The 230968-nt window shown below is 51.1% G+C and overlaps 3 protein-coding genes, 1 long non-coding RNA gene and 3 pseudogenes across 9 annotated transcripts; 3 read left to right on the top strand and 4 right to left on the bottom strand.

The window, feature by feature from the left end:
- Window positions 1-5835: 5835 nt before the first annotated feature.
- On the bottom strand, window positions 5836-7036 carry BHLHA9 (basic helix-loop-helix family member a9). The gene has a single exon (XM_087826553.1). It carries the CDS (start codon window positions 7005-7007, stop codon window positions 6339-6341), a length of 669 nt encoding a protein of 222 aa, XP_087682679.1. The 5' UTR covers window positions 7008-7036; the 3' UTR covers window positions 5836-6338.
- A 13050-nt stretch (window positions 7037-20086) lies between these two features.
- LOC107528748 (keratin, type I cytoskeletal 18 pseudogene) lies at window positions 20087-21308 on the bottom strand (annotated as a pseudogene).
- Window positions 21309-27608: 6300 nt separating this feature from the next.
- Window positions 27609-49429, top strand: LOC107528810 (uncharacterized). Of its 2 annotated transcripts, XR_015715917.1 has the most exons (4): window positions 27609-27658; window positions 40194-40491; window positions 46942-47063; window positions 47763-49429. It is a non-coding gene; the product is annotated as an uncharacterized LOC107528810 (long non-coding RNA). The 2 variants fall into 2 exon arrangements; XR_001602406.2 differs by lacking the exon at window positions 27609-27658 and having other exon boundaries at window positions 40105-40491.
- Window positions 49430-54838: 5409 nt separating this feature from the next.
- ABR (ABR activator of RhoGEF and GTPase) lies at window positions 54839-222372 on the top strand. 5 transcript variants are annotated; one of them, XM_087825987.1, is made up of 24 exons: window positions 54839-55303; window positions 55391-55817; window positions 130173-130357; window positions 153734-153832; window positions 160998-161183; window positions 164298-164405; window positions 167200-167260; window positions 172197-172249; window positions 172821-172961; window positions 174704-174825; window positions 176420-176585; window positions 179979-180101; window positions 180469-180544; window positions 181033-181137; window positions 182122-182196; window positions 184038-184135; window positions 184517-184648; window positions 213076-213135; window positions 213400-213509; window positions 214446-214585; window positions 215664-215798; window positions 216685-216790; window positions 218922-219069; window positions 219715-222372. In XM_087825987.1, exons 1-24 carry the CDS (start codon window positions 54839-54841, stop codon window positions 219802-219804), a joined length of 3411 nt encoding a protein of 1136 aa, XP_087682113.1. In that variant the 3' UTR covers window positions 219805-222372. The 5 variants fall into 5 exon arrangements, with proteins under 5 accessions (XP_087682113.1, XP_087682112.1, XP_087682114.1 ...); XM_087825986.1 differs by having other exon boundaries at window positions 54839-55817; XM_087825988.1 differs by lacking the exons at window positions 54839-55303; window positions 55391-55817 and adding an exon at window positions 94008-94083.
- Window positions 83364-88492, bottom strand: LOC107528812 (ATP synthase peripheral stalk subunit OSCP, mitochondrial-like; annotated as a pseudogene).
- A 1876-nt stretch (window positions 222373-224248) lies between the features above and the next one.
- Window positions 224249-230360, bottom strand: TIMM22 (translocase of inner mitochondrial membrane 22). The gene is made up of 4 exons (XM_016201984.2): window positions 230070-230360; window positions 226762-226958; window positions 226250-226322; window positions 224249-224835 (listed from the first exon to the last, which is right to left on the bottom strand). The coding sequence occupies exons 1-4, from the start codon at window positions 230305-230307 to the stop codon at window positions 224759-224761; spliced, it is 585 nt and encodes a 194-aa protein (XP_016057470.1). The 5' UTR covers window positions 230308-230360; the 3' UTR covers window positions 224249-224758.
- On the top strand, window positions 228054-229061 carry LOC107528732 (Y-box-binding protein 3 pseudogene; annotated as a pseudogene).
- Window positions 230361-230968: the final 608 nt, after the last annotated feature.

Below are 230968 nucleotides of genomic sequence, written 5' to 3'. Positions count from 1 at the left end.
CTTTTGCTATCACAGATTAGAACAGCAAGGCCTGGGAATGAAAAGAGATGCTCATCTCAAGCTGTATCCCAACCAGATAAAGTGCCTGGTCGGATCCTGTTCAGCGACTAGTTTGAAGCAGAAAGAAATGGCTTTGGGCCGTGTATCTAGCTGGCCCCAGAAATGCCGCTTCCAGCAAGGGTGGTACAGGCAGGGGGGATTGTGACGGGGAGGAGACCCTGAAGAACTGGCCACAGAGGGCGGGGAGGGGAGCGGAGCAGCGAGGAGCCGCATGCCAGGGGAGCCAAAAGGACTCCTGGAGGCAAATCGGTTTCAAAAATAGTTTGTGGGGCCCGGCTGGGCGTGGCTCAGCAGTTGAACCTTGGCCTAGGATCCAGGAGATCACAGTTCGATTCCTGTTCAGGGCACATGCCCAGGTTGCGGGCTCGATCCCCAGTCGGGGATGTGCAGGAGGCAGCCGATCAATGACTCTCTCATCATTGACGTTTCTCTCTCTCTCTCTCCCTCTCCCTTCCTCTCTCTGAAATCAATAAAGATATATTTTATATATATATATATTTAAAAAATAATAGTTTGTGTCTTTGAGGTAAATGTTCAGGTTTGATAAATATGATTACATTAAACTAAGAATTGTTGCTCAATAATGAAAATCCACTGTTATTTGCAAAATACAGACCTCCAGGGCAGTGAGATTGAGGCCCCCTGCCCTCCATGGGCAGGGGTGGGGGTGGGGGAGATTCTTCCTCACCTAGGTCCTCAGGGAGGCTCTCACCCACCTCAGGTGGGGACTGGGAGATAATGGGGGTGGAGGGGGCGTGAAATGAGTTTCCCTGCCCAGGAACTTCCAGAAATGAGCTAATACCTTTTTAAATATGCAACTTCCTGCAGAGGGTGGCAAGTTGGGTCCCTGACAGCCCTAGACTCTAAGTTAGTATTCATTTGCACAGAATTCCATGTTATAACCTGGGAGCTGGCCCTCAGGTGGCAGAACTCAGGCCCTCCACAGGGCCTATAGATGCCCAGACCAATTCCGTATCCTCTAGTCAAATGACTATCGAGCGCTTGAAACGTGGCTGGTCCCAATTGATGTGTGCTGTGAGTACAAAACACACACAAAATTTTGAACACTTAGCTCAAAAAAGGAATGCAAAATATCTCATTAATATTTTATACATTGATTACATATTGAAATAATATTTTGGATATACTGAGCTAAATAAAACTATTAAAATTAATGTCACCTGTGTCTTTTTACTTCTTTTTAACTTGCCTACTAGAAAATTGAAAACATAGCTTGCATTATATTTCCATTGGGCAATGCTGGCCTCGAGGACAGAATGAACCTAACATAAAGGGGACTTTTTGACTTAATGGAAACTCAAAGAGAAAATAAAAAACCAAGAAGTCCCCAAGGTAGCCCATGACTGTGATGTTGCTGGATGGGAGGGCAGTCAGGACTTGAGGTTTGTTCTGCCTCCGTGAGATGCTGTGCTCATGGTGCCACCTAGTGGCCTGGTGGTGCTGAGGGAAATGACCAGAGTGAGGGCTGGAGACCAGGGAGAGGGGCAGAGGCCGGGAGAGGTAGAGAGAGGGAGTATCAAGTTTAGGCTCTAGAGCTGCTGAGCCCAACCCAGCCGGCTGCTCCTGCGGCAGCCTGGTCCTGCTCCAGCCTCCCCAGTCCCTCAGACCCCAAATGAAGCCTCAAGTGGAAGCCCACAGGCCATATTCATTACACAAAGTGAGTTTGACCTGCACAATATTGACTCAACATGCTTTGTGGGGTTTTTTAATCTATTTTATACACACACAAAATAGGCATTTTAGACTTTTAACATGAGAACCTGGGAACTCTGGCCCCATTTTCAGCATAGTCGCAGGGTCAGCTGGAGCTTTTAGAAGGAAGAGCATAGAGCTCCACCTTCACCTGGCCTGCCTGCCTGGGGGTCTGAGCTGTGAGCCGCTGCCCAGCTAGACACATGGATGGCCCTCCTTCTGGTCCACAGCTGGCTGCTCCCTGGTGTGGGCACAGGAACTGCAGAAAGTCATTTCCTTCTCTGTCCCCCTTTCCCACTGGGCTGTGAGGTCACAGAGGGGCAGGCATGCACCCAGCTCCCTAGCCCAGTGCCTGGCTCATGGTTAAGGGCATTCAGATGAACTGGAGGAAGATGAAGTACCCAAGTATTCCAACCAAGTACCCAGGGTGTGGCCACACCAGCCCTCGTTCCAGCTCTGCCCGCTCCCAACCTTAGCTCCCCTGAGCACGAAGGATGCTGAGATGTAAACAGTGGAGGGGAAAGTGGACCTGCATGCTCGAGGGTGTCCTTTGGGCGATGGGGTGGACCGGGAGGCAAATCTCAGAAAGGTAGGTAAGTTGGAGCCTGATCCAAGGGGTAGAGGTAATACAGCCCCTCGTGTCTGTGCCCCACAGCCCTTTCTACCCTTGGCTCATTGGGTGGCAGGAAACCCTGTGGGGCTAATTAAGCAAATTCCTCTTCTGAGGACTTCCTGGGCCCAGCTCACCCTGCTCCAGGGGTAACAGCAGCCTTCTGGCATCTGCACACACACATGCACACATGCACACACACAGCAAGTGTGAGGAAGAGTTGATATGATCATGCTCCCAACACAAGCACCCCAGTTTCACACCTGTAAGGGGGGGTCCCTCCAAAGGAATCCACTTGGATACTCTATCCTTACTGTCCTTGCTCGAAACATTTCCCTACTCCTCTTTGGAAGGTTTTCTAAGGAGACAAATCTTTCACCTTTTAAAAACAATTATTAAAAGCCTAATGGATATTAACCCTGTTTACCTCCCTGCAAATTCTCTTGAGGCCCGTTCATGCCCCTACATGTCTATCTGCAGTTAGAATCAGTGGGCAGCCCATTTTATGACCTTTGTTCCTAACTCACCACCATCTTCATGCTGGTGGTCACCGGGTACTGGAGGGAGCTTGGCCGGCCTCTGGCTGGGCGTTCGCGTTGTTTCAGATCTTTCACCTTCAGGCACAGTGCTGCTGGGGCTGCCTGTCTGCAGATTTGGTTCCCTTTTGGCTCATTCCCTTGGAGGATTTTGGTTTTCATTTTGCCAAATTGTTCTTTACCAAAACAGGAACAGATACACAGTAACAACTAGAAATCTGTAAATGTACCCTTTTCTCCACACCCCTGACAGCACTGGGTCTTATCATTATTTATGTTTGCTGGGATGTCTCATTCGTGGCTAGAGGGGTGAGGTGCTGTTCCCTGCGACGGAGGCGGCGAAAGGAAGGGAAGGGTTTGGAAGGCACAGGTTTCCAAGGGAAGGCAAGAAACGGAGCTCCTTAGGGCCCTTTGTGAGCTGTAAAGTTGCTGAAAGTGCTATAATTTTTATTACTCTCTGCCCTTTCGAAGTTAAGGCGCTCTCCCCTCGGAACACTATTTGAGTGGGCCGCTGGTACTAGCCTTATAGATACATAATTTCTGTCTTTATGTACACCAATACTTCATATCTTTTGGCCGTAACTTTAGCAGCTCTGTCTTACATATATGTTGTCTTTCCAGTACTTTCTGTGTTATATTCATTTAATACCGATCCTTGTACTAAGTGTTTTTCTCTGTATTTGGACAAACCTATGTGGTGTCGGTTGATAGCTTCCATTTCTTTAACAGCCACAGGCTTATCTTCTCTCCACAGCAAATCAGCTATGTTGGAGAATGGATATGGACTTGGGAGCAGATAAAAAATCAAGCAAGCGTTCCAAAAAGCCTGGAAGGCACATGGTTAAAGGTATTCTGGCCTAGGATCCCCTTAAGCATCAGGGAGAGAAGGGGGTGCCTGTTAGATCAATACACACACTTATGCACACACAAATACACATCTGTATAAGCAGGAACATAATGTGTGCATGTCAGGCTGCTAGGCCAATACATATCAGCAGGCAAATATACAGGTGTGTGCGCTCAAACACACAGCCCTGATCCAACAATGATAGCAACCAATATGTTGTGGACTTTAGTTTATAAAATACCTTCCCATGCATTCTCTCCTTATAACAACCTTGTGAATAGAATATGTCTTAATAGCTTCCAGTCAGTGAGTGCTTGCCTGGGCCAGGCACTGTGCTAAGTGCGTTAAATGCATTACCCCATTTGGTCTGCACAGCAGCCTGTGATGTAAGTACTTATTACGTAAGTCCATTATATAGACGGGAGCACCAAGGAGCAGCATCATGAGGCATTTTGCCAAGATTATTCAGCTGAGAAATACCCTTGAAAAACTGGATTGGAACCGCGCAGGTTCTCTTACACTCAGGTTGTTCAAACCTGTGGTGTTCAAGGATCAACTGGTACTTTCACTGCCCTCCACTGACCTCACACTTCTGCTGTACACTCACCCTTCCACCTGCAGGGGGCATCCTCGCCACCCTTGTGCTGAAAGTACAACTGGGCAAGAGAACCCTCAGGTCTTTCCACCCTGGGATTTAGGAAAGTGGGACTTGCTAGTCATGCTATCATGCTAGCAGAGAATAAAAATCCCCAACTGAAGCAAGGTGGAAGCATTGTCCTGGCTGGTCTGCCGTAAGAGAATAATAACATATAAACAGTAACGATTTATGGGACACCTTCTGATTGCCAGAAATTGTGCACTTTGAAGGAATGTTAATCTTCACAGCTACCCTGAGGTGGAGTCATCTGGGACAGAGGGAGCAACAAGGGTGTAGAGAGGTTAAGTAATGCCATGGGCCACACATGTAGTAAGTGGAAGATAAGAGATTGGATCCCAGGTTCACTGTCAATTTTCTGTGTACTCTCAGATCATGGCACTGCCTCTCCGTGACAGGGAAGGCTCAGTGGGCAGGCCTGGGGCTAGAATCCCACATTTTGCTCCTTGCTGGGCCCCATGACGCTTATGACCCACAGTCAAAGCCTTCCTGTGATCTGTGCCATGGCCATCTGGCCTGTGAAATTGGGAGTCTGTGAGCCAAGTGTACCAGCCAGAAAGCAAAAACATCTTGAATGATGGTGGTGAGCCCCACCTCAACTGTTCTGGGGAACCCTCACTCCTCCAGGGCTAAGGGCACCTTTCCAGCTCCTGTGCCCACCCACCCCATTCTGAGCTGTGTAACTCTTCCCCCAGCTGACAAGAGCCCAGATCTCCAAGGAGACCAGAAAGCTCTCAGCCCTCCCCTGGTACATCTGGGTCCTCACCCAGCAAGCAGTACCTGCACCACCACCGAGGCCAGCCTGATTGAGGCCAGATACTAGCGCAGGAGTTTTCTTTTTAGATGAGAGCAGCTCTCCAGATAGCTCTGCAGAGAAGGGGGTTGGGTGTGCCTCCCACTTCCTCCGCAGCTTTGGCCTGAGGCCGCACTTCCCTTAAACTCCTCCCCATAATCTATCATGGATTCTAAGGCCACCCCTCATCATAGTGGCCCTGGCTACGCTGGTTTACTGGGAGCTCCATCTCATCACGCAGGGCACAGGCAAGACTCACTGACCCCCAATCCTTGGCCCTACCTGCAGCTTCCTTCTCTGAGACTGGCCTAGACTGTTTTCATTGCTGTCCTCACTGTGGCTGGCTGCAGATGGCAGATGTGCAGGCGTCCAGAGATGGGGCTGACCACATTCTTAGCCTCCCAGGCCTGGCTCCCCCTCTCCCAATAATGTCCTTTCCCACACTGCCCCTCACAGTGCTCAGCCACACCTAGGGTCTTGCCAGACTCAGTGCCCCCAAGTACCTACCTGGGCCTTCCAGCTGGGGCCCAACATTTCAGGGTGAGCTCCCAGGCCTCAAGTCCCTCAGTCCTTCCTGCCACCCTGGGCGACTAAGGACCAGTGGAGTGCTGGTAGCAGACAGAGATAATAGCTGCCTTTTTATTTGGCTGCTTCTGATAGCCTCTCCCAGATGACAGACTTGGGGCATCAACACAGGCAGGAGCAGGGGACCCCACACTGTGCCATCAGACTACACCAGGGGCCACCCACACTCCCACATACAAGTCCCCCTGTCCAAAAGCACCCATTCTCCCCCAAAAGCAGCAACAGACAATAGGCCTCAGAGGCACAGGGATACAAAAATCAGTTTGCAGGGAGAGTTCAAGTCCAAATGTAAGAGGGAGCCTGGCAGGATCCTGCTAGCTCTCCGAGTTGCCACCCCAGGTCCGAATGGTGGAGGGAGGGGTGTGCAGCCCCAGGCTCCAGAGTTCCTTGGCTGGCAAGGGCTCCTCCTTTCCCCCTCAGGCCCCAGCCCGCTCAGCGTTGCTCAGTCCTGTTAGGTTTTTGGTTTTTGCAGTCTTCCCTTTTGCAGTCACCCTGCCATTGGCTCCTCCCGCCACCGGCCCACGCGCTCAGCGCGCAGGTCAGGGGTGCTGGTAGCCGAGCCCAGAGCCCGCCCGCGGGTGGCCCAGCGGCCAGGCCAAAGGCGCCCCGGGACCCCGGCGCCAGCTAACAGCGGAGGCCGGCGCCACAACCTGCGCCTCGGCCACGGGCCTTCCCGGCGGCGTGTGCTGGGAGCACGAGGCGCAACGCGGTGCGAAGGGCCCGGCTGGCGGAGGCCCGGGCCGCGGGGGGCTGGAGCCCGCATACCCGGGGTCCCCGACGCGCTCGGCCCGGCTGTGGCACTCCAGGTGCCCGCAGGGCCAGCGGGGCGCGGGGCTGGCGCGCAGGACTAGGGAAAGCGCGGTGATGCGGTGGATGGCCCTGCGGAGCGTGGCGATCTTGGAGAGCCTCTTGCCACCCAGGTCGTGCCGCAGCGCCCGGCGCAGCGCGTTGAAAGCCTCGTTGTAGTCCAGGATGCGCTTGCGCTCCCGCACGTTGGCCGCCACGCGCCGCGCCTTGGACCGCGCCGGCCGCGCGCGCTTTCTGCTGCTCGGCGCCTCTTCTGCTTCGCCCAGGGTGCGGGGAGCGCCGTTCTCCTTCAGCACCCCAAAATCCCTCCCGGCCTCCAGGCAAGAGCCCCCCAAGTCCTTGGCAGAGCCCTCGGCCGCCTTCAGGCCCCTGAGGCCTGGTCCTGGCACGCCTCGGTGCATGGCCTTCCCCAGGGCTTGTTGCTCCGGCTCCGGCTCCCAAAGCACACAGACCCCCTTCTGAGCCTTGGCTCCTGCAGGCTGGACACTCCCAGGACGGGCCCTCTTTAGCTGGGCTTTATGGCACCACGTGGCTCTCCGCCCTCCGCACCCATCCATCTTCCTCCCCCTGCTTTATTACCTGCCTCCAGGTAGGTTGGTGAGGGAGGGACCGAGAGGAAGGAAGCCAGGAAGGGAAGGAGCGTGCAGATGCTTGTGTGAGGGGACCAGCCGGGCAGCCGGGCCACGCCCTGGACAGTGCGCCAGCCTCACTCCAGGGCCGCTCTGGGTGGCTGGGCTCCACACACCCTTCCCCCCCAATGGAGTGCCAAATGTGGCCTCCGGGCAGGAGGGCTGGTAGGTGCACACTGGTAGCTGAATGTGTTTCAAGAGCCTTGGAAGTTCTTGTCAAGTCCTGTGGGCAACCGCAGAGCTGTCATTGAGGAGAGGGCTCCGCAGGAGCAATAGGGAGGGGTAGGGTAGATGGGAGACAGCAGGGCCCTGCAGGTGAAATGCGCCTGGGATTCCTGGCTTTTTCAGCCAACAGTGAGGCTGGGATTCTGGGCCGGGGTTTTGATTAGGCCTTAGTCTTCCCCACTTCCCTCTGGCTCTCCTTTCTGCAGGCGGAACTGGACTGAGTGAGCAGCAGAGGGTGATGGAGGAGATTGCGGCCCTCGTGGAACCCATCAGGAGCATCTTTTGGGGTCCAGGGCCCTTGGGCAGCTCTGTCTCGTGACAGGGCACTGCCATGCTATGAACTCAGTGAACCCACTTGCAGCTCCCATCCCCCAGGGATTTGAATTTTAAACAGGGTCTCAGAGAAAGAATAAAGGTTAATCTTAGAGAAGGGCCCCCAATGGAATTTCAGACATCCCCAGGTGAGTTATTTGGAGCCCCAAGATCAGTCTCATTCCCAGCCGTGATCTGAATGCCTCCAAAATGCCACGGCCTGGTGGTGTCAGCTGGGACAGATTCCAGGTTCCCGTCCATCTTGCTAAAGGGTATATACCATTAACCCGTTATTTCAAACTGTGAATTACTCCATGGAGGAAAAGAACTGGGCACCGGGACACAAATACATGCATTTACTTGTGCGGCTGTTTTATTGCCTGCCTTGCCTACTGGACTGTAAGCATCCTAAGGATGTTTGTATTTCTGGAGCTGTATCCCCAAATATGAAATAGCTGTGGAATTAAAAAGTGAATGAAAGCAGCTAAAAGGGGATGTATTCTCCTCCCCACTCAGTCGTGTTTTCCACGATCCTCACAACACACACACAATCACAGGGCAATGCCGGCCTCGAGCAGAATTTTATACAGAGCATAGGCCCCAGGTGCCTGAGCACTCATGTCCACCCATCCAAATAATAGGTCAGTCTTGATAGGTCCCAGAGTGGGAGGCAGGGAATCAGGCCTTTTAAGTACTTTTTTAACCACCCCCATCACCCCACCAGCCAGTGGCCCTTTGGGGAACTTCCCCCTTCTAGGGCATAGCTGGACACGGGAGTGCTCCCAGAGAATTCTACTGGACGGGTGGTCAGGAGGGAGGCCTGTTCCAGCTCTGCCACCAACTTGCTTAATGACCTTGTTCCAGTCATTGTTATTTTCCTATGATGAGGAAAATACAGTAAAACCAAAGAAAATGCTCAGACGGCCCAAGGTGCCCAGCGCTGAGAGCAGGCCTACACTCCCACCCCTTCCCCAAACTGGTCTGGTTTTTCCCGGGGTGATTCTGGGGCCATGCTCTCCTGACCAGGGCTCCTAGAGAGAGGCGCCCCCCCCCCCCCCGCAGCACTGGGCCCCCTGCCCACGAACCCCGGGATCCAAGGGGACCCCCTGGCATCGCTGGCTGCGATCTGGAGAGGGGGGCTCCCCACAGGGCGGGGGGGGGGGGCGCGGGCCTACTTCAAAGTCCAGCAGCGGGGCAAGCATTTCCGCGGCACCTGCAGTGGGGGGCGGCGGGTCCCCCAAGCCTGGAGACTGGACCCCGCCCCTGCCCGGGAGCGCAGCTTGTGCGCGCCCCGCCGGGAGGCGGGCGGAGGGAGGAGGGCCCAGCCGTGATTTAGGGGCAGGCGGTTCCGCTGGCGGCCGAAGGTGCCTATTACCGGCTGGGCTCGGCCTGGATGTCAGAAATTCCTGCACATCCTCTGGAAATTCCGGCGTCACTCCCCCGAGGGAGACGCGAACTCCCACCTTGGAGAGGAAGCCCCGACGGGGCCTCTCTGGAGAAGCCGAGCCGTGCGTCCCCGGGAAGCAGCCTCCGCCAAGGCCAGCAGCCAGCCCCCCTTCTCTCTTAGGCCAGACCCTCAGCATTTCAACTCAGGGGCAGGCTCAGTGCTGGGGAAATTGATTTGGGCTCAGTTTCAGGCTCTGCCCATTCATTTATTCAACAAAAAATGTATTGACTGCCTCCTACTGTTCTAGCAGAGCTGTCAATAAAAAATCTGCCCTTCTGGAGGTCACATTGTAGCGTGCACAGCAAATAATGAGGAACATACATAATTTATGTAGTAAATAAGCACCATTAGAAGTATATTAGAAGGTGATAAATGCTACAGAAACTGGATGTCAAGGGATGAGTAGGAGTGTGCCGAGCAGACGAGGGGTGGAAAGGCATTGAAGACTGAGGGAACAGCATGTGCCAAGACCTGGAATTACAAGCCGTCATTGTATGATCAGGAAAATATAGTAAACTGATTTTGCTAAACCGTGGTGTGCAAGACCAGGGAGTGATGGGCGGTGAGGCCGGGGATCACTAGGCATCGTGCTACAAAGCTTGGTTTTTGTCCTGTAGGCACCTGGGTACCACAAAGGGATATTCAGCTGAGGAGTGACACAGTCCTATTGGGATTGGTGGTAGAGCTCCTGTGAACAGTGTGGAGAATGGCTGTGAAACAAACTTCAGTTAGGAGGCCGCAGTCAGGGCCCAGGTGAGAGAGGAGCCAGGGCTATGCAGGCAGCCGTAAGCGAGAGGGGCTGGAGTCAACGCCTGTTTGGAAAGTAGAATTGGCACACGGGGGTGATCAGCTGGATGCAGTAGATGACGAAAGGAAGGTATAGTCATCTCCACAGCCTCCATCAGGAACCTGAGGCCTGAGATTTCTGCGCAACCCCTAGTGATGGGCTCTGAACTAGGGTTCGCTATGGACATGGGAGAAGGCTCAGGAAGGGCAGAGAGCTGATGGCACAGTGGTCACCTCTTCCTGGGGGGCTGGGAGACCTGGGGCCCCTGGGGCCTGTGGTGAATGTTTTTGTCGTTGTTTGCTGTGCAGCATTTGAATAATCTTGCTGCCTGGAGGAAGGGCACCTCCATGGTGGGGCTCTGGGTGGGAGAGATTCCTGGCTCGGACAGACAGGAGTCTAGGTCCTTGACTTGAATGTGCAGCGGGCGTCCCAAAGAAACAGGCAACGGTGGAGAAGTCGCCCTGCCAGTCCCGAGGCCAGTGGTCTCCAGGGTCCTATGGCAGCATCCACAGGAGGTTACTGGCTAGGTTGTGGGTCCAGTCACCCAGTTTCCTGTAGTCCCCATAAGTTTCCCAAACTTAATTCCCCAGCCTTTCTTTCCAATAGATCTTGTGAGATACCTCAGAACTGCCCAGTAACTTCCTCTTTCTCTTACCTGGACCAAGTTAGGCTTTGCTGTTTACAGGCACGAATCCTGACAACAGAGCAGAGAGTGAGCAGCTGTCCTGTTTCTCCAGTCTTACTCCCAGGCCAATCCTTGTCCCTGCCACTGGCCAGCTTTGAGACCTGGGGCAGGCGACTTAACCTCTCTGAGCCTCGGTGTCCTCATCGGTAAGATGGGTTGGTAACTGTGTCCTCATGGAGTTGTGAGAATGAAATGACACCCTGCCCAGGAAGCCCTTAGCGCAGTGCCTGGCACACAGAAGGCGCTCAGTGCTGTTTCCTTGTTATTATTAGTCTCCTCTTTCTGGGGACTTATCACCCAGGCATATCCCCTCTCCCCTGCCCCTGCTCCCAGCCCACAGAGCAGCACCCCTCACCCAAGCGCCTCCTGACAGATTGTCCCTAGAATATTTCTTAACCCTCCCTTCACCTGTGCTCACCTCTGCCGTGCCCCTGACGCTGAGCAGCCGCGTGGTTGCTGGGGCTCTGGAATTAGACCATCATTTATTAGCTGCATAGCCTTGGGCAAGATGCTTAGTTAACCTCTTCGGGCCTGTTTCCTTGCTTGTGATTGGAGATATGTTATAGCACTGCGTCGTCAGATTTGTCATGAGGATTGAATAAAACAGGACGGTAGCTCTGGGCACAGGGCCGTGCTCCTCTAAGATGCTCTGTGAATATTAACTTTCTCCTCCTGCCCCTCGGCTCCTTCCCCAGCCAGCCTGGCCGCTGGGGCTGTAAATCACCCAGGTGGCCAAGAGCATCCTCCTTCCTCCCACCCAGTGCCGAACTCCCCATCGCCTGCACCCACTAATGACCTGGTGATTGGCTTCTCATTAAAGCAATGACAAAGGGGTCTGTGCTTTTAGCCAGGGTCTGATCAGCCATAGACCTGCCCCAGGGTCAGTCAGGGGCCAAGTAGGAATTCGGGGTCTAGGGCCTGACTGGGCGTAGAGGGCTCTGTCTCCCTGTCCCCCTGTCTCCCCGCAGAGGCCTCTGTCCCAGCCTGGAATTCTCAAGACAGGCTCCAGCTATTGCGAGGAGGGGAAATGGGGCCCTGTGACCAGTGATCAGCGGGCTGAGCCATGTGTGGTCTGAAGGCGCCATTTCTGCCCTTGTGAGGTTCAGTTTTCTTACCTGTCAAGTGGGAATAACAAGTGAGAATACCTTGTAGGATTGGTGTGAGGAGATAAATTAAATGTAAATTTCTAACACTTTGTAAATGTCAGTAAATGGTAGCCATTATTATTGAAGTTGCTTTCATTATTATTAGATTTTTATTTTTATTTTTTTTACCCTGGCCTCCCCTTTTCAGAATTGTCTTTGGGTACTCTTGGCCCTTTACACTTCTGTGGCAATTTAGAATCCCTTTGTTTTGTTTAATCATCCCTAGAATTATTCTCCTGTGATCCTTTCATAAGCTGTCTATGTACGTTTATCTCTCCAGGTGGCTTCCCTCGTGGTGGCAGAATGGCTGCAGGAATTCTAGGAGTCACACGCTTACTCCATCAATGCACAAAAGGGGAACAGAGCCATCCAGGTAAATCCTTCTGAAACCCTGACCCATGGAAACGGTGGAATAACAAATGTTCATTGTTATTTTAAGCCGGTAAGTTTTGAGGTGATTTGTTACACAGCAGCAGCCAGTGAATACAGTAGTCACACCATTTCCCAGTCCTTCCTTCAGGTGGCTGAGCTCTCCCGTGACTGATCAGAAGGGATGTGCGCCGCTTCCAGGACAGCCCAGAATAACTCCCCATGTGCAACCTCAGTTCCCCTTTCCCTTCCTCCTGGCTGAAGACCTGGGACAGCCATGGGAGCCACCAGCACAGATGGTGGGCCCCTCCTCATGCCTGGAGGAGAGCTGCCCAGGAAAACTGCCCGGCCAGGAACACCCACATTGAATGATTATGTACGTGAGAAGTAAATGTATATTTAAACCACTGAGATTTGGAGATTTATCTGCCACAGCATCTGATTTTACCTTAACTGTCATACAGAGCTTTACAGATAACTTTTTTTTTATACGATCAGTGTTTATTTAAATTTGCTCATATATTTACTAATTTCGTTGCTCTTTGTTACCTCCTGCATCTCAGACAGTCCGTCTAGGATCATTTTTTTTCTGCCAATTCCGTTCTTGAGAATTTCCCCTAGAGAAAGCCTGCCACTAATGATTCTCTCGCCTTTATTTATCCAATACAAGTCTTGGTCAATGGTTATGTTTCTCAATTGCTTTGAAGATATGATGTCTCCTTACTTTGATTGCTATTGATGAGACGTCAGCTTCCATAACTATTGCTCCTTTGAAGGGAATTTTTTTTCCCAGATTTGTTTTGCAATTTTTTCATTGCCTTTGGCTTTTGAATTTTCACTATGATGCATTGAAAAATTTTATCTTCTAGGATTTGTTGGGGTTCTTGAATCTGTGGTTGTCTCGGGTTGATAAAGTTCCTCACTTTATCTTGCTGAATATCACTTCTGTTGCACTTTTGCTTTCCTTTCTTCTGGTTCTCCAGTCACACAGGGAATGGGCTTTCTCACTGTCTCCTTCACATCTGTTGTGACCTTGACTTTACTCTACAGATCGTTTCAGAAAGTGTTTCCATAAGCTTGAGTTCAGTTTGACACTCCTGACTTCTTGGGAGCTGGTGGGGCAGAGGACCCCTTTTGCAAATGGGGACTGAAACTCAGCAAGGTAAAGACATCTGCCCAGGGTCACACAGCTCATAGGGGGAGCAGGAAGACAGGCGGGATAAACTACACAAAAAGGGACAGATAGCCAGGGGTATGAGTCCTGGATCCACTGCCCTCTCACATAGTGACCTTGGACCAAGTCACTTAATCTTTTCTTGCTCGGATTTCTCCGAGCGCAAAATGGGAACAATGATGACTCGCTTGCAGGGAATTTGGGGAAATTAATGGAATAATAATATATGCAAGATTCTTGGCACCCAACAGACATTCAATACATAGCTGAGGAATGAATTAATGAAGTGTTTAGCCTACTCGGTTAACGTTAGCTAGGGTTATTATTGTGTTTAAATGTTATTTATGTATAAATATATTACAGTTTATTACTATCAAGATTGTCATTTCAACAAGCCCCTCAGAATCTGGGGGCCTCTCAAGTCAACTGCCCTCCTCCCCGCCCCCCCCAGGCTCCCCAAGACGTGGCCAGCCCCGCGATAAATCAGGCCCCGAAGCACCCCTGTAATTAGCAGGCCGCGGGGGCGGGTCCGGGGGGGTCCGGGGGGGGTCCCCGCCCACCCGTCCCAGGGGCTTCCTGCGCCCCCTCCCCAGAAGCTGCCCCGGGCTTTCTGATTTATCGCCCTCTGTGTGAAGGAGATTTACGAGCCCGAGCCCGAGCCCGGGCTGGGTCGCGAGGCGCAGGGGCGCGGGCCTGGGGGAGGCGGGGGATCACCCCCCGTCCACGTCCTGCGGGCTGGCCTCGCGCGTCCCGCCCCACGTCCTGCCGCAAGCGGGGCGCGCCCGAGGGCCGGGCTCCTGGACCCCAGGGCCTGGCGGCTCCTCGCTCTGTCTCCCGGGGCCAGGCCCTGGGCTGGGGCCTGCTGACTGCATCCTGCAGGCTCTGGTACCTGGCGAGGCTCTGCTGTTCCATCTTCAGTCGCTTCTTGCAGGGAGATTATAGAGATAGAGATAGAGATAGAGATAGAGATAGAGATAGAGATAGAGATAGAGATAGAGATAGAGATAGAGATAGAGATAGAGATAGAGATAGAGATAGAGAGAATAGAGATAGAGATAGATATAGAGAGATAGAGATAGAGATAGAGAGAGATAGAGATAGAGAGAGACAGAGAATAGAGAATAGAGATAGATATAGAGAGATAGAGGTAGAGATAGAGATGATATAGATATAATATATATATTATATGGGGAGATTATATATATGTGTGTGTGTATGTGTATGTGTGTATATATATATATGCAAAAAGTTTATATATATATATATAAATGCAAGTAAATGCAAAACATTTATATATATATAAATTGGCAATATCATTCTCCCATAAGGCAAAGAGCCCAGGTCTGGCCAGGGTACCTGCTTGCAGGGGGAGGGTCAGGGAAGGGGAAGTGGAAATTCTCCAGGCACTGCAGAGGCCTCCTTAGCTTCAGGACAGCCCTTTGCCATGAGTATTGATTGTTAGGCCCATTTATTTCGTAGGTGTGGAAAGAGCGTCCCAGAGGTTTAGCAGCTCATGGGAGGGCAGGGATCTGGATAGTTTTTCATTGTGGGGTTGGAGGAGAGCCGATGGGAGCAGGGTACGTTCACCATCTTCATAGGGGTTCGTGGGGGCTTCAGTGAGGAAAGGGGCTTTCGCTCCAGGGGCCTGTCAGCAGATGGAAGAGACCACCCAGGCAGGTGTAACTGGATCGCCCTCTCTTGGGAATATTTCTGATAGCCAGTAGCATCAGCCACTCCTCCAGTGGGACATGAAGCCTCTCCTCAAATACCCGCCCCCCTACACACACCCCTTACCCACTGTGGTGTGTGGCAGCTCCTGAGAGGGGCTGGGTTTCTCCACCCAGGGCCCCAACACCCTCAGTACTTGCACTGGAAGAAGTAAGTGTAACCCTGACCTCCAGGCCATCAGGACATAGGAGAACGGCCTCTCAATGGATTTTGAGCCAGACAGATTCAGGCTCAAATGTTGGCTTCACTTGTGACCAGCTGAATAACCTTAGTTACTTAACCCCTTCAAGGGGTTCCATCACTTTAAAAAGTAGGAGAATTAGCCCAGCCGGGCGTGGCTCAGCAGTTGAGCATTGATCTGGGATCCAGGCGATCAGGGTTCGATTCCCGGTCAGGGCACATGCCCGGGTTGTGGGCTTGATCCCCAGTCAGGGGCGTGCAGGAGGCAGCTGATCAATGACTCTCTCATCATTGATGTTTCTATCTCTCTCTCTCCCCCTCCTTTCCTCTCTCTGAAATCAATAAAGACATAAATTTTTTTTAAAAAGTAGGAGAATTAAACTCTCCTCATTGGGTAGTGGGCAGGTGAACTAAGACAAAAATATGGAAAGCACTTAAGGCAGTGTCTGGCCCCCTGTCTAGCATGTACTGCCTCCGAGGGTACAGGCTGGAAATGTTGTTTGCTTTTGTTACAGTGAGCTACATAGTCTACATCAGGACGCAGAGTGGAATTTCGTAGACTCCAAGAATGCTGAGACAGGAAGAGATTGTCTTATGCCAGGATTCTGAACCTTGGCTAACTTCAGATCTGTTTGTGTTTTGTGTCTGTGTGTGGGTGGGGGGGGGTGTGTCTAAATGCCCCCAAATTCATTCACCAGTATCTATGGAACATCTACTTCGTGGCAGGCCCTGTTCTAGTCTATGGCAGTGAGCAAAACAGACAGCAAACCCTGTCCTCATGGAGCTTACATTCTAGTGGTAGAGAGAGACAGGTAGATAAAATATGTATTATGTATCTAAAATGTTACACCTACAGTCATGTGCTGCTCAATGACAAGGCTATGTTCTGAGAAATGCATTGTTAGGCAATTTTATGATTGTGCGAACATCACAGAGTGCACTTACACAAACCTGCTGTACATCTGTGCCAGCCTGTTGCTCCTAGGCTACAAGCCTGTACAGCATGTTACTGTACAAAACGACATGAGATCAGTCCAGCACAGGAAAAAATGATGCAGTCAGAGACGCAGCAAACAGATATTTGAGGCTGCTGGTGTAACACACCATGCTGTTTTACAGCAAACATTTTTTTATAAGTAGGAAGAGTATACACTCTAAAATAACAATAGGAGTATAGTATAGTAAATACATAAACCAGTAATATAGTTGTTTATTAGTATTATCAAGTATTATGTCCTGTACTAATTGCATATGCTGTACTTTCATACAGCTGGCGGTGCAGGTTTGTTTACACCAGCGTCACCACAAACCACGAGTAATGTACTGTGCTATGACCTTATCATGGCTATGACATCACTAGGCAATAGACATTTTTCAGCTTCAGCCCTAGCTGGTTTGGCTCAGTGGTTAGAGCGCCAGCCATCAGACTGAAGGGTTTCCGGGTTCGATTCCAGCCAAGGGCACGTACCTCGGTTACAGGCTCGATCCCCGGCCCCCGTCAGCGCACGTGCGGGAGGCAACCAGTTGATGTGTCTCATATCGATGTTTCTCTCTCTCCCTCCCTTCCACTCTCTCTGCAAAGCAATGGAAAAAATATCCTTGGGTAAAGATACAAAAAAATATATATTAAAAAAAAGGAATTTTTCAGCTTCATATTATGGGACCACTGTTGTATATGCTTTATCATAGGAATGCATATGTAGGAAGAAACATAGTATATATAAGGACTCAGTACTATCTGCAGTTTCAAGCGTCCACTGGGGGGCTTGGAATGTATGTCTGGCCAATAAGAGGGGACTACCGTGCTCAGCAACAGTGGTCATGTAATAGCTAAATTCTTCCACTTCAAAGGTGTTCCTTTGAGCTATTTCAAAGAGTTTGTCATCCTCAAACATGGATAACTCAGAAAATAGCTTTTTACTCCTAGCATTGAAGACTTTGGCACTTTAGAAAGAGAAAATTGGGAGAGCTAGGCCAGAGGGGTGGAAAGGGGAGAGAGGAGTGGAGTGGTGTCTCAGCGCCCTCTCCTGGTCAAGATGTGGAACTAGGCCTGAGACCTCAGAGCTCTTTCCCTGCCTGCCCCCAGCACAAATCTGTGGTGAAGGGAAATTGCTTTTCTATGTCCCAAGTGAGCCTCCTCCTACAGTCCCCTCACGGGCTCTCCAGATTTTCACCACTTGCAACCTACAGTCTTTCCACAGGCCCTCTCTCGGCAGGTAGCCCACCCTCGCCTCCTGCGTCATGGAGGAAACATTGAGGCCAGCAGATAGGAACCCTCAGCTTCCTGCCCTGGCCTGCAGCAGTGTCTGTCTGAGCCCAGCTGCGCCTCCTCTCCTCCTGCTGTCCAAAGCTAACCCTCCCGAGGAGCTGGGGAGCCCCTCCCCTCCCATCTCTTAAAACCTACATTTTGTTCCTCTCTCTCCTGTGTTTTTTTTCTTTTACTTTTTTCTTTATCTGACTATTTTTTCAAATGATTTTAGATTTACCAAAAAAATTGAGAGTGAAAGTACAGAGTTCTCATATACTCCGCACCTCACCTTACATTAGTCTAGTAAATTTGTTACAATTAATGAATCAATATTAATATGTTATTTTTTTAAGTAAAGTCCATAGTTTATTTAGATTTTCTTAGTTTTTGCCTGTCCTTTTTCTGTTCCAGGAGACCATATCACATTTGGAATTTCAAATTATTTGGAATTCTTCTGCATTAGAGTTTTGTCTCATCTCTCCCATTTATTTATTTATTCAATCATTTATTAAGTTGACTATAGATTCATGGATCTTCACCTAATACAAATTTAACATAATTTGGGCTATGTAATCCAATAATACTTTGTTTTGCTCAAATTGTCCTCTCGCTTATATTTTTAACTTCTTTCTTCTTTGGTGTTGGACACAAAGTAATGTAATCAAGGCTTGCTCGATGATATTTATTGCAGCACTGTTTCAAATAGCAATATTGGAAATAAACTAAATGTCCATGAATTGGGGAAATGATTAAATGAGTAGCTTCCTCCCTACTTCCTATCACTTTCTTTCAATGAAATTGATCTTCTTATACTTGCTTGGAAAGATGCAGTAATTAAGGCCACAGGCCCTTGAGACCAGCTGGGTTCAAATTTTGGTTCCATGACCTTGGGCAAGTTTCTTAACTTTCTGAGCCTGTTTCCTTACCTGCCAAATGGTGATTACAAGAGAAACTATATCATAGGATTGTTGTAAGAATTAAAAAATACACATAAAGTGCCCAGAATTGTGCCTGGCGCATGGGAAGCTTCAATAAACGTTCATTATTATTGGTATTATTATGGAAAGATCTCCAAGACATTGTGTTGAGTGAAAAGAGCAAGTTGCAGAAAAATACACAGAGCATATTACCATACATAATACATATGGTAATAATATGTAATACATAATAACATAATAATATGTAACACCGTATATGTACCAAATGTGAGACACGGTCAAGTCTCTTCCATCTGAGGGGAAAATCCCTCCCTCTGTCCTGCACCTCCTGCCCTGTTCCTAGAAGGAAAAGTTTCTGTCTTTATCCCAGGGACTGTGGGGTAGTGATAGTAATACAAATACCTACAGTTAGTACTCTTGGCTGTTTCCATAAACCAGACCTTGTGCTAATCTCTCTTCATGGAGTCTTTTATTTATTCATCCCAACAAACCTATGAAGTGGGTGCTACTACTAACTCCACTCTACAGATGGGAAAATTGAGGTTTAGAGAGGTTAAATTTAGAGCTACCTAGCAAGCACTGGAGCCAGGATTCAAACCCAGGCAGTTAGTCAGACTTTCCATAATCCTTTACCCAGATTCACCAAATTTTAGTATTTTGTCCCATTTACATTATTGCTCAATTGTTCTTTACACACACACACACATATAAAAATTTTTCTCCTGGAATAATTTGGAAGTTTGCAGACATTATGCTCCTTTATCCCTAAAGACAGCAGTGTGTGTTTCCCGTGAATAAAGACATTCTCTTACCTGAGCTCACTATAGCTGTCAAAATAACCAATACTAATTCACAGTCATATTCAAATTTCATCCGTTGCCCCAGCAATGTTCTTCACAGCTAGGTAAATATTCTTCCACCCGGTGCAGTCTAGGATCATGCACTGCACTGGGTTGTCCTGTCTCTTTAGTCTCCTTTAATCGGGGACAGCCTTTCTTTGTCACTCTCAAACTCCAAGTCAAGGTGGTGAAGCTGGCAGGGCAGGAATTGGTGCCTTCACTGTTTATTCAGGAAGAACTACAGGAATTTTCAAAGCAATGACTGTTTCAGTCATGCAAATAAAAATGAGTGACAGAGAGAAAGCTTGGCTCCTGTGCCGGAATGATACACAAATTAATCATAGCATCACACACATGTGAGAACGGTAACCCTGTGAGACTGTGAGATGCTATGTTAATTATCACCTGACTATAGTCATTTCACTTGTGTACTTATATCCAATCATCATGTTGTACTCCTTAAATATATGCAATTTTTATTGAAAATATAGAAATAAATGAAAAAAAAAGACAAGAAAACAAAAAAGCTATTGCCATAAAAAAGAGCAAAAGTGGACAAAATGCTATCAAGATACCCTCCCTCTCACTGAGGACACAAAATCATGTACACCAGCTGCCAGAATCCCTAAACGTTACAAACTGTTGCTCCTGTTCTTGTTTCTGGTGAATTCATAACAGTGAAAACTAAATGTTACCTTTTTAAAAAAAATCTCTGAACTTTTTATCGGCCTCCTGCCCGCCAAGGGGTGCCCCACACCTGCTACCTTTAACGCCTCAGAATTCGGTGTCGTTGACCTCAAACACCTCTCTGCCATCCACAATCCTGCAGGTGGTGGTCTTTTTGATGGATTATATGCAGTGGCTGTTGTCCAGGGTGTCACCAAGATCCAAGTCCTCCCCTTTTTCCAGCAGGTCGTGGTAGGTGGCAATCTGAGCCTCCAGCGTGACCTTGATGTTCAGCAGGGCCTGGTACCCCTGGGCCTGGCGCTGCCCCTCGGCCCGGGTCTGGGCCGGGCCTGATCGGGGTGCAGCAGGATCCCGCTGAGCTCTTCCATCTGCAGGGCATAGCGCGTCTCCACCTCCCTCAGGCTGTCCTGCAAACTGGCCGACCTCGGGTCTCGGCTCTGTGAGTGTCATCTCAGCAGCTCCTATCTCAGCGGTTTGAGAGGTGCCCGCTGTGGTGCTCTCCTCAGTCTGCTGGGACCAGTACTCATCTAGCTCCTCTCAGCTCTTCTGAGCCAGCTCTTCATACTGGGCCCAGATGTCCACCATGATCTCGCTGAGGTCCTGAGATTTGGGGGCATCCAACTCCACAGTCAGCCCAGAGTTGGTGACCTGGTTTTGTGGGCCATTTACTTCCTCCTCGTGGTTCTTCATGACTAGCAGCCTGAGAGCCTCGATCTCTGTTTCAGCAGCAGCCGAGTGATATTGGTGTCATCAGTGACCTTTCGGAGACCATTGATGTCGCTCCCCACAGACTGGCGCATGGCCAGCTCTATACTTGACTCTGAAGTCTTCCGCTGCAAGACAAGCATTGTCAACCTGCAGAACGATGCAAGCATTGTCCACGGAACTGCAAAGATCTGAGCCCTCCGGTCCTCGATGGTCTTGAAGCAATGCCCCAGTCTCTGACCTGGGGCCCTCTCTTCTCCGGGTGTTCGGATTTTGCTCTCCAGCCTCTGATTATCAGCCTCCAGGCTTCTGAGCCTCTCCAGGCAGGAGGCAGGCAGTCATTCAGGCATTGCATAGTCTCCTTCTTGCTCTGGATGCCCCCTACGGCCGCCAGACCCCTGGCCATCCCCGCAGCCAGGCTCCTGGACCCCCAGCTGCCCCGCGCGCTGGTAGAGTGGGACAGGGAGATCCGGGAGCCTGAGCTCCCGGTGCCTGCATAGACGCTGGCCACTCTGCTGGCCCGCCGGGCCCGGTGGCTGGGCGACTACACGGAGCCCAAGGTCCAGTAGTTTGTGGAGAAGCTGGAGTGGGTGCTGAAGCTCATGTTGTTCAGGGAGGAAGGCGAGAAGGCGAGACTCAGGTTCAAGCAACAGTCACCTTTTTTTCTTCTTAAAGGCAGCCTGTTACCTGGGATCAGATAAGACCCTGATTAGGAAAATAGGCCAAACCTAGGGAGGTGCTTTGTGTAAGTCAGCATCCTCCAGAGAAACCACCAATACGAGATTGTGATACTGTGACTTATAATGAGAAATGTATAGCTGCTCTTCGTCCCATTTCTGGCACAGAGCTCCTGAAACCCTTGGAATTTCCCAAGTGATGAGAATGATAAAGGTGTCATTGTGTTAATGAGGTGACTTTTGGAAGCACCTAAGGATGGGGGCTGGTTGCCAGGAGAACCAACCAAATGACTAGAGGATTGGAACTTTCAGTCCTGCCCCCTGATTTCCCGGGAGGGGAGAGGGGCTGTAGGTTGAACTAATTGCTCTTGGCCAATGATTTAACCAGCCATGCTTATGCAATAAAGCCTCCATAAAAACCTCAAAAGGACCGGGTTCAGAGAGCATCTGGGTTGGTGACTCTGTGGAGGTTTGGGGAGAGTGGGGTGCTGGGAGAGGGCGTGGGAGCTCCACACTCTATGCATCTCTTCCACCTGGCCGTCCCTGAGTGATGTAGAATTAACAGGTGATATGGAGTAAAATGTTTCACCGAGTTCTGTGAGTCACTCCAGCAAATAAATCGAACCCAAGGAGGGTCACTGGAACCTCCAAGCTATAGCCACTCACACAGAAGCACAGGTGACAGCTTGGACTTGCAATTGGCATCTGAAGACGGGAAGACCCCTTCAGTCTTGTAGGAACGAGCCCTTAGCCGATGGGATCTGACACTGCCTGGTAAGGGAAGGCTTTCCTCAGCCTGGAAGATTGAGGATGGCATCCCTGAGGAAGTGGCCTCCAGTGGAGACCTGAAGGATGCAGAGGTGAGGAAAAGCATTGCTGACAAAGGGAAGGACATGTACAAAATATTGCTGTAGAGGTTACACCAAGTGCTCTGGAGCGTCGAGCCTGGGAGCTCATGGAAGACTTTCTATGGAAGTGGCACCTAAAGCGAGTCTTTAAGGAAGAGCAGGCATCCGGCAGAGGGAGAGGGGCGAGGAGGGCATTCTGAACAGAGAAGAGCGTAATAAACGAAGGCATGCGGTTGTGGGGTAATGGTGTGCTGGGTGGAAAACCAGCGAGTCTGTGTCCTAGAGTGGAAAGGTCAAGGCTGGGAGGAGCAGGAGATGGGTGGCATAGGTCACATTCCAGGTGGAGGAGTATGACCTTTATGGCAAAGGATGGTGGCAGGGACCATTGACGACTGTTAAGCAGGGGTGTATGACCACGATCAGATATGCATTTTAGAAAGATCACCCTGAAAGCTGTGTTGGGCATGGTCTGAGAAGTGGAGGAGGCTGAGGCTGGGTCGGGCTGACCGGAGACAAAGGGACCAGTAAAGAGACTACTGCACCAGTCCAGGCAAAAGATAATGGAGGCCTGGATTAGAGGCGGAGTGGTGGTATGCATGAGGAAGACGGGGGTGGGTTTTTAAACAGACAAGTCTTGGTGCTTGGCTGGATTTAAGGGATGAGAAAAGGGGAAATGTCTCCAAGGTTTCTGGCTCAAGCAGCTTAAGCAGGAAAAGAATTCCCTGGAATCTGGTTACCCTGGAGGAACAGGAGTAAATCTTGAGATGATGAGGAGCTCAGTTTCGGAAAAGTTGAGTGTGGGATGATCGTGGGACATCTAAGCGGAAACGCTCAGGACGAGCAGAGGTTTATACGAGCATGAGGCTCAAGGGAAGGCTGGAGTAGAGACCTAGACTGGGGCGTCTGCGGCAGGCCCCGCGGGCTGTTGACACCAGGCCCAGGGGAACCGTGTAGCGTGAGAAAAGCAGTAGGTGTCAGGCAGATTACTAAGAACATCCGAGGAGTGGCTGATAAAGACGAAGGAAGCCGAAGGAGGACGTCAGCGAGGCAGGAGGGAAACCACGAGAGAAGATTCACGGAAACCAATGCATCGAACATTTGAGGAAGCCATGGTCACGAGCCGAGGGCTCTGGGAAGTCAAGACAGACGGTCAACCATCGCATACTGGCTGGACTATGAAGTCCTCTCAAGATCCAAGGACCCTGCCGGGCGGTTCAGTTGGCTGGAGCACCGTCCTGTAGCCAAAAGGCTGCGGGTTTGATTCCCGGGCAGGGCGCATACCCAGGTTCCAGGTTCGATCCCCGGTCGGGGTGTGTGTGGGAGTCAACTGATCTCTCTCTCTCTTTCTTAAATCAATAAAAACATATCCTTATGTAAGGATTAAAAAAAAAACAGCAAACACACAAGGAAGGGATTTATTCAATTTGTCTTAAGACACTGGTTCTCACCCATGAGCGCGCATCAGAATCACTCAGGGGGATAGTTTAAACATGGTTCTGGCCTGGCCGGGCGTGGCTCAGCGGTTAAGCGTTGACCTAGGATCCAGGCGATCAGGGTTCGATTCCCGGTCAGGGCACAGGCTCGGGTCGCCGGCTGCAGCCCATCAATGACTCTCTCATCATTGATGTTTCTATCTCTCTCTCCCTCTCCTTTCCTCTCTCTGAAATCAATAAAGATATATTTAAATAAAATAAAACATGGCTCTGGGAGTGGCTCCCAGAGTTTCTGGTTCAGTAGGTGTGGGGCAGGGCCTGAGAATGTGCATTTCCAGCGAGTTCCCAGGTGATGCCGCGGTCCTGGGATGGCTGTGTGAGAACCACTGCCTCGGGTGTTGCATCCTCAGGGAAGTGAGACAGCAGGGACGTGTTCCTGGCAGCCACGTGGTGACAGGGACACAGGCAGAACCAGAACGAGGGCTTGTTGACACTCCGGGCTGGGAGGCAGCTCCAGGAGAAGCTGCAGCCTAACAGAGGGAGAAGAGGACGGGCCCCTCTGCAGAGGACGTGGCTGCTGGAAGGGAGAATGGGCGCCATTCTTTTTTTTGTTAATCTTCACCTGAGGATATTTTTCCCATTGGTTTTTAGAGAGAGAGTGGGGGGGGGAGAGAAAGAGAAGCATCGATGTGAGAGAGACACATCGATTGGTTGCCTCCCAATCGAACCTGCAACCCAGGTACATGGCCGGGAGTCGAAGCCCTGGCCCTTTGGCCCAAGAGCCGACGCTCTAACCACTGAACACACCGGCCAGGGCAAGGCTTTTCATTGGTTGTTCAAATCTATATCCTTGTTACATTTTCCCCCCTCTCTGCAAGAACTTTTAAATTAATTCTATTTCCTGCAGAGCTCCCTTTTTAGGTTACTTCGTTTTTGCATTATGTAATGTGAGTTTGTGTTCCTAGATGCACACAGTTTTGGTATCTTTTTGTTGAATTAACTTTATCATTGCACAATATCCTTTATCTTTAATAGTATTTCTAAGCTACAGCAGCTTTCTTTTCATTAGTGTTTGTATTGTATGTATTTTCTGGAATAGAAAGAGTTTTAAATAATCCGGGAATTTACAATCTCTTTAGAAATTCATCTTCAGAAAATATTTAGAAATATATCTACTTTAAGATTTCTTTATAAATATACGTGTTAGCCCTGGCCGGTGTGGCTCAGCTGGCTGGAGCGTTGTCCAGTGCACTGAAGGGTCGCAGGGTCCATTCCCGGTCAAGTGCACGTACCTGGGTTGCAGGTTCGATCCCGGTGAGGTCGTGAGGGTGCGTGCAGGAGGTGACCAATCAAGTGTCCCTCTCACATGGATGTTTCTCTCTCTTTCTTTCTCTCTCTCCTCCCGATCCCTCATGGAAAAAATATCCTAGGGGGAGGATTAACAACAACAACACAAAAGTTAATCTCTTAATACCTATTCCTCAGATTTTTTCCCCCTGCGTCTGGGTTCTGGACATTTCACTTTAGTTTATGAACATGGTTATATTGCCCAAAACGACCCCATACAGCAGCAATATGCCGGTTTGTATTCAGTATAACTTCTCTGTAGTTAACAAAAGGTTCAATTCAGAATTACACTTTTGTCCTGGAGTTTAGATTAAAAACTTTTTGTGCTAGAAAGTCAATTTTTAAATTAGGAGAAAGCGGGGGGAAACATGTCTTTCTGGCATCTTAAACTCAAACCCACCACTGAAAATTTGTATTTAAACATATAATGCAGGCAGAATGTTTTATTTAAGTTATGCCTCTAGATTTAATGCCTGGGATTAGGAAAATATTAGTAGTAGATAAAACATTATTTCCATAACTAATTATAATTGCTTTGAAAATGTTTCCATGGACACAATAAAATTCTAACATCTATAAAATTGAACTATAAGAACTTATTGAATTTAACCTATTTCTTAACTTTCTGCTATAATGACATCTTAAAATACAGTGCTTTGCTTTAGTTCTGAATTATATTGCAAGAGAAATTCACTGGATAAGAAACTGTTTTTTTAAAAAAAGTTAATATGTTTATTTCTACAGTTTGTTTTTATTAAAAGTTTGTGAAAAAAAAGAATCCTATAAAATAGTAAAAAGGGGAAACAGTGCTCCATGGCTGAAGCAAATGGTGTCAATGTGTTTGTAAACAAGGCCAAGTTGTTCAGTCTATTAAAAAGACAAAAATAAAACTAGTCAGCCCAGCAGGCGTGGCTCGGGGGCTGAGCATGGACCTATCATCCAGGAGATCCAGCTTTGATTCCCGTCAGGAGTCAGGGCACATGCCCAGGTGCCGGGCTTGATCCCCAGTAGGGGGCTTGCAGGAAGCAGCAGATCAGTGACTCTCTCATCATTGATGTTTCTCTCGCTTTCTCTCCCTCTCCCTTTCTCTCTCTGAAATCAATAAAGCCATATTTAAAAATAATAATAATAATAAATTAAAAACTAAAAATAAAACTAGTCACAGATAGCACAAATGTTCAAGAACCTGGGAGTGGGAAGTGTTTTGCCCCAAGTTCTGGTGCCCTAAAATGGCCAGCAGTATAGTTAATTCTCAGATCATCAGTGCCTTCTCTCTCTTCCTGCAGAAAACCACCCTAGAGGAAGCACGCACTGGCTCTGTTCTGTTGGACCGAGAGGGTTCTGAGAACAGGGCCACCAACAACACAGCTGGAACCACCAGCCCTCTGGAACATTCGGCCTGAGAGAATTTGAAACAGTCATCAACTTTTTCTTCTACTTTTGCAGGAAAATACTGGAAGTAAGTAGGGACCTGGCACTCAACCGCTGGCTGGGGGTGTTTTACATTCACTTGTTTGGAAGCACACTGATTCTTCTGGATGCCTCTGAATCTTCTGGTTAGAAAATACAAATTACCCTATCACTTCCTATACTATGACATCAGTTGAAGATAATATCGTTTTTGCATTAAAGGTGAATCAACAAGTAAACTGCTCAACTCAGAAATCTAGTGACTCATGGGGAAGATAAGCTCCAGGTGACTGTTTGTCACTGAGATTCGCAGGTATGAATTTCTTAGTAGATGCTGCTGGAGTAAACTGGCTGTGGCTACTGGGCAAGGGGAGGCAAGAACATCTGGCCCTCTACATGCTTAGTTATGGTTTGGAGATGATCCCCCAAGTCTGAAATAATGATTTAATTTTCACAACGATTTAATCAGGCAGGGTAGCTCACTTTAAACAGCCGTTCATCTCTTTAAACCTAGCTCTTAACCAATGACTAGAACTCAAAACAATTCAAACCACAGGGTAATGCACAGTCAGTAAGTTAAAACTATAATAAATAAAGGGCATTAAGGGCATAAGTGGAAAATAAACCCTTTTTACCCAAAGTGGAGGCAAGAGAGGGAGAGGAAACCTTTCAGTGTACTTTGTATAGAATGGGGATATTTTCATTATAGCTTTAGAATGGAAGGAAGCACGTGATGTAGTCCACTGCTCCCCTCCCCTTCCCCCCAAATCAAAACCCTGGTGGCAGAGCCAGCCCCGCTCCCGTAACCGTGGCCCGCACGTCCCAAGTCCCCAGAGGGAGCAGCCACAGCGCACTGCAGCAGGTCCAGGCCCGGCGGCCTGGGGTCGGAGGACCGGGCCTGGGCGTCCGGGAAGGCGGCGGGCGCGGCCACAGCGTCCACCTGCTGCAGGTCGTCCCGCGCGCGTGAGGACGCAGGGGCCGCGGGGAACCGACACCGGAGCGCAGCACGGCGGTGGGACCCCCCCCGCCCTCGCCCCCGCGCGGCTCCGGCTCGTCCGGCTGCTGGAGCGCGCGGCGGGTCGAGCCCCTCGCGCGTGCCCCGTGTGCCCGGTGGGGGCGCCGCAGCAGCGACGCGCGCTCTGGAGCGGGCCGGACGCGCGCTCTGGACGGGGCCCGACGTGCGCTCTGGGGCGGGAACGCGCCGAGGCCGAGCCGTGCGCCTGACGGATGTGCCAGCAGGTAACGGGTGAGGGGGGGGGCAGGTTGGGCGGCAGCCGCTGCAGCGCGGCCCTGGGTGAGCAGGCTCTTCAGCTCGCTCGGGTTCCCCGGGAGGCCCCGGGCACGGGCGCTTCGGGGCCGGGAAGGTGTGGCACGCCTGGCTGGCGAGCCGTTGGCTCAGGGAGGCCATGTTGCCTCGGGCAAGCTCTGCGGTTCCTCCGACTGCCGAGGCCCGCCCCCTCCTTTCCTCGAGGCGGAGGCCCCGCAGCGACGGGCGCGTGGGGCGCGTGGGGCGCGTGGGGCGCGTGGGGCGCGTGGGGCGCGTGGGGCGCGTGGGGCGCGTGGGGCGCGTGGGGCGCGTGGGGCGCGCGCCCCGGCTGCCCCCGACCTCAGCGGCCTCCCCCGGAGCTGCGGGTCCTGGGTGCTGAGCTCCTGCGTCTGCCTCATCGATTTGGTCGGTTATGGCTTTTGTAGGCGCTGCAGTTAAACACGCTTGTTTCTTATTATTTTAAATGTGTTTTTGTTTTAGTTTCTAGTCATATACGTTCTAGGTCTTTATTTTACCTCATTTTTTTTTTTTTCCCCCTTTAAAAAAAATTCCCTTTTACCGTCAGGTGGAAAAGTTACTTTTTTCTCTTTGTAGTTTTTTTCCTTAGAATTTTGTGGGGTTTTTAGGCTTTGGTGTTTATATTCACAAGTTGAAGATCAAGGTCCATATATACTTGTGGTGTGTGAGGGATAACCACAACAATTGTCCTGTTCTTACTCAGAGTGTTTGTCGTGTCCAATGAAAATTGTGCTGTAAATACGAACAATAATTATGTGCCAGACACTGGGAGGGGCACAGGGGCACAAAAGTGAAACAAATCTGGCCTCTCACCTGGTAGTTTAATGGGAAAGATATGTAATACCTACACAGTCACTGAATGTGTACGAATTTAGGGGCAGGGAAGGAAAGTGGCATCGGAGAGAGCACATAACAGAAGGAAAAGAGAGCTCTTCAGGGGAGACAGATCGGAAAGGCGAGCAGCAGTTGGCTGGTACAGGAGAAGCTAAAAACGTTCCCAGCCCTCGGTGGTGTGGCTCAGTGCTTAGAGCGGCAGCCGGCCGACGGAAGGGTCCAGGGTTTGATTTCCAAGGGCTAGTACCTCGGTTGCAGGCCTGAACCCCGGTCCCTGGGGCACATCCAGGGGGCAACCAATCAATGTGTCTTTTTCACATCGATGGTTCTCTCTCCCTGAAAAGCAATTAAACATAACAAATAGTAAAGAAGAATTGTTTCAGAGTTTAAAACAGGAAAACGTATCTCAGAGCACCTTAGACCTTATTTCAGAACCACCACAACTTTTATATGACATGAAGTGTTGGTGGAATATATATACCTACCAACCTCTTCTCAGAATGGTCCTTCTAGAAGCGTTCTTTCAGCAAAGCACTTACTATACCCCACTCATGCACGCCACCATCAACCTTCCATGAATTGTCCATAACGGGTCACATTCTGCCTTTTGAATATGGGCAGACATCCTTTCCTACCCATTATATCAGCAGTTTTCAACCGATGTGCCGTGCAATACCTGACTGTTTGGTCAAGGGCACTCACCTCTTTTCCCTTAGATTGTCAAATATAAAAATGACAACAGCCAACACAGCCATAGCCGTCCGGTGTGAATGAATTAAAACTATACCTGGTGGTTGTTTTTTGGTCAGATCGTGTGCTGCAGAATTTTAGTAATTAGTTTATGTGTGCCACGAGATGAAAAAGGTTGAAAATCGCTGCATGAGATAATTAGACTGGTTCATTGTATATCACCTGATTCTATTCTAGAAATTGAATGTGAGAGAGGGTATCCCCTCCAGTCTTCATACCTAGGCAACCAAGCAGCATAAATGCGACAGACAAGCCAGACAGAATGCCCGCAGCTCGCGGTGAAATGCGCAGGGTCACAGCTGCCTTTGCGGACCAGCCCTTAAGAGTCTCTAACCGGTGATGAGGAGCCGGGCCCTGTTCTTGCGCATTGACCTCCACTGATGCGTCTCGGAAGTGGAACACTTTGCTCCTCTTCCCTTGGGCCCGTTGCTGGAGACTCCGAGTTCCCTTGTTGCAGCTGGTGTCCTTCGGAAAAGGACTGCAATCTCCTTTAACAGTTTACCAAACTTAGACTCCAGCGTACAGACAAACATGCAAGTGCAGTCCCAGCTTTCTCAGCCAGCAAGTCTTACTTTGTCCTAAAGGATCAAGTCCGCTTCCCATTTATGATAATGGCTTGCCGTACACGTGCGATTTAGACTCTGTAGGGACCCGTGAATGCAAAGATGTAAAGTGACTCGTTCTGTCAAACAGCGCATTTTTACCGAGTGCCTGCTGATTGCTAGGGAATGGGGAAGCGTAGGTGAATGTGACAGACAGGGACGCCCTACCCTCAGGAAGCGTATCATATACTGAGGGGAGCCTAGGGAGATGCCAAACAGAACCATCATTTTATCCCCGCACCTCTGATGTGGCTTATCCAAATGCATGTGCCTGCTTGCTTTCTTCTTTCTCTCTTTCTTTCTCTATTGATTTCAGAGAGAGGAAGGGAGAGAGAGAGAGAAACATCAGTGATGAGAGAGTCGTCATTGATCAGCTGCCTCCTGCACGCCCCGCACTGGGGATCAAGCCTGCAACCCGGGCATGTGCCCTGACCGGGAATTGAACCACGATCTCCTGGATCCTAGGTCGGTGCTCAACCGCTGAGCCACACCCGACCGGGTACATGTGCTTTCTTACAGGTAAAGTTTGTACACCAAACTTTATATGCATAACTTTTATGACCTTGTCTTTTACATTCCAATTTTCATACCTGAAAAAGCTTATACATTATTTGCAATTAAGGTTTTTCTTAATATCTAAAAATGACACGTTTCATTTTCTTAACTTGTGCCCTGGCTTAATGGAGGTTGCATTAGAAATGACAGATGTACAGATGTTACAGTTCTGTCTATACCAGTTCCCTGACCTTCCCGAATGAAAACTTTTATAGCAAATTCAAAGAGTGATAAGAATTTCTTGCTTTCAGTGAACATGATAGCATTGCTGAGGATGGTCTTTAGGAAACAGGTGTCCATGTGGAGTCAGTGGTTGCGTGTTAATCCATGCACCAAGAGGTCACGGATTCAATTCCTGGTCAGGGCACATGCCCGGCTTTCGGGCCCAATCCCAAGTAGGGGGTGTACAGGAGGCAATCTATTGATCGATGTTTCTCTCTCATCGATATTTCTATCTACCCCTCTCTCTCTGAAATCAATAAAAACTTTTTTTTTTAAAAAAGAAGCTATACTGAGGTAGAAGCTCTATTAACTCTAAAGTTAGTATTCTGAACAAATACAAATTATTTATAATAGTGAAGTATTCAGGAGGGTTCTGGGGATTAGGAGAATGTTCAGTGATAAAACTCCGCTAGAGCCTCAATCCCCTGACCAATCCCTTGGCACACACAGGCAACTGGTGACAGCTTGGGCTTGGTGGAGGTTCCAGAACATGAGGTTATTTTTAGCCTGGCACAGATGCCCAATTCCAAGCTTAGGGAGGGGGCGTGGTAGGTGGGAAACAATCTTGCTTTAATCGTTTATTATTTTATTAACCCCTTAGGATGCCATATGCAATAGGCATCACATGGTTTCATTCCTGGTTTTCCTTTTCAGAGTCCTTCCTGCTTATTACTTTAGAAACTGGTTCTTCCCCAGGGGCCAGAGAGGGGTCAGGGAGAAAATGAAATTGACCAAGTGACAATGAATGAGGGCAAGAAAAGAATAAATATTCCATTCCATTCCATCAGCAGAGGGATTGGGTCCAAAAAAACACTTAGCTTCACAAATTGCTCACTTATCTTCCTGTAGTGAGTTTGCTCCAAATGGTTTGGAAAACTATTGCTACTAATCAAGGGCGGCAGGCCCGTTGCTGGAAGGGGGCCAGCATGGGCCCAGCAGGAGTCTGAATTGCGCCTGGATTCATTATCTTTCTCTAGTCCAACATTTTAGTGGTAGGTTTTTGTTTGATTTCAAAGTGAGACAGTTAAGTCATTATTTGTTAAATTATAGCTTTTAATTAGCAGATCTATTGAAATGAAAAGCCTGAAAGAGGCTCACATGCCTCTAAGTTTTTGTTTGGAATTTATAATTATCGCTGTTTGGAAAAGATTAGTTGGGGGCGTTAAAGTCTTTCTTTTAAGAATATCCTCAAATTATATGCTGTTGGGGAAGGGAGATGCCAGTAAGCGAGATGTAGACCTTACAAGTGATGCTATCTGTATTATTACCCATGCCCAGGGTCCTTGTATTTGCAGAAAAAGAGGGGACATAATACTTTTTCCCCAGGGTGAGCCCAAGGCGGGAATTGAAACCCCAAGGAGGTAGTGAGTTAGCCGGGTGAGTGGGTAACCAAGGCCCTGATTACAGATGGAGTTTTGTTTACCACTTACCATTCCTAATTCCCCCAGAAGGTAGGAAGATGGGGGCCCTGGATCAGTAGATTTTTCCCCTTGAGGATTAGCTTTCTGCATTTGGGAGGAACATTGTCCAGACTTGGGGCCTGAGCTGCCTTCTTCCCGCCTGGCTCAGCCGATGCTCAGTTAGTTGCGGAACGGTCTTGTGTCCAGCAGGAGGCGCGCCGCCGCCTGATTTAGAGCCCTCGCCTCCATCCCAGGGGAAGCCACATCCCCACCATCTGCGCGGTGCGCTTTCCTTCCCTTCTCTGTGTTGGTTTTCCTCCCCCAACAACAGCAAGGATACAGATTACAGTTAATGCGCAGAGGACTTGGACTGGGAGCAGCTGTCAAGGCGGGCGCCCCGGTTTTCATGCCCAAGGAGAGCATCTCTTACTGCACAGGGGACAGGGGACGGAGGCCGTGAGAGGACCCCCAGACTCTAAGCCATTTCTCCCAAGACGCCTCCGTTTGGGCTCTGTAGGTCCCACTGACAGAGGGTGGGAGTCTGTCTAGAGCTCTGGGTGAACCCACAAGTACTGTCTCTCCTCCAACCCCCTCTGGAGTTTCACACCTTGTGCCACTGGGCCACCAACCCCATGAGGGCTGAGACTGCGCTTGTCCTCTGATCTGTTACCACCACCCAGCACAGGGCCTGACCCAGGTACACAGTAAATACTCAATGGATGAATAACAATTCATATAAACCATTATTTTAATTATTTCATTTTTTCGTGTACTGAGCATGTAACGAGTGCCCGGCACTGGGGAATCAGAGATTTCGTCAGAGAGATTACAATCTGGAGACAGAGACAGATGTGAACCTAGGCAACTAGAATTTCTGGCTTCCCCTAGTTAGTGGCTAACTAACTTCATTTAACCAGCAAAAATCACACCAGTCATATAGTAAGGGGGCATACTGGCTGGATGGGACAGTGTCCTTCTGAAATTCAACCACTTCTTATCTTGGCAGTGAACTTGACTCCCACCCTCTTCCCAGGGTTGTGGGGTCAGGGCTGGGTTCTGATTCCGATGCCCTCCATCTCCCATTACATTGAGGCCCAAAATTACACTCTACATCCTATGCTTCCTAGGAAACCAGGCCACCTTGCAAGGGTCGCTTTGACCCAAGGCCCTCTGGCTGTGCATCTGGGTCTCTCTCAGTGATTTTTCCCTCAGTAGGGGAGATAAGAAAACAGCCCGTTAATAAATAGTGCTTTACCTAAAGGATTTGTGGGCTTTTGCTGCTATTGGGGTTTTGTTTGTTTGCTTCGATTTTGCTTTAGATGTAGATGTGATGTTCTGCCTCCCCAACTTGCTTTCATCTTTATTATTAATGATCACATTTACTCCAATTACAGGAGCAATGAAAGAGATGAAACCCTCCCCATTTGGAGGAGAATGGTACACATGAGAAGCCTAGAAATAGGAATTGTTTTCTGGTGTGTGAAATGTCAAATTTTATAGAAGATGAGTTTGGGGGATTGTAGGGAGGGTTATCATTATGGCCTGAAGCGACTGGACACATCTCTAGAGCTCTGATGTCCGAGAAAGGCAGAATAAATGTGTGGGGAGTGGTTCAATGAACATATTTTGGTCTTTGAAAAAGTCTGGAGCATGAAATGAGTAAAAGAAAAGGTTTTAAAGCTTTTTGACTCTTGCAACAACAAAATACAAAAATTTAATCTTTATAATTTCATGGTATTGAAAATTTACCAGAATTAAATTTTTAAAAATCACACAATTACTACAGCTGCAGCTGTGTGCACTGGTGTGAATCACATACTGTCTGTCATTTCGATTGCAATTCTTCCCTCCAGAGCCCCCCAGCAAGCCAGCAAGGGTCCTGATGACTACAATTAAAACCACTGTACCACATGGTTTCACAGGGGAATTCTACCAAGCCTTTAAACAGAAGATAACCCCAGGGCTGTTTAAACCATTACATGTTACAGAAAAAGAAGGAAAACTTCCAAAATCTTTTTAAAATATGAGCACAAGACATACCAAATCAGTAAAGCCTTCACTAAATATAAAAATATAGAGTATCTCATTAATATAAATGCAAAAAGCCTAAATTAAAGCAGCAGGTAGCTCTAGCCAGTTTGGCTAAGTGGTTAGAACATCAGCCCGCAGACTGAAGGGTCTGGGGTTCAATTCCAGCCAAGGGCATGTACCTCAGTTGCAGGTTTGAGCCCTGGCCCCAGTCAGGGCACATGTGGGTGACGACAGCCAATCAATGTGTCTCTCTCACATTGAGGTTTCTCTCTTCTCTCTCTCCCCTTCCACTCTCTCTGAAAAGCAATGGAAAAAATATCCTCGGGTGAGGATTTAAAATAAATAAATAAGTAAATAAATAAATAAATGAAGCAGCAGGTAAATTATTTTTCTCAGCACCTGGAGGAGATTGCCCTGAATCAGACTCTCTTCTGGCCCAAGGGGCTGAGGAGTGTGAGACAGAATGGAGCCACCAGGCCCCTACTTAGATTTTGTCCCTAACTTTGACTTAATTTTTTTTGTCAATCCTCACCCAGGGATATTTTTCCATTGATTTTTAGAAAGAGTGGGGGGGAGAGAGAGGAAGAGAGGAAGAGGGGGAGAGAGAGAGCTAGCGAAACATCATTGTGAGAAAGACACATCAATTGGTTGCCTCTTGCACTCGCCCCAACCGGGGCAGGGACTGACCCTGCTACCCAGGTTTGTGCTCTTGACCGGGAATAGAAGCCCAGACCCTTTGGTGCCAGGGCTGACCCTCTATTCACTGAGCCACACCGACCAGGGCAACTTAATTTTTTTTATAGTGGGAAAATATACATAATACAAAACTTACCATTTTAACCATTTTTAAGTGTACAGTTCAGTGGCATTAAGTACATTCACATTGTTCTGAAACCATCAGCATCATCCAACTGCAGAATCTCCCATCTTCCCAAACAGAAACTCTGCGCCCATTACGCAGCACTCCTCCGTTCCTCCTCCTCCCTAGCCCCTGGGAACCTTTCCCTGCTTTCTGTCGCTATGAATCTACCTATTCCAGACACTTTGTAAAAGTGGAGCCATACACTGTTCTTTCATGTCAGGCTTATTTAGCATGGTATTTTTAAGGTTCATCCATGTTGTAGTACGTACCAGAATTCCTTTTCTTTTTTATGGCTGAATAATATTCCAGTGTGTGGATACACGTTTTATTTATTTACTTATCTGTCTCTGGATATTTGGCTGTTGTGCATAATGCTGCTATGAACATTAGTGTCCAGGTATCCTTTTGAGTCCCTGCCTTGGAGTGGAATTGCCCTAATTGGGACATTTAACCAACTGAGCTAACCAGAGCAACTCTCCTCAGAGCTTAAGGATGGGTAAGAACCTTGGCTGAGAAGAAAATCTGGACAAAAGTTAAAACACAAACCGTTAAACAGTGTAAGACAGTCAACCACCTTCTGTACGTAAATGTACCACAAGCAAAACAGGGAAATGGGTACGTGAGGCCACTAAATGGCCACAGTTTTTAATATCTCCCCTTTGTTTCCACAAATGATCCGTGGTTGTGTTTGTATCTCATGTCAGTCTTCATCCTAGGGTGGAAAGGATTTCAAAGGACTCCTGACACCCCTCCCTCCCCACTCCCCCCTCCTCACCCCCCACCAAAGGAAAGACAGATGGGTCTGCAGCTTCTACCTGATCATCCTAAATTGGAATCAGAGCAGTGCCTCTAACTATCACAGTTCTTTTGGCACTCAGTAAAGATGGCCTGTGGTGACACTAATGTATCACTTGCTAATGAGAACTCTGGAAAAGGCTGCAAGCACTTTAGTAATTTGCTGATTGCCTTCTGACCTCCTCTGAGAGGGCTCCTGGGCAGGGGCACCCGAAATAGCATTAAAACCGTGCCAAGGCATCACTGAATTAGTGAAACAAGCAATCAGCCCTGCTCACTTCTCTGGCATCAATTTTTACTCACCCTGGACAGTGGGTGAGTGGCTGTTTTCAAGGCCGCATCCTCTACTTACAACACCTCAGATCCTTCTGTGGTGGGTAATCTGGACCCTCCCACTTCCAGATGCACAGCTGGTCACCGGGAAGTGCCCGTTAGGAGCATAGCTGTCCCACATTCACCCTGGGCGCCATTCACAATTGACTTGTGTGCCAGGCAGATGGTAGACTGAGGCTCATCCTTAGCTCCAAGAAGAACAGGGAGGGTTAGTGTGTTCAGAACAACCTTCTCTGCCCAGAGGAGAAAAAGATAAAATGGGGTAGTGAGCTCTCAGGAACAGGAGAGTTCAACCCAGCGCAGACATTTTTGTTTGCCAGCCCCTCTTCTGACACCACCCCCCTGATTTGTCATGGGGGAACCAGCCCCTCCCTGGTTCTGAGCCATGTGGTTGAGGTACAGCTAGCCCCCCCCAGCTCCAGGGATGGGTCCTGACTGGCTTAATACAGAGTGTCCCAACTCCTGGATGCAGTGACTGATTTAAAATGGATAGTTAGCCTGGCAGGCGTGGCTCAGTGGTTGAGCATTGACCTAGGATCCAGGAGATTGTGGTTTGATTCCTGGTCAGGGCACATGCCTGGGTTGTGGGCTCGATCCCTAGTCGGGGGTGTGCAGGAGGCAGCCAATCAGTGACTCTCTCATCATTGATGTTTCTGTCTCTCTCCCTCTCCCTTCCTCTCTCTGAAATTAATAAAGACATAAAAAATAAAATAAAATGGATAGTTAACCCAAACCAGTAAGATCCAAGAAAATGTTTACTGGGGTTTCTGGCAAAGAAAAGCCCCCTTCTTTGGGGGAAAATATGTAAATAAGGAAGGGTGAGGCCTCGGGAGTTCCTGGCAGCCATTTCGCCACCATGAGGGAGAGCATGCCTGAGATTAAAGCCAGTGCTGAGGATGATAAACCAATAAAGTAGAGTGTAGTTCCCACACGCCAAGGTCGTGGGTTTGATCCCCAGTCAGGGCACATACAGGGGTCAACCAATGAATGCAGAAATAAGTGGAACAACCAATCTCTCTCTCTTTCCTCTTTCCTCCCTTCCTCCCTCTTTCCTCTTCTCTCTCTTCCTCTCTTTCTAAAATCAATAGATAAAAAATTTAGAAAAGAAACCAACAGAGAGAAGCTGAGTCCTGGGCACATTGTTAGAGCCTTGTATCAAGCCTTCACCTAAAGTTAGCCCCATCTGTGAACTGTTCAGTTATGTGAACCAATAAATGACCTTAATCTTTTAAGCCAATTTGAGTTGGAGTTTGTTATTTGCAATATAAAATTGCCCAGCTAACTCAAACCTCCGTACCCATTGCTACAATACATATAGACCTTCCAGTGAGAAAAAAATTGGTAGCTGTTTCTGTGACGAATTACTAGAGGTTCAGCAGAAGATAAGGGCAGAAAAATGGGAAGCATGTGAGGAGGCAGTTTGGAATCTGCCCTGAGAGGTTCTGCTGGAAAACCACCTATGCAGCAGGGGAGAGTCCATATCCCAGGGCTATCCCTGTATAAATTGGAGAAAGAAAGAAGACACGGTTGGTTGGTCTTGGCCTGATATCCCTCACAATTCCCACGTCCCCTCTATAAAGTGAAGAGAGTGAGTGTGGTGGGCTCCAAGGCCTTCTGGCTCCAGCATCCTACACATCATTTTTTTCTGTAGAATAAGCACAGACTTTGGAACTTCACATAGCTGAGTTCAGATCCTGCCAGCATCAGCTGAGCACCCTCAAGTTACTTAACCTCTCTGAGCCTAGGCTATAAAGTGGGGAGATTGATCACACCTCCCACACAGCGATTTCTGTGAGGTACTAAATGAAATAGCGTGTACCAAGGTGCCAGCACAGTGCCTGCCATGTGGCATACACCCTGTAAAATGTCGGCTCTCCATACCCCATCCCACCCACCGCCCTTCTCTGTAAATGTAGAACAAGGGATCGGCCACCTCCAGCCAGTAGGCCAAGTCTGGCTACTTGCTTTTAAAAAATAAAGCTTTATTGGAGCACAACTATGCTCTTCCATGTATATATTCTCTGTGGCTGCTTTCTAGCTACCAGAGGAGAGTTGAGAGGAAGGGATAGAGACCGTGTGGCCCACAGAGCCTGATATATTGACCATCTGACCCTACAGAACAAGCTTGTTGCCTCCTGATGTAGGACATAAGGTGTGAACTAGTTTAAGGATTTTCAGTCACCGGTCAGCAGGTAGGGGAAATATTGGGAAGGTAAAAGGGACTCCTTGACTCTTTCACGCTGTCTCTGGCATCATGTGAGTCTTCATCCTGAGGGTGGCAGCCCGTCTCTGAGAAGAATGCCCTGCAGCGGGAAAAACTCCCAGGGAAATGGCTGAAGGTTGTCCAGGAGTCAAACCCTCCCTAGCGTTTGAGGAAAGGGGCCAAAAGGAAGGTTCTTTCTCTAGACATCTCTCTCTCTTGCTCTCTCTCTTTCTCTGTCTCATACACACACACATTGCTTCAAGGAAACTACTAGTTTTTTGGGTTTGTTTTTTAAGTACAACAAAAAAGTAAATGTTGCACTAAGTGTCAGGATCTGTTCTGGTCCAAAGAAGAAACTACTTCCTTTGGGGGGAGCATTTTCAGCGGGCGAGGTGTTACCAGAACCCCAGTGATTTCCTGGAGTCCGCCTGCCTGCACACATTGGCCCAAAGAAATGCATGTGCAGGAGTTTGCAGCATAGAAAAAAACAAAACACCAGTTTGATATTAAATTGGCCAATCCTGAGATGGGGAGCTAATGCCCTACAGACCCGACTCTGATGGCGTGTAGGTTACAGACTATATAGGGCAAAATCACAAAACACCGTGGGCAAGGGGTTTGGAGTTGTGCTGGGAGCTAATTGGTCGGAGATGAGGTCAGGCAATGACTCATTTCTTCAGGTCTTGAGGACAGCTCTGAGGTCTTTTTTGGAGTCTCTCTGTGTGTAGCCAGGGGGCCATTCCACCTGAGGGCTCAGGAGCTGAAACATAATTTAGGTCAAGATGTTATCTTTAGTCTGTCAGAGGTTCTGATCATGTGCCATTAGGTCTGGGCTGTTATCTCCTGCTGCCTCGGGGGGTTGCTGTTTATCTGGGGGAAAGGCTAGGTCTCTGAGGGGTATATATGAGAGAGATGATTTCTAGAGCTAGGTGTTAAAACTAAATTGAATCAATGTCATAAGGACCTTCAATTTCAATGGCTCCTTTTCTTTTGATCAATTCTCCTACTTGAAGGAGAAGGGGTGGCCACCTCTCTAGCTGCTTCCTGCTGAGCAGGGATGCAGTTTGGGGGATAGAGGAATAAAACAGTTCTGCATGTGATTGGAAATAGCCTTGGGTCCCAGGCCGAGAGTCCGAGGTTTGAATGATCATCAGGTTGCTAGTTTTTGCTCCCCTCAGGCAGCAATAAAAGGCAGCAACACTTGACTGTCTCCCAATACCACAAAGGGGCAAAACTAATATGGGCATTCCCCGGTGGCTGGGAAGAAAAGTGAGCCAGTGGGTGACGCATCCCCGTCTGAAACGTTACCCACCTGGCCTGTGGCTGCAGTGCTGTGGGTTAACAGATTAGTAATATTGGCCTCATAAGTGAGGATATACGTACAGCATTCTTGTTGGGCCCACCACTTAGGTTCAAGTTGGTCATCACAATGTTTATTTTTCCAGGATTTTAAAAGTACCTAATCTGCAGGGTAGAAATGGTGTAACGGATGCCCTTCTTTAATCTTTAGGTCATCAACATTTCTAAGATTTTCTCTAAGACATAGGAAGGGCCTCCCATACTATTGCATAAGGACACAACTGAATCCAGCTTCTGGGGGCTACTCTCATCCTAAGCTGGGCAATAGGCAATACCTTATCCCATTTTAGGGTTGTCTCTTGGTTAAGTTTAACAATGTTTTGCCTTAAAGTATGAGTCATCTTCATTTTTCCAGTAGATTGTGGTCTCCAGGAAGCCTGACGTTTTCATTACATTCCTAGAAGTTGAGAAAATTCCTGGGTCACCTTGGCAATAAAGGAACTCCATTTATTGTCACTTCAAATAGGGGAGGCCAATCTAAACCTAGAAATAATTTCTTTCAGTAAGGCGTTTCTGACTTCAGAGGTCTTCTCTGATCTACAGGGGAATGCTTCAACCCATCCTCTGAGAGCATCTGCAAAGACCATCTGCAAAGAGCATCTGGACCCCTCTGACTTCTGGGTGAGGTCCTGTTTTAGGATTATTTCCGGCACAGATAATGCATTTCTGAGTTATCTTTTGAGCAGTTATTTGCATATGTGGCCCAGTAATAATTTCTGCATCCATTGGAGAGTGGCATCCCGTCCATAACGAGTGCTCTGGTAGAAGGACCTGTTTCCTCCATCAGGTGTTTTGGGATCAGAATGATCGCCTGTTCATTGCTAATCCATCCATCTTTCTGGTGAGTAGAATAGCCCCATTATTTCGCTTTTCCTGAGTCTTCTGAGGAATATTTGAGCTGAGCTAGCTTTAAGTCAATGTCAGCAACAAGGGTTGCTACCAGGGTACTGGGAGTTTAAAAAAATTGAATTAATTGGGGTGACATTGGTTAATAAAATTATATAGGTCTCAGATGTACAATTCTACAGTACTTCATGTATATTGTATTGTGTGTTCACCACCCCAAGTCAAGTCTCTTTCTATAACCATTTATCCCCCCTTTACCCTCTTCTACTTCCCCCACCCCCCTTTCCCTCTGGTAATCACCATACTGTTGTGTGTGTCTTTGAGGTGTTTTTTTCTTTGCTTAATCCTTTCATCTTTTTCCATCCAGCCCCCCAAACCCTTCCCCTCCCATAGTTACAAGTTTGTTCTCTGTATCTATGGGTCTGTTTCTATCTTGTTTGTTAGTTTATTTTGTTCATTAGATTCCACATGTAAGTGAAATAGTATTGTACTTATCTTTCTTTGACTGACTTATTTCACTGAGCATAATACCTTCCGGGCCCATCCATGCTGTCGAAAAAGGTGAGGTTTCCTTCTTTTTTACGGTCAAGTAGTGTTCCGTTGTGTAAATGTACTACTGCTTTTTAATCCACTCCTCTGCTGATGGGCACTTGGGCTGTTTCCAAATCCTGGCTGGTGTAAATAATGGTTCAGTGAACACTGGGAGCATATATTCTTTTTGAATCAGTGTTTTGGGTTTCCCAAAAGTGGAATTGCTGGGTCACAAAGCTGTTCCATTTTTAATTTTTTGAGGAAGCTCTGTATTGCTTTCCACAGTGGCTGCACCAGTCTGCAGTCCCACCAGCAGTGCACGAGGGGTCCCTTTTCTCCACATACTAGCCAGCGCTTGTATTTGTTGATTTATTGACGATAGCCATTCTGACAGGTGTGAGGTGATACCTCATCGTGGTTTTAGTTCGCATCTCTCTGATGATTAGTGATGTTGAGCATCTTTTCATATGTCTATTGACCAGATGTGTGTCCTCTTTGGAAAAGTGTCTATTCAGGTTCTTTGCCCATTTTTTAATTGGATTGTTTGGTTTTTTTGGTGCTAAGTTTTATAAGTTCTTTATCAATTTTGGATATTAGCCCCTTATCAAATATATCATTGGTGAATATGTTCTCCCATTCAGTGGGTTGTCTCTTCATTTTGTTGATGGTTTCCTTTGTTGTACAAACACTTTTTAGTTTGATGTAGTCCCATTTGTTTATTTTTTCTTTTGTTTCCTTTGCCTGAAGAGATATATCAGAAAAAAATATTGCTACGAGCAATAGCTGAGATTTTACTGCTTTTGTTTTCTTCCAGGATTTTTGTGATTTTGAGTGTAACATTTAAGTCTTTAATCCATTTTGAGATTTTGGGTTTAATCGTGTGTATGGTGTAAGAAGGTGGTCTAGTTTTATTTTTTTGCATGTGTCCAATTTTCCCATCACCATTTATTGAATAGACTATCTTTATCCCATCGTACAATGTCTATCTTTAGCCTTCTTTCTCAAATATTAATTGACCATAAAGATGTGGGTTTATTTCTGGGCTTTCTGTTCTGTGGCATTGGTCTATATGTCTGTTTTTATGCCAGTATCTTGCTGTTTTAATTACTGTGGCCTTGTAGTATAGTTTGATATCAGGTAGCATGATTCCTCCAACTTTACTCTTCTTTCTCAAGATGGCTGTGGCCATTTGGGGTCTTTTGTGGTTTCATATAAATTTTCAGAATATTTGTTCTAGTTCTGTGAAATATGCCATTGGTATCTTGATAGGAATTGCATTGAATCTATAGGTTGCTTTGAGTAGTATGGACATTTTAATGATGTTAATTCTTCCTATCCATGAACAAGGTATGTATGCTTCCACTTATTTCAATTTCCTTCTTCAGTGTCTTATAATTTTTTGAGTACAGATCTTTTACATCCTTGGTTAAATTTATTCCTAGGTATTTTATTTTTTTGATGCACTTGTAAATGGGATTGTTTTCTTGGTTTTCCTTTCTGATAGTTCATTATTGGTGTATAAAAATGCAACTGATTTCTGGATATTTATATTGTATTTTGCTACGTCACTGAATTTCTTTATCAATTGTATCCTTGTCTTTCATGTACAAATGACTTAAATCTTAAGTCTGGGAGGCTTAGGGCTGGGGCCCTCAGTATCTTTTCCTTAACAGTTTGGAAGGCCTTTTGGCATTCTCCAGTCCAAATCAAAGGCTCTTGACCTGTTCCTTTCAGTGCCTCATGTAATGGTTTTGCCATCAAGCCAAAGTTTGGAATCCAGATCCTACAAAAACCAGCCTTTCCTAAGAATCCCGTTAGCTGTCTTGGGGGGTGGGGGGTATTGCTACCCTAGCCAGAGCTTCCCTCCTGTCTGGGAGCAAGTTTCTTTCTCCTTGAGATAATTCAAATCTCAAATATTTCACAGAGAGCTTGGATGTTTGGACTTTCTTTTGGGAAACTTTATATCTCCGTTAAGCCAGGAAGTTCAAGTTTAGAGTGATGTTTTTGCCAGAAGCCTCTTTGCTGATACTGGCAATGAGAATATCACCAGCATATTGGAGCAGTGATCCGGCTGAAGTTCCCTTAAATCTCTAGCTAAAGCCTTTCCAAACAGGGTCGGGAAGTTTTTGAATCCCTGGAGGAGAACAGTCCAGCAGTACTATGTTTAACTTTGGGGTCTGGGTTCTCCCATTCAGATGCAAACCGTTCCTGAGATTTAGGGCTCAGAGGCATGCAAAAGAAGGCACCTTTTAAATCCAGCACAGTAGATCAACAGAATTCCCCAGACAAGGTGGTCAGCATGGTGTAAGGGGTTAGGGACCGCCAGGTGGATGTCTCCCACTATTTGCTTAAAGGCCTGCAAGCCCAGGACACTGCCACCAAAGCTTGGACTCCCTTCTTAGCTTGTTTTTTTAGATGGTACTGCTTTAGATGGGGGACGGTTGCCCCTGCCAGCAATAGTATTTGGATTGGGGCGATGGTTTTGCCTTTCCAGGTCTGCCCTTTGCCCATGCTTCTGAGTTTACTTCTTTTAGGATCTCCTTAGGGATCTCGGCCAGAATTTCTTTCAGCTGAGGTCAGCAGCTGCCTACAAGGCACAGGTTTCATTTGAAGGCACTTTAATGTCCATATGGCCAGGGGCCAAGGCTATTTTGGCATTCAGTTTAGTTAATAAGTCCCATCCTAAAAGTGGCACCGGGCATTCAGGCATGTAGAAGAAGCTATGCTTAAGGTTGGTTTTTCCCATTTCTCAGTCTAATGGCTAGAGGAACGTCTCCTGTAGTGGCTCCCCTGACACTCCAGTCACAAGCGTTTTTTTCAGAGGGGAGCTTAGTCAGTCTAGTATTTAGTACAGCAGATGTGGCTCCAGTGTTGATTAAAAAGCCAATTAATTTCTTTCCCACTGTTAGAGTAACCAGGGTTTCCATGTAGGTGATGGTGAAGGGGCCACCTGGGTTCAGCGGAGCCCCTAAACCCCATTACTCTTGGTCACTCTCAGAGAGCTGGGGCATCCATAATGCCCTTTGCCTGCTCCCATCTTGTCCCTGGTTTAGGTCTGGGCACTCTCTTTCCAGTGGCCCTCTTGTTTGCGGTGGGGGCACTGTCTAGGGCCTACCTTCAATATCCTCTAGGTGCTAAGCCCTCGTTCCCTGGGGCCCTTACCTTGTTCATTGTCTTAGGCCCTCAGGAGATCAGCACAGCAGCCAGCAGTTGGGCCTGCTGTTTAATTTCCCTTGTTCCTGTTTTCCGGAGGCCTGGTCTCCACTATTAAAGACCTTAAAAGCAATTTTTACTAACTGTGACAGGCTTTCCAAAGGCACCTTCCACCTTCTGAAGCTTCCTTTGAGTGTCAGAGGCACTTTGTATAATGAGAGTCCCATTCACGACCTTTAAATTCTCAGGGGCCTTGGTCCACATCGGTATCTTGGGGCGAGGCCTCAAAGATCTGTTCTGAGATATTCTAAAGGGTTCTCATAGGGTCGTTGCTTTAGCTGAGGGACTTTATTGAAACTCCTTTGTTTGGTGACTGCCTTCCTCAGTCTTGCTAGGATCCATTCTCGGTAATGTTCATATTTGGCCAGGTTCCCATTATTGACATGCCATCGTAGGTTGGTGGTGGGGATGGCCATAAAGGCCTCCGCTGGTACCAGGTTCCGGGGTGACTCATCGTGAAGGCGATTAGCTTCTTCTATGGCCTTCTTTAGGATAACCCTTAGTTGCAGGTATTCAACAAATGCTGGATGTCTATCCAATTAGGGTTATGGGAGGTAAAGATGAAATAAAAGAGACTGTCCATCGTTCTTGGATCCTCCCTGCAGGCAGGCATATTACTTTTCTATTAAAAAGGTCAGACACTTTGAAAAGGTCAGGGGCGTACATCCACACCATCCCTGCCCTTTGTCCATGGATGTCAAGTCCTGCTATTGGCACTTGTCTCAATGGGAATTGCCCTGCCTGCATTGGAGGAATCTCCTGACCAAATTTAATACCCCTTCGGGTGTGGGAGGGGGAGGCTGTTCCCAGGTTTGGTAGAGCCCCCTCTTCAAGTGGAGGTTGTGGGCCAGGGCTGGGGCTGCGTCCCCGCCGTAAGGTGGTGGCATTAAGCTGGAATAAGAATGAATCACCCCCATTCTCCTGACTCCTGCAAAACTGGCCTAATCTGCTTACCTGTCTGCTGTATGATCTTGCATTTCATTTGAACAGACTTATTCTGATATAAAAGCATAAATGCTCCTACAGAGGGTATTTCATCCCATTTTCCTTCTCTTTTACAAAATTAACTCAAGTTGCATGATGGTAGTGAAACTAAAGGACCCATTTTCTGGCCAGGGTTTGTCTGATCCTAAATTATACTGTGGCCATGCCGCCCAGCAAAGGAAGAGCAGTGGTTCACAGTTGAACACGGCTCAGTTTCGTAAGCTGCACCCCAGGAACTGCATCAGGAGAGCCAGTTAGAAACAAGGTTCCTTGTGACAGACCTTACATCTTTCTAAAGTCTAGCCGGCGACAAGTCAGACACAACAGACCAGACGGTAGGGAGGGTTGGGTGGCCCAAACTTCTTGCAGCGCCTCGAACCCTGAGTATCTTCCCCTCCAGCCGCTCAGCCTGGTTGTGATGAGGCAAACTGCCACCGTAGGCTGAGGCAAGCCTCCGCTGCCCACTCCGCGGCCTCCCGAAGTGCGGTTGGAATTGGCTCTCTTCCCACGCGACCAGGCACAGACTCAACAGAGGCAGTGTCAGTAATCAATCCTCGTTGCTAAGTGTAACCTCTCAGGGTCCCTTCCCTAATGCAGCCAATAAAGGGACACCCAAACCAACTCAAATGAGTCCTTCAAGGACCCAACCAAAAGTAATAGTGTGTGTGGGGGGGTGGTTGGAGTTACCACCCATGAGGTTCCTCACCAGTAGCCGTCTCCAAACAAAACCAAAGCGGATAGACATCCTGAGCTTTTTCATTTCTCCTACTGCAAACGAGAAGCGCTGCAGGTGGACAGCACCCTCTCACTAGGAGTTGTCCCTAGCTCCTGCCTCCAGACCAAATGGGTCTGAGCAGCTGCTAGGTGGGGGCCTAGGGACACCACGGGGGGGGGGGTCTGGAGAATACACAGGCAGAGGCCACCCCAAGTTGTCACCTGAACCCCAGTGTTTTCCCTTGAGGCTGCCTTCATACACCGACTGGCCCAAAGAAATAGGCGAGCAGGAATTTACAGGATAGAAAGAGAAATAGTTTACCATTGAATTGGACAATCCAGAGAAAGCTTCAGACTCCCTGATGGCATGTAGGTTACAGACTGTATAGGGCAAAATCATACGACACCATGGGATAGGGACTCATGGTTGGGCGGGGAGCTGATTGATAGGAGGTGAGGTAAGGTGATGAATCATTTCTTCGGGTTTGAAGACAGCGCTGAAGTCTTTTCTGGAGTCCCTCTTTTCATAGCCAGGGGATCATTCCACCTGAGGGCTCAGGACCTGAAGCATAATTTAAGTCTTGATGTTATCTTCAGCCTGCCAGAGGTCCCAACCAACTGACCATTAGTCAGGTCAGAGCTACTATCTTCTGCTGCCTCGGGGGTTGCTGTTTATCTGGGGGAAAGGCTAGTTCTCTGAGGACAGGATTTTAAACTAAGAGCTAGGATTTTAAACCAATTTAATCAAATCAGAGCTAGGATTTTAAACTAAATTTAGTCAAATCATAAGGACTCTAGGTTTCAATGGCATCTGGAAGGGATTATCAACGCTAAGGTCATGAGCATTGGTTGATCTTGGGATGCTTGCGTGGCCCCTGCACTGACCACTGGGAACCCCAAGCAGGTTGCCCGACCCACGGTCCAGAGCAATTTATGGGTTTCTCTGCACACAGAACAGTCTGAGCCAATGTCACGCTTGACAGATCTATCTATTGCTTTCTAGGTGATACAACCCAGCATAACTCCTGACTGTCCCTGCAAATTAAGTGCGATGTGCACCCCTCTGAGCTGCATGTCAGTCTCCATGGAAGATACCATCGCTGGTAACTGAACTCCTTCAAACAGGTAACAGGAGGCACCCATGCCACTGAACAGAGTGTTCCTTTACTTAGCAAAACACACCTTGTTGGGTGAGGCCAGGGCCTCCGTTCTGGGCCCTGAGTAACGAAATGCCTCTAGGCAGTTTTGTTTGTTTGTTTTGGGGCTTTCTTTTCAGCCTTTGCTCTGTGAGAAAAGCTCACCTCTGTGTACCCCATTTTCTTCTCAGAACTCAGGGCTGGAAATCATTCCCCCACTGTTATCACCCACCCCACTGGGTGAGCAGCTTTGATTAACCTGTCTTTTTCCTGCCCTCCTTTCCCTTCTTCCTCTCCTTAGACACACATGAGCGGATGCTTATGACCGCTCTGTTTTTCATGTGTTAACCCTTTTAATCTTTATCACTAGCTTATGAAGTCAGCAGTGCTGTAATCCTTATCTTACAGATAAGGACACTGAAGCACAAGTCTTCCAAGTGACTTGTCCAAGGCCACATAACTAGTAAGGAGCGAGGGTGATAGTCAAGCTCAGGCTGTCTGGTCCATAAGCACTGTGTTCTGTTTCTATAGAAACACACACACATACACACACACTCACTCACCCACTCACTCACTCACTCACTCCTGGTCCTCACCTAGCTGGACCCTGTCAGGAAGCAGGACATGAGCTGGGCTTTGGGGTTCAGTGAATTGCCTCTCCTGGACTTCACAGTGCCCTTTCCTGCAGGAGCCCAGGGCTGCCCGAGTTTACCTGAGGGAATTCTTCTTCTGAGGATCACACAGCCTTCACTGCCCTAACCTCAGCTCCTCCACCATCTGGGATCTGGACACAGGGCTTTAACTCTTCAGCTACCCTTTGGTGCTTCCTGTGCTTAGGGGCTGGTTAGCTGCTTGGGTATGAGTCCTCTGTCAGTGACACCAGAGAGAGGCTTGCTGGCATGGACTGGGACCACCCACCACCAGTCCTGAGCCAGGAACCCAGGTGGGAGAAAAGGAATGGCTATAAGGGACCACTGTTCTTACTGCTAAACCAGGAGCTCTCTGCATGAAGATGGAAGGATTACAAACGTTGCCTTCAAACTGGGACGGGACTTCAAGTCATTTACTCCAACTTCCCCATCTTACGGATGAGGAAACTGAGGGCTAGAGTGGTGACGTGGTTTTCCCAACTGGCTCACAGCAGCCTTGCAAATCGAGGCCCAGGTCCTCTTCTTCACACCAAGTAGTAAAAGCACATTGTTGGTTGGGTGTCATTCCGTGCACTGAAAGGTTGCTGGTTCGATTCCTGGTCAGGGCACATGCCTGAGTTGCCGGCTCGATCCCCAGTAGGAGGTGTGCAGGAGGCAGCCAATCAATGTTTTGCTCTCACATTGATGTTTTGTGCTCTCTTTCCTTTTTCCTTCCTCCCTCTAAATGGAGAAAGGTTGGTCAAAGGGTACAAATTTCTAGTGAAGTCTGGGGATCTAATATATAGCATGGTGACTGTAGTAACAATACTGTATTATAAACTTGAATTTGCTAAGAGAGTAGATCTTAAATGTTCTCACAATAAAAAAAAAATTGTAATTATGTAAAGTGATGGGTGTGTTAACAAACTCTATTGAGCTAATCATTTCACAATATTTACATGTATTAAACCATCATGCTGTATGACTTAAACTAATACAATGTTATATGTCAATTATATCTCAATAAATCTTCAGGGGGCGGGGAACCCGGGCCGGTTTGGCTCAGTGGTTAGAGTGTGGGCCTGCAGACCGAAACTGCCAGGTTTGATTCCGGCCAAGGGCACGTACCTCGGTTGCAGGCTCGATCCCATGTTCGAGAGGCAGCCAGTTGATGTCTCTCTCTCACATCGATGTTTCTTCTTCCCTCTCTCTCTCTCTCTTCCTTCCACTCTTTCTCAAAAGCAATGGAAAAAATATCCTCGGGTGAGGATTAAGAGAAAAAAAACTTAAGGATGGGAAAGAAAGAAGTTACTCATACATATGGAATATTATTCATATATGTGGAATATTACTCAGTCATAAGAAAGGAGGAAAGGAAATCTTAACATGTACAAAAATGAACTCAAAATGGATCAAGTACCTAAATACAAGGGCAGTTACCAAAATTTATCAAACTGCGTATTTAAAACAAGTTTATTGTATTTTACCTCAATAAAGTCAAAAATTAATAAAATACTGCTGTGAGGTCCCATTCCTGAGATTCTGAATGACTTGGTCGTTGGAGGAAATCCGAGACGGAACAGTCTTAACTCCCAGGTTATTCTGATTTGTAGTCAGGAGAACTTACATTCAAGGAAACAAGCCTGGTGGAAAAGGAACTCAGAGGGAGGGGCCTTTTTTCATGTCCACACCTTCAGCACTCAAAATCGCAGGTCCCACCCTTGCTCAGTCCTTTCCAGGTTACCCTCCTCCTCCTGTCTGCATTGTTTCCATTCTCCCTAGTCCAAACTCCCAGCCCTTTCATACTAACCTCAGATAACCCTGAGGAAAGCAAGGGTGAAGGCAGTTCACACTGCAGTGTGAATGACCGATAGACAAATTTTGTATTTCCATACAGGCTGCATGTGCGTCCAAAGGAATTTTTTAAAAAGCAGGCCCTGCCTATCCCTGGCTGGTGTGGCTCAGTGGTTAGAGCCTCGGCCTGTGCATCAAAGCGTCATGGGTTTGATTCCCGATCAAGGGCACCTACCTGAATTGCGGGTTCGATTCCCACCCCTGTTGCCAGGGTGTGTGCTGGAGGCAACCAGTCAGTGAGTCTCCCTCACATCGATCTCTCTCTCTCCCCCCACACTTCCTTCCCTCTCACTCTTTCTAAAAATCAATGGAAAAAATATCCTCAGGTGAGGATTACCCAAAAAAATAGGCCTTGGCTGGGTAGCGAAGTTACTTAGAGTGTCATCCTTATATGCGAAGGTTGAGGGTTCGATCCCCAGTCAGGGCACATACAAGAATCAACCAACAAATACATAAATAAGTGGAACAACAAATTGATGTTTCTCTCTCTCTCTCTCTCCCCCTTTCTCTTTCTAAAATCAATGAGAAAAAAACACACAAAACCCAGCAGAGTTCCTGGCAGCATGACCTCAGAGGTGTCGTCCCACTTTTCCTTTGGGTAAGGGTGGTCCTGCTTTCAGATGGTATGAAATTAAGGACTAAAGAGTCCACTCATGCACTCATTCATCTTTCAGTCATTCACTCAACAGACATGCACTAGACACTCATTATTTGGCACCGTGTTAGGGGCTGTGGCAATTGGAGGGATAAGAGATGCCAGCTGGCCAGAAGCAGGATTTCCTCAAAAAACCAAGGAATTACTTACAGTGTGGTATGACCGGTGCTGGAACCAAGGCAAATAAATCCCTCTGTAGAGAAAGCGCCTATCTGGACCTGGGGAGAGAGGGCTACCAAGAGAAAGTCACAGGTGAGCTGGACTTTTAACAGACAAAAAGGGGTCTCACCAGGGAAAGTAGGAAGAAATGTGGCAAAGGAAGACGAGAGACCAAGGAGTAACCGGGGGAAGGGTGAACTACCTTGTGTGTCGTATCAGAGAGGGGATGGAGAGGCTGGGAGGTGTCTTGGTGAGGGAGCCAGAGGGGGAAAGCAGGAACTGACACAAGGACCTGGTGGGTGTTATTTCAGTGGGGAGATTAGCCCAGGAAGCAGGAGTGAGGGAGACAGAGAGAAAGGGAAAGCTAACAGACAGCTCATTCTGGATTGGTTACCACTGTGAACAACTGGGCTCGTTCCTGTTGGAGACCACTGAGCAAACATGCAGAGTAAGCCTCAGAAATGCCTTCCAAAGCACCTGAGGCACTTATTAACCAACTCGTGATTCCACTGGCCAAGAAATGCCCCTGGGAATAGCTTCCCCTATAGAAGCTCCCATCTGGGATACCCTTAAGAGCTTTGTGCCTTTGAGGAAAACCCTGTGGCTATAAAATCGAGAGTCATAGGAGTGGGTGCTTGAAGTGAGACCCTCATAGCCCATGGGAACTGTCCACTGCAGCTGCAGGAGAAATCCGAGATGGGCCAAAGGGAGGTGGCTGGGACACAAAAGGCATCTGCTCAGAGGGTGACTCAGATTAGGGAGCTGAATGGGTTCAGCAAACAGAAGAAATTCAGGAAATGGGCTTGGAAAAGTAGGCCGGGGTCAGGGGATCCACTGTGAAGAGTCCGATATGCCAGGCTACGAAGTTTAAACTTTAAATGCCAGGTCCTTGCACCTAGTAGGTGCTCAACAAATATTATTTGAGTAAGTGAATGCTAACGACGGACATGCCTGGGCCAAGTCCTTGCAAAGCTACTGCACTTTAGAATCCAGCAGATTTGCCGTGTGACCTCTAACCTCTTTAATCTTCCATTTCTCTCTCCCTCTGAAGTGGCAGCAATAATATGTTGTTTACAGGGTTGTAGTGAGGAATTAGATGAGATCAAAGATATATGGCAACTAGAAGTGTGGACTCAATAAATGTCAGCCACTCTACTCCTGCCCCCACGATGACCCAAAGCCAAGTAATAAAGCTGAACTATCCACCAGCTAGAGACAATGAAGGTTGCTCCTGGGATCCGTTTACAGAAGATGTATGCTGGCATTTCCAGCTATATTGGTCCTCATGGAAAAAATTAGTGGTATTGGTAACAACTTCCTTGTACCAAAAGGGAATCATACTGCTGCTTTAATTAAAGGACAGAGTTGAAACTATCCTCCCAGGAAACCAACAAATTCAGAAATTGATGCTTGTAGTAACACAGTTCTTCTTTGTCATGCGTTTAAAATACATACTGAAACATCTTCCGATCAATATGCTGTTGACGGATCATCCATCCCTGCTGGGCTACCTTTCTCATTCTGAAATCTTAACGAAGGCCAAGATGCTTGTGGACTTAATAAAATGTTCCTACGCTGGCTGCTGTAGGCATTGGGAGCTCCTCTGTCCTTCCCGGTGGACAAAGGAGATGGTGGTGGCCTCTGGGGGGAGGTGAGGACAGTCTCTTCAAAATATGAAGCTAAGGTGGGAGAGACGCCTGAGGAACTAGGTAAAGAATTGAGAAATCGCCCTGGCCTGTTTGGCTCGGTGGTTAGAGCATCTGCTTGCAGACTGAAGGGTCCCAGCTTCGATTCTAGCCAAGGCCCACAGTCCTTTGCAGACTTGATCCCTGGCCCCGTTTGGGGTGCAAGTGGGAGGCAACCTGTCGGTAAGTGTCTCTCACATCGATGTTTCTGTCTCTTTCCCTTCCACTCTCTCTGAAAAGCAATGGAAAAAAATATCCTCAGGTGAGGATTAAAGAAAGAATTGAGAAATCACACAAACTGGGGAATCCTCAATTAACGTATTTTAAAACACATCCATTTCCCCATAGCAGTCAGGTACAAAGATAAACACGGCGATGAGTCATGCCAGTGGCACACCAAATTTTAAAAAAAGGAAGAAGGGAGTTAACACAGACTTCGTCATGGAAGGAAATTCCAGAGTTGAGAAGCCGCTGTGGGAGGCACAACTGCTCCTGGCCTGGAGTGATTCACAACCGGAGAAGCCAAGCAGGCACCGAAAGGTGGGTATTCCTTCATCTGCCTGTTCATTCATTTCATCCATCTCCATTCTGCAGTGATCGATTATCTGTCACACTCTACAGGAAGCAGCAGGGATACAAAAGTGGAAAAGACACGCTCCCTTCCCTTGAAGGGTTCTGAAAGTAGGGGAAACAAAAGATGTCACGAATTATTACAGTAAAGGGGAACAAGGGCAAAGATATAGACTTGTCCAAGATGGAGCGGAGACATGAAGAAGAAGGGGAGAGGCAAGAAAAGGCCTCTCCGAGGTGGGGCTCCTTTAGCTGGTCTTAAAGGAGGGTTGGAGTCCCCCAGGCAGCAGGGAGTTGTGCCCATGTGCAGGGACAGGAGTTCCAAGGGAGAGAGGAAAAGGCGCCATAAAGAGTGAGACGTCTTTTGAGTACAGCCTGGAGTGGGTACGGCTAAAGCACAGGAGGAGGGCAGAGAAGTGGGCAGAGGCCAAATGTGGGAGGACCTCCTGTGTCCTTTGGGGGAGTCTGGGCTCCATCCTGTGGGTGATGAGGGAGCACTGAAGGGTTCTGAGCAAAAAGCATGGCGCTATCTCACTTGTGGGTAAGAATTACCTTCTTGGTATCTCCCCAATACCAAGCCTTGAGGGGAGGGTTGAAAGGGATTGAACAGCAAAAGGGGGTGTGTGTGTGTGTGTGTGTGTGTGTGTGTGTGTGTGTGTGTGTGTGTGTGTGTGTGTGTGTGTGTGTGTGTGTGTGTGTGTGTGTGTGTGTGTGTGTGTGTGTGTGTGTGTGTGTCTGCGCGCGCGCGTGTGGTTCAGGTGAGAGGCGACTGGGGGGGCTGGAGAGAAGAGGTCTGGGAGTTTAGCTCCAGTCCCCAAGGGGCTTTGAGGACAGGAAGAATTTCTAGTTGCCAAGTTACTTAGTCTCTTTATTACAGTATCAGTTTCCTCATCCTTAAAATGAAGGAAATGTGAATCACAGATAAGATCCCCCCCTTCCTTCAAGCATGAGACAATTTATCAGGACATCTCTGCAGACGGGGAGGGACCCTGGAATAGTGTGGTGCAGCCAGGTGTGGAGGGAAAGGAAGCGAAAGTCACCCCGCCTCCAGTGCCAGTCCAGGTGCTTGTCCCAAGCTGCTCCTTTCTCTCCCTCCCCGGGGACTTGTGGAGGCCACAGAGAGGGGTGGAGGGTTCTCCTAGACGCCCAGGTGTCCAAGGCCCCTGCAGTCATGGCTTGACTCAGTCACCCGGGAGCACCCCCAGCTTTGAAGCCACAGGCCACACTAAGCAGGGCCCCTTGGAGCTGTCACCCTTGCCTGTCTCTTCCTCCCACAGCTCTAGTGAGCAGTGGAGAGAACGCTTCAGTGATTTTTTTTTTTTTTTTTTAAACCCACCGAAGTTTTATCCCAGCTTTGAATTAAATAGCCCTGTGATTTTGATCCAGTTCTTTCAAGGCGCTCAATAAATCCCGGCCAAGGACGTCTCCGCAGTCAGGAGACCGCTCCCTTCCACACCTGCCGCGCCACCTCGCCTCCCCCCCGCGCACCCCCCACCTCGCCCCCGCACCCCCCACCTTGCCTTCTCCTCCCCCACCCCCACCTTTTCTTTCCGGTCCAAGGCGCCACCCTGACCCTCGGCCGACTGGACAGCAGGGAGCCGGGTGGCGGACGGTGGGCTGGGGGCCCAGGCACCCCCACGAGCTCCCTCGCGGGGGCTCCCTCCTCCCCGGGCCGCGCGGTCCGGCGCACGAAGGCGGGAGCTGCGCCACCCGACTGGCGGGGGAGGTGCGGGCCCGGCCCGCGGCGCCCAGCTCCAGGGGTCGCCCGCGCCGCCGGGGCCCGCAGGGAAGGCGCGCCCCGCCCCGCCCGGCCTCGGGGCGCCGCCGCAGCTCCGAGGCGCGCCGCAGGGCCCGGCCCCGCGCCCCCGAGGCCCCGCCCCCGCCGCCCGAGCCCGCGGGCTCCCGGCGCGGCGCTGGGGCTGCACACTGCGGGCTGCGCGCGGCCGGCCCAGCGGGCGCAGGGCCCCCAGACGCCCGCCTCCGCCGCGGGTAGACGCTTACGTCAGGGAGGCGAAAACCAAAAGAAGGGAAAAAAAAAAAAACCCAGCACGAGGGCGGAAGGGGAAAAAACTTTATTTTCTCCTCGTGTTCTTCTGGGGCTGGAGGGAAGGGCAGGCGACTGCGCCAGCGCGGGCTTCCGGAGACAGCCGGGCGCGACCCCGGCCCGCCGCGCGCCGAGGAGCGGGGCCCCCGAGGCCCCGAGGGCGCCGGCATGGGGGACCCGCAGGACTTTGAGCGCCACTGGCAGGCCGAGTTCCCCGGGCAGGAGGCGCCGGCCATGCGGCTGGACTCGGTGCTGGACATGGAGCAGGAGCTGGAGCGCTGCAAACTCAACCTGAAGCGGCTGCAACAGGTGTTGGCAGAGGAGAAGTTTAAAGTCTCCTACCTGGAGTCGGCCCTGGCCGGGGAGAAGCGGGACCGGGGCGGCGGGGGCGCTCCGGCGGGGCAGGGGGCGCCGCAGCCGCGCGCGGAGCAGGAGGGCGGCGGCGATGCCCCGGGGCCCGCGCGCCCCGACCCCGAGGCGGCCGCCAGGACCGAGGCGCCTCCGTACGTGTCCCTGGACCTCCCCGCCTGGCCCGTGGCGGCGGGGCCCGGCGGCACGGTGCGCAGCTTGACCGCGGCCATCCACCAGCAGCTGCTGCAGCCTCGCCTCCTCTTCAGACCCCAGGAGGACTTGGCGTCCCCCGGCCACCAGGGCACCGTTCCCGGAGCCCCGGGAGAGGAGCCGTCTTCTGGGACCCGCGCGGGGAGGGGCTCGGAGGAGGGCGAGCCGGACGCCTCGGGCGCGGACGATGGGGGCGACAGCAGCGACCACGACTTCGAGATGGTGGATTTGAACGAGAAATTCGTCCTAGGCCACTTGCTCGTGGCCCCCTGCCGGCTCGGGCCCCTGGATGACGCCGAAAAGCCGGCGCGGGCGAGCAGCCCCCATCGCTGGATGCACCTGATCCCCGGGGGCCGGCGGCAGCAGCGCAGGAGCCGCGACCTGGAGCAGCTGGAGTCGGAGGCCAAGGACGGGCGGGGCTCGCCCACGGCTTCCGAGGAGGCCCCCCGGCGCGGGGCCCGGGAGCACCTCCCCCTGTGGCGGCGCAAGAGGTTCCTGAGGGTGCCCGAGCGGGACTCCCCCAGCCACAGCTCGCCCGAGAGGGGCAGCGACTGCAGCTCGGACCGCGAAGACTGCTCCTCTGCAGGTAGGTGCACCCCTGTCTAGATCCCCGCTTCGCGCACCCCTGGGTGCTGCTGGTCACCTCCTGCACCCCGTCACAGGCACACCTGGTGGGTCCTGTTTAACCTCAGGCCCTTGGGAAGAAGGGAGATAAGATTTACCTGTTTACCTTGAAGCCACTTGTGGAACTTTAAAAAATCAAACCACGTAGTGCCCTAGCGCAAGATCATGAAAATAAGCGTTATGGCGATGGCAGGGGGCGATGCAATTGCGCGCTTGGCCGGACCATGGGAGGAACGTCTCACCTAGGCCTCAGCCTTTCTGCTCTGACTATTGCAGCATCGCCCATTCGCGCCCCTTCCAGCTCACCACCCTCCCCAGGTCTGTCAGATTCCTTTGCGACACCCGGATGGCATCCTTCTCTGAACAAACTCAGATTCCTTGATGTGGAGGTCTAACTCTTCCACTTAATTTTCTGAACTTCTCTCTCCTCTTCTCCAGGCTGGCCGAATTGAAACAGGCTATCATATCACTCTGAGGAAGTTGCATAACCCTCACTGTCCCCTGCCTTTGCTGACTGGTCCCCTTCCTAGAGGCCTGCGCTTCACCTCTCATAGTCCTAGGAGCATGAGTGGGAAGGGAAGGGCTTAGAAAATCATAGAATCTTCAAGCTGGCCCGGTGCCCGGAGATCTTGTTTAGTGCAGTGTCTTCATTTGATAAAGGAGGAAACTGAAGCTCAGAAAGATCAAGTGCTTGGTCGGAGCGAGCTGATACTTCTACCTGGACCTCCTGTCGTTTGTTGTTTCCCCTCACATCTGCTGCCCTCTTCTCTGAGGACAGGACCGCACCTTAGTCATTTTGCGTCCCATTGTGACGGTCAGCATGGCACCTTGCACGTAGTAAGTGCTCAATAAATATTTTTTTGAATAAATGTCTCCTAGCCACCCAGCTCCTCCCTCATAGGTTAGAGAGGAGGAAAGAACTCAGATACCGTGTTGCCTGTGACGGCTCCTCTGCTGCCCCCTGGACGGTCAGGGCCTCCTCAGCCATAGGGAAAGTATAAATTGGTGTCTGGCTGGCTTAAGCTGTGACCAGGAACTTCAGATGCCTTCCTGCTAAGTGAAGGAAGAAAAAAATGACTGATGCTGGGATTGTTCCAAAATTTCCATTATTAGATTTTATCTGGGTAAGTTTGCATTTGAATGAAAAACTGTCTACTTTGCTAAAAGCACATTTGGAAGGTCCATCAAGTCATCTGTTGTGATCAATTACACTTATTCATTAGCAGAGATTGGCTGCTTTTCCCATAGGTCATGCTTTTGCCGCCCATGCTAGTAACAGTTTTTATGTGCCCCTTTAACTTAAAAGAAGAGTCTGAAGATTGCACTCTAGTGCCAAGTATCAAATGCTCTCAGTGGAGGCTACCCAAGTGGTCCAGCACTGCTTCAGAGCCACAGACCCACATCAATCACCCTGCCAGGTGTGCCCAATGCCCTGGATTTTCCCCAGGGAGTGACTTTTATTTCTGGGAGCTGTCTCCAGGCCACTCAAGCCCAGAGAGCACCTAGATGCAGATTAGGAACTAGCATTCCCTCTGGCTTTCCGCTACAAAAGGTGCCCCCTCCATGTGGATCAGTGATAAAATAAGATTCTCCTTCCTCTGGACTGAAGACTCCAGGGCACATGTCTGGCACTCACGGCTTGGGCTGGCGGTGCCTGGGCTGTATTTCAGGCCCATTCCAGGACCTCTCTTGAGGGCAAGCTTTGCAGGGACCCCTGCACGGCTGCATGTGGGGGCCATGCCTCCTGTCTCCAAAACCTCCCCAGTGAGGAAGTGAATGCATACATATACGCACATGCATACGTATATGCACACACATCCACACACTTCTATACATGTGTACGCGCATGCTCACAGTCACATACATGTTGCGCATTGGCACACAGTCTAGGAGGAGACTTTAGACATACACAGTGGCACTAGAGTGGAGGGCTTAAGGGCAGGGGTTTTCACACTGTGGGTGACAGCCCACTGAAATCATGTGATGAGGAATGAAAGCACTGCCAGGCCTGCCTTGGCCACCCTTGGCCACCCCTCGGCTCTCCCTGTTTTATTTTTCTCCATCTCACTCACCAAATTACCACCTCAGATGAAACCATTTTCCGTGTGGATCTTCTTCATCTTTCTCTGCAGCATAATGCAAACTCCAAGAGGGCAGGGTTTTTTCTCTTTTTCATTCACTGACATTGTCCCAAAGCCTAGAACAGTATCTAACACATATTAGGTGTTCCGTACATATTGGTTGAATGATATATATTTATTTTGAATGGGACAGAGTAGAAAAGAAAACATCAGAGTGCATTGCACATGGTAATGGTGAGTATTATTCTGTTAAAAACTTTGTCTCGATTATGTATGAATGTGTGGGTGTATACTGGGTCCTGCTGTAGAATGTACTTCTTGGTGTGGGTTGGACAAAAAGCTTTGGAAACGCTGATAATGACCGTGGGCTCTGAAGCTAGATTGCTTGTGTGACCTTGGGAGAAGTTATTTGAATTTTCTGTGTCTCAGTTTCCTCATCTGTAACATGAGGCTAATAACTGCTTACGTCATACCGTTGATATGAGGAATAAATGGGATATTATTTCTAACGGGCTTTGAACAGGTCCTGGAATATAGCACATTTACCCATAGCGTTCACTAACCATGGCTACAGGTTGTTTTCTTTGAGTCAATGCTTCCCACTTCCAGATCATCCTGAATCACAGATGGTTTGGCTTTCTATGATGCATGTGTTTTTCCTAGCAAGGCTCTGGCCCTTTCTAGTACCTTCCAGGCAGTGGGCAGGACCCAGGGCATAGTGGTCATCTTAGCTCATCATAAGGCTCCCTTGCTGGATTGGTCCTCAAGTTGCTTCTCCCTCTCCTCCAGCAATCATGCCCACTTTCTATATTCAGAGGTCCTTAAAGGAAGGTCAGGTTTATTGGGCAATTCAGGCTTTGCCTTCCTCTCAGGATCTCAAGGAGAGAGAGCACATGAGACCTCTTATAAAAAGGCCCAGAGGCAGTGGAGCTCCCCACCCTGGAAAGGGCCTGTTTTCTCTTAGATTAGGGGCCAATCCTCATACCAAGACACATATGGGTTTTGGTGTTTTTTTTACATATAGTAACTATATCAGAAATCAGTTAGAATGCCCTTTTTTTTTTTTTTAGCATCGTTCTTGTAGAGCCTTGTAGCCTTGCTTGGTACCAAGAAAGACTAGGCCACGTTGCCATGAATTGAGGGTGCTGATGTAAATGGGGTGGGGCATGGGGGAGCTACACAGTTAAAATCAGATCTGTTGGATCTTGTGTGCTGTGAAGTCATACCTGTGTCCATGCCCTGGTTCTGCCCCTCACTAGGTGTGAGACCGTGGGCAAGCCACTGACCTTTTTAATCCAACACTTACTAGGGGCTTACTTGGTGCCAGCTCTGCTATAAGCGTTTTACATGTATTAACTCATTTATACCACACAACAGCTTTATGAGATGGGCACTATGATTATTTTCATTTTACATATGAGAATCTTGAAGCGCAGAGAGCTTCAGTAACCCTACCGAAGGCCACCCAGCTTATAAGCGGCACTTAAGGATTTGAACCCAGGCAGTCTGACCCCTGAGCCTACCTCTTAGGATAGTTAAGATTAACTACAATAAAATATTTAAAGAGTTTAGCAAAGCATCTGGTACATAGTGCCCATTAAGTGCACAATGTGTAGTGTATCTGTGTGTGTGCATTATTATTATTTTCTTTATCAGTAAAGTCCCTAGAAGACCAGTCCATCTGCTGCTGAGGCCAACCATCAGGGCTGCTGCCCACTGTGAGGCTCCGGGGTGGATTTGGCCTCATAGGTGAGCAGACTACCTGCTGGATTTTAGACCTTCCCTCCTCAGCTGGGCACTCTTGGGCAGCCACAAATGCATGCCCACATGAGAAGGCCCTGGTATTCTACTTTTCATGCTGACATGCTTCTGGGCCACCTCTGCCATAGAGGTTGAATGACATGTCCTTCTGGGGGTTTAATCCTGCCTCTTTTGAGAAAGAGGAGAACCCTAGAGCACTAAAAGTAAACCGAAGGTCACATGCTCATGACTCTTAAGGTAGGGCCTGCCAGCCAGATCTGGGCTTTTCCTATTGTATCCTGTATCCTTTCCTGGGATTTTAAGCAGAGAACACTAATGATGTGAGTCCTGTCAGAGTCATAGTAAAAGGAGCAGCAGACCATCTCATTTAGCCTCACAGCCGTATCAGCGGGTGGAAATTATTGGTCCCATTTTATAGGTGAAGGTGCTGAGGCTTGGAGAGGTAAAGAAATTTACCCAGAATCAAACAGCTTGTGATGGAGTCAGTCTTGTCATTTGAACTTGGGTCAGTCTTACAAGGCTGAACTCTCTTAACTTCCAGCATGTCATGCTGTCCTGGGCCAGCTGTAAGAATTCTAGATTTCTCAACGTGGGAGGCCTTGCCACCAGATTCTGCCAATAAAGCTGCCGATGAAGACTTTTTATTTTTAATCTTCGTGGGAAACGCATTTCCTGCTAGGTACTCATATTGCTTAGTTCGTTTGTGACCTGGCAGGGTTTTTTCCCCTTCCCGTTAGTGACTAATGGGATTTTTGCTCCAGAAAAAATTCCTTGTGTTCAGTGGATGTGTTTGAATAACTTAATTCAGAGTCTTGACTTTCTAGCCTTAGCTGTAATAAAAAAAAAATTTCATTCCCTTTTGTGGAAAGACATTAAAAAACTACCTGAGACACCTGAGCTGGTGGCTGGCTGTGATTCATTTATACCTGGAGCTGATATTGCCTTACTGCTGGATTCTTCCCTGCTGGCCTCCCTCTCCTCGCCCCGCCCTCTGCATCTCGTGAACACTTTTACTAGTCAGTTAGAGGGTATGGGTGGGTTTAACAATTTCCTCCTTCTCTACAACCAATCCTTTTCTACTCCTCTAGTCTGTTTTTCTTCTTACTAAGAGACTGTTCACAAAGCAATTGACTCTATATTTGACTCTGGATCTTTATGTTTTAAAATCAGGATCTTCATACATTTTCCAGGCTTTGAAATAATGGCACGAACACTTTCTGCATCTAAACGTTGGGCTTGATGTTCCTCAGCTTGCAGGGTTGTGAGGCTTACATTGGACCAGTTGCTGACTTTCTCTAGGCCCCAGGTCCCTTGTCTGCCAAGTAGGGGTGATAATGATAGGACTATGTATGTCATAGACTTATGAAGCTTCAGTGCGATAATTATTAAAGTGCATAGCACACAGGTGGGCACATAAGTGTTTAATAAGTCTTAGATGGTATAATTGTTACTGATCTAAGTACAGAAACTTACAGTTTGGCTGAACCAAGACACGGTTCATATTCACATCTTTTCATATAATGAAGTTCCCCACCCAGGCCTCTTTCTCTGCCTCTTTCTCTTTTTTCTCACCTTCCTCCAGGTCCAGGGGTATTTTGCTCCTTTGTGGTCCCTCATCCTTCCCCAGTCAAGCCCTGTCTCCCCCTATATCTTCAAAACCATTATCTGGCTTCTTATTTCCTACTCTTTACCCACTTGCTTTCAGCCAGTGCTCCTTCCTGCCAGTGTCTTCTCCTGTGCTCTTTCTGGCATTTGAGGTGCCCTCCCACCTCCATTCGCCCAGTTGCAAAGCCAACCTTTCCTTTAAGGCCTAGCTTTTTTATGGAACCTTGTATTGTTTAAGATATGGTTTTGCCATATAAGACAAAACCCAAAAAAGGGTTTCCAGCAGGATAGAGGTTTATTTATCTCTCATATAAAAGAATTCCAGAAGTAAGCAGTCCAGGAAGAGTCGGGTGACTCCACCATCATCAGGAACTCAGGCTTCGTTTGCCTTTTTGCTTTTCTGTCTCAGGGTTACCTCATGGTCCAAAATAGCTGCTGGAAATCCAGTCATCACATTCATGTTTCAGACAAGCATTAGAAGAAAGGGAGTGAGGGACAGCTCTTGGTTTGCCTGTTAAGGCACTTTCCTGGAAGTCTCTCTTAACAATTTCTGTTTACATTTCATTAGTCACCTCTAGCTACAAGGGGGGCTGGGAAATGTAGTATTTTATCTGGGCATATGGCCACCTCATAGAAAATAGGGGCTCTGTTACAAGGAAAAATGGAAGAATTGATATCGAGTAGGCAACTAGCAGCCTCTGGCACAAGCCTTTTCCAGCCACTCCAACCCATCTTGTGGTTCTTAAAGTGAGCCTCACACTCGCACAATTGTCTTATTATAGTGCCGTCTATTAGTTCATTGGCCCAGTGAACAAATAACAACTGCACCACTGCTCTGTGCAAGGCACAATGCCTTTTATATATATACTGTGAAGTGCTGCTCTCAAACTGAGAGGTTAGCTGGCTCCTTGAGGGCGAGGAATGTGGCTTGTGCTTCTTTCACTCACAGCAATATCTTTCACAGGGCTGGGCACATGGTAGGCACTTGATAAGTACCGGTTGATTTTGGAGTAGTCATAGTGAGAAGGTCATTGAAAACACAAATTCCCTGACTTGGTACTGTACTAGACAGTTCTGGTTGTGTAAGGTTTCTTTCCGGTTCCTTCTGGTTTTGAGGAACCATAGTGGGAAGAGTGGGGCATGGAGTATCTCTAAACATCAGGGCTGCATTGTAGCCGCATAGACGTGTCCAGGCGTTGGGGATAGATTTGGCTATTTTGGATACTGGACTCTGTTTGTATAGCAAACTAGAATTATAAGCAGAAATCTCTGTGCGCACCTGACGTTCTTTTCCACTGCTGTGTCTGTAGCTGTATGAACATCACGTGAGTCTCTCTTGTTATTTCTGCTCTGCATAGCTGCAGAGTAAATCTGCAGTCTCTCTGTAGTGAGCGCCACATTCGGTTCCCGTTTCTGTCCTCCCATCTGATCCCCAGACAAGACTGTCTGACAGGAGGTTGCCTAGAGCTTGTGTCACATCTTGAAGCTGCTAAGAAAATGATTGTTTTAAAATTTTTATTGGCACTTAGGAGGAAAGAAACTAGAATATATTTAGCTTCTACTACCCGCAAGGCACTGTGTTACGTGTTTAACCTACGTTATCACATTCAATATTTAGAACAGTCTACTGTTCTGGTCTGACTATAAAGTACTACTTTTCTTATTTTGCAGATGAGGAAACTAAGGCTCTGACCAGTTAACTAACAAGCCCCAGTCAGCTTAGAGCTAAGTAGTGGGGTTATATTTTTCCTCCTATTTTAAAAATTAATTAGTTAATTTTATTGAGAGATATTCACATATTATACAATTCACGCTTTTTAAGTGTATGGTTGTGGTTTTTAGTGTATTCACAAAGTTGTGCAACCATCTCCACTCTCTAATTCCAGACCATTTTCATGGGGAGGCGGGGCTGTTTTTGAGTCTAGGCTTCTCCTACAACTGTGCCATTTCCTTTTCTAATTTGCCACATGCAGTGATTTAAAATAACTAGAACCAGATCTGGGGAAATATCAGGTGAGATATGTACATAAAAGGACCATCCACTTCTTCAGTTACTTTCCCATCAAGGCAGCGGTCCTGGTGCCCCTTTGAATTGCTGCAGGATGGGTCTGGCCTCAGTTCCTTTGGCCCCGTCTTCCCCTGTTTGTGTTTTCTGGACTTGAGGCAAGGGGCAGAACACCCCAAACTTGAGGTTCCATGAGCACCCCTCATTCCTGCCATGGGGTTATTGTTGGCATGGTGAGAGGGACCCTTGTACTGACCTGTGTCTTTTTTGTCTTTGTAACCCCAGAGTGTCATAGTGCCTGGGAGACAGAAAATGCTCAATAAACGTTCGTGAATATTTAGACATTCATTTCATTGCCTCTCATTTAAACCACTGCAATAACCAGTTGTTGTGCCTCTAACCTTTCTCCTCTAGCCCCCAGTCATCTTCGGAATTAAGACAAAGTGATCGCCCTGGCCCCTAAATCTCCTTAAATTATACTGAAATGATCATAGTGGCTCTGTCCCTTTAAAAAGCTTTCCTCCTAAGCTCTACCTAGCAACTGCGATTTCCATGCTATTGGCCAGCGGTGGGTCACATGGCCATTAGCTCGTGAATCAGAAATTTTAGCTCTTCAGCCTCCGGTGTAGAGAGTGTTCAGGGCGAAGGGCATTGTGAATGGCTTTTGGAAAACCGGCCCACAACCCTTCCCTGAACTTTGCACATTCATTTGAGCAATTAGAAAACGGTTGAAAGTGGTTTGCTTCTTTGTTTCCCCCACTGGATCCTAAGCCCTTAAAGTGTGTGTTAAAAGGGGACCACTTCTTTTTTAATCCCAGCATCCCTGCCCCTGGCACAATGCTGCTGGCATATTGTATTTACTGAGCGCGTAAAAGAATTATTGTACATTTTCAAGTAAGAATTGTATGGGATTAGAGCACCTGAGCAGACTCACATGCCTCAGGGACACGTTGCTGTGAGCCCTTCCAGCTCACTGCCGTGTCCAGCCCACCAGTGGAGAATTGGCCATTGTGTGCCCCTCTTCCTAATGGGCGTGTGTTGTTTCCTGAAGGTGGGCAATGCGGAGAAAGGCTGGTACTACAAACTTGGCCAACTAGGCCCTCCCCAACTAATGGAGACCTGTGCTAGTTATTAGGACTGTAAACTAAATATTTTGGTTCCCCCATTGCTTTCTGAGAACATGGTGGGTAGGATTACATTACTGGTTCCCTTGAAATCGGGTAGGACTATTTGCCTAGTTCTGTTCAATGCGTTTGAATGGAAGTGATGTGTGCAACTTCCAGACCAGAGCATTTAATGCTAATACGAGACCCTTCAGAGCTCACTTTTCCCTTTGCGATTGCAATGCAGTGTTCCAGATGGTGACTGCTCTGTCAGCCTGGGTCTTAGGGAGAGGGAAAAACAGCAGAGCTCCTAATCAACCCTCGATGGGCATGTACTTGAGTGAGAAATAAACCACTGTTAATTTAAGCCACTCAAGCGTTTGGTGCTTTTTGTTACTGCAGCATTACCTAGTTTATCCTCACTGATACAAATACCTGACTTATAGTCATACAGAAGAATGGCTTTTCTGAGCCTAAGAAATCAAAGTATTTTCCTCAGAACTTCTAAGTTCCCTTCTCACTAAGGCCAAGTGGCAACCATAGCTGTTTGTATGTGTACATAAAATGGTAAATCTCAAAAATGTAAAAGACAATGTTAGAAATGGCTAAATTGTTTCACCGTTGCTTCATTCAGTGATTTGCTGGAAGGATTTATAAGACTCGATAGCAGATTATACTCATGGCTAAGATTTTTTTTTTTTACAGTACCTGACATATAGTAAGCTCTGTGTAAATACAGTCGTTGGTATGACAGTGAAGAGCATGCTGTCTAGGACCACATTGTCTGGATTTGAACCCCAGCTCTGCCACTTAACTGCTTTGTGACCCTGGGCTAAGTTAAGTTTTTTGTGCCTCAGTTTCCCTATCTATAGACCGAGGGTGATAATAATATGATAACAATACCTAATTAAGTTGGTTTGAAGATAAAATTACTCAATATATAGAGCACTTAGCGGCTGACACACAATAAGTGTGTATTGGTTTATTTTTTTATTATCGCAGTCATTACGGGTTTGGCCATATCTGTTGCTGAGATAGACTGGAAAGGTAAAAAATGGTATCTTACTCATCTTGTCGCCTGAGCGTATCCTTAACTGAAACCCGAGGCTTCAGGAAATCCTGCAGCTTGAGTAATCCAAGAGCCAGAGCCGTGGAGCATCCAATTACGATGCCTCACAGCTGCAGCTGGGAGGAAGGTGAGGCCCCAGTTCTGTCTAGCTGAGGTTGTGGTCCTATTATGGAGAAAGCCTTGCTTTGTATGCAGCTGCCTTGCCTTGGTTCGGCTGCATAATTGCGCCTTTTTGTTTTATTTTAAAGCATCTTGAGGAATTCAGAGCCCTCTCCCGCTGACAGCAGCAAAGCCAAAGAGTGCCATGTCTCTAATGAGCCTTGCGGGCTCTCTGATGGCCCCATGGAGGCGTCCAGGCAGGGCGCACACACACAGGCCCCCACCGGCATCCACAGGCTCCCTTTGAGCGTAGGCCACCACGCTGGACTTCATTGTGGGCCTCCCTGAGCTACTTCCAGGGTACCCCAGGCCTGTCCTCTTTGTCTCAGAAGGGCACAGAGTTGCTTCCTGAATGCTAGGCTTGTTGGTAACCTTTGTGGGCTGGCAGCGAGAAAACAGAAATTAATTATTCATATCAGCAGGCCTGAAGGAGCTGTTGTTTGCAGGGTTGACTCTCCTTCTGGCTACCAGACCCAGAATTCCCCAGGGCCTTTGGACAAGCAGAAGACAGTGTGGTTCTTGGAGACAGCTGCTCTGAAAGTGCCGAGGTGGCAAGTGGCCGGCCCCAGGCTACGTACAGTCTGCTGATGTGTTTTGTTGGACTGCAGAGGGTTAAAACAAAATTAAAAACATTTAAAATTGGGAGATTTTATATAAAATCTGACTTCTGGCTTTTCTTGAAAGATGGGAAGTTTTACAATACATGTGGAAATCATCAGGCTGAATAGCTGACCCCTTCAGACCGGACATGATTCCCTAATTGCTTCAGCCTTTGTCTGGCCCCTTTGTCTGCTCACATTGTGAGAGGTGTGTGTATAGTGTAGTGAACCGAGCAAGACTCTGGAGCTGAGCTGCCTGGCCTTGCAGCCTGCCTCTGCCACTACTAGCAGTGTGCCCTTCAGCAAATTACTTAACTGCTGTGGGCCCCAGTTTCCTTATCTGTAAAATGGGGATGATACATAGTTTACATCACAAATGAGATGATGTGAGAACTAAGTTAGTATAAGTGCTTAGGACAATGCCTGTCACATATTAAATGCTGCTCAGTTGTTTATAGCTACTAGTATTATACTACCTGCCTAGTGTTTTAGTTATTTTTTATTTTTAAAATATATCTTTATTCATTTCAAAGGGAGGAAGGGAGAGGGAGAGAGAGATAGAATCAATGATGAGAGTCATTGGTCTTCTGCCTCCTGCATGCCTCCTGCTGGGGTTTGAGCCTGAACCTGGACATGTGCCCTGACCAGCAATCGAACCAAGATCTCCTGGATCATAGGTCGATGCTGAGCCACACCTGCCGGGCTGCCTAGTGTTTTAGGAATTTGAGATCACAATCCCTGTATTAAAGAGTTTTCCATAGAGGGGGGAAAAAATGTAATTATTTCCTAGTGTGCCTCTTAACTCAATAAGTATTTATTCCCTCCTCCAACCCCCAATCTCAGTAACAGAGTAGTGCTACCTACTGTAACAAACTAACTGCAATGTATCTGTGGCTTAACAGGCTAAGTTTCTTTTGGTTTACATAGCAGTGAATGTAAGTCTTCCTGATGGGCAGGTTTGCGCCCCACGGTCACTCAGAATCCGGGCTCCTGCACTCTTGTGGATCTGCCCTCCTCTAGGTAGTTCTCAGCTTTCAGAGAGCACTAGGGGAACGAGACACACTTGCTTCTTAACTCTCTTAGCCTAGAAGTGATACCCATTTCTTCCTTTCCTATTCCATTGGCAAAGATGAGGCACATGTTCCCTCTTAGATGCAGGGGTCCTGGCAAGTATAGCTCCTGACTCGGCAGTTGCTCCCCAGCAAGAGCCCTACTCTGGGGAGGGGGCTGGGGCAGGAATCCTTGGAGGACCCCCAGCTGTCTTTGCCATCACAGTCATTGAATAAGCCCCCAAATCAACATCCTCCTGGACCTATTTTCTAGTTGTCTCTTTTAGCCTGTGAAATGTTTCCAAGGATGACTGCCTTATTTTTGTTTTGTTTTTTGTTTATTGGGGAGAGAAGGAGAGAAACAACTTCATGCTTTAAATTCGTATTAAGACCATAAAAGCATTGATTAGGGTATCGAAATTAGATTTGGGCAATATATTTCATCTGAGTTACCTATTTGGAGAGAAATATAATGTAGCTCTTGTGTTATATACATATTGAAATAGCTGTGAAATTTGAGGTAAAAAGACATTTACAATCAGAATATTTAGAGACAAATCTTAAATCTCTACACTTTTTTCTCCTTTAAATTGGGCTAACTGTAGACATTTAGCATTTAGCCTTTTTAAGGTAGGTAATTTAAACTTGTTGCCCTGGCTGGTTTTACTCAGGGGTTAAAGCGTCGGCCTGTGGACTGGAGGGTCCTGGGTTCGATTTTGGCCAAGGGCACATACCTCGGTTGCAGGCTCAAACCCCAGCCCTGGCCGGGGTGTGTGCAGGAGGCAACCAATTGATGTGTGTCTCTCACATTGATGTTTCTCTCTGCCTCTCTCTCTCTCTCCTTTCTGCTCTCTCTGAAAACCAATGGAAAATATATCCTCTGGTGAGTAAAAATAAATAACTAAATAAACTTGTTAAGACATGTACTTATGGGAGATATATGGGGTGTCCCCCCAAAAATGTATAAACACTTTAACAGTTGATAGCTCAACTTTGAAAATGAAATGTATTTTAATAAACACTGCCTTTATAATTATTCAAAGGTGTGTATACATTTTTGGGGACACCCTATTTATACCAATAAAATATGCTGGTACCATAAATTCCAAAAGTTGATGAAAGCTAAAGCATTTCTTTAAGTTGAAGGGAACCTCAAATAGCTAATCTTTAGGATTAGGGGGAATAAAAGAAGAAGTCCTATACAGCATTTCACATCTCTTCAAAACAGAAAGTGTCTTACGCTGACTTTTTAAAGCTGGTTTATTTCTTTAGAACCACAGAGCCCGTCGTCTTTGAAGAAGTGAGCTTACTGTGGGGTTATGACAGTGTGTCTTTGCTGAAATTTGCACACACTCTCTGAAAAGCTAGCACGCAAGAACTTCTTACGAGTTAGGAACATGACTTTCAACCTCTGTGACCTTAATTCAGGCTAAATAATATCTGCTTGCCCTGGCTGGGGAGCTCAGTTGGTTAGAGCATCGTCCTGATACACCAAGGTTGTGGGTTTGTTCTCTGGTCAGGGCACATACAAGAAGCAACCAATAAGTGTATAAGTAAGTGGAACAACACATCCCTTCCTCCCTCCCGCTTTCAGTTCCCCTCTCTCTCTAAAAATCAATAAATAAAATTTTTTAAAATATGTCTGCTTAGTCAGCTAAAATAGGATTACCTTCCTGCTCTAGATGCCCCTTAGTTTGCTATTCTGGTCCCAAGTTGACTGACAGCTTGCTCTGTTCCCTCAAATCACAGTCTTTAGGCAAATTCATTGCAGGCACAGCGTGGAAGGAAAACCCAAAATCTTCTGTGTCACATCTGACCACTTCCCAGCCTGCCCCAACTCCCGCCCCAAGCACGTTACAAAATCAAGAGGTTTTAGAACTGAAAAGTGGAAAACAGTCTCCTTTGGTTTCAGGCTGCAGCTTGTTTAGTGCTACGTCTTGAAGACAGCCCTGTTCTAGAACAATCTCAGTGGACCCTGCTCCATCAGATGAGTTGACCCTTGCTGATTCTCTGCGGCCCCACTCAAGAATTTGCTGGGGAATTTCACACTCCTTTAGCTGTTTAGGAAAAGGATGAAAAATCTCCTGAGTCCAAACCATCATCCCAGATACGGCTCCTCCCCAGGACTTGTCTTTGTATCTCCGTTGAACACTCGTTCCCTTCTGCCTCTTGTTATGGTCCTTTTAATGTATCCCTGCCTCGCAAGGCTCACTGAAGGCAGGAACTGGTTTATGATGGTAAAGGGCGTCGGCTCTGGAGCTACATTTACGAGTTGTAAGGATTTTAAAAAGTTATTTCACCTCTCTTTACCTTGGTTTTCTCATCTGTAAAATGGATGTGTTAATAGCATCCACCTCCTGGAAGGCAGTGAAGATTAAACGAAGTCATCCACGGTAAGCACTCAACACAGTGCCTGACAGATAGTGAGGACGCAGTAAATAACATCTTAGTATTCGGCCTCTGTTTTCCCAGCATCTGCCCTCGTGCCTTATGTGTCCTACCTGCTTGACAAATGTGTGCCGACTAACCTGAAAGGATGACTGAGGAAGTGATAAACTATTATTCTTCTACGTTTGAAATAATCAAGAAAAAGAACTGACTGTGAGTCAGAATCCTCTGCAGGAACGCTGTACAAAGACAGATTCCTGGTGGAATCCCAGCGGGGGGGTCTGGGCAAAACCTGGAATCTATATTTTTAACATGTCCAGGGGATTCTTAGCACCCCAGAGTTAGGCTTGATGTGAGGTGGTGGTCAGTGTCTGGTGTCTTTGTTGTTGTTTTTATAATGAGCACTTTTATAGTTTGTTTTATTGAAAAAATTTTTATTATAGTTGCCACCAAGTAGGGAAAAGAAGGTGAGACTATATACATTATACCCCCCCCCAAAAAAATCTATTGTGGTAAAATACACATAACATAAAATTTATCCTATTAACTGTTTTTAAGTATACAGTTCAGTGGTACTTAAAACATTCACATGGTTGTGCAACCTTTACCACAACCCACCTCCAGAACTCTGTTCATCTTGCAAAACTGAAACTAGACCCAAAAGACAACTCCCCACCCCCCTTTCCACTGTCTCAGGCAACTACCATTCTGCTTTCTGTCTCTATGAATTTGACTGCTCTGTAAGTGTCCCATATTCATGGAATCCTACAGTATTTGTCCTTTTGTGACTTAGCATGATCTCCTCAAGGTTTAGCCATGCTATAGCATATGTCAGAATTTCCTTTTTAAGGCCGTTTCTTTATTTGTGAGACTGGATAATATTCCATTTCATTTATCCATTCATCTGTCAATGGACACTTGGTTGCTTCCAAGGCTTAGCGACTGTGAATAATGCTGGAGTACAATAACTTTTTGAGATCCTGGTTTCAGCTCTTTTGTGTATGTATCCAGCGGTAGAATTTGCTAGATCATGTCTGGCGAGGCCCTTTCTGTGCACACAGCCCCCAAAGTTGACATTGTAAGGAAGCCAAAAGGAAAAAAATCAAACACACAAACAAAAAACTGTTTACTTAAGAATTTTAGGTGCTTCTAAGCAAAATGTGGAGGGAAAAGCTCTTTTGAGTTTGTGTGTGAGTAGATAAGGAGTTGCCAGGCAGTTGATAAAGTAACCCATTTGTGATGGGAGCCAGAAAGGAGTCAGAGGAAAGAAGCAGCCAAAGGCGACCTTTGGCCTGAGAGCACACACAGCAGTAGCAAGCTGAGTTGACACTTGGCCTGTGGTACAGAGCAGTCCATTGAGATCTGCTATTTCGAAACACTTGGCCAGTTGTGGTTTCAGTCATGTAGGTGGCCCTCTTGCTGCTCCCAGATAGTGATCATGGTGTTTGAAGGTGTCAGGTTCTGGGTTTGAGAGCTCACCCACATTCATTCTCTCTGCTGAGCTCTGGGGAAGGGGGGCATCTTTCCACCCAGCTGACAAGTGACAGCCCCCAAGTCCCAACACAGGTAGGCGGAGCCTCTCCTCTGGAAATTCCATTCCCTTCTGTCCCCGTTTCCTCCGTCTCTGACTTAGATGTAGATCCCATGAAATACGTGAGTGTGTGTATTGTCTTCGGGAGCAGAGATCGATAGATGTGGAGTTAAGATGACAGCGTCGTTGCAATTTGTAAATTTGCTGAGTTTGTAAATAGGCAAACCTGCTGGGCTTTGATAAACAGAACTTTTTTCTGGTATTTTTGAAAGTCACTGTGGAGAGCATGAAGTACTTATAACTTCCAAACCAATCGATAAAAAGGTCAACAAGACACCTTTACAATAGTGCTCAGTGTTCAGGGAGTATCTAAATCATCAAGCATTAGAGGGTTTGAAAGAGAAAGATTTGGGCAATAAAACATCACCCACTTTAAAGCAGGTTCCGGAGAGGAAAGCGTTGTACGCCTGGTTTTATGACCATGAGACATCGATTCTGGGTTCCATAAACTTCTATCTAGGAGGCGGAGAAAGGAATGTGGCACCGTGAAAGGTCCCTTTATTGACACCTGAATTGCGTCAAGCAGTGCACCTGGGGAAAGGCCTCAAACCTCTGCTTCAGGAACCTTCAGTCTCACGGTGGGACAAGGCTAGTAAACAGTTTTTCACAGCCTAAATGTATATATAATAGAGAGACACATGCTAAGGGCTCGCCGTCTTTAACTGGCTCACAGGACACTAGGTGGGACTTTATAAACTGCTGGCAGCCACTGCTGGTCAAATACCAAACAGTAATAACCACATCGTTGCTGGTTGACTCGTAGTTACAAAAATGGTAGCACCCATGCCACAATCTTGAGGGTACATCCTTTGGCACTTTTCCTTATTTTTTCAGCCCCAGTGCCCACATGCCTACCAGCAGAAAGTCCCTGCTGACGCTCTCCCTTAGAGAGTCAAAGAGGGAGCGGTGGCTGGTGCCTGCATACCCGAGCTGGTAGAGAACCTGAGTCTCGTTAGCGGTAAGGACTTCTCACCGCATAGGTCAGCAGATGACCCTGGTACGCAAAGGTGACGTGGAGTGTACTGATGAGACCCTGATGAGACTGTTCTTGGGGAGGAAAGTGTCAATTCCTCAGTGCTGGGCTTGGCTGGGGGCACCTGCTCCTGATACCCAGTTCCTGCTGGTCACAGAGCTGCTTCCCATGTGTCAGTCTGCCCAGGGAGGCCGGGCAGGACAAGTTCTGGCATCCACCACTATTTCCTTTCCATCCCTCGAGACCCATCTTGGGGAGTGGGGGGAGGGTGTCTAGCTACTTCTCTTTTTCAACCCTTAGAACACAATCTTCTTATAGCCTCTTTCCTAGACTATAGCAGGGAGGCCACCTCTGATGTTGGTGGCTCCAAAGTGGTTGATCTTTTTAGAGAGGCTGCCCAGGGAATTAGAAAGTTATAAAATCTGTAACTCCAAAGCTTGCTTTTTTTTTTTTTGTGGCACTTCTCTTGCTAGAGAAAGGGCAATGGGGACAAATCTAATCCCTGGCGGGGTGGTCCTGAATTCTGCTATTCCAAACAACTCCACAATGCAAACCCACGTACATATACAGCCCCTGTGTGCACGGGCATGAATATTTCCCTAGAGAATATCTAGACATGGGATTGCAAAGCTGAAAAATATGTGCATTTAAAATATTAACAGATGTTGTCAAATTGTCCTCCAAAAATGCTGTTCCACTTTATACTCTCACCATACTTTTTGAGAGAGCCTGTTCATACTCACCAACATTCGTGTTTATTTTTCATTTGTGCCAATCTAATGGACAGAAATTGGCATCTCAGTGTACCTAGGACCCTGATTACTAGTGAGATAAAGTATCTTTTTAAATATTCATTGGCTATTCCTATTTCCTGTCCTTTGTCATAGTTTTTGCCCATTTTAAAAATATAATGTGAATACATTTAACACTTCACCATGGAATAGTATGCTAATTATAGGTTTACTTACGAAAAATTGTTGTTCTTTTTATGTCTAGTTTCCAAGAAGTTTTAAAAATTCTCTTTAAGCAGAAATAGTGTTAACTTTTAACAAATGCTTTTCTGAAATATGTTAACATGATTGTTTTTTTTCTTCCTTAGTCTATTAATGGAGTGAATTACACAAATAGATTTTCTAATGTTGAAGTAGGCTTATATTCTCGGAATAAACCCTATTTGGTCTGATTTATAGGGTTGCAGGTTGCTCACTACACAACTCATTCACGCAACAGCAAGTTGTACAGTGTACAACCTTTAAAACCATGCATCGTGGGTGGCCCTGAGACATACTGTTTTTTAAAGAAACACTGCTAGATTCATATGCCGAACAATTAAGATCATTTGCATCTATGGCATAGGAAATATTGACCTATAGTTTTCTTTCCTTTTCCTGCCCTTATCCAGTTTTAGTGTCAGCATCATGATCGTGTTATGAAATTAGGTAGCTTCCCATCTGCTTCTGTGCCCTGAAACAGTGTATGTAACATGGGCATTTTCTGTTGGTAAAGATTTGGAAGCTCGCCTTCATAACCACCTGGGTGTTGTGTCTAGATCTTTGCCTACTTGCCCATTTATCTAGAGCTTAGTTATTTGTTCAGGTTTTTGTTTTTTTTTTCTCAAACCAATATTTGGACTTTATATTTTCCCGGAAAATTGATCACTTCAAACTTTTGATCAAGTTCATGCTATGAATTCATGCTTTAAGCTTATCCCTGTGCTCTAAATAACGTCTTGATAAATAAAACACATTTTAAAAAAAATTAAAAATATATAGATGTGCATAAAAATAAGATATACATCTCCATGCACCAGAAGTGGAATAAAAACCACAGTGTGAAAAAAAAGGGAGCTGAAGCCAGAGCCTGTTGGGCTCTGGGTCTGGGGGAAGGGGGAAGGGAGAGGAGGGGCATCTGGCTGCTCCTCCGGCGTCCTCTCCACTGGCCTCCCAGGCAGCTGCCCCTGGATGCTTTCCTGCTCCAGGGCCTGCTGCTTCCCTGCACCCTACCCACGTAAGTGTTGGCAGCGGTCCTCTCCTGGGCATGTTGTGGCCTGTAGTTTCCTCTGATCTGATATTCCTCTCCCCTTCTTTCAGGAGTTTAGAATTCCTGGTCCTTGAGAGTATCCTGTGTCATTTTCCGGGCTGTAACAGGTTTTATGTTAATATATGATTTATAGCATGTCTAGAGATTTGGGTTAAGAGGAGAGGCATATGACAAGTTTATCATAATACTGTGAAACCAAACAAAAGCACTACATGCACTCAGTGTTCCAACTTGAACCAGAAACCCCCAAAGGAAAATTAAGTTAGAACTAAGATCTCAGTTTTAAAAAGTAACATCCTAGTATACCATGAAGCGGTCCCTGTATTACGTATAAATGTATTTTCAATATAAAAGATATAAACAGTACTAACATCTTTGGGATAAAACGTGCCAGTTCTTGTCATCTCTCTCTGCCACTTTAAAATCCTCTCTCCAGAAGGAACCTGCAGTTAGCAGTTTGTTGTAGATTATACATCCTTCCACTCCTTTTATGGCATATGTATAAGGATTTGTATATAATTTGTTTATTGTTCCATTTATTCTCACAACCACCATAAGAGGTCAGTATTATTAACCCCATTTTATGGATGAGAAAACCGAGGCCTAAGAAGGTTGGGTGATGTGCCAATGCACAGCTAATTAGTTTGAACCCCTGTTTCTCATTTTTAAAAGAGCCAGTGCTCCTTTTTCAGATTGAATGAGCCTTGCTCAGAGGTTTATTTCTCACTAACCCAAAATGGACTGAGGGGGTCCCAAGGGACAATGCGGTCTCTCAGCTCAGCTATACTCTCCTGTAGCAGCTGTCCTTTGGGAGACCTAAGTGGGCAAGCCCTTGGCCTGATCATTTGAATTTCAAGCCACCTTTATCCGGATTTCAGATCTTCCCCCTAGCTAGGGCGTTTTGAGTCCTGTGAAAAGACATCCTTGAAGTGTGTCTCCAGGAAAGGTTTTCAGGTGCCAGGGACTCCACCAGGTCCCTAAGGTGCCCCTGGAGGAATTGGGCGAGGGACATTGGCAGTAGCTTCAGCCAGGATGAGTTTGGGGAGAAGCCAAAAGGAAGTGGGGGGGCCTTGAGGCTTGGGCAGGTGGGCCTGTGTTTTCTTGGTCATTCCCCCTTGCTCCAGGAAAGGGAAACACTGTTTATTTATCCAGAATAAAGTGTTGGAGCTGGTTTCCCTTTCCCCATCGGCCAGTGCCTCCCGGGATGTCCAGCTCGTCCAGATGGCGTGTCAACACCCACGCACATGCCACACACCCCGGCCGGTCCCTTTCTGTAGCCTAAAGGGAGAGCCTGAGGCTCCCTTCACCCACCCACCCCTCCCCCGTCCAAGGTGCCGAGAGCGAGGCCAAGCCCCCAGAGGGTTGCGGCGGCTGCCTTCCTGCACGAGTCAAAGAAACAGGGCCCCAAAGCCTGAATGCATTTGCATCTCAATATCTCCGTAAACCTCAGAAGCCGAGCCCCTTCCCCCGCAGCCGGGCTCCTGCAGCGGCGGCCGCCACCGGGCTTCTGATGCGAGGTCGGATTAACCGCGCGCGCAGGCGGAGGCTCCCCGGGGCCCGCGAGGGTTGCCCATGTCACACTTAAATGCCGCAGCCGGGGTGGGCGCCCCGAGCCCGCGAGGAGCCTGCTGGGTGGGGCCTGATGCCCGATCCAAGGGGCCTCCCCGGCAACGGGAGCCCGCCGCTCGCAGGGCCTTAGAGAGAAACTTAGTAGCCGGCGGGGAGGCTGAGTGTGTGTGCCCTTTGCACCGGCGGCTGGCGCTTCCCCGTTGAAACGCGAGGGTCGTTTGTCTCGAGCGCAACAGTTTCACAGCGGTGGTTCTGAACCCTGAACCCGGGCAGGTTTTCATCAAAGGCCTGCGGGTTAGGAAGAAGTGATTACGAATCATCTCTCCTTCTCTAACAGGATCATCAGATTTCGTGCACCATTTGCCAAAAGAGCCAATCCGTCAAAATATGGGAAGGATGGCATGCACTTTGGTGGACACACCATAGAAAAGGGTTGGGAATTGGGGCCTCCTTGTATGCAGGGGAAATGTGCTTAAATGTGACTACATCTCTGTGTGTGTGCGTGTGTGTGTGTTTCCTGGCATATTTGTGTTGAGGGACTGTTCGCGGAAGAGTATATGAAAAGGCAGCAGGGATACCTTTCAATCTGCAAATGAGAATGAGCGATCACACTTAGGTCCAAGATGAGTAATAAACTGGAGATTTCATTTGAATGTGAACTGTGGGGCTCTAGCTGAATCTGTTATTATAATAAGCCCTTCTGGGTCACATGTCCATGTTATAATAGACGCGCGTGTGTGTGTGTGTATACACTCATTTCTGGTTTTAAGGAAAATTTTTCTTGGTTCGACACTTTGACTTAATGTTTCCTCTGGGTAACCAACGTTTCCAATTTTAACATAAAATTACCCAGTATCTTTTTTTCTTTGAACTCACTTAGACACTTCAGACTTTCATCCCCCTTTTGCTCAGGGCAGGTACTCGAGCTTGGGGTCTTTGAGGGGAAAAAAAAATTCTCTTTTTCAGTTCATACTGGACTCAGCTTTTCAACTTCCATTGTCCTTGACATCTTCCCGGGACCTTTAGCAATCTAAAGCTCCTGCTTTTCCAGATAGGTCTTTTTCTTATGCTAGCTGCTATTGAATAGCAAAGCATGGGGCGGGCACACTTCTGAGGACCGGGTCGCTTTGACTTAACCCTAATGAGCTGATAAGTCTGCAATGACAACGAGACACCTGCAGAAAACAGAGTGTGGTTAGGCTTTGGTAACCTCAGCGCAACTCAGTCTCTCTTCACTAGGCTTGCAGTGATCTTTTGGGGGGAGGGCAGCTGTTTCACTTTTTGCCTTATTTTGGCCCTCGGGGGAGAGATGGTGTGTGTGTGTGTGTGTGTGTGTGTGTGTGTGTGTGGCTCAGCCAACACAATGATAACAGCTACCATTTCTTGAGTGCGCAGGTTGAAGGCCCTGTGTTAGGTATCTTACACCGTTCTCTCATTCCATCTTCTCAATCATCTCTAGGCAGTTACCATTACAATCCTCATTTTACAGTGAAAGAAACTGAGGCTCAGAGAGGTTAAATTATTTAAAGACACCAGGTCTTGCACGCAGGTCTGTTCTGTCTCCAGCACCCACACTTTGACCTAAACCGTTCAAGTGCATCCGGAGTTTCTTGCAGCACCCCAGAGACTGATCCCATGAAGCTACTACTGTTGTGGGCAGCTTTGGGTGGTGCTGCCCGCAGGGGACTGAAGCTCCTGGCAGCAGTGCCCAGGGGAATTAGCAGGTGCCCATACCACCCCTTTCGCCCCACCTCCAGGCACCTGGGATGGGAGGATGGGCGAATCCAAGCGGGGAGCCTCAGCAAAGAACCACCTCTGTGTTGGCATCTCTGCTGTTGTAAAAGTAAATATCCGTCTCCACCTTGGCCGGGAAACAGGAACCTTTGACAAGATTGGCACAGCTGATATCTGGCACAAGCCGTGGCACTCTCCTCCAGGCTATCAATTCTGCTTTATCGGCCGCCTTGGCCAGCAGGTAGGGTGTCTGCCTGGGAAGGGTGCCTTCAGCCCCATTGACTGAGTGTGCAGGTGAATTCACCTGGACATTGCCGAAGTTCACCCGCTACAGGGGCCAGGATTGCTGCCTTAGAGGGACTTTCATTGATTTTATCCTAAAATCAGAAATATTTATGAAGCCTGTGGTCACTTGGGAGGGCATGCCGGAGTGAGAAGGCCATCTCTCCCCACTCCCTCTCCCAGAGCTTCCCAGCCAGTGTGCCTAGAATGGGTTGAAGGTGTGAGGGAAGTGGGATGCCCCCTGGCCTCTGACCACTGACAGCTTTGTCTCCTTACCCCAGCATGCTGTGCAGACACTGGCATTTCCTGCGTGTGCCACCATGTGACAAAGTTTGGCAAGGCCTTCTCTCCCCTGCCCTCCTAAGACTGGAATGGCAAACCCAGCCTTCCGCTCACCTTGTCCCTGTCGGGTTAGGCTTTGGGCAGTGAACTCAAACCTGAGTTTCTCTTTACAGTTCTCCCTGTACCTCTCTCCCTTCCTCCTCCTCAGTTTCTGAGGCTGAAGGGCTGATGTCACCAACACAACCCCCCTCCTTCCCTCCACTGAGAGGCGGGTCGCCCTGACCAACCCAAGACTTCCTTCTCATGTCAAAGCTGTTGCCCAGCCAGAGGAAGGAAGGACGAGGCCCGAGGCCCTGTCAGGAGTCATTCTCAGCTTCCTACTGAGGACACTACAGATGAGACTATCTCTCTGGTGTCCCTGAACAGCCCTGATAAAGCAGGTAATGTTCCTCCGCCCCCAAAGAACCAGACACATCTTACTTGCATTGTGAACAAACCTGGTTGAGGAGCTAGAGTTTCCCTCTGCGGGCTCATCTTTGTTTTGGGGCCAGGCAGACCCCGAGAGAAGAAAGGCCACAGCTCATCTATTTAGCACTTGCCCTGCTGGACACTACAGGACGGGGGAGACAGTGAAGGCTGGATTGGCCAAGAGTCAGCGGGCTGAGAAATCCCCGAGCACAATCTGGAGAGCAGCTCTGATTATAACCATGTCAAGACCCCCATTGTACGCCGGCCAGAAAGGGCTGGAAAATGCTAATCAAGGAGGTGCATTTACAGATCACATTTTACTGTTTTATTGTCTGAAAATTGTTTTTATTGTGGCTTTATTACTTTTACAACAGAAAAAAGAGCTGAATAAACTTATAGTTTAAAAAAACACCTCAACAGCCTATACGCTTCACACCTTCTGTGCGTCTTTCGATGACATATGAAATGCATACAAGTGAGCAAATGGCAGGGTGCTAATTGCAGTGTGGCTCCTGAGCCAGCAGCGAGGGTGTTCGTCTTAACAGGACCTTGACAGGGTTCATCTAAGTCCCCGCTCTTCCCTGCCACGCACAGCTGGGTGGAACTTTTGCTTATCAGATCAGGGTTTCTGTGACCCTGACCACACCCGATGGAAGCTTCCGTACCTTCACCAGCTCCCTCAGAAGAACCAGGGTCTGAGAGGAGCGACAGCCTTGTCCTCAGATCCTGTGCTTGCAGGATCAGGCAGGCCGGGTGGGAAGTCAGCTATTGTCGGTGCCTTGGACCTTGCTCTCCTTGGCAAGACAGAACCTCTTCCCTTTTGGTCCTGGAAGCCACAGTAGAAATCAGCAGAAGCTGCCTTGGCTAGATGTGCGCACATGTACAAATGCTGGGGTTAGTGGTCTTTGTAGGAAGTCAGGGCTCCTCGAGGGCCTGGAAGGAAGTGTGGGCCTCTTGCGCGTGCAGCTCCAAGTGTGGCTTCCAAGAGAGCGGCGGGGAACCAGGAGCTCCAAGGGCCGGATCGTCTGTGCGGCTGCTTCCTCATGTGTGGTTAGTTGTGGTAGGTGGCAGATAGGGTCCCTTATGAAAGCAGCCCAGAAAAAAACCGGCTCAGCCTCCCCCAAAGAACTAACCCCCAGTGCGGAGGCTCTGGTGCAGCAGCAGCAGCAAAGATTCCTGTCTCCATTTCTGCCTCTGAGGCCTCCAGCATCCCTCTGCTCCAGCGCTCAGTAGGGTGCATTTGCCTTAGAGCCAGGAACCCAAGCGGCGGAGCGGGCCTGCAGCCAGGTCTAGCTGGTGTTAAGAGGAGGCACTGTGTCCTTCCTGGCTTGTATGGAGTGGTTGCTACTGTCTTCTGCTTTGGGCTGCCTGGCATGAGCCCACGTGCAGGGCCACCTGCAAAAGGGATTATTCTCTGGATAATATGAATAGACTGAAAACGAAATCATGATCTCATTTGGGCCTGTGCTGGTCTCCCTGGGTGGTCTCAGACTCCCTGTGTTGGCTGCAGGGAGCGGGGAGACACCACCCAAGGCTCTGGGGTCCAGGAAAGGGGACTCCTCTTAGCAACCCCACCCCCACCCCCACCCCACCCCCGCTGGTGACCTGTAGAGTAGTGATGAGCATGTGGCTTCCAGGAGGAAAGAAACTTGCCTAATCAGATAGAAATAGGAACCTGGAAAAAGAACTCAGTGTAGTTTGTGGGAGATTTGGCAATGAGCTGTCTGTCTAGAAGATTTGGGGCCCTGAGAGGAGGGTTAGGATGAGGAACCCAGGTTTCATCTGAGTCATGGCTAAGACCTAAGGGGGTCCCTAGAGCTTGAGAGTTTGGAGGGATCAAGAGGCAAAGGGACAGTATTTTCCTGTCTGCGACCTGTCAAGGCTAGAAATTGGGCATGGGGCTCGCCCTGGACGGGGTGGGCAGGGCTAGAAGTTTGAAATCATTCAGCATGAAGCTGAGGCTGCTGCAGCTCTGAGCCCCCAACCATCCCCCTTCCCCACCCCCCAGAGCATGAGATCGGGCCCTATTCCCTGATGGCTCCAAAATAGGAATGACTCTCTTTAAAAGCTCCTCACAAACTCACCTGAGGCCGGGCCAGGCAGGGCTGGAGGCTGCCTTCGTGGGAGAGATGCCTCAGAGACTAGATAACCCCTGAGCATTGGCCCAGGTGGTACCACAGGGGAAACGAAATTCCTCAGAGCTTTTGCCTTTTGAAGTTCTATGGGAAGGTTTCTCAGAAACACAGATCCTTCCTCAGGAAAGTGAACCTCTTACGCCTCACCATGTGGTGTTATCTTCTCCCAGTGGCCTCTAGCTCTGTTCAGAGCACAGAGAATTTTCGAGAAAGGTCTGAGTGTCATGGTCTTCTTTAGGGCCAGAGCAGCGGAAACATGACAATTTGGATGAGGGAGGTGTAGAACTGATACCCCAATTTTTTCCTGCGTTCCCCTGAGAGGTTAGCTAAGGAATAATTTTCCTTAGGACGGTTTTTATAATACTTGAACTGAACCTGGGCAAGGCAGGACTGGGGGCTGCTTTTGCGAGAGACACGCCCCAGAGACTAGGTAACTCTTGAGGCACTGAAAACACCCTCACCACCAGGGACACTGCAGGTCCAGGCCTCATGCCCACAGAGTAATTGAAAGACTTGAGAGCTTGTCAGACTCTAATGAGGAGGAAGAGGGTAGGAATGCATCATATGTCTTCTTTGCCCCAGCACTTCCTTGGAGAGCAGCTTTCGGAGCTCTGCCAATAAATTCATTTTAGCGTCAGATGCCATCGCTACCTGGTATGCGCAGGAACTCGGCTCCCTTGCCAGTGACAATCTAGTGATGTCAAAGACTAGGATGCAGCGTCGTGACTGATGGACGGGCACAGTCATGCGGTAGGTGTCTTGGCTCAGCTGCTATAACAGTAACAGACTGGGTGGCTTAGGCAATAGACATTTATTTCTCACAGTTCTGCAGGCTGAGAAGTCCAAGATCAAGGGGTCAGCGTGGTTGGGTTCTTGATGAGGGCTCTCTTCCTGGCTTGTAGTTTGCCACCTTCTTGCTGTGTCCATGGCAGAGAGAGCACTTTGGTCTCTTCCTCTTATGAGGGCACTAATGCTATCGTAGGTACCCACTCTCAGGACCTCATCACCGCCCGAAGACCTCACCTCCAGATACCAGCACATTGAGGATTAGAGCTTCAACCTGTGAATTTGCAGGGGGAGGCAGGGGGGATAACACAAACATTCAGTCCGTAATAGTGGTGGGGGAGCGTGGGCTCTGGACCCAGTCAGATCCGAGTGCGAACTTGACTCTATCACTTACTAGAAGTGTGACCTTGGGCCTCTTCTATAAAGTTGGACTAATGATCATGTCTTCCACACAGAGGGGTCATGTGATAAAAATTAGAAGGACATAAAAAGAGAGAGTAGATTGATGGCTACCAGGGACTTGGGTGGTGTGGGGGGATGGTGACATGTTGGTCAGAGGGTGCAAACTTTCAGGTATTAGATGAATGAGTTCTGGGGATCTAATGTACAGCATGGCGACTATAGTTAACAATACTCTACTGCAGCGATTTTCAACCTTTTTTTTTCTAATGGTACACATAAACTAATTACTAAAATTCTGCTGCACACCAAAAATAAATTTTTTTTGGATCTGACAAAAAAATAGGTATAATTTTGACTCATCCACACAGGGCAGCTATTGTTGTGTTTGCTGTTTTTTGTGTTTGTTTGTTTTTTATTTATTTAACAATCTAAGAGAAAAGAGGTCAGTGCCTCTGACTAAATAGTCAGGTATTACATGTTTTAAAAATTCTTGTGCACACCAGTTGAAAATTGCTGCTCTAGTGTACACTTGAAATTTTCTCAGAGAGTACACCTTAAGTGTTCTTATCACACACACAGAGTAATGGATGCCTTGATATGTTAACTAATCTTATCGAGGTCATCATTTCACAATATTTTTATTAGATCATCATGTTGGTTACCTTAAGCTTACACAATGTTATTGGCCAATTATATCTCAATAAAGCTGGAAAGAAAAAGATGAGAGGAAAAGTAACGTGCTTAATACAGTGCCTAGGACATAAGTATTGAAGCCAGGGACACACTGACTGAAGGGCTTTCGGTCACTGGATGCCTCGGCCCTGCAAACTCACTGGAAGGGGAGGTGGGTCCTAAACGTTCATGAGTGTTGTCTCGGGGGTTGGGATGAGGGTGGGGAGAAGGTGTTCCCGAAAGGCTTCTTTATAAAGACAGGCCTAAGAAAAGCTGCAAATTCTGTCGAGTCCCTGAATGCATGCTGCGGCCACATGTTATATTAGCAATAGTCTATAGTCTTCCCCAGGGCCTAAAAGAACCTTCTCCCCCAGTCCATTCATTCTGGTTCCCCTCTTCACCCCCGCTTTGCCTCTGTGTAATTGCTTTTGCTTTCTCCCCCCAGAATGCCTTTCCTCCCCATCCTACCGTTTTTGCCGATGAAATATTAGGTGTCCTTCCAGACCCCGGTTCAAATGGCACTTCCTCCAAGAAGCGTTTGGCTATCAACTCAGTTCGGAAGTGGTGACCAGCCCCCTTCCTCCGTAACATACTGTCCAGACCTGGTGTCTCTGGACCCACACCAGGCACCGCCTTGCTTCTTGGCGACTTCTGCGCATGTCTTTTTTTCTTATTTTTTCCTGTTCAGGAAGCCTTTTATTGTTGCTCCAAGTTTAAGAATTTTCATGGACAGAAAGGTCAACACTTTGGAGAACCTACCGCATAATCTTGCTCAGCTTCTGAATCTTGTTTTTTGCAGACATATCAACATATTTCTTTCCAGTGCAGACAATCATTCCACCCATGACTGATGGATCGATCTTAACTTCCAGTGTCAATATCTGGCTATTACTTAGGAAGCTGTTCAGGATCCTTTTTAATTTGGAAAGAGTGGCTTCATCTAAAGGAGATTTGGTGGTCACTGTGCACGGTCCTTCTCTATGTGGACACTCATCATGGTAGAAAAGACAGAAATGATGGCAAGGGTGTTGGTCAAGGGACCACCTTCAGCAAGCAGATTGATCAGGTCGGAGGTGAGGGGAGAAGACCTCGCTTCTGCGGTCACGCCATTCAGGCTTTTCACTTTAATGGGACACTTTTCATAGGGATTCACGATTGAAGCCTCCATTTGGGGGTCCTTCAAGATTTGTGCTGTTCTCAACAATTCCTTTTCTACTTGTTCTAGTTTATCCTGTTTAGATGCAGCAGAATAAAGATCAGTGGCATAGCGACCTTTGATACCATATATCTGAACAGGTGGCCGTACAGCTTGGCAAACGGCCTGGCCACCGATGTGCTAAAACATTGCACCTGCCAGGAGAGCCTGACACTGCTGGGAGGCCGTCTTCTCCCAGGCGGCTGCAGGTCAAACCCAAGTTGGGAGATAGTGGAGTGTTTCAAATCCACCGTCATGAGCTTCATGGGCAAAGGAACCCTGTTTTATACAGAGCTCAGGGAATATTCGATGAGCTAAGGAATCACTTTTCCAGCCCTCAGAGCCCACTGCCCTTCCTGAAATATTGGGGACCTGAGATGTGGGAAAGAGGAAAGTTTTTCCTCTTTTTTATCAGCTATTTCCTGGTTATCTGTCTCTCAGGAATCATAGACAGGATGACCTTCATTCCTTCATGTCGAAGTGAGCAAACCAAGGCCCAGAGAGGGAAAGGAAGTCCCACCAGGTCACACAGCAAGTCCATGGCAGAGCTAGGGCCTGGGTCCAGGGTGTGCTCCTTTTAGTTCTCTCCCCCTACTGTTGAGAAAGGTAGTGGAGTGTTGAGGGGCTAAGACACGGATTCTCGAGCACTCGGGGTTACTGTGATAATCCAATGGTTTAATACATCCAGAGGCCTTAGATCAGCCCTGGCGTGGAAAGCACAAAATCAGCGTTTGTTGCCATCCCCTTTATTATTCCCCTGCCCTTCATTGACAGCCACTTCCTCCTACTGCCAGGTCCCTTCGTTTAGGGGAGAGAAGAACCCTGAGAGTATTAACTGACAGAACATCCTTACTAGGCAGAGGTGAGAACCTGGCAGGTAGCTTAGATGACCGACCTTCTGGGTTACTGACCCCAGTGGCCTAGGGTGATGTTCTGGACCATCACAGACCCAGGGCCCAACAAACCCAATTTTATTTGTCTCTGTTTCAGAGACGGGAAAATGAAAAGGAAGCTTCTTCCCTTGTTTCAGGTGCCCAGTAGACCAGACCAGCTGAGCCTGGTGCAGTGTCCTCCAGGGCTTTCAGGCCTGCCCAGTGGTCACCATGGCCCAGTGCAAGCAGCAGCCACAGAGGTCTTCCCAAGCCCTGCCTGTCTGTCAGGCAGTCTGCAGACCCTCTTAAGCTAAGTCCTTGGGATGACAGGGTCCCCAGAGAAGCAGCTTTCGTTGTATTTCTCCCATCACTAAGCTGAAAGCAAAATTTCCCATCTGTCTGGTTGGAGGGGCATCAAAATCATCACTGGGAGCTGGTGAGTGACAACTTCAGCCTACACCCCACTGAGACAGGGGAGGTCAGCATTGCTGCACCAACCAGAAGCTTCTTTCTCAGATTCCCAACATCTGTACCTTACCAGACAGCAGTAGACACAGGGCAGGACCCACCCAGAGACTGTTTTTTCCTAGGGGAGAGCTACAGTTTGCCTCTCTCCTATGAAAACAAATTTAATTGCAAATTTGGGACAGGCCTAGGAGAAGGGTTCAGAGAATTGAGACCAAAGTTCCCTTAGTGGGCTGGACCATTTCTGAGTTTCTATTCCACTTCCATGTTGACATCTGATTGGGTTAAAAAGAGTACAGCACCAAATGCTGGCCACTTAGCACAAGAGCCCTGTGCACTGGGGAGTTTTCAGTTGGGATTTTGTGTGAGCAGTTAGAGAATTAATTGGAGCAGCAATTCTTCTGCCCCAAATCTGATTCTATGATCCTGTTGGGGGGGGGGGTGTTTGAGTCTTTAAGGAGATCGTGGCCATTCTCGACATGACATCCCAGACAGTTCTTTTCCAGTGGAAAGCTGGGCTGGCTGAAGCATCTGTCCTTTCATTCCAGGCCCTTTGTGACCAGGAACATATTTGATTATTTATTCATTCATTTCCTCATTCAGTCATTAAAATCACTATTTCAAGGTACTGGGGTTACAGTGGTGAACAAGAGAGATGTGGTTCCTAACCCCTTGGAGCTCTCAGTCTAGCAAAAGACCCAGGCGTTGAGTGATGTAACAAGATGGGTAGTCAGAAATGCAGATTCCCTGGTCTGGTGGCTAGGGAGAGCTTCCTAGCAGAAGTGATATTTAAGTTAAGACCAGAAGGAAGAGTAGGAAATACCCAGGCAGAGTGGGAGGTGGAGCATTTTAGCCAGAAATATCAACCTGGGCAAAAGTTCTGAAAAACCAAGAGAGAGCAAGGAGGAGAGTGTGCCAGATGAAGCTGAAAGGAGGTGCAGGGGCCAGGCAATGGGGCCTTGTGTGACACCAAGAGGAAGTGGGTATTTATTCTGACAGCAATTGGAAGCCATAGATGGGTCTTAGACAGGAACAACCTGACAGATGTGTTTTAGTTTTAATTTTTGTTTAATCTTCACCCAAATATACTTTTTCCATTGCTTTTCAGAGAGAGTGGAAGGGGGAGAGAAAGCGGTGGGGGGGGGACATCGATGTGAGAGAGACACATTGATTGGCTGCCTCCGACGTACACCCCGATCAAGGCCAGGGACAGAGCCTGCATCCCAGGCACATGCCCTTGACTGGAGTCGAACCTGAGACCCTTCAGTCCGTGGGCCAACACTCTAACCACTGAGCCAAACCAGCTAGGGCAGCCAGATGTGTTTTAGAAAGTGCCGTCTAGTTTCTGTGAGCTGCTGGGAAACTTTTTCCTCCAGTTAATCATTCTGGTTATGATATCAGCCTGTGAGCCTGGGGCTGCTCAAGGTACCAGACCCAGCTCAAATGTGCCCACTGTGCAGCTTTCACTGACCACCGCAGCCAGAGTTGCATTCTTTCCCACTGTCCCTTCATTAGGACATGTGTCACTTGTGTTTGTTTCTCACGTCAGTCACTTGGCACCAGACTGTGTTTATGAGACTGAGCTGACCAGCCCAGGACAGAGTTCAACAACCTTGCAGAAGGGGAAATTAGGAGTCACGAAGTTTCATCACAAAAATCTGAAAGTGCCTTATGTAAAAGACACACATCCTGGGACAATCCGGGGACAGAGCACAGGGTTAGGCTAAGTCATCCACGTAGGAAGGAAAGCAAGGGTGGTCCCTTGGGGGAACTAGGTGCCTGGTCTTCTGTGATTTCTTCTCAGAGACTATCTGCTGGTTCCTGGCCATCTGAGTCTGTCCGCCTCTCCCTACCAAGGGTCATGATGACCCAATGCAGGCTGGGTGCAGGTATGTGCTGAGCTTCTGGGGTGGGGCCGCCAGGGCCACTAGCATCCCATGTGAAGGCAGCCTGGGCCAGACCACTCCCTCTAAGATTATAAAGGTAAAATTTAGGGAGGACATCAAAGGCAGAATGGTGAAAAGAACGGGGTGGGTATGAGCTGCCTTGTAATCATCCTCAGTTCCCCGTAACCAAGTAGTATTCTTAACACTGTTGGCATTTGGGGACAGACATTATTTGGGACAGTTCTGCATACTGCAGGACATTTGAACATCTCTAGCTTGAAAATGCTCCTACACATTTTCAAATACTTCCCAGTGGGGCAATACCAACTACCCCTCCCCTGATTGAGAACCACTGTTCCAGTGTTTGTGGGGACAGGGTATGCACAGCTGTGCTTCAGATCTTGCACCTGGCAAGCAGGGAGACTGGGGAAAAAAAACCCATTTGAGAATATCTTAGGGAAAGTTTTGTCCAGCGGGGTAGTTTTTCTTTTAAGGCCACTCATGGGGCCTCCTGCTGTCTCCCGACCCCCAAATGGAGTTCTTCCTGACTTGCCTAGCCTTGTTGCTCACAAAGGTAACCCACAGCCCTGTGTAGAATCTGTGGGCTAAACTCACATTTTCCAGCAGGCTTTTCCAGGCCCCTTAGGTGGACGGCTCCTGGCGGCCGAGGTGCTGCTGTCCTGGGCCACCAGATGGCGCTCGGGAGCCCCCGCGGTGTGCCGCAGGAGCGCTGGTAGCCGGGATGACTGCAGAGGGAACTTGCCTTAAAGAGGCCTGGTCCTTAAAGAGACACGGTCACACACCCACGAGCTTGAACGGTAACCCCAGAGCGAGACTGCATTAATAAGGAGCATCACTGGCGAGGTTCTGATGCTCCTTTGTCCTGGCCTTCGTGACTGTTGAGCTGCTGCCTTTGGAGCCAGTCTCCTTGACAGCCTGCCCTCAGCCCTTGTGGCCACTCCTGGGCCTGACGGGGACGGGGCCAGCTGGTGGGTGGCGTCAGAGCTCCTGGCAGAGCAGCGCAGGGCTGGGATGCATCTGCAGAACTCTGGCTGAAAGAGCGAGGAGCACAGCCAGCTTCAGGGGAATGGTGGCCACAGAAGGGCAGAAGGCCAGCCTGTGAGCTCTGACCCCAGCTGGATATGCCTCTGCTTCACTTGGAGCTGATAAGTTCAGAGCCATTGAACTTTCTCTCTGGGGTTTTGGGACTTAGAGAATCCTTCCGTCTCTTCTACTGGCCTCTTTCCAAATGCTGATGGGGATGCTGTGGTAAGTAAATTAATTAGGAAGGGGCTCCAGACCCTACTGTTGAGCCCTCTGATCTACTTTCTAGGAAACCTCTTATGTTGACCCCTGGGTGGTGCAATCTGAACCATACTGAGTAAGGGCTATTTCAGCTGGGGCTTAGTTAATCCGAGGCAGCTTACTTTGTCTGGAATGCTGGACTCACTGTGGACCCTGGTCATGGGAACAGGACTTTAACACACCCCTGGAAAACATATGGGTATAGGTGAGGAGCTTCACAGCTACAGAGACCTGGATGTCGCGGTGCCTTCTCGTGGCCAAGGGGAGCAGCAACAAGGAGGTGAATGCAGTTCTCAGGTTCATATCTTGCCAGAACTGCTGATCTTTCCCATAACTCAAGCTGACACAGAACTTTGGTAGAGGAATGAATACCTGGGGAGGGCTATGAGTTCATCTGTGCTGCCTGCAGATCTAGCTGTCCGCTGGAAAAGGAAGGAGGCTGGGAAGAGGCACGTGGGAATAAGGCCAAGTACAGAACTGTTAGGCCAAGTCTTCTCCCTTAGAGGTGACTCAGTGGAGGCCTGGGGAATTTTCTTTTTTCTAGGCCCCATGGGTGAGGGTGAATCTTAGAACAGTAAATGCCACTTTACTGTACCACGGTAAAGGAAATGAAGTGAGGAGTGGGAAACAGGCCCCCCAGGGTCTGCTAGGAAGCAAAGTTTATAGGCTTCTAGGGCTGGTAGAAAGCCTGAAAGTCTGTCCGACCCACCTGGTTACCCACCTACAGATGTGAAAACTGAGGCTGGAAGGGCTTGAGACTGGCCCAATGCATAGAAGCAGTAGGATTTGGCTGGGACTGGAGTTCAGGAGACTGGCATTGGATTGACTGCATGTAGCTTGTTTCCAGGGTCGTCTGCCCTGTTGTAGTAGATGTGATTTTCTTTGGAAACCAGCTCTCTTTTTGCTTAATCATTGGTGCCCCTGGGGGTTTTGCCTTGCATTTCTCCTGTAGCTCTGATTTCTTCCTCCCTGAGTTTAACTTCATTCTCTTTGTTCATTTGTTCGCTCATTGCAGCCCAATAAAGAGATCACACGTGTGGACTCTGGATTCAGAATCTGGGTTCATTTCCAAGGTCACCACCTGCTAGCCAATGGCTTGTCTTTCTGCTTCTGTGGAATGGAGAGGATAGTACTGCCCATCTCATGGGTTTATTATGAGAATTAAGTGAAATAATCTATGAGAAGCACATAGAGCAGCGCCTGGCACTTAAGAAGCACTCAATAAATGTTAGCTGTTGTTAATTTTATTTATTTAGCATGTATTATTGAATGCCAATCTGTTGGGCTTTTGACAGAAAGCTGATCTGAGAGCACAGTGTGGTTACAGCTGCTTTGGAAGTCTACCTCAGCCTCATTCACCCACTGGCTGAGTGCTATGGGTATCCCAGTGAAAAAAGATGCAGTCCCAGCTTTTAAATGTTTTTTTTTTAAATTATTTTTTATTGATTTCAGAGAGAGGAAGGGAGAGGGAGAGAGAGAGAAAAACATCACTGAGAGAGAAACACTGATCATCTGCCTCCTGCACTTGCCCTACTGGGGATCAAGCCTGCAACCCGGGCATGTGCCCTGACCTGGAATGGAACCATGACCTCCTGGCTCATGGGTTGATGCTCAACCACTGAGCCATGCCAGCCGGGCGCAGTCCCAGCTTTTAAAGAGCTAATCTACCAGGGAGGGTGAAAACTCTTGGTTCTTTGGCTATCATAGCCTGTACTTTGTATTTTAATTTGAATGCAAAGGGCTCCACCCCCCTGGCCACTTGTAGGTACAGCCTCTGCATGCTGGTGCTCCCTGCTGGCCCCAGGGTGGAGAGAGGCAAATGGATATCTTTTCACCAGCTATGACCTCCTGGGGGATAAAGGAAGCAGGGACTCCCAGGGCCTTCCTGTTTTGCACAGTGGAGCTGGGTTGCTAACAGTGAGGAGGGAAGAAAGGTGAAAATACCCAGTTTGGGTTCTAAGTACAGTCACTTTTTTCCATCCTGGTCAAGCGGCTGGTAGAAGCAAGAGTTGGTTGTTGGGGGGGCAATGAATAGCACACCCCTGGGAATGATGTGAAGGCTGCTGACCTTCAGAATGGGATAGAACTTCTTCCCACTCAGTCCCTCATCATCAAGGCAACCTACCCTTAAATCTCCCTTAAATCTGGTGGTGAGGCAAGAGCAGGGCGATCACCATGGGAGGTGGGGAGCTGAGGGCTCTCCTGAGTGCGCAGGCCAGAGGGAGGGCTGGGGAAGGTGGAAACTGTTCACTCAAAGGACGGGACAGCGAGTGGTTAGTGCGGGCTTGGAGGACACCTTGGGATGGGTGCTGATTCAGTGCCTTGGGGTGTAGGGACAGGTCTGCACTTAGCTGAATCAGGGCAGCCTGTCCACAGGAACACACCCCTGCTGCTCTGACAGATTGAGGTTGCTGGCGGAGCACTTCACCTTTGGCAAAATGCAGATAAAGGTGACTCTTTAACTCCTTCCTTCCTAAGATGCGGATTGGGTTTCCCCCAATCTCCTCCTCACCCTCAGTTTCAGATTTCTGGAGGCTTCCGATCCCTCCTGAAATCAACCTGGTGCTCAAAGACCCACACACGTTTCTCTATAGCCAAGGTTAGAGTCAGGCTGTGTGGTGTTAACAGGTATGGAAAGCCATCCAGTAAAGGCATCAAGCGAATCTTGAAGTAACTGCCCTTTCCTGGGACAGACATGTGTGACACAGGCGTGTAGAGATGGGAGAGGGCTGGAAGGGTTTCCTAGAAGTTGGTCTCTAACCCATGGACCAGCAAAGATTTCCGGGGATCTTTGCCACCCTGCTTTCATCAATCAACTGACAGTGGAGGCAGCATGGATGGCATTTAAGAGCATGAGCAGACAGCGCCAGGGTCTGAGTCCCAGCCCCCCACTTACAGTCCTGGTGGGTTACTTAGCTGCTCAGTGCCTCAGTTTTCCCATCTGAAAAACAGAGGGAATTGAGATACTGAGGTTCACAGTCAGATAATCTTGTAAACGAAACACTAAGATCCAAGCCAGGTGCACTATAGACATCCTCTGTTAATTATTACAAGTGTTCCTCCTCATTGTCTCTAAGATTCCTCTCTACCCTGAATTGTGTTCTGGAGTGGGAGGTCCAAGACATGATTGGACAGAATGTAGGGAAAAAGCAAACTATGACATTGCTAAGGAGAGCAACTGTAACATTTTAGCTTCAAAAATGCTGAAAATAGCTCTAGCCGGTTTGGTTCAGTGGTTAGAGTGTCAGGCTGCGGCCTGAAGGACCTCCAGTTCGATTCTGGTCAAGGGCATGTACCTCGGTAGGCAACCAATCCATGTGTCTCTCTCACATTGATGTTTTTCTTTCTCTCTGTCCCTTCCACTCTCTCTGAAAAGCAGTGGAAAAAATATTCTCTGGTGAGAATTTTTTAAAAAATGCTGAAAATAGCTCGTTCAAGTCTTTGTAGATAAAAATGTAAAATGTATGCAAATGTATGTGACTCACGCAGAAACATACATCCATGGCCTGCTCACAGTCAGTGCCCGGATGTGGCCATCAGGAAAAATCCTTGCAGCGTGTGGAGAGGTGGAGAGGACGGAGGCTGCCTTGATGGTGGTGGAGGTGGTTGGGGAGAGGGCAGTGCTGCTGCTTCCCTGGGCTGTGCTCCTGTTTTCATCTTTCTTCTGGGTTCTGTGCCTTCCCAGAGTTCCATGTGGGAAGAATAGAGGCCCTGGGCCCCTCCCTGCCTCTTCCGGATCACCATCCTCCCTCTCATTCCTCTGAGAGCCCATTTGCTCCCTCTCCCATCCTGGCTCTATTTCTGGAGCATCTCATTGGAGATGTTACCCCCCCCCCCCCCAAGCTCCAGGTGCCTGCTTGGTCCAACCAGTCTTGTGTGCAATGCAGGAATGGTGGGAGGGTGACAGCTGAGCAGGGAGGGGCCTGAGAGCCAGAGCCAGGGTCTGAGCCAGGAGGGCTGGGGTGGGGGAGAGCCACGTGGATGCAGGGAGGAGCCCATGTTACCTCACGGTTCCACTGCAGCTACCTGTGGAAGCTTTCCACAACCCAGAGCATCTTCCATTGCACCTCCCAGGGGCTCGCCCTACCTGCTGTGAGCCTGTGGCCACCATCTTCCCCTTGGGCAGCTCTGGAGGCCTCTGCCCAAGCAGCTTCAGGGGCTGGGTGCAGGCTTCCTTGCGGCATCATGATGAGGGCCTGCTTCTCCCCTTAAGAAGAACTAGTCCTACAGTTGTTTGGAATGATGAGGAGCCCCCTCCCCCATGCTCTGTGGATGCTGACAACACTGCCCCCCACAAAGGCCAGGGGGAGCTTCACCTTGCCTGTAGAGTTGGGTCCCAGCTTTGCCCTTAAGCTGCTTGGGGGTGGGGGTGGGGGTAGGGGGGTCACCTCCACGATCAGAAACCTCACTACCTAAGATAAAACCAGAATAAATAGCCCAGTTCAGGGTTCCCTTGGTGGACCCACTGCCTCCCTTCCCTGGGGTTCAGGAGCTTCAGCTTCAGCCCCTGCTACTCTGGACCACCCTAGGCTGACCCCGGCCCCTCCAGTCCCTTCTCCTGAGTCCTTTGGCCCAAGGAGGCCTGCAGAACTCAAACTGCCTTGGGTCCCATACAACCAGCAGTCAGGGGACAGGCATAAAGCCCCCCCCCCCCACACACACATACCTCTTCACTGCTTTATGGGGTCTTAGGAGGCATCTTGACCCCAGACTTCCCTAGATCTTTATGTACTAGGAACCTCCAGAGGGGGATCCTGGAGGGGACCCACCAGAGACCCTGGAGCCTCTCCTGTACCCCAGTTTGCTCCCCGAGCCTCCCGGTTTTTCTCCAGCTGCCGCCCCCTTGAGTGTAGGGCAGGAACGGCCCAGCTTTTAGGTCGAGGGTGTTGAAACAGATGAGGCACTGTTCAGGTTTGGAAGGAGGGAGTCCCGGGGCAGCACCTTAACCCCGTCGGCGCCGCTCCCCAGGCTCGCCCAGGGGAGGGGCCTGGCAGCCGCTCCGGGCCCTGAAACTGCGCTTAGAGATCTCGGGGTGGCAGGTGATGTCACCCCTGCGTGCCCATAGGTCTCCCCGTGACACCTAGTCTGCGGGTTGGCGGAATTCGGCTGAGCCCGGAGAGGGGAAGAGAAGGAGCCTGGGCCCTCGCCGCAGCCCGGAGACCCCCGCGGGACCACTCCTCCGTCACGGGTCGGAGCCTGCCCGTCCGGGCGCCGGTGGGGACCCGGGCTGCCCCGCACCCCCCAGCCGGCTGGAGGCGTGCTGCGGCGGGGAGGGGGCGCGGGAGCCGCGCGCAGATTGGCCGCGGCCTCGGCCCCCGCCCCTGGGCGCCGCGCAGCCCGGGGAAGTCGCTAGTTGGTGCGCGGGCTGCGGGCTGGGGCTCGGCATCCGCAGCGGGGCTCGCGGCGGCCGCGGCGGCCGGCAGGGCTCCCGGGGGCGCCCCGCCGTCCTCGCCGCCCGCCCCGCCCCGCCCCGCGGCGCCCGCTCGCCCCTCCCTGCTACCTGTTTCCCTGCCTCCCCCGCCTCCCCCGCCGCCACCCCGCGCTCCGCAACTTCGGCCTCCGGGGCTGGCCGCCCCTCCCGGCGCCCCGCCGGCCCCCGCCGCCCGCGCCCTCCCTCCTTTGTTGTGCGATGAGGGTCGGGTTTCCGATCTGACGGAGCTGCCGCCGCCTCCGTCGCGCGGAGCCGCGGGCATGGAGCCGCTGAGCCACCGGGGCCTGCCGCGCCTCTCCTGGATCGACACCCTCTACAGCAGTACGTGTGCGGGCCGGGGGCCGGGCGGGAGTGGCCCCGCGCCCCGCGCCCCGCGCCCCGCGCCCCGCCGGGCGCCCCGACGGCCCAGGTGCTGGGCTTGTCCGCGGAGCGGGCGCGGGTCGGGGGCTGCGGGCACGGCCGGCGGGGGGCGGGCGGCCCCCGCGATGGGGTCCCCAGGGCGGGAGAGGGGCGGCGAGCGGACCAGCGGGGCCGGGGGAGCTGGGTCACCCCTCTCCCACCTGTTGTGTAACCGACCGCTCCCCAGTCCTCGGGAAGAGGGGGGAGCGCTTGTAGGGTGCTGCCTCCGCCCCCCGACTGGCTGCTGCTGCTCCTGCCCGTGCTGAAGCAGAAAGGCCATTTTGGCAAAGTCCTTGGGGCCAGAGTTGGCCACCTCGGGGACATCCTGAGACGTGCGTGCGTGCATGTGTGTGTGTGCGTGTGTGTGTGCGTGTGCGCGCGCGCGTGTGTGTGTTTCGGGGTGGGGGTGGGCGGGAAGGAGGGCGTGTGTGCAGATACGCGTGGGGGCCGTTTGGATGAAGGAGCTGAGAACCCCCGGCTCCCGCAGTCTTTCCTGCCAGTCTCATCACCGCCCCCACCGCTACCCCCCCCCCCAAAAAGAAAAAACCCAACCTTCTCTGCTTCTGCACCCCCTCGCTCCCCAGTGTGCCTCGATCTTGTGATTGCTCCTGCGCTGCCGCTGGGAATATGCAACTATCACTCTTACATCTGGGGGGGAGGGGGGTGAGCGCACCCCCCACTTCTCGCCCCCCTTGCTTAGCACTGCCCGTCTTCCCACCCCTGCCTTGAGACACCTCCCCCAAGCTCTCCGCGAGGTAGGAAGAGGCCCTGCTGGCCCCTGAAGACAGGTGTTGGAAGATAGGAATTGCTCTCCGGGTCACTTCAGTAGGACCCTCCCACTCTCTAGCTCTCGGCCTAGCCCAGGGCCCTGAGGCAGGTGGAGCCAGGTTCTGGCTCTGGACACTGGATACCTTGGGGTCAAGGACATTTTTAAGAGCCAACTTGGCTTGAATTCCTTGATATCAGTCACGTTGGGTGGGGGTGGGGGGAGTAGGCGGAGATGATGCCTTGGACCCCAAAGTCTTGCCCTGGAGGCTCCTCGGTACTCAGCATCCTGCCTCTGACCTCTGTATCCCCTTGGCTCACCGTCATTCCTCACCCCCCCCCCCCCCCAGAGCTCTCCTTGTGATGGTTCACTCTGCTTTGGTTTTTCAACATCAAAGGGGCAAAGCCCTATCCCCTGGGCGGCAGTCCTGCACCAAGCCCAGGCTCTCCATCTGCTCCTTCCCCTGCAGAGGCCAGCACCTTTGGGTGAGGGTCAGGGCCCATTGCTGTGTGTGCGTGTGTGTGCATGTGCGTCCGCGTGAATGGTGAATGGGGGCACACATCTGTTCGGAGCCCTGCTGCAGATCAGCTCCTGACCCTGGGGAAGGATTAGTGGCCTCCTCTTAGCTGCGCTCTAGCAAATAACAGTCATAACAATGCCTCATATTCACATGCTGCTTACATTTCTGAATATTTCGGGCTCTTTGTGAAACCCAGAATTGGTTCCCCTATTTCCCAAAGCATAGAATGCTATGGAAACCTGGCTCTGGCTTTCTCTCCATTGCCCTGAGGAAGAATCCCAGACCTGATCTTTTCCTATCTCCCCCTTCCCCACCCCACCCCCATCCCAGCGGAGAAGCAAAATTGTCTGAGGCTGCCTTGAAAATTTCTGACCTGAGGCAGGCAGGACTAGGAAAGGGAATTAGACCGAGGGCCTCTTTGGGGGTGCATGTTAACCAGCTCTGACTCTGGCAGGCTGGCATCTGAGCTGTCTGTTCTGCTGCTGCTTCTGCCCTGGCAGCTGGGCTCCTGGGGCAGCCTGATGGAGGGGTGGGAGGGGGGCACAGACTTTTTCAGCAATGTGAGGAGTTCCTGCCTCCCTCTTCAAAACAGCTTATTTGAGAGTTGTAGAATGAGCCTTCCTGGGGAGGTGCCGTGCAGTCATGTTTGGGCTGTTAGCCATGAAGTTTCCTCTTGACAAGAGCCTAAATTAAAACAAATACCCGGGCTGTCATTTGCCTGGCAGCAGGGTTTTGTGGCTCCCAGAGGAAGTTCCCCTGCCTTTCGGGAAGCTGTTTGCTTACAGGGCTCAGAGTCCAGGGGTGGCAAGTGGCCACAAAAGCCAAATCCATCAGGAATTGTAAAGGGGCTGTACCTAGGGCACAGGGTAGCCAGTGCACCTCTTAAGAGATGTGAGTTACCCAGTGAGAAAACTTCCTCCTAATCACATGATAATGACATCTAACAGTGACAATAGCATCTCCTGAGGACTTGCTATAAGCCGGGCTCTCTGCTAGGTACTTTCTATCCTTTCTCTCCAAACCTCACAACTCAGGCAAGATAGGTAGTCTTACCTCCATTTTACAGAGAGAGAAGCTCAGCAAGCTCAAATCATTACCTAAGGTCACATAACTGATAAGTGACAAAGCTGGAATTCAGATCCTACACTAGGAAGACTCGAATTTCACCTGGATGTGTCTGAGCTTATTTAAGGCCTTGAAATGTCATGGAATCGGGGACATCTGTCCCCTTGGCCCTGTGTCACAGAGTTCTCCCTGAAATGGTCCAGCAGGGTAAGTGGCCTCAATAACTCTGACCCCAGCTTGTCCCTGTGTCCCTTGCAGGAACTGGGGCCTGGGCCTGGAGCCAAGGCAGGGCTGGTTGAGGCTCTGAGCTCACAGAGGCCAGAGATTATATACTCCTAAGGTGCCCGACTGCCAGCCGGCCCTTCCCCTTCAAACACTTCTTGCCTTTGGAGTCAGCTTATTCTGCCTTTGGCATCTGGGCCAGGAGGAGTGTGTCCAGGTTGATAGTCATTTGATAAGGGGTGGGCAGCAGACCCCCCTCTCTGCCCTGCGGTGGAAGTGTTAAAGAGAAGGGCTGCGGTGATGGTAATTTGTCAGACTCAGGGAGATGGGTTGGCGCCCAGCTGCCAGAGTGATCGAGGACTGATTGCAGCAGGTCTTTGCCCCTGATAAGATGGAGTGGCAGATGAGGGTTCCAGCCATCCCACTTCCTGTCTCTGGGCCACTAATTTTCCTACATTAATGTAGGAAAATGTAATAATGTCAACTTCGCCCCCGGTGCCTTGCCTAGTCTTTCCCTGAGTCTGCTGTGATTCTCTCTGTAGGGCTGTGATCTTTATTTTATCTTCTTTCTGTCTTTTTCTCATCACCTTTTCCACTAAACACTTATCGCTTCCTCTTGGTTTTCTTCTATGTCACGGGATTACGTTGGATTAAATTCTGTGGAATTACCTCACAGGGGGGTTGTCTGCCGCTCCGACATGTCCTCTGTCCCTCTGAGTGGAGACTGCCCTCTAAGCAGATCTGAATTGAGATGTGCGTGCCCCAGGTAGGCTAATAATTTGGCACCTTTTCAAATGGAAAGTCTTTAGCCATCTGTTCAGTATTTATTTAAAGAGCTGAGGGCTCATTTAAGGTCTTTTCCTTTGCCATTTCAGCTTCTTTTTTGGTCCCAAGCCTTTCAGCTCTGGCCTTAAATATTCCTACCCTGTTGAGCCAAACAAAGCTTGCAGTTACTTGGACCTCACAGAAGGCATAACATGGCCATCTGTTGTTATCAGAACCTACCTTTTAGAGCTCACTTCTCTTAGCCCAGGCAACATTTCCAAGGGATATTTCAGTCTGTCGTGATATTTTCATGCTCCTTATAGACTCAGCACCCTGTCTATGGCCCAGGAAAGCATTTGGGGCTGTGGGCACACAGCCCGTCTCCAGATGATCATGAACCTGCCTCAGTTTCTCATTTTATTCCTATATTAGCCATTGGCATGGCAGACTCTTACCCAGAGCCACCCTCTCACCCAGACCACCCCCGATGCGCTAGTGAACACCTGCGGGTGGATGTCTTCTTACCCCCTGAACAGCCCCAGGCATAGCAGCCGACTGTAGCTGTCACGGCTGCTGGAGTCTCTGAGGTGGGGCTGGCAGGAGAATGAAGTCATCCATCTCTTCAGAGAAAAGTAATGTGTTGTTGCTGTGATTGCTGATGTTGTCCTTTGGAAAGAGGAAGAAACGACAGGAACACTCATGGAGAACTAGCTGGAAAACACTGTTCGATGAGTAGAAAGAAGATGGGGGACTAGTGAGAAAAACCCATTCTACCCCACTCTTGTGGGTAGAATGGAAGACTTGGGCTGCCGTCTGAGGTCTGTCTGTTTGCTGGACGATTCTGGTCCGCACTCCTTGTGCGCATTCCTGTCAAGTGAGGTTGTGGTATCTCCCGTGGGTGCTATGTGGATTAATTGGTTGATGTTTATATAAAGTGCTTTGAAGATAAGGGGCGCTATTGAACTGCTCAGCTGTCCAGCTCATCATGGTCCCCACTCTTGCAAGGCTTGCAGAGGAGTTTGGAAGGGCGTGGGGAGGGGGCAAGGGGACAGGCAGCCACAGAGAGTTGGACTAGGCTCTTAGATGGTGCCTAGCCCAGTGCCTCATACATAACATGCCCTCGGTAATTTTGGTTGTATGAGCGCATATGAGTGGGGAAGAAAACTTCTGGGTTCTTGGCTCCTTTAACTTCTTACTCCACTAGAAATCCCAGAAACCCATTAGCTGGCCCATTCACAAGTTTCCAGCTGTGTGGACTTGGTAATTGTAGTAGCTTATAGTGGAGTCATAGGCCCCCCCAGGGGAGTCCCACCCGTTGCTAGGGCTTGTGACTGTGTGATTGGAAGACGGCACTGCCAGCCTGTTGGTGCTGTAGCTCTTTGGCTCAGCTTGAGCTCTTTGTGGGCAAACCAGGAAAAAGGTGGCTTTAGAACAACTCTGTCATCTCCACGCCATTTGCCTCTGTCCGGCCCCTGGTGTGGTGGGTAAGCTGAGGCTACCCATGGGGCTTGGAGTACCCACCACATTCTACCTGCAGCGTCTCGGCACTTTCCACTATGCCAGTAGGAGAGGCCAGCAGGCTTACCTGTCTCCAGGGCAGGATGGGAGAGACTGATGTTGACTTGTGGCCTTGGTCTGCCTTAGCTTGCATTTCAGTGGGCAAGATAGTTGGAGCCATGGATGCCCCAGACTGGTAGTGGGAGTGTTCTGCTTGGCCCCGAAGCTTGGAGAGAGCCTGTCCAGACCCTATAAATGGGGAAGAAGAAAGAAATCAGGGCAATAGGCAGACTATAGGAGGCATCCCTCTATGGGGAGTGGGGGTGGATGCCCAGTCCTACCTCCTGCCCAAGACATTGGCAAAGAGCCCTTTGAAGTGGGGCCAAGTGATGCCATGACCAACTGTGGCTAGGACAGCCAGTTTCTCTGTCCCCAGATTCTGACCTTATTGAGGCCTCTCCATCAGTTTGCTGCCCCTGTGCTATATCGTGGTTTCTCTTCCCTGCACTTCCTTTCCCAACACACACCAGAATGAAAATGAATACAGGTTGACTGGCCATAGAGAAACTGGTAGGGTCAGTGTGGTCTTCAGGGGATAGGGCCAGATGGGGTGGACCCTGTGCTGACCTAATTGGTCAGGTGCCATTCCCCTTTCTCCACCCTCGTGTCTGATGCCTTCATGCCCCTCTGGACCACAGGTAGACATGGCAGATACGGTCAGGCCTTTGACCTAAGGTGAGCAAGGTCTCCAGAAGGGGTTGGGTGGCTGGGAGGCATGGCCATTGGCTTCCCTGGTTTGTCTGTGGAGCTGGTGCTGCCTAGAAAAGCCCCACGTTGACTAGGTATCTGTGGGTTTTCTCAAGGCAGTTGGGAAAGGATGTGGCCATAATTACCTTCATGGGATTGAAGGGCTGATCCTATTAGTGTATTGGGCTAACCCCTTCCTCTTGGGCATTGCCTCCTGGCCAGCAACAAAGGTTTAATGGATCAAGATTACAGAGAGCCCAAAGATGTTGTGTAATTAAGCCCAGTTATTTCTCTAGCTGGGGGACATCTACTCCCCACTGCAGCAATTGATTTCCTTACTTGTGGTCACCCAGTTCAGCTGCATGTTACCCTCAGCCTAAACAGCCTTTGGGCCATCTTTTTAAATGAGTTTCTCCCTTGAAGGTGCAGTTTTAGGGGGAAAAACCCTTTCTGAGAGTTTTTGGATCAGGGTGACAGTGTGTTCTATGGGATGGTGCCCCCTGGAGTTGTGCAATGGGGATCTGTTTGGGAAGTGTGTCTGGGTTCTGCAGAGGGACATAGGGACCTCATCCGTGGGTCTCTCACAACCACTGGGCCCATGAAAAGAAAGCTCATTAGACCTGGCCAGGTGGATCAGTTGGTTGGAGCATTGTCCTGTACACTAAAACGTTGCAGGTTCAATTCCCGGTCAGGGCACATACCTAGGCTGTGGGTTCAGTACCCCTGGTCGGGGTGTATATGGGAGACAGCCGATCGATATTTCCCTCTCACCTCGATGCTTCTCTCTGCCTTCCTCTCTCTCTAAAAAAATCAATGAAAACATATCCTCAGGTAAGGATTAAAAAAGAAAAGAAAAAAGAAAAGCAAGCTCATTAGTCCTGCTGGGTTCATAGAAATTAGATTTTTCCATTTGGTCTAGGAGAATGGAAGAAAACATAACATTTTGCCAGCCCTGCTATGTGCCAGATACTGTGCTAGGTACTTTCTTTGCATTTTCCAAGCCCAACAAGGTACCTGCTATTGTCCTCCCTGTTTTACAGATGAGGAAACTGAGGTTCTGAGAGATTAGGTTATTGCAGAAGGTGTCGCAGTTTGAGCTGGATAAGATCTCAGCTATATATACAGGCCGGGGCAAAAGTAGGTTTACAGTCGTTCGCAGGGAAAATGAACAGTAATGCGAGAATAAACTCTGTGTTTCGTGGACTCACAATGGTAAACCTACTTTTGCCCCACCCTGTAATGGAAGCCCATTCAGCTTCCAACAGCAATAACCATTATAGCCAGTAAGGACTGAGTACCTACTGTGCGTCAACAGTGCCCTAGGCACTTTCCATGTGTTATCACCAAGTTTTAACAGCCCTCATCTTATGAGGCAGGAATTATCACCCCTATTTTACAGGGAGGAAACTGGGGCTCAGGGAAGTTAAGTAATTAATTCAAGGTCCTCGAGCTAGAATACAAGCCAGGACTTGAGCACAATTTGGCTGTACTCTAAGCTGCTCTTTCTCCCACAGTCCCTTGCCTTTCACAGAGGTGCCAGTGAAGGCCCGTTGGCAGCTGGTATTTCATAGAGGTTGACTGATCTGTGCATCTCTCTCGCTGGAATGACAGCTGTGAAGACTGCCTTGGCTTCCCCACGTGGCCCTTGAGTGACTCTCACCAACTGGGCTGCCTCTTGCTGAGGGATGATCCCAAGGAGATCTCCCCATGGACACTTGGAGCCCATATCCCAGTGTTACCTTGTCCCTGGGGTTAATCTCAAGAAGCACCAAATATTAACACACAAAAAAAAAGAGGAAGGAGAGAAAATAGACTTAGGGATGGGGTACAGCTAGTACCCCAGTTTCCAGAGCAGAGCAGGGCCAGGAGCAAGTGGGGACTGGAGGAAGAGAGGACTTGGCAGAGCCCCCGCGTGCTGGCCCGGCTCTCAGGCCTTTTTAAATTCACCTCCGCAGTTTCCAAAGGAAAATAAAGAGAGCCCTGGACCTTAAATCAGGCCACTGCACACCAAGGTCCTTTGCTGAGGCCAGGGCCAGCTGGACTGCAGATCTAGCTTCTGCATTTGAATTCATCCACATGCAGCATGTTAATGATGGGGGAGCTTGGAGCAGACCCTCCAGCCCAACTCCCCACACCTGCCAAGTCCCCCGTTTCCCAGCCCAGAGCCCCCTGCTGAGGTCAGTCCTCTGGGGGAAGCCTGCGGGGATGGGGCGTTGGGGGCGGCAGCTTACACCTTAGCAGACCCCTCTCTGGCTGGAGCCAGAAAGGCCGGAACAAGGGTGGAAGGCTTGTTTCACAAAGGGTTTGTGTGTGGTGAGTTTTTTGGATGCGATAGAGGGGATGAAGCGCTGCCCTGAGCTGACCCCGAAGCAGGAAGGTGAAAGGGGGGTAGAGGGAGGTGATGCTCCACGATTCCATTCTTTCCTTTCCCTTTACTGCTCAAAATTTCTCGGGCAGCTTACTTACTTCACTGAGCCTGTGGGCATTTTTAGGAACCCCTGCTTGGCTGGTTATAGGGACCCATGAACCCTCCCCCTCACTCACTCATCTGTTTGTAGGGGGGCAAATGCGGAGTTTCAGTCCCCCCCCAAGGCCTTAGTTTCTCCTGACCCCTTCCTTCCACCACCTTGAACCTGCCACCCCAGCCCTCGCCCTCCCGCTGCTCTGCTTCGCCCCTGCCCTCCCTGTGGTTCCAGGATGCACCCAGGCCAGAGGCTCAGCCTTGGCGAGGTCTGTCCTCCAGGCGCCACCCTGTGGAGCCCTCGTCCCCTCCCCCACCCAGAGCTTTCTGCTGCTCTTCCTGCCCCCTCCCCTCCCCTCCTTCTCTCCCCCATCCCTGCCTTTCACGAGTAGAGACATGGCCCAGGGACGACTGATGAAATTGGGCTTCCCAAGCCCACAGCAGTCGAGAGATGCAGGAGAGCAGGTCCTGGTGATGGGGATCCTGTCCCTCAAGAAAGGACATGTTTTCACCCCAGTGCTTCCCCGCGATTCTTTCTGTGCAGGTTGAAACGGTGCCCCTGTGCGAGCTACCTGAGCCCCCCTCACCTTAGCAGAGCTGGGGGCGGGGGGGGGGTGCCCATTTAATAACACGTGGCAGTAGCTACTGTTTTCAGTTCTGTGTCAGGAGAGAGGAGCCAGAGAGCTGCGGCGGGGACCTCCAGCATGTAGCATTAAGGACCACTTGCTCATGGTGGCCTGGCCAAAGGCGTCAGCTCCTCACCATTGGAATGAAGTTAGCGGAGGCGGAGGCACCTACCAAAGGGAGAGGGGACTAGAGGAGTGGATTGCTAACTCTTTAGACTGCAACCCAAACATAATACAGTCATCCCTCGGTGTCCACCAGGGACGGGTTCCAGAATCTCCTGCGGATGCCAAAATCTGGGGATGCTCAAGTCCCTTAGACACAATAGTGTGGTATTTGCATATAACCTACGCAATCCTCCTGTATACTTTAAATCCTCTCTGGATTACTTGTAAAACTCAATGCAAAATGTCCGTACATGTTCAGTACAGGTGCAACCATTGTAGGCCTAACTACACAGTACATGTCAGCAACAACGTAACACTTAGAAAAATATGTTTTTGACCCGTGGTTGGTTGGATCTGCAGGTGCGGAACCCAGGGATAGAGAGGGCGGACTATACATACATTTTACGTTATAAGCCCGCACACACACAACTGAAACGAAGCTTTCATGGGACAATACTTCCCCTCTCTGTCACATTTGCAATGCACTTATATTTTTATGCCATTCTATTCTATTCTATTCTATTCTATTCTATTCTATTCTATTCTATTCTATTCTATTCTATTCTATTCTATTCTATTCTATTCTATTCCATTGAAAACAAGTCCAAAAAGTGCCGGTTGGTTTCATGTCCTGCAATATGAGAAACAATAGATGAGATGATCTCAAAGGGCCCTTATGAACTGTAAGGAATTATAATTCACCAAACCGCAGTTGTTTATATACCGCTGTTGTGATTTTTCCAGATTCACACACTTCTGTTATTATGGACTGAATGTTTTTCTTCACTGTGACTCATTATTTAAAGAAGAAGCTACTTAGAAAGGAAACTAATAGAAAATCTGTACCACTTGCAGTAAATCAAAAGTTACCTTACAAGTAACTGCACTAAAAATTAAATAATGTTATTAATTCTAGTTATATACACTGTTGCCTTGGGAAGGATCTAGGTCTGAGCCCCCTGTGTCTTTGTTTAAAGGGAAGTAAACAGAGGATAGAGGAATGTTAGAGACATTGGTACCAAACAGAGTCTTTCTTCTTCAATAACAGAAGAAATGGAAAGGAGTCAAGAAGGGAATCATTTTCTCAACATGCGATTGGATGTGCTTTAATGCAGCACTGCGAGCAAGCAGGTGCTAGTCACAGGGCTCTTCTGCTTCGGGGTCCCTATCCACCCAGAGTTTTGGGCCTCATATTTCCCATGGTGGGAGAGGGAAGGGGAGACGATGGTTTTCTCCGGGACCAAATACATGAAGGCAGCATCTCAAACTCTATTGTATGTTTGAGTTGCCTGTGGATCTTGTTAAGATGCAGATTCTCATTCGGCAGGTCTGGGATGAGGCCCGAGGTTCTGCATTCTAACAAGCTCCCAGGTGATGCCAGGGCTGCTGGTGCCCGTCTGGGACCACCATTTGGGTAGCGGGGCTCTGGGGTCCTTTATTCCCACTCCTAGGGGACTGACTGCAGATCCCACACCCAGTCAGACCCTTCTGTAACACTAGATTCTGGCCAGTAAAGGCAACCCATGACACATCTCTCTTCTGAGCCCATTTCCCAATAAAAATAAAAATAATGAAGCAACTGGATGGACACCTAATGAGTCCCAGACTAGTGTTCTCACATTCATGATCTCATTTCATCCTCACAGTAAACCTGTGAAAGGGTGTTACCCTCATTTTAAGGATGAGAAGAGGGAACAGCCTTTGTGATCAGCCTCTGCTGGGGACTTCTGCCATGGGGGACACCTGCCATGCAGGGGACACATCATGCCTCTGTCCACCCCCTTCCTGAGGTGCAGAAGCTCAGGCATCTGGCCTTTATGAGTGTCTGGGTCTAGACAAAGCCCCGGCCTCCCCACCCCCTTTCCGCCTGAAGGGCCAACCTCGGTGCTAATGGAGCAGAAAGCCTTGGTTGTTAATTTTCGAGTGCATCATTGAGAGGGTTAATGAGAGACCAGCTGGTGTGCCACCCAGCCGTGTAGAAGCGTCATTTTCCCTTCACTTAGGTGGGCAAATGTTTTGGCAGCTCCTGACCAAACCTTCCCCCCTTGGGCCTGGATGGTGCTCACCTAGACGGTCAGTGGGCACTGTGGGCCATCTTTGGGTGTAGAACCTTTGGAATCCAAAAGCAGGACCTGGTTCTGTCTCCCGCTTCCTGGAAAGGGAACATGGGACACATATTTGATGTCAAAAGATCTGTTTCTGGCTTGAGGGACCCTATGGTTGCTGGTCAGCGGCCACCACAGCCAGGCCCTTGCAGTGACACCTGAGCCTCCTCAAGCCCCTTCCCTGACCTGAGACATCATCTCCTTTCCAGCTGGCTGTGGCCACACTATACCCACTTCCATTCACCTCTCCTTTGTCTAGAAACCTCCAGTGGGGCATTTTCTTTCCTGCCACATTCTATCAAAACTACCGCACATACACACACCCTCCCCTCCACCACACACGCACACACACACAGGTCAGTGAGGCCCCTCGTCCCACAACCAACCTCTGTGCTCTGGTGAACTCCCAGCCTGCTTCAAGCCTTAGCTGAGCTACCACCTCCTCCAGGAAGCCCCCCCATGCCTGATTATAGCATTCACCTTAGTAGGATCTCCCACGCAGAACCCTGAACACTGCCTACTCTGGGCCACACCATTAAGCACTTTCTTATCTGTTGCTTGGCAGTGTTTACCTATATAGTGTTTTGTGTCTGTTGTCATTTCTTCTCTGCCAAACTCTAAACTCCTTAGAGGCATGAAGGGGAATAACAAAGGCTGCCATTTATAGGGTGCCAGACACTGTCCTTAAGCACTTCACAAACAATGTACCATTTAATCTTCAACCTCCCAGGGAGGTCCCAACTCTTTTTATCCAGTTTTATGGATGAGGGAAGTTTTTTAAAAAAGATTCTAGAGTGCTCAAACAGCTTTCCCAGGGTCACACGCCTAGGAGAGGCCTAGCCGGGCTCTAAACCCAGTTCTGTGGATGCCCAGCCTGTGCGGTCCTCCAGCATCCCAGAGGTGCCCAAACTCCAGGGCCTTCTGATGAGAACCTGGGGCAGGGCCCAGGAATCTGTATGTTTGAAAAACACCTCTGCGACTCTTAACCAGGTGTGCTTCTCCTTTCCTATAACACCCAGCAGTGCCCTGAGAGTGTGGGAGCTTGGAAATGCTTTGGGATTGGTTGATGGGCATGAAGAAAGGGAATGTTCTAGGGGTCTGAGGTCTATTGTTACAGCACAAGCGCCACCTAAGAGGAGCAGGGACGATGCGAGGAGCAGATAGAGCTGGGCATGAGCAGGGTGGAAGGGCAATCAGAAAAGGACATTGGTGAGATCAAACCGGGGACCCTCTCTCTGCCCCAGACATCACTCAGGGCCTCACCTAGACCAGAGCATCTTGTAAAAATGCAGATTCTGGTCCAGGAGGTCTGGGGCAGGGCCTCTGATTTGGCATCTGACATGCCCTCCTGTGATACCCAGGCTGGGTAGGAAGGACCTAGACTCTTCCAAGCCCTCCTAGAGGATCTGATTCAGCCACTCGCCAGTCTAACACTTTCCCACCTCCCTCCTTCCTACAGGATAAAAATCTAAACTCCCCGACGTGGCATGGGAGCCATTTCAGACACTGGCTCCAACCCATCTCCAGCCTTACCTCCTGGCACTCCCAATCCTCCAGCCACACTGGATACTTCACAGCTCCCCAGACACACCATGCCCATCGTAGTTGGTGCTTTCTGCACATGCTGTCCTTGGCCTGGAGGAACACCCTTTGGTCTCTCTTGGCCTGGTGAAGATGAGGCTGAGTGTCACCTCCTTGAGAAGTCACAGACTGGGGAGTGGGCTCTCAACCTGGACTTCTGGTCTTATAGTGAAGCCCTCAAGAGGTTTCTGGAATCCTTCCCTGTCCCTGCTCCCAGCAAAGGTCAGCCTTGGCCCTAGCCTTGCAGAGGCGTGGAATCAGGTGACTGAATTGTCCTGCTTTGAACATTCCTTGTTTCTTGCCACCTTTGAGTAAAAATAGAGCTGAGAATGACTGAAGTGAAACCCCCTCCTTAGAATCCAGGAGAGCAAAGGTGGGGGCCTTTGGAGGGAAGGTATGTGGGCCTTTGGAGGGAAGGTTTGTGGGGCACTCTGTGGAGCCCAGAGAGGCCTAAGTCCATCTGCTTGAGCTTTGGAAAGGTGCCCTTGTGACCTGGGCCGGGGCTGCCAGGGCACTGTGGTCATGCCCTGGACTCGGAGAGGCCAGCCTGGCCCCTGTCAGTGCTCATAGAGCTGCTTTCACTTTAAAGTTTTCTCTCTTGTCTGTGGAAATATTTCAGGACTTCCGGAGGGGTTTCCTTTGGTGCTTCCTGAGTTTTCTCCTGGGCTTTTTGCCTCCAGGTCCCAGCCCTAGGCAGGGGTAGCTCCCGGAAGGGTGGTGGGTGCCACCCTGGCTGACTGCAGCCCTCATTGGGAGGTCCTGTTCTCTGGCTGCCTGCCCTCCCTCTCCTGCTGGAAGGCTCCCTGGTGCACTGGTTTTGGGGAGCAATAGCTCCCTCTCTCTGGGGAAAAAAAGTCTCTTCTTCCTGCGTTCAGGCTCCTGTCCAGGGGCTGAGGAGCTTGCTCTGACTGCAGGAGGGTAATTGAGGGCTCAGCTTGTCTAGCTCTAGGCCTGGAATTTTATCTTCTGAGAAGAGTGCAGCTGGAGGGAACAGGGAGCACAACCTTTGAATGCTTGCTGGGACAGTTACCTCGGGCAACATTATACTTAGCCTCTTTGAGCTTCATCTTCCCCACCCATAAAATGGGAACAACCTTATCAACCCCACTGTAGAGTTTCCAAGCTTTTCAGCCAATAAAAATACAGGATGCCTAGTTAAATTTGATTTTTAGATAACCAACAAATAGATATATTTTTAGTATAAGTATATCCCAAGCAAAATTTGGGACATACTTATACTAAACACTTATTTGCTACCCATCCTAAGTTCAAATTTTACTGGATTTCTTGCATTTTGTCTGGTGTCCCTGTCACCATATTAAATGGTATGCGTGTAACTCTTGGCAGGGGACCCATCTAGATGCCCCTCATTCACTTCGTTACTTTCTTCTCTCCTCCATGCCACCCCCTAGACCTCTAGAGGCCAAGCTGATGAGAAGTTTCTGTGGAGTTGTCACAGAAATATTGAGATGGTTTTGAGAGTTGACACACACAAAAAATGATGACATGAAAAATAGAAAAATGCCAGTAATAGTAGTTATCACTTAGCACTTTCTATATATTCCTTCCCTTCTTTCTTTCTTTTTTTTTTTTTAATTCTCACCCAAAGATATTTTTTCAATTGCTTTTCAGAGAGTAGAAGGGAGAGAGAGAGAGAAACATCGATGTGAGAGAGACGCGTCAATCGGTTGCCTCCTGCATGTGGGCCAAGGATCGAACAAACCTGCAACTTGAGGTACATGCCCTTGACTGGAATCGAACCCCACCCCCGGCCCTTCCACTGAGCCAAACCGGCTAAGGCCATTCCCTTATTCTTGACAATAATCATATGAGGAAGACACTCGCATCCACGTTACAGATGAGAACAGAGACACAAATTAGGTAAGTCACTTGCTCAAGGACACATAGCCAGTGGGTGATGAGCTCCTATGTGAACCCAAGCAAACTGGCCCCTGTGTTCTTGCTCTTAAATAGGACACTGTGCTGCGTCTTGCCTACCAACTGCCACAGTTAAAGATGTAAAGTTTCTTGAAGGTCAAGGACATGGAAACTTACAGGGATGGTTGCACAAAGTAGGCAGTAACACACAGTGTGCTCTCAGAGGGAGGGGTGGCGTCCTGCATTGCCCCCACCCGAGATCCTTGAATGGAGAGAGGGTTCAGCCAGGCACGAGGAGCTCACACCAGGGGTTATATCTTCCTGTCTATCACCCCTGAATGTCATGGAGACACCGGTTATGTGCCAGCCTGTCACCAGATGCAGGAGAAACCGTGATCATCCCTGGGTGTTTGTTCAGAGACTATAAAAAGTGAATGTTCCTAACCAGGCTTGTCTGAGGTTTGCCTGCAGATCCTAATTCTAGGCCCCCTTCAGGTATATTAATTCACACCTAATGGTGCTGCCATGGGACGTCTTCCTTCTTCTTGAGAATCTTCATGATTTTCCAGGATTGAATTTTTTCCCCCTTTATAAAATGAAAGCTTGTAGTTCTTAAAGACTAGAAAAATACCTAGCCCTAGCTAGTTTTGCTCAATGGTTAGAGCATTGGCCCGCGGACTGAAGGGTCTCGGGTTCAATTCCGATCAAGGGCACGCACCTCGGTTGCAGGCTTGATCCCCGGCCCCTGTCGGGATGTGTGAGAGAGACAGCCAGTCGGTGTGCCTCTCACATCAATGTTTCTCTCTCTCTCTCCCCCTCCCTCCCTCTCTGTCTCTCTCCCTCTCTCCCTTCCACTTTCTCTGAAAAGCAATGGAAAAGATATCCTTGGGTGAAGATTAAAAAATAAAAATACCCTAAAGTAGATGGGAGAAAATCCATGTGCCATTGCTTCACCCTCTGAGAAGAGCCTTCCTCATTGCTCTTCTCTGTAGCCCAGGGTCTGGCCATGTGGCCCAGCTGTGTGCTCCTCGCGGAGGTGAATCTGGAGGCCAGAGCATGACCTGGAACAGCCCCATGTCCCAGCACCCGCCCTGCATGCTGTGCCAAGGGGGAGGAATGGGAAAGAGGGTCTAGAAACCAACAGTGGCATCTTCCCTTCTCCAGCTGGCTCTTTCTGACATGGTGAGGATCAGGTGTCTGCAGCTTCCATCTCTGAAGGCCATCACATGCCCCCCCCCCCTTATCCCACCCAGCCCAGCCCAGGAGCACAGTCTGAAGGGGCCCACTGTTACCAGGGGGCTGCCCCAGCCCTGTCCCAGCTTGTGACCAGAGACCAGTTTCCAGAATGCTCATGTAAGCAGCACTAGTGGCCCTGCTTGGCCTGAAGCCCAGATGGAGCCTTCCCCACCTCCTGTCCCACCACAGGCCTCCCCCAGGCCCCCTTCTCAGTGTTGTGGTCTTTCCCCATTTTCCGAAGGTTAACTCCAGTTCATTCAAAGAGAAACCTGAGACCAAGAGCTTGGCCTGCTGTTTCTACTGCCGGCTCCTCCAGTTTTCTGCCGTCTTTTCTCCCTGTTCCCTCCCCACAAATCCCCAAGGGACTCCTCAGTAAGTGCTTGTTGGCAGGTTCACAGAAGCCCCCGTTCATCCATCAGGGACCAGAGACCCAACCCTGGTTACTTACTATCGCATCCATCAGGATCCAGCAGGACACCGGTGGCACACTCAGGCTGGGGAGTTTGGGGAGAACCGATAAGGGGACTATGACCAAAATGTGGTCTGGTTCCCACACCTGGAGACACAGAGGCCATGTGAGAGGCTTCCCGGCTGGAGCTGCCACCTTCACGCAAGCACACAGCCTGGGTCGCCCACAGGGAGGAGCTGGGGGAGAAATACCCCCGCCTCACACCCCTCCCTTCCTCTGATCTCTGCTGGGGCAGAAAGCAAGGTGGAGAAGTGGGGAGAATGGACCCGGAGGGGCACATTCCGGGAAGCTAGCCTGTGTCCAGGTAAAAGCATTCTCGCCGACTCTTTCCCCGTTGGCAAAGTGAGGGTTATGAAGACCCGCCCCGCGTATGTCCTGGGGTGGCTGTAAAAATCAGCTAACACGATAAATGGTGACAATGCATGTTCATCACACTGTTGTGTACCAGAGTAAGGGATACTTGTCATGGATAAACACTCACTGGACACCCTTCACAGAATGAGTCTTATACATTCTTACTTCTGCTGGGGAGCTTCTAATCTCCAAAGGATGTGTGGATAAGGGGAAAAGCCCGGATTTGATTCCCAGACCCCTGGCTTAATCTTTGTGAGGCATCCGGTGGGTCATTTAATGAGCCCCTCAGCAGTGGAGGTGCACTTGTTGGGCTGCTTTGGGGTTCAGAGGAGAGTGGATGCTGTCATTAGTATGGGGTGGTGGTGAGAGGACCTAACAGATGTCCTTGGCCCAGCTATAAAGACTTGACTTCTAGGTGAGTGTGGCTTTCTGAAAAGCCCAGGATGGGTGCTGAAGAGGAGGCAGGATTTGAGGGCCCCCGCCTTTGTGCACCTAAGAGGGAATGGTGCACCTGGGCTGGGGGTCTGCACGGTTCTCTGGAGGCAGTGAGGCCTGGCTGCCTCCTGCCCCCTTCTCTTCCCAAGGCACTTGTCAGCAGCACTCCCTGAAGGCCGCAAGGGTAAAGAACATCAACTTGATCAAGTGACAGTGTCTCCATGGGATGTGTCCCACCTTGGGAGATTTCCTATAACTGAAGATTGTTGAGTAAATGAATGAATGAACGAATGAATGCATGAGCGATTGTTAGTATGCATTAACGGCTCCCCTGAGAGAGACCTGGATGTGAATATTGATTCTATGAGGTCGTTACATCTTGGAGCCTCCGTTCCCTCATCTGTAAATTCGGGATACAATTTATACGTATTAAGCAGTTGCAAAGCTGACATTTGAATAAACCCAGTTATATAATGTGTGGAGAGTGCTGGGCCCATAGAGGCGCCCTTTAAGTGTCACTTTCTGCCCTTTAGCAATACACGTGACTAGAGGCACTGTGGACATAGCCCCCAGGGCTCTGTTCCTGGCCTTGTTTGCGCTTTCCTCTGGGGCCTACCTCTCTGTCTCCAGGCAAGGCCTGCTGTGGGTCCCTCTCCTCTCAGCCCCAAGGGACTCATTCTCTTGGACAGCACCCCTCCCTGGTGGCAACCTCACTTGTGGGCCTGCAGTTCAGGGCAGCATCCCTCATCCCTCAGCTGAGTCCAGGCCCTGCAGTGGTCTCCAGCTCCAAGGCCTGGATCCCTGTGTCTCCCCCTCATCTTCACAGACCCAGGCCCAAGGAAAAGGGAAAAACTCCTAATATTAAGAGTAATATCCATTGCTGACTTTTATTGAGTGCTTGCTGTGTACACGCACTGATTAGTTAACCCTCCTGGATTCACTAGAGGCACAAAAGAGTGAAGGTTCCCTCCTGGTTCCCAGAAGACTGTGGATTTCGGGCTCCCCGTATTGAATTTACCCTTTTCTGGGCCATGGCTATGATGGTGGCCTTCACTGAACCGGAACCAGGAGACCTGGGCTCTTGTTCTAGCTCACCTACTCTCTGGTGTGTGACCTTGGGCCGGTCCTCGGTGCCTTCAACTATAAAATGTAATGGTTGGACTATCCCTACATGGTTTTTATTTCTGTTTTATACATGAAATTCATCATATATACAAAAGAGTATATAAAATGCCTGGGTTTGGCTTAATAAAGACTTACAAAGCAAACATCCATTTGCCCTCTCTCAAGCTTAAAGAGACCACTGCCAGTCCTGAGAAGCTGCCGAGTGCCTCACTGTATTAGTTTGCTAATACAGAGCACCACAGACCGGGGGCTTACACAGCGAGGATGTGTCGTCTCACACTTATGTGTACCAGAGGTCTGAGATCAAGGTGTCAGCCGGCTTGGGTCCTTCCAGGACCCTGAGGGAGAATCTGTTCCTGGCCTCACTCCTGGCTTCTGGTGGTTTGCTGGCAATCCTTGGCGTTTTGGGGGCTGTAGGTACATTGCCTTGATCTCTGCCTTCATCTTTTTTGTTGTTGTTAAGCCTCACCTGAGGATATTTTTCCATTGATTTTTAGAGAGAGTGGAAGGGAGGGGGAGAGGGGGAGAGAGAGAGAGAGAAACATCAGTGTGAGAGAGACACATCAATTGGTTGCCTCCTGCATGTGCCCCCGACCAGGGCCTAGGATTAAACCTGCAACCAAGGTATGTGCCCTTGACCAGGAATCAAACCCATGACCCTTTGGTGCATAGGCCAACACTCGAACCACTGAGCCACACTGGCCAGGGCTCCCTCCTTTTTTTATTTAAAATATATCTTTATTGATTTCAGAGAGAGGAAGGGAGAGGGAGAGAGATAGAAACATCAAGGATGAGAGAGTCACTGATCGACTGCCTCCTGCATGCCCCTTCTGGGGATCGAGCCCGCAGCCTGAGCTTGTGGCCCAACCAGGAATCGAACCGCTGTCTCCTGGATCCTAGGTTGATGCTCAACCGCCGGCCGGGCTCTTCTTTTCTTTAGAGTCTTCCTACGTAGGTATGTCTTCCAAATAATATAATTGTGTAGTTTTGCCCACTATTTATGTTAACAGAATCATAGTATAAGTATTTTTCTGTGACTTGCCTTTTTCTGCTTAAAATTGTGTTTTTGAGGTGCATAGTTGTTTTTGCCTATAGCTCTAGATTATTCACTGTCAGTGCTGCATAGAATTCCATTATAGGACTAAACTACAGCTTCTTTAGTAGAAATAATGGTACTTCTACATTTTTGGACAAAATCCATATAGGAAAATCATTTTACAATGCAACATAGCGTACACACCATATATGTCTTAAAACAAGCTTCATAAAACAATGCCTACCCGTGAGATGCTCCTGTTCAGTTCATCCCAAAAGGTGATCTGCCAACCTGACGGCATGCTCACTGACATCTCCACCTGCAGTGGCTGAATGCACCCCATTACGTGTCTGCTCGGCAGCCCAGTGGTTCTGTGCCCAGCAGACAAGCACTGGGCATGGCCCTGCTGCTCTCACCAGGGCTGTCTGCCCGCACGCTCTTTGGCACGAGACCACTGTGCCTTCTGGTTCTCATCGTTCCATCTGTTGTGACTGATGGCTTCTCCCCGTTCCTGCTGGGCATGTCATAGCTATGGCCTTGCCCTTGTAGTTGTTGCATCTCACGGGCTGTGACCTGAGAGATCAGACTCCTGGGTATGTTAGAAATACACTGTAGCATTACTGATATAGTCAGGTAGCAAGGCAGAGGGTTGTGTCTGGGACTAGAGTGCTTGGGTTCCAAGCTTGGCCACTCAGCAGCTGTGTGACTGTGGGGAGGACACATGACTTCTCTGTGCCTCAGTTTCCTCATCTGTAAAATGGAGCTCTTAGAGTACCTACCTCATTGTGAGGATTAAGTGAGTTACTACATGTACCAGGAACATAGTAAGTGTGTATTCTCTGTCCACTGGGTATAAGCCTCATGGGGGCACAGGCTGAGTCTGCCTGGCCTCCTAGTTGTGTCCTTATTGCCTAGCACAGTGCCTGGCACATAATAGGTACACATCAGTTATCTGTCAATTAAATGAAGGGAAGCCACCTTTACCTTCCTTGAAGAAATGTCTATTCAGATCCCTTACTTATTCTGAGTTGGATTATGTGTCTTTTTATTGTTGAGTTGTAAGGTTTCTTCATGTAGTCTGGCTACAAGTCCCTTATCAGATATATGATTTGCAAATATTTTCTCCTGTTCTGTGGATTTCTTTTCACTTTGAAGCACAGAAGTTTCTAATTTTCATGATGTCCAGTTTATGTTGTTTTTTTTTTTTTTTTCGTGGTTTTGGTGACACATCTAAGGATCCTTAGCCAAATCCAACAGGAGCTTTACCTCTATGTTTTCTTCTCAGAGTTTTATATTTAGCTCTTTGATCCACGTTGAGTTAATTTTTGTATATTGTGTGAAGTAAGGGTCCAACTTCATTCTTTTGTAGGTGGCTGTCCAGTTGTCCCAGCACCATTTGTTGAAAAACCGATGGAATGGTCTAGGCACCCTGGTTGAAAATCGGTTGGCCATACATAGATGTGTTTATTTCTGGACTCTCGAATCTACTCCATTGTCCTGTAGATCTGGAAAGCCACCTCCAGCTCTAACAGTTTACCGTCTCTGCCCATGTACCCTCTGCAGTCCCAGAGGCTCCCAAGGACAGCCCACAGCTGCACGCCATCTCCCGAGCAGCCCCTGGAGATAATCACTTCATGCATCTGTCAGGGCGACCACTGGGAGGGCCCAGTGTGACTGGCCTCAGAGGAAGGTGCCCCGGAGGCCTACTTTCCCTCCTTCCACCCGCAAGCCTGCACATCTCCCAGCGCAGGGTGCAAGGTCCCAGAGCAGGGCCTGTTTGTGCTGATGCCCAGCTCCCGATTGGGTGGATGCCCTTGCTGTGGGCCAGGTAGGAGGGAGCATAGGCAGGAAGTGGCTGTTGGGATGGAGAAGGACAGGGGCCTGCAGGAGGGAAGCATTCCTGGCACTAGAGGCATCTTCGCCAGGACAGCCGCCTTGGGAGGGAGAGCTCTGCATCCATGGGTAGGCCCCGGGGGCTAGAAGCTAGTGTTGCCAAGCTCTCTTCCTAACATAGCTTCCTTCCCTGTTTCCTTAGTGTGTGTGTGCCTGTGTGTTGTGCGTGGGTGGGTGGGACTGGGTGACTTGACCTCCCTCCGTCCTGGGTGCTTGTTCCATGAGGTTGGGGGACTTAGGTGCATTAAGAGATCGGGTGGCTCTTGGTCAGTATGTCCTCTGTAGGTGTTGTCTCACATTGACTCCAGCCAGTAAATAAGACTCCCCAGGGCAGCCAGAGACCCTTGCGGAGTGGGATAGAGAGCTGGGAGGATGGGGCATGGTGGTAGCCTGGGGACATTTTAGCTTTAGCTTGCAGGGGAGGTTCAGATTGATGGGACCTTTAATGCAGCTACAGCAAGAGACACGCCTGAGCGGAGAACCGTAAAGCTGCACCTGTGGAATGCTGAAGAGTGGGGCTTCCTGTGGGTTGAGGGAACCATCATCACTGGGGGTGCTCAGCTGGTGGGGTGCCGGCTCGGAAGATGGGGAAGAGGTCACATGGTACTGGAGAGGTGCATGGTACTGTCTCTTGCTTCCCCAGATCTCCTAAGGCCTTGGAGATGAGTCTTCCAGAAGTGGCAGCCACTGCAGTGGCACATGTTAGGGACATGGAAGGGGAATTCCCTGCTCTCTTCGGGGCCCAACCCCTTGGAGCCAGCCCTCAAAGAGAACTGGGGGGAGAGCAGAGATCTCTGTAGGGTGTGTGCCCAACCCCTCCCCCTTATCTGTTCCCCCCACTTGCCCGCCCCTGAGTGGGAACAGCCGTTTGAGCTGAATTGGAGCTGCTCACTGCCCGAGAATTGCGTCAGCCCCGCCTGGCAGGCTGGAGCTGGATGGAGCCTGTTGCTATGGCGACCACTAGGCTTCAAACCAGTGGGAAGGAAGAGTTAGTCATAGGGTGTGGTTTTCCTGCCTAGCGATGCTGTCCTGTGATAGGCACATGATCTGTGAGCCTGAATTCCCAGCCCTTCCACGGGGAGATGTGTCATCTGCTGAGGTGGGCCTGATGGGGCAGCTGCTCCAAAAGCCATGTCGGCATCGACCAGGTTGGGCGTGTGTGACCAGAGAACACAAGTGGCTCTGTTGGCCCTTCTGCCTGGTTCTGGGAGCAGAGGGTGATTTGACCAAGTAAACCAGCTTCTGGGGAAGGGAGGGGCCCAGGATGCAACCGGTAACCCAGAACAGAGGGCTGCTCTGAATCCCAGCTAAGAAAACCTGCCCAGGCTGCATCATGAAATTTTTTCTACACCACCTGACAGAGCTCATCACCTTGCCAAAGATAACAGACCAATTGGCCAGTATCTCAGTTCAGATCTTGTCTCACACTTTGCCTATAATGGGAAAAAGATGAAAAGTTCATGTTCCAGCCACACTGAGCACCTGCTGTGCGCCGGGCACTATCATCTCCTTACCTCCACACCGGAGAGGAGGTAATGCTGTCCCGTTCTCACCGGGGCAAACGCAGAGACCCAGAGAGTTTCAGTGATTCGCCCAGAGTTAAACCTAAACCTTTGGGCTTCATGGCCAGTGTTCTCATGGATTCCAGATGCCCTATAATCAGCAATTCTTAGGGTGTCCAGTAAAGAAACACACTGTACATCTTCCGGTGGAAAAACCGTGGCAGTCTCTCCCCCGAGGAAAACACAGGTCCTGTGTGGGGACTGGTCGACTGGAGCTATTTCTGATTTGTGAACAGAAAGAGTGAGATATATGAGCGTTGCCTGTGGACAGAGGAAAACCCAGGAAGCAGTTGGTGAGGTCAGGGCGGGGCCTTGACAAAGCCCAGACTTGGTACCTAGGCTGAGTTTGGGATTCTGCCTAAAGCCCTCCGGGAGTGAGGGCTAATTGTCTGCTGAGTTCTCCGCAGGGAAGAGTTTGGTGAACTGGTCCAGGGTAAGATGTAGAACCATAGGAGAACTAGAGCCCCTGTAATTGCCTGGCAGTCATAAGATCTAACTTGCTGAGCTTATGAGGCATGGAAATAGTAGGTAATACTTAGGTGGCACTAGCACTCCTCTACATGCACTTTAGATGAAATTACTCATTTCATCCTCACAGAAACCCTGGGAGTTTGGATGCTATTATTTCATTTTGAAAATGAAACAAAGAGGTTAAGTGACATGCCCAAGGTCACACAGCTAGTAAGAGGTAGAGCTAAGATTCAAGCCCAGGCAGTCTGGCTCCAGAGCATGAGCTCTTGACCAAAATGTCCTACTGTCTCTGCTCTCCCCTTCTGGAAAAATGGCCCCCCAGAGGAGTGTGAGAGTGTGTGTGTGTGTGTGTGTGTGTGTGTGTGTATGTGCATGCACACCTCCCCCCCCACACACCTCAATATACCAGCAATGGGAGGGAAGGCTCAGGCTGCCCTTGTGAGCGTCTGTGTGTTGATGGCTGCACCTGCGCACTTGCGGGGGCCCGGGGAGACCTGTACCTGTGCTTCTTCCCTCCCTGCCCTCGTGGTTCCCAGGAGACTGGGTGCTCTGCGCCCCCTGGCCTGCAACTGTGGAGGATATTGCTATAGACCTTTACCTGGATTGCTTCCTAACCCTGTCGAAGGGCTCCAGGTTCCCAGGAAGGCGCTCAGATCTGAAACTAAAAGTGGACAGAGGCCCAGGAGGGGCAGGCATTGACCGTGGGAGTATGGTTGCCCTGTGTAAGGGCTGTTCTCTTGTGTCTCTTCGATGCTTGGGTAACCTGTGTGCTGCCCACACAAGGTGAAGCTACTTCCAGCCCCTGAGAAGATATCAGACAGAATGGGCTTCCTCTCAGTGTCTTTCCCAAGGCCAGGGTTGTGGGGAGAAATAATAATAATGATATCAACAGTAACACCCATTAACATTATTTACTATATTACTTGCTAAAGGAAATGTTCTCAATGCTTTTACTTGAACTAACTCATTTAACTCATTTAACTTAACAAAGACTCTATGAGATAGTGTTATTATAAAGGAGAAAACTAAGGCACAGAGAAGTTAAGCAAATTGCCCAAGATCATACAGCTAAGACTGAGATTCGAATTCAGGTAGCCTGGCTCCAGAGCTACCACCACCTGGCTCCAGAGCCAGTACCATGGCCCTTTGTGGCTCCTAGAGGACACCTCCAGACCCTGTAACTCTTCTCTTGTCCCCAATTCAGAATCTTGATTTCATTTTCCTGGGAGACTGGGATGTGCCCACTTGCCTGCCCACAGGTCCCGTATATGAGATGTGGCCTCTGACATCAGCCAAGTCCTCGTTTTTATGGGGACTGTGCCCCTTCTCTCATGCTTACATGTCCAGGCATGAAAAGGACATTTTCAGGAATTCTCCTGGGTGGAGAGGTAATTGACCTTGGCCGCTGCTGCTCCAGCCCCACCCCCCAGTCTGTCTGCACACAGATGGTCCCAATGTAAACACCTGGGGCAGGGCAGACCCTGCCAGCCCTGTGGCCCTGGTGCCCGTCTCTCTCAGCGTGTCCTTTCTGGCCTGTGGTCTATAGCTGCTCTTATTTTGAGGGCCAAGTTGAAACATCTCTTTTCCTTTCCACCCGCCATTCCGTGAGCCCCCGGGCCATGTCTAGTCCTAAGCTTGATTCTTGGAGCAGGCGGCCTTCCTGTGGGAGGTAAGGCTGGCATCTCCTGCTGCCAGGTGGAAGGACAGAGCTGTGTGGATCTGAGTGGAGGACTTATGGGGTAGCAGAGGGGCAAGGGGAAGTTTCATTTTCAGCCATGACCCCTGGGGTGGTTCTCTATGCTCCCCAAGACATTGCCATTGGCGTTGGTTGGGTGTGGGGCAGGTTGAACTGTGGAGTGAGTGCCCAGGTGCTGCCGAACGGGGGAAAGAGTATTGGACTTGGAGCTGACAAATGCCTGGCAGCCCCTGCCTAGGGCAGAGCCAGGCTTGTCTTGTGCCAGGAAGTTGGCAGTAAAACAGAAAGGAGCTGTGGAGGTGGAACCTGCCTTTGTAACTCAGAAGGTGACTGACTGCAAAGCCCGTTTTTGGAAGCTGGGTGGGCTCCGGGCCTGGGTTAGTCCCCTTGCCCCCTGTTAATTCCCATGAAAGAGTTTCTGTCTCTGGTACTGCTCCTTTCCTGCCTGCCTCCTTTTTAAAAAAAAGTTATATTTTATTCTATTTTTTTTAATTGTGGTAAAATACATATAACATAAAATTTTAAATCATAATCATTTTTAAGCATGCACTTCAGTGGCATTAAGTACATTCATACTATTCTGCAACCATCACCACCATGAATCTCCAGAACTCTTTTCATCTTGCAAAACTGAAACTACATCCATTAAACACTAACACTCTCTTCATCCCACATCCCCAGCCCCTGGCAACGGTCATCCTACTTCATGTCTCTCTGAATTTGACTACTCTAAGTAACTCATAAAAGTGGAATCATACACTCTTTTTTTGACTGTTTATTTCACTTAGCATAATGTCTTCAAGGTTCATCCGCATTGTAGCACCTGTAGAAGTTTTTTCCTATTTAAGGCTGAGTGATATTCCATTGAATGAATAGATCACATTTTACCTACCCATTCATCAGTGCACACTTGGGGTGCTTCCACCTTTTGGCTCTTGTGAATAATGCTGCTATGAACATGGGTGTTTCCCAGTCTGCTTTTGGGCTTACTTCACACATCAGCAGTAGGCCATCCTTGGAACTTGATCAGGTATCAGCCCACGGACTTGGCCTCAGGAGAGTGGGTAGGTCGTCAGGGGAAGGCTTGGCCCTCTGGTGCCAAACACTAGGCTAAGGACATTCCAGATTTTCTTCCCCTCAGCCCTCAGAAGAGGTTGCTGGGTTCCTGGTTCTCTCCTGAACAGGAGGACGATGGCTGCGGCTCACCACCAGCCCAGCATGGGTGTGTTAAGAGAAAAGGACTGTCATGCATTGGGAAGTGCGTGTGGAGCTTCTTTGAGACTGGGGCTGGCCAGCTGACCTGTGGAGGAGTAGGGGGTGTGTTAGGGTAGGCTGGTTATGCTGTGGAACCAACTAAGTCTTGAAATCCCCATGACTTAACCTAAGCATTGACATAAGCAAGGTTTACTGCTTGCTCACACCTGTCCATCCCAGGTAGGCAGGGGCCTCTGCTCCACGTGTTCACTCGGGGACTCAGCCCAATGGAGGCTGCACCATCTGGAACCCATGGCCTGTACCTGGGGAAGGAGGAGAATGGGGAATTGTGCTTGAGGGCTGACCAGAGTAGTGGGAGTCAGAAGTGTCAGGGCCTTAAGAAGGTGTATCTGTCTGTGTGTGTGCCTATGTGTGTGAGTATATGTGTGTGCATGTGTGCAAAGAGCAGAATAAGCTGGCCGGTTGAACCACATTGCCTTTCCCCAGCTCAGCCCTCCCCTGGCTTTGCACCAGCCCAGAGGAAAGGTGATGTTTTAGGAAGAGGCCATTGACTTGGGGAGATCCTCTCATCTCCTCTCAGTGGGTGACAAAAGGAAGCTGGAACAGGCCAAACTACTGATACTCTCGAGCTAGGGGGAGGGGAGAAAGACATGAATTTTGAGGGGCCCTCTAATGGCCCTATTCAATAGCAGAATTACTTTAAGGTCCAGGGAGGCTCCGTGTGGGGAGCCAGCAGCTTGAGCTGAATGCCAGCAAGTCTTGCCCAATAGCAGTGGCAGAGATACAGGGTGTTTCTGTGGGTGTACGTGTGAGCGTGTGCAGGCAAGTGCAAGTTGGGAATGTCGTGACTGACTTCTGCAGAGAGCCTGGGGCCCCTTGGCTCTGGGATTGAAGGGAGCCCCTGGATGGAAGGCAGGGGTCATAGATTCTGATCCTGGCTGCCACCAACGTGCAAGGCAGCTTTGAGAATCTTATTGACCTCTCCAGACCTTATATTACTTACCTGTTCCCTGAACTGTCCCTTCCTACTTCTCAGCACTAGATTGAGAGTCATTTAATTTTTCATAAATACCCGAAGGACTCATGAAACCATATATGGGAGAGGGGCTCCGAGGAGACCATTCATCCCAGGCGGGTGATAAGTGAGATTGGATTCGAAGGTCACTGTCATAATGGTCCTTTGATTCTCTCTCCTCCTTGCCTCCTGGCCACTTCCCTTTCACCGAGCATTTTTCACCAGCGTGTGGGGGAGGGAAGGAAAAGCTGAACTTTAAATCAAATCAGTCCAGGGTCATTACTTGATATCAATTCATGGTGGTTCAGAGGGGAAGGAGAAGGCAAGTTAAAGCTGTTAACTCTAACAAGGGTTAGAATTCCTGTAGGATTTGTCAGAGTGACCTCCTGGCTCCAGACCCTAAATAATTGAATTGGTTGGTATGGGAAGAGATGAGGAGTTTTAGGGCCCTGTATCAGCCAGTCGGGCAGTTCTGGAGCGTTTGTTATATGTGTGAATCCTGTCCTGAGTGCCATGAATAATACATAATAAACAGAAAAGGGCCGTCCTTGCTCTCCAGACTCCTGCCACCTAGTGGGGATGCCAGAATATACCAAAGGCCCAAGGAATATGAACTTGACTTTGTAGAGGAATTTTTTTTTTAAATTTTGTCTGCTTGATGGAATGCTATACTGTTTGTGGAATACTCTTCTAGTCTGGTATCTCTCCTTGCTCTTCAGAGCAGCCCTGTGGAAGGGGCAGGGCCGCAGTGGTACCCCATTTACAATGAGAAAGTAGAGGCTCCCAGAAAATGAGCAACTTGCCTGAAGTGGGCAGGACCCAGATCCACCTGATTTCAGGCTCAACTCGTTGTATCCTATTGACCGGCTGCTGGGCTGCTGGTGGTAGAGCTGGGGGTGCCGTGTCTTGCTTGGGGTCTGTTCCTGTCATATTATGTGTCTGGCACAGAATATGCTGAGGAGATGTTTGTTGAGTAACTTGGCTATTGCTCCTTTACTCGGGAAGTGAACGTTTGTCCACTCTGCAAGGTCATCTGGCCATTTGCACCAATATCCCTATATATCTAGGGGGCACGTAACTACCTTTCCTACAGAGTCATTAGGAATGTTAGGCCCCGCTTGCTGGGGTAGGAGATCATGTCATAAAGTACAAAATGCAATGGACTTCATCCAAAGCGCCGGCTTTAAGTTGTGGCTCAGCTTATTAGCCAGGTGGCCCTGCACAAGCCCCAGAACGTTTCTGAGCTTCAGTGTTCCCCTGTGCACAGCGGGAGGGGCATATCCCTGGCTCGTGAGGGCGAAATGGGATCCCGGCTGTGGGCTCGCTGTGGCCACTGTACCTGAAACGCGGTGCGGACAACAGCGTTTGGGATCCGCCTGGGAGGCCGGACGCTGGTGCAGCCACCTTCCCTCCCTCCACCCAGGGCCCAGGGGCAGGCCCCGCGCCGGCCTGCCGCTCCCACGACCTAGGATTCCTTTGTCTGACTTTAGAGCCCGCCGGCCGCGCTTCTCCTGGCGGCCACGGTCTCTGCCTTGCTCCCGGGAGGGACCGGGGGGGGGGGGGGGGGGGGGGGGGGGCGCGCGCGCGCGCGCGCGCGGTCGCGTCACCATGGCAACCAGAGTAGCTGAGCGGCGCGGGGCGGGGTCTCGAGTGTGTTCCCAGCGGCGGGGCGGAGCCAGAGCCCAGAGCTCCAGCTTCAGACCCGCGTCCCGGGGATGGGACAGCCGCGTCCTTGCTGCCCTGTCTTGCAGGGGGCCCTTTGCGGGGTGCATTTGCTTGCTCCAGGCCTACCTGCAGGCCCCACGGTGAGGGGAGGCCACCCTGTGGTCCAGGTGGCTGCTGCAGACCAAGGCCAAGGCCAAGGCCAAGGGCCCTGCCTGAGTGGGACAGGGGCTGCCCTCCCTGCCTGCCCACGGGTACAATCAGAGTAAAGCCCTATCTGTCCACCTCCTTGCCTCTTCCCAGGCAAACCTCCAAGTCCTTCCAGACTCAACTCAAACCCTACCTCTTACAAGACACCTCTCCTGTGTCTCTCATTCGGCCCGCCGATGGCTTCCTGGGCTGTTTCAGGGTTTAGTTTCATTCGACCGCAGGGTCCTTGTCTTAAACTGGTGGTTCTCAGCTTTACAATATATTGGGGCCCCCTCTGCTCCAGTCACCCCACACCAATTCAATATGGATCCCTAGGTTGGGAGCCAGACACCAGTGGTTTCCAAACTCCCCAGGGGATTCCAGTGTGCAGCAAAGGTTGGAACTGGTGTCTTCAAGTGTCAGACTTAAACTATTTCCGATGCCTGCCTCCATGCTGGGCCTACTGAGTGCAGGCCCACCAGTGAACAATTGAGTTGGCTGATGGAGGAAGTCCTGTGAGCCCTGGTTTTTCTCTTTACTTTTCAAGGACTAAGAGATCCTCAAGGGCACTTACTGCTCTGGGAGAGGACCGGGGTAATAATGATAATAACTACTGTTTATTCAGTGCTGGCCATGAGACAGTTACCTTGCATTGCATATATTTTCTCATTGCAAACTCACAAAAAACTCATAAGGTATAGGCATTATGCGTTAGCCCCATTTTATAGATGAGGAAACTGAGCCTCTGGAAGGTTAAGTCACTTCTGTGGGAATGATGGTCAGGCCTGGGCTTCCCTCAGTTGTTCTCTCAAGTCCCTCCTCCCCCACTGCCATCATCTGTTCTAGGGCAGGAAATAAGTTTATCACTTAATATCATTTCTTGTACCACCCTTGTTGGGAGGGCAGGACCATTCCATCCCTAGAACTTTACCCTGCCCTCACGGATTCTTAGTGTCTAAGAAGAGGTTGGAAAGAGCCCCCAAACTGTCCTCAGCATCTCTTTGGGGTTTGGGGGTACCAGGATGTTTTCTGGCTGTGTCCATTGGTCATTGGTGCCAGATAATCTCAGGGGAAGTTTGTAAACAGCTTGACACCTGTGCGCCTCCAGCTGCTTTGCCCCCCCCCCAACCCCTGCTTTCTCTCCCTTCAGCCCACCAGAGCTTAAGATGGTAGAAATGAGTGTTGGTCATTGGGTTTGAACCTACCCTCCCACAGGCGAACTCTTCACATTGTCCAAAAGAGCATGTGTCCATGGTCTGTCGCTGGTTGGCTCACATCCTGCTATCTGGCATGGGTCCCATCAATTACAGTCTTGGAATGGGTAATCCTGTGTTCACATGTGGTCCCCATCTGCGTGACTCCTAGGAGATCCGGAGGTCACAGGATTCTGCCTGCATTGTAACTCAACAGAGGAACGTATGCATGGGGAGGAATTATCTAAAAGAGATATTTGGCAATGATGTAGCTGGCAAGACCTTGCAGCAGGTATGGTCCAGATCAATGGTCCCCACTGGGCCCTGCCTAATTCTTAGCCCAGCTCAGGAGGCCCTCTTTGTGCTGGTCTGTGCCCACTGCTCCAGCATTATCTGCCCCTCACCCTCCTGCTCACTCAGTGTTCTGTGCGTGCGGGGCTATTTATAGCCCCTTAGGGGGCCCTGCTGCTTCACATGTTGTGCCTTTGCCAAGCCTCTTCTCATTGCCTAGAACTCTGCTCATGTCCCCCATCTGCCTGGCAAGCACCCACACATCTTTCAAGATGCAATTAATAATATTAATAATAGCAGCTGAGATTTACTGGGTACTTACTATGTACGAAGCCTTTATTCCGTTTAATCCTCGCAGCAGCCCTGTGCACTCAGTCCCTTCGTCATCGTTTTCACATTCACTGGTTTAACCACTCACAATCCTTGTGGCAGACACTCTTCTGAGCACAAGGAGATTAGAAAGTGATGGAACCTAAGCCGTGTGACCCAGCATCCTGCTTTTAACCCCAGTGATACACCCCACCTCCCTTCGAGTATCTCCCAAGCCCTTCCAGCCACCCCCTCGCCCACACTGGTGCCTGCTCCCTCCTGGGCCTCACTCACGAGGCACTTCTGTTGTAGCATCTAGGATGTTTTATTGCTTATTGGACAGCCTTTCTTTACTGGGCTATAAGGGTGTCACATGGGAATGTGTTCATTTTAAGTGGCAGAAAACCTAACATATAAGGGCTTATGTTTCCCACTAAGCAAGAAATGAGGCAGGCTGTCTCTAGTGTGTGGCTCAGCACCTCAACAGCATCAGGGAAATGGCTCTGTTCTTTCTTGATTACTTCCTCATGGCAGCAATATGGCCACTGCAGCTCCGGTCATCACATCTGAGTTCACAGCGAGAAGTCGTTTTTTAATTAGTAAAGCAAAGGCCTTGCCAGAGGTCCCATTCTACTTTACTTGGGTCTCATCCATCAGAACGCTGTCAAATGGCCACTCCTGATTGCACGAGAGGCAGAGAAAGTGGGTAACTTGCCTGGGACCGGATCCATTGCCACCGCGTATAAAGCCAGGGTAAAGTAAGCAGGGAAGAAGGGAAGACGGATATTGGGTAGGAGACAGTGTCTGCTAGTGTCTTAGAGAGAAGACACCATGGATTCATTTCTCCCAAATTGCTGGAATCTGTATGCTTTATAGCTGCTTTGTGTTGTTGCATTGCAGGCTTTATTCTATGCACATACAGACATTTTTATTTTTTTAAACATAACGTCATACTGTACATACTATTATTAATTTCCCTTTTCACTTAATAAGATGATGTATGTCATCCATAAGATTTTTAATGGCTACATAGTAGTCCATCTTGGAGATATACCATAATTTGCTCAACCAATTCCCTATAATTAATCATTTAGGTTGTTTTTTAATATTTCACAATCATAAACAGCCCTGTGACTAATAACCGTTTAACTTTATTTATATGTACATTTAGAATTAATTTCTTAGGACACAATCTTGGATTATGCTGGGTAAAAGCTGTACCAGCTATTAAAGCTTTTGATACAAGTTACCAAGTTGACTCCAGAAAAGTTGTGGCACTTGTACAATACCCTCCAAGAGTTTCTGAGAGTGCCTGTTCCCTGACAACTCTAGGCGTTTGTTTTATCCTTGCTGATTTGATAGAAAAATTGCAAAAAGCACAAGTTTGCATTTTCTTTGATTACAAGAGAGGCTAACATTTATATGTATATATGCATTTGTAGTTCTCTTCTTAATTTTCTGTTTATTTCTCTAACTCCTTTAGAAAGTTTCTCATTGATTTGCAAAAGCGCTTTATTCAGGAGACATGAGGTTCATAGGAGAAGGTTGCAACTGAGCTGGACTTGAAGGCTAAATAGAATTTCACTGGGTGGACAGGGGTGAAGAGGGTATTCTAAGTATAAGGACAGCATGTGCAAAGGTCCAGAGGTGGGAAACAGTGTTGTCTGTTTGGGAACTGTATTAATTTCATAGGGCTGCCATTAAAAAAAAAAAAAGAATCACAAACTTGTGGCCTAAAACAATAGGAATTTATTTTCTCACGGTTTGGAGGCAAGAGTCTAAAATCACAGTGTTGGCAGGGTCATGCTCTTGGCCAAGGCTCTCGGGGGAGAATTCTTGCTTGCCTCTTCCAACATCTGGTGACTCCATGCATTCCTTGGTTTTGGCAGCATAAGTACAATCTCTGCCTCCAGCTTCACATGGCCTTCTTCTGTGTGTCTGTTTGCTCCCCTTCTGTTTCCTATAAGGACACATCGTCAAATTTAGGACCCACTCAGCTAATCTAGGATAATATCATCTCAAGAGCCTTAACTTAATTACATCTGAAAAGCCCTTTTTCTCAAATAAAGTCACATTCACAGGTACTAAGGTTAGGATTGGGACATATACATTTGGGGACTACTATTCGACCCACTACAGGGACCGAGACGATGTCTGGTATTAGAGGGCAGCAGAACATGACCCTGTAAAGGCAGAATCGGGTGACCATGAAGGGCCTGGAACTGAGGGGTTTGGGCTGTACTTTGAAGTGAATGGGGAACTGTTAAATTTTGAACAGGGGAGAGAGTGCTGGAATTGTCCTCATAAGAGTTGGTGAGGAGGATGGGGAGTGGGGCTAGTTCAGGGTGTAGAAGAGCAGGAAGAGGGAGGAATCTGAAACAACTCCTAGGTTTCCAACCTGAGGGATCTGGCACAGAAGGTAGAGATGTTCAGGAAACAGAGAGATGGGTCTGCAGCCCAGACCTCACCCTGGAATGTAAATAAGATTTGGGAGAGGGAGCAGAGCAGGAGTGACAGAATCCTGGGGAACACCAAGTTTTCTCCACCATTTTATTATGAAAAATTTCAAACATATGTTAAAGTTTAAAGAATTGTACAGTGAACACCCACATACCCATCATCTAGAGTCTATATAATTATCATTTTTCTGTACTTGCTTTATCACACATCTATCCATCCCTCTAAACATCAACCCATCTTATTTTTTATGTGTTTCAGAGTAAGTTGCTGACATCAGTGCACTTTGCTTCAACACATAAGCATGCATATCGTTAACTAGAGTTCATCATTTAGTGAAATGCAAAAATCTTAAGTGTAGTATTTGATGAATGAATCCACCTGTGTACCCCAAATCCCTGTCAAGATACAGAACATTTCCATCATTCCAGAAAGTTCCCTGTGCCCATTATAGTAAACTCCTGACCCTACCCTACTGCCAGAGGCAACCACTATTTTTACTTTTTTTCAACCATAGATTAGCTTTGTCTGTTGTAGAACTTCATGTAAGTGGAACCATACAGGATATGCTCTTTTGTGTCTGGCTTGTTTCACTTAGTGTGAGAGTCTGTAGGAGTTTGTAAGAGTCATTTCTGTTGTTGCATGTATCAGTAGTTTGTCTCTTTTTATGGCTGAGCAGTATTTGATAGTAAGGATATATAAGGAATACAACGTTTTAAATAATGTGTTTTTATTGATTTTAGAGAGAGAGCAAGGAAGAGGGAGAGAGAGAAAAAAACATCATCAATTGGCTGCCTCCTGTATGCCCCCTACTGGGGATCGAGCCTGCAACCCAGGTATGTGCCCTGACGGGGAATCAATTCGGTGACCTCTTGGTGCATGGATTGATGCTCAACCACTGAGCCACACTGGCAAGGCTGGAATACCAATTTTTAAAGGGTGGGCAAAGAAAGAGGATTCCACCAAGGAGATTGAGAAGGAACAGTGAAGGCAGTAGGAAAAACACCCAGACAGAATGTCAGGGAAAACCATCTGGGTCAGTGACAATTAGGTTTGACTGCATATAACGTAAAAATGAAATAACAGTAATTTAAATAACAGGCATTTTTTCCCTCTTATATAAAAGAAGTCCAGAGGTGGCCCAGCCAGCTCCAGGCTATGTGGTAGAGGCAAGCCATGCCCCCTTTCCTGTTGTCCTTTCTACTTCTGCCCTTGGGAAAGGTCTTGAGAGTGAGGGATCTGGTCCTGTGACCCCTGGGAATTGGCCAGCGTATAGGAGAGTCCGCGTGGCCTGCTGGAATCGGAGCAGGCCAGGGCTCACCATAGCTAACACCCCGGCCTTGACTCCAGGAGTAATAGGGCAGCCTGGAGCCTCCTGGAGGAGAGATGGCAGGTCAACACGATGTTTCATGTCCTCCCTGTGCTTTTCCAAAGTGAGCAGGTCTCGGCAAACAGCCAGGCCCCCTCACAGTGCCAGCCTCGGGCAGACTGGATGCTGCGGCTCCTCTTTTTCCTCCTAATCCCTGGAAATAGTGGAGTTGGCTCACTCCCTGCTATCCTCAGACATAGGCCTGTGTCCTTCGGGGCCATGGACCCTGTCTCCCGGGTACATGGCATACACACAGCTCAGTGACTGGGTCACTAGGTTCTGTGGTTCTCCACATGGGTGCCTATCCTGGGGAAAAAATAATAGCCATGTCCCCTGACAGCTTAATGGGCTGTCAGCACGGGGACTGGAGAGGAAGTCGGAGAGAGCAGGTGCAGCGAGGCTGGGGAAGCTCTCAGCTGCCAAAGGGCCAGATTGCACAGAGTGTGGCCGTGGCCAGGAGCCCTGGTGACCTGTTGACACCATTCTCAGGCTGTTGACCGCCCAGGGGCTGGTATGTTATGACAGAGGAGGAGGGGCCGGGCCGCAGTGGAGAACTTGGCTCAAGCCTCAGACCTGAGAGGGGCACTGCGTTCCTCCGCTCATTCATTCTCTTCACGCACATTTCCCGAGGCCCTGCTGCATGTCGGCCCTTGGGTGCTGGGCACACAGTGATGACTGAGACACCCAGTTCCTGCCCCCAGGGTTTAGGGGCAAATGAGCAGGATCCACAGAGGCACACGAGCTGTAGCAGTTCTGAGCCCGGACGCCAGGGAAGACACCCTGGAAGAAGTAATATCTGAGCAGGTGATGGGACGGGCCCAGCCAGGAGCTGCTGCAGGAGAGACCCCACTGGTGAGGTTTGACCAGGGGCCTTTCAGAGGTGCTGCCCTGCATCCAGGGAAGGGGTGTCTGTGCGTGGGCTCTGGAACCTGCGTGGTGCTGGCACCCAAAGGGGTTAACCGCAGCTGGACTTCCCTACAGTCTTTTCTTCCCCCCCTTCCCCGAAGGGAGCCCGCATTGAAATTATAGAAGTAAGTGCTGGCTTTTAGGAGTCTGTTCAATCGAGTCCCTGCCAGGCCTCGGTGCCGCCTTCTCGCCCCCGCTCTGCCAGCCTTGGGCCCCGTCCTGCACGAGGCCTTGTTCTGAGGGGTTAGGGCCCCCTTGGGTGCCATTCCTTAGCTCCCCACCCCGAAACCTGCTCTGCCCCCCCTCGTCCAGGGATCTGGCTCAGTGTACAAATGGTACCCTAGGAGGAGGGGCTCAGGAAGTGACATCGCTTGGCCCATCCCCACCTCCTTGTTCCCTATAAAAAGCAAAATGGTGACTCAGAGAGGAGAGTTGGAAGCGTCCTGCCTGCTGCTCCCGCTGTTAATTTTGAGCCTCGGAATTAGGCAGGAGGCAAAGGAAGCAGCAGCTCGACACCCGTGGCTGCCATGCTATTAAGCAGGTGGCAGCGGGCTGCCGGCGGCCCCTGAAGCGCAGGCGCCCCAGCCCCGCGCGGCCCCCGCCTGGCGGGCCCTGGATGCCGTGGCCGGGGGCATGGCAGCCGGGGGCCGCCGCCGGCGCCCACTGCGCTACCAGTCCCTGGCAGCCCTCGTGGAGGACTCTCAGTGGCCTTTCTTGTTCCTTGTCTCAGACTTCAGCTACGGGGCCGACGACTACGACGGAGAGGGGAATGAAGAGCAGAAGGGGCCCCCCGAGGGCTCGGAGACCATGCCCTACATCGACGAGTCGCCCACCATGTCGCCCCAGCTCAGCGCCCGAAGCCAGGGCGGAGGGGACAGCATCTCCCCCACCCCGCCCGAGGGACTGGCACCTGGGGTAGGTACACCTGCTTTCTCTTCTGGGTTTGGGAAGAGAGGGCTTCAGGGGAGGGGGGAGGGCAGGCATGGGTGTCACGGCCAGGGTCTGCTGGGGATGCTCCTGGGGGGAGCGAGCCTGGGGACATTGGGACCTGGCTGTTCTTGGTGCCCGTGTCATCTCTTTCCAGTCCCGGACCCCTCTCAGACGAGGCTCCCCTCCCACCCTACCTGCTGCTCTCTCTCTGCCTCTGCCAGCCATCTGCTCCCCCTGCCTGCTGGACACCCCCACTTGCTCTTTCAGTTTTCTTTTTCTGCACCTCTAGCAGGATGGGGCCTTCGGGAGGGAACAGGCTCTTCTCTCTGGGCTGGGGCTGGACAGTGGCTGCGCATGTGACCTGTGGGCTGTAAATGCACAGATGGCAGCTGAGCAAGCCGAGGCTGCCGGGTGCTCACCGTGAGGTGGAGCGAGCGCTTCCGCAGCAGTCCCCGGGGACCACGGGCCCCCATCCAGCCGTCCTCTGGGACGGGATGAGCTCTCACGGTGCCCACTTCAACTCTTGTTGGCTGATGGAAACTCTGTTTCAAAGACAAGCGTTTTATAAGGAATGTGAAGTATGTGCTCTGAGACAAACCAGGGGGGTAGAAATGTGTGGAGGTTTGCAGTCCTTGTCATTAATGCTGTTCCTGCCACAGGGACTGGCTCTCTCGGGGCCCAGCTTGCGTGAGTGCCTCTGAGACACATAAGCAAGCAAGACAGAAATTCCTGGGGGCCGTTATTCTGAAGTTGGGGAGAATCAAAGCCGTTCCTCCATTTTGGGGGGCTTGGAGTGCCTGGTCCTGCTGGGTAGAGGGCTTCCAGATGTGTTCTGTGGAGGTCCCCTTTCTTCCCTCTAATACCCCCCAGGAGCAGTCAAGTCACTGAGATGCTGTGAGGTCCTTGTTCCCCTCCTACAAGGCCCCCCCCCCCATGCCACCCTCCAGCCAACCAGGGAGGGCTACCTGGACGCTACCATTTCTTGAGAACCCCCTGCTTCCTTTCCTCCCAGCCTCCCTTGGCCACCCTCCACCCCTCCGCCAGCTCTCACCCTCCTCTTCGCACAGCACAGCACACCGGGGTGGCTGTTATAGCCTTTGGCAACAAGGGCCTTGGTTACCAGCTTCCCACTTGGGGGAAGCCACAGTGTTGCCATGGCAATGGAGGCAGCGCTCAGCTGCCAGGCAGTGCAACTTTGGGAAGGGATGGTGGGGGCAGGTGGGAGGTGGAGGGGATGGTGGGGGTGTTGGTCAGGCCCAGGCCCCCCGCCGCCAGCATTCTGGTGTGTTGTTTCGTCCTCCTAGGAAGGGTGGCGGGTGAGAGACAACTGTCTTGGACATACAGGGCAGGATTTTTGCTACTGGTGGAAGAGAGAGCATTCCGGGACCTGAACTGAGGCCGGGAAAGGAAGGGGGAGACTCCGGGTTTCCATCTCTGCCTTTAGGTGTCTCATCACAGCATGGCTCAGGGACACGCCCCTCCCCAGGGCACCTACTGTGAGCAGGTGCAGGAAGATTCACTGTAGGACACGACACAGGGCCAGGAATGCTGGCCGAGAGCCGAGAGCACGTGGCCAAAGAGAGCCGCCTGCTGAAGACAAAAGGGGTGCTTGCCATTTCCTTCTCCCCTCTCTGCTTTCCTCCTTGCTTCCTGGGCCGGTTCCTTCCCTCGTCACATAACCACCTTGCTAGAGTGCTTGCCCATCGACTTTCAGATTCCCTGGTGAAAGGTACTGTAGGCACTTTCACTCTCCAGTGAAACAGGCGACAGGCGTAAGGGGAGGTGCCCCTGCCTGGAGCTCGGAGGCCTCGGGGCAGTGACTGACTTCAGTTTGTAGTTGCGCATTTTGCTTGGAGGCTCACGAGGGAATAACTTGGCTTGAGGACTTCGAAAACCAGAGATGCTACAGTGACAACCGATTAAAGTGCTTGGGAACTGGAAGGTTGAGGTCAACACCATTGGCTAGAAGTCATGCAAGATAGGGGTAGGGAGCCTTTCTCCAGCCTGGGGAGCCTAGTGACATTCCAGCCCTGCGCCCCTCCTGAGTTGCATTTTTGCCCTTTCGGCTGTGTCGCTGTCCCCATCTAGTGGGCTCGGCGAGTATTGCTGTTTACATTGAGGCGCTGGGGTGAGCTGACCACCTCTTCTTGAGTACTTGGGGAGCAGTTTAAGTTTAGAAAAAGAAGAAAAAGAGGAAGAGGAAGAGGGAAGGGAGACGAGAGAAGAAGAAAGCAAGCCAAGGCTTCTGCTACTTGGCTCTGCTCATTTGTCCAGGCAGGTCCCCTCCCTGCCAGGCTTCCTGTTGGGGCCTTGGGAACCGAGGGGACTTTTAGACCAAATCAGACGATTGTTCTAGCCTCTGGCACTTGGGCATTGCACACCCAAATATGCAGCCCCTGTGTGCTTAGAAGCCCAAAGTTTGGTCTACGTGTTAGGATTTTCGAGAGAAACAGAACCAATAGAATTCGTGGGGTGGGGGTGGGGGATTATTATAAGGAATTGGCCTACTCAGTTAGGGAGGCTGAGAAATCCTAAGATCTGCAGTCAGCAAACTAGAGACCCAGGAAAGCTGATGTATATAGTTCGAGCCTGAGTCTGGAACCAGCAGAGCCAATGGCCTTTCCGACTAGAAAGCCAGGAGGCTTGAGACCCAAGAAGAGCCCATGTTTCAGTCTGAGCCTGAAGGCTGAGACAGACCCGTGTCCCAGCTCAACAGTCAGGCAAGAGTAGTTCCCTCTTACCCAGCAGCCTTTTTACTCTACTCAAGTCCCCACATTAGGAAGGGAAATGTGCTTGACTCAGTCAACTGAGTCAAAAGTGCATCTCATCCAGAAACACCCTCACAGACACACCCTGAGTAATTTTGTTCAAATGTCTGAGCACCCATGGCACAGTGAGGTTGACACATAAAATGAAGCATCATAGTCTTACTCTCCCAACAGCCCTGAGAATGGAAGGAACATGAGCTTTGGCTAGATGCCCGCCTGCTCTCTAGCTGTGAGACACTGGAGGAGTGTCATAACCCCTCTGAGCCTCAGTCCCTTGGTCTCTAAATAGGACTAACTACCTGAGAGGGTAGACTGGGATAGCGCAGGTAAGGCCTGCAGCATTGAGCCTGGCTCACTGTGGGTGCTCAGTCCTTGGTGACTGGGACCCACAAGACTTCTCACCAGCTTTTAGAGGAGTGGGGAGCTGGGAACTTTGCAAGGACCCAGTCTGATGAATGGTTGCTTGACAAGACTGAATAGGCTTTAGCAACCTCCTTTCTGGGGTTGGATCAGTCCTGTCCAGTGTGGACGCCCAAATGAAGCCAAGTCTCTGTGGCGTTGGCAGGACACGCACCCTTCCGCACAGCATCCCCCACTCCCCAAGGTATCAGTGTGACACCTGATGTCCTGCCCTGCAGATACCTCACTGTCCCCAAGCCCAAGGCTGAGCAGAGCTCCCTGGCAGGGGCAGGGCCACAGACCACTGATGGGTCAATTCAACTGAGAGTGCCTGGTTTCGCCCTGGGAAGGAGGGATGGACTCTTCATCTCAGCTGACAACTGGGGGCACTCATCCCTCTGCCAGGACAAGGTCTTACAGAAAAGCGTGCTCCCCACAAGCTATGGACTCCTTTGTTTACCCTCTTGGGGGGTGCAGTAAAAAGGGGCCACAAGGGAGAGAGAAAAGCTGGGTGCTGTCTCAGCACTGCCGCTTTCTAGCTGTGTGATCTCAGGATGTCAGTTACCCTCTCTGGGCTCCAGTTTTGCTCATATCTAAAGTGAAGGTACTGAGAACGCCCTCCTTCCTCACCTCACACAGCTGTTGTGAGGCTTCCGTGAGATGGTGTTAGGCAGAGCGCTTTGTAAGTTGTCGGGTCTATATACATTTTAGCTAGGATGCTCAATGTCACACTCATTCTGCAGTTCCCTTATTACCCACAGCAGGTCAAAGGGTGTCTAACAAAAGGCTGAACTGGAGGGTTCAGACTCCAGCTTGCAGGAGAATCCAAAGGGAAGGGGGGGAGAGTTGAAATGATCACCATTGTGGGCCTCCTCTCTCTCCCCCTCCCTTCCCTCCCCTCCCCCCCCTCATCATCACAGATACTTAGGTTTTCAATGAGCCTCTTATATGGGTTGCCTCATTTAAGGCCAACCACAACCCTCTAAGGTAGGGGCAGTGATCATCATTTGACAGTTGAGGAAACTGAGGCACAGAGAAAAAGTGACTTAATTTGCCCAAGACAAACCAGTGGGGCCAGAGATTTAAACTCGGGTCTTTCTGACGCTGGAGTCTGTGTGGTGCTGCCAAGTCCGCTCAAACACCACCTCCCTTGTGAAGCTTTTACGACCCATCGCTTAGCCCGTCACTGCCTGGGAAATACACAGTTACTGCCCCGATCGTCTCCATGGCCCTCGACAGCAGGTCTGAGGCGGGCACCTAGGGGTGCTCACCTGGTGTTTGTGGAATCACTGGGATGGCCAGGGAGGAGGGGGTGGGGCAGATCCAGTCTCTGGATGAAGCCAGAGCCAATCTCTGCCTTCTCTTTCCTTCCTCAGTCCCTCTAAGACTTGGGGTTTGAGATCTGAGGTTGCAAAACAAGAAGTTTGCTACTAGGTGAGTGGAGAGTGAGAGCATCTTGATTGTGTCCCAGGCTGCTCCTATAGGACTGCGTTCGAGGCCTGGGTTCGTGGGTTAGCAGCTCCTGTGGTCGTTATGCCTCTCGGAGTTTCCAGCTGCCGGCGGAATCAGAGCCATAGTGCCCTCAGGTTGCCGGTCCCTTGTCTTAGCAGCCTTGCTTCTCCCGTCTCTCCTTTTCAGATCTTTGATCTTCTTTGTAAAGAGGAGACTAACTGGCTTCTCCTACGTGCCAGGTGCTACACTGGGAGCCCACGGGCCTCATTGCCACTTAACTCCTCCAACCACTGGGGGAGCCCCCCATTCTGTGGATGAAGAAATTAAGGCTCAGGGGGGTTTCTTTAGCTTGCCTGAGTTGAGAAGGAGGGAGGGAGGGAGACATAGTGCCCTGGTGGTGATCCTCAGCTCCCTCCGAAGCTGGCTCTCCCTGTCGTCTCTGGCCCTCCCTGCTCTCACACCTGGCTCCGAGCTGGTCTTCCCTGATGAACCAACCACGCCTGGCTCACCTGGAGCATCCCTCCCGGCCTGTCTGGGGTCTCCTCCCCACCAGTGTGCCGGGATTACAGTCATTCATTATTTCACATCTGCCAGTCAGGCTGCTTCCAAAGTAACATTTCTTCAGGGAAGGTCTGCTGGTCTCCTACAGGCCCAGGCACTGTGGATATGAAGGTGCACCCAGCAAAACCCATTCCCTACCCTTGAGCCCTGGAGTCTTTGGGGGGGGCAACAGGGAGGCTGACTGACCCACGTAGTCACACCAACAGGTGTTAAATTGCCCCTGAAACAAGTGCTGTGAAAGCCCCGGAGAAGGTCTTCGCATTAAGGTGTTGGCCACACACAAGTGAGCCACCCGGCGGCAGAGGCTGGGTGGCCTTTGGGCTTTGTGCTCTGCCAGGGCAGAGAACATCCCGTCCGCAGGCTGGCTCCTATCCCAGGGACTGTTCTCCGTCATCGGCACCTAGTTTCTCCACCAGTGGGTGCTAGCGCTTTCTTTTGCATGGGTGATGCTCCTGGCGATTTTGCACTGGTTGCTTCTATATGGAGGGCCGCACACCCCCCTCACCCTCCTGCCTGATGGCAGAAAGAAGAAGAGAAAGAATAGAAACCCTTTCATAGCACTTACTAAATGCTGGGCGCTGTTACAGCGCTTTAGAAATCCTGACTCATTAGGTCCTCACCACAGCCTTGTGAGGTGGGCGCCATCAGGGGCCCATTTTACACATGTGGAGCAAAGAGGTCACATAACCCTCCTAAGGTCCCACAGCTGGTTAGAGGTGCAAGTACTTGTCACCACTGCTCTCTGCGATTCTCCAGGACAGGAGCCTTAGCACCCTTGTTTTACCTGCCTCTGGCTATATGACTTTGGGCAGCCTGTAGAGTCTCAGTCCTGCGCCTGCAAATGAGCATAAATGCCTCCTATCTAGAAAGGCTGCTGCCACAACCAAGTGGTGTAAGGGCCGTGAAAAATGATTAGTGTTGTGCCACGCAGAAGACCTACTCCCTAGGTAATGGCTGAGTTTGAATCTCTCCCGGGATGTGAAAACCTAGCTGTTCAGGAGCCCCTGGCTCTGGCTGCTCTTGGACTTTCCTGTCCCTGCAGTAGTCCTAGCAGACATGGCTCTGCTCCCAGGGGCATTCCTGCCGGCAAAGGTCCCCCCTCTAGAGAGTGCCACCATGGGGGATTCAGGCGAAAGAGAGAAGCACAAAGACCCAGTTGCTTGGAAAGAAGTTAGAGTTACTTTGAGCCATTTCCCACTTGGCCATAATCCGCCCTCCCTTCCCTCTGGCCCCTCCGTGAGGGTGTTCCCCTTAGGCCTGCCTTGCTGGACACCCGCTTCCCACCAGGTGTGTGAGCTGAGGAAGGAGGGAAATGCTGGCCCACTGTGTTTGGCACTGGTAAATGCTCACCCCCCTTCCTCCTCAGAGCCTGGAGTCTGCTTCTGCAGTGTGTTTAGAGCAGAGTCTGTGCTCTGGAAATAGCCAGGTAATTCTTGGGTGTGGGAGCTTGTCCTGTGCATTGTAGGGTGTTTAACAGCTTCTCTGGCCTCAGTCCTCTAGATGCCAGTAGCAAACCCCAGTTGTGATGACCAAAAATGTCTCCAGACATTGCCAAATGTCTCCTTGGGAACAAAATCACCCCTGGTTGAGAACCACTGGCCTAGAAGGAGGTTCGAAACGTGAGGATCTAGAACGGTAGTCCTGGGAGGGAGAGGTCCTTCAGGGAACATTGGGCATTTACTAAGTGGGAAAAGGTAGGTGAGCAGAAAAGAATTAGTGAGTGGCAGTGACCCCAGGAGGCTCACGGGGCAAGGTGAGGGGTCTCCCGGGGGCGGTAAGTCAGGGCATTCGGGTTGCCTAGATGGTCTCTCTGAAACCAGTTTCTACTGACCTAGGATCCTAGGGCTAAGGGGAAGCAGATAATCACAGGGTCCTAGCAGGGTTACGTGCTAGGGAGGGTGTCTGGGCAGGAATGGGAGGGGACTGCTCACTCTAGCCCTTTTATACTCATTGCATTTGAAGGTTGTGAAAGTATTACCCAATTAAAATTAAAGAAAATTATCTCGTGTTTTCCTGGGAGGCAGGATGAAAATAGAGTTACCGTGAGGTAAGATTTGAGTAACTATTTCAAGTGCTAGAATTGACTATCAGTGGGACAGGTAATCCACTTCCAGGCCTTGGAAAGATTCAGGCAGAGGTTGGTGACTGAAGGTAGAGAGGATATCCTCTCTTTGGTAGGACTGTGTGACTTTGGGTTCCCTTTAGCCCTAGGAGCTCACATCATATGACCCATTTGAACCACCACCTAACCTGAACCCTCGATTTATCTTCTTGGGAGACCTTTGCCTCACCCTGTAAGCCTCCTGGGGTCATTTCCACTCACTAACTATTTTCTGAGCACCTCCTGTTTACAAGATATGGTTCTGGATGCTGTGGGGAATTGGCATGTGGCCCTTTACCCCCTTGTGTACACACACACACACACACACACACACACACACAGTGAGAGAGACACAATCCCTCTGTTTCAAGGCCATCTGTGCAACAACCTTGAGAGAAGCACAGGGCCCAAGGGGAGAGTCATGTGACCTCAAGTTGGGGAATCAGGGAGGGGAGCATGTAGGAGGCAGCCTCAGAGAGTAGGTAGTGTCCTGCCTAGGTGCTGGTCAGGAAGGGCATTCTAGATGAAGGCGTAAGTTCTGAAATGTGGGAGAACCTCAGGAGGTTTAAGGAAAGGAGGATGGCCTGGCATGGCGGGGGACTGGGCTCACTGGAAGAGGTGGGAGGTGTAGCTGGGAGTAGGCTAGGGCTCCCCCTTCTGTGCTCCCCACAACCCCCCACCACTGCCTAAGAAGAGACTAGCTGGTGCCTACTGAGGGCATGACTCATGTCAGGCACTGCCCTATGTGGACTAGTCCTCACTGCAACCCTGGAGTTGGTGCTATAATTATCCTGTTTTTTACAGACGAGGGAACTGAGGCCCACGGAGTTTGAATGGCTTGCCTAGGGTCACACAACTGGCAAGAGACAGAGAGAGGATTCAAATCTAGAATCGAAGGCAGTGTTTTGGTTTCGTTTTTGTTTATTTGTTTTACTATATAAACAGTGTCATGTACTGGCTTATACCCAACATTTGCTTTGTGTAATTGAACTCTGCTTAGGATTTTTGGAATGACTTCTACTACCACCGAGAAAGAGAAAGCAGAGGGAGGAGCACGGTTGTCAGGAAGCGGATGAACTTGATGCCATCGGCAGCCACAGCCCACGCCGCCTGCCCCTGGTACTGGCCCCTTGAGGCCAGTTCTCGTTGGCACAGGGTATACCGAGCTCTAGAAAATCTAGAGGCAGGGCTTGAGCTTCTGCTAAGAAAGCTGCCTGGCAAAGAGGAGGGAGGGAGAAGGGGCTTCAAGCCCAGAACAAGCTCAGGGGTGAGACTGTGCCTGGTCCTTCCGGGGGGACAGTAAGCCGCCGAGGTTGTCGTCAGCAGCTGGATCAGTTGAGTCATCAGCAAGAGCCCCACTGCCCTTGTTTGGGCTGACTTGGCTCGCCGCTGGGCGCAGGGTGAGCAATGCTTTAGAAAGAGTAGCCTGATGTCAGCGGTTGAAGCGTACTGAAGCAGAGTCATGCCATTCCTTGCTTAAAACCCTTCAGTGCCTTCCCTGTGTCCTGTGGTGATGTTGTCAGCGCCCTGCCTGACCTGACCGCTTGAGCCCTGCCCGCCTCTTCGGCCTCATTACCAACCCCCCACGTAGAATGTGAGTGCAGCAGATTGTGTTCGTTTTGTAACAAAACATTTGCTCGTTGCACATTCTAGTGCCTAGAACTGCGCCTGGCACACAGTGGATGCTCCATAAATATTGGTTGAATGAATGAATGAATGAATGAATGAACACTAGCCACCCAGAAGGAACTCATTCGTTTTGCCTCACACAGCCCTGTCTGCCCCCCAACTCCCACTGGCTTCATCAACCCCTGTTCATTTTTAAGTATGAGTTTTAATGTCACCTCCTCTGGAGAGCCTTCCATGACTTCCCCTTTGCCCCATCAGTTGCACCTGTGTTGTGCCCCCAGAGCTCACCCTACTTTCCCAATCATAGCTCTTACCCCACTTCTTTTTTTAACTTCTTTATTTTCCCTGATTACATCACTGAAAAGTCTAACTTTACACAGCTACGTAATATAGAAAGTGAAAGTCTCAAGTTCCATCCTACAGAACTTCTATTAAGAACTGGCTGTATGTTTTAATGTGCCTCCTTATTTTTCCATGTGACATCTATCTATATATACATATAGTTAGGTATGTACATGTATGTGTATATATGAAGATTGTATTTCATACTATTGGTACTGTTATGCAGTTTATTCTTATTTTACTTAATAAGTAGGCATCTTGCATATCAGTAATTAAAGATCTACCTCAATTTTCTTTATGATTATATTTCATTTTACGAATGTAACTCACTTAACCAACCCCCTCTGATAGACATTTGGGCTGTTTCCAGCCTTTCACAGGTATAAACACAAACACAGTGAACATCTTTGTACATAGATCTCTGTGGCTTTGTAGAAATGTTTTTGTAGAAAAATCCCTTAAAGCGGAGTTGCTGAGTCAGAGGGTGTGAACATTTAAAATCACAATAGATATTTCCATGTATTCTTTCGGAAAGGGCTGTAGCTCAGTGCCGCAGTTCTGAGATCGTGTGCCACCCCTGGCACTGCCTTGGCTCACAGTGTCAGTCTGCCCCTGAGACCCTCAGCTCCATGGAAGTAGACGAGTGTCCTGTTTGTGGCTGTGTCCTGAAGGCTAGCACAATGCCTGGCACACAGTAGGCAGTTAATAAATGCTTGTTGACTGAGTGGGTAAGGAAATGAGGGCATGGACCATGAGTGAGAGAGGCCGTGGGGTTGAGGAGAGTAAACTGTTGGTGACTTTGAGAGTGTGGGCTTGGCGAGTGTCAGATATCTTAGTGGGCTCCCCTTGTCCGCGCGAGAGTCCACGCCCCTCACTCTCCAAGGTGTGGTTCTAGCCACTTTTCCAAGCACATCACCTGCCCCTTTTCTCTTCTGTCCTCTAGCTGGGCTTCCTGGGGTTCCTTACAAAATGTTTTCCTCTCCCACCTTCCTCCCTTTGCCTGGAAACCCTCCCCCTTTTCCAGATGCTGCTCAGAAGCCTTTCTCCTATGAAGCTTTTCCTCGCAGGCAGGGTTGGCACCTTTGACCTGTGTCCCCACTGTGTTGATCAATGAGAACACTGCCTTGTTTGTTCCTGTGTCCTTCACCCCCTAAGGCTGAGAGCACTCTAATGGCAAGGGTAGTGTCTTCTAGATTTGAGTGTTTGTAATGCCAGGCCTTCTCCCTGGGTATGCATGCATGAATGAATGAATGAATGAATGAATGAATGAGTGAGTGAACAGATAGATGGACAGGCAAGAGCAGGGGTCAAAATGGAATATTATTGTGATTGCGTAGGTGTGAGATGCTGCAAACCTTGGTTGGGGTGGTGGCTTTGGGAAAGGAAAAGAAGGAAGGCCCTGGCCGGTGTAGCTCAGTTGGTTGGGTGGCCTATGCACCGAAAGGTTGTCTGTTTGATTCCCGGTCAGGGCACATGCCCTGGTTGCCAGCTTGCTCCCCAGTAGGGGGCGTGCAAGAGGCAGCCCATCCATGTTTTGCTCTCATATTGATGTTTCTCTCTCCCCCTCTCCCTTCCTCTCTCTATAAAAATTGATTTGAAAAAATATTTTTAAGAAAAGAAAGGAAGGAAGAACCAAAGGGACTGGGTAAAAGGGATGTGGGGCCTGAGGGAAGAAAGAGTCACAAGATGGTGGCCCTGCCAACAGAAGTGGAGAAGCTGGAAGGGGAAGCTGGTTTAGGGAGGGGGAAGGGTCAGCTGCTCTGGATGTGTGGAGTTGAGGAGCATGGATGTGACTTCCAAGTGAGGAGATCCAGCTGACAGCACACATGGTACATTTGGAGCTGAGCAAGATGCTGGGGGTGCAGATGGTAAAGGGCTACCACTGGCCTAGAAATGACAAGGGATGAGTTCTCTAAGGGCAGAGTAGAGGACTGAATGAAGCCTGGGTCCTGAGTGGGTGACTCCACATTTATAGGAGGCAGGAGGAAGAAGGGCCAACCTAAACCCAAGTTTAGAGGCTGAGGAGTAGAGAAGGAGGCCCCTGGTTTTGGAAAAGGCAATGTAGGGGCCTCTGGAGCGGGCTGCTTCTCTGGAGAGGGTCAGAAGCCAGGCTGAAGTGAAGTAGGGGGAGTGTGGTGGAGCAGGGAGGAAGCTCAGGTCCAGGGCTGGCTCAGGGACTTTGTAGGGGAAAGGGAGGGAGCATCACTGGGACTTGTGAGTCACTTCCCCTCCAGGGGGAGGACTGTGGGCCGCTGAGTGGAGTCTGTGTGCCCGGTGGAGCTGGAAGGGCATTCTAGTTACTCACTGGAATTTCCAGCCGACTGGGATGGGGTGGAGTAGAGATGCCATGGATATTTGGAGAACAGCTTCTGAGAGGTTTCAGGGTTTGATGGAGAAGTGGGTCTCAATCTCACCATGCTGAATAGAGACATGGGGAATGCAGATGGGGATACTCTAGGAGACTTCTGAGGGTACCACATGCTCCCTTGGGCGGGGGGAGGGACACAGGAGGGCCCTTGGGCTTTGAGGCCCTTCTCCCATGCCACCTGCTTGTCTGACCATGGGCATAGCCTGTAGATGGGACTCAGAAACTGGCACAGAGCTTATGCCCTGGGGAATGCCAGGCCTGGTTGTTCCCAGGCCCTGGGAGCAGCATCATCCACTCAAACCAAATGAGGAATTGTGGCTGAAAGGGCCCTTCAGATGTGCCCTGGTTATTTATAACCCAGCTAGGGCAGGGACTGGGGAAAACCAGTCACTGAGAGAGAGGGTGGGGTATGGAGTGGGGGTATGCCTCTATGTTAGCCCTGAGGTCCCAGAGAACCTACCCCAAATCCCTTCTATTTCAGATTTGGTGACAGGCAGGAGCCTGTCAGTGGTGAGGGCAGCTTCTCTGCTCTAATAGAATGGCAAGAGCCCCACCTAGAGCTTAGAGCATCCACAGACTTTGGGGGGGGAGGTGGGATAAGAAACTATGTCCAGCCCTAGCCAGTTTTGCTCAGTGGTTAGAGCACGGGCCTGTGGATTTAAGGGTCCTGGGTTCGATTCCGGCCAAGGGCAAGTGCCTTGGCTGCAGGCTTGATCCCGGGCCCCGATAGTCAGGGCGCATGCGGGAGACCAATCCCATGTGTCTCTCTCACATCGCTGTTTCTCTATCTCTCCCTCCTTCCACTCTCTTTGAAAAGCATTGGAAAAAATACCCTCAGGTGAAGATTAAAAATAATAATAAAAAACAAACCATGTTCATTTTTATCTTTTTCCCTCCTCTCTCCTCCTCAACTCTCCACCCAGCTTGGAGCCTCAGCCAAGGGCCCTGTTTGCAGCTGAGGTGCCCCCTGAAAAAGAGAGGCGATGACACCAGGTGGACTGAGGATGGTACACAGTTGACCCTCCTTTGGAACGCGTTTCCAAAGGCGTTCCAAAGAGTTTGACTTTTTCCCCTGTAGCCACACAGTTGCCACCTGACAGGGATGTGACATGTGCATAAGGAGGCCAGTGGTAGACACAAATGAGAAATTGATGGACAGCTCAGACACTGTATCATTAAGAGCTACAGTGGCTGGTCCTGGCAACTATGTACTGGGAGAGAGAATTGTGAGCTGGAAGCATCAGGAAGATTAATCCCTGGCTGGAGATACGGTTGTGGGGCTGGTGGGAGATTGAGGGGTTGGCTTGAGTGGGGCTGGAGCTTCACAGCTCACTGCCTAGAATCTGGAGTATTCACTTGATCTACCTAGTTGGGGGCACCTAGTATACAGATTTATAAAGATAAGTGGTGGGTTGGTAGTGTGTGAAGCTGAATTTGATTCCAACGAGGAAAGGAGACAGAAGGGATATTCATGGAACCCCCGTCTCGCTCTCCCACACAACTGCCAACCTTTCCTCAAAGAAGCAACCAGCTGCAAGAAGGCAGCCCCCTTGTCTGTGGGCCTAATTCAGGGCACAGATTATGTGTTTCATTTAGATCACACCATGGTTTATTTTTCATTTTTTTAAATTACAGTTTACTTTCAATATTATTTTGTATTGGTTTCAGGTGTACAGCCTAGTGGTTAGACAATCATATACTTGACAAAGTGTTCCCCCCAATATTTCCAGTACCCACCTGGCACCAGGAATAGTTATCGCAATATTATTGACTGCACCGTGGTTTTTTATAAATGCAATTCATCTGTCATCATTTTAAAATCGAGAGATACCACCTAATCATGCGTCTTTCCAGCTTCCCTTAAACAATCCAAGATGGGGCAACCTTGAGCCTGCGTTGCCCCTGGCAGCCATCAGTTGGAGCTGAGGGCTGTTTCTTCAGTTCACCTGGTCCCCACCTGGCTCAGGTCACTGATTGATCCTATCTACCACACCGTGGGTGCTGGAGTTTGCAACCTTTGCCCTAGGTGTTGTGCTGTGAAAGAGTTTTTCCAGGTCCTGCCCAAACTCCTCCCCCCAAGAGTGGGTGGATATACCGTCTCTGAATCCAGGCTGGGGAACCAGCACGTGCCCTTTACCCCCTGGATGGATTCAGCTTTTGTACCTGCTGAAGCGGCCACGGGAGCAGGCTGGGGGGTGGGGGTGGGCAGCGTTGGCCATGCTCCCTGTGCTGGGGCATGTGCACCCTCTCCTGGGCTGGCTGTGTTGGACCGAGGCCCCCCTCTTGAGGGAAAAGAGCCCCAAGGAGGTGGTATGGCTAATCTCGGCAGCATCTGTGAATGGGCCATGGGGCACCTCCGACCATCCAGGTGGCCCCTGCTGCATGCAGACCCTGGCTGGCACTTGCGCTTCCGCTGTGGAGAGAGGCAGGTCAGGCCTCTGCACAAAGCCTCGTTCCCCGAACCCTGGGGGGAGCGCGAAACTGGTTTCTCACCTCCCCTCCGCAGAGGTGTCAGAGCCCGAGGCCGAGGTGAGAAGGGCACTCAGGCCTGTGGGGGCCCAAGGTGACACCGCGGCTGCCCGGGGTCCGCGAGGCCCGCGGGCAGCTGCTCCTGCGCTCCTCCCCCCGCCGGCCCTGGCGAGGGGCTGTAAATAAAGCCTGTCTCTGGGAAGCCGACCTCCCCTTGCGCCCGGCCCGTCGGCGGCCTCCTCGCCCCTCCTCCGCGCTCCGCCAGCCTCCGCCAGCGGGCTGGCCCGGCGACCGCAGAGGGAACGGCTCCACCTCGCAAGTCAAGTTGTGCATTTCCTGTGTATTAATAGCAGAGGCGAACCTCGGAGCCCAGAAAGGGCGGGATCGCCGGGCCGGCGGCGGCGGGGCGCCGGGACCGACCTCGCGAGCGGGCGGCCGAGGAGCGCGGGGCCCCGCCTGCGCCCGGCCCGCGCGCACAGCAGGAAGGGCCCGGCGGCCGCGCAGGGGCGCCTCCCGCTCCTCCCGCGCGCCTTCCTGCGCTGACAGCCTGACATCGCGGCGGCGGGGAGCTCGGCCGAGAGGCGGCCGAGGCCCGCGGGGCTGCCCCGGACCACCCGCTGCCCCTTTCTCGGGGCGGGACGCGCACGAGGCGGGCCGGCGGCCCGGGCGCTCAGGAGGGCTGGGAAGCGGCTGCAGGAAAAGGTTCATAATGGAGCCTTTCATCGGGAGCCGGTGGCCAGGTGCCAGGACTGACTCCGGGGAGGCCAGCATGCTGGTTTAGGCCTGCCCTGCGCGCTCTTCCCCTCCCCGCGCGCCTGCCTGCCTCCCGGGCGGCGGCGGCGGCGGCGGCGGCGGCGGCGGCGGCTGCTGCGCGGACCCTGCTTCCTGTTTGCCCTCCGCGGCTCGGCTGCCATGGAAGACGAGGAGGAGGCGATAGGCCTTTTGGACAAGGTCCTGGAAGACGAAGATGTGTTTCTCCTGGAGGAATGCGAGCTGGGAACCCCGACCAGCCCTGGCTCAGGGTCCCCCTTCTTGGTGGCTGTGAAGGTGGGAATGTGACACGCCCTGGATGCTTGCTGGGGGGGGGGGGGGGGGCAGGGCGAGCAGCTCGCGGCTGCAGAAGCTGCGTGCGGGCAGAAATGGCTGATGGGTGCGCGAGCCTCCCTCAGCTGGAGAGGCGCTGGCGCATGCCCGCGAGGGGGTGCGAGGGGCCCTGCGCTCCCGCAGCTGCTCCCGGGGGAGAGGTGCTGTGCCCGCCTCCTGCGCTGGACCAGTTGTCCTCAGGGGGAGTGGCCGCTGGCTTTACCCAGGCCAGCTGTGCTTGGGGCTTTGCTCTGGCGGTGATAGGAGTCACCTGGTGGGCACGGCAGTGGTGGAGCCTGCTGCCCCCGAGGGGGCTGGCTGACTTGAAACCAGGAGGCCGCAAGCCATTGTTTCCATGGCAACGGTGGGATAAGTGCACTTCGGAAGTTCAGGCCAAGGGGTCCACTCTCTTGCTAGCAAGGAGACTTGGTGAATCTGGGCTACCACAAGAGAGCATTTGGAGGGAGAAAGAGAGAGAGCCAAGAGGTCACTGAGTTTCCTTAAAGGGAAAGATTTGGAGCCACTGAAGAGGGGGAAGGTGACAGCTGGCTGGAGGCAGAAGCCAGGTGTGTAGGCACTTTTCCTAAGGTGGACCCCAGCCCACCCACCCGGGCTGTGGGCACTCTTGGCAACAATGCCCTTGTCCTGTCAGAGAAGTTTCCTAAAAGTAGAGCAGGAGGGGAGTGGCTGCACCGTTCCCCTTCCCTTTAGCTCCTCCCCAGGGCAGGGCTCCCCCTTGAAACCACAGCAGTGTTGCCTGAGGCATGGCGCACCAAACCAGTCTTCCTTTCTTTCTCCTGAGCTCTAACCTCAGCCTTTTCCTCGTCTCCTTTCTGTTCTGTGACCAGAAGGGAGGCCAGTTAGAAAGTATGGCAGGGAGTTTGCAGACTGCAAGCTCGGCTGCCTAAAAGAGAGCCCCCATCTGTGGGCTCCAGGCCTGTCTGCCCAGGTAGCACTGCACCCCAGAGGGCGTGGTGCACGGAGCACTGTTGTGGGCAGGAGGCTGTCGCTGAGCCTCTCTGGACCTCTTTGTCCCTCCTGTAAGATGGGGATCACAGCCCTGCCCCACCCAATACAGTGTGGTTCCGAGGAGGAGCTAATGGAGGTAAAAATAGACTGCAGCCCATGGTAGATGGTTGATGTGTGGAGCCTGGGTGGAGTGTAGCTGTAGGCCTGGGCGTAGAGCAGTGAGGAGCTGTAATGGGAGTTTGGCAGTGGCTGGTGTCCCACCCCTGGTTCTCTCTTCTGGTGTGAGCTCCAAGCACTGGGGGTAAGTCACGTGCCTCACTGGGCCCACAAAAGCCTCTGCACTTGGGGTCTGACCAGCTTTTCCACCAGGAGCAGGATGGGAAAAAGTCTGATTATGAACCAAGAACGCCGGCTGGTTCATTAGCGTGTGGCATCGAGGTGTGTGGGGTTCCTAATGGGCCTTCTCTGAGAAACCCTTCCCAGCACAGATGGGATCTGCTCACATGCTGCCGTAGAGGTCAACCCTTACCCTGGACTCTGGCTTATACCTCAGTGTTAGCCCATATTTCATTCTGCTTGAGACTAAGACAGCTGCCTCCTCTACCCTACTCTCTTTGAGGGTAAGGGCCACATTGTATTCACTGTGGAGTATTGCATAGTGCTTGGCACTTGGCTGGTGCCCAGTGAATTTATGGAATGAGCGAGGCTCGATGGGGCTTGCAAAGTGTGTTCCATGTCCCTGGCCTTGTTCCATCTCAGAGGTGTTCTAAGGAGACAGCACATGAATGCCAGGAGGTCCTGGGCTCACATTACACCTAAAAATGCCTGATCCCTGGGAGTCTTCCCCTCTACCCTTCTGCCTTGGTGTTCTGGACTTGTCTCCAGCATGGGGAAGGGAGCCTTTCATGAGTGTTGGGGGATTCCAGGCCCCTTGTCTCATCCTGAACGCCTCTAGGATGCCTTCCTCCTCTACCAGGCTTGGCTGTCTTTAGAGGGAGAAGACAGGCAGGATGGCTGGAGAAAGATGGTGAGAAAGCTAGTTGATTCATTCAACAAACACTGTCATATTGTGTTCTATTCAAAGCACTCTTTGGGGGGGGAGATGAGATAAGCAAGGTGTCATTTCTCACAGAGAGTTCACAATTCAGGGTGAGGGCACAAGTTCACAGATAATAGTAATACAATGAGAAAGTAGTCAGGGCCACGAGAAGGGTTCTGATAAAAGGGAACTAAATTCAGAGGAGGAGAGACCACTTCTAGTTGAGTCAGGACTGGGCTGGGTGCATGTGCACTTGTATGGTCAAGGGGCATTTCTAGAGAGTATGCTCCTGTCCTGGGCTGCAGACCAGCTTGGCACACTCTTGCAAGATAGACTCTTTTCAGCAGCTGGTAGGAATCCAAGACAGTTTGCTCTTTTCTATTACTTTACTTCAGGAGTACTTACCTTAAATAGTTGTCATGTTCCTGAGCATGTGCCCAGATGCCAGTCCTCTAAATCAATCCTGTTTTCAGTGTAATTTCTGAGATGCTTCATCTTCTCGGGCGACAGATGTGGAGATGGCAGTGGTTTTCTCTAGAGCAGGGGCTTGCTGTGTCTTTGAACCTATATTTCCCTTTGAGGAGTTAATGATCTGTTAACTAATAATAATGTGAATACTGATGGTAACATCGCCTCCCAGCTGTAAAGTGTTGTATACTTTCCAAAAATCTTTGATACAATTCTATTTAAAGGTACCTAGGGCTGATGGGGTCCTTGTGATATAAATGCTTCTATTTAAGGGAACTCATTTGTCAAGAATAAAAATCCTTTTATAATGCACATTAACCCTTCAGGTATTATTCTGTGCCAGTTTTTAATGGATCGTCTGAAATGCCTAAATCTCTGTTCCATTGGCCCAGGTCTCTTCTCCCTCCACTGGCAGTGATGGCCATGCCTGTGGCCCTCACTTGGGTGTTTCCCAAAGTGGGAGCCACATATGTGATGATTTGAGAGATGATTTTAGGTGGCACCTGAATATGTATTTTGCACTTTAATAGGTATATATTTTAATGTATGTTAGAAAAAAAAAGTGATTTGTATATCTTTCCTATGATTTCAAATGTCATACATGGGCTCAGGCTGTGCTTTTAAGAAGTCAGCTGTAAAGAACAGTATTAAGTAACTAATAGTGCAGGGGGTATGTATGACAAAACTGAAAAGGTAGGATATGAACAACTAAAGTTAGGAAACACTGCTGGATCCCCTGGGGCCTGCCTAAAGCTTCAGACAGCCAGGAGCCCAGCATACGGGGATCCACCCTTAGGAGTGGAATTTGGGCTTTGTGTGTCCCCAGCAGTTGCCCCAGTCCTCTCTGCTCTTTATTCTGCTGAGTTATATGCTGACAGACACCTCCCCAGTGCCTAGCGCTGAGGAGAGAGTGGTGGATGTCTCAACTCAGAGAAAGGCCAGCTGACCTGAGGCTGAGGCTTGACATGGACACGACCCCTAGGCCCAGTGGCATCTGCTCTGAGCAGCAGACCCCTCTGGGTCCTCCTTGGAAACTGGTGTGGCTCATGAGCTGAATTCTGCTGATGTGGAGCTGCTTGACCTAAGGTTCTGAATCAGAGGCGGCTCTGCCTCTTCAGTCCTCATTGTTGTCTTGGAGGAGATCAAAGCTCCTGGACAGATTGTGTCTGGGCTTGGCCTAGAACCAACCCTTTGGAGGCTATTTTTAGTCCCTACTGTAGTAGACTGGGCCAGAGAGCTAGCCAAGCCTCACGTGTTGATAATGTCCCTACCAGAGTGACTTGACCTCTTGGATTTGGGGGCCTCAAGCTGACAGACTTTGAGACTGGCAGATTGTGTAAAGTGCTGGGGATGAAGGAGCCCACCGTGGCTGCATTTCATAAGCTTCCCTTGGGGAGGAAGTGGGGATGGTGTCACTGAGAAGGCAGCTTTCCTGTGCTGGGGGACCCTGAACTCTTTAGAGAACTCGCCCTGGGAATTCTGGGCACGTGGGCACCTCTGGAGGGCTCTTTGGAACAGACTGTCTCCCTCACTTGTATTCCCAGTGCCTGGCACCTAGTGAGGTGTGCATGAGCTAATGTTCAGTCCTGGCATTTTATGAGATAAGAAGAGCCCCCACAAGGGCCCTGGCTGGGTAGCCCAGTTGGTTAGAGCGTCATCTCAATACGCCAAGGTTGTGGGTTCAGTTCCCAGTCAGGGCACATACAAGAATCAACCAATGAGCCCTGGCCAGGTGGCTCAATTTGGTTGAAGCGTCTTCCCACACACCAAAAAAAAAGGTTGTAGTTAGGTTCCTGGTCAGGGTACATGTCTGGGTTGCAGGTTCAATCCCCAGTAGGGGAGTGTGTGTGTGTGTGGGGGGGGGGGGGGGTGCAGCTGATTGATATTTCTCTCTTTCTAAAAAATCAGTAAAAACATATCCTCAGGTGAGAATTAAAAAAAACAAAAAACAATGAATGCATAAATAAGTGGAACAACAAATCATTGTTTTTCTCCCTCCTTTCCTCTCTCTCTCTAAAATCAATTTTAAAAATTTTTTAAAAGAATAGCCCCACAAAGAGTCAAGAAACAATTGTGAATTTCCAGATAATTCTAAACCAGGAGCATGTGGGGTCTGAGGAAAGCAAAGAAAAGATGGAAGAGGTTTTTGATGGTAACAGAACAGGCCTCCTGTGGTAAAATGCACAGAATTTAATTTCACATCACTTCCACCCTCACGCCAGGGCAAACTTCAAAGTGAATGTGGCCCCGCCCGAGTGGGGACTCTCAGGGGTGACTCCTTAATCCCTTTTGGGGAGCCCTTTTGAGATTGGACTCTGAGGTGGGAGTCTCTTAGGGAATGGGTCTTGCTGAATTGGGCCGACACCGGGGTCTGGCTCACGCCAGTGTGGGTGACAGCTTGGCGGCGGGGGCTGCGAATCACCAGGTCTTCACCCTGGTCCTAGGCCACCCAGCTTTCCAGTTAAGCTCCCAGTGTTCCCCAAGTGACTTCCAAGCCCTCAGACAAACCCTTGGTTGGCAGGGAATGGGAGGGGGAGGGGTGCGGCAGGGGCCCGCTGGCCCCCAGCACGGAGGGAGAATTCCCATTTGTCTGGCCTGGGAAGCAGCAGGGTCTGTGTGACGTGCAGGGGGCCACCCCGGGTCCGACCCCGAGGGGCAGGCGGGGCTGGGGCTGTGCTTCAAGCTCTGATCTTGTTCTGGAGGAGGTGCTGCCCCCCGCCATGCAGACAGCTCTGGGCAGTGGGCAGCTTCCACTCTCTGTGACTCGGGAGACGGATAACACCTTCCAGATTGTGGGATTTCAGTGAGTTAATCCATGGAAAGCACTTAGAACAGGGCCTGGTACTTGTGAAGCCATCGATAAGCAACTGTTGTCCTTCCCTAAAGCTTGGCGTCCTCACTAGTTTCCTAATGCCACAGAAACAAATTACCACACAGTCAGTAGCTTAAAACAACACATTTATTCACTCACACACAGTCTACAAGGGTCAGCTGGGCTGCCTTCCTTCTGGAGCCCTGGGGGAGAGAATCCGGTTCCGTGCCTTTTCCAGCTTCTCGACGCCTGCTGTATCCTTGGCTCATGGAATGTCTTCAGAGTAGCAGTGTAGCATCTTCCAGGCCTGTGGTCAACCTCTCCCTCCCCTCCCCTCTCCTTGTGGTCACATCACCTTTTCTCTGACCCTCTTGCCTGCCTCTCATAGGACCCTTGTGATACATGGGGTCTACCCAGATAGTCCAGGATAATCTCCCCATCTAAAAATCCTTAATTATACCTGCCAAATCCCTTTTGCCATAGAAGATAACATATTCACAGGTTTGGGGGCTTGGGGGTGGACCTCTTTGGTAAGACGTTATTGTTCTATCACAGGGTCAGATACCTTCAGAGGTGGGGTGGGGTGGGGGTGGGGCAGCAGCCTCCAGCACAGACCGCCTAACCGGCTTGCCTAACTAGCTTGCTAACGGGAGGCCAAGAATCAAGTTTCTCTCTCACCTGTGGAAAGGGTGGGCGAGCTTGTGAGCGCAGCCAGGGCAGGGAAAGCAGCTGGGGCAAAGCCACGGCTTCTCGGGACTTGGGAAATTTCTGATGGCTTCACACGCTCTCCCAGACTATGCTCAGGGTGTGCATTTGAGGCCCAGAGAGGGCTCTGTTTGAGATCCCAGGTAAGCATCCCATGCTTGAAAAAAGAACACGAGAGTGAGGACATTACCAGAGCAGTGGAATAGCACCGAATATGGTGTTCCAGGCCTGGGGTCAAATTCCAGCTCAGCCACTTCCTGGCTGTGTGACCCTAGGCTAGTCCTTTCCCTCTTTTAAGTCTCGTTTTTTTCCATTTATATAAAGAAGAAATATAGCACCCACCTGCAGGAGGCATTTGAAGGCCCAATGAGAGAGTGCAAAAGGACTTAGAAGCTTTAATGAGCCTTAGGTGCCCACCTGTTAGTGTTAGGGGTATCACTCGGGGCTGGGCTCCAGGGAAGTGCACGGGAGTGTGGTGCAGGTACTTCAAAAGCCCTCGAAATCAATGGGCAGGTCATGAGATCATCGGGTGCAAGGGTCAGTGGCGCAGACCCCAACATGAGAGCTGACACTGCAGGCCAGAGACTTCAGCTGTGCCTTCAAGGAGAGGTGGGATTCAGATGAAAGAAGAGCCAGGGCAGGACGAGGCATTTGAGGCAGCAGGGGTAACAAGAACCAAAGTTCAGAGGCTGGAACCCCCTGGCATGTTGGGAAGACAGATCTGATGGCTGTGGGGAGATTAAAAGGGTAGGGAGAGGCACTGGGAGCCACTGAAAGTGTTGAAGTAAATAAGCTGGACCCCGTATCACTATTTATATTTACCTGTGTGGGGTTTTTTGTTTGTTTTTTAATGTCTTTTTCTCCCACCGGATTATAAGCCACATGGGACTACTGTATGCATGTTTCCTGTTGTATCTACAGGGTCTGGTGGGCATTCAGTAACTACCTGTTGAATGAATGAATGAATGAGTGAACGAATAACCTAACTGAATCCCCAGATGATCACATGTTGCTGTACAGATTTAAGTCCTTGACAAACATCAGGTGGAAGGTGGTGTACTCAGAAGGTTGATCTGGCTCTGGTGTGTGAGTGGAGGGGGGAGAGAGAGGCAGAGGTCAGTTAGAAGAATCGGCCAGCAGGGTGGGATGCTGTGGGCCTTGACGCTGCAGAGGGGAGAAGTGGAACAGAAGGGAAGAGTCTTGGTAAGAATATCCAAGCAAGATGGACATTCAGAGCTAAAGGAGGCATGATCTCCACCACGGGGGAGAGGTGGGAGCGGGGAGGAGGTCAGTTGGGGTCTGTGCCTTACAAAATGAGGCAGTTAGGAAACGATGGGGGTTGCAAGGTTAAGATTGAGAGCCCCACAGCTAGCACCTTTCTTTTATTTATTATTATTATTATTATTTTTAGTCCTCACCTGAGGATATGTTTTCATTGATTTCAAGGGAGAGAGAGAGAAACATTGATGTGAGCGAGAAATATCGAATGGTTGCCGGTTGCCTCATATGCATCCTGACGGGGTATCAAACCCACAACCTAGCTATGTGCCCTGACCGAGAATCAAACCTGCAACCTTCTGGTGCGTGGAACGACACTCCGACCAACTGAGCTGCCCAGCCAGGGCCACAGCTAGCACTTTTCATTGTGAATTTGAACCCATGGGTACAGGAGAATATATAGTCAGAGGTGCGGCTAAAAGGCCCCACAGCTGGGCTTCCCATGGCCACTTTCATGCCATTCTTTCTACCCCTGCTCTCAGTTTACAGATCACTCCCTCTGGGAGCCCCCTCCTGCCCCTGCGGTGCCCTCCCAGGTGACCAGGCCCTGCCTCAGTCATGACTCTGATTTCCCTTCTTAACTGTGTCCACCCCTTAAACCACCGCCACCCCACAAGAGGCCAGGCCCTTTGTTACGTTGCTCACTTTTACAGGGTTGAATAGGTGGGTGGGTGGGTGGATGGGCATCACCTAAGGAGATGTGGGAAAACGCATGAGAGAGAAACAAAGCAAGAAGTTAGTGTAGGAGTATGGTGATTGTTTTTCCCTTTATATTTCTGTATTTGCCACATCTTCTGTACAAAGTACATTTGGCACTTAGTCCCTACAAAAGTGTTAAAGGAGAGAGAAAAGGCAAGAGAAGAGACCCCTCAGGATTCCGGCCCCTTTCTGACGCGCTGTTGGCTTTTGTTTGTGCAGGTGGAAGCAGGAAAAGGCCTGGAGATGAGAAAGCTGGTCCTCTCAGGGTTCCTGGCCAGCGAAGAGATCTATATTAACCAGCTGGAGGCCCTGTTGCTGGTGAGTGTATGCTCTGGGGCCTTTCGGGCCCCCTGTTGCACCTTGTCACGCTCCTAGACTGCTTTTGGAGTGGGAAGGGAAGGGGGGCCTGAGCCGGTCCTTCTTTGCGGGCGGAGTCTGTGGTACCCCTCTGCTTACAGCTTGGCGTCAGGCAGCGGGGGTCATTGCCGGACAGGCAAGAGGAGAAGCGCAAGTAGGTTGAGGGTGGCAAACCCCCCATCACCCACGACCGTGGCACAGGCGTTACTGATCCATCTGTCCAGGTGGGGGTCTAGCTGCCGCTTCCACACTGGACCCTGGGAGCCTCTCTCAGTCAGTCGAGTTGAGATCTCTCTGTCATTGCTGGGCCCGGTCCTTCCTCCTTCCTGCAATAGTGAACCATTTGCGCCATCCCAAGGCCCTGTGGCAGGAAATGTGAGGTGGAACGGCTTTCTCTCCTCCGTTTTGAGACACGCCAGAGCTCTGAGGAGTTAGACCAACCCCAGCCTTTTGTGAAGGTGCCTCGGTTTCCTCTCCAAGATGGAAGCATTGTTGTGAGAATCAGATCGGGAGGGGGATACTATTAAAATGTTTTCAAAAGGTAAAAGCGTGACACAGATGTAAGATGTTTCTTCCTTTGAAGAAGGCGCATTATTAGATGCGCCTGGAGATTATGCAGTGACTGTGACACGTGAAGTTCTCTGATGGGTGTTTTGCAGCCTGAGATGTGATACCAAAAAAAGGAGCAATAAGAAATGTAGATGCAGATCAGTAGAAACTCTTTCTTACAAGAATTGTAAGATGCACATTTATGTACTTAGGAGATGTCGCCCAGTGTTCCAGGGGACGTGGCATTATAGTAGCCAAGGAATAACTGTTGAACCCCTGGGGACAGGAAGATATAGTCAGGGGTGGACTAAGTTTGTGATAAATCTCACCAGGAGTTTATTGGAATGCACAGTAATGTTTTCAAGTGAGGGGCAGTATGGCAGATACATGAAGACTCGGGTTTGGGGCAGAACTAGGGCGAGACGAGACTCGCCTCGCCATTAATAGCAGACATATTTCACTGTTTTACAAACTGTGCACCTTGACCACTAGTGAGAACCACCATTTTACAAATGAGAAAGAAAATATCAGCATGTATCACATAATAAGTACCATATCATGAAACTTGTGGTTTGTTGTATGTATATATGTATATTTTATTTTTTACGTGCGTTGTAGGGTTTGAAAACCACTGGCTTTGGGCAAGCTATGCATAATCTTAAGCATCCGTTTCCCCATATGAGAATGAGAACATCCTTAGCATTTCTCTCTTCTTCATGGGGTTGAGAGGACCAGGTGATCCCTTTTTGGGACCTAGTACAATGCCAGGTACTTAGGCACTCAAATATTAACTGAAGGAAGGAGGACAGGCAGATACATGTGAAACACACCTTATAAACTATGAGTTACTGTACCAAAATTAGGGGGCATGGTTGTCATTACTAAAAGGATGCATATTTGAAAGGAGTTGTCTGGCTTTGAATCCCCCCCACTTGACCACTTACCAGCTCTAGGCCTTCAGCAGATTGATGAACCTTTGTGCCTCATTTTCTCCATCTGCAAACTGGGTATGCTAATCATATTAGTACAGCAGGTCCTTGTTATGTTGATGAGATGCCCTAGAGACTTAGCTCTTGTTTATATCAATTAGCCTGTGGTAAAACTGGTTTCGCTTAAAGTCACAGAACCTACTGAAGACAATGAGACTTAACTCTGTCCAAGGGGTTGTTGTGAGAATTATGTGAATTTGTACGGAAACTCATAGAAAAGAGCCCAAGTGTTAGCTGGTAGTACTGTTATTTTCTCCTGTGCTGGAGAAATGCAGGTTAGGGCTTGTTGGTCTCTGTCAACACACCCTTTCCCTGAGGGAAGGGGAGGCCCTGTTCTCATTTCTTATCTGTCACTGGGCCTAACTGGAGTTTCCGTTTCTTTGGGCAAAGATAACAACAGATTTAGGGGCCCAGGCACTCCCTGCCTGCCTTGCCTTTCTAACTGCTCATGTCCCAAAGGCAAAACCAGTGAGGTTGAGGCCCCTCTTCTCCCCCCAGTTTGCTCATCCTGGGTCCCTGATTGGTTGTTTCTTGAGCAGGCTGGTGGGGGGGGAGCAGCTGGAAGGCCTGATCTGTGGCTGGAGGGCTCCAGGAAGAGGGGGTGGGACCCTTCACAGCCGCAGCCACGGCTGATAAGCCTTAGAAATAAGGACTGAAACCCTTTTCCCCTCCTCCTTGAGCTGGGAGCCCTCCCCTCTCAGCTGGCTGGTAGCTAAGCCCTTTGCTTTTTGGGGGTGATCTAACAAAGGGGCTCAGAGGAGAAGAAAATCTGTCCTCTGAGCGCCCTGCTCCTCCTACGCCCAGATCTCCGCATCGCCCCACCCCCATAGCCACAGCTCGGCTCCTAACGCCTTTGGTTGTTCTCAGCTTAACACTTCCTGATATGCCAGGCTAGGTGTGTGTACCTAAGACTGTGTACACACATGGGGACAGACGGGGGCGCGCACCGGGCCTCTGTTCCTGCCCCCCGGGTTGCTGGCTGGCCAAGGCTTGGTTGTCTGGAATCCTCCAGGTTCCCGGTGGGCTCAGATTACAAGAAGAGTGGGCCTGAGAGCCTGGGCTGAGGTGGGGGTGGAGGGAGGGAGACAAACCAAATGCACGCAGTTCTGCACCTCTCCCCCTCCCCACCCCCTCCTAGCAATGAGGTGGGTACAGCGTCTGGCTGCACTGTCACCTCCAGCACCTCCCACCGCCAGGCCATGGCCGGCCCTACTGTCATTCTGGCCGTTTGCTTTGTAGTTCCCAGGCCCATTGTGCCCAGGTCCCTTATCTGTGAAATAGGTTAAACCATGCCTTCCCGCCTGGGCCCCAGGGAGCAGGAGGCTGAGGCGATGGTTGGTAAACAGGCCTTGCCGACAGCCTCCGGGCCTTCTGGTGTAGGAGGTAGAGGAAGTGGGCCACATTTCTTTCCCCTGTTTCGAAAGGCAAGTTGCTGGAGGGCAGAGCAGACAGATGGGTGTGAAGCCCCACTTGGAGGTAGAGCCACCCGGCCTGGCCTATCTTCCTGAGAAGCACTTCATGGGAAATTGAGAGCCAGGGTCGACTCTGAGGTCCCTCCGGGACTCTTTAAGATTTCCTTCCTCCCCTGGAACATGGAGAGCCCCCGCCCCAGCCCTCTGAGCAGGAGGGTGCAGGAGGTGACTGGCAGGCTAGCTCTCCGGCACCAGAGCAGTGCTGGGTGGCTGTGCCTGTCACCCGAACCACCTGACGCTTGTATTCAGGGCTGCCCCAGATGAAAATAACTGCCTTTGAGGGTCTCTGGATGCCAGGGACATGCCCCCAGTACTTTCCCCTCCCCCAAAGTGAAATCAGGGCAAAGTCCAAAGGCCCCCAGCTTTGTCCTGAGAGCCATCTGATGGCCAAGTGCAGGCCCCGTCCGTGTGACCCGCTGCTGGTGAGCACTCATTTCTTCCCCTTTTGTAGGCAGAGTGGGAAGTTTAGGAGGAAGCAGAGCAGTGTCTTCTCCCTGCGTGGGTGGCACATGAGCGCTTCCCCAGCAGCTTCTGAGAAATCCTGATTCCTCTCTCTCCCCAGGACCGTTCTCTCCGTTTCCTTTACTCCCTTCTTGATGGGGATTATACCATGGCAGGGACAGGGATGAGTGGTTCTGGGACTCTGTGGTGACTTGGACCCTCCACTGGCTCCTGGGCAGAATAGAGATAAATTATGACAGTGATCCTGAGAGCCAGCTCTGTATCCTCCATGGAGCACTGGGAGCCATGAAGCTGCTGTTGGGAGAGCAGTATTGCTTCTTTCCTGGCTCCTGGTTCCTTGTTTCCTGCCGGGCATGCTTACCCAGACCCGCCCCCCCCCCCCACCTACTCAGATCTTCCCAATCTTCAGGGCCTGTTCCTGTCACCTCCTCCATGAAGCCTTCCCAGTTGCACCAGCACAACCTTGATTCCAAGGCAGTTGGTATTTATAATCCAAGTCATGTAATACCCTATCCTGCTTTGACCACTAAGGTGTTTCACCCAAATAGAGTATAACATTCTCCAGAGCGAGGATCATGAGTCATAAAAATAATCTCCTGAAAAGAAAACTGAACCCCATCACTCCCATGCTTAAATCCCTCCAGGGAAAGCCAGGTCATTGCTTGGACTTAACAGCCACATTCCTTCCCCTGCAGGATCTGGCCGCTGCCCTCCCCTCGAGCTCTGCTCTAGGTTCCCCTCCTCCCCCTTGCCCACTGCACACGGGCACACTGGTTTTATTCCAGCTCCTCTCTCACAGGCCTGTTCCTGCCTCAGGACTGAGTGTTGAGGAAGTCTGCCTGGAATCCTGTCCCCTTTGCCCTCGCGCTTCCATTTTAGGGTAAATGTCCCCTTCAGCACCTGTCTCAGGACATTCCCTTCTTACTTCCCTCATTGCATGTATGTGCGATTATGTGTTTGATTGTTTCCTTGTGTTTTGTCTGTTTCCCCTACTAGATGGGAGGCTCCAGGGAGGCCGTGATTTGTGAATCATGGAACACCACCCCTCTAATCTCCCTGCCCCAGTCTAGCCTCATGTTGTTAGGCGCTTGGTACATTATTTATGGGGTGAGTAGTAATAGTAGCAGCTAACATTTTTGATTGCCTTCTGTGTACCAGGTACATACTCAATATTTTTTAAAACATGTTTTTATTGATTTGAGAAAAAGGGAGAGGGAGAGAGAGAGATAGAAACATCCATGAGAGAGATTTCGATCTGCTGACTCCTACACACCCCCTACTGGGGATCTAGCCGGAAACCCAGGCATGTGCCCTGACCAGGAATCAAACCTGGGACCTCTTGGTTCATGGGCCGATGCTCAACCACTGAGCTACGCCTGCCTGGCCATATTCATTTTTTTAAATTAATTCTGTATTTTTGCTTTCTTTTTTTTTTTTTCAATACATCGTCATTGATTTCAGAGAGAGGAAAGGTGAGGGAGAGAGAGAGATAGAAACATCAATGATGAGAGAGTCATTGATCGAGCCCACAACCCGGGCATGTGCCTTGACCAGGAATCGAACCCTGTTCCCCTGGATCCTAGGTCGACGCTCAACGGCTGAGCCACACCCGGCCAGGCATATTCAATATTTTATATAAATAATGGCTTTTAATCTTCCCATCAGTGTTCTTGAGAAGGTAATATTATCCCGGTTTTACAAATGAGGCTGCTGAGGCCCAGAGATGCTAGCTTGCCCACAGCTGTTAAGTGGTAGAGTCGGGACTCAAACCCACACTACCTGGCCTGCACCACCCTGGCCGACCCCATCCTACTTCCCTAGCAAAGAGCTGGACATTGAGGGTTGGTTGGTTTCAGCGCTGAGAGGTTCAGAAGGAGGGCTTCTGCTTTTTTTTTGCTCTTTTCATCATGTCTGGACTTTTTTAAAGCTGGGAGGGTGGAGGAGGCAGAAGTTGGAGAACTGTCTGGGTGTTTGAGTAGGTGGGACTTCCTCCTGTGGACAAACTTGGGTGCTGCCACCGTCGGGTGAGACAGGTAGAGGATGGACTGAAGCTTGGTGGGAAGTCGGCCGGTGCGGCTGGAGCTGGTGTCATCTCTTAGAGTGCACCAGTGATGACTTCCCTCCTCCTCAGTGTGGGTGCGCCCTCCAGTCCAGCGCTGACTCCCCCCACTTCCCACTAGAATGCTTCTCATGTCGAAAAGCTCACTGCTGCCCGGTTGGCGTGGCTCAGCGGTTGAGCATCAACCTGTGATCCAGGCGATCACGATTCAGTTCCCGGTCAGGGCACATGCCCGGGTTGCAGGCTCGATCCCCAGTCGGGGGCATGCAGGAGGCAGCCGATCAATGACTCTCATCGTTGATGTTTCTATCTCTCTCCCTCTCCCTTCCTCTCTCTGAAATCTTTTTTTTTAAAAAAAAAAAAAAAAGGAAAGAAAAGCTCACTACCTAATCCTCTGACACAGTAGAGAACAGCTCCTGTGAGTCCACACCTGTCCCCATAACTTCTTGCTGTTCCTGGGTCTTCAGAGTGACCCAGACTAAATCAAGGGCCTCTTTCCACTCATCAGCCATGTCTGACTCCGGCTTCTCTCCTCCAGGTAAACATGCCCGCCCCTCCCTTGCCTGCTCTTTGTGGCGGGTTCCCAAGCCCTGTCTGCTGGAGGCCTTTGGAGGGCTTTGGGCGGAAGGAAGGTCAACCAAAGAGGAGCTCTTTATCCTTTAGGATCAGTTTTTTAATTTATTTCAGCTATGAATTTTAATACCTTTTCCCCCCTGATTATAAAATTAGTGCTTACTCATTGACGGTGATTTAGAAAATATAGAAAATCACACTGAAGAAAATGCACCCAAGCCCCTTTATCACACTGTCCTACCATTGGGCATGAAGCTCATGGCTTCCGCTCCCAGCCAGTGCTGGGGGACGGTTCTGAGTCACTGCCCGTCATCTCACCCTCTCCAACCCTCAGGCCGCGGAGCATCTTGGTGTAGGCAACAGGGATGACAGATAGGTTTCATCTTGCCGTCAGCCTTGGCATTGAGAAAGAGTCTGCGACTACAGCCAGGTTTGGGGAGAAAGATCATTGTAATCACTTAGCAATGTTGGCCACAGATACAGGAAGCGGGACAGTGGCAAGTGTGTCACCTGTTCACTGTCTCTGTCCTAAGTGGTGGGAACTTAAACTATCAGTGCAGCCGAGACTGGTCTTGGGTCTCTTCAAGGCTCTAGTCCCAAGTCCTAGAATCATACTCTGTTTCTTGGTCCTGACTGAAGCTTGACAAGAGAGCTTATGATTGAGAGCATAAGGCCGTTGTGGAAGGAAGGCATGAATCCTGTCAGACCAGAAAGCACACCTAGTACAGGCTGGAGGCCAGGGGCTCCTCAGGGAACGAGGGGTGGGGGAAATGTGGCCTGGTACCACCCCTCGGGCCTGGCAGGGCTGCTGGGCCAGGCTCTGGCTGTCAGGGTCCCTCTCCTTGCAATTGCACATGCTGGGGCCTGCGACAGCAGCTGCTTGATACGAACCACACTGCAGGCGCCCTGCCTTCCGTGGCCTTGTCTGGGCAGAACTCTGGCAGCAGGAAGGGCTAATCAGTGCCCGGAGCCTGCTGACACTCTGGTTTATCTGCCTGCTCTTTTTTCCTCCCCTCTCCCAGCCCATGAAACCCCTGAAGGCCACCGCCACCACCTCGCAGCCCGTGCTCACCATCCAGCAGATCGAGACCATCTTCTACAAGATCCAGGACATCTATGAAATCCACAAAGAGTTCTATGACAACCTCTGCCCCAAGGTGCAGCAGTGGGACAGCCAGGTCACCATGGGCCACCTCTTCCAGAAGCTGGTGAGTGTCCTGTTGATAGAGCGTGCTTATCCAGGGCCTCAGTGGAGCTGCTGGTATGGATGGGGAGCAGTCAACCCCATCCCCCCTCTTTCTAAGTCCTGGAGGAAAGCCTGGGCCTCTGCTTTATGGAGAACTTGGGCCTGGTACATCGATTCCTGGCCTTCCCCATGAAGCCTAGAGTGTTCTAGGGATGCTGGAGATGGGCTGTGTGCATAGGTGCTCCTGGCAGGGCATTGTTTCTCTCTCCTGCTGGGTTTCAGGCCCCCTATCCCTCAGTTGACTAAGGGGCATGTGCCTGGTGGAGGGGCAGGGACCGCTCATGTGAGACCTCAGGCATTTGCCACACACTGAGCCACACCGGCCTGGCCAGAGTCCACTTCTTTAATGCTCATGGCCACCTGCTTCCCTCCACCAGCTCTGGGGCCCTCACCTGGACCTCTGCTGTAGCCTCAAGAGTGGCTCCTGCCTCCAGGCCCACCTTCCCATCCATCTCCCACCTCTACCTAACAGTAGGAGAGTTATCCAAACTCCTGACCGGGCCTCACTTCTCTCCTGCATAAATCCCTTCAGTGGCTCCGTCTTGCCCATTGGATAAAGACCAGGTTCCAAGGAATGGCTTAGGAGACCCTTTGAATGCCACCCTCTGTCCACATCTGGCCTCTGGCTGCTGCCTCCCCGACTCTCTGTGCCCCTGACACTGAACTTGCTGTTCTCAGTTCACACTTCAGGCACTCGACCTCTCTGTACTTGTGGCTCTAGCTGCCTGAAATGTCCTTCCCCATCTGGTCTGGCTTCTCCCGGTCAGTTCCCAGCTTAGAAGTGACCCCTTTGGAGAAGCCTTCTCCAGCCCCTCGAATGCAGCCCCTATGGTTATCCCCTCAGTGAACACTATAACTGCCTGTCTCCCCAAAACCATAAGCTCTGGGAAGGCACACTGTATTTCCTTCATCACTAGACCCCCTAGAACTAGCCCAGTGCTGAATGAATGAATGAATGAATGAATGAATGAATGAATGAATGAAGAGTGAATGAGTACACTGGGACTAGGGAGAACTTGGAAGAGCATTGAGGGAGACCTCGCAGGGCGTGAGGTCTGTGTGCTGAGAGACCAGCCGTGCTGCAGGGACAAGCACAGCTCCTACAGCCAGGTCACAGCTGGGCTTGAATGCAGGTTCTGCCACAAATTAAACCTGTAACTGGAAGGAACTTACCCAACCTCTCTGTGACTTGGGTTCCTCACCTGAGAAAATGGGGATAATAAAAGTATGTCTTTGGACTCTTGCGAGGATTGCCTGAAAAGTGCTTGGCACGGGGCCTGGAACGTAGTAAATTAGTAAATACGCAAGTTAGCGATTATCATTACTGCTATTATTATTATTATTATTTTTATTATTATTATTATTATTATTATTATTATTAGGGAGAGGCACCCTATAAGGTGTTGCAAGGGAATTCCACCCTTCTGGTTCTGGCAGCCTCAGAGTACTTGCCCCAGAGCACTCTGGCCTGGTCCTAGGAATCTGAGCTCATTGGCTTGGGGCAGCCTTTTTCCAGCCCTCAGGAGGGCAAAAGAGACCAAACCAGAGGGTGGTAGGTATATACCCTAGAGGATAGTGGAAAGGCTGTCTCTGTTTCTCTTTGTCACTTGGACCCTGCTATCACCAGGGTCTCCCATTCTGGTCCCAGCTCCACGGGCCTGGACACGAATGTGCTCCCCAACGTCCCTCCCCCAGCATCACAAACTGAGATCTGAAGCCACTGGGGCTGCAGGCTTGGGAAGCCCCCGGTGGAGCCAGGGCAGGCCAGGCATCTGGAGGCAGTTCCTCTTCCGCTGGTCTCTGGGTATTTGATTAACTATCATGGAGAGAAGGGAATTAGCCTCTTTGCTGTTTGTTTTGAGATTACCCTAGTGCCAAGCTGCTGTTTCCAAGCAACATCCGCTTCCCAGTTAACAGCCTGGCAGGCTGGGCCTTGAGCCATGTAGGTGAGGGTGTCCCGTGGAGATGACAGTGCCTCGGATGGCTGGTGACCCCTGCATTCAGGCCTTTTGCCCAGGCTCCTGTTTCTGGTTCATCTCCTGCTACTCCCTTAGGCAGTGGGATGGGAGGGTAGTTTCCAACCTGGGCATCAGCCTTTATCCTTCTTGTGGGATAGGGGACTGGAGAATGCATTAGTACCCTTGTTGGGGTAATAATTTACACCCCCACAAGCAGTCTGTAAAAGTTCCTATTTCCCCACATTCTTGCCAATCCTTGATATCGTTAGACTTTTAAATTTTGGCCAGGTTGATGGGTATAAAATAGTATTTTATTGTAGTTTTAATTCACATTTCCACCCTTTGCCCCGTTAAGAGGAAATGCGTATGCACAGCACAGAGAAAGCTTTCCATAAGTATTTGAGGATTGAATGAATGTGCCTAGGTTTCCCCTTTTGCAGAAAGGGAGGGATGATGGCATCTGTTCTGCCTCTCAGAGGAGGCAAGGCTGTATATGGTCATGAGTCATGAAAAGCTTTGTGTTAGGTTCAGAGTGACATGCAAATGTGTAGTGAGGCAGAACCTCTGGCTCCTTGGAGGCTGCGGAAGGACGTGGGGACAGGCGATCTAGAGGCTGAGGGAAGTGGGGACTGTGCCTTTAAATGCTGTGCCTCACACTTAGCCTGGGGAGTGGAGCACTGAGCAGGCCATGCCCACACGTGCCTGCCCCACTCCTCCCCATCTCTCCCTGCCCCAGCCAATTTCAGGATGTGAAAGAAGTGTGAGGCATTAAGGGGCTTCAAACCCTGAGAGACCTGGATGATGCTAAATTAAGCCAAATGCTGCTGATGAATTGAATTTCTAGCATGCCAACAAAGACCCTACCCTGCTCCCCCTAATCCCCAGCACCCCCTTGTTAACCATATTGGCTGAGCTAGTTTCCATGGAAACTCAAGTTCAAAGGGTTATTGTAATATGTGCATCCTGCCTTTCCCCTCAGTTCCCAGCTAGTGCTTTGGAGCTGAGTTAGAGGTTCGGAGCGCTAAGGGAGCTCCAGGTGCTCTGGCGAAGCCTTCATCCATTCATTAATCCTCTCTCCCCATCCCACTCCTGCCCTCCTCTCTCTCTCCTCCCTGCAGGCCAGCCAGCTTGGCGTGTACAAAGCGTTTGTGGATAACTATAAAGTCGCTCTGGAGACAGCTGAGAAGTGCAGCCAGTCCAACAACCAATTCCAGAAGATCTCCGAGGTGGGCAGCTCCCTGCACAGCCACCCCTATGACTCGGGGCTTTGGGAGCTGCTCAGAGCCTTCCAGCCTTTGGGCCTCTCCTTCTTTCCAGTCAGGGAAACGGTTCCCCTGATGGGTAACACTTAACCTGACATTTGCTTTCTTGCACTTGACATTTTCCCTCTTAACGTAAGAACACCAATTTGTTTGATTTTGCCATGCTGATGTAGGTTAGTCTGTGTTAGAACAGAGGAGGGAGAAAAAGAACAGGAAAAAGGCAGCATTTCCCACACTGCAGTGACCTTGAGCAAGTCACTTCCCTTCTATTGGCTTTCATCTCTGTAGAATGAAGTGTCTGGATTCCTCCAACTCACGCCAGACATGCTTGATAAGGACCACAGGGCCACTGTTTAAAATGCAGATCTTTAGGCACCTTCCCTGGAGCTTCAATTATGAAGGTTTAGGGTGGGCCCAGGAGTCTGTTTTTAATAAGCTTCCTGGGTGATTTTTACCATCAGGAAGATTTGAGGAAGTCTGGGCTGGGTGGTTTTTTCAGATCATTGCAGTCCCACAAAAAGAGCACAGGGGCCACTTAAGTGGAGAAGAGGTCGCAGACCCTGCAGCTGGAAATATGCTTGTCCCTGCTGTTGCAGCTGAGTCTTCCCTCCATGCTCCTCTGCAGAGCAAAGATGTGGTATCGTCTGCCATCGACATTTCTGTCTCTCCGGGAAGTGGCAGGGGTGGGGCTCTAGGATCCTTCAGGAGCATAGCCCAGCTCACCCCTTTAGCCAGAAAGATCTGTGACAGCCCCAAGCCATTAGCCTTGTAGTCAGGGCACCCAGCTCCTAGCTCAGGCAAGAGAATCTCTGGTTCTAAGAAGGGGGAGCTTCCTCTGCAGTTTTGGAGGCCCTGCCTTACAGGCCCCTCTGGACCCTTTACTTTCTTGTCTCAGCTCTGATGCTAGAAAAGTTGGTGAGATGCAGCATAGTTTTCATGAAACTACTGGGGTTGTGGGTTATACCCAAGTTTGAAATTGGTCTAGAGGAAGCACAAGAGGCAGATGCAAGAGTCTGATGGACAGAGGTGAAAATGTCAACTTAATTACTAGTAAAAGCCAGATTGGAAAAATGTGGGCTTGGATCTGTAGCCACATGGGGCTTGCTAACACTTGGAAGCCCTCCACAATCAAACACATCTACTAGGGCCAGAGAGGAGGGCTGAGCTCAGGTTCTTCTCCCAAACCAAGGGATCAGGTGAGTCACCCTCTGCCTCAGAGGACGGAGTGAGGGGTAGGGAAGTCCCTGTACATGAAGTCACAAGGCTGGAGAAACGGTGCTTCCCCTCACCCCTCCCAGTTCTCCCAGGGAACAAAGTGGATTCCCCTGATCTGTATTCAGAGAGGCCCTGCCATGGGTACCTGGGATCACATATGGTCCAGAGTGTGTGGGGGCCCCCCCTTAGCCTGGGCTGACTGTCCATTCTCTGGGCTGCGCAGGAAGCCCCTGCACTCATCCTGAAGCCCCTCTCAAAGCCTGCTGGCTCCAAGGGCAGAGCCAGGCCTGTGGCCCGCTGCCAGGTGGCTTCTTACCCTGACTCATGCACTGACACTGTCGCTTCCTACTGGCACTGCCACTTAATTACTGCAATTAGGCCCTTCTCCACTGCAGTGGAGTGATTTCATATCTCTGGGCTGCACTGGAAGGGGGCATGGAGAAAAAGTCCCTAAATCTGGGAATCCAGACACAAGCCAGAGACAGCCTTGAGGAGCTGAGTAACCCCTTTCTCCCCACTCCACCCCCAAACCCTAGGCTCAGTCCCTGTGGGTTTTCTCTGTCTAAAAACAGCTTGAGGCAAGATCCAGAAAAGGGGAGCTCCTGCTGTCTGGGCATTTCCTCCTCCCAGGCAGAGCAGGCAATATCACCTGGGTACCTGACCTTGGCCTCACCTCACCCCCGCCTTCTCACCACTGACACCCCCCTCGAAGGCCCCCCTCTGTGCTCTCAGCCCTGAAGTGGGGATTGCATTACAGCTCCAGTTACAGGCCACACTGGTCCGTTAGCGAGGGCTGGAGCTGGACCTTTCTCTCAAGGCAAATAAAAGAGATTTGGATCAGATAAGCTGCCCTGGAGTCTGCTTCTAGCACTCACTGCCCGATCACTTTGCCTGGGATGGGGTGGGACAGGGTTTGCTCTTCCTTCCTTACAGTTTCCTCTCTAGCACAGGCTCTGGAAGGTGGGGCATGTTAGGTGGGGCTGGGGGCCAGGTGAGTCCCATATGGGTAGGATATAGCTCAGACTGCCCTGTGGGACTCAGCCTCTTGGCCCCAGGTGTACCACCCCAGGCCCTTCCCCTGTCCTATGCAGGTGTGTAGGACCCCTTATCCCAAAAGCTGCTCATGCCCCAGGATCAGCTGGTCCACCTGCTGCTTGTCCACTCAGACCCTGTGTGTCCTGGGCTGATGTGCACAGACCTCCAAGTAGTGGCTGCTGCTGGGTCAGGGCTGGAGTCCTGCTTTTTCTCTGGAAGTTGCAGGGGAGGAGTTTTAGGGGACAGGTCTGAGGAGCACCATTATCGAAGTCCTGTCTGGTGCCTAGAGCCCCTCCTTGCCAACACCCGGCTGCTGGGCTCCAGGAGATCATGGTGTGGCACAGGGAGTCTGGGTGGTCGTGAGGCAGAGGAAGGCTCTTGCCTGTTGGTCTTTGTCTCTCAGATTTGTACCCCTGGGGTTCAGAGCCCTCCTTCCCTCCATGATCGCAGAGGGGCTGGGCAGGCCAGGGTACAGGCCAGGTAGTGATACCTCTCCTCTTTCTGGCAGGAACTCAAAGTGAAAGGTCCCAAGGACTCCAAGGACAGCCACACGTCAGTCACTATGGAAGGTACTTTGAGGGGCGGGCTGGATAACAGTCAACCTTCCTTTGTCTGGTTTTGTGGACCACGGTGCCCTGTGTGTGCGCGCGTGTGCATGTTTGTGAGTGTGTGAGCACGCACAGGAGGAGTCAGCCTCTGTCCTCAGGCAGCCAGCCAGCTACAAACGTGCTCCTCCTTAGGATGCCAGCGGGCAGACAGCTCCCTCCTACTCCCTCCTCCCGCTTTTCTACCGTGCTCCCTCCCCTCCCCTCCGCTCCCCTCCCCTTCCCTCCCCTCCCCCTTGCGAGAGGAGCACTCCGAAGCGGCTGCCTGATTCTGGAGGCTGTGCAGCAGCAGCGTGCAAGGTGGCTGAGTGGCTGGGCTGCTGATGGGAGCCGGGAAGCGATGGCCACAGGCTCCTGCTGCGGAGACAGAGGCTGCCATGGAAATTCTCCTCATCATTCGCTTCTGCTGTAACTGCACCTATGGTAACCCAGGCTCCCTCTCATGGGAGGTGGTGTATCTTCCCACCTCCCAGGGCTGGCTGGAGTGGGCTTCAATGTGGCCATCAGGGTTTGGGGGGTAGCGGGGACGGGAGGGGTGCAAGTGGCTGGATCTGCATTTACCCCGTTCCGGTCAGATTCCAGCCTGAAATTGAAGTCTGGGGGCCACTCAGACCAGGGATGGCTTAGAAATGGAGGGACAAGGCTAGAAAGGTTCAGATACCCCCTGAGGATCTGTGTGGAATTGGTGGCTTTGCTTGAGAGGCTGTGGGCAACTTCCTGGAGAGGCTGTTAAGGACAGAAAGTGACAAGACTACCTGCAGGCACGGCAACCTGGGTCTGGAGAGGGCTCAGCAGGGGCCAGTCAGAGAATACGGATGGTCTGGACAGCAGTGCCCTGGTCAGGGAGGGTGCCAGCCCCGGCTGGAGTGAGAAGTTGGGAGTTTCTTTGTTTCCTGGGAGAGAAGGGGAGGTTGAGCGAGCAGGGTATTGTGTGCGCAGAGTGCACATGCTGCCTTCCAGACGTTTTCTCCTCTCCGAACGGCAGCGGGAGAGCTGGGAGGAACGGATTGCTCCGAGGGGGTGTGTTTCTAGCCACCCGAGACCCTGGAGCTGAGGTCTTGGCACCTAGCGCAGAAGATGGACCAGGAATGCTGGTGGGAGAGGGGGCGTGGCAGCCGGCTGCTTTGTGAAGGTCGCACACCCACCGTAAAATGGAAGGGATCGGAGTATCTTCCTTGCAGTTTCCTCAGCCAGGGGGTCCTGGGACAAGCACGTGCCGGCAGCCAAGCTCTGGTTCACAGGAGGCTGAGGGAGGCCTGGGCAAGCAGGTGTCCGGAAGCTGGTGGGCCCTGCCCTCTGAGGCAAGAATTGCCCTAGGGATGACCCAGGCAGCCTTCGGCAGGGGCGTGGGAGTCAGGTGTTCTCTCTCGGTCCCTGTGTGTTGGAGTGGCAGCTGGCCCTGTCTCTTCCCTCCCACCAGGCGTTTTGTCTCTGCACCCTTCCCAGCCACTTTGCTTTCACATCTCCGTGGTAACCTGGAGCTCCTTGTCAAAGGCTGAATGGGGGGGGGGGGGGGCACTTTGCTGGAGGGGAGATGATGGGGGTTCCTGGGCTTTTTCCCAGAGGCCACTGCCAGAGGGACTGTTGTCCCCTCACCTTCTCCGGCTGTGCTGTGTCAAAGACTGCTCATGATGGAGGTAACCCCCGAGGCAGGCCCTTTCCAGCTACCCCGACAGGACAGCTGTAGGAACTCTAGTCGCAGGCAGAGGAGAGCTGGACTTAAGCTAGCCTGTTGGAAGAGCAGAGGGAAAATGCTGTTTTGACTTGGCCTAGGAGTTGGTCAGGTCTCAGCTCTGCCTCCCTGAAAAGGAGGGGGCTGGCCATTTGCTTCCTCTTTTCTCCCCAAAAGGAAGCTTAGCCTTAGTGCAACAGGCCTGGACCTGCATTTCAGGGTTGCTTTGGTCCCTGTGATGCTGTCTTTGAAGTAAGCTTCTATCTAAGTGGGAAGTGAGGAGTGAATGAGCCCCTGCTGATCACACTGTTTAGAATCTTCTCAGGGGTGCTGGGTCTGGGGGTCCCATGGAGACTGCAACTTAGGGCTCTCTCTGTGGTTGTCTGCCTTCATGGTTATTTGCTGAGCTCTGTGGGGCTCCGTGCTAGATGCTGTGACGGGGTGTGAGGGGAAGTCATGAGTGACCCACACCCCTAAGGAGGGGGCTCACCTTGGCAACAAGAGAGGCCAGCTCACCGCTCCTTCCTGGTGAATCTTTCCAAGAGCAAGTTACATTAACTTCTCTGTGCCTGAGAGAAGTTTCCTCATCCGTGAGATGGGGCTGGCAATAATTACTTCCCTTTTTAAATATGTTTTTATTGATTTCAGAGAGAGGAAGGGAGAGGGAGAGAGAGAAACATCAATGATGAGAGAGCCATTGATTGGCTGCCTCCTGCATGCCCCCCACTGGGGATCGAGCCGGAAAACCCAGGCATATGCCCTGACTGGGAATCAAACTGTGACCTCCTGGTTCACAGGTCGACACTCAACCGCTGAGCCAAGCTGGCTATGCATTACTACCCTTTTTAATCAAAGGAAATAATGCATGTAAAACAGTAGCATTGGACACAGAGCAAGTACCCAGCAAATTAGAGAGAAGCCAGCTTGCTTGGTCAGTGGTCTGACTTTTAGGCACTATGGGTATTGTTTGCAAAAGTCCTAGTCAGGAAAGGCTTCCTGGAGGAGGGGAAGAGACAGTTATTTCAACTTGGTGAACGGTGCCTATTCTGGAAACAGGAACCCCATGGTGAGGAGTAGAAGCAGGGGCAGGAAACCTGCCAAACATGTTGAAGGGCAGGAGCAGGTGAAGGGGAAAGGTGGGCTTTTGGCCCTGCATTCTCAGGGGAAGCAGGCATACAGGAGACGAGGGAAGCACAAACATCACGTTGCTCTTCCTCCCCTGGTTCCTTCCATATGTGAACTGTGTGTCCCCAGGGCCCTCTCCCTACACTTCCCTCTCCCTTCACTTCCTCCCACCTGCCCTTCCCCCACCAGGGCTGAGGTGCAGGACTCATTCCACAGCCCCGATCAGGTTGGACTCTTGAGGTGACTACAGGCATATTAATAACCCCTGTGAAACCCAAACCATCATTTGTGCAGACCTCTGAGCTTAGTCAGAAACCTCTACCTCCTGGGACCCGAAAGAGGGACAGAGGGAGCTGACACTGCAGTATCAGCTTTCCCTGAGCGAACCCAAGGGCCCCACCCTGGCAGGTGTCTGCTGAGCTCGCACTTTCTCTTGGGTCTCTGGGGTTCCAGGGCGTGATTTCCCCCCAAGACGAGCTAAGCCACAGGTGGATACCCTAAACAGCCTCAGAACTGGGTCCCCCCCTGGGCTGATAACTGGGCTCTACCCTCACTGTCCCAGGATACTCCTGGCCTGGTCCTGTCCCTTTTGGCTCCCTTAGCCCATGGGGAGGGGCTTTAGAAATTGCTAAATTAAGAAAGGGCTACAAATAAGTCATGGGAAGTATGTTTGCATAAAGTTGGTTTTCAGTTATTTCTACATCAGAATTAGCAAAGGAGCTTTTTAAAATGCTGAGCCCTGGCTGGTGTGGCTCGGTTGGTTTGAGTGACATCTCCCCCTCTCCCTTCCTTTCTCTCTAAAATCAATAAAAACATATCCTCATGTGAGGATTTAAAAAATGCTGATACCCAGGGTTCCATCTGGCCGAGCCTAGGATTAGTTGAGGTGGCGAGGAGAGGGAGGCTGGCAGCTGTGTCTTTTAAGAGCTCCCCAGTGATTCCAATGGGCAGCCGAGCAAAGACTGCAGAAAAGGCTCGGGTCACACCACTGAGACTGTGCTTTCTCCACAGCCAGCGATTGTTCCTGAAGTGTCTGCTTAACAATGCACAGGGTATTTCTATGAGGGCTTTGGGGGACTCTCGGGGTTTGAGGGCCAGCTAGGGCATGAGCATCAGTTCTGAGACCTGTCACAACCTGGTCCTATGGGACACCCAGTCTACATTCCTCCTCCCCAGACCAGCATCCTGCCTCGTTGCTCCTATGGCAGGAGGACAGCGGTCACGACCCCATGACCAGAGGCATCCAGGTGCAGGACTGAGGGCGAACCACCCGCGTGGGAGAGGCAGGGCACAGCTGCTTGCAGGCAGCTTTGTTTGGAAGCATTGGTCGACCAACTGCTGCTTCCACCTGTCTGCTGAATCCCAGTAATCCTCATTTGGTATCCCGGTCACCGAGGGGTGTGGCAAATAGGGGCCCTGCTGAGCTTGCATTTTCCCACCTCTTGGGGTTCCCAGAGGCCCCACCTGAATTCCTTCAGGAAATCTTTGCCCCCTCAGCTGCCACTGGCTTGAGAGCAGAGCCTTTCTGTGGAGAGCTGGCTTGACTCCCTCAGCCTGTCCTATTTTGTCTGGGGGCTTGAGGGCATGGAGAAGGGTCTCCTCAAGGAGATGAGGCTGACTGTTTGGGTCAAAAGGAAGCCTGCCATTTCCAGCTGGCGGTGCCGGGGCTTACACCAGAGGAGTATGAGAGTGATCGGGCCTGGGGGAGCTACCCTCCCTGGAAAACACTGCCTCCTTCCCATGTTCTGGGGTCCCAGGTGTGACCCTGAGTGCGCTGGAGCTCTGCATGGTAAGGCTAGACATAGCTGTGTAATTCAGGGTGGGGGGTACAGAGGAGCACCTGCATCTACTCTGAGCCTGGTCAGGCCAGGACAGGTCTAGAGATGGCCCTGGAAGAAATCACATCCGGTGGGAGGGGGCCCAGGCTGCCAGGGCTGTGTGTCCGCCTATTGTGTTGTCTAGTCTGCCCTGGGGTGAGAATGGAGGTGCAGGCTGCTGCGAAACCCACTTGTGTGGGTGGGTCCGGGGACAAGACTGGTTCCTGAGGTCTTAAGCTGCTCCTGTGTTTCATCTGTCCTATCTCCTCTCTGCCTTCCCCAACAGCTCTGCTCTACAAGCCCATTGACCGAGTCACCAGGAGCACCCTGGTCCTACATGTGAGTGTCCACCCCCTGCATGGCCAGGGGCTGGTTAGGAATTCAATGGGAGATTGAGCCAGGGTGGGCAGGTGCTGGAGTTACTGAGAACAGCCCATTTGGGAAACTGGGCGGAGGGTCCCTGGGCCCCAACTTGCCTTCCTGGCCTGTGGTAACCATGCCAATGGGGCCAGGACCTAAATATAGCTGGGCTACTAAGCTTGACATTTGGCCAAATGCTCCCTAGGAGGCAGGCACTTCCTGCCTCCCCATCCCTTGCCTGATGGTCTCCAGTGTCCTTGGAGCAGCTGTGGGGTGGGTAGATGGGTGTCTCTCCCAGCTGCTTGATGAGCTGAGACTCCACCTGGCTACCCCCCAGCCTGGAGTGGGGGGAGAGCAATGACTCCAGCAGAAATGAAGGGCACCACTGCCTTTACCCCTGCTGCCCCTAGCTTTGCAGGCATTGCCAGATTAGAGTGTGGATCCCTGAGTACCTTCCCTTAGAATTCTTTCAGTGAGAATTGAGTGCTCCCCAATGTCTTCTCATTAAGCCCCAGAACTCCCCTCAACTCACCACCCCAACCCTCTCCAGGACCTGCTGAAGCACACACCTGTGGACCATCCAGACTACCCACTACTTCAGGATGCCCTCCGCATCTCCCAGAACTTTCTGTCCAGCATCAATGAGGACATTGACCCCCGCAGGACTGCCGTCACAACCCCCAAAGGGGAGGTGAGCTCAGGACCCAGCACAGCCTCACCCAGCACACCAGCTTACCCATCCCTCCTCTCCTGCACTCAGACATGCTGCCCGGTCCCCTCCAGCCCTGCTCCCTCTTCCCAGCCAAAGGAGAGGCCTTCGGGCCCTGAGCTAACAGCTTTAAGTCCGGCGTCTCATTAATCTTCATAACTCTCCGCTGTGGCAGAAGAGGAAACTAAGGCCTGGGGAGTCTAACCAGGTCTGACACAAGATCTCTTAGCCACAAGTGTCAGAACTGGATTCTTTAGCTGGGGTTATCTGTCTGCAAGCCCTGTGCACTGTCCCCCATTCCGGGGACTCTGGAGGCTCTGGCTAGCTCATTCTTGAATGTATCCCCATGGATAGTATGATGTCCTCAGGGCCCCCTGGAAAATAATGGCTTAGTCTGAGGGAGCTCGGGGAATCTGAGGGAGTGGGAGCTCTGAGCTGCCTCTGATCAGCCCACATGAGCAGGCGGGAGAAGCTAGGGAGTGAGCCCATAGCAGGAAACGGTGGGAGAGGTGGCTGAGGCAGCCCGGTTCCTGGAATGTCCCAGGTGGGTGCCTAGATGTGGCACAGCAGCTCCAGTTCCCTGGGGGCCCTTCTTGGCAGAAAGGGGGGGGGGCAGCGAAGGGAAGCAATTTGAAGAATCAGAGAGACAGTTACCGGCATGGGTCAGCCGCCTGGCCCACATAGAGTGCTTCCTGTGCAGGAGAGGTAATTAAGTGGTGTTTAGGAGTGCAGGCTTGCTGGGTTTAAGCTCCTTTGTTACATTTATGAGTCCCCAGTGTCTCTTGGGGAGGGAAGTAATAAGGGACAGGATCTAGAGAGTGACTAATGGGCACAGAGAGCTGTCCCTGCGCACAGCTCCCAGCCCTGGTTTGCAAACCCTGGAATGTCACTTGTTTGTGTGACTCGGGATAGCTGAAAGCTCCCCAGAGGGCTTACAGCACTGTCAGTTTCAGATGGTTTCGATGGTACACTTTCAACATGCTCGCCTACGTGTTGTAGCATGTGTAGCTCACGTGGTATATAATACAAGGAAGGCTGGACAGATTGCGACAGCCCTGAGGTTCTACTGCTCCTGAGGGCGGCAGGGAGGAAACTGGAAGTTCTGCGTGGAACAGTGCTCTTGGCCATCCAGAGCCCAGGTGGGAGATGGCTGAGGTTCCCGAGGACACACCTACCGCCCCACAGAGGGTAGTCCAGGCCTCCCATCCTTCTGGGGGTGGTTGAAGAATTTACTCAACAGGCTTGAGAGGGTCTGCAGGTTGAGTTGAACTGAAACTATAACAACTCTAGGTGGGGTTATGGGGTGGGGGTGGTGTGCAAGCTCCAGGGTAGAGGAACCAGGTCATCCTGAGCTAGGGTCCATCCAGGTGGGAGCTATGAGAGCTGCGGAGAAGTGCAAAGCTACCCTATGTTGATCACACAGGATGTGCTGGGCACTGCCAATTTGCATATACCATTTTGATTGCTTCTGTATATGCAGCAGTCATTATCCTCCCGTTTAACGGAGATAAAGAGGTCAGGGAACTCACCCAAGATCACAGCTGGGAAGTGGCAGAGTCTAGGTTCAAACCCACGTCCATGTGACCCCAAAGCCAGTGCTCTTAACCACCAGGCCTATGGCCCCTCCCTGCTGCCCACCCCCCAACTGGATGGTGCCCCTAGTGCAGGCTGGGCCCTGGGCTGACTCCCCCTGAGCAGGCTGGGTGGTGTGCCATCTCCCTCAGACGCGGCAGCTGGTGAAGGATGGCTTCCTGGTGGAAGTGTCGGAGGGCTCCCGGAAGCTGCGGCACGTCTTCCTCTTTACAGATGTCCTACTGTGCGCCAAGCTAAAGAAGACATCTGCGGGGTGAGTCTGCATGAGTCCAGGGTGCAAAGTTGGGGAGGAACTAGATCCTGCCTCCTGTGGAACCCCTTAGCAACCTGGGGCAATCTGCGTATTTTTTCCTTTTTAAAAACATATTAATTAATTCTATTTTACTGTATAGCCTTTTTCTAAAAATAAATTATGTTTTTAATTATAAAGGTAATATAATGAAACTACAGACCAAAAAAAGAAAAACCCATCACGCATCCAAACATAAGCAGCGGTCTCCTGCTGCTATATTTCCAGTTTTTTTAATGTTCTTATGTTTTTTCCTACCCTTGTAATCAGAGTGAATACCCAATTTGGGGCACTGCTTTTTCCATTTCACGTCATAAGCATTTTCCCTGTTGCTGCCTAATCTTCATAATCATCATTTTACTTTCCTGCATGATGTTACTAGTGGATATGCCATAATTTACTTAAGCATTCTTCTTTTATTAGACATCTCTGCATTTTTGCTAACTGCGAGTCAGTGAATATTCATTAAATCTGCTGCTGTCATTTGTTGAGTGGTTCTGCCGGGCCAGGTGTCATGACAAATGCTTTGACTATGTTATTTCTAATCTTCCCAACAACTCTATAAAGTAGGTATTATTATCCGCATCTCACAGATGAGAGAAAAGACTTAGGATAGTTAAATAAGTTGCCCAAAGTCTCATAACTAGAAGTGGAGGAGATGGGATTTGAACCTGAATCTGACCTGAAAGCTTCTTTCCACCTCCATCTCTGTATTTAGTGATACAGGCCCACTTTGCGCCGTGAGCAGAAAAGGTTATTCAGGGTTTGTCCCACATTCTTTCACCTACTGTGTGCCAAGTACGCTAACTTACAGTTCAGGGGAGACACACCATGTGCTCACTGCAACACCAAGGGACCAGAATGAGAGATGCAAACCTCAGTCCTGGGGGAAGTGAGAGAGGAGAGGTGCAAACCTCAGTCCTGGGGGAAGCGAGAGAGGAGAGGTTGTCTTGAGCTTCAGTAAAGGGGATGAGTCCCTGGAACTAGACCTGAGATGATTCTAAGGCAGAGATGGCAGTCATAAGCAAACATACGTATGCCCTCAGTCCTCTGCCCATGGCAGACATTACTAATGAACCTTGGCACTATTGCACACTGGGCTTGAATGTGGCTCTATAATCCTCCACCCAGTACCCTATGTGACCTCTGTGGCTCAGAGTTGGCATTCGGAGTTCACATTTGCGTTCCATCTCCAGCCTAAAAGATAATGGTATGAGCTAAGTGTGGACAGGCTGGGATGAAGGGGAGAGTGTGAGATGGGGAATGGGAAAGCGTGAGCCCAGTCTTGCGCCTACCTTAGAGGTGGATGCTTAAAAACATCAGTCATACTGGACCAGAAGACTGGCGAGGCCAAGGTCCAGAGTCCTCAAGGACTACTGCCTGGCCCTGGTATTACTCCATGTGTGTTTTCCCTGATTGGGCCACTCCAGGGACAAGGGATCATTTTTACCTGTGACAAGTTCTCAGTAAACCCTTTTCTGTGGTTTTTGGGTCCAGCAGTTCAGGCTTAAAGAGCCACGTTCCTTCTGGCTCATGTTTTCCTCTGACTTGTATGCAGGAAGCACCAGCAATATGACTGCAAATGGTACATCCCTCTAGCTGACCTCGTGTTTCCATCCCCGGAGGAGTCTGAGGCCAGCCCCCATGTGCACCCTTTCCCAGACCATGAGCTGGAGGACATGAAAATGAAGATTTCCGCCCTCAAGAGTGAAATCCAGAAGGAGGTGAGCAGAGCCTGGCACCTGAGCTGGGACAGAAAAGTTGGCTGTTTTTATTTGGGCCCTTTGAACCGGATGTATCTAGAACTGCGGGGAGGGGAAGTTGTAAGGCTTGGGAGTCTGATAAGGAGAAGATGAAAGAGCAGGAGGCCTCAAGCATACACATGCAGAGGGAAGGACTTTGATCATGGCAGGTTAGCACTGAGCAGATGGAGAGAGTTGGGAAGTCAGGGCTCAGAATTTAGTGGGGTTAATTATGGAAAATTTCCTGGAAAACAGTATATATCAAACACTATAGAAAAGGGAAGCAAGAGAACAGGCCTTCTTAAGGAAAAGCAGGATATGTATGAGAGAGAGGACCTGAGAAGCCTCTTAGAAACTGACAGACCAAGTTGGCAAAAAGGAACAGTGAGGAGAGGGGCCTTGAATATCACAACGCACTTGATCTAAAAATGCACAGAAACTTGTGCCCTCACAGAGAACTGAGATTCTTGTCAAATGCATGCAAAATATTCAAACATTTAACATGCATTAGGCTGCAAAGGAAATTTCAAATTTAAAAAAAAGTTAGCATACCAGTCATGTTCACAGACCACAGTGCAAGAAAATTAGAAATCAACAACTAGAAATATAGTTAAGAGTAAGCCTAGAAAATTAAAATTTTCAGGGTACAGAGGAAATCAAACTTGAAACTGCGAACTCTTTAGAACTGCATGAAAATGAGAGCACTACATATCAGAACCCATGGGATGTAGCCAAAGTGCTATTTACAGGAAAATGCATAGCCTTAAATTCATATATTTGAAAGCAGTGGCTAAAGGAAAGCACCAGGAGGAGCTTTCCCCATAAATGGCAGGCAGGGCATGAAGGGGCTTGTTTGGTTGGCCTGGTCTCTTCCTCACCTATCCAGGCTCTGCTTGGGCCTCACTTCCTCTGGGGAACCTTCCCTGATGTCCACCCACAGCAGTCTGGGATGGGTGCCCTGCTTCCTGGTTCTTGATGTTTGCCTCTTTGCTTTGCTTTATGGGCACTGATTTATAATTGCATGGTCAGCTTTTTCCTTTACTCACTAGGATTTGAACTCTAGCAAGGGACTGTTTTATTCAGTTATGAACATAACTAGTACTTGACACCTAATAAATAATTGCTTCATGAACAATTCTTGAGGAATACAAGAGCAGATGGCCTCGAACGAGCCTTTCAACTCAGACATCTTTCCTTGAACAGGGGAGAAGACCACAGTAATAACCCCAGGGGTGTTTAGGACTGAGGGTCTGATGGGTTGTATCTGTCCAGAAGAAACAACCTGACCAGCACAGGTGTCCCCCTCCTGAATGGCCAGGCTCCATCTTGCCTCAGTGGGGCCTGTTTCCCTGTCTGGCATCCCCACCCTAGGGGCATCCTACATGCATGTTTCTCACCTGGTCCTGGGAGCCGCAGGCTTTGTGCTTTCCCTCCTGCCCCAAGGGTGTAGGTGTGGCCTTCTGCTAAGTTGATCCGTGGCTGCTGGCTGCGGGGCCGTGCCAGATGCCTCCCAGAGTTCCTCGTGGGCTGGAGAAGGCAGACAGGCCCATTACTCACCGTGCGTGTGACACACGTGATGAGAAGCACCACAATGTCCTTCTCTGAATCACAGAAGAAGCAGTGATTTACTTTTTTAATAACTTTTTTTAAACTTAAAATTTTTTTATCACCCATGTAACCCTGGTTTGTTATAAGGAAAGCTCATGATACCAAAGCGTGTAACGTAAAACTGATCATCGCCCACCCCCATTGTTAACAGTTTGAGGTGTATTCTTCTAGACTCTTCTGTGCTTGTACTGGATGCTCACACACATCTGTGTATATTTTAATGCGATGAGGCTACAAGTGCTGTTTGCAATTTAAGCTTTTCACTTATTAATAGCGCACCTTGGCACTCTTTGGGTCCATCAGATTTTTTTTAACAGCTGCACCCTTTTCTGTTGCTTGTCTGCACAACATGTTTGGGTATTTAGGTTGTTTCTGGTTCTTTACTCTTCACAGGCGAGTCTGCAGTAAACATCACCACACTCATATTTCTTCTCTCTGGTAGATTCCCTACAAGGGAGATGTCTGGGGCAAAGGGCTTATCTATTTAATTGCCAGGTTTACCTCTGAAAAGGTCACATTCAATTATGCTCCCACCAGCAGTACGTGAGAGGCACTGATCTCCCACAATGTCACAACACTGGCTGGGAGCCGTTGTTACAGTTTTGCTGGTCTAGTGGGTAAAATAATGCTGCAGAAATGAATTTCAACTGCGGTGGTTGAGGACGGCACTGGAACCAAGACTTCAGCGTGATAGTAGTTATTCAAAGGGGAGGGGTCCGACTAGAGGGAATGGCTTGTCAGAGAACAGGGAATAGCACCATTTGGCTGAGGTAGAGGGTGCAGGGTGGGGCATGGTGGGATGTCAGGCAGGGCATGGAGGCTGCAACCCAGCCTTGGCAGGCCCCGTGCACCAGGCCAGGAATTTAGGCTTTATGCTGAAAGGTGTCTGAGATTTTTAAGCAGAGTATCTTGATGTTACCTGGGATTTAATTTCTAGAGGTGAATGAAGAGGAACATGCTACCGAAAGAAGATTTTTATTAATTATAGCCCCCAAGAGAAAGACCCATGCCACATCACGCAGGGCCACATGGGGAAGCACCAGGTTTGGTCAGGAGGCAGAAGGAGCTTGGGAAAACGGGGCCCAGAGCCTGTATTGTGCTTTTCAAGAGACAGGAAGGCAGGGCAGGAAACAGCTTAGGACTCACTAGTTTGGATAATGTTGAAGGGCTCTGGGCTATAGGGGCTGTCCCTAGTCATCTGGTGCCCGGTCCTATGTGACTTAGGGCAGGGGAATGATGTGTGAGAGGTCAAGTGGGTGGTTGGGCATAGGCCTCAGGCTTGGCTGGTTTGCGTATGAAAGGTACATTCACAGAGGAGTCATTTACTGTGTTAGGAATTAGCATGCCCTGGGAAGAACAGTTTTCTCCAGGCCAGGAAGCCTCCCAAGATGTCAGAGCATCCTAAAATATTGACAAAGCCCTAGCCATTTTTTCTCAATGGTTGGAGCATAGGCCCAAGGACTGAAGGGTCCCCATTTCAATTCCGCCCAAGGCCATATTCCTTTGTTGCAGGCTCAATCCCCGGCCCTGGCCAGGGCATGTGCAGGAGGAAACCAATTGATGTGTCTCTCTCATGTCACTCTTTCTCTCTCCCTTCCACTCTCTCTGAAAAGCAATGGAAAATATATCCTTGGGTGAGGATTTTTAAAAAAAAATTGAGAAAGAAAAGACACGATTAACACATGGAGGAAAGTTGTACTTAGAGCTGCTTAGTGGGAAGTGGAGTCTGAGTGTGAGGGAACCATCTGTGTCCTCCATCCCCTGCAGAAAGCCAACAAAGGACAGAGCCGGGCCATCGAGCGCCTGAAGAAGAAGATGTTTGAAAATGAGTTCTTATTGCTGCTCAATTCCCCCACAATCCCATTTCGGATCCACAATCGGAATGGAAAGGTCAGGAAGGGTGGGGATGGGACAAAGGCAGCCCCCTTCCTCAGTCCAGGGCTGCCCACTCTCTGTAGCTCTTGGCCCTGGTGTGGTGGGAATCAGGGACTCAGGCCCCCAATTCTCAAGGAGGCTGCCATGGCTCCGGCCCTAGACTCCCTCTCCCCCCTGGTATGGAGCTAGTGCCCTCTGCTGGCCATCACTGGCACTGCCACTCCTGTCACTTGGCTTCCCAAGGAGGCCCTCCTCCCCGTTACCTCCTTCTGAAAGCCTAGAGGTACCTGGGTAAGAAGGAGCTTTATTGGAGGCCCGGAATGTAGGAACGTGCTTGCTCTAGCTATGGCCACTCCACTGAATTGTCATCTCCTCTCTTCAGAGCTACCTGTTCCTACTGTCCTCGGACTATGAAAGGTCTGAGTGGAGAGAAGCAATTCAGAAACTACAGAAGAAGGGTAAGTCCTGCCCCACTCTACCCTGCTCTCGTGGGTCCATAGCAGCAGCGGGCCTTTGTATCCCCAAGCACTCTCATGTCCCGTATCTCCTACTCAGCCCTCAGTCACTGGACAAAGAGCCTGGGCTGATGGCACTTAGTTGATGTGACTGAGCAATTGAGGCCCAAAGAATTTGTGATTTGCTTAAGGCATACAATGAATTAGCAATAGGACTCGACCCAGAGCCGAGGGTTGTGTCCGTATCTCTCTCTCTTCCTCTCTCATACACTCATACATGAGTCTTTCCAGTTAGACTCTTCCGTTCTTACCCCTCTGACAGTACCCACAACTCTCCTCGTGTGAGGGTTCACAAGTCTTTCCCTTTCCTCCAAGGACCAACTCTGCCCCTAGAACTAAGTTGGTTTTTTCCTGCTGTAGCCCCCAGAGAGAGCAGCAGGTCCTGGTTGACCTGTGATGACGTTCCCCTCTCTCTTTGACTCTTCCTGCAGATCTCCAGGCCTTTGTCCTGAGCTCAGTGGAGCTCCAGGTGCTCACGGGATCCTGTTTCAAACTTAGGACTGTACACAACATTCCTGTCACCAGCAATAAAGATGGTAAGATCTAGAACCCAGGGTTGCCCAATCAGCAGGTCAAATCCCCCAGGATATTGCTGGGGCCTTCCACAAGGACCTAGCCAGGCACTTGGCCACAAATGGCCGATCTCTGCTCAGTGAGGCTGGGATGACTCAGTTGCCAGGTACACAGGAAGCTTGAACAGGGGTTTTCCATTTCCTAAATGGCCCCAACTCCTCCCTGGCCCCCTCTGGCTTGAGAGAAGAATCTGGCACCTGGTACACTGGGATTGTGTCATTAATATATTTACGAGGTAGTCAGATAATGGAAACAAAAGAGAAGCATGGGGCCGGGGGTGGGGGTAGGAGGAAGGGGAGATGGATTAGAATAGTGTATGAGAAATAAAGCCAGAAGTTTTCAGGAATTCAATCTTCAAAGGCCTTCAGTGCCAAGCAAGGGAATTTGTTGTTCAAGTCCAGGAGCCTATGGGAAGTTTTTGAGCAGGGCAGAGCTGTGATCAGGGCTGGTAACGCCTAGAATGAGTAGAATCTGGCTGCCCATGGGTGCTGGAAAGGGGTTTTGAAGGCAGGCTCTCCTGTGCATATGAGGGTCATCTGCCTCCTGTGTCCCAAAGAGGAGGCAGAGATGGACCTTCTCTTCCATTGGCACAGAGTGACTTATATTGGTTAATTTTTACTTTGAAAGGCTAAATTTAAAAGGGCAGCCACTGGACAGCAGGACTCAGAGGGTGAGGGAAGGTGTCCCTGGGGAACAGTACAAAGTCCTTGGTCCAGGAGGGAAGGTCCGTGGACTGGCTTCCCAGGCTGAGTGGAGGGAGAAGGGGCACCAGCTCATGGTCCTGGAAGCAGTGGGCTCTGGAAACTTCTTCATCCGGCCACCAGGTGGTGCTGTCAGGCCTAGGCTTCGCTGTATCTCCCACCCTTTCTGCCTCCCAGCCAGTCTAGGGTGAGGAGGGGATGAAACAGAGGAGCCTCTCACCCCCCGGGGACTTTTCTCTCTTGCAGATGACGAGTCTCCAGGGCTCTATGGCTTCCTTCATGTCATTGTCCACTCTGCCAAGGGGTTTAAGCAGTCAGCAAGTAAGTGTCCCTGACTACCAGCCCTAGGAAGAGGCCGGGGGGCCATTGTTCATCCTGTCACAGAAAGTCCCGATGGACCCATTGCATAGGGCTTCCCACTGCCCACTTGCTCTGGTCTGGTCTTCCAGGCTGGGGCCTTGCCATCTTCCTTGAGATGTGGGGCATTCCCCCAAAGGCCTAGAACCAGCTCTTCTTGGCAGGGGCATGGTTCTCGCCCTTCCCTACCTCCAGGTATCTGAATTCCTGGACTCTAGCCCCACATCTGCTGACTACAAGCTGTGTCATCTGGGGCAAGTCTCTCAACCTCTCTGAACCTCAGCTGCTTTTTCCAAAGAAGGCAATCTCGCTTGTAAATACTGACCTGAGAGCAGGCTGAAATAGGACCATGATTGCGCAGCACCAGCACACTGCCACACCCCACCTTTCCTCCCTTCTTCATTACCATCTACCAGATCCATGCAGTGTTTATCTAATTTTTCTCATGTAGGAGTCTGTGAGTCAGACAGGTGATAGTTTCTTTCCATTTGCCAGATGAGAAAACTGAGTCACAGAGAGATTAAAGGACTTAGCATCGCACAGGATAAGAAACCCAGGGCTCCTGAGTCCTCTCCTCTCAGCCAGCCCCTTCCCACTCCCTTCTCTTCCTCACTGGTGGGTGAGGCCTGCCCTCTGCCCCTCCTGTGCAGTGCACCGCGAAGGTGTCATGCCATTGGCTCACAAGCACGTTCAATGACCATTTACCGTGAAGCCCGCCCGAGTCCCTGGGCTAAATCGGCCTCCTTTCTCTGTGTTCCCATCACCCCAGGGCACACCATGGTTACAGCTCCTGTCATACTGTTTTGTCACTTAAAACTTGCCTCCCCACTGTGAGTTCTTAGAGGGCAGGAACCACATGTCCTTTATTGTTCTGTGAATGGGAGCTCAGAAATGCCTACATAAGTAGGTCATTTCCAGACACCTACTGTGTGCCTGGGTACCTTACTAGGTGTTGGCGGAAATGCCAGTGTGTATTATCTGCTCAGATCCTCCTGATAGCCTGCTGAGTTCACTGATATCATTCTCATTTTACCTGAAGAAGCTGAGGCCCCGAGGGCTCAGAGATTTTCCTAGGGTGGCACAGGCGGGTCACACGGGGGGTGGAGTAGAATCCGTGGCTTCCACTGCAAAAGCCCATGCTCTTCCCTTTAGAGCATCATTTCTCTGAGTGTGTGCAAACCCTGTTCTTAGTATGACGGGCACACCGGTGGCTAAGAAAACAAGGCTTCTGCTGTGTGGTGTTGATGTAGTGAGGGGGAGGGAGACAAGAAAGAAAAGACAACTTCAGTTGAAGTTAAGTGCTATGAAGAAAACAACAGATTGAGCTTTTGGAATGTGGGAGGCACTTTTGGTTTTCTCAGTGACCGGGGGTTACTCCAGCTCTCAGCCCCCAGAGGCCAAATGCCCTCCAGAGACTCCCACCTCGAATGCCGGTGACGCCCTGTTAAGGGACCTGGGGTGGCTAGGGCAGGGGAGGGGAGGCTCCTTTAGTCGGTGTGGTCAGTGAAGACGTGGCATGAGGCCTCAGTGGTGAGATGGCAATGATCAGGGGCAAGGGACAGCAAGGGCCCTAAGGAGGGAGAGCTGGGCATGTTCAGGGAGTAGACCAGTGTGGCTGGAGAGTGGTGACGGAGGCAGGAGGGCAGCGCCATCTAAGAGGAGCAAGAAGAAGCCAGACTCACAAGGCTGTGCGGAGGGACCCGAGGGCAGCCCCTGGGGTGTTGGGAGGGACAGATGTGTTAAACCCCTATTCCTCCTGAGTTCCTGGGCCTCACTCGATGTGTCTCTGCTTGTCCCCGCCACAGACCTGTACTGTACCCTGGAGGTGGATTCCTTTGGCTATTTTGTCAGCAAAGCCAAAACCAGGGTATTTCGGGACACGACAGAGCCCAAGTGGGACGAGGTGAGTGGAGGGGGCTGGTGTCCCCACAGGGTCCCCTGAGCTTGTCATCAACCATGTCCACTGCACTCCCGGTGCTTCTGTCCTGTTGGCTGGGGATGGTTGGGCCAGCTCTGTCCCTCTAACCCCTCTGCCCTTCATCCCTCCTCGTTGGACTTCTGATCTCCTGCTTATGTCCAGACCCTGGCTTTGAGCTCAGGCCCCAGTCCTCACTTGCTCAGTGATTTGGAGGCCTCTGGAGCTCCAGAGAGTGAGGGTGCTCCTCCATGCCTGGCGGGCCCTCCTCACCCCCTTCTCAGCCTTGCAAAGTTGGGGCCCCTACCTGCCAGGAAACCTTGTCTCCCAGCGTCAGGGGTTCAGGACCCTCGTTCCATCTTTCCTTAGGAATTTGAGATTGAGCTGGAGGGCTCTCAGTCCCTGAGGATCCTGTGCTACGAGAAGTGCTATGACAAGACCAAGGTCAACAAAGACAACAATGAGATCGTGGACAAGATCATGGGCAAAGGGCAGATCCAGGTGAGGGTCCGGATGCAGCCGGGGCACCAAGGCCGGGCTTGGGGAGCTGCCAGCAGGAGGTGCCCTTGGGAGGGCATCCTCGCCTGCCTTCTGGGTCAAGGTGCTTGGCCTTTTGTGACTCGGATTCAAAGCCCGTTTGAGAAAAGTTTCCCAACGTGGTGGTTCTCTCCTGCTGGATAAGACCTCTTAGTCTAGCCCCAGACGCCTGTGTGTGCCCGGCTCCTCGGCTTCTACACCCGGCTCAGGTGGCTCATCCACACTCCTGCAGGATGGACAGCTCCCTTTCTTTTCACTTCCTAACCCTAGTCTACTGGTGGCTTTTTCCAGGAGCACTGTGTTGAGAAGGACCCTGAGGCTATATCCATGAGTGCTGCATTTGATTAGCAGTGTCTGTTGTAAGAGGTGTGAGGCCCCAGGATTTGGAGGGTTTGGGATCTGCTGGGTCGCCGAGGGCTGGTGTCTGACGTATCACTAGGGTTGCTGGGCATTACCTGTCTCCAGAGTTCCTTGGCTTAGAGGTGGTTTTATGGGTATCAGTTAGGTCAGTCCTGGTCACTTTAAGAGTATACGTGGCTCCCTGGCCTGTTTGGTTCAGTGGTTAGAGTGTCAGCCCACGGACTGAAGGGCCTCAGGTTCCATTCCAACCAACGGCACTTACCTTGGTTGCAGGATCGATCTCCTGTGTGGGAGGCAACCAATTGATGTGTCTCTCTCCCGTCAGTGTTTCTCTCTCTCCCTCCCTCCCTCCAACTCTCTCTGAAAAGCAATGACAAAAAATATCCTCAGGTGAGGTTTAAAAAAACGAGTGTACATGCCTCAGCTGTGTTTCTTGGTGCCCCGTTAATGGATGCAGGGGCAGGTAACAAGGACAGGGTCCTTGTTTGCATCCTGTATCCCTGCGAATTCTTCCCGTTTGGGAGATGGCTGCTGTTCAGTTACCTGTGAAGAAGATGCAGACATAGGCAGGCACGAAGCCATCCACAGTCCCATCTGGCACCTTGTGTGGCCTCATGCTCGTGACACTACTGGCCGGGTTTGGGGGTAGATTCTGTGACCATGAAATCAAGGGAAACAGTAACTGGTACACACCGGGACTAAGCCATGGCACTAGGGGCTCTGTGCTTACTAACAGTCGCCTCAGACGGGATCTGGGTGCAGACAGCTGAGGGATGTGTTTTTTGCAGGAAGTGTTTGTTCTCTGATGCATTGATGAGTTTGGTAATTGGCTCTTGCCTGGGTGTTCTTGGTAGCATTCCCCCTCGGGGACCTGTGTGGGCCTCCTGCTTCCCCCGTCTGTCTCAAGCTCCAGTGTTTGAAGGGGGATGGCTCTATTTGGTGGGGTCCTGGCCATCTGCCTCATGTCGCCCCAAGTTCCTGAGCACATTTTTTCCTAATGCTGTGGGACCTGTGCCCCACTCTTCAGCACTGTCTCCAAGGAGATGGTGTTGCCAGGCAACCACATGTCGGTCCTTCAATATTTTATTCATTATTTAGGAAACGGGAGCTGAAGAGAGAGAGAGCTCTCTAAATTCAGCCCTGGGAACCTACTTGCTGCAGGGTAAGGCTGGGGGTCCCACCTCCACATTCCTGGGCTGGCGGGAGTGACAGGCAGGGATGGGGCTCTGGCCCCAGGAGATACTCAGCCAAGAAGCCTGACCAGCTGCCAGGGGCCCGGTCCATTGGTGGCTGTGGGATAGAAGAGTTAAAAAGAGTGTCCAGCGCAGCCAACTCAGCGAGTCCCATGGGCTCTGACCCCTCCAGAACCCAGATTCCAGGGCTCGATGGCATCGTCCCCACCCGGACTTCCAGCCCTATTGCTTCCTCCTCACTTCTGTCAGCCACACAAGCCCCAGGGAACAGAGCATAAATCATTACATCTTGGAGACAGGAGCAGATGGAGGCGTTGGGGGAGGGGGGAAAGCCAGGTTATGTTTGGCAAAGCAGAAAGCACAGTCTGGTAAGGAAAATGTTTCTGTGTTTAAGCTTCGAGGAATGTTAAATGCCTGGGAGTGATATTAAAAGAAACACAAACCCTCCTGCTGCCAGCTGACCCGGGCCTGTGAGCGGCCAGTTCAGAGCCAGCGTCCACCGGAGGGCTTTGAAGTCTCCCAGCCCTCAGCTCCCCAAGGTGCAGCGTTGGTGCAGCCCTTGGCCCTCAGCCTTGGGGCCATCTTATTGGCCTTCCTATTGAATTGGGGAAGGGGAGGGTTTCCTCACCAGCGATGTGCTGTGCCTTGTAAAGTCCCCATCACCCTGTGACTGCCCTCGGAGACACCGAGGATGACCAGGCTTGGGGGAGAGCCTGCACCACGCCATTCCCACATGGCCAGGCCCCACAGAGCCCTGGGTCAGTCTGTTCCCACAGCTTGCTGCCCCCTCCCTTCCTGCCACGTGTCCCAGGAAGGGAATCTGGCACTCAGCTCTGCACCCCTTCAGCAGGTGCCAAGGATGGGGCTGAAGGTGGCCTGGCAGTAGGGGCCGGCCAAGTCCTTGGGGATGTCCAGGTGGCCTGGCGAAAAGGCAAGGGGGAAAAGGCCCTCTTGCACATCTTTCTAAGCCCCTTCCGGCTCAGGCCCTCCAGAGAACAGCGAGGGACCCCATTTCCTAAGCTGCAGGCATTTGCTCCGGTATGAGTCTCCATCTCGGGGTTTGCTGGATACGGCAGCGGAGGCAGGCTGGTGGGGGAGGGGCAGCACTCGGTGACAGACAAATGCCAGTGCTAATTATCAGCATGTGTGTCCAGCTCTTGTACTCTTGGAGGCCCATTCCCAACATTATCTCGTGACCCTTGCAACAGCTCTGCAAGGAAAATCACAGTTGTATCTTCCCCATTTTACAGATGAGGACACTGAGGCCCGGGTCCGTCCACTGACTGCGCACAGGGAAGGCCGTGCTCTCTCCTTTGTGCTGTGTCCCTGTGTCCCAGGTCTTCATCAGGGAATCTCCTAGCCTGGGTGAGGGGCACTGGCATGGCTAGTGGCCTGGAGGAGGAGGAGGGGCGGTGTTCCACCCCAGCGTCCTGCTTTATGGCTTAGGGTGAGCCTCAGGCTTCCTCTCTCTGGAGTCCTTTTGCCTCCGGGCAGGGGACATTTCTGTCTGTGCACCTGGAGGGAAGCGTGCATGGAAAAGAGCCAGGGGGTGGAGACTTACTGTGCATCTGCAGTGTGTCCAGCTGCTCTGAGGGGTGTAGGGGCCTGGCCTCAAGGAATCTATTGCCAGATTGGAAGACAAGTATATCAATATATTTCAAGCCACTAGAGAGCAAGGCAAGATAACAGTAATGATGATGATGATGATGATGATGATGATGATGATGATGATGATGTCAGAGAGCCCAGCACTGGGCTGATGCTCACAGCGTTAACTCAGGAACCTGAGTACCCTATGTGGTAGGAAAGTTATCACAGTTTTGCAGATGAGAAAGCTGAGGCATAAAGGATTAGGTGACATGTCTAACACCAGGTAGCCAGAGGGCAGGGCAGCCAGGACTGGAAGCAGCCTGGACCCGGACTCATGCCTTGCCTGCTGACAGAAACTTGTGCCACAGGAATTCAAAGAAGGAAAGAGCCTCATGGGCTAGAGTTAGGGAGGCTTCCAGGAGGAGGTGGAGCAAGAGGGAGTTGAGAGCGCTGGTCTTTTGTTTTGCTTTTCTGCAAAAACACCACCACTGATTATTTTATTCAGAAAATAGAAACAAAGACAGAGACAGAAATCCTGGTCATTTGCAGTATCTATCAGCTTTCAATTTGGCTCTCCTGTCCAGGAGAGCACTGGGTTTTTTAAATTCCGAAAGCAATGTTTATATTAGAGAGAAAATTGCAATAATAGTAGATTGAATTGAAACATAATAACCAACCATCCCTACTCCCACTCCTCTGAAACAGCCATTTTATTTCATGCCTTTTCGTTGAGTACACAAAATTTCATGTAGTTTTAATCACAGTGCATGTTTTGTATTTTTTCTATTTTCATGTATTATCATAAACCCCCTTTTTTCCTAGGGCTGTATGTAGTCTTTATAATTACCTTTTTTGTTACGTTGCCAAAAGTGCTTCATATATTTTATAAAAATCATTTTCTCTCCAACCAGCATATGCACGGCTGTTTTGAGCTCTTTGGTATTGTGGCAAGGCGGCAGCCCTGGATCAGCAGGCCCGAGAGAGTGGGCATTCGGGGAAGGGAGGGCCGCAGGGCCAGGAGCGGGGAGTGAGGAATGCACAGGGAGTGTCCCTGGAAATTAAGGAGCCCGCCTGCCCTGAGCAGGAGAGGTTTGAGCAAGCAAAGAGGGAGGGTGAAGGAATGAATGAAACAACAAGATCAGTAGGGTTTTAGGCCAGAAGGAATCCTGGAGGGCACTTCATATGATCTTGTTTTTTGGGTAGAAGGAAACAGACCAGAAAGGGGGAGTGACATGGCCACAGTCGCACAACTCAGTAGTGGTTAAGCAAAGGCTCCAAATTCATGAACCCAATCCCAAATTGGTCATGCTTGGTCAGCTGCTGGGCAAATGAGTGAGTGAAAATACTCATAGATTGGAGGGATACAGGCTTGGATGCCAGTCTGTGACCCTCAGGGGTTTGTCCTTTAGTCAATGCAAATTTAGTCTTAGATCCCACCAGCTTGGTGGTCTCTCCTCTTCCAGGCTCAGGAGTCCTCCCTTTCTTCCCCAGACCTAAGGGGCTGAACCTCGATTCTCTATCAGGCCAGCCCCCACTGTCCGCCACCTCCTTGCTGCCCCAACCCTGCCTGGCCAAGGAGCAGTTCAGCCAGGAGGCCCCCCTTCTTCCGCCGTGCCTCCCTGGCCCTGGGGGACTCTTGTGTGTTTACCCCAGTCTATTTCTAACCACCGCTGCTCCGAGATCCAGATGTGCTGTCCCCAACTGGGACCTACCCATTAGCTGATTAGCATATTCCCATGGTCTGGCCCTTGTCCGCTGGCTGGGCCAGAGGGCAGAGCTCTCCCCGAGGACCCCACAGCTCAGTTCCTGCCACCGACTCCAGACTAGAAAAGGGCCAAGACCTAGGAGCTACCTAAGCCAGAAGAGCCTCTCTGGACCCCTGCTCCTCCATTCCCCAGCTCAGCAACAAGCCTGGGGACAGCCCCCCACCCTCAGCTCTATTCCCCCCACCAGGGTGGGAGGCAGCTTCACTTTCCTATGAGCCTTCCAGGGGCAGCCCTCCCTACATGGGAGACCCTGGGAGGGTGGGGGGGGGGGAGAGCAGGGTTCCAGGCCAACAGAGAAGTTCCAGCTGTCCCAGCTCTGGGGTGCTAGCACCCCCTCCCCCCCAATTTGAAAGCTCAGGCCCTCTTCCCTTCTGAAGCATGGAGCCTGTGTCTGAAGGGGAAAGGCGGGTAATTTCTCTGACATTCTTGACCTGCCCTTGGCAGCTAGGAGGGGTCAGAGCTGTTAGAAATGGAACTTGGGCCGCTGTGTATGTTCACAGGGCCCAGATGGGCAAATCTGAATATCTAGACCCTCTTACTTTTTTTCTCGATTGTGGTAAAATATGAATACTATTAAACTTACCATTTTTAGGTGTACAATTCAGTGGCGTTAAGCACATTCACACTATTGCGCAACCATCACCACCATCCGTCTCCAGATTTCATCTTCCCAAATTAAAGTGTCACCCCCGCTAACCAGCTCTCTACTTCCCCTCTCCCCCACCCCTGGCAACCACCAGGCTACCTCCTGTCTATGGATCTGACCGCTCCAGGAGCGTCATAAAAGTAGAGTCATACAATGTTTGTCCTTTTGGGACTGGCTGCTTCACGTAGCTCGCCGTCTTTAAGGTTCATCACGTGGTGTGTGTCGGAATTTCTCCCCGTTAGGCGGAATAACATTGTATGTATTATTTAGTCATAATTTGTCGCAGACATTTGGGGTGTTTCCACCTTAGGCTTTCTTATTTTTAAGTGAGTATAGAGCCTGGTTTCTGAGAATGGAGATTGCATGACCACCTCTCTCCAGACCCGGGGGTGTCCTTCCCCTTCCCCGACCCCACTTGTTCATCCCTCTCCAACTGTCACCGGAGAGCAGGGCCCCACGACCCCAGAGCACCTCAGGTCACCATTAGCTACTTCTGAGTTGTGGAAAACAGTACGTCCCCACCTCCCCGCAGACATGTAACTCCCTGACCCATCTTTCCTCGGCTGCCTCGTTGGTCCTGCCCTCAGTCAGCGGTTTAGATGTGTTGACTGTGGCGTCTGGTTACCCCGATGCTGTGGGAAGAGCACTGGGCTGAAGGTCAGAAGACCTTGTCAACGTCCCTTGACTTCTGGGGGCCTCAGTTTCTTCATCTGTTAAATGGGGATAATTGTTCCCCCTCTGCCTTCATCGCCAGCTTGTTGCGAGGCCCAAGGGATGGAAGGTATCCAGAGGAGCTGGTCAGAGCTGTGACATGCACATCCATGTTGTCGCTCGTTTATTCATTTATTGAGCATGTGGTGGTAGGCACTGTGCTGTAGGTATGAAGAGTGAACGGGACTCCCTGTGTAGTAAAGAAAACAGAAGAGAATTCTGATCATTTGGTCAGTGTTAAAACAACTTTGAGGCCAAACAGATCTGGGGTCGAGAGTCAGACTTTCTCCATTCATTAGTTGGGAGAATGGAATAAGTTACCTTACCTCTCTGAGCCTCAGTTTTCTCACCTGTAAAATGGGCTCTAATGAGTGCTAAATGTGAATGTCCATGAAGCCCATGGTGCAGGGCCTGGCACAGTCAGTGGTTGTCTAATGATGGCCTTTTGACCATGTGGCAGGTCCAAGTCCACCATCCTCCAACTTCCTGCAGGGATTCTGGGTGTAGCTTGTCAAGCAGCCCCCCACCCCCAAAGGCTGTTACCTGCCAGTGATCCTATGTTTGGGCCTTTGGCTGGTGGAGGTCACATCTGTTTTCTTAAGCAGATGGAGTCAAACACAGCTTTGATGAACCGACATCAGAGTGGGCAGGGAGGTCAAGGTTAGGGCCCTCACTGCCTGCCAGCCCAGGGTTTCCCTGCCTTGACCCCCGGGCTGAGCAGCTCTGAGCTTGTCCTCTCGGAGCAGCTCTCAGCTTGAGTAGTGCCGTCAGTCTCAGAGCATAGAGTGTGAGGAGCTGGAAACAAGGGGCCATTGTCAGCTGGGAAGTGCTTCTGGTTTCAATTACTCTGTAGAGTGAGCAGATTCACAGTGAGCAGGGTCAGGAGCCTGCTAGGGCTGGACTCAATGGCTTCCCCACTCCAGGTCCCTCCCTTTGGCCCCTGAGGGGTCTGTTGTCCCCATTTGAGGGTGAAGCATGCCAGCTTTATTGCTCTAGGAGCCTAGTCTCTGGGGCATTGGCTTGCTTGACCTGAAGCCCCTTCCAGCACTGGTCCGCCACTGGTACCACAAGGTGCTTGGTTCCCTCCCTGGGTGGAATGACAGACAGGCATGAACGTGGGCACTTGATGCCTTCTCCCATGTGTTCTTCAGACCACACTGACCCCAGCTGGCCCCCTGACCCCTGGGAGTGGCCTGGTTTTGACTGGGATGAGGTGGGGGGGCAGCTGTGAGTAAGCCTTGGCCTGGGGAGCTAGCCAGAGAGCTTTTCCCCTAACGCCCAGGCAGCTCCCCCCCCACAAACTGAAGTAGCCATGCTGGCTGTGGCTTTCCAGCCTCTTCCCTGGAAAATGGACCCCCCCCCCCCGGCCAGATGTGCACAGCCAAGGGGAGCGTCTGCCTCTAGAGTTCGTGTTTTATATCCCTGCTGCTCTCAGAGTGGGCCCACGTGGCTGCCACCATCACCACTGTGCCAGCCCAGAGGCCCATGCGGAAGGGGAAGGTTGATCACCAGGACAGTTGCCCTCTGAGTCTCAGACACCCTCTCTTCCCAGGGGCCCTGGTGACTGGAGCCATTGTCCTGCCCTGGCCCTGCCCACCCCAGCTGTTTCAGACCATTTGTTCTCCAGTGCCCCACCTGCTGTCACTCTTCAGGGCAGGTCTGGATGCCTCACTCATACTTGGATACAGGCAGCAGGATGGGGGAGAGCCAGGGGCCGGGTCCCTCGAGAGAGCCCCTCTGCTGTCCAAAGGCGTTCCCAGACTCTAGCGCCACCCCTTCGTTGTCCCTGCTCAGCTGCTCCCCTCCCAGGTGTTCCTGATTTGGGAAGCCTGGACCCTGCCCAGTGGATTCTGGAGGCAGGAAGCGTTCAATAGGAAGCAGATGGAGGCTCGAGGCTCCCTCTCTCCCTCCTGCCCCATTTGGGGATGCCATCTTGGCAGGTGGCTAGGTGCCCGCTCCCCGCCCACCTCTGAGGGGTGGGTGCCAGGCAGAGAAGCTGCACCAGGACCTTGGGAAATGATTCATTCAGCCCCGAGGGCACACAGCCTCTCAGCAGGCCACAGGAGGGGCACTGTCCTCTCAGCTCTGGGACTGGGGCTCCTCAGTGCAGGCAGAAGACCCACATTTGATCCCAGCTTCACCCCTTAACAGCAGGGTTGTTCAGTGGTTAGAGCGTCAGCCCATGCACAAAAGGGTCTCGGGTTCAATTCCTGGTCAAGGGCACATAGGTTGCAGGTTCACTCCCAGCCCCAGTTGACGCGGGTGAGGGAGGCAACCAATTGATGTGACTCTCTCACATTGATATTTCTCTCTCTTTCTCTCCCTCTCCCTCCCTCCCACTCTCTAAAAGCAATGGAAAAATATCCTCGGGTGAAGATTAACAAAAAACCAAAACAAAAAACTGGGCGATGAGGATGTCCCACTTTTGATTTTTTTCCAAAACCTTTGAGAAAATAACTTATCAGAGGAATTGCCAGGGACCTCCCTGACCAAGGGCCGAGGCTGGACTGAATGCCGGTGGGCGCACCTTAGCTGGGCTCTGCCAGCTCCTCACTGTGGGGCTGCAGAGCCTGCCATGGCCCCTCACTGCTGGCCCAGCCTTTGCTGTAAAACGGGGGGTGTGGGCGATGGTGACACTTGGTGAGGGTCTGACTGGCAGGCGCAGCCTTCTCCCCATGGGCTGGGGCAGGTGCAGCCTGGTCATACCTTTGGAGGTAAGAACTGAGCTGCTCTGGCTTTGGGGCCAAGGTGACCCAGAAAACACCAGTCTGACTGACTTGATAAGTGCCATCCCATTATAAGGCTACTGCGGGGAACTCACACCAGCCCAGCCGAGGCCCAGTTTTCCCAAAGGAGAGAGAGAAGTAGAGATAAGACATGAATTTCATCTGGAACTCTGACCGGAAGTTTCTTTAAAAAGCCCCTAAGCTTCCCGGCCTCCACATCTGCTCCACCCTGAGGGAGAGCGAGGGCCAATGGCTGTGGTCAAGAGAAACAGCAGTTCTCATGAGAACTGTCCATCGGAAATGCTCAGAGCCCATCCCCTTGAACAGAGGATCGTGGGCTTCAGATTCTGCTTGCAGAGCATGGGGATTACTGGGAACGACCTGCAGCACCCCAAAGCAGGGGGTGTGGGCAGAGGATGTGTGAGCAGATAGGGCTCCATATCCCCACTTCAGCCAGGGGCCTCTGCTCTCTGCTTTTATCTGATTGGGAATCAGGGAGACTTTAGCATTTGGAAAGAAAGGTGGGGTGTGTCCTTTGCTTTAAAAAAAAAAAAATTGTTGACTATTTGTCTGGCCCAGGCTCCTGTTTTGACAGGTGTGGAAACTGAGCCCAGAGAGAAAAAGTGGCTGCCAAGTTCACAGTGACCAGGCAGGACTTGTGCCCAGGCTCCCTGGCTGCCAGGAGCATTCTTCTGTTCACTTGGAGCTTACAGTCAAGTGGAAAAGTTACTTAATGTTAGAGAAAGAAGAAAGCATGGAGGCTCAGTGGACCCTGACCTTTCAAACCCTCCTGCCTGAGGCTGTGTCTTCAGCACGGGGCCTGTGAGGCCCCGGGTGCCTTGCCCACTGGCTGTGCTGGGAGACCCCGGCAGGCAAGGAGCCGGGGGGGTCCGGGCACTGGTCTGGCCTTGAGTTCTGTGCAGGAGTTGTGTAGGGAAGGAGTGGATGGACATGTGGTGTCTGTGCTCTGCCCACTCTGGCCCTGGGTGGGTTTGTTGTACATAAGCAAGCTGTTCCCAAAGGCTCAAGTGGATTTTCCATTGTTTTCCGTGACCGATATGCCGTGAGAATCTAGGGGTTGCCAGGGACGTGCCATCAAGACAGCTCTGCAGTGTACAAGCTCCGGGCTATTTCAGACTCTTCAGCCGTCTAGAGCCTCCAAGCACCCTCGAGACACCAGCTGGGGGCAGGCGGAGTGGAGCAGCGTGTGCTCTGCATTGTGCCACGAATCGGTGCAGGTCTTTTGGGGACATGGGAGGATCGCACCTTGACAGGCTGGGGGTGAACTAGCTTTCTTTTTTTTTTCTTTTTTTTTTTTAAATCCTCACCGAAGGATATGCTTTTATTGATTTTAGAGAGAGGAAGGGAGAGAAAGAGAGAGACACCATTGTGAGAGAGAAACATCAGTTGGTTGCCTCCTGTAGGCACCCCGACTAGGGGATTCAACCTGAAACCTAGGTACGTGTCCTGACGGGGAATCGAACCCGCAACCTCTCGGTGCACAGGTCTACGCGCCAACCAACGAAGCCACCTGGTGAGGGCGCAACTAGCTTTTAATCGTAGCTGTCCCCCGTCCTTACACCATGCACCCTCTACACCTTGACTCCACCCCGGAACCTGCTCTCCACCCCTACCCTGGGCATCCATCTAAAGCCACCAGTAGCCATTTATCTACAGAGTTGAGGTTCCAGAGCTTAGAGAACTACGTCCCCATACACAGCTGTTGTTTAGCAGGCAGGGTCCAGCCCCTGGGGAGTTCAGTTTGACCGAGTTAAACTGCGACCCGTTCAAGGTCCTTCCCACCTGGTGGTAGTTGGGATGTTTTCAACGATGGACGAATGAATGAATGAATGAACAAATGAGTGGAAAGTAGCTTCTAGGCTCAGCTCTGCCATTGGTTGCTTAGTGACTTTGAGCAAAATTCCTGTCCCTGAGCCTAACAGTCCTTGAACATAGCGGATATTCAGAAAGTTGGATAGAGAGGAAAACGTCAATGGGCCTGCCTTTCTCGTTCCGTGAAGAGCTCTGCCCTGCACGTGCGCAGGCTTTGTCAGCATCGGCACAGAACAAGGTGAGAACACACGTGAGGAGTGCAGGGATCGCAGGGCCAGTCATCTCCAGGGGACTCTCCCATCCCCATTTCTCACAGTTCCCCCGGGACGTGCCACCCTCCCTGCCAACTTGCACACCCTCTGCCTGGTCCCTGGTCCCTGGTCCCTCTGGGCTCTCATTCACCGCCCCACCCTGCACTCCTCTCAGCCTGGACCCCTGAGCCTGTCTTTGGGCAGGAACCACTGCAGGCTCCCTTTCTGCAGCCCTCACAGCCACCTTGCCTCCTCGGGGCCTTCTCCATGCTTTCCTCAGAGGACCGTCCTTGGCAGACCCCAATCACGTCCCTCCCAGACTTCATCCTCAGCACGATATCAGGCTCCTTAGCTCCCAGCCCCAGCACCCGGACTCTATGGGTGGCCCCTTGGGACTCTTCACATCCCTCCTTACTCCAGACTGTCCTCACTGGGTGCCTCTGGCCTTGGCCTAGCTGGTTGCCCAGAAACCCCTTTTCCTGGATCAGTGTCATTTGACTGAGGACAGGGACAGAGAATCGGGGTCCTGGTCTGGGCCTGAAGGAAGATGAAAGTCACTCCCATGGGAAAAAAGGAGGTCACTCTAGGGAAGTGGCAGCGGCTTCCCGAAGTTCTGAGAAAGAGCCTTCCTTCCGTGTTCACAGGCTGAGGGATTAGCCTGGAAGCCGTCCCCACCCCCAGCTGTCACCCAGGCAGCACTGGTGAATCCCTGCCTCTCCCTCCCCCACGCCTCAGGCTGCATATATTCCCCGTTGACCTTTTTTCTCCCATGCTGCTGCTGATCGCTTTAGCCTGATTTTACCTCAGTCACAGCCGTGCTGAGTGGCTGGTCCTGGCCACCCCAGGTATACCCCTATCCCTGGGTGTAACCCAAAGTCCTGCCCTGCATCTCTTAGGGACGGCCCCTCTCATTCCTCTGGCGTGGAGCCCGGGGAGGAGATGAGAGAGGACTGGACAGTCTACTAGGAATGTTTTTAATTCCAAAGGCAGTGACATCTGCTCGTGTGGGCCTTACCGCCCAGGCTCTGTTTATCCAGACGGGGGGCCTCGGAGGCGGGTCCTGCCAGGTGTGGCTGGATGGAAGGGTGGAGAGAGCGGGCAGGGGATGTGGTCACTTCCTGGGTGGCCAGGACAGCCCAGCCTAGCCCACTCAGCAGTGATGAGGAAGGAAGGGTCCATGGTGGGCTGGAGGGACCTGACCTCCGACGGCTGCTTTTGAGGAACTTGCGGGGAACATCTGTCTTGTACAAACCCCTCTGTAGCCTCTGCTCCCAGACCGTTGGCTCCATAAGAACTGAGTCAGGCTTGGGGAAGAGAAGGCAACTTTGAGTTATCCCTAGAGAGCCCCTAGCCCACAGGGAGGAAGGGGGAGATGAGCAGCTCCAGGGAACAGCCTCCTGACAGCTGCCCATCTGCTAAGGCGTTTATGTCACCATGGAGACTGGTTGGCCGTCTTTCCCCCAATCAGAACTGGCTTTACCCAGACAAGTGTTGGGCCTGGGGTTCCTAAGACTGACAAGCATAGATCTTTGGGAACAGGATCTATTCTGTCCCCCTTTCTCCCACACACCTGCAGATGGGGGGCAGGCGCACCCTGCGCAGCACTCCCCCAAACTGCATCCTGGGAAGTGTGACCCAGATAGAGGGAAGAGGCCTTAGAAAGCCAGCGAGGGGCCAGTTCCCAAGTTTGCCAGCCGGTGGTGCCAAGCGCCGATCACGCGTCTGCAGCAGGTGAACGTGGTCAGCAGTTATCATGGCTCCTCACCGGCCAGTTACGCAGCCCGCGGCTGCGCGGTAGCTGAGGGCTGCAGGGGAAAGCTGGGTGGGCGGCCTCTTTGCACAGCTCTTCTGGCCACGCCAACCCCTCCTCCTCTAGGAAGCCTTCCCTGATTCCTTCTGGTTAGAAATTTTCTGTCCTTTCTCTAGACTCTCATGGCACTTTATCTGTGCTGTTCTTAGAGCATAAGACCCGATTTCCTGAGGGCAAAGACCATGCTTTGTCCATCTGAGTACAACGCAGGGTAGGTGCACAATTAGTATGTGCCAAATGTATGAACACCTTTCTGCCTCCTATTGAGAGGTGTTTAAGCCCCTGTCTCCTCTCCTCCCTCGGGCTGTCAGCTTTGTAAAGTGCAGGCTTTTGATTCCTCTCTGGTTCCTCAGCCCCTGCCCCAGGGTCAAGCACATAGATAGGCACTGAGTCGGGCCTCTTGGATGAAATGAATGGGATGAAGAACCGGGGCCTGCAGGAATGAGCGAAGCCTTCCTGGAGGAAATGGGTTTTGTGGCTGCTGGGGTGAGGAAGCTGACAGGCCCCTCACGGGGCTGGAGAAAGACTGTCTTTCTGAGGTGCCACCTAGGTGGCCTGGGAGAAGCAGGAAGGGTGGCTCAGGCCTCAGCTGGACAGGGGACACAGGTGTATCGCTGCCTCTGTGAGTCTCTTCCCCTCATCCTTGGGGTGTTGGAAAGGCTGTGTGGCTCAGCCCCATTTAGCTGCAGTGGCTTTAGGCAGCTTAAGCTCAGGTATGTAGAGGCTCTTTGCAGCCTTGGCAACCCAGCCCTGTCTGCAGTGTGCAGAAGGGGGTGTGGAGTATAGAGTCCTGGAGGAGATGGAGCTGGCCTTGGTGCCCTGCAGGGACACCAAGAGCCCACAGGGCCCAGGGCCCCGCCTCCACCAGCCAGGCAGAAGGCAGTGCAGGACCAGATCTTGCCACACTGGCTATCATAGTGGCGAGGGCATAAGCTTTGCAGTCAGCCAGACCTCTGTTCATGGCCTGGCCTGGCCTGGGGCACGCTGCTCAGCTTCTCTGTGTCCTCACTTTCCTCAGTGGAAAATGGCAATGCCAGTACTTACTTAATAAGGTTTGAGGAGCATTAGTGAGATAATCCATGTGCAGGTTTAGCATGGTGACTGTTGCCTAGCAAGTTCTCAGTAAAGGGCAGTTCTTGCTATGGTCAGGTCTTGGCTGTCTGCAGTGAAGCCATCCCTGTCTCAAAAAGCACTGATGTTAAACTGCAAGACCTGTACGCTGGTTGAGACCCAGCCAGGACTATGGCAGAGGCCAAGGGCTGGTTCTGTGCCCTGACCCACCTGTCCAGGTATCAGCCCAAAAATGTCATGACTCAGCTCTTTTTCCTGAATCCAAAGAATCCGCCACACTTCAGTGAGACCCGGTGATTGTGAGCACTCCCTGGCTGTAGCCACATGACCTTAGGGGAGAACTTGACCTCCCTGAGCCCCATTCTCATCTGTACTAAAACCAGAAGGATAACACCAACATTACAGTAGTTGTGACACTTAAATGCAACTGGATACTTGAAAGCCCTTTGCATGGGACCCAGTTTATGGTTGGCACTATGAAAATGTTGGTTTCCTTCCTACCCTGTGCCTAGCTCTGTGTGGTGTGACATGCTGGACTCTTCTGGGTTTGTGTACCCTAATCATTTGGGGTTCAGGCCTTTCTCTTTTCTCCGGAAAACTTATGTTGGGAGTTTTTCCAATGCTCTAATTGGTGTTGTTACCATGCAGAACGATTCACTTCTCACTCTTTGGTTAAAACATTTACCAACTCGATTTGTCAAAAACAAATTCATACATCTCTAGCTCCCAAGGCACCCAGCACAGACAAAGTAGCTGAGTGCCCCTTTGCCAGTGGGCATCCTCTGCCCCTTGCAGCAACACAAGCCTTTTTTGGGCTTTTCTGGTGAGGTGCACAGGCCTGTGGTTAAAAGTGGCCATGTAAGGAGCACCTCTTGCTGGGCACCGGTGACCAATGTCATACCTGGCTTTTGCTCATGTCCAAGGAGAGGGCCCATGGTAGCTGATTCCTTCTGGGGCCCCTAAAGCCCAGGAGGCTGCCCCACTAGGGTCCTTCCTTATTTGCAGTCTTCACAGGAGGTTCGATTGCTGGTAGGGGTTTGTCTGGTCCTGTCACCAAGTTGGCCTTGAGGGAGGCACCTTGGGCAGGAGTTGGGGGTAAGGATGTCGACCTCCAGGGCCGCAGATCCTTTTCAAGGTCAGGGACAGCTGTTGTAGCCAAAACGCAGCCCTGGCCCTGCCCACCCCTTCTGGCTTCCCCCCAGTCTCCCTCACCTCCGGCCCCAGGGAGCAGCCTGGTGGTGAAGGGGTTAACCGGGATCTAGCGGGGAAGGGACTGGATTGTGTTTAGCTGCTTGTCAAACTTTATTTAGTAGGGGCTGGAGGGAGAAAGGCAGGGTCGGTGAGGAGGAGCCCCAGCCTGCCAGGAGTTAAAACCGGGAGGTTGGGTTTTTTGGAGGGGCAGCCTCCAGTGCCTCTGAGTCACTTCCTTCGGTGGAGGCGGGGACCTCCCGGCGCTGCTCGGCCGGCCGTCTGTGGCGCACGCACTCGGCGCCAGGACCAGCAGACGAGGAGAGGGCCCAGTCCCCCGCTCCCAGCAGCAGCCTCCGGGGACAGGGACCGAGCGGAGGAGAAAGCGGAGCCTCCCCTCTCACCATGCGCTTCCCGGCCCCGCTCGAGTAACTGCCCCGTTGGGGCTGAGCGCTCCGGACGCGCCCTCTCTGCGCTGAGCTCCGGGGCTCCGGTACCCCTGTGGCTCCCTGTCGGACCCGTCGGGCCGCCGGCATGACCGACGTCCTGCCTCATCCCGACTGTAGCCTGAAGGCGGTGTGCGAGCCCCTGGAGCGCTGCTGCCTGGACCAGCTGGAGGAGCCCGGGAGCAAGCGGCCCCCCAACACAGGCGCCCGGCTCTGGGGCCGTGTGCGCAGCAAGCTGCTCCGCCAAAAGGTGCCGGTGGGGGACTGGAGGGGACCAGACGGGGTGGACTAGAGGGACCGAGAGAGGCCTGGGGGTGCTGGGGCCGCTCTGCCCCCCTCCTTGTGGAGCTCCATCCCAGCTCCTACCTGATTGTGGAGTCCTGGGACAGACGTGGGGTCTGCATTTAGGTCTGCTCTCCGTGGCCTTAGTTTGATGATTAACGCTGGTTGCTACCTCTGCCGCTGACACTGGCTGCTTGCTCTGCTCTGTCCTTGTCTGGGGAAAAGGGGGGTTGTCTCCTGTGGGAGAGGATTGCCTGGCTCCTTTCTGAGTCTATAAGGGCAGGAATATGAACAGACTAGGCAAGAGGCCCCTGGGTATCAGTGGCCCCCAATGGTCTTCAGCCAAGACCCCACCCCTTATATCCAGTGGACCCTGCTGGCTGTCCCTTTACTGAGGGGCACTGACAGTGGCACTCAACACCATCAGTTGTGTGAGGATTCTTTGTATGGGACTGTGGCCTCGTTCCCTACCAGGGAGGAAGGGGGGGTGGCGGGGAGGCAGAGGTGCTGCTGAGTCTGGGGTCTGTAGGCTGCCACTTCAGGGACCACCCAGCTGACTGCTGGCCCGGTGCCAGCTAGGCACCAGGCAACTCAGTCAGTGTGCCAGGGGTTTCCTGACCCAGCGGGCAGTTCAGACCAAGCTGTGCCAGGGAAGACTGCCCATCCTGCTTGCAGCCCCAGACCTGGGTGGGGATTAAAATCTGAGATAGAAGCTGACTGTCCTGCAGCTGGGCAGGCTGCCTCGGGGCTGGCTTTGGGCCCTGGCATCGGGCATCCGAGGAAGAGCCAGACCCATTGCCCGGCACACAGTAAAGGCTTGATAACTGCAGACCAAATTCACTGCCTGAGCAAGGTGTCGCAGGCTGCCTGTCCTGGTGGCCAGAGCCGTGCCCATCAGTGTAGTGATAGGAAGGCTTTGGCTAGTCTCTGTAGCTGATGGGGATTTGCAGGCTCTCCTGTAGCTCAGGAGGGGACCCTTTGCACAAGTCCTCACTGCCAGCTAGCATTGAGGCTCCTGGCACCTGCCAAGAGGAAGTACTCTTGGGCCCATTGGCTCCTGGTCTAGTTTTATCCCCTGCCAGTGGGGCATACTTGACCTCCCAGAGGTGACATCAGTCCTGGAAAGTGCTGGGCAGGGCAGCAACTTGAGCTGTCCTGCATTGGCCGCTGTGTCACCTTCAGCCTCTCTGGGGACCAGTTTTGCAGAGCCCTGCTGCCTCAGCTACTACCAGAGCCCCTCTATGCTGAGGCAGCTGTCTGTGCCCGGCGGCACGGAGCCATTCCCCCCTGTACCCCCTCTCCCCAAACCCTGCTGAGGCCAGCAGACACCAGCCTAGAGCTCCTCGTCCAGTCCCAAACCTCAAGGTTGGCAGGAAATTGGCCCAGCAGGTTCCTGGCCCAGTGCCAGCCAAACAGAGCCCTTCCAATTTCCCTGCACCTTTGGGGAGGTACCTGGCAGGTAGGGAGCAACTTTAAACCCTAAAATCCCAGACTTTCCCAGACTTTTTAATCTTTCCCTATGTATTCGTGGCTGGCAAAGCCAAGAAACCACTTCAGGAATTCTTCAGTGGTCTTTGCCTCTGGGGGTGTCTGGTGGCTCTGTGTCTCATGGTGCTCTCTGGGCAAGCGTGGCGGGCCAGCCAGGCGCTGGGCTGCTGGGCTGATTGGCATCAGTGCAACAGCAGGGTGGCTCTGGCGCTGGGAGGCTCTGTGTGGCGGGTGATTCCTTCTCCTAGCCCCTGCTGTGTGATAGAGTCTGTCTGTGTCATGGACACAGAAAGGGTCTGCACCGTGGGTGACAGAGGGACATTCATTCGCCCTGCTGGGCCTGCCTTGCTGTGCCCAGGCTGATGGGCGAGCAGGCCTTCTTGTGGAGCCAGGCCCACTGCCCACTTCTCTTCTTTCTCCAGCTGTATTAACCTATTTTTTTCTTTCTTTCTTTAATGTTTTGCAGTGCAACAGGCTCCCTGCCAGGAAAGGGGATTTAGATCAGGTAGCAGCTTTGGTGGGTAGGGGAAAAGTCCCAGCATTAACCTCTAGGGCATCTGGCCCAAGGAGTCTGCTCAGGGACCACTCACAGGGTCTCCTTTGGATACCAGGGGGCCACAGTTGGGGTCATTCTTACCCCCAGAGAGAGCTCTGGGGCTGAAGCCTCATTCGGCCTCTGACTTGGCAATTGGATTGTTGTGCAAGCATTTAGCAGAGGAGACACGTGGCATTTGGGTTCGTGGGTTCTGCCAGTCCTCTTGGCATTTAACCTCGCGTTTCTCCTTTCCTTTTTTTTATTTGTTCCAAATCACACTTGAGGAGACCAGGCTCATTGCCTGTCCTTCCTCCCATCCTGCCTGCTGCCAGATCCTTTGGTTGCACTTTGGAGGGGAGGGGCTGAAAAAGGAATCCCAAACCCCACCCCCCAAAGTATCCAAAGGTTTTAATGGGGTCACTTGTGGGAGCCATAGAGGCCTAGGAGGGCCCCAGTGAGGCTGGGCCAGAAGTATTTGTCTGGGGGCTGTGATGGGGGGAATCTAGGCCCCACTGTTGCCCTGTAACCAAGGCCAAGATGTTCCCACTGAAGCCAGGCCAGATACCAGCTGCAGGTGGGGAGTCCAGCAGAACTGGCAGGGTCCGGGGGAGTAGGGGAGAGTGATGACCTTGTCTCTGCTTTGAGGGGTTGCCATTTGGGCCTGAGAATTCCTGCCTCCAAGGAGCTTCTCTCTGGAAGCTGGAGGCGGGCAAGGTAAACTGAGGGGTTTGCTGCCAAACCCTTGGAGTTTGCCGACTGTAAGATGGGGTTTCTTCCCCCTGCTTCTAGGGAGGGCCAGAGGTGTCCCCTGAGGAAGGACAGGATGAGGAGCCACCTTTGGGCCACTTGTCTGGGGAACCTTAGGCTTCAGGAGGGTCCCTTTCTTTACTTTCTTGATTGCCTCCACAGGACAGCTCCTGGCCCCCCCAGAGTCTGTCATTTAAATGGAAAGTTCTTCCTAAAAGGTAGCACCAGTTATGCAAACCATGCATACACCCCAAGGCCCACTCTGCCACTCACTGCTGCTGAGGGGACAGGGGTGCTGAGGTGTAGCACAGATGTGTTGTGAGCTCATTGACTTTTTTTCATGTTCTGGCTCTGGGCATCAAGAAAGATCTTGACACATTGTGCAACAGACACCTGTCCTGCTCCAGCTGCCCACGGTTCAGCCCTGCCCCCTGCCCCCTGCCCCCTACCCCCTGCTGCACCCCTCTGCACCTTGTTTACTAAAAGGAAGGGACCTGCACCCCATGTCTTCAGCATGCACATGCCCACCCCCACCTCTGTAGTGATCCCTCAGCTATAGGAAGGGGACAGTGGTGCCTTCCCAGAGGACTGGCAAACCTTGCAACTCGCTCATGTCCTCCAGGGCCTCTGTGTAGGCCAGGAGTGTGACCAGGCCAGCTGGAGGGTTGGGAAGGGAGTGGCGTGACCTCCCTGCCCCCCTGCAGTCACTATGCTTCTCACAGCACTTTCTTACTCCCTGGAGAGAGAGAGGGCTTTACTCCTGGCGTCACAGGGGTGGCCTCCTGACCCCAGTGCTCCCACTTCTCCACTAAGCTGGCTCCGAGAGGCCTGTGTGATTCCACAAAGCAGGAGTCCTCGACTCTGAGAATCAGGTGAAGGCTCTGGAGCCCCCACCCAGACACAGAGCCATCCAGTCACACAAATTGTGTGATACTTTAGAGAGGGCCACAGACCTCAAGGAGGGAAACCCCTGCTGCTCTAAGTGAACTTGGCAAGGTGCTGTTTCTTGGCACCTGGAGAGGCACTGGCCCTCCCCAGCAGCTCTCTGATCCACAGGTGGCTTGGCCAGGCAGCCATGCTGGGCTTGGTGCCCCAGCTTTTGGATGGTGCTCTGGACCAGGGGGAGCTGAGCCTGCCAACCAAGGTGGTTCCCGAAAGGCAAAGCTGCCCGAGCCCAGTGTTGCAGGAGAATCCAGAGGCAGGGAGGCCCCAGGAGGGCAGACATTTTGGAAGGAGCCCAGAAACTTCTGCAGGTGCTGGCTTGGGGGAGTTGCCAGGCACTGGGAAACCCTCTGGGAAGCCCCAGCCCCCTGCTGAGCACCCTTGCTGGCTGCCCACATTGTCAGGAGCTGTTCAGCAAGTGCCCTATGGGCTTTCTTTTCCCTGTCAAATCATGCTGTGTTCTGAGAGCTCCCTAGCACCCTAAAGGAACACATCCCTCCCACACCTAGAACCTCCTGCCCAGGCCTTGGGAGGAAGCCAGAGTGAGTCCTGGGTCTGGATCCCAGTGAGACTTAGACTAAGGCCCTCTGTCCTTAGTCCCCCATGATGGGCCCTAGGGAGGTGGGAAGTGGCCATGGGGGCCGCCCTTTGAGATTCTTCTGCAGAGGCTGGGAGGGCCCTATAACCCCTTGTAACCTCACAGTGATGTCCCTGGTTCTGCTTTGGCTAAGGGAGAGGCTGGAACGGTCACTGTCCTGGACAGTGACCCCAGCCGGAGGTGGTGCCTCTGATGTGCAGAGCCAAACAGCGGCAGCCACCCTTCCCGTCAGGCGCCTGAAGGCCTCCTCCTCGGAGAACTCCCACCCTCAGGCTTGTGCGGCACAAAAAGCGACACAGCCCTGAGTCCACTGTCTTAACTTGACGTGCGACCTTGGGCAAATCCCTTCACCTCTCTGGTTCTCTGGCATCAGTAGAATGAAGGGGCTGCCCAGGATGACCTAGATCCAGTTCACATGATGGTTTTGGCCGTATCTCAAGATCTCTATTCCTAAGCCTTAAACTCTCAGCACACTGGGAAAGTCTGGGTGGAAGCGGGCACGGCTGCTCCTCGGCCCAGGCCAGCCCATCACTGGCGCGGGAGAAGAGGCGAGCTGGAACGGGGGCCCTCTCGCCCCCGGTCCTGAAGGAGCCCTGGGGGAAAGGCATTGTTTGCTCCACCCCCCACATCCCAGCTAGTTTGTTTGGCCCCTGAATATTGAGGGGGCACCTTCAGTGTGCTGGCCACTGCACAGGTGGCCCAGGCAGAGAGGCCTTGCTCTTGTGGAACTTTCTGCCGTAGGAGGAGTCAGGCAATGAGTAAGATTTCAGGCTGTATGGGTAAAGTGAAACAGTAATGGGTTAGAGAGTAATGGGGAGGGAGAGGACTTGCTTAGAGAATTTTGAGCTAAGATTTAAATGACAGGAAGGATTCTTGATAGATCCGGGACAGTGTGTTCCATGCAGAAGGACCAGCAAGGCACAAGCCCTGCAGCAGGGGCGACCGCGGTGCGTGCAGAGGTCGCAGAGGCTGCGCGGAGACTGCAGATGACCTCAGATGGAGGGGGCAGTGGCCAGATTGTGGAGGGCCTTGCGGGCCACACGGGGAGCTCGGTTTCTAATTGAAGCGAAGCGGGAAGCCCCCTGAGAGGTTAAGCCCAGTTTTGGTGACGCTGACGTGCTCTGAGCGCAGGCTGGGTACCAGGCATTGCTCTGCGCCCTGACGACCTAAGAGGCGCTGTTGTTGTTAGCCATGCATTTTCACCTGGGAAACTGAGGCTCAGAGAGTGACACAGATGAGGTCATCTGAGTGGCTTGGTAGAGGACCCAGCACTGAAACCCAGGCAGCTGGATCTTAGCCACCCTGCCAAGGAGGAGGCCCACAGCCTGCTGGGGGCCCGCGGCTGTTTCTCAGGTGTCTGGGTGGTCATGGGGCTGTTGGGGCCAGAGCTGTGTGCCCTGGGCGGGGGGCTCCTGGAGGTGGGGGTCCTGCCCAGTAGCCTTTTTTTGTGTGGTTCCCAGCCAGCATGCTGTGCGGAGCAGTGGGCAGTAACTTTTGATGATGTGTAGTGAACACGAGGCTCGTGGCAGGAGGGGCCCAGGGAAGAGGCCACTGGGAGGCCCCTCAGCGGGCACAGGCCGTGGCATTGCTGGTGCCGCCCATTCTTACTGGCAGGCCCTGTGCCCGGATAGCCTTCCTGGCCAGGCAAGGGGGGATGAACTCAGCCTCAGAGAAGGACTTGCATCATTTTTACCAAACGGCTCCAAGTTCAGAGGGAGGCCACTGAGCCCACAGCTGTGCAGAAGGCCCTTGCCTTGGCCCAGCCACAGCAGCTCCCATGAAACTTCCCAGCCAGGACCTCAGGTAGCCTCTCGCCACGGACTTTGGCCTCTAAAGTGGCCCCTTCTGGTTGGAGGCAGGGCTGCTGGGGCTGCCTCTTGCTGCTTTGACCCTGACCAGTTCCTTTTCCCGAGTGACCTGCCCTTGTTGCCCCAGTGCCCAGATGTCCCTGAGCTGGGGTGGGGCCACTTCCTGGCTGTTAGTTTGAGGCCTGGTTCTGGGGTGAATTCTCCAGGCTTTGTGAGCAGGGAAGGCAGTGGGAGGTGGGCCAGCTCTGAAAAGACAGAGCCCAGGGCCCTGGGAGAATCGTGCCCAGCCTTGGGGTCTCCCAGAGCAGCCCAGGTTTGAGTTCTGTCTGCGGCTATGCCCGGCCCAAGGGCTCAACGTGCGGCCGTCACGGGGCAAGCTGCGCTGCTGGAATGCAGAGTGCTGGTCGCAGTGGGTGCTGTGAGGCTAACCTGGCTTCAATAAAAGCCTCATTCAGCTGCTAAACCCTTTCCATATGTGGGCCTCTGGGAACTTCAAAGTTCTGGGGAGGGGGTGGGGGAAGGCAAGCTGAGGCGAGTGGCCTCGTCCCAGTGCCTTGCACAAGCCTGTCGTGTGGCTGGCCTGGGAGTCCGGGGGTCTGACCCAGCAGGTGAGGGCTGGAGGGCAGAGCTTGCTTGGCCTTGGGGGGAGACAGGTCTCTGGGAAGATGGGTGAGTTGACTGAACCTGACCCCGGTCTCGCTGACCCAGCTGCTGAGCTGGAAGCCAAGATCGAGGCCCTGGCATCCCCCTCCCACTCCACCCTGCCACGTTGACGGAATCCTACAGTACCCTCCCCAAGAGGGAGGAGAGGCAGGCTCTTGGCAGCTCCCTGTTCCCCCCGTTGCCAGCCCTACCATGCCTCTTACGCCTGTGGTCTGTCCCAATGACAGGCTGGCTTTGGTGTCCCAAGGGGACCCAGCCCAGAGCATGTGAATGCACTTGGAACAGGGCAGGGGAAAGCCAACCCCAGGCCGCCACCGTGGCCACTGGCCTGGGAGCCACAGGAAACGTACCCCAGTCAGACAAGACACCTGGCTCAGGGCCTGGTCGCAGCCCAGCACTCAGCCTCTGGCAGGCGTTCCCCAAAACACAGCCAGACAGCTCTGCCTTCCCACTCAGTACCCCGTCTACCTCTTAGGGTGACGGCTTCGGTGTGCCGAATTGACTGCCCTTATTGTTAAGAAGCACTTAGTTTTCGTTAGCTCTAAAAACAACTCTGGGCTTCAGGGTCGACACCACCACTCAGGGACAGGCCCTGGGTCCAGAGAGCCACAGGAGAACAGTGCTGGGGTGAGAGAAAGGGCGGGGCTCAGCCTAGAGGGACAGGAGGTCGGACAGGGCTGTGCTGGGGAAGTGACACAGTGAGGCTCTAACGGGAGGCGTGTAGCATCAAGGGACTATGGGGATGGAAGTGGAGCCCGGGAGCCCTTGGGGGCCTTGGTGAATACTGTCTCCATGGGCCCCGTCACCCACTGAGCACCTCTGTGCCTGTGCCTCCCCCTCCCCCGGCTGTACTGCTGGTTCTGACACTGGTTTGCCATCTGCGTATAGACGGGGCCACCACAGGCCCCTCATTGTAGATTGAAGTAGCCCATGGGAAGGGGAAGGGGAGGGGTGGTGACAGAAATCACCAGGCTTTCAGGCCAGCTGCATGCCTGAAGGCGTGTAGTATAGTGGGAAGACTTGCTCACTGTCAGAAGGACCCAGGTTTGAACGTGGGCTCTGTCACCTACTCACAGGAGCAGGATGGGGACCCCAGACTCTCTGGTGCCACTGAAATCCCAAGTATGGCGGGTGGGGAGTGGGGCATGAATGGCCCTGGAGCCAGAGGGAAGGAGCAGCACTAGGGTCACCTGCCCCAGGCTGGAAACAAATGGGCCAGGAGGAGGGGCTCAGACCTCTCAGAAGGGACCCCTGAGGACATTCTCAAAATGAAGGTGATCCCCGCCATCTGGAGGATGCTCAGCTGTGCACGGAGCATCTCCCCACCCTTGGATCCTCTAACACTCAGCCCTCTGCAAGGCCAGTGGGGTGTTTCCTGTCCTAAACACGAAGCCACTGAAGCCCAACTAGGTAAGACGGCCTCCCCAGCACCTGCCAGAGTCTCCCTGAGAATCCGAGGTCTCCCACGTGGGGAAGCAGGACGCCCAGCAGGAGCCTAGGATTTTGTTGCAGGGAACCTAGTAGTTCTCTCCTGACATCAGTCCCAGAGGTCAGCCGATTCTCCCCGACAGAGAGAGGTCTGACCAAGTCCAAATGCAAAGGTTGAGCTGCTCCCAGCAGCCAGGTACAGCCCACTCACTTGTCACTTTCTCCAGCATGTTCTATGGCCTGTGTCTGTCTTCTGCGGCCCACCTTAGGGGAGCCCCACTGTCTGTGCATTTCCTGTAGGGTGAAGGAGGGCCCTCTGGGGTCTCCCCCAGCCTGGCCCTTTGCAGCCCCATATACCTCCCTCTCTCAGGTGACCTGACGTCCCCCAGGTGTTTGCTCCACAGGGCTGGTGGATGGCGCCTATCTGCTGGGACTAGAGGGCGAGCGGTCAGGTGTTCCCATCCACTGCCATCCCTGGGTCTGGCCCCTCTGCCCCCAGTGCTAATCTAATCAGGAAATAGCAGAGTCCACATTTCCCAGGGGTTATAAATAGCCAGAGCAATCCAGGCAACAGCATTTCTCTGGAAAACGTGCCATGTCCCTCTCTGCTCTGCACCCTCCCTTCTCTGTATTTAAATGACATCCTGAAATAGACTTGGCTTCTGGAGGCTGCTGGCCTCCTGAGAGACAGAGCTTCATTGTCGGGGAGGGGGGCAGGCCTCCCTGAGTGGGTACCAGGGTGCACCTGTAGAGGGGGTTGGGAATGTGGCAGTGGTGGGGACTCACAGTAAAACTCGAAAGTGCCACCTTACCCAGACCTGGCCTCAGACAGGCTGGTGCATTTAAAGCAACTGCAAATGGTGCTGGCAGGCTGCAGAGGGACCAGGTCTTAGTGCAAGGGGCAGAGGGGAACTGAAGAGTCCTGAAGCCTGGGGTAATCCAGGAAGGCTTTCTGGAGGAAACAGGGCTGGCACTGGGCCTTAGCATCGGGAGTTGCTTTTCCTGTCGCAGATGTTCCCAGGAAAATGTAGGGCTCCTAGCTGGCAGCTAGAACAGAAGCAGTGAGGAGGGAAGTAACAGAAGGACTGTACTGGAGGTGCCTGCCAGCACCCAGGTCTGCCCATGGAGCTAGACCACGCACCAGGAACCCTGATGTCTCCTTTCTAAAGAAATAGTGCTAACAGCAGCCACCCTTGTTGCCAAGAGGTGCAGGCACCAGGCCGGGTGCTTTACATGTTATTTTGCAGGTTTGGCCGAGCAGGTGAGTCAGAGAGACTTGATTTTGTCCCCAGTTCTCACTTTCTAGATGTGTGGCCCTGGGCAAGTTCCTCTCTAAGCCTCCATATCCCCATCTATAAAATGGAAGCAGCTGTCAAGGCTTGAACCTATGAGGCTTGTTATGATGATTAATTGAGATGCTGTTACTATTTTCCATAGCAACCCTCCGAGGTAGGTGTGGACACTCCCAACAAGGAAACTGAGGCTCAGGGAGGTTAAGTGACGTGCCCCAGTTCACACAGTTGAGTGAAGGGCAAACATTTGGACTCAGGTCAGTCTGACTCAGTCCCTATACTTTCCCCACTTGGGCTGTATCCAGATGCCACTCCAGGACCCATGGAAGGACTCCTGGCTCAGTCAGTAGCAGGTGCCAGGTCAGGGGAGGCTGGGACAGGGGAGTGGCATTCGGTGAATCTTTCCAGGTGCCATGACCATGCTGGTTCATGCTGATGCCCAGAGACACCTGCGTTAAAAGGCAGGTCGCTCTAGAATGTAGGCCCCAAAGTGAGCATCTGCTTCTGGTGACAACAGCTGAGGTCTCCCTACTCCACGTGGCTACTGCTAGAGGACAGGGTTAGGGGCAGACCCAGGCCCCGTGTCCAAGACCCAGCATTCTGGATGAGATGAAGGCCTGGCGAGAGCTTGGGACAAAAAGAAGTTTTAGAAGGGAGGGAGGTTTCAGGAAAATGAGGCCAAACTTGGGGCTTCCTTTGGGACCCAGCACAGCAGGAGACTTGGCCCCAAGCCTTCTGGAATAGAGAGCTGGGCAGCAGCCAGGCTGGTAAATCCCACATGCTTCGCTGTGTGTTTGAGGAGGTACTGGGTGGGGAGCATGGGGGTGCTCAGTTCTCTCCATCCTGCTCTCCCTCTCTCCTGTTCTCAGTCTGTCCCTCCTCTGGGCAGAGAAGTGACTGCTGAAGGCTGGGCTGGGGCCAAAGCTGGCCCAGGCGCAGACCCCAGGCCCCATCAGATGCATGGGTGCCACCTGTCCCTAGCTGGTGTGTGCATGATAGAAGGTTCAGGAAGGACTTACCCTGAGCTGTAGGAAGCGCCAGGGCCCAGCCCACCCTGGGTTGACCTGGATGCAGTTTTCCTCTGGTGAGGCGTGTTGAACAGTGGTGTTCAAGCTGCACGTGCCCCTGGGGGTGTGCAGAGACTTTCTGAGGGGTGCATGGCAGGTAGAGTTTCAAGGGAGTCAATTTGCAGATCCTCAACTCCCATAGGTGCTATTGTCAAAAAGCGATCGTCCTGTGAAGGACCTTTGACATCACCTCTCTCTGCAGAGGAGCTGGGGGGGGGGGGGGCTGGCCCTGGGGTGGGACACCTCCTGGGTGCACAATAGAGGGGCCGCTTGAAATGCTGGTGTGGGTGCTGGAAAATGAAAGACTAATGGCTGGGTTACAGATCCTTTCACCAGCCAGGTGGTTCCCTGTTCTGTTTTCTACAAAACTGATGGAAATTGGCAGAGAGATTATTGAACATAAATTTTGACAATGGGTATATGTGCAATTTAAGGCAAATAATGAGGAAAGAGGTTAAAAATTGCCTGACGTTGCTATGATAAAACTATTTTCAGCCTCATTTACTTACTTGTGTGAACAGGGTGTTTTGTGCTTTACATCTTCAAAAACAAAACCAAAAAAATAACAGAATTGATGCTGAACCCCTCTCTCACCCTAGCCAAAAACACTATTCGTACACATGCATGAACTAAACCAGAAAATGCTCTACCCATCTGGTTAAGAGATGCAGTCCCACCAAAATGGTCCTTTGCTGCTGAATATTTATTAAAACTTCTAATGTGTTTGGTTAATTTGTTATTGTATACTGCTAACTATTGTAATAACTAATCCAGAATATGTTTCGAATATTTAGAGCCTTATGGCCTCAGGAAATTTTTCATTTCCATTTATACAGATGTTTTTGTTGAAGTGAAATAAAATAGGGTGACGAATAAAAGACTTTAACATCAAAAAATACAAACTAGGACAAACCCCTTTGGAAAAATAGAATAGAAACAAGTTCAAGGAGCAAGAGGCAACATGGGGTTTCTGCAGAGGGAAGAAGAGCTCGTCATGTCTTTTTTAAGTGGGTGACAGCGGTATCAAATCACATGGTATTTGGACCTCACTGAACACATTTAAGAGAATGAGGTAACAGTTTTATTTTAAAATGTAAATGTTTACATTATTTTGGAAATTCTATTCCTTGCAAGTATTTAAACTTCCTTTGGAAATATTCAGATGTTGATTTAAAATGTGCCAGAGAGTGCATGGTTTTTCAGATTTGTGGGCGCACAAGGAGAAACAATTTGAAGGCCGCTGGGTTAGAGAAGCAGAGTCGTGTCCAGTCCCCTGTGAGGGAGGCCTCTGAGCCTTTCCTGTGAGCCCACCGCCCTGGGGCCCCTGCCCGATGCGGGGGCCTCCCCTGCCAAGTGTTTGCTTCCTTGGGGGCCAGCTGCTTACCCCAGGTATCTCACTGAGCCTCCACAACAGTCCAGCGAGGGAGGTTCTGTTAGACTGCAATGCACAGATGAAACAAATGAGGCTGGCGTAGCAAGGTAAAAACATCCCAAGCTGCAGGCCCAGAGCCAGGATTCAGACCAGGCAGCCTGACTCCCGAGACTGGGCTCCAGCTCTGCATTGCAGTGCCTCCCGTTCAGCACCTCCAGTGCACGGGCTACATCCCCTCCTGTCGACTCCAGGTGGTCAAGCAAGTTGCTTACTGTCTGTGAGCCTCAGTTTTTGCATCTGTGAAATGGGTGATCATCCCATTTCAGGATGGGATGTGAAGGAGCTGTGAGGGCAAAATTACCTAACAGTGTGCCCTACCTCCTCACTGCTTCCTTCACTAACCGGGGCAGGAGGGGCTGGGGGCTGAAGCTACTCAAGGACTGGTTTCCGGATGAGCACCAAGTCCTCCTCCTGCCTTCCTGACCATGTAGCCAGCTTATGAGCAGTGGCTGAACAGCAGAGAGCTCTGGCTTGGTCTCTGGGCTGTCATCTCACTCCCGTTCTTTCTTTCTTCACAGTTGGATCCACAAACTGTAGAAACCAAGAACTGGCACACAGATGTGATCGAGATGAACGGGGTGAGCTGGAGAGAAGGAAATGTCTGCGCAGTGGGTGGGCAGCCCGACCTCTGGCCAGTGTCCTCGGGGTGCTATCCTGCCCCTGTCCCCTTAGCCCAGCCCCTCTCCCTTCTCCTCCACCTACACCCTACCCACTCCCACCCTGCCGGTATTTTATGGAGCCCTGGGTGCTAGAGGTTGGCCTTGTTTACAGTCCTGGCGAGAGGGACCCTAGGGTTTGGGGGCGCTCCTCAGGCACTCATGCCCTGCCTCACCCTCAACCAGATCAAAGTGGAATTCTCCATGAAATTCACCAGCCGAGATATGAGCCTGAAGAGGACACCGTCCAAAAAGCAGACCGGTGTCTTTGGTGTGAAGATCAGCGTGGTGACCAAGTAGGTGCTGCCTCCGGTGTCCGAGTGCTGGCCTTAGTGCCCAGGGTCCCTCCAGCCCCTGCCTTCTAGCCCTCCCTGCCTGCCCCTGCCCCTAATCAGCCACCCTTCAGTTCAGTAGTCACAGTGGCAAGCTTGGAAGCCAAAAGTGGCCTGCAGAGGTGTATTCTGTCTCACGCATTTTATTTACTTATTTTTTTTAAATGTTTTTATTGATTTCATAGAGAGGAAGGGAGATAGAAAGATCAATAATGAGAGAGTCATTGATCGGCTGCCTCCTGCACGCCCCCACTGAAGATTGGGCCTGCAACCTGGGCATGTGCCCTGACGGGGAATCAAACCCTGACCTCCTGGTTCATAGGTCAATGCTCAACCACTGAGCCATGCCGGCTGGGCTCACATGCCACTTTAGAAATAAATGAGCCAGCATTGAAACATTGGGAGACTGCATGTGAAAATGCCAGGTCAGCCTCTCATAATAAATGGGAAGATTTGACAACTGCAGGACTACATTTCAACTTGGCAGAGGCTGGCTGGACTCCCAGGAGCGGTGCCCCTCGGGAAAGGAAATGCATCCTCAGCTCGCCACCATCCCCGTGTCCCCAGGACCCGACCCTCCCCCCTTGTATAAGTTACCCGCTGGGTCTTCCATAACATTTGAATCTGAGACCTCTGTTCTAAGGAACATTCTTTCCTCAGAGTCTTTGGGCTTATCTCCCAAAACTTCCCACCTTTGTCCCTTGCTGTCCCTCAGCAGGCAGGTCTCAGGTGGGCTGTGTGGGCCAGGGTGGCATGGCCTGTTCCTCAGCCCTCTTCTTGCCCCCCACGTCCTGACGGCAGAGGCTGGAGCTCTCCAAGGCCCGGGTATTCTTCGGGGAGGGGGCTATGTAGCTGTCACTGGGAGGCCTCCCCCCACCCTCATGCCATCTCCTCCCCCAGGCGGGAGCGCTCTAAGGTGCCCTACGTCGTCCGGCAGTGCGTGGAGGAGGTGGAGAAGAGGGGCATCGAGGAGGTCGGCATCTACCGGATATCCGGGGTGGCCACGGACATCCAGGCCCTGAAGGCCGTCTTTGATGCCAGTGAGTGGGGGCGGGGGGGGGGCAGCAGGGAGGGAGATGGTCTCCAGCAGGCTCGTAGGGCTGGCAGGAGAGCCCAGTGGAACCGGGAGGCCTTCTCCATGGAGAGGCCCCAGTTAGCCTCTATGAACTGCAATCCAGTGGCATGAGGTGGGCCATTTCTTAGTCCCCTGGGAAGGATCTTCCTGCACTCTCACATAGTCCCCCTCCCCTCCTATCTCTAGCCATTGCTACAGATAAGGAACTGAGGCTGAGAGAGGTCAAGTCAACTTGCCCAGGCTTACCCAGCTAGTAGGTTTTGAGCCTGCCTTAAACTCAGACCTTTCTGACTCGAGTCTGAATTCCTGGCTTTCTCGCTAGCTCCCAGGTTCGGGGGGGGGGGGGGGCAAGGAAAGGAAAGACTGAGTCTGAGCTAGCTGGCTCAGGCTCCCCTCTGCCATCTCCAGGGCCCAATGTGCCCTCTGGGAGGGGCACTGTTGTCTCTGGCTCTAGACCTGGCCTTTCCAGGTCTACTTCCCCATCTCGCCAGTTCAGGCTACGGCAGCAGCACACCCAGTAGTCAGGGAACTGGGACTGGCCAGGCAGTGCCAATTCCACGGGAGCTGAGGGGGCCTGTAGGTGTCCCTGGGTGGCTGCCAAGCAGATGAGTTCGGGAAGCCTGGGGTGGGGGGCTGGGGAAATGCTGGCACATGGTTCCTCTGTGCAACCTGGAGGCTGAGGCTTTGCTGGAACATGATTTTAGGTGTAAAAAATGTGCAGTGCCTTCCAGAGAAAGGCTTAGCAGTGGGGAGATTCCAGCTGGAAGGAGGGTATGTGACACGTGGCTCAAATATGGCTCCAGAACTCCTGATGATGAACTCTGTCCGCCCTTCCTCTCCCCCCCATGGACTTGAGTCACAGACCACCTGTGGGCACTACCTGCATCCTGCCTTTCTGGGGGAGACCAGACCAGAGACGGAGTGGGTGGGGGACCCCTGGTAGGTGAAGGATGGAACAGAGCTCCACCCAACCAGCTGAGGGCTCCACCCAACCAGAGGTGGCTCAGGCCACTGCAGCCCCTGACCTCGCACCTCCTCTACAGATAACAAGGACATCCTGCTGATGCTGAGTGACATGGACATCAACGCCATCGCCGGCACCCTCAAGCTCTACTTCCGGGAGCTGCCCGAGCCCCTCCTCACAGACCGACTTTACCCTGCCTTCATGGAGGGCATCGGTGAGGCTCCAGGAACCTGAGGGCTGGGCTGAGCCAAGCCCCCTGAGCAGCAGAGTAAAGAGCAACATGAGAGCCTGCGGCTTCCCTTGCTCACTGATCTGCCTAATGCACCTGAGCATGCAGCTGAGTAGCCAGGAGGGCAAGGTGTGGCCCGCTGGGGCCTGAGCCAGAGGCTGGGCCCTCTCACCTGCCTCTCTCCCCTCTTGTCCCATGGGCTGCCCTTTGTGCTTCCCCCTTGGACGGTGACCTCCTTGCTTGGAAACCTGGGTGTCCAAGGAAATCTGTCCTGCAGTGAGTAGTCAGGGGCAAGAGCACTCCAGAGGCAAGAAGCCTGGTTAGGCTGGAATGCACTTGAGGTGGCTGGTGCTGAGCCTCCCAGAAGGACCACTCATCTCACCTGTGCATGGGTGGGGAGGAAGCAGAGGGCCCTGGCCAGCAGGGCTCTGGCTTCCACTCATTTGGGCCAAATCCAGGCCTGGGTGCATCCTTCCTGCCTCTTCCCCTGAGGCAGATCAGGGCTTCAGCCACCATGAGAAATGAGGAGCCCCCATGGAAGGCTGCTCACTGCCATGCTCCAGTATCGGAGTGGCTAAGAGAAAACATTCACGCCAGTGTCATCGTCTTAAACTTAGCCTTACAGATGAGGGTGGCACATGGCATTTGCCGTAAAGGCCTGTGCAGTAAGGGCAGGCAGGTGTCTGCTCTCCACCAGCCTGCCTCCTGGCTGAGTTCTAGGTTGTGGGTGGGGCGTCCTGTAGGAACTGGCTATTAATAGGACAGCCTGGGCTCTCCCTCAGGGTCCCACAGCCTCCTGACCACAGGGGCGCTGGCTAGGGCCTCCCCACCTGGGAGCCAAGCCCCGCCCTAGCCCCGTGTCTCCCCACAGCCCTGTCAGACCCTGCTGCCAAGGAAAACTGCATGATGCATCTGCTCCGCTCCCTGCCCGACCCCAACCTCATCACCTTCCTCTTCTTGCTGGAACACTTGAAAAGGTAATGGACAGGGTTCCACTGGGGTTGGGGGTGGGCAGGGAGCCCAGGGCAGACACCTGCTGGAGAGAACATGCTTGCTGCAGGGCCCGCCTCCTCATGGGTGCTGGCCTCTGCTGGGCCACCCATAGCAGGGTGAGAGCTTGCTTTTCAAACTTTTATAATATTTGGGTCCTAATAACCACCTGGAATATTGGCCATAGAATGCTTAGAAAGGCAGGGCTAGAGCCAAAAACCACAGATGAGTTTTACAGTCAGTGGGTCAGTCAACTTAGCACATTTTAAATGGAAAGAATAGACAGCGTCAGGGTGCACCGCGGGCAGTAAGTATGCGTGTGTCCTGTTGTTCTGTCCATTACATATGACACATAGTTGTGTCCTTGACAATGCAGGGTGTTTGCATTGTCATGGTCAAAATGTTAGAAACTCCTCAGTCTTGACCATGCCTTCTCTAACAGGTAGGGAAACAGGCCCAGCCCAGCAGGGATATGCTGTGGTTAGCAGGGCTCTGTCCCTGCAATCCCAGCTCCCAAATCCTAAACTAAGGCCCTTCCCACCTTCTCCCCTGCTCCTTCTGTAATCAAACCGAGAGCTGCTAAAGTTGAGGCCTGAAGCAAAATTCAGACTGAAACTAGCCCTGAAGGTGACCTTATCACTCTTGAGTCCGGAACTGGTCTGGGGTTTGAATAGGGAGGAAAAGTCCCCAGGTGTCCCTTAAATCCGCCACCCAGGACCAGGGAGCCTAGAGGGGGCCTGTGCTGTGGGCCAGGTCCTCCCTGAGCTCAGCCCAGCCCTCAGGCCCAGGCTCCCAACTATAGCTCAGGAGGGCCAGCTGAGACCTGGAAACGCCTGGGACTGCTGTCTTGTTTTTCCCATTATGGGACATTTTCCCTCTGGTTTGGCCAGGACCAGAGCCCCAACCAATTCCCAAATAGTTTGGCAAGCACTATGGGGAGGACACACACAGGAGGAATGGGAAGGGAAAATTCATTAGGTTTTCCACCCTGGGAACTAGGCACAGTCTGTTCCCACATCTGGGCCCCTGGCTGGGGCGTGTGTGTGTGTGTGTGTGTGTGTGTGTGTGTGTGTGTGTGAGTGTGAAGGGGTTGGGCCAGCTGCATAGCTTCCTCCTGGCATGGCAATGTTTGCCCGTTTCCAAAGCAGTCAGCGGGCACATCCATAACTCTTGCCTGGAGGCTGGGAATGATGGTATAGTTGGGAGTGGGTGAGAGGCACTGCTCAGGGGTGGGTGGGTCTCAGCCCCAGAAACATTTCCTAGGACTGGAGAGGCCCAGGGCCTCTCTGATGCGTTGGGTGGCACTGGACTGCCTGGATACTACCCACAGAAGGCAGCCCCTGCTGTCACTCGGGAAATATCTACAGAGCATCTGGCCTGTTGTGCAAGAGAAGCAGAAGATCCAAAGGGAGACAACTCTGGGGTCCCATGAGACAGACCCTTCTGGAAAAGGGCTCCATCTGGGATTAGGATTATGCCTGCCACAGCACAGAGGGCAGAGCCTCAAGTCTAGTTAGCAACTGCAGCTGGGGCTCTAGCTCCCTACCTGTGGCTCCTGCCCCTGCCCCGCCCACTCTGACTCTTCTCTAGGCCACGCAGCACAGCTTGACTCGTCATGGGTAAAGCACAGAGTGGTGCAGAGCAGGGGCTCTGGATGCAGGCTGCCTCGGTTCACATCCCAGCTCTACCACTTGCTAGCTGTGGAACCTCAGACAAGTCACTTAACCTCCCTGTACTTTGGTTTCTTCATCTGTACAGTGGAGGTGATAATACTATCCAGAGGATTCTGAGGAGTATGAATTATTGTCAGGAAAGTTCTTGGGGCAGTAATATCTCTAAGGTGGAGGTGTTGGAGCGGGTCCTCTTGGCTCTAATGGTTTACCATCAGTTCAGGGGGTGGCCTTGGAGCTGGGAATCTGTTACAGGAATGTACTGGGACATAGCTGGGGACTTGGTCCCTTGACTGAGTTCCCTCCCTACCAAGAGAGGTCTACCCTTTGGAGAGAAAGTCTAATAACCACCTTCCAAGAATCTGCCTAGGAGCTCTTACACACAAGGCCAAGGGTCTGGAGCTCCAAGTGGCTGCTGAGAGATGACTTTTTCTCCCCTCCCTTTCAGGGTTGCTGAGAAGGAGCCCATCAACAAAATGTCCCTTCACAACCTGGCTACTGTGTTTGGCCCCACGTTACTGAGACCCTCAGAAGTGGAGAGCAAAGCACACCTCACATCAGCTGCAGACATCTGGTCCCATGATGTCATGGCACAGGTACTACCACACTGCCCTGCCTGTAGCTGGTAGAGGGTGAGACAAGCCCCCCTGAGGGGTGGAGAGAGAACAGCTCAGAATCCCACCCCTTCCCTCCTGACCAGTTGGGTTCATGGTCTGTAGGCTGTCAACAGGGAGGCAGGGCTTTGGACAGTCCTCGCCCTCCCAGACCAAAACAAAGTTTACTAAGGCCCCTAGACCTGGGGCCCAGGTTCTCGCTGCAGAAATGAAGCCCAGGGGTATAGGAAAATGCTGGGGGTCTTGTCCTCTTGCATGGAAGCTCTAGTATTGCTTCTGGGTCAGGAAGCCTCCTTGAGATCCCCTACAAGACCTGGAGCAGGGTCCACTCTGAGACAGGAGGCCGGATGCCAAGCCAAAGCCAACCTCTGGAGGCAGGTTGGAAGCTTATGACAGGTTGGGAAGTGGCCCCAGGCTCCCCACCCTCTGCCCTGTGGCTCCCTCTACTGCTGCAAATGGGCAGGCACACCTAGGCTGCCATGGAAGGGGAAGTGGCAGGAGCCAGCCTGAGAGGGAAGGGGAGCAACACAGATGTGACCTCCAGCCAGAGGACCATTTCATCTCAACAGATCAGAGGAGGGCCACGAGGATAAGGACCCCACCTCAGTGTCCCCTGTCTCCCCACAGGTCCAGGTCCTCCTCTACTACCTGCAGCACCCCCCCATCTCCTTCGCAGAACTGAAGCGGAACACACTGTACTTCTCCACTGATGTGTAGCCCCAGGTGGGAGCAGCTGTGGGGGTGGCCGAGCCCACCTCTCCAGCCGGAGGACCCAACACAGACTTGAAAGACTACAATAGAAAACTCCCAAACCCAGCACTCCAGACTCCAAGGGTCGCAGATTTCCAAGAACTGGAACATGTGCATCTTTTGTGCCACCTGTACAAAGCCAGCTGACCCAGCCCCCAGCCTCACCGCCACACCTGGGCTCCTGCCCTTTGTACCTCTAGTTGTGTCTAATGCTCCATGCTGTTTGGGAATTGTTCTATGTCTCTCTGTCATGCAGAAAAGGTAGTGACTGACCCAGTATGGGCACAGAGAAAAGGTAGTGACTGACCCAGTATGGGCACAGAGACGGCCTGCTTTGTTCTTTCATTTCCTCCAACACTCTCCTCCTGAGTCCAGTCCAAGGGCTTTGATTTGGCGCCCAGTAACTGCTGCCAGCTTACCCTCTCTTGGCCCTGCTCCCAGACTGCAGTCTCCTGGCAGCCTCCCCTCGGGTTTCTCCACTCTCCACCCTCCCAGCCTGTCCACATGCATGTGCAGCCTTGGTTTTTGCTCCATCACCTTGAAAGTTCTGAGGCGGCCCTGGGTGGCGGTGACCACGGTGGCCCATCAGATGCTGCCGCATGCTGCCCCCGCCCTCCCCTTGCCCTCCACCTGTGGAAGCACACCTGCTTTGCCTTGTTGCCTGTGCAAATGTTGGACAAGGAGACAGACTCACACTAATCCTCAGCTTAGCAGAGCTGGAGAGTGGATTTCTGGAATTTTCCACTCGAGAATCTCCATTTCTGGGGTTTATCTGTTCTGTCTCCTTCTGACCAGTGAGGCATCTTGACTGTTTCTTCTGCTTTTCAGTTCCTTTTCCCCTCGTGTTTTATTTCGAGTGTAGACTCACAAGTGACCTGCTATCAAGATAGCCGGAGGGTCAAGAAAGAATTGGGGAGGTGGGAGAGGCAGCCACTGAGGCAGGAGCACTGGCTGGACATTCGGAGGAGTGCCATGTGGCACTGGATGTCCTGAGTTGGGGAAGTGGCTGTCAGCATCAAAGAGCTATAGTAGCTTTCCTAGTGGAGCTAGGCCTCCAGGAGGGCAACTCATGTGGCTGAAGCAGGTGTCCAGACATAGGCAGGCTCCATCCAGGAGACTAGCCCTTACTGGCACCTCACGTACCTCGTGGTACCTTTGCCTTAGATTTTACATTCTCCACAGCCAAGCACTGCCACGGGGCAGCTGCCATGGCCACATGTGCTCCAGGGCCAGGGAAAGACAGGCACAGTCCAACAGTAGCCAGCGTCATGGTGCTGCCTCCCCACCCCAGCTCCTGGATGCATCCTTTTGTGTGAACTTTGGGAAACTCAAGAAGCTGGGGAAGATGAGGCACCTGCCTCTCTTGGGATTGGGTTGCTGGAGACCCTCATTGTTGACACTCTACCCGGGAGTCAGGGGTCAGTAGGTTCCATTCCCAACTTTGAGACCCACTGTTCTCAGTACTGGAAAGGATGAGAAGTGAAGTATCCCCAAATACTTCTGTTTCTTCCCATGTGCGCAGTAGCTGCCAACCTTTGGTGGTTGACCTGGAAGGGCAGACACTCCCAGACTGCAGGGGCTTGAGTAGTAGTACAGGCTCCCTGGCTCTTCTCTGTGGCAGAGAGTAGATTCCAGGGTTCAGGATTGGAGAGAACAGCTCCCATAGCTTGAGCTCAGGGCTGAGTTTTAATGAAGGGTTTGCTGGCCATAAAGTTGTAGTGCTTGCTCCTTGAGAAGCAGGGCCCTTTCTGATTGTTTATACCTGTTACCCAATCTTGGGCAGAACGGTACACAATCTGTGCACATCAGAGAAAGGAGATACTGAAGAGGAGGGAAATACTGACTAGCTAGCTACCTGTTAGCAGCTTAGCTAGGAGCCCTGCTCCTTGGGACAGGAGATGGGGAAAGAACTTGAGTCTGAAGATCCCAGCATCTGCCCATCCCTGCTCTTGCTTCCAAAGCCACCGATGGTAATGAACTGGAGGCCCAGCTTGAGCTAGTTATAGCCAAAAATGGGTGCCTCCCACTTCCCCAAAACAAGGGATGTTTACTTCTCAGCATCAAACAGCTACTTACTGCAGCCCCCGAGCTTGCTTAGGCAGTGTAAGAATGGGAGGCTAGAAGGCTGAGAAATGCCAGAGGCTCAGAATATTTATAAATTCTAACCCCAGAGTGGGGAGGGGCAGGTACCAGACTTGGACTAAGCTGCACCAAGGAAATAGCCCATGGGTTCTCCTGAGAGACAGGGACTGTGCAGCCCAGAACCCCCAGCCACTGTGCTCAGCAGGGCAGGCTGTGCCAACAGGCTCAGCACACAGGCTACAGGAATCCTAGGAGGCCTGTCCTTGCTGGCAATGACTGTGGGTTGCCGGTTTTTGCCGATACAGGTGGGATAGGACCCTTCATTAATATTTGACTTTAATAAGTTGGTAAGGATATATTTTTTGTCTGTTCTGTTTCAACTTATGTAGATTATTATAAATTGATGTAAAACACGTGAAAGGAAAATGTTAATAAAAAAATGCAAAGCCCCAACATTTGCACACAACTCAGCCCTCTGGTGCGGACATTTGTGTTCTCAGTGGTCCAGGGAAGACCACCAATCTAAATATTTAACTCTTCAGGCTGCCTCCAGATGTGAGTTTGCAAGAATCTGTTTACCTAGTTAACCCCCCCTGAGCTTTCCTACGGACCATGGGGACTGTGGCATTTTAAGGGAGGGGAGCCCACACCTTCTCCTTGCTCTTCACAAAGGCCTCCAGGTCAGCCAGCAGCCAGTTCATGAAATACAGATGCCCTGCCAGGGACCTGGCCATCAATATGCCTCCAAGAGATGGCAGGAACTGTCCATTCAAGTGGAGGCTTCATATTTTTCTCTACATTTTCCTTGGATATAGCTCAGCTTTGGGGCAGCCTTGCAGAGAGGCTGGGTCCCCTAGAGGGCCAGCCTCCCTTTAGGAAAGCCAGTGAGGTTAATGTAGGCTCCCACCAGCCCAAGCCATTGGACACTGTGTTTATTCTGGAGATCAGGAACAGATGTCTCTGAAAATTGGTGTTTGGTTTATGAGGTCATACTGACTCCTTAGCCATCTAAAACAGGAAACTATTCATCTCCTCTCTTGATTGAATAGTGAATGTGGACAATGCTTCGCCTATTGAACTGATGGCTACTGACACAGCCCAGGGCTCATCTTTTCCAAGGCAGTTTGTCTTGCGTCCAGTCGTTCAGTGTATCTGACCCCACATGTTAGACTGGCTGGCAGAAGATGCTGGGCATCCTAGCACTTTAACGGGTGCCAGGTAGGAGTATCTGCTTTTGCTCTCAAAGTGCTTATAGGTGACATTTAGGGACAGTGTAGCAAACAATTCTAAGTTTGTTCTGAGACCTCTGAGGATACTCCAGACAGCCTAGCAGCAATGAAGCCTCGTGCCTGTGAGACTGGGGCAGGCGTCATATAGAATTCACCATAGAAGGACATAAGCTCTGTGCACTCATTCCAAAGGAAACAGCAGACATGGCCAGAGGAAGGTGTTACCAGCTGGGTTTGACATTATCACTCACATACATACACACACTTGGGACGCCCGGATTTTCCAGTTGAGTCTTTGAACTCTGATTAAGGGTGGGTGGGCTAGAAGACAGCAGGCAAGGGGAAAGAGAGCAAAAAAAGAAAAAGCGAAGTTACTGTACAGTAGGAAAAAAGATATTACCACTGGATAAAGGCAGCCAGGATTACATGTCCCCCACCAAGCCTGCCTGCTCCCAAGAACAAAAGCCTGAGCTCATCAACATCTTACCACCAAAGCACCAGAGTAAATCAGAACCTGGAGCAAATCTCAACCATAAAAGGCTATTTGTGTGTGCGTGTGCACCTATGATGAACAATTAGGCTGCGATGTCAGAAAAGGGTTACCAGGTCAAGTCAAAATCACTAATACGTTAAAACAAAAAAACACCAGAGAACAAGGGTAGTGGTGACCAGCCCCTCAACAATGTCTGATTTTACTCAGTATCTGCTGTGATTCAGTCATCAGGATGATCATAGCAAGACCCTTCACATGCTTCCTTGAGCTAGGCCTAGCCCAGTACTCAGAGCATAACACCAGTAAGTGGTTCAGACACAGGCATTCTCATCAGCCAGCCCACAGGAGGGTTTTTTAGAAGAGGCCAGCAGGACTTATGCATGGGATTTTACGGCATCCTAGGAAGTGGCTAGGCTGGCTTCTTGGGTGGAAGGCCCTGGTGATGTCACAGTCTTGGTGAAGATAACATGACTCTACAAACCCTGAGAATTTAATAATCCCAGACTTCTCATGAGCTTTCTCAAATTTTCCTCCTTTGAATGTTTAATCTTTGGGCGACCTAACACCATTTTGGGGAATTGTAGAAATTGAAAATAAAAATAAACCATTTAAACTGTAATATAAATATATATATTTTTTAACGAAGATAGCAGAATGCTAAACAAAATGACATAATTGACAGAAGGCATAAATTTACTTTGCCCTGATATGTGAGATGTATGACTGCATGGAGCTCCAAGATAGAACACCTTTCTGGGTCTATGTAGTCACCTCTGTTCCCACAGCACCAAACCACCAGAGGGCCAGGCAGGGCCAGGACCAAATCTCTGTGGAACTTAATTTCTACAAGTCTACTCACTGACTCCTAATCTGCTGGAAAGAGAGGCCGGCATGGCACATCCCCACATAGCCTGGCTGGGGTCCAGGAATAGACAGTGGCTGCTCAGAGGCTGGAGGCGTACAGTGGCCAGGTGGCTCCCTCACAACATCAACTATATGAGGAAAAACAACTGTCTTCGGTGTCTGAGGCAAGTGCCCTGGAGTGGTGCAGAAAATGCCTTCCACAGAACAGCTCTGATCCTGGGCTGGTGGTGTTCTTCCCCAGAGGCAATCACTCTCACCGTAGATAGTAATCGATTGCAGCAGAGAAAGCAGCAAAACCTCCACAACCAATGACCCCAGCCTTTAAGCCAGCTGTAAAGCAAACAGAAATGACATTACCTGTGATGACAGATGCTGGATCAGACTGCATTCACAAAACACCTGCACCCACAGATGTAGAGCAACCAGCTTAAGCATCCTAAGTCATTCAACCTGTCAGAGACCTGTAAGACTTCAATGAAGCCGTGTACATGATCTAAGCCAGTGTGCTTTAGCTAAACTGTACATTCGTTTAACTTTTCTCATTCCAAAGAATTAATATTTCCAGTCTCATGAAAATAGCCCCTCACAGGCAGGAAACTAGCTAAGAAAACCAGCCCTTGGAATCAAGTGAAAGCATATGGCCTGTTACTCTGATTTGTTTATGGAATAAATTCCTGGGAAGGTGATCAAAGCAGTCCTAGAGGGAGCTGAGCTTCTCAAAGGCCCTGACAAAGCTGAGCGATGGGAAGACCAAAGGAAAAGTTACCCTCTAAATCATATATGGCTGTTTGAGGAGCAAAAGCGGGTTTTTAATGATAGGAAATCATCCTGCCTCTCAGAAAATGAGAAAACACACTTATTGCTTTGGGTAAGTCAGATACAGAGTAGCCCAGCAATAGACACTATTAGGAAAGTCAAGCCACTCACCCCCTATACACACTCTTGATGGGAATGCCAACAGGGAGAAGTGGCAGGGAATTGGTTTCTTTCTTTGTTGTTTACAGCTGATAATCCAACATTTCTTGAATACCTATATTTGGCTTTCCATGGGCAGAAATCTAAGAATCCTCAACTGCAGAAAGACATTACTGTGATAACTTACACACAAAATTAAAACTGACAATTGTATAGTAGCAGTAAGAAAAATGTCTAAATACTGGAAATGCATGAAGCTGAAAGTTCAGCATGATATGTGGACAAATGGACTTTGCAGGGCTGAATGGGACCTTACTTTGCTTCCATACTATCCTGCCTATCAACATACTCCAGGAATGACTTACTGTGAGCACGTTCTTCCCATATTTCCAACATGGGGGCAGTTCTTTTTTCCTAAGATAGATCTAGATCTAGCAGTGGTTCTCACCTGGGAGCAGTTTTGCCCCCAGGGGACACTTGGCAAAGTCTGAAGACACTTTTAGTTCTCACAGCTAAATAGTGCTACTAGCATGGAGTGGGTAGAGGCCAGAGATGCTGCTAACATCCTTAAATACACGGACAAGCCCCCTCTTCCCACAGCAAAGATTTATCTGGTCCAAAATGCCAACAGTGCCTAGGATAAGAAATCCTGAAGTTTCCAAAATTGAGTTGACAAATAAGCAAACATGATTAACTTGTCAGAAGGGAAAAATACCAAGTGTCCACATATGCCCTGGGCTGTCCCTGGAACACTCAAATGTTTAGAAACATCAACTTCAGCATGCTGTCCAAGGCCACAAAGAAAACCACTCAAGAGTTGTTTACTAACCTCTGAAACCAATGGCTCCTCCAGTGATGCAGCCACTAATGACACTGTTCTTCCAGTCTGATTTCCCCCGGTACTGCGGGTGGAGAAGTGCAGTTTAGAGCCAAAGAAACAGGCCAGACAAGACAATCAAGGGAAAAACACAAGGTTTCTAGCTGGCTAATTTAATCCCTCCCCAAAGGAAATCTAATCTTTTTCAAAAGTATAGTTCCTAAAATGTGAATGGGTTCACAGACGCTTCCTGCAGGTTTGAGAAATAATCAAAATCTCTTCTTGGGTTCCCCAATAAGTCTTGTGTTTAAAATCATTAACAAACTTCTAGCCAACAAAAAGTAAAGAATCATGCAAGCCCAAATCAAAACCACACAAGTTTACATTAGAGGCTATTTAATGGACGTTCAATCTAGCAAGTATCAGACATTTCTGATCTGCTTTCTAATACATTAGGAGCATTTCTCTTTAGAAGTCATAAGATGGCAGCAGGCAAGACTTTCTCAGAAGGCAGAGATACTTACAGATTCTACCAAACACTCAGTGCAAGAAAACATGGCGCCCACAATGGCAAAATTTTTGGCGTAGGACATTCCTCTCTGCCCCATGTCTTTAAGAACTTCTTTTGCTGTCGGAGTACGGTAAGGATCCTTAGGGTCAAAGCCCACATTGGTATCAATGCCGGCGGTGAACACCCCAAATGCACCTCCCAAGACAAATCCTAAAAACAAACAGAGATGAAGATTTCTTTGGTATGTTTCCTGAATTACTGCAATGGGGTCATATTAGAATAGCACCTTCTGGGTGGCCACTAGTGAAAAGGACACCCCATGCGCCTTACCACCCAAACTCTCCACTTGCCTGGTTCCCACATTACACAACCCAGGATCTATCTTGTTGACAGCTTTCTCTCTGTCTCTTGGATTTCTTCCTCATTTCATTTTCTAATATTCCTCAAGACCCAGGCTTTAACCCTCTGTTCTCTCTCTACACTCTCTCACATGTAACCCATTACCCTTGAGTTCAGCTATCAGCTTTGCAAATCATTCCCTTAACACCTTGCTGACTGGTTATTTTGAGCCAGAACTCACCTGTGTGGCCGGCTACTTTGGTCAGCAAGGTGTTTAAAATTACTTAAATTAATGTAAGTGCAGACACGAGTTATCTCGTGACCAGTCAGCAAAGTTCAAACACGTGTATACTCGTGACTGGTCAGCAAGGTTTTAACAATTGTAACATTCATAACAGTATTTTAGTAAATACCATGTGCTAATTACTCTAGCACTTTATAGCTACAGCCTCACTTATTCACAATAACCCTGTAAGGTAAACATTACTATCTTCTCCTTTCCGTAGCTAATAAACAGGCTCAGAGAGGTTAAGTAACTTCCCTAAAGTCACAAAGCTACCAAATGGCAAACACCACACTGCTGTCCAAATCTGACCTTCCTGAGCCTGCTGGACATTTCCATATGGATGTCCTCTCATCACCTCAAGGTCAATACAGTTGACCTTGAATAATGCAAGGCTTAGGGGTGCCAAACCCCCCCCCCAGTCAAAAATCTACATATAACTTTTGATGCCCCAGAAACAGTTGTCCTGAATAAGATCCAGAGAGGAGCCCAAGAGTGAACATGCAGCCCCAAGAGCTTGAGTCACCTCCACGGTGAGACTCAACCCAGGCTGCTGTCTGCGCCACAAAATCTGCACCCACCTCTCAGTGAGCCTGCCCGGCTGCTGTGACCACCAGCCACGCTAACCACCACTGAGGTGCCCGAGTGAGACAGTGAGAGCCAACAGGGAGACAGCATGAGGTATGAGCCAGGCAGGCGAGTCTGCCACCACCACCCTGCCAAAGGCTCCGGCGGAGGCACTGTGGTCCCTCAGGACCCCACACCCAAGAGCCCAGTGGGCGACATGCCCAAGGCCGTGGAAACCCCGGTGGGGACGCTGCCCCTGCCACTTCAGACCCTACCCACAGTGAAGACGTGAAGAAGAAAGTTCTCACCACCAACATCCTAGGCACTGTCAAATGGTTCAATGTCATAAATGGATATGGATTTTATAAATCAAAATGACAGCCAAGAAGATGTGTGCGTACATCAGACTGCCATCAAGAATAAACCAAACTGTAGAGTTTGATGTAGCTGAAGCAAAGAAGGGTGCTGAACAGCCAATGTGACTGGCCCAGATGGAGTTCCTGTGAAGAGAGCCGTTATGCTGCTGATCCGGGCCAGTACAGATGTGGCTACTATGGCAGATACTGTAGACCTCCACGTAGTCATGCTGGGGAGCAGGGGGAGAAAGGGAGCAGCAGCAGTGAAAGACTTGCCCCCCCTTTGCCCCCCCCGCGACTGACAAGCAATCTTTGGGGCCTGGAGTCAGTTGCACTGCCCTCAGTATCACCTTCAGTACCTGCACCCACCTTACCACATGGGACAGACCTTTGACCATCACTCACAGGTCTTTCCCCATCCCAACAGAATGCAGGCCAGTGAGATTGGAGAGATGAAGGATGGAGTCCCAGAGGAAGCACAGCTTCAGGAACTAGTTTATTGAAATCCAATTTACCATCCAAGGTACCTCCTCGCCCACAACGTGCCCCAGCTGTGGGAGAGGCTGAAGATAAGAGAATCAACAAGCAGCCAATGGTCCAAACCAAACTGCTGTATCATTGCTGTGTCACCCCCGTCCTCCTAACACTCCTTCACAAAATGGCAAAGAGACCAAGGCAGGTGAAGTGCCATCTGAGAACCCTGCTCCAACCACCAAGCAAAGCAGAGTAACACTAGGCTCCCCAGGCACCTTCACCATCAGCAGGTGACCTAAAGAATTAATGACCATTCAAAAAAATAAAACAAAAAAGCAGACCACGACCTTACCAACACCAAAGAAACATCCAAGCAACAAAGTAGAAGACTGCCCGGCCGGGCATGGCTCGACTGGGGATCAAGCCCCGCGACAGGGGTATGTACCCTGACCGGGAATCCAACTGCGATCTCCTGGATCCTAGGTCAATGCTCAACCGCTGAGCCACGCCGGGCCGGGCTCACCCCCTATGTTTTCAATCCTTCAAGATACAGCTCCAGTCCCACCTCCTCTAGTGGCCTTCCCCAAACCAAAAGCTTTCTCTTTCTTTCTGCTGTACTTCACATCTGCACTCTCACCACATTCGTCTGTCTGTCATTCTCAATGAGATTTCAACTCATCCGCAAGTGTGGTCAATCTCTTAGCCCTGCACACAGGAAGGCGACTGTACATTCTCAAATCCTCAAAAGGTTTAAAAAAAATAAAATAAAAAGCCAAGTCCAGCCTTCTTTCTCCTTTGTTCACTGCTGTCTAGTCACACTGGCCACAATGGCCTTTCTGTTTTCAAACCTCAAGCCAGCTCCCGCCAGACCTCTGCTCTTGCTGGTCCCTATTTTGCAGCCTTCTTCTGCCAGACGTTCTTCGGTATATAAACATAAGAATGTTAGCGTCGTGAGAACAGGGCTCTTGTCTCTCACCCTGTCGCTCCACCGCCTGGCACGTGACGGCTGCTAACAATTTACTGAAATAATGATTATTGAAAAGTGAATAAACGAATGATGAACTTAGTCAACCGTTCTATAACGTCCAGGCCCCGACCCACAGCACGGACTCTCTGATCCAATTTCCAGAGTCGAGAGGGCTGCGGGAGGTCACTGACCGAGGCGGGGCGCGGCCAAGGTCGAGGCCCACAGGCTCCCCGCCTCCCAGGTGCGTGGTCTTCCCGGCAGAGGACCCCGATGCCACCCAAACCCCCGGCCTCCCAAGGGCCCCCCTCGCCTCGCCTCGCCTCGCCTCGCCTCACCTCCCACGCAGGCCAGCGCTGCCTTGAAGGCGCAGCTTTCCATCGCCTTCTCGATCATCTTCTGCTCCTCACTCTTGGCCGGACTCGGGATCCCGCCCAGGCTTCCGGGATCCAGGAGCCGGGGCTGACGCTTGTCACCCACCAGGTACTGCAGAAGAAGGCTGTACTGCAGCGGGGCTTCGGCGGAACCCGCCACCTCAGGCGCGGAGCCGCCAGCCCGGGGAGCAGCCGCCGCCATGACTGCAGTTGCCCCAGAAACCCTAGCGTCCTTCTTCCCGCGGCAGATTCCACAGGCTTCACGAGGGGCCTCGCGCGCCTAGCCGCTGTGCCGCAACGGCAGATTCGCCATCTCGAGCAAGTCCCAGGAAGCTGTAGAACTCAAGTCCGTTCGTGCGCACCCGGCAGAAGACCTACCATGTTCCCCCAAAGCCTCTTGTGAATATTGAATCAGGTTTGTGCAGCATTCCCCCTGGCACTGACAGACAAGATTCAGATTCGCCACAGAGCCCTCATCTTCGGGGTGCAGCGCGGTGCCTACCGGGATTTGTAGTTCTAACTTGTACACCCAAGACGCTTCCCAGGAAGCCTTGCGCTGGGGCTCTCCCCCTCGCCCTTGTACGAAGCTTGGGACGGCGGGAGCGGAGAGGTATCTCGCCTACGAGGCTGCAGCGCGCCCGGACGCCAGCAGGAGGCGCCTCGCCACTGCCCTTACGGTGTATTTCTTGCAGACACTGAGATGTGATGGAAGGTACTTTGTAAATCAGCGTGAAAGCGTGGTATAAATGTATGAAGTAACTGTTTGTTCAACAATTAAACCTTTATGGGGGGGGGCAACAAATCAGTGGACAAATGAATGAAGCCAACCACGCATAAGAAAAATCAGGGATAGTGACAGGAAG

This window comes from Miniopterus natalensis, chromosome 17 (assembly GCF_054644295.1).
Source record: "Miniopterus natalensis isolate mMinNat1 chromosome 17, mMinNat1.hap1, whole genome shotgun sequence".
Taxonomy (NCBI): domain Eukaryota; kingdom Metazoa; phylum Chordata; class Mammalia; order Chiroptera; family Miniopteridae; genus Miniopterus; species Miniopterus natalensis.
Note: the sequence above shows the minus strand (reverse complement) of the source record. Positions and strands in the feature narration are given on the sequence as shown.

What these genes read in the sequence shown, in the direction of transcription:
- ABR (XM_087825986.1), top strand. Translation starts at nt 54,839, where the DNA reads ATGGGGGACCCGCAGGACTTTGAGCGCCACTGGCAGGCCGAGTTCCCC. An exon ending in TCAGAAACTACAGAAGAAGG is followed by an intron (nt 180,545 to 181,032) that starts GTAAGTCCTGCC and finishes CTCTTCCTGCAG; the next exon opens with ATCTCCAGGCCTTTGTCCTG. An exon ending in ATGTGATCGAGATGAACGGG is followed by an intron (nt 213,136 to 213,399) that starts GTGAGCTGGAGA and finishes ACCCTCAACCAG; the next exon opens with ATCAAAGTGGAATTCTCCAT.
- BHLHA9 (XM_087826553.1), bottom strand. Translation starts at nt 7,007, where the DNA reads ATGCACCGAGGCGTGCCAGGACCAGGCCTCAGGGGCCTGAAGGCGGCC.
- TIMM22 (XM_016201984.2), bottom strand. Translation starts at nt 230,307, where the DNA reads ATGGCGGCGGCTGCTCCCCGGGCTGGCGGCTCCGCGCCTGAGGTGGCG. An exon ending in AGCGCTGGCCTGCGTGGGAG is followed by an intron (nt 226,959 to 230,069) that starts GTGAGGCGAGGC and finishes GTTTGTTTTTAG; the next exon opens with GATTTGTCTTGGGAGGTGCA. An exon ending in CTGAGTGTTTGGTAGAATCT is followed by an intron (nt 226,323 to 226,761) that starts GTAAGTATCTCT and finishes CTCCACCCGCAG; the next exon opens with TACCGGGGGAAATCAGACTG.